A 233,006-nucleotide genomic window follows, 5' to 3' on the forward strand; every position below is an offset into this window, starting at 1 on the left:
GAGATGCTGATGTAGACATCGTAAGGGCCGCAGTGGAATCATCTCTTCTTCACACCACTACGCTGATTGGAGAAGATACAGATCTCCTTGTCTTACTACTTCACTATGCACAGAGAGATAGTAAGGGCGTATATTTCAGATCAGACAAGTCAAAAGCTGATGGCAGTTTTAAAGTGTATGCCGTAAACCATTTAAAAGAAGTACTTGGACATGATGTGTGTTCTCAGTTGATGTTCATCCATGCTCTCACTGGCTGTGACACAACTTCTCGGATCTTCGGGGTTTGCAAAAAGACTGCTTTCCAGAAGCTTGTAAAAGGGGATCCCGTCCTTCGATCTTGTGCCAATGCATTCATTGTCCCAAACCAGACCACAGAGGTGATTGATGACCTTGGGTGCCAAGTAATGGCTGTCCTCTTTGGTGGAAAGTGCACAGATTCCCTTGCAGCAATGCGATATAACATTTTCAGCAAGAAGGTTGTCTCAGCTTTATCAACTGTAACGCCTGAACGTCTGCCACCAACTGAATCGTAGAGCGTACTACCAGGTCATGGTCTGGATGGGAACAGAAGATGGTATGGATGCCCTGAACTGGGGGTGGAGCCTGCAGGACAATAGATTTGTCCCACTCATGTCAACAACGAATGTTGCTCCAGACAGTCTCTTGAAGGTCATTCATTGTAACTGTACCACTGCCTGCAAGACACTCCGCTGTTCTTGCAGAAAATATGGACTACCTTGTACTACTGTCTGTGGACCATGTCAACTTAAGGAATGTGACAATCCACTTAACAAGTTTCTTCCAGAGGAGCCCGAAGATGATGATGAATAAAGACCACAATAAGTGTGGCATTTATGTTATTCAACAACAACACCACCTTTCTAGTTTGAATAGTAACCAATTTGAACCATTTAACCAATGTAAGCTTACAGGCAGTCATTTTGAAAATGATGCCTTTCTAGCAGTTATATTTACCTAGATTTGTCGCACTTTATTAATGTATAGAGGTACCAGAATCAGTTGACATTCTTTTGTAACATTTTCCATTTGAGATATAGCCATTCTACGCTCCCGGCCGCCATTTTGGACACCATTATGAAAATGAAGCCTTTCTGGGAGGTATATTTTCCTAGATTGTTAGTATGTTCATAAGCATATTTGCAGGTACCAGAATCAAGTTAAAAATCATTCGAATAATCTTTTTCTATTGAGATATATAGCCATTTTAAGCTTGGCCGGCCACCATTTTGGACGCCATCTTGAAAATGAAGCCTTTCCGGAAGGTGTATTTTCCTAGATTTTTAGTATGTTTGTAAGCATGTCCAGAGGTACCAAAATCAGTTGAAAATTCCTTTGCAACATTTTTTCAATTTGAGATATAGCCATTTCAAGCTCCCTGCCGCCATTTCGGCCGCCATCTTGGAAATGAGGGCTTTCTGGGGGGTAGATTTTGGTAGACTTTTAGTATGTTATTCAGCACACCAAATACTACTGGAATCCATTGAAAAACCTTTTGTATCAATTTTTTTGGGGTTAAGCCCTTTTTTTTCCTAGATTGACTCACCTATAGTGACAAACCAGGATGAAGCCACTGCAGGTTTATAGTTTTAACTGTTTATGTGTACATCACCATAAATAAGAAGTGTAGCAATTAATTTACTTTATATGTTATTACCCCCAACAGCTGCTGAACAGTGATGTTTTTAAAGAGGCAAGTTCACATTCTGCATTTCATAATACTCTGTTATCTAAGCATTTATCTTCATGGGTTGTTATTCAATTTCCTTTTTTATTTTTCAGCAGTCAAGTGTTAACTCTGCAATGTCAACGTGTCAATATGAATGTTTATTGTATCAAACTAAAGTGGTGCTGCTGGAATGTGATGTGCCTTTTCATTTGAGTGGAATGCCCCTTTATCTGCAATATAAATGCCTTCTCCTAACAAGCATCTCTTTTACTAACCTGATTGACCTGCTGATGTTATTAATTTGTTAGTACTCACTTATGATCTGTTGTTACAGTAGATTTGTCATCATATCTGAAACTGAAAATAAACTCTGAGCTGCCAAACTCCGCTTCTGTCACATCTGTTTAGAACCGCAACATTCACAGTATGGAGCCCCGAAACTGCCAAAATGTAGGCTAGTAAAATGCAAACTCGTATGACTGAATACATCAATAATAATGTTGGGAGTTAAAATGTAGTGTAAAAGTAAATATAAAGCTTTTTTATTTTGCAGAAGACAGAATATGTTACATTAAAACAGCTATCTTAACAGCTACATTTTTATCTTTCACTAGCTATTTGCTCCTTAAACCTCCTACGAGGAACTTTTAAATGTTTATGAAACAGAGTAGTTTAGATTAGGTTATTTTTAATTAATCTACTAATTTATGTTAACGGATGGACAAAGTGTTATGTAATTTTACTAAATGAACGTCTATATAATATAAACAGCAATTTTCCCATACCTAATGTATCCCAGGTTTTTCTTATTTTTTTATAAATACATGGGGTCAAAATTACATGTAGTCCACATTAACTGTGTTTTACATGTGCAGGGACATTTATTTTGTTAATTGCCTGTAGTTTGTTTTGTGGTTTAGGGTTGTAGTAGAGCCCTGTTTGCTAATGTGTGCCTTAAATGCTGTTTTTAATTTTTTTGTTTTCGTTCATTATTATCAGTAAATTATCAGAGTAAATCACTGTAATGTGAAAGTGTCTGGTGTTTTTTGTTGTAAAGAAACAAATGAAAGAGAAACTGTAGAGATCAAGGCTGGAAGTTGATCTGGTTCTCGTCTCTCTGTGTCTCTGTTATCTCTCCTTTGACCGTCTATCATATTAATTTATTTCGACTGAAACCACCAATCGCAGCATCACTATATGAGGCCTGACATTCTGCTTATGTCACTATCCTATTATCTGATGAAGTCGGAAATGTCCTCTCGGTTTATTAAACCCATCCCTGAATGCACTTCCGCAGGGAAAACATGGAAACAACAAAACAGTTTGTTAACGATAAACTAACTATATTACAGTCCTATTCCATTTCCTCTCTGCTAAAGTGAATGTAGTTTAGGGTTGCATGTTCCTTTCTCACTTCCTGTTTCATGTCCTGTCAGATAAAGAAGACGTGCTTCTCTGAGGCTTTTAACGTGGTCAGACTTGTCCGATAAAGAGTGTATTTCTTATAATAAAGATCAAAGAAAATTGCGTTCAGCAGCGTCCATTCAGTCATTGACCTGTTTAAAGAAATATGTCATTCATCTTTTAAAGGATCATTCAGTGAGTCTGGAGAATGCTTGTTGTCAAAATAACTTTTAGTCAAAATAGTAAATATTTCCCAACAATCCGCTAGGCGACCTGTCCATACTGTGTGTGCTGAAAAACATCTTATGTTCATACACAGCCTAGGCTCTGTAGACGGGTAAACAAATGGGCCCACCGTAGTTAGCAACATATGCCTTTACAGAGCCTAGGCTGTGTATTAACACTAAATGTACGTACGTAGCCTACAGGCATTGGATTGTGTGGAAAGAAATGTTAACTTTTTTGACAAAAAGTGATATTGACTGCAAGTATTCTCCAGAGTTGCTGACTCCACCTTTAACTATATTTCCTTTGATTTTCCCCTTTAATTTGACAGTTGATAGTGTGCTGTGACACAACAAATGTATAACACTGTTAGCCGTTGGCAGCTGTGTCCTGCTATTGATTAGATTAAGAGTCAGCAGTGCAACAAACCCCAGCCAGTATACATGATATAGCATTACTCTGTCACACACACATGAGTTACTAATCGTATTCAAAGCTTTTTCTTTACTAACGTTAAAAGGTAAAAATAGGCTACTTTTGAACAGTCAAACAGGGTAATGTTAAGAAAATAACAACTCTTTGTCATGTGTATAACTCTAGGGCTCATTAGCCTCACTTCAACTGAACAATGGTTTCTCTATGTTCTGTGCATCTACGCCTATCATTAAAATGTAAAAGTATGCTGACTTTTTTTGCTGATCACTTTTTAGCTTTAATCCCTTATAATGGACCAATTGGGACAGAGACCATTTCTAACCACTCATGGAGATAACATTGGAAACTTCTGTTGTAAACATTTTAATTCATGCTTTTTGAATTGTCCTTATAGGTCACATGTTAACGATGAAGTTGTGAGTTTGAATCCCAACAAAGGTGCGTCTCGAAGCAAAACACGTTCAGATGATTGATGTGCTTATCGTATAAAAGGTTTGACAATTTCACAGAATTAAGAAGTACTCAGTAACTAGTTGCATAAATCAATAGTCTACACTGGACTCAATGACTTTGTATATAATATGAATCAAAATATAGTAGCCAGAACTAAACGGGAAGGTAGTGTTGTTTCATGTTTAATATGCAGTATATTTGCATTTATGTTAGCTGTTAACAAACCATGCAGAGACCGTTTTATATGCTACAGTAGCCTGTTCTTTTAAGATTTTTAATATTGTATAGCCCATCGTATACTATTTAAAAACATTCACTATTTGTCTTTCATTTGTGTGTAAAAGGCCATTTTCATTATTTTGATGTGGCAGTATGCACATGTTAGCCACAGGTAGGCCTACTCCATAGGATATTGTGGTGTCAGTTTCTTGCAATGGAAAAAACAAATACACCAAAGTTTTAAAAAAATTAAAATTTGACCATACAAAATAACTTGTGGTGAAACTTGGCTCTTGTTTTGTTTTTGTTTTTTATGTTTTCTGATATGATCCAGATTGTGTGGGCTAGTTGATTGACAGTTTTGTGTGTTTTAATAAAAGTTGCAGCACTTTGGCGCTATTTTAATCTGTTAAGGAATGTTAGGCATGTACACGCATATCTGCAACGGACCCACACACGCGCGATATGTTTGCTGCACGTGAAGATAAATAAATAAATAAAAACCTTTCCCCCGCCCACCCTCCTCGTGCCCCCCATGGTGGGCGGGGCTTCTGAGCTCTGCACAATCATGCCCTCAACAACTCTGCAGTTTCACAAAAGAAGAAAAACCATCCGGTCACTGCTGCTGCTTGATGTAAGTGTCCCTCCGGTTTGTTCTGAACGGAGCATTTCTGTTTTGTGCTTTTTTTCGTCTGTTTACCGGGTCAGTGTGTGTCTGGGCCCGTTAGTGTGTGTGTGTTTGTGTGCCAGCATGGTGGAAACTTCAGCTGTGCAAACTTTAGGAAAGTTCCCACGCCCGAAACTTCACGCATTTTCTTGCTGATTTTGCTTGCGGGTGTTTCCCAGGCTGCATTCACTCCTGTTTGATATAGTGTGTTGCAGTTTTTGTGAAGTGAAAAGGAGCACGAGACCGATTAGAAAGACAATTTGGTGGAGGAGGGGGAGCCGGGGAGGGGTACAAACTGTCTTCATACTTTCTGTCTCTACTTTCTATCGACTTCCTTTTTATATTCTTGTGACGCTCGTAGCGTTTTTCCATAGTTTGTCTGTGGGGTGACCTCCTGAATGTAACCCTCTTTAATAGGCTACTTTCAAAGTAAGATCTTTTGACGAGCACCATACACTGTAGTTTACAGTAATCTCCTATGTTACTTTAATAGTAGGATAGTTTACCGTTATAACTGAGCTTAGGTCTGGGATAAATGGAAATATGTTTAAGTAGATTGTGTTTGCCTGACCACAGCAGCTGGATCAATCCATTGTGTGGGATGGTGAGGATCCTTCGTGATGTGACTGTGCACCTCCGTGTGTGAATGAAGTAGCCTACAGTATTAAGTACTAAGTCATACAGGGAGGGGAGTGTGGTTTCAGTGGTGCGTTCAGCCGAGCACACTAGCCTACTCCCAGCAGAGCCCTTCACTGCTGTCTCCTTCAGTACTGCAATATTTAACTGAATTTACTTCATTGTAATCTTCTATAGCAAACACTATTCTACAGTTTTGTATACATCTCCTGTGATTTGACTTTACTGATCTCTACTGGATATGTTAATAGTTTTCCTATACTATTTATATTTTATATAACTCCTTTGCTGGTTATTTTATTTTAGGTCTAGTTTATTGTAGCATCTCCAAGTTGCGTGCCTTGGTGTTATTGTGCTGTAATTCAAATGTCCTATAGTATGTAGTAGGCCTACTCTGTGTCTATATTGACTTTATTGTAATAGACTGTATCATCATCTCATATGTCATTACTTTAGTATGCTTCAAGTATTCCTATAATATTTCAACAGTGTATGTAAATATAGTGCAGTACCTGCCGTCTTCATCAGTATCTTTCATATAAGAACTTTTTAAATAGAACAACATAGTGTACTCTCATGTTGAGGATGTGTTCTCCTGGTTCACCATTTCCTGTTTTTGCACCCTGCTGCTGGTGCTGATGCTATTGGTCGGTACTTAGTCAGTATTTCCTGTTGCACTCCAATAATAGTTTATCAACTACGTAAATGTAGTTGTGCAATTTAACTGGCCCATTTTGACCCTGATATACTGTACTTCCCTGTAATGTGTATTATTTTTGTATTCTGATGTTTTGAAGTTGGTCTGTTTGTCCTGTGCAACCTTAATGTATCTGACTTGAGTATTTTTATATTTAAACACTATTTGTGTACAGAACCACACATAGACTCCAAATGTCTCTGCTGTCCATATACTGTATTATAATCTCATAATAATACACCTATAATATTTATCCGCTGGTAGCCCTGTAGTTATCTCTCTGTCGGCCTCCTTCATTATAACATCTGCAGTTTTCTCAGATACTTAGGGTCTGTTGCACTGATTCTATTGTTCACTTTATCTCAAAAACATTTTGTTGCAGAAACGCTTAAGATAACATGATCACAATATTGATCCTGAGGAGGTAAATAAGCATTAGGGCAGCAGCACAGGAAACACAGCAGATGAAGTAAATGCCAAAAGCATATTTCTTCTGCTCTGTATGTTGTCAGCTGCTCTGTGACGACCTGATTATACATAGATTTGTTATGGTACACACACACACACACACACACACACACACACACACACACACACACACACACACACACACACACACACACACACACACACACACACACACACACACACACACACACACACACACACACACACACACACACACACACACACACACACACACACACACACACATATGTGTGTTTGTGTACCATGTGAAGTATAACTACTACTACAACTAATATTTATATTGTATATACAGTAGGCCTAGTACAGTATCAGTGATTCTTGAGAACCGGGACAAAAGGCCGTCTTCCATATACAGTCATATGAAAAAGTTTGGGAACCCCTCTCAGCCGGCATTATAATTGACTCTGCTTTCACAAAAAAAAGATAAAAGTGGTATGTCTTTAATTTACCAGGAACAGCTAAGTACTGGGATGTTTTCCAAACAAAGATTTTTTGAAAAGCAGTATTTAGTTGTATGAAATAAAATAAAATGTGAAAAACTGGCTGTGCAAAAATATGGGTACCCTTGTGGTTTTGTTGATTTTAATGCCTGTAACAGCATGTAAAACTGATGACTTTAAACACACAGTTGGTTGGATTATGTTGTTAAGCCTTGAACCTCATATAATTGTCTGTTTAATCATGAGAAAATGAATTTTAGGTGCCTAAATGCAAGTTGCACTTCTCTTTGACTCTCTGCTGAAGTGAAACAGAATGGGATCATCAAAACAGCTCCCAAAAGATCTGAAAAACAAAGATTGTTCATTGTCATGGTTTAGGGGAAGGCTACAAGAAGCTTTCCCAAAGGTTTCAATTGTCAATTTTGACTGTAGGGAACGTTGTCAGGAAATGGAAGGACACAGGCATAGTGGCAGTTAAACCCAGGCATGGCAGACCAAGAAAAAAACAGGAGCGGCATAGGTGGAGGATTGTGAGAATGGTTGCACACAACCCACAGATCACCTCCAAAGACCTGCAAGAACATCTGGCTGCAGATTGTGTATCTGTACATCGTTCAACAATTCAGCGCAATTTGCACCAAAACATCTGCTTTTTATAAAGACCAAATAACTTAATTTTTGTCTCATCATTCCAAAGCATTTTCTTCCAATATGAAGCTGGCTTGTCTAAATGAGCTTTTGCATACTCCATGCAACTGTATCTGTGGCGTGGGCGCAGAAAGGGCTTCCTTCTCATCACCCGGCCATACAGATGTTTTGGTGCAAATTGCACTGAATTGTAGAACCATGTACAGATACACAATCTGCAGCCAGATGTTCTTGCAGGTCTTTGGAGGCGATCTTTGGGTTGTGTGCAACCATTCTCACAATCCGCCGCATATGCCGCTCTTGTACTTTTCTTGGTCTGCTAGACCTGGGTTTAACTGCAACTGTGCCTGTGTCCTTCCATTCCCTGACAACGTTCCTTACAGTAGAAATTGACAATTGAAACCTTTGGGAAAGCTTCTTGTAGCCTTCCCCTAAACCATGACAATGAATAATCTTTGTTTTTAAGATCTTTTGGGAGCTGTTTTGATGATCCCATTCTGTCTCACTTCTGCAGAGAGTCAAAGAGAAGTGCAACTTGCATTTAGGCACCTAAAATACATTTTCTCATGATTAAACAGACAATTCTATGAGGTTCAAGGCTTAACAACATAATCCAACCAATTTTGCGTTTAAAGTCATCAGTTTTACATGCTGTTACAGGCATTAAAATCAACAAAACCACAAGGGTACCCATATTTTTGCACAGCCAGTTTTTCACATTTTATTTTATTTCATACAACCAAATACTGCTTTTCAAAAAATCTTTGTTTGGAAAACATCCCAGTACTTAGCTGTTCCTGGTAAATTAAAGACATACCACTTTTATCTTTTTTTTGTGAAAGCAGAGTCAATTATAATGCCGGCTGAGAGGGGTTCCCAAACTTTTTCATATGATTGTATGTAACTGCTGTTATCTCCAAAAATAAAAATATATAAAATTATAGATGTTATTAGGGATTAAGAATAGAATGTCTGGAGCACAAGTATCCCCTTCAATTTAATTTAATAATTTTTATGTCAAATATATGACACTTGTTATCTTCTCACGACGTCCAAAACAGTGTGTCCACAGAGAGGGTTTAAATCTTTCATATGCAATAAAACCTGATAAAAATGTACTTTAATAATTAAAAAGTGTTTTTTCATCAAAAGCAACACTAAATAATCTCTCATATCAATAAAAACTGTTTTTCTTCAACACATTCATGTTTTATATGTTTTCAAAGTGGGGGGACACTTTGTCACCACCATCAGACAATCCATTAAAATGTAATAAAACCAGCCACAATAAGGGGCAGCTGTCACCATGAAGGACCTCTTGTCACATTCTACCTCTGCAGAGTACATTAGAGTCAGACAGGCTCTGATTAGTGTTGTAGTTTTAGAGTATTTTACATTACAAATCTTGAATGATATGTGATACGTCAACACCGACTTTTCAATTTCTGAAGAAGTTATTTGACATTTTTTGATAATTTTATTTTCCTGAAGTAGTTCATACTAGCACCTATTATCAACAGAAAAACCAAACTGCTACTAGAAATATCTATTTGTTCTGTTTAAGAAACGTTAAATATGTCAACACCGTCAGATATCAAAAACATGTATATTCATATACATTTTGAAAATATTTTTTGTGGCCTCTATCAGTTTTGGTGAATATTTGTGATCACCATACATCTCATGGGTCTAGCATAAAATGAGGGAACATTTATTTGTGTTTTTTGGTGTCTGACGGTGTTGACACAAAATAAGGAAGGGCAAGCTAAAAAGCCCATTTTGATAAAAATTACAAAAGCTGGGAGGTTGTGTCAAACCTTAGCTTAGTATACTGTATGTTGGATACATGTAATCTAATTTGCCTAAACATAGGGTTTGTATTTTTTCAACATTGCACCCTGATATATATATATATATATATATATATATATATATATATATATATATATATATATATATATATATATATATATATATATATATATATATATATATATATATATATATATATATATATATATATATATATATATATATATTAGTAGTACGGGTGTGTGTTTCTGTTTGTCTGTCGTATTTAGGTTGATGTGACTAGTTACTGAAACGCAGAAACATAATTATAGACAGATAGACGGGTTGGTGTGTGGTTTGTGAGCCAGACCTCCGCCTATGTCTTTTGGACAGATGTAATTATAGAGGCCTGATTCTAAATATGAACTATACAGATGCAGATTGTTACAGACGCGACTGTCCGTCTGTCTCTAGTCAGTTCTATTTCTACCGCTCGGAGTCACAGTTTCCCAGAGATCTTTACAATAAGACCATGACATGACACATTTAATCCACCGACCCCTTGATTCATGGGAATGAAAAAATCCACAAAGAAAGGGTGAAGCTTCGGAAAGAGCAACAGAAGAGGAGATTTCTATTCCAGGACAGACAGACAGAAAGAAAAGTAGGTGTTGGCGTTACAGAGTAGGCAGCTGGACCATGAGACGTGTGTGTGTGTGTGTGTGTGTGTGTGTGTGTGTGTGTGTGTGAGACCAGGCATAGCGGTTTCGACGTGCCTTTTCCTCTTTTTTGTGTTTTGTAGAAAAGTTAGCTAATGAGGTTATATTTTCATGTTTTGTAGAAAAGTGATAGGCCTACTCATTTTAAGAGAGCATCCACACACGCCCCGCTTCCCTTGTAGTTCGACTAAGATATTTCCGTTTTCGTCAATAATCCAATTTCCTTGTAAATGAATAACTTTGTTTAACCATTTACAATTGTTTTGTATTGCTTCTCTTTCCACCAGAAGCTGCTTCATAGCATTATATATTTTATATTGTATTTATAATATTCAATTATACAGAGTTTAAATGTCTGACTTTCTGTGAGTCAATATTAACAGGAAAGTAAGCGTTGCTGAAATTCCCTTTCCAAACTACCTCACTGTGTGTGTGTATGTATGTGTGTGTGTGTGTGTGAGTTTGTTACTTTTTCCCTTTGGTCACTTTAGACACTTTATTTCCATCCTGTGTATTCTGGTCAGTGACACGTTGCAGCACTAACAATGTCCTGTCTGAATGGAAACTAAAACATCTGTTTTAACGCTGAGCAATAAACCTGAATTCTACCTGAATGGTAGCAGAGGATTGTGGATTATATCATGCAGTGTTTCCCACAGCGTATTAAGGTTAAGGCGCCAATGCAATTCCTTTAGTGCCACCATAAGGTTGACATCTGTGGTCTTGAGGGAAATATCTTTACAACTTTCGGATGGATTGCAATTAAAGATATTCATGCCCCCCTCGATCAACTAATTGACTAATCTACAGGTATTTTAATTTAAGATAGCATGAGCCAAGTTGTGAGCATGAGCAACCCTTTACTCTCATAAATGTCTATCCCTGTCCTGCCAAGCTTCCCTCTGTCTCTGCCTCTTCTGTTATTTCATCTGCATTTTCATAAACAACAGGGATATAATAAAACAATATCTTGGATTGTAGGTCAGTCCCACTCTATCTGTCCAGCTGGCTGGATATTCGAGATCCTCACAAAGCGTCAACGTATACAGTATGTTTGTCCAACACAGTAGCAGCATATTCACCAAAATACACAGAATAAATCTTTTGAAAGACGACACGTTTCTAATGTCAACAAAAAGGTTTTATATTTTATTTCAGACAATTTTTTCCCAAGATGATTTAAAGTTGAGAATAAAACATGTATTATCCAGTAAGAAACTGATTTGCGGCAGTTGTACCAAGCTAGAGAAAGTGTGAATATGAAATATCAAAAATATAGATATATATTTGCGAGACAACAAAGATTTTAAAAAAAATCCAAAGTTTATTAATGTCAACTGGTTCCTGGAGAAAAATAGATCAAAAGGCTTTCACCTACGAAGGGGGCCTCTTTTTCATCCCCTCTCATTTTCTACTATTTATGCTCAGATGTAAAACAAACACAACACAATTATTTTTTTTAAACCAAAACATAATATCGTCCCAATTGATTGTTCAAACGTGCAACCAGAACAATCAATTGAATTAAGTTTTGAATTTTCATCACTTTGGCAGTCTGCCTGAGAACTGACAGCGTTTTCCTTCAGTGGTTTCTCCTGCTCCTCGCTGTATTTCATCAGCAGAGCAGCTGGTTTCTATTCTGCTGGCCGTCAACACAGGGGTCAGAGGTCACAGAGACAGAGAGAGATGGGAAGGAGGGCTCTGCTGTCACATGGTTTTCTCTGCACAGGAAACCATGTAGCCTTTAACCTTGTCACCACCCTGCCCCCCCTCTACGAAGCCCTAAAATAACATACAGACACTGTGTCTCCGCTGACAGTGATTAGCCCTACACTGTACTCTCAACTCTGTCTCCGTTCAGATTAAAAGGTTTTTGAGTTTAACTTTAAATACTTTTTTCAAATTACGTTTTGAATTACATTACATACACTTGGTAATCTCCTGGATAATGATACGGTCATCTTTTGTGTTCTGACCTTCAGTATGTATTATTTTAACTTTCTCTCATAAAAATCTTTTTGGTTCTCTTTCACATTGATTGGATTGCTCCAACTACTACAGTACACATGAGCCTCTCATGCCGGCGTCTGTATGGAAGAGAAAGCAGGTGTGAATCGGAAATGTACAAATTGAGATAGCCAAAATCCATCGCCATGTTTAATGAATTGATTCAAGTCTGATCTTGAATCGGAAGGAAAACGTTGTAATTAGCTTCAGCTCCAACTGTCCAGCACAGCGGCACTCTAAACATTGTCAGTAACTATTCCCTTTCATACAGAAGCCCCCCCTACGTACATGTTTTGGGTATTTTACATGTTGGTTTTGTGTCTGAATAAACTCCTGTTCCCATCACGTTAATGTTAAAGTCACAATAATAATCTGATAATCCTAACATTACTGTAACACTTTACACGAGGCACAAGACTCCACTTAAAATAAACTATATTGTCATAAGGCTCCTGTAGGCCCAGTTTGTTCCCTGACAAAGAAAACACTATCTTTCTTTACTTTCTTTCGAGTTTTCTCTCTTCAATCTTAAAAAATTCTCTGTTTCATTTCTAATAATGTGCAAAGAAATTTAGTTCCGACTTGCGTCTTAAAAGGAGGACTGGTCAGTTTTCTCCATAAAGCCCTCTGTCTCCCAGGAGACCAAGAGCTGTGTCCGTCATGCTCTGTTTTGGCCCCAGACTCCACACTGATATACCTTGTCCACATACATTTGTGCTGAAGTGACATACAATGTGACTCAGGTGATCACATTCTTAGCTTGGTGAAGAATAGCCTTATTTGGACTTCCCGTAAATCTTGTATGCATAGCAATAGGTTAAAAGATTCATCTCTGTTCTCCTCAGCTGAGCTTTATTATAACATTTCTGCGTGAGACATCCAGATCTCCTGAAACTTCTTCAGTTAAGACACGAATAACCAGCTCCACTGATTTCTAGCACAACATGCACAAAAAAACTAAATTTAATTTGTTAATTAATACTGTGGTGAAAGTGGTACCATTGTGGTGTGAGTAAAGTGACAAGTATTGAACTACTTATTTAATTTGCCACATGCTTGTTGTTCAAGGCTTTTTTATGCACGATGATTTTTGAGACAAGACCCTGTAAAGAATGTTTGCGTATATCCTGCTCTATGCCGACTTGGCGCAGCTTCTCGATTAATAATTTTAATCACATTATGTCTGAATAAAGCTGTAAGAATTGTAAGAAATGTTCATTAAAGCAGTTCGGATGGATGTGAGTTTGAGCATTTCAGCACAATCATAATATCCCGCCTTCCTCCAATGCAGCCCCACCCCCTCATTCCTATCCCCGTTTTTTTTGTTTTGTTTTTGAAGAAACTTAATTTAGGCTACACAAGCAGACTTACTTGCTTAATACTGTCTCCGTGCACAAAGTGAGTTATATTGTGGCTGAAGAAACTGGTGGCTGTAGTAGGCTACCGGTACCGCGCTGATCTGCTTGTATCACTGGTTTCACTTCAGATATGTCGGCCAGAACACCACTTATGCTTATAATGAGACTAGGAGAGGAGGAGTAGGGTTTTATCCGCTCTTTATTTTCCTTCTTTCACAGGCACAGCCGCATATAGATCGCGGAAAAAGAACAAAGGCTTAAACTCCGCTCGTGAGGAGACGTTTGAACAGCTGTTGCGACTCGCGAATCGCAGCCGCTAATAACATGCACAAACTATAACTTATAACAGCGATCGGGACTACATGTACATACTCACACACGGGTGATTCACATTTACACTCAGATAAACACGAATGATGGCTTACTGTGGCAACTTGCTCACACACATCTCACCGAGGGAGAAGCGAAAGGAAACTTACTGAACTGGCTCTCTGGCCGACTGACGTCACGGCCCAACACTAAACAAAACACAGCTTAACACACTGTAAGAAATAACAAGAAATAACAACACTGTAACCTTTTCTACAATGGTCGCTACTCGCTAGGCTACTGTCTGCCGTGGAATCAAAACAAACCCTTTCGTTGAGGACGCGCGTGCACGAATGCGCGGTACACAAGCAGACGGCAAACAGACAGGTCTGTCGGCCAATTAAATCGTTCGGTCCGAACGATTTGATTGGTTGTAGTTTTCACCTAATATTATGAGACTGAAATAATTGTTTCTTTTTATTCCTGGTGGGTCTACCATGCATTTTAGAGTGTAAAAACCTTATTTATACCATTTTAAAGTCATTTAAAATAAGTGTAAAAACTCTACAAAGGTAAGAATAGCTTTAAAAAGTTGGGTGTGCGATTTTTATCAGAAGCCTGAAAAGGGCTAACAGAAATATACATGTCTCGCTGTAAAGTTTGTTTAGTTGGGGACTTTGTGCCATTTATTAACTTTTTTAACAGATATCGATCCATGTAACCTTGACTTTCCGATCCAGATAAAATGTCCAGCTCCACTGGACTGTCCACATCAGTTTTCCCTGCTTCTGTGCGACAGACCTTTGTACCAGGACAAGTTTGCATAGTCAACATGGCACACATTCAAGCTCTGTGCTAACATGCTAATACAGATTAGCTTCCTGTCAGGATCTTTTCCCAGCCTTTCTTCTGAGAGCGTTGCCCTTACCAAAGACGTGTGTTTGTGTGCGTGCCATTGTGTGTGTGCATTTGTGTGTGTGGAGGTAATCATTATCTGTCCTGACTCGTTTCCTTTGGTTTTGTTTTTCCACTTTTCAGTTCCTGTAGAAAAGTTGTAAAGTGTGGTGTTAATTGTATTTGTTGATCTTGTGGTTGCAGTGGTATTGGGCCTTTTTTTCAGACAGGAAATACAGTACATTCTTGTCTTTATCTCTCAGTGAAGTATTTTCGTATATACAACTTTGTGGTTCTGGCTGTAGTAAGACACACATTTATGTTCCAGAAAGAGCAATAACACTTGTTATCTATTCCTTTTTTCTATTATTTTTTTTTTAACTTTGTTTTGGTCTTGACACAAGAAGAATATCCGGAAAATGTTGAAAAAATCCTCCTCATTCTCTAAGCTAAATACACTTTTTCTAGTGTTGAAATTAGCTAAAAGTCTACAGCAAGGAAAATGCAACATACACATTAAAGCTATAGTGCGTAACTTTTCCATAAAAATTAATGTTAGTTACATTCAAGCCTTTGCCAAACGAGTTGAAAAAAGTTGATTAAGCCTTTCAGCTCCTCTAAATACCGAATATATCAATATGGCAGCGTTTACAGACTGGTATCATTTCCTGGCGCAGGAGCTCAGAATTTTTTTTCAGTTGTTGATTCTACTGCTATGAAAAAAGCAGTACAGCAGAAGGTATAAAATCCGTGTGTGATAACCGAAGGCTTACCTCATGTATATGCGCCGACAGTGTTGTTGTAATTCCTCAGAATTCTTCAGGGGGAGGGGGGGTCAAATAAATTACTCACCATGGCTTTAATGTAGCAGGAATATAAATCTTGAAATATTACTTAATTAAGGCATCGAATACTTCTTTCACCGATGCAGAAATGTTACAGATATATGTTGAAATGTTAAAGTGCATTTATTTCGACATGAAATGTGAAATTGCTGTAACAAGGTTCAGGTTGTCTAAAGGAGCTTTAGTTCTGCTTCTAGAAGGGAAAGTAATACTATTAGCTGTGTGTGTGTGTGTGTGTGTGTGTGTGTGTGTGTGTGTGTGTGTGTGTGTGTGTGTGTGTGTGTGTGTGTGTGTGTGTGTGTGTGTGTGTGTGTGTGTGTGTGTGTGTGTGTGTGTGTGTGTGTGTGTGTGTGTGTGTGTGTGTGTGTGTGTGTGCATGATCGTTAAACCTGCTGCAACAATCATTATGAAACAAATATCCTCTACACAACAGAGTAGTGAAGAAAAAAACACACCCACACACACACAGGGAGAGAGAGTGGGTGAGAGACATTGAAGTAGACAGGAGGAGAGCGGGAGCTGAAACAGGAGAAGCTGAACTGAATCCAGATCTGATTGGTATTCAGAGAGCGAGTCGGTCTGCGCGGACACATTCCTGCAGGACTAGAGGAGAGGTGTGGTGTGGAAGGAAGAGGGTGACTCCATTCATTAGCAAAAATAAAAAGCTAGTCCCACCTCCCTTTCTCTCTCTGATTTTCCACACTGCCCTCTTCTTTGAAGTGTGTTTGTTGTTGATGATCAACATGTCTTGTTTGTGATAGGGGCGTCATGTTATTTGTGTTGTTGTTGTTTCTTGGGGAGTTTCCTGTGTCCAGTTTGTTAGAAATGTTTGATGTAGAATAATCCTTTTTTGTAAATATGTTCTTTTAAATAACTAGTAATAAAAAGCTTATTTTAGATGAGAAGTTCATTATAACATTTTTGGGGGGATAATTACTTTGGTTTCAATAGTCTCTTGTGTTAATAACAATATACATATAAATGGATAGTAAAGGTTTGTTACAAATGGTTAGATGTAGATGATAAATTATTGTAGATAGTTTGTTATACATAATTAGTATTACATAGTTTCTTATGGATTATAGATCTATTATAAAATCTTTGTCCTGGATAATTAGTTTGTTCTAAATAGATTGGTATGGGTTAAAAGTTTGATATATGGATTGGTAAACCACATAATTTTCCTGAAGTAAACCAAAAATTAAATAAGGAAGTATGTTGTTTAGTAATCCAGGCTACTTCCTTAAACCTGCCCAGCAACAGGATGTCTTAAATTGAGGATTTTTTTACTGCAGCAGTCCAACAACAACACTATGATTGGACAGCCAAACATGTTAGAGTCCAGAATTATCATTAATGTGTGCAGCAGTTTAGAGTCTAACTAGTAAGCTGTTTTACCCAAGTTAAATCTTGTGAAGTATTATGATGTAAAACTTTTGCTGAAGTATTGCTATGTCTTTCTTTCTGACATAGGTGTGACCACATATCCTGTCCCCACCAATCGGAAAGCAGCGTGTTTCCTGGGACAGGAATTTAAACGCTCAGGCTTCATGAAGATGGAGTTGAGTGTACAGAAGAAAATGTCCAACAGATGACCCTGTCAAAAGGCCGTCATAGCAGGCTGAGAGCTCAACCACACGTCCTCGGTCCTGCCGCCGCCGTCCACTCATTGTCCGTCCAGCCATGTTGTTGAAGAGGAAGCTGTGTGTTGCCCTGGCGATCGCTGCCATCCTTTTCCTCATGCTCGCCAGTCAGAGCATTCAAAGGAGGCATTTCCTCCCCCTGTCATTAGCCCTGCCCATCAGCCGAGCCACGCCCACTGACACCAAGACAGGTCAGGGGCTGATGTCATCATCCAAGAGATAGAAATACAGTCTCATAAACCGAAAGCGTGACAAAAAAGGGCAGAGGGTGTACGTCTACATTTGTAATGATCAGTTGTACCGTGTAGCCCACTTAAGCAAATGGCTTTTTGTGATATTGGGCTTTATAAATAAAAACGTATTAGAATTGATTTGACCCTCCTTTATTATAAAGCGGTGAACATTACACAGCAGATGATTTCATGTCGGTAATAAAAGTTGCCATTTTTTAATACCCCAGTATACGGTATTACCGCTTAAGGCTATCCAATGATGCCTTGTTCTCTGACTGTGACTCTGTTTGTGTTTGCAGTAGTTGAAGAAACAGTGCATCCTGCTGATCTGACCCTTGAACCTCCCAGCACCCCCAGACCTGAAGCCAAGGAGGAGGCTTTAGAGGACGCAGAGCATGACCCGAGGTAACAATGCATTAGGTCATTGACTCTATATCCCATGAGTCCCTGCTCTGTCCCTGTGTGACTCCTCTGCGTCGGCCTCTTTCAGGTCGTGTGGTTGCAGCAACTCCTGTGTTTCAGACCTTGAGGGGTCAGACTGGTTCAGCAAACGCTACGACCCCAAACAACAGCCCGTCCTCCGAGAGACCAACAACAACTTTGACCCTGATGCAATCAGATGGTGGCTGGTAAGGACAAAAAAAGGGAACGGTGAAGTTTCAAATAATGTTTATGTTGCTTTAAGCCATTGATGACTAGGATGCATGTCCTTAATGCCTGAGTGTTTTCTGAAAAAATAGTACGAATTGTCAAGTCTACCAAAACCTTAATATCTAAGCCTGTGTAGCACATAGAAACATGAAATAAAATACATTTAAAAGTTAAGGTTCACAGGTTTTATTTAAACATGCTCCCTTAGCGCTTACAAACCAACACATTTTTCTAAAAATCGTAAAAATTAGATGGGGGAGAAAAAAATAAATAATATAAAATATTTAAAAATAATGTGCTAAATGAGGTTATAATCCTGCTTCCTTTTAGCATGGATAGTAGTGACTGAGTGTGCAGTGGAGGGATAAATATAGGCAGATATAGGAAGGAGGAGATAGCTTTATTTTATAATTTAGTTCAGTTATCACTGGCACCATAAATCCAACTTCCCAGTACAACTGGAATGCAGACTGACTCCCGCTGTCGGGAGCCGATCAGCTGGTCCAAACGGCTGTATACCACGGAGATGAAACTTAACTATTGCCTGGCTGGGCTGAATTTGAGTTGGAGCAGCAAAATATAGCCTAAATTCATAAATATTGTTAATAAATAGATGCAATGTGTTGAGTGATTTTCTTTAGTAGCCTATAGTAGACCTAGATTCTGCGCTCCGAACGCCACAAACTGTTCTGTAATAGCCTACACTATCGCCATCACAGCCGGCGTATTTTTTTTATTATTATTTTTTACTTATTTTTTATTTATTTATTTTTTTACGTGATTTTTGGCAAACCACACAACTTTTGGGTGGTAACGTGGTCTTAAAAAATCAACAAATCCCACCTCATGTGTATTTGAACCAATGACGGTACATTCTATGCTGCGCACTCCATGAAAATTAGAAAAAGTAACAATGCTGCGCAACGCAGCATCAGGCAGGAGATACAATGTGGCATAGCGCAGCAGCCGTCATCAATGGGTTAAAAGGGTTATAAAACATTTTAACTAAGGCTGTCCGCAATACCATTTTACAGGCTTCTTGTACTTGTTGGTTTTTCCGAGCGAGTATTCGAATACTCGTTCTAAAAAAACACACCATCAAAAACCACAGTAATAATCCCAGTGTACTCCCTTAAACCTAGTTTGTGGCACAATACAGTAATCTGCGTCGTTTGTTGATGATTTAATAACTTTTGAACAGTTAGTACTTCGGAGTTCCTTACTTTTTCCCAGCTGTTTTAACAGCTGTGTTGTGCCAAATCAGCTGTCCTCTGTACCATCGTAACCCTTATATTAATCCCGGAACGTGCATCTTTTCGGGGACTTATAAATCGATACAAATATCAAATGTTGATATTCTTTTGTGTCCATATTATATCCATTATTGGCCGGGTATTCCCGTGATGCAAGCCAGTCACTGTTGATGGGCGCAGCGCTGCATAGCTAACGTAAACAAACAGCTAAGCTAACGTTAGCATTTCGCCAAGCAATTGCTTTTCCTTCCGAGATCGCGCTAACATTGTGTTATAAAGTTAATGGAAACAAATAGGCTAATCCAGTGGTTTTCAAACCCTGGGGGGGCACGGAGCTATGGCAGGGGGGGCACGGATGAATATGTGAAAAAAAGAAAATTGTTTGTGTTTTTGATATATTAAGCAAATGTAAGTTATCATACAAACAAAGGAATACAATGTTTTGGTCTAGATAGTTAATAGCCTAATAATTGAATCAGATCCTCTGGGAGATAATCCGAGGTTAACTATAGCCTATTTCAGCCTTGTCTGTGGAAATAAAGGTAGCTGGACAAGAGTTCTTCTGCTTCGTTCCTCTCACTGCATCTAAATGCATTCACTATATTACAGAGAAATATGTCCCGTAAAGAAAAAGAGCACCAAGCCCAACCCAGAGGACCCTGCATAATATTTTATTTTAAATTAATATTTTTATGGAAAATTGATGTGTGTTTCTTCAATAGCTTCTAATTCAGCCGACCCAGTGTCTCCAAATTATTTGTTCACACAAAATTCCTCAGATTTAGCCTCTTCATTTTCCTCTCAAAGTGCACCAGCATGCATTTCACTTTAAAAAGTTGAAAAAAAAACTCCCGGGGGGGCCTACCCCCGGACCCCCTAGAAGGGTCTGGACCTCGGCTGGCTAATATTTTCACCCAGCAGGACATTAGAGGCACTACTGAGAAAGCACTGGGTGTGTGAATGACATTTAACAATAGTCAATAATTTGGGCAAGTCTGTCTGCCTATCTTTCTCACTCCACTCAGTCACTACTATTAATGCTTAAAGGAAGCAGAATTAAACCACTGGATTAAGATGTTCAAATGTATTTAAAAAAAAGCAAAACAAAAATATACTTAGATAAAGATGTTAAAATGTTTTATATGTTTTATGCAATATAATTAATTAAAAGATCTTTCAAAACACGCAGGGATTTAGAACTTTTTTTTGGGGGGGGGGGGAGGCTCCGCTGAAATTTGTTCTCTGAGGGGGGGCTCACTCTCTCACACTTTGAAAACCCCTGGGCTAATCTATTCTTCCACCATCTCTCTCTCTCTCTCTCTCTCTCTCTCTCTCTGGTATCACACCGGTTGCGCTTTGAAAGGTCAGCAGCAAACTAGGTATATTCCAAATACTGAATTGAGCTTCGAACACTATACTTCACAAATTAATACTTGAATATTCGAAAACAATTCGGGCCAGCCCTAATTTTAACAAATCAGGTTCAATTAAAAAATATTATTATCATTATTATTATAATTATTATTATTATTATTACAGGTTGCTGTTTGTGTGGACAGGCTACCTGCTTAAGACGAAATTTTGCCCTTCAAAATGAAGGTCATTTTTTGAACTAGCATCCTCGTCCAAGCTTTACATGTGTTTTATTACTGTAAACTAATTTGGTTTAGGTACTTAAACTGTTTATATTTATAGAGATGTTATACTATTTGCAAATCTACATAATATTGTTTTATGCTCCCAGTTATAAAAACAAGAATAGCGTTTGAGCTCCTATAGAGAGAACAATTGCAGCTGCACACTGGAAGTGACTCGACAGCATTAAATGTATGTGTCAAGAAGACTGAGAATTGCACAATGAGGAATGTATAATTTTCTGTGTGACAATCACACAATGTGTTTCAGTAAAAAGTCACAAATGAAAATCTGTATATTCAGAAGATTCTAATGTTAAAAGTCTTAAAAGTTGTTTTTGTGAAAGTTGTCAGCATTCTGGATGAAAAGACAAATGTCTGAGCAATGCCTGCGTATATAGATTAAGTCCTGCTGCAGAAACCATTAGTTGATTAAAGCGCTGCAGTGGGGGGAGTAGAGGGGAATGCTGCTAACATCATCAGTCTGTTCCACATTATATTGTATATACTGTACGCGCGCGCGCGTGTGTGTGTGTGTGTGTGCGCGCATGTGCGTGTGTGATCTTAATAAGATCAAATAGAGCTCTTTCCTGCACTTAAACTGCAACTGTTAAAAATGCATAAATAACCTGCATCATAAATCAAAATAAGGATAAAAAAATGCTTTTAGGGCTTATGGAAACATAATTTATTAAAAAAATGTTTGTAGCCAGACTAGAGGCAGGATATAAATATAAAAGTTTAATGAAGCCGAATTAAAAACGATACAAAATGTTTCACTTCTCCACAGAGTCTTCAGCGGTCCAGTAACGACCAAACTCTGGAGGAAGTGATGTCAGAGATGTTCCAGGTAATTTCCCCGCCCACCGTGGACTTCAGGCCCCTCCCCTCCCGCTGCCGAAGTTGTGCTGTGGTCGGCAATTCTGGTAACCTGCGGGGGTCAGGACACGGCCAGCTGATCGACTCACATCACTCTATAATCAGGTACGCTTGTCCACAAACAAACACACACACACACACACACACACACACACACACACACACACACGCCTTACTTTCCCCCTCACCTTCCTCTTCATCATCTTCCTCCCTTTTCTCCCCCGCAGGATGAACAAGGCGGTGACTTCAGGATTCCAGAAAGACGTTGGGAATCGGACGACGCATCACTTCCTCTACCCGGAAAGCGCGGTGGACGTTGCTCATGGCGTCAGCCTCGTCCTGCTGCCGTTCAAACTGAGAGACTTGGAGTGGTTGACCAGTGCTCTGTCCACCGGTCAAATAAAAATGTACGAAATAATAAATACAAATATACTCCAAATCAAGAGAGAAATACAGTAATTTGCCATTTTTTTAGGTACAGCTTGTTAAAACTAAAGCACTCATAACACAGTTACAGTTATACACATGAAATATATATATGTATTTCAAACAATCAAATCTTCTTCAAAATATGTTCATAATATAGCAACTATGTGACATTATAAGGATTATACATGCGTATGAGTATTCAAAATGCTTCTTTTTTTTTACATCAGACAGGACAACATGTGAACTTAGGTGTTAAACATTTAAATTAACACTCAAGGTACATATGACCACTAATTATTCTTTGTGTGTTTATTTAGGACCTACATGAGGGTTAAAGACCTGGTGGAAGCCGATAAAGACAAGGTAAAATAAATACTCACTCCATTTTACAGTTTAGAGTTTGTTATTATTGTAAATCAAGGTATTTTAGTTTTTGTTCCCGTTGTACGATTTTCATTCTCACTTTGTTTTGAGAAATATTTGACTTCATTATATTTTTTTTGTAAAAAAAAAAATCTCTTTTCCCTCTTTGTTTATGTACCTTAATGCAAAATACTGTTTGTGTGTGTATGTGTATAGGTTCTGGTGGTGAACCCGGTGTTTTTTAAGTATGTAAATGATCATTGGACCGAGCGTAATGGTCGCTACCCGTCCACCGGCATGCTTGCCATCGTCTTTGCTCTCCACACCTGTGACCAGGTAGGGCAGTCTTCTTCACATTCTGAAAACATTTACTCAACTTCATTTTTTTAGTTGAAGTTGTCATCTAATACTGTTGATATGCAGAATAGAGTGTCAAGAAATCTGGCCTGTTGGTACGTTCAGGGACAATGAGACCCATTTTTCTTTTATACCCATGTTTGATTATTTTTGTCCTTGAGTGTCCTTGAATGCATCGTGGGTTATAGAACTACAATGTGGGGTCACTGCTCTTAAATTCACCATTACACCATGAAAAGATGACAGAAAGATGTAGAGATTATCATCATCATCATGTCTTCATATGACACATTCAAATGTACAAATGAATAAAGCCTTTATTGACAGTAGTACAGCATGTCATATTTGGTTATGTAGTGTTACAACGTGTTATGTTGCAGTACGTCACGGCATCACTTCCTGTCCGTGTTTTAGGTGTCAGTGTTTGGTTACGGCGCCGACCAGCAGGGGAACTGGCATCATTATTGGGAGGAGAATCGCTATGCTGGGGCCTTCAGGAAAACCGGTGTGCACAGCGCCGACTTTGAAACCCAAGTCATCCAGCAGCTAGCCAAGGAGGGCAAGATCAGTCTGCACCTGTGACCCAACCACTCACCTTCAGACCTTGAGACCTTAAGCCGACTACAGACTCGTCTACTGACCAACAGATAATTCACCACTTTATTATCGCGACAAAGAACTAGCTACATATCGTCTGGTATCCAGCTGAGTGTGGTTGATTGGCGGCTGAGCGTCGGCACAACCCGACTGCCCCTCTGGTACTGAATAAACCAGTTTGGATCCAAATCAGGACTGTAAAATGGCTGCCAGTTTTGAGGGGACATGCGGTGTCCTTCTTGCACATCGATGGTCTCGTCTGTCTCAAGTCAAGACATCCACACGTGTTCGATTGAAGCCGCTGTACGGCAGCGACATTGCTACAGACATGGAACCTGTGGTGGAAGTGGGAGCTACACCTGGAGGGTGAGGCTCGGATATCGTTCCTGTGCAGACTCCTGCTGGTCTAAATGAGTTCCAGCTCAACGTGAATGCACAAACTGTTTATTTTAATTTTTTTTCTCGGGAACCGCCACTGTTCAAACAGACCCACTGTCCGGCTGTCTGCGACTGCAAGGACCGACCATGCAAGTTTTGCTCTGAGCGGGAAACAACCACAGACTTTTTTTTATATATTTTTTATTGGATTTTATGGACATTATACAGAGATAACCTCTTTTTCTGAATAAAAGCACTTTGCCCTGAAGAATAAATGGCACAAAGAGAGACAATGTTGATTATTCTCTGTCGAACCACATTATAAGACTTTTTGTATTTTATATCATGTATAATCCATCCATTTATGTAACAGAATTGTGACGCAAACCGTCCTAATGCGGAGGAAGTTTTTGTCATGACAGTTTAACTTTTTTTTTGTCTACATTTCACGTCACAACCATATATTGAGATCGAAGCAGCGAGGGAGAGGAGCCTGTGTTTGAGTGTCTTCATGATTCAAAAGTGTTCAGCTGATTTTACAGACTGTCCAAAAAAGGAAAATGCTTTCAGTGTTTGATTTATTTAAAAGGGCTAGTTTTTTTGCTCCAGGAACTGACAACGATAATGGTAAGGGAACAGGTCATACTCTACAACACAACTTAACATGTGACTGGTTGAGTATCGCAGAATGTTGAACGTCACGGACACACGTGATGTCACTAACTCCTCTGAGTCACAGCTCAGCGGAGGGGAGTGAAAAAGACAAAGAGACCATGCACAACTTTTAACTAAAGATTTATTTAACAAAAACCTAACCAGGACAAAGTCAAACAATCATTAATATCACCAGTGTGCGCTGTGCATGGATGAGTGGAAGATGTAGTGCAATGTGCTTTCCAAAAGTCCAACCAAAAATAACCAACCAGATGAATGAAGACACAAAGACTGTCAGCTGCCTGCTGGACTTCCTCTTAAAGGGAGACAACATGTTTGCAGAAAGCTATCACGCCTGCAATGTGAATGTACGAAAGCTGTAAATCATCACAGTCCTCTGAATGTTTGTGGCTTTGTTTACACTGAGTTTCAGGGCGTTTTCACACCGAGTTGGTTGGAGTCTGAATCTGGGTTTCGACTTCCCTCTTAGAGCGTTTTAGATGGGGTTTTTTTTAGCTCCTGTTAGTTTTGGTTAAGTCAGTGACCAGCAAAAACAGTATACCAGGAAGTAAACCAAAGTCATCAACTTAAAATACAATGATGTTGTTATTACTGCTGCCTGTCAACATAGACCAGTTTGTCAAATTAAGTATATTAGCGCTCTTACTTTTGTGCTCTGCTTATAGTTGTTTACAATTGGCATATTGTAGCTATTGTAAAGCTTTCCTGTTTTGTTGCTGAAAATGCCATCGATGTGGACTTTAGGGTAGATTACAACTAGTATTTTGACTGGGCACAGGCACCGAGCTGAGATGACCACTTTTAGGTAGACTCAAGTAAAAACTGACTGTTTGTTTCCAGATTCAGACCAATCTGCCAGTGTGAAATCGCTCAGTAAAAAGCCTCTGCTTGCTTGTGGACTGAGTGATTGTTAAAAGACTGCAGCACCCAACTGCCTCCCTGAGTCTGTCCCACTACTCTGGGTCGTTGGAGACCTGACTAGTATATTGGGGATAACAGATTACACTTTCAGACACTCTCCTACAAGTGCCAAAAAATTAGAGATGCAGCTGTCGGGACGCTGTTAGACGATCCCACAAGCACTTTGTTTGAAGCAGACTGAGGCTTCTATAAATAATCATAAAATGCTGAATCATCATATGGAGGCTGTTGCTCTGTCGTTAGCTCGGCTGCACTTTACAGTTTAACCCCCCTTTTCCTGGAAAAAGTTGCCCCCGGTCTCCTAAAAACCTGACTGATGAGTCATCACAGGCTGCAGTTTAATCTGAAACATCTGCTGCTAGTTTTAACAGGTTTTCCTTCACTGCTAAGATTTAACACTTTGTTTGCTTCCCTGAAGGAAAACTTCCCGCTGATTTAAACTAGAAAAATAATCCACTTTACTACAGCCACTAAAATGACAGGGCAGCAGCTCTCCTGAGTCCCTAGCTTGACTTAACATCTGGATGCAAGGTTTTTGAATTGGCAGACTGAGCTATAGGAAAACGATTTACCTTCCTTACGCTGAAGAAAATTAACTTTTGTTGTAAGTATAAAATCCAAAATTGTGCTTATTAGATTCCCTGCAGTCTCCACATGTAGAGATAATTTCCATTAGAAATCCAGGAAGATACGGATTAGATCAAACAATCGGCTGCTGCTGCGTCCTTCCTAAACAGCTGTTCTTTAGATTATGTCTGTTCAGTTATTTTAGCTTTAATTCAGCTCAACATGTTTAACTGTGACAGAGAGAGAAATACTACATTCACAACCGCCTGATAATCAGTTAATTCATTCGTTCGTTCATAGTTGCCAAACAGACAGAAGCATGTGTAATTTCAAAACGACATAAACCCACCACTGTCACTTTGAATGAAATAAAACATATGAAACACAATTTGAGAGGTTGGCTTTTTCTAACTCTGGAGGTTAACAAGGAAACCCTCAAGTCATTCCTGATACCACAAAGACAAAAAAAATAGAGCTTAGTTTTCAAGGAACATGTTTTGATATTACCACACATAAATGCATCTGGTTTTAGCATTAAACTTTTTTTGTTACAAAATGAGAAGTTGGTCTATTGTTTTAAAAAATGAAAAAGGTCCTATTTAATTGAGAGATCTTTTGTGTTGTGATATCTTGGGACATTAAAGGCAGTTGGAGGCATCAGCTGTGTCCCATTTCAGGCTCACACTGGATGTTACCTGAAAGTATAGCTAAACGCTGGTATTTACACTTTGGTCTTCGGTATCCCACAATCCTTTGTGCTCTGAACTGTGTTTGTGATCTGAACTAACGTGGGAGTCAGCGTGTGTGTGTCCGCATCTCCACTTGATCATTAACATGATCGAGTTGTTGTTCAAACTGAACTTCAAAATAAAAGTCCAGTGGTTTGTTTTATTTTGGAGGTGCCTGCAAATAAAATATAAAAATAAATAAAAGTATCATCAACCACATCGCTAATCAATCTGTGTCAGGCCGTCTCCATGGCAACATCATCACATGACCCGAGCTACATAACATCCAGTCTGGTCCGGATTTTTCACCGAAATGTCATCTGTAATGTTTCTATGGTGACAGTCAGAAGGCATGGGGAAAAAAACCCGGGTTGCTACAACAACAGGAGCCATGGTCAATTGGACTCGCAGGATGCTGGAGCAAGTCAGGACCGGACCAGCCCAGTCCGGGGACGGGTCTGACCTGGTCAATGGCAGATCAAGGAGGGTTCAGTTTTATGCTGCTCAGAGCTGGTCTGGTTCGATGCTGCTTTAGTTCTGGTTCTCCAGTGTGAATGATGTGGTTTGGATCTGTACAAGTCCTGGTTCTGTCCAGGTTCAGGGTTGTGTCATTCTATGAGCAGCTGGACGAAGGAGGACGGGAACAAACCTCTCTGGTCCGGTTCATCCTCTATGTAACCATGCTACACACACACACACACACACACACAGATCTTACAGGTCACATATTATGCTAAATGCACTCTTTAAATGTGTTCTAACATATCCATGGGTCCATGGTGTGCCTAGAGACTGCCAACATATTAAGAAAAATAACAATCTCTCCTTTTCTCACTCTCCCCCTTTCTGAAACCCCCACCCCTCCCCCCCAATATACTCCAGTCAGAATTCTCCTCGTTTCTGACCTCACAAACTGGAAAGCCAGAAGCTTCCACTGGGCAGCCCACACCCCTATTTCTTATTGGTCCAAGGCCCTGACAGATAGAGGGCGAGGCGTATCTGGCTTCGCTTCCGGACAGGGGGCGGGGGGAGCTCAAAGATTGTATATTTACGAGGGGAGCTGCAGCTCTTTTTAAAAAATAGGCCATTGTGAGATTAGCTGAACATCAGCATAGTACAATAAATTATCTGAAAGTTTTTTTCAGCAAACAATTAAAGAAAAACGTATTAGGGACCACTAAAACCATATAATATGGTGTATAATAGTACCGAAAAGTGTATAATATGGGAGCTTTAATGTTTATATTATTTACTTTGCATTCAAAAATTCTTAGGCAGACTTACAAAAATAGACCCACTAATGATGAAACGAATGTTAGTCACATTTTGATTGATTTTATTTTTACCTACAATGGCCCAAACATCCATTGTACTTTCCGTGGTAGAGAGAAAGGTAGAGTTTATTCTTGAATGTTTTTATTTTGTGTTGTGTATGATCAAATATTCTTCCAATTGCAGAGGTTAAGATGAAGTTCGGAAATGCATGATTCATTTCATGAATAAAAGGGTTTCAAAAACAAAGATTTTTCACAAATTACACCCTGACTGACAGTTTTAGACGTATTAACTTGTTACACTAATATTCGGTTAAGTATCCGATAAAACACAAACTACATAGGATTTTGTTCAGTTACTGTTATCAAGCGTGTTAACATTCTTTTATGTCACATTTTCATTAAGCTCACGTACTGTATACATATATACCTGCATTGTATTTTAATTATCCAAAAAATATTAACTGATTAAAATGGACCTGGAACATTATCAAAGGTAGTGGCCTTACCAGGAGGTTGATACGTACCCACCAATCAGTGTCCTCCTGTCCAAGTACCACCAGCACCTGTCCCTCAGCGAAGCTCAGTTCATCATGGTGGTCAGCCTGGCAGTCGTACAGCGCCTCCACCCGCCGGTTCGACGCACCCCGGGGCTGTCAGACGCAAGCAAATAACACTGAAATCTTTCATTCTATTTGTAATACCAATAAATAGAAATAATTATTAGAAAAAGGTCAAGTTTCAACTTTGGAAATGTATGATTCTCAATGTACAATGTATGGAGTGTGTTACTACCAAAATAAGGGACATTGATGAAAAAGGCGTTTGTAAAAAGATGGACTAGATGAAGGAAAACTATCTACACATCATCCAATGTTGCAAGAAAATTCCAGACTGCTGTGAGAGATCTGCAGAGTGAAGTGTGTGTTTAGGAGCAGCCCCTTCCCTAACCACTGCAATTATACACATTTCACTCCGAAGATTCCATTGCAGTTTCCCATACATTTTCTCATTAAGAATTATTTTCTTTTTATAGTTTTTTTCAAAAAAGGTCTGGCCAAACTCTTTGAAAAGTCATAGGACACCTCTCCCGGCCGAGCCGCACGTTTTGATGTATTTTTTGTGTGCTGTTTTAGTTCTAAAGAAAAATAAAAAGAAGTTGAAGATATAATATCACAAATAATATAGTGTGGCCTGCCTCTAGCAGGAACACTTCCTAGTTAAACCACTATAGTAGCCTAAACATCTGACCACTCTCTGTTTGTAGCTTACACACAAAAGCTTTTCTTCTTCAGTTAATGTGTTGTTTTTAGTTCAATTTAGAAATTTAATTATAATCTCTCTTTATGATGAACTGTCAAAGCAGCTGAATTGCAAAAAATTTAATATTGAAAAAAAATCAAGTATGAGTATCTGAAAAGGGTCGAGTTTCAGAAGATGTTCTTCAATGTTCATTTTCAAATCAAATTGAACTAAGTGGCAGCCAATATAATATATATAGTTATATAATATAGGTTGTGAAATTTCTAACCAAAGATCTGCGAGGAAGTGGCTGTGGAGTGGGGCCTCTGCTGGCACTCTCAAAGCTCTGAGAGCGGTGATTAGTGGGGGACCCGTTGGGCGGGGCCTTCCTGGCAGGATGCAGGAAGTGTGAGGAGCTGCCGTCACTGTCTGCCCTCCGAAAACCTGGGAGAGGGAAACAGAATAAAAAACAAATGTATATAAATATTTTAAACTAATAATAATTCATTGATCACGTCAAAAATCCAATTACAATTGACCGTATCAGTTACATCAGTTAGAGAACCAACTTGACATGTAATGTTAAACTTTTGGAATAAAATAGGGGCAACTAACAATTATTACCATTAATAATAAAACTGTATAGTATCTCAATAAAATCAAGAATTATTTTGTTCATAAAAACGCCACAAAAGAGTCAAAAGTTTCCCACGGTTGAAAGTTACTTCTTAAAGTGGCTTTTGTCTTTTTACTTGTGTAAGAGAAAAGTCAGACAATCGGAGAAGCTTGAACCAACAAATTAAATGCAAAATATATTTTACCAACCCATCAAATGGTTAACCATCACTCTCTGCCCTCTGACAGATAATATAAAAAAGTATGTTTTTATTAGAAATTAATAATTGTATATCTATTAAATAAAGACGATTAGAGAAGCAAGTTTTAATGTTACGAAAATTTTTTAATTTTCTATCTAAATTCATGTGGTCCCTGCATCTCCTCAACAGGTTGCAGCTCTTGAGCCGACACAGCAAACAACTATTGAGGGTCACACATGATCGGCTTGACTCATCAGACTGTAGACGTGGAGCTGAGCGGAGGAAAGTGGATGTTTGAAGACAGGAAGTACCTCTATCTGGACGTTCAGTCAAAGAGCCAAGAGGAGAAGACGGACTGGAGACACAGACAGACAGACAGACAGACAGACAGACAGACAGACAGACAGACAGACAGACAGACAGACAGACAGACAGACAGACAGACAGACAGACAGACAGACAGACAGACAGACAGAGTGAAGAGAAGGAGACAGGTTTATCATAGGAAGTATTTTCAGTAAATATTGATCTCTGTAATTCAGTTTCAGTCCAGAAGAGGTCAGAAGATGTTCTCAGTTCAGCTGAAGATGAGCTGTTTCAGCTGGTAACAATTAACAATAACGTACACAAAATTGTAGTATCTACTACATAGATATGCATTACCTACTACATAGATTTTTTTGTTTTGTTTTTAGTAATACATTTTTTTATTAGTTACTAAAAATTCTTTTTTTTTTATTATGTAGTGCATATCTATGTAAAAAAGAAACCTATGTAGTAGTAGGTAATGCATAACTATGTAGTAGCTACTAAACATTTTTTTAAACATGTTTTACACATTTTAAAACATATGTAGTAGGTAATGCATATATACGTAGTAGTTACTACATTAAAAAAGAAAATAAAATAAACCTATGGAATAGTAACAAAAAAAACCTTCAGCTTTGTCATTCGTCTGCTCACATTGTTGACTTAAAACTTAAAAATACTCATCGATTTATATAAATATAATGGGAAACTATTTGTGTATCATGTGGTTCCAACTCTTCTTTGACACTCTGTGATGTTTCCACTGAGAGAAATATTCACACAACTTGTTTATGGTTGGTATGGATGTTTTACATCTCTTGCATCATACATTATACTGGTTACTTTGAACTTACACTCACCGGCCACTTTATTAGGTACACCTGTTCAATGGCTTATAAAAACAAAAAAGCTAACCAGCCAATCACATGGCAGCAATTTAATGCATTTATGCATTTTACGTGGTCAAGACAATGTACTGAAGTCAAACCGAGCATCAGAATTGGGAAGAAAGGGGGTTTAGGTGACTTTGAACATGGCGTGGTTGATGGTGCACGGCAGGATAGATCCATACTTTCATGTTGTTTACGCCAAATTCTGAACCTGCCATCTGAATGTCGCAACTGAAATTGAGACTCATCAGACCAGGCATGATTTTTCAATCTTCTATTGTTTAATATTGGTGATCCTGTGAGAATTGTAGCCTCATTTTCCTGTTTTTAGCTGACAGGAGTGGCACCCGGTGGGGTCTTCTGTTGCTGTAGCCCATCTGCTTCAAGGTTGGTCGTTTTGCGTTCAGAGATGGTATTCTGCATACCCTGGTTGTAAAAAGTGGTTATTTGAGTTACTGTTGCCTTTCTATCATCTCGAAACAGTATGCCCATCCTCCACTGACCTCTGACTTTAACAAGGCATTTTACGTCCGCACAAATGCCGCTCACTGGATATTTTTTATTTTTCGGACTATTCTCTGTAAACCCTAGAGATGGTTTAGAGTTAAAATCCCAGTAGATCAGCAGTTTCTGAGATACTCATACCAGCCCTCCTGGCACCCTCAACATTGCCATGTTTAAAGTCACTTAAAACCCCTTTCTTCCCCATTCTGTTGCTCGGTTTTAACCTCAATAGGTTGTCCCGTCAAGGTCTACATGCCTAAATGCATTGAGTTGCTGACATGTGATTGGCTGATTAGTTATATGTGTTAACAAGAAAATGAACCGCTGTACCTAATAAAGTGGCCGGTGAGTGTATATTTGACTTATATTTTACATAAAAGGTATGCTTCCAGGTCATAAAAAATAAGTGTTGTTCAAAGAAATGGGACTGTCAGTTGAGCTGATGTCACATCATTTCAATTGTTATATTATAGACATAAGATGGGAATTTGTTTTTGAATTCACTTTTGATTGTGTCTCAGATACTCACACACACTTCTTAAAGGAGGAGTCTGGACCGCTGTAGATCCTGGGACTGGTTGGAAACCCATAATCTACACACACAGACACATATAAACACAACACACACACACACACACACACACACACACACACACACACACACACACACACACACACACACTCAGTTAATAACATGGTACCACTATGACAGATTAATTGCAGCATGTCTCTCAGATGTTACCGTTCTTGCTGGACTCGGAGCAGCTCCTCTTGTGCCGGACGCCGGTGGGAGGTGGAGGGGTCGTCTTCCTGTTTCCTGTCAGTGGGAAGAAAACCTCCCCCTCTTCTTCCTCCTCCTCCCCCCCAGCTGGAGGGGGAGGAGGAGGAACACTGGGAGCTGGAGGAAGACAGAAAGTATAGATGGAGAATAGATTTGCGTTTTAATATTATTTGTTTTGTTTTTTAATAATTGTGATCCTATTTAGGAAGAAAATTATCAATATTTTGATCTGATACTGTTGTAGTTTGCAGTTCATAAAAAAACACTTCTGAGTTGCTTAGCAGTGGTCTTCATTTAATGAATGACTGCACAATCGTACATCTCATCATTTTTAAATCAAATCAAATGATCATTGATTATTTGATTATCATTACTCATATTCTTATAATATCACTTTATTCTTTGAGATGGCTTTTACTTACATTATCTACGTTGATGTTGATTATATGTGTATTGCATGCACCGAGTCTGACCACAGTAAAATTCCTTGTATGTGAGAATGTAACTTGGCCATTAAAAGGAGACACTTGAGAAACATTACACATGTACAGTAATAAAAAACACAGAATCTGAGCTCACCTTTGACCCTAGGGGGCAGAGGAGGGGCGGGGGAGGACGGTGGGGGAGGAGGGGGGCTGGTGGAGGCAGAGCCAGTGGTGGTGCGGCTGTGGAGCTCCATGGCCATGGCCAGCCTCCTGCCCACGCTGAGCAGACCGCCTCCAGTTGCTCCAGAGGACGTGTGCGCCATGACGGAGGAGTAGCTGGACTGACTGAAGGTGAACGGACGGGAGGTGAAGGAGAAAGAAGAGGTGAAGGAGGATGCAGAAGACGAGGAGCGCTCCTTCTTCACGGGACCGTTCTGAAAACAGTACAAAGGAGCCAGGGTTAAGTTAGTTAGTACACAAACAATTTACTGACCACTTGAGTCACACTACCAGCACTAAACTAAAAACTATTACTCAAATGATGTGCATCATTGTTTCAATACATGGTATTAGACTTACCCAAAGTCTGGTTGAGTATATATAGGTAAAACAACCTTCGTGCACATAGACAGTTATTGGCCGCGTTTCCCAGATTCGATCGTTCTTTGGGACCAAAGAAGGGTTCGCCTAAGAAGGAGCGCTAAGATAAGGGTGTTTCCCAGATGCCATCTTAAGTGCCTTCTTTGGATAATGCGTAAGATGGAGCGAAAGAAGGTTCTTAGTGGGAGCTGTCCATCGCTGAAACTGAATAAATCGATGCCAGGCGAAATCGATCACCCACCTCTTTATCAGTGCATAAGTCACACACAGACTTTCAGGTAAAGTACCCGGACACTGCAGCAATAATCATAGTGTGCAGGACGTTACATGTAGCCTACATCTGCTGGCTGTGTTTATTTATTTCAGCCTTCAGGCCTGAGAGTTGATGGTGGTGGGTGGTGTGGTGGTTGTGGGTTTATGGTTTAGTGATCAGTGCTTGCTTGGTGACTGGTGGTAAAGGGGTAGGGGCTGGGGGTCGTTGGACCTCAGAAGAGGTTGATATGTTCCTAAAAACGCAGCGCAGCCAGGAGCTGCATCTCCGGGCTGAAGGCAAAATTGCAGCGGGTTGCTCTGGATGTGTGGAGACACCAGAGTGATCAGCCGTTGAATCTCCGCACGGGGCAGCCGGTACTTTGCCAGGACGGCCCGGTCTGATAGCACGTCCAGTGGGGAGAAGTGCCGACGCACGTATGTATTTATGTAAACCGTCTGGCTTCGCGCACGGCGAGGCTGTTGGTTCGCAGCGAGAAGGTGTTGTATTGCAGCCATGGTTTCTCACACGTGCGGACTTTAGCAACGCCTTTACAGCAGGTGGAGCCGCTCTGGATGAGGTTCAGCTGAGTTCAATTAAATCTGTTTCTTTGATATCTGTGAAATGCCACAGGGTTGTTGATGTTTTTTTTGTATGTGTAGTAGTACTATAAACTCACATGTTACCTAGGGGGCAAAACCCCTTTTTTTTTTGAAAAACAGACATGGAGCGTTGTAAAAGGTTGTTCACCAGAAATGATATCCAGGACCTTCCAGGATCCCAACCTGGGTGGACAACCTGGTCAACAAGCTGCTGGAAAGCTACAGGGGGCCGACATAGAGCAAATCACAACCACTGTTTAAGCGAATGGGGGTGGGCTAATAGTGAATTTTTTAAACTTATAGATATCATTATGAAACTTTGAAAGTTGATTACTGACATTAAAACAAAAACTTTTTGTATTACAGTATTTTCCAAAAAGTTTGAATAATTATGAAAAATCCTCAATATCTCACTAATGATGCGTAAATTTGCATATCTGCAAAGCCCCAAAATCTAGATTTTGGACAAAAGCAGGGTCAATTTGTTTTTAAATTTTGAAAACAAAACAAGTGTCCAACTGCCTGAAGCTTTTCCTAATCACAGTTCAAATTTTATCAATAACCCATAGAAAATGAATTTTTTACATAGTTTTTTCCAAGGGAATGTCTAGCCGTTTCCTAAAATACCAGCTGGAGACTCCAAAAGGACACTTTTGGTCCATGGCACATGAAATGTAACTGTGTAAAAAATTTATTTTCTATGGGTTATTGATCAAATTTGAACTGTGATTAGGAAAGGCTTCAGGCAGTTGGACAATTGTTTTGTTTTAAAAATTTAAAAACAAATTGACTTTGTTTTCTTCCAACATCTAGATTTTGGGGCTTTGCAGATATGCAAATGTCAGTAAGATATTGATGATTTTTCATATCTATTTAAACATTTTGGAAAATACTGTAATACAAAAAGTGTTTGTTTTAATGTCAGTAATCAACTGGCAAAGTTTCATAATGATATCTATAAGTTCAAAAAGTTCCCCATTAGCCCATCCCCATTCACTTAAACAGTGGTTCTGATTTGCTATGTCGGCCCGCTGTAGCTTTCCAGCAGCTTGTTGACAAGGTTGTCCACACAGGTTGTGATCGTGGAAGGTCCTAGATGTCATTTTTGGTGAACAACCTTTTACAATGCTCCATGTCCATAAAATCACTTTGCCCCCTGGGTATGTGTGTGGAAAACGTAAACGTCTAATTCATTAAAACATTTTTTTTTCTCTACTATTAGTCTATGTTTATTGCGCCAGTGGTCCGCATTGATTTTATTATTTCGAAAAGTCGAGGAAATAAATTTCCCTGACGCGGCATGATCACTGACGATTTGGTCGCTAAGAAGGTTGTAAGAGTGGGTCAGCTCCGTCTTACAGTTCCATCTTAGTGAAAGAACTTCTTTCGCTAAGAAGGAATCTGGGAAACGCATTCTTCTTTCACAGCGTTCTTAAGAGCACTCCAAAGAAGTACTTAGCTCCAAAGAGGCTCTTAACGAATCTGGGAAACGCGGCCATTGTCCAATGAGACCAAAATAAAATGTACACTAGGCCACAGACTTTTGAGATGAATCACACACGCTTCAATACATATCCAACAAACGAGGGCAATGACTTTGAGTACAGGGAGGACAAGAATGAAAGAAGTACAAAAAATCCCAAAACTGCTTTTCTCTTCCTAAAAAAACATTTGCTTTGATTTAATTGTGCGATCTTAGTCTTAAGGCCTTTGCACACCGGGCGCGTTTTATTCGTGCGATTAATCCGTTAATTAACGAACGTATACAGAGTCAATACAAGCTTCCACACTAGCGCCGTCATTTCGCATCGCGAATTTGCTTTTTTTATTTTTTCGAACTGAGTTCGATTTTTCTGGGACGTCGCTTCTAAAGTGACACGCGACAAAATTCACATTTCAAAACATTCGCTTTTACGTTGCGTTTATTCGCATCGCGCCCGGTGTGCAAAGGCCTTTATGCATCAGGAAAAACAAGCTTTGTGCATTCAATAATAACTTGCAGTTAATAATAGAAAATTAAGAGGATTGTCATGGTTACCTTTTCTTCAAAGTCATCATCACTATCGTAGACATCGTCATGACGAAGCCTCCACTCGTACTCCACATGGACATGATGGTCAAACTGGTTGGATTGGGCCTGCTGCAGCTGCACAAACACACACAGGTACAGTAAGTGTCATCAATATCAATCAATTATCAGATGTAGAGAAAGTGTGACTGTGATCAAATTGATGACCTCACCAGCGCCTCACAGTGGCTGTGCTTCAACCTGCGGCTCACGTCCAGAGCCGTCTCTCCCAACTCGTTCTCTGTTCACAGACGGATTACATTTTTTAAAAGACATTCTTTATTGTCATAATAATCAAGAATTGTGAGGATCATGGACTGTGAAGCCCACTGAGGCCAATGGCTATTTGTGATGTTGGGCTTTATAAATAAAACTGATTGGAATGTATTGGATCAGTTGACCGTGATGATGTCTTTTACAAAGTCACTTACTTTTAATGCAGTTTACTCTTTCAGAAATGTTGGCAATTAAAAAAAAAAAAGATTATAAAAAAAGACCTAATTTTCCAAAAATGTCTTAACTATCAAAACATGCCATGTGTCAACAATGCTCAACGTGTGTGTGTGTGTGTGTGTGTGTGTGTGTGTGTGTGTGTGTGTGTGTGTGTGTGTGTGTGTGTGTGTGTGTGTGTGTGTGTGTGTGTATTACTGATGTGTGTGTTGGCCCGGGCTCTCAGCAGCAGTCTCACACAGTCACTCTTGTTGTGCAGACAGCTGTAGTGCAGTGCAGTGTTTCCTGCTGACGTCTGCGCATCCACGTTAGAGCTGTAGGACATTATTTAAAAAACACACACAGGTAAGCAGGGTAACACATACACACGCACTGGGATGAAATAACTCGTCAGAGCAGACTAACCAGTTTTGAGCGAGGAAGTCCAGAATGTGGAGCGATGTCCTGTCAGCCAAAAGGACGGCTAGATGGAGTGCCGTCTCTCCTTTGTCCTGTTGGCATTTAAACATACTTCTGAGGGTGTGCGTTTATTCATAGGATTATTCCTGTTTTTTTACTGGTTTGTGTACGTATATACAGTATGTATTAACTTAATTGTATACTGGTGTGTGTGTGTACCTGTATGTGTGCGTGGAGCGGCTGACTCAGCTTGGTCCTCTGAGCGTACAGCTGGATCAGACTGTAGATGTCGCAGCTCTTTGTCGCCTCCTGCAGGTTAAGTCGCAGCGCTGCAGCAGAGCTGTGGCTCCGCCTCACGAAATGAACGTCCTGATACTTTGACAGGATGAAGTCTTTACGCTCCGTCCTGTGAACACACACACGCACACACACACACACGCACACACACACACACACACACACACACACACACACACACACACACACACACACACACACACACACACACAGCCATTTTTATTTGAATAACTACCTGTGTGTGTGTGTGTGTGTGTGTGTGTGTGTGTGTGTGTGTGTGTGTGTGTGTGTGTGTGTGTGTGTGTGTGTGTGTGTGTGTGTGTGTGTGTGTGTGTGTGTGTGTGTGTGTGTGTGTGTGTGTGAGTGTGTGTGTGTGCGCGTGTGTGCGTGCGTGCATGTGTGTGTCTCTTACATGTGGCTTTGTTGGGAAGGCTTCAGTGAAGGACTGAGCAGGTTCGCCTCAAGTATTTCATTAAAACCAGAATTTCCAACGTTCCTCGCCAACTGTAAGAGAGCAGGGACAAAAGAAAATTGCAGATTAAATTACAAAACAAAATTGAAATCGTATTAAAAATCCAATAATAACAAATCAAATCTGACAGAATAGAGTCAGGAACTGCTAAACCAGCTCCATCACTGGATAATCCAACTTAAAACAACTCCAAAGTCTGATTTACATGTTAATATCATGTAGCTTGCCAGCTAATACAACACCAATTCATCCTGAGCTGGATCCAGCTTCAGGCTGTCTGGAACTTAACTTGATTGGTTTAAAGGTTACCTGTTTCACAGGAAACAATATGTTTGGAATGGCACTAACTCAAACTTCGGCCATGCAGTGCGTAGCTCCACAAGGCTCCACAATAGGACCTATTTTATTCCTTGTATAGATCAATGATTTGGATTTAATATCCAAAGAAGTTATTTTTATTTTATATGCTGATGACACAAATAGTTTCATTACTGACAAAGATGATTATCCCTTAATCGTATGGCAATATAATATGGGAAAGCAGATGTTAAACTAGTATCTATTACATTTTTTCATTACAAAGGAAATGTGTCAGAATTCCCACTCACTCAAGCTGGGATGCTCATATAGGTCCATTATTGCAAGGTCTGCAGTTGTTAAACATATTTGATGTTAATTCACTTCAGATTGGTATTTTTTAAATTTTAATTTCTTCCTAGTTCCTAATAAGCTTGCTAACAATCTACTTCCAGCTTTTAGCGGTTTTATTGTAACTAGTTTTCAGATCCACTGTTATCAGATCAGATCTGCAGATCTTTCTCATAGACAGTTTTACAGAATCAGTCTCCAATTTTCAATTAGGTACAGGGGTGAGAAAAAAAGTGGACAAAGTTGAAAAAAGTCACCTATTCCAAGTTTATTTTGTTTTTGCTTCTAAACAGATGCACTTTTTCCGCACAATCTCAAAAAGTCATTATACTGACAACTACACTGTGTTTAGAAGTGAAAAGAGGAATATCGATTTTGCCGTACAGATTCACCAATTAATCTACACAAGGCTCAGATTTTTTTCTGAACCTTGGCCCTAATCCCCTTCCATATGGTTTTTCTTATTGGCTAACAGGAAAGACCTACCAGCAGGTCTGAGGTCCCCAGACTGTCAAGACTCAAAGACTGGATCCTGGAGACGTGGGTGCCCATCTCCCTGTGGATCCCTGAACACTCGATACAGGTCAGGATGCCAAGGTTGGTAGAGAGCCACTCAGGGTCTAGAAAAGACAAATCGCAACTAAAATTATTTTTACCATCAAATGTTCTGACAATGAAGTACTGGATTAATCATTAGGTTTATAAAATGTCAGAAATTCAGACTAAATATATTAGGAGAAATTTGGTTTGCTTTCATATAAACCTAAGAAAAACAGTAACGTTGAAGAAGTTGAAACGAGCTACGATTTGACATTTGGTTGACCAATAATTGTATCCCCTAATCTAGTCGTGTACAGTGAGACACATCCAGGTGTGCCTTGGGATTTTAAACAACTAGGCCTATTGCATAACACTGTACAAAATGTTATGAATGAGTGTGACTTGACATCTTTGGCTTGCTCTGGTGGGTCTTTGCCACAGTAACTTTAAAAGCCCCAAGTCAACCCTATATCTAATTTATTTTATAGATTTTGTAGCAGTTTTTATTATTTGTTTTTGACGACGGGGTAAAGTTTTGTTTCTGAGAAAGCAGACAAGACCCCACTGATATATTAATTGATTGATTGATAACCTGGAGCTCCGCAGTCACAGCAGTTGTTGTTTCCCGGCATGCGTCTGATGTCTTCAGTAATGGCCCGGGTGAGATCCTCCATGCTGCTCTCCCCAACTCCTCCCTCTGTCCTCCCCCCATCCAGAGCCACGCTCAGAGCCTCCTGCTTACTGTTACTGAGCACCGAGATCCAGCTGAGCACACACACAGAAACACACACACACACACACACACACACACACACACACACACACACACAAACACAAACACAGATAATTCAACACCTTATCAAATACCGGTTGATCATTCTACATCAACAGATAGTCACAATAACGTTTTTTGTTGACTCACGCCACACACTCCGCTTCATCCTCAGCCAGGAAGTGGTATGTCCGATTATCTGGAGTACAAAGTGTCAAGTCAATTTGATTTATAAAGCAATATCACAAATAACAATTTGCCCTCAGGGGGCTTTAAAATGTGTACAGCATACAAAACCCTGTCTCCATAGACCCTTGACTCTGATAAACAAAATGTGTGTGCGAGTGTGTTTGTTTCTTACGAGAGATGAGATCAAAGCATTTCTTGTCCTCCACACTGGGTTTAACCTGACACGTGAGCAGGTTGAGTCTGGTAGGAGGTTTATTCGGCTGAGAGAGAGAGAATTAACAAACAAGAGATGACTGTGGGCTGTTTCGCACCTGCCTTATTTGGTTCGAGTGAATGGTATTCGGGTTTGTTCCCACATTGTTTGAGCAGGGGATAACACAGCAATCATACTCAGTTGCGCACCAAAAGTGGACCAAACAAGCAGACCAATACCTTGTTGAAGATGTGGTCTCGGTCTAGATGTCCGGACGCTTATGGTGACATATTTATACCAAAGACTAAGTACATTTACCACTTAAATATCAGAAATTCTGAGGTTATTCTCAAAATATTAACCCGATCCGCTGGCTCCGTAATTTAAAAAATAAAATCTAAAATTGCCATTATACACAGTCAAAAGAGTTCAGTTGGACTTTGGGCATTATAACTTAAGTTTTGAAGATTTGAGTTTACAGCAAATCACACACACACACACACACACACACACACACACACACACACACACACACACACACACACACACACACACAGACACACAGCGGTGAGCTCACAGTAGCGTGTGCGATGGTCAGGTAACAGTTGTGAACTGAACATTTCCTCTTCTGCCACATTTTCCTTAGCCTGAAACACAAACAGACACAGTTTTAGGCCTACTAATAATATTACTCATAGTAATGGTCAGTGTTTACGTGTGTGCGTGTGTGTGTGTGTGTGTGCGTGTGTGCATTTTTTACCCATCACTCTTCTTGTAGAGGAATCCTGTCCTTTCTGTCCCATACTGTTTGTCTCCCAGCAGCTGATGCATACTGTACACCTGCTTAGGTAGAGAGTCCTACACACATGCAAACAGACAACCACACACACACACACACACACACACACATGAATTGCCTGTTGGTTTGTATTCAAATGTTAGTTAGTGTCCATGTTTGTGTCTCTGACCTGCTCTGTGTTGACCACCGGCCTCAGCTGATCTCTGAGAAACACCAACTGCTTCTTCTCCTCGTCCTGACGTTGCTTCACCTGCGGACACACGACAACTCACCTGAGCATTGTATGACATTTCACCCAACAATGTTTCAACTGCTTTCACACTCCCATTACTAATACAATTAGCATGGTATATCATTTACTGTTTTGAAAAATCAAAGTAATAGATTTAAATCCACATCTAAGTACAATTAAATGAGGATATATTATAATAATGGCTTGCATCCATGTTTCCTGCTTCCAACGATCAGAAAATTATTGTTTTTTAGATAGTTATTTTTTTATATTGAAGTGTTATTTGTTGAATATTATATCTTGTATAAAGGTATTTCACTCTCTATTGTAAACAGTTTGTAACGATTATCACGTTTTAATTTAAAATCATAAACCCTTAGAAAAGGATCTATTTGCAAAATCATCAGTTATAATAATTAAAGCGGATACGAGTAACATTTAAATATCTTTTAAACAACCTCATGTTTCCTCTGATAATCATAAATTACCTTTAACAGCAAACGAGACCATCAGTGCAAAGAAAGACGTTTTTATATAGTTTTTATTACTGCTTTTGGTCTGGTCGCACACCCAGTCCGATTTTCGGTTCGCTCGTGCAGGCTCTATGGTCACATATCCGTATTGGTTGCAGATTTCAGTGTGGCGCTGCAACGCGATTTGAGAAGCCTATCCCTCCAGGTGAGGGAAGGGGAGCGGGAGCCTTGTTTGAGACAGTTATTTGTCGTCATAAATGACTGATAACGGGGCTGAACCATCAAAGAAAAAAAAGAGAATGCAATGAAGAAAAGCGAAAAGGGAGAGTGAGTGATAGGCGGGCGGGAGGACGTTGCCAAGCAACGTGTATACAATTTCACGAGAGCGAAACTAGACTGCTAAATGAATGAGCGGTTGGTACTAACACAAAGTTTGCTTTGCTTCACCATCATCAGATAACCATTATCTGAAATAGTCATTATTTACATCAACAACACAAACACATTACCTCATCGTGATCCATAGTCTACTAACTGCCGTCTCTCATTCATTCGCTTTCTGTGAGGACACAGCTCCGTGAGAGAGAGAGTAGTTAGGTGACGCTGCTGAATCAACTCATTGCAAGCAGGTGTGTGTACTGACTGGCATTAGTTGATGCAGTGTCAAAACCACTCTCACGGAGCCGAAAAGAGTCCTCACACTTTCAACACACGAACATGCACTATATTGCGCCCTTCTCAGTCCACGCTCACGCGCCTGGCACGAGCATTTGCGACAGCGGGCGTCGTAAAAATACTACCGCTTTTGTCCAAAGGGGACGCCAACGTGCCATCTTACTCGTAGTGCCTTTAAGCATTGGTAGTGTGAAAGTAGGAATAAAAATCTACCATAACGCAACACAACAGTGTGACAGTGCCCCCTAGAGGCTTTGACTCATTGACGTACCGTCGCCAGGACTCCATTCAGCTCCTCCATGTACTGATTCAACCTCTGAGTGGTGGAAACACACTCCTGCAGGAAACTATACATCTCACACACACACACACACACACACACACACAACACACACACACACACACACACACACACACACACACACACACACACCATGTCAGTAAACTGCATGTAGGCTTGTTCATGTGTGTGTGTGTGTGTTTGTGTGTGTGTGTGTTTGTGTGTGTGTGTGTTTGTGTGTGTGTGTGTGTGTGTGTGTGTGTGTGTGTGTGTGTGTGTGTGTGTGTGTGTGTGTGTGTGTGTGCGCGTGTGTGTGTGTGTGTGTGTGTGTGTGTGTGTGTGTGTGTGTGGGTTTGTGTGTGTTCTTACTTGTTGTGGCTGTGATAGTGTTTGATGAGGTTCTGAAGCAGGTCAACTCCTCTCTTCGTCTTTATCTCGTTAACCTTAATCAGATACTGAGAGAGAGAGAGAGAGAGAGAGAGAGAGAGAGAGAGAGAGAGAGAGAGAGAGAGAGAGAGAGTATGAGAGAGAGAGAGAGAGAGAGAGAGAGAGAGAGATGTGTTATCAAGAAGAAGATAATGATGAGGTAGAAATATGAGCAACAAATGATGTGATAATGTCAAACATGTCCCGGTACATAAGATTCGACTTTGCAAGGGACACATGCATGTCAAATGCAGTTTGTCAAAAAATACCTGCATGGCCTACATTAAAGCTATTCTTACCTTTGTAGAGTTTTTACACTTATTTTAAATGACTTTAAAATGGTATAAATAAGGTTTTTACACTCTAAAATGCATGGTAGACCCACCAGGAATAAAAAGAAACAATTATTTCAGTCTCATAATATTAGGTGAAAACTACAACCAATCAAATCGTTCGGACCGAACGATTTAATTGGCCGACAGACCTGTCTGTTTGCCGTCTGCTTGTGTACCGCGCATTCGTGCACGCGCGTCCTCAACGAAAGGGTTTGTTTTGATTCCACGGCAGACAGTAGCCTAGCGAGTAGCGACCATTGTAGAAAAGGTTACAGTGTTGTTATTTCTTGTTATTTCTTACAGTGTGTTAAGCTGTGTTTTGTTTAGTCTTGGGCTGTGACGTCAGTCGGCCAGAGAGCCAGTTCAGTAAGTTTCCTTTCGCTTCTCCCTCGGTGAGATGTGTGTGAGCAAGTTGCCACAGTAAGCCATCATTCGTGTTTATCTGAGTGTAAATGTGAATCACCCGTGTGTGAGTATGTACATGTAGTCCCGATCGCTGTTATAAGTTATAGTTTGTGCATGTTATTAGCGGCTGCGATTCGCGAGTCGCAACAGCTGTTCAAACGTCTCCTCACGAGCGGAGTTTAAGCCTTTGTTCTTTTTCCGCGATCTATATGCGGCTGTGCCTGTGAAAGAAGGAAAATAAAGAGCGGATAAAACCCTACTCCTCCTCTCCTAGTGTCATTATAAGCATAAGTGGTGTTCTGGCCGACATATCTGAAGTGAAACCAGTGATACAAGCAGATCAGCGCGGTACCGGTAGCCTACTACAGCCACCAGTTTCTTCAGCCACAATATAACTCACTTTGTGCACGGAGACAGTATTAAGCAAGTAAGTCTGCTTGTGTAGCCTAAATTAAGTTTCTTCAAAAACAAAACAAAAAAAACGGGGATAGGAATGAGGGGGTGGGGCTGCATTGGAGGAAGGCGGGATATTATGATTGTGCTGAAATGCTCAAACTCACATCCATCCGAACTGCTTTAAGCCTTCAAACCAGCATGCTTTTTTTTGGCTGTTCATATTAGCAGCTATGACTAGCCCTGCATTTTATATCCCATACTTTACCGTATATGTTTACTATATAACATCAGCTACACTTTCAAAAGTATGTACATTGCCTACAGTATGCATACAACTGGCACATACTTCCTGCATTCCACACTCCTATATTCCAATTTAAAGTCACAGCGCTATGAACGTAATTTTTCCCTCTTGCAAATTCTGCAGAAGTGGGGACTTTCAGAAAGGGTGCATAAAGGGCACAGAGAGAGCCCTCATGGACTTGATGATGTGACAGTGGGACAGCCCTAAGCCCTCACTGAATTAGCGGAAGCGCCTCGAGGTCTGTGAGGGGTGTACATTGGGATTGGGCCGCAGAGTCACTGACCTCACACATGCTTAGTTGGAAGGAGCGTCTCTCCTTCTCCAGCTCCTCTGCAATTTCTCCTCCGCTTACTTCGGTCCTCACCATCCCATACTGACGAGCCAACTCTCTCTTCTCCTTCTCCACCTGCTTACTGCACACACACACACACACACACACACACACACACACACACACACACACAAACACACACACACACACACACACACACACACACACACACACACACACACACACACACACACACACACACACACACACACACACACATGCTTAAGTTGATGCTTTAGTTAAGTTATCTACTTTTCCATTTAATTTTCCATTTTATGTATTCATTTAAATAAATAGAGGAAGAAATAAAAAAGTAAATGAAAAGGACACAATTTTTGTGCATTTGTTGGCATTTAAATTCAATTATTCATTATTTTTTGATTATGACAAGTACGGGTAGAGCTCCAGTTTTTTTTAATTTTTCATATCACCATAAAGGTCTTCATTACCTATTTTATCAATATTTTTTTTAACCAGTCAAGTAAAAGAAAGTGTCTGTATTTCATCAGACTTTTTCAGGTTTCTGAAACTATAATGATGATTATTTTACATTCACAAACACATAATCAGGATACATCAACACTCTCGTAATAATAGAGACACTAAGAGATAATTCAGTATGATCATCACTCACAATCTGCTCTCATAGTCCCTCCAAGCTTTCTCAAAAGGCTTCTTCAGATCCTACAGAGACAGAGGAGGAAGAAGCACTTTAATTATCGTCATTAACTGAACACACTCCTGAGGATTTCGACTTTTTTTTATGATAGGACATAAACACACAGATACAGCTTCTGATTTACTTTAAAGCTGCTGTACTACGTAACTTTGTTACAGGAATGTGTGGGCTCTTTATTGACTGCTCTTCCATGTATAAATAATAAGACAAATAGTTATTGTTTAGTTTGATTTTTTGTCACTAGTAATACACTTCAGATTTCATGTTACTTCATGAGTGCCTTCCCGATTCTGGCGCTCAAATTAGTATTTAGAGAAGAAGTATAGTCTAGTCACAGTCAAATTTAAGTGGAATGGTTATTGTAGACAAAATGCCAGAAAAATAATATTTAAAAAACAACCTTTTTTTTAAATAGAACATATTACACAGTATAGCTTTTACTATGAACAGTCAGGAGACAGACAGCACCATTTTGAGGCTAAAAACAATCTTTAATACTGACCTGTGGTAACATTTCATTTTCATCTGTAAAAATGATCAGGCATCATCCAAATTAAAGCAGTAAGTAAAGATAAAGTCCTCACCCCCTTCACCTCCCGCAGGTCTCCTTTAACCAGAGAGTCTAGGAAGAAGTTGACGTTGTGGAGCATACTCTTTAACTGCACACACACACACACACACACACACACACACACACACACACACACACACACACTGCACCGTTGGAGGGAATCATGGGTAATGCTAGGTGGGGTAAGTTTCATGTATGTAAGACTTTCCTAGTGGGAGATAGCGACCCTAGTCTGACCCTAGCACAGGGGTGGCCAACCAGTCAGAGACAAAGAGCCACATTTTTTACTGTGTTACTGCAAAGAGCCACATCGTACACACAGGTACACACAGTGGCGATTCCAGGAAATTTTGACTGGGGGTGGCCAAGGTGGGCCACAGAGTTAGAGTGGGGCGGCCATCGCACCCCTGAATGAATAGCATGTGATATGCTGTACAACCAATTCAAAGATGATTTATAATCCCAAATGCCCAAATCATGTTAGCATCCATTGTAATGTTTGTCAGAAAACTAAACCCCTGAAGGGGGGTCTGGGGGCAATCCCCCCCCAGAAGATTTTTTTGTGTTTTTAACATGTAATCTAAGCATTCTGGTGCATTCTGGCGAAGATAATAAAGGAAAAAGTCAATATTTATTTCAGCTCAGATGAATAGTAAAATTAGCAAGACAACATAACTTGCTAGCAGCCAGATGCCTAACAACTGCACAGAGGGACGGATGACCACTAGCTTTTGACCAAATATCTTGCTAAAAAAATAAACCTTTATTTATGAAAGTCTGCCCTTGCTAAGAACATGTTACACTCGCTAACTACAAACTTTAATTTTTTATTCAGATTTCAAAAATCTGCTGGGACACGTGCCTATACACATGCATGGGTGGCACGCATGTCACAAGCACACTTATGCTGTTTTCAAGACCTTTGCTGACCAGAGACCAGTTCTAGTGGCCACAGTCCTACCATTAATTTAGTAATTGAAAATTGCAAACTGATCTCATATCAGTGGATTGGAGTTTGTGTGATGAACTTGGCAACTACCTATCAAAAAAAGTTAAGAAAGAAAAAAAAATACATATCATCTCTGAACTAGGATACATATCAGGAAAAAAATTTAATAAAAAAATAAAATTAAAATAAAAAATAACATTTGAACTGGGGGGGGGGGGGGCACTGGGGTGGCCAGTAAGATTTTTTTTGGGGGGGGGCGTTTTTATTTTCGCGGGGAGCTTGCACGTGCATGCACAAGCATTATTTATTAAAAAAAATAAAAATAAAAAACAGGGGGCCCCACACTAGGACTTGAAACGGGCCCCCAGATCGTTAAGGCCACCCCTGTGATAATGACAGGACTGGACTCCTGCAGTACTAAAGACGACAGGGCAGTCATTTTCAACAATGAACATTGTGTGCACTGCCTCACACACAAACTCTCAGTTCAACCAAGTCCACAAACAAAAATATAACAATTTAAAATAGCGTTTTTCTCTTACTATGCATGTTGCTTTGTGGGACTTACTTTTAGCATGGAGAGAGCTGAAGTGGCGCCGAAGATTTGAAGCCTTGAAATGCGCAAATGACACCTGGCATATAAGGCAGAATGGCCATAACGTTCAACAAAAAATATGAACTCTCCCACTCTGTTTCGGAGCGAACTTGACACAAATAGTTCACTCACGGAAAACCTCCCTCCAAGCTGAGCGGGCAGTTTTATGTTGCGTCCGCACCAAAACGTTTGCGAACATTATGTTGCGTCCTCAATTAAACATTTGCGAACAGGCATAGGCCTACACATAGGGCCTACACATTAATAAAATAAAAAATGAAATAATAGACAACATGTAAAACGAACGTAAGAGCCGCATGAAACGTTTGCGAACATGCACACACATAGGCCCACACAAAAAAAAAGTATAAAAAAAAAAAAAAATTATAATCACATAATTTGATATGAACTGAAGAGCCGCACGAAGCTGGGCTCGCGAGCCGCGGGTTGGCCACCCCTGCCCTAGCACTTCAGGAAATGAGTGGAGGTCAATGTAAATAGCCCAGGGTTAGGATTGACTTAGGGTTATGAAAATCTATTTCTCTTCATCCTATAATCAAATCCTTTGGTGTGTATAGTTGTTGTAGGGCTGATGCTAATACCTATACTACGGTAAGATGCATTTGCACGTGTTTGTACATTTATTGAAGTGAATACCACTGTCAAAAAGACTCAAAATAACTGTGTATAAAGAGAGAAAAGATGTGGAGGGCAAGATACACATACTGTTGTTGTTTTTAAATTAGAGTTTCTAAGATAAAAGTCAAGAGTCTGAAATGTACCCATTAACTGGAAACAAAGGTTTTAAATTAAAAAAGAATTCAATCAAGATAATAATCAAGCCATTAAAGGTGGTGTCAGCGATTCTGGAATATGCTTGTTGTCAAATTAATTGTTTGCCAAAATCAGTGAATATCTCCTCAAGATCCACTTCACCTGTTCGTGTGTGCGTTGAGAAGAAAAAATCCAGTGATAATACACAGCCTAGGCTTTGTAAACGGGCATGTTGCTAGCCACTGTGGGCCCCCTTTGTTTACTTACCCTTTGTTTACACAGTTTACAAAGCTTAGCATAGCACCCGTTGATTTTTTCCGCACACACACAGTTATTTTGTTAACAAGCAATCTCTAGAATCAGTGAATCCACCTTTAAGAGCCTATATGTTTCAATAGGGGGTTTCCAATTATGTTTGGAATATACTGGTTAATAGACAAATTAATACATTTCCAAAGTTTTTCCAATATTAGTTTTAGACCTTATATGCTTTGAGAGGTTTGTTGTGCTCCAAGAAGTTTGATGTGTGTATTTAATCAAGATTATCCCAATAGAGTATGGAGTGGACAAGTTTTGAGTCAATCCTCACTACTGTACAGTAAATAAAGATGTTCTCATGCAGTTCTCAACAAGTTTATCTAGTTAATTAATTGAATGGTTCTCCAATTGAAGCTTGGTGAGAAAGTTTAAGTGGTTAAAAGCTCATAGCTGGTTAAAGGCTTGTACTTTCTATCAATACTGACTTACCAGGTTCTTCATGGGAGATAGGAGTTCTTTGGAAAAGTCTGCCAGTCGACAGAAGGCCGAGCCAACCTCCGACTCTCCATTTGAGTGACAGTTGACAGACAGCTTCTCCATCGAATTAATGTACTGCTCAAGATGAGACACGTGGTCTGACATATAAAAGCAGGCAGGCATGCACACGCACACGCGCACACACACACACACAGACACAAACACACACACACACATTCATTCAGCTTAGTCAGTGTGTATTCTGTGTGTGTGTTTGTGTTTGTTTGTTTGTGTGTATTTGTATTTTATTGGGATCTCCATTAGCTGAGGCCATAGCCAAAGCTATTCTTCCTGGAGTCCACACAACACCTTTGCATCTATACACTGCAGTGCATAATTACATTAAATAATGATCACCATGACAAAACAGTGATAACGGAAATGGTAACAAAAGTAATAAAAATAACTCTACAACAGTCAAAATTAAATAAAATAAAAATAATACAAAATTAACAAAACACAGGACCTAAATTATTCACAGAAACATAGAGATAAACTTATATAAACATGACAGGTGTAATTGATGGTCAGACCAGACAAAAACATATATAAACAGAAACAATTAATGATGATTATACTGATGGGAGTGGCATCATTGGTTAGATATTAGCCACTGCAGAGAGCTGCTCGACTAGTAGATGTTTTTTAAGTAATAGTTTGAATCGATTTTTGCAATTTTCTTGAATAATATGTCCAGGCATGGTGTTCCATTTACTCATGGCTCTATATAATGCTGTACTCTTCGCTCTGTTTGTTTTCACCTTAGGTAGTGTGAATCTTCCTTCCATCGCATGCCTGGTGTTATAATTGTGTTTATCAGAACTGAAACTTAAACATTTATACAATACCCTCGGCAATTTAGTCACTGAAATTTTCCTCGTAAAATTAAGCAAAGAGGCAGTAAATCTATTCTTAACACTTAACCAGGATAGAAAGTTGTGCATTATTTTCACATTACTCCTATAGGAACACCTTAATAAACAGCGTGCAGCCTTATTCTGAGCAATTTGCAATTTTTTTATATGTGACATGGCAGCTCCTGACCAAACCTCTGAGCAATAGTCCAGATGAGCTAAGACAATTGTTTTAATGACATTTCCCATTATATTCTTTGGTAAAAAATGTGAACATCTCCGTATAACTGAGAGACCTCTGCCCATTTTAACTACCACCTTACCAATGTGTTGAGCCCAGGATAAATTACTGTCTACAATTATGCCAAGAAGTTTGGTCTTTTGAACTTGTTCAACTGCCATACCCTTAATGTACAAATTCAACTTGGGATCATTTGATAACAGATGTTTTGTCCCAAATACAAGGCTTTTTGTTTTAGAAACATTAAGAACTAGTTTGTTATGTGTTACCCAGTCCAATACTAACTGCAATTCATTGTTCAAGACATTATTAAGCATTTCAATTGTGGACTCTGACACATATATTGTTGAATCATCAGCATACATCGCTATTTTTGCATTTGTTACAGTTAAAGGTAGTTCATTTGTAAATACAGAAAATAGCAGTGGTCCCAGGCAACTTCCTTGTGGAATTCCACAGTTTAATGATTTGAACTCAGAGAAATGTCCGTTGAAGTACACTGTCTGTTTCCTATTAGCTAAGTAATTTCCTAGCCAGAGTATTGCAGTTGAATTGAAACCATATCCTTTAAGTTTTTGCAATAGCAGATTGTGATCAATTATATCAAAAGCTGCACTGAAATCTAACAGTACAGCACCTACTAAATTCTTGTTATTGATTTCTCTATGCCAATCATCAGTCATTTGAATAAGGGCTGTGCTAGTGGAATGCCCGCCTCTATAAGCATGTTGAAAGTCTGTATTTAAATCATTAGCTGAAAAATAGCATTGTATTTGTTCAAAGGCAATTTTTTCCATGATCTTACTCATAGCAGGCAGCAAACTAATTGGTCGACTATTAGGGCCACTGAATGGTACAGTGGCATTCTTTGGTAGTGGAACAATCTTTGCAATTTTCCATGCTTGTGGGAAAACACATTTTTCAAAACTTAGATTCAACATATGACAAACTGGAGTGGCAATCAAGTTTGCTACCAGTTTCAAAAGTCTCACATCCATGTTATCCACACCAGATGGTTTGTCTTTACAATTTAAAAGCAACTTTTCCACGTAGCTAACATTGACTTTAGTAAATTCAAATGTGCATTTTTTACCTCTCATAATTTGATCTCTAATCAAGGTTTGTGATTGCATGTTGTTTGTTTGGCACATTTCATTCCTAAGTTTCTCCACTTTGTTATTGAAAAAGTTGCTAAGGTGATTGGCAATTCCTACAGGCGTAATAATGAAATGTCCTTCTGATTCAAGAAATGATGGAGGTGACTTAGATTTACTGCCCATCATGTCATTAAGAATATTCCACATTTTTTTGCTGTCATGGCTTGCGTTACGAATCACATTTACAAAATACATCTTCTTCTTCCTTTTATTTAATTTTGTTACATAATTTCGTAGTTTACGATAAACTTGCCAATCCGATTCAAATTTAGAATTATTTGCCATTATCTTTGCTTGATCTCTCTGCTCCATACAATCCTTCAATTCCTCATCAATCCAACAGGATCTGACATTTCTAACAGTTCTCTTCCTCACAGGTGCATGTTTATCAGTTATTTCTCCAAACAGCTTATCAAAAGCCTCCACCGCATCATCTGGATCATCCTTCCACAACACACTATCCCAGCAAATATTTCTAACGTCTTCTATAAAACAGTCTTCATTGAAGTGTTTGTATGATCTCTTTATAATGATTTTGGGTCCAGCTTTCGGGACCTTTGTTTTCCTCACTACTGCCACTAGGTTGTGATCACTACATCCAACTGGTAATGATATGGCCTTGTTACATAATTCTGCTTTGTTAGTATATATATGATCTATACAAGTTGCTGTTCTTGATCCATCCCTTTTTAAGCACACTCTTGTTGGTTGGGTTATCACTTGAGTTAGTCCACATGCATCTGTGACAGCAAGAAGCTTATTCTTAAGTGGACAGTCCAATGATTTCCAATCAATGTTGAGGTCTCCCAGGAAATATATTTCATTTGCATGATCACATGTGTGTGTGTGTGTGTGTGTGTGTGTGTGTGTGTGTGTGTGCGTGCGTGCGTGCGTGCGTGTGTGTGTGTGTGTGTGTGTGTGTGTGTGTGTGTGTGTGGGGGAGTGTGTTTGTTTACCTTGTCCTGATGAATATTTGGCTTTAGCAGCTTTCTTCATCTTCTGCAACACCAAGCGGTCACTGTCCAGAACCTGAATACACAAAAGAACACAGTCTGTGACTCAGCTGAAAGTGAGTGTGCATTGTGTGTGTGTGTGTGTGTGTGTGTGTGTGTGTGTGTGTGTGTGTGTGTGTGTGTGTGTGTGTGTAGTCCCTTATTGACCTGCTGACTCAACACACACACACACACACACACACACACACACACACACACACACACACACACACACACACACACACACACACAGAGGCCAGACAACAGAGAGCTACATTCCTTTGAATGCTCTTCAATCTAAACCTTCACATGAAGCTGCTGAAAACAGTTTGGTTACGGTTTGAAGCTCGGTCCGACATTGGGTCAAAAAATAAAATAAGAAATGTGAAAATACACAAGTTTTATACCGGACCTTTGGACCTGACCTTTTTATTACTGTAATCATGGTGGGAAAATCACAAAAGCATTGGGGCCAAGGGTGAGAGAGAACATGAGAGGAGGAAGTTTTTATCATTTTGTTATTCCTAACCAACAAGAAAAAAGACGAAATGTCAAGAATAATGTTGAAATACAATTTCATGAATAAAGTTGAATTCGATAATAATGGATCAACAATTTTCCAAACCGTTCAGGATAATGGTAGCCTGGTCCAACCAGACCATCGTACTTCATTTCATTTGTACAGAAGGTCTGGAACTGCTCTATTTGACAAACGTTCACTCACTTGGAGGCGGGTGTCGGTTGAAGTTTAAAACTATTGGATCTACCCAGTGCCACTCTGGATCAGCCAACCAATCGCATAACGTTTGGTCGGGACGTATGTCATGAGCCGGCTTCTGACGGTGCGTTCCAGTTGTACTGGAAACTCGGAAATTTCCGACTTCACTACATATTGTAGTCTATGGATCTACCGGTACCTGGCAACGGTAACGTGCTAGAGCCTAACGTTTAGTTGTTTGGACGAGAAAGGTTGTAGGCGTCCATACTTTCGCAAGCAGATGCACTGGAACACAGACAGGTCGGAACTCGGAACTACCAAGTCGGAAATCTCTGAGTTCCGAGTACAAAGGAACGCAGCATTCAACTGAAACTGGAGCGAGACTTCGACGTCATCGTTCTCAACCACTTCCTCTGTTCGCTGATTGGACACTCAGAAATGTGTTCGAGCAAAATCCCACTAATACGCCACATCCCCAGACTGACTACTGAGGGGAAAATGAAATTTGGGCGGAAGTAGGTGGGCGGGCGGAGCCAGGCTAGGATAATGGGCCCTTTTCAGGTAATTTCTAGGATAGAACACCAATCCAATTCAGCTTCATGAACCTTTTTCAGTCAAATGTCAATATTATTCTTGACAATTTGAGTTATTTATTGAAAGAAAATTTAAACATCCTCTTCTAATTTTTTTCTCACCCCTGGCTCTTATACTATTCCATACAACTCTTATCAGGAAATTGGAAAAACAAAGCACTACACAGACCCACATTTTTTCTGCTGGGCAAAAAAATAGTTTTTAACTGATTCAGACTCCTTTTCAACATAAAAACAGAGTGGATATATATTTCTTTTTTCAAACTCATGTTTTTATGAGTTTTTTTTCATGTCTATTCCAATGGACGCCAGGACACGATGCACGTAAAATGCCATAAAAACATAAACAATAAAAGGCTCAATTTTTCCATATATGTCCTCAAGTATGGCCTAAACATCTGCAACTGGATGTTTTTGAGTCTGTGTAAGGTTTTGAACATGCACCTCAACTTGATAGGTGTATCACAGCGAGGGTAGGGAACAGCAGTGAGGTCATCACCAGGAAAGCCCAGTGCCCACTAGAAGAGAGGGAAATGCTATGACGCAATCTGAACATGCACATGAAGACAATATATGTAGGATTGTAGATAAGATGACCTAAAAAAGAAATCAGTTTTGCCTTCAGTAAACGATCATGGAAGTTCCAACACATAACCATACTTTTTATAGTAGGCTAATTAACCTTTAACATGGTTATTTGCCCGACTCCTGATGTCCATTGCAATGGACATCGGACTTTGAAAATATCCTACAAATTAATTAAATGGCATATGTTCAAAATAACTTCCAATATTAACACTTGTAATAGTTAAAATTATACCGAGAGCACGTTTGTTTGGCCTGCAAGAACATAAATGTATATTTTAGATTGAAAATGGGCAGTTACTCTACCCTTGCTGGATCGGCTCAGCCACAATTGTCTTGTCAGATGTCCGTCACTCTCTCAGAGCATGCTCAAAGTCATTACATGATTTTGATTGGATAATCAGGATCCAATCAGTAACCAGCAGTGCTGACATCATCCAATTACAGAGTTTTTATTGGTTTAGAGAAATAAATATGTAATGTCCATTCCAATGGACGCAGGGTCTGAAGGGGTGTGTGGTCATGTAAAGTTTATCATAAAAGTTGTAATTTCCAACTTTCTAGCTTCCCATGAATGCAGCATCAATGGTTGCATGTTGCAGATTAACTCTTATCCTCATTAAAATGAATCACATCTCTGGCTCCTCCTCATTACAAGGAAATAACAATGACAATGAATACTAATGACGTTTAATCCGTTACTGTGGCAACATATGCCAACTCTGCTGGGGGTAAAAAAGGGGTCGGGGTCAGGAAAAAGGGGGGTAAGGAGGAAGTCTGTTTTTCAGGACAGTTGAGGATCTGAGGGGGCCGGGTCATTGACTTACGGTAAAAATGATCATTTAAACATCTTAGAGGTGTAAATTAATTACTGACCAAAAATGTGTAGAGTTATTTTATTAAAGAAAAATAAATGTTCAGATATTTCCTATCTTAGAAATTTTTTATCATATTTCTATTTTCTATCAAACATTATTCTTGACTTCGATTTTTACTTCTTATCCTCTTTTTATTTTTATTATAGGCACCTAGAGACAAAAGGAAATCCCTTGTATGTGAAAATATACATACTTGACAATAAACTCGATTCTGATTTGGTTCTACTTTAAGGCCTGTGAGGAAATGCCTTACATAAACTTTTCTAACTAAGGAGACAATACTTATCTTTTCTGATATTATGTTACATCAGACAGAGACGTGACTACAAAATTCTGTTATTAAAAGATTTGATAAAAGATCAATTACTTGTGTGATTTGTGCAAGATGCAAAAGGGACAGTAATCAGGGAAATTTATCTTTGTAATTTGATTTGCATCTGAGAATGATTCTAGCAGTTCTAAACATACTTATCACTCGCTACAGCTCATAAGAAACTTTGCAAATTACAAAATTTCTCTGCAAACTCATTCATTAAAATTGTGGGTTGTTATTAAGTTAATGCATTTTAAAATGCAGATAGAGACATCATTTCATATTGTTATAGCATGATTCCTAACACTGGGTGACATTACAAGAACAACCAAATCTTTTTTTTTTACCTCTTGGATTTTGAATGTTTCAGAATTAAAGGTGCAGTGTGTGATAACTGTGTATTTTGGCGTCATCTAGTGGTGAAAGAAAACATGGCAGCGCACCATGCACTTAGGTAGATATAAAACGCTCATTTTAAGGTTATAAAAAAACTTTTATTTTCAAGCAATTATACTCTAATTAAAACATACTTATGAATATTATATTAAATTTCTACAAAGTATTTTCTTAAAAGGGCCAATTCTCTTTACACACTGTATATGCTACCTTTAATTTGATAAAGAACCAAATTGGAAAATGTTGTTTGTGAAAAGGTATGTTACAGAAAAAAACACCCAAATATAAAACAAATCCCAATATTGTCATTATATAGGCCTAAGCATACTGTAGGCCCGACAAGTCACTTAAGGGTGTATTTAATCTTTGTAGATATGTTCATTAAAATGTTTAATGTTTTATAATATGCCTAAAGAACTGGTAGGTATTTCTAGAAGACACGTTTGAATACTGATTTCAATCTAGAACAACTGGACAATGTGCACAGAGAGTGGGCCAAGCAGCTAGTTTTTGCACTGGTTGCCTTGGTTTTGACTCCTAAGATCAGTCCAGCCAGGGCCAATGGACTGCGGGTGTAAGTTATGCTTTGTTTCCACCGAGTAGAGCAGGTCGGGTCGGAGCGGCTCAGAGCGGGACAGCTCACTTTTAAGAATCTCGGTGTTGTTTCCACAGCCGAGCCTACCATTACTGGTAGGGCGGAGTTTAGGCTGGACTGCGATAGCCGCCGCCAGAATATGGGTCAAACTATCGGGCTGTGGAACAACTGTGGTCAAGCCAGCAGTCTCTCGTTTTTGCTTGGTCAAACCAGCCGATCCTTTATTTATTCCCCCTGTGTTGTTGTGAGCATATTACGCCGGTAAACGCACAGAGACGGCTCGGTGCAACTGATAAAGACAGTGAGCGACAGCTACAGTACGTGACATTGTAGCAGTGGGACACAGCCCACACCGATTAATTTAATGGAGAAGAAAAACACCTTTCAGGCGGCTGGTACCCGCGGACCGAACCACTCCGACCCGACCCGCCCTACTCGGTAGAAACGAGGCATTAGACAGGCTTTGGGGGGACCCGAGGCAGAGGGGGGCCCTTCAAAGGCTGAGGCTGACTGGATTTTTTAAACATACATACGTACATTATTTTTTTTCTACTTTTTGGTAATAATGCGTCTCCAAATTATTCCAGAAAATAATAGGCCTACTAAATAGCTCACATAGGACGCAGTTAATTTAGGCTTAGTCTTATTCTCGAAGTGCACCAGATTGATGAAGTTTACTTTAAAAGGTTCAAATTTTTCTTCCGGGGGAACATTGTCTCCACCACAGTCTCCCAAATTCCTGTGAGAAACACATGTGTGTATGGTTTCTTAGAAGTCATTAGACCAGGGGTTGTGTTTATGTACAAGTAAACACCAGTCTCTAATATGTTTTGGACTCTAGACAAACATAGCTTTTATATATAAGTATTGTAAGACCGCCTCTCAGGGGGGCCATCAGGACTTCTGTTATATAGGGGCCCAGAATTTGGTGCTACGCCCCTGAGTCCAGCCCCGACTGCAGATCATGAGAATCACAACTGGACAATGTCAATTATGGTACATTTCCGGTCCACTACTACCAGCACACACTCACACACACACGCACGCACGCACACACACACACACACACACACACACACACACACACACACACACACGCACGCACACACACACACACACACACACACACACACACACTATATCCCCTCTCCGCACTGACCTCCTCCAGCAGGCTGACGGAGTTCCTGCAGCTGATCATCTTGGCGGTGAAGGAGGAGGTGGTGGGGGAGTTCCAGTCCTCCTGAACCTCCTGCAAGAACTCGGAAACGGACACGCACTCGGGCATGGTGCTCCTCAACCCGGGACACACCGAGGCCAACCGGGACCGGACCGGAACAGTGTTAACAGAATCAAACCTTCTTTTATACAGTCTTTGATTCAGACAAGGACTGACAGATCAACTGAACACAACAGAGCGAGGAAACCTAAAGCGCCTTTCCCCAGACAATTATAGCTTAACAAATAATGAAATAATATAAGAATAGGCTACATTCAAGGTACCATTATCACATGAGCGCTGTTTCCATCCTCACGCAGTCCCGTGGAGATATATCCTACTAATCTAGAGTTAACCGGCTGATAAATACGGTAGCCTAATTAAAGACCTGCTCCTCCGTGGAGTGACTTCATCTTGAGCCGCAGCATCAAACAAAAGGTGGATCAATCCGGGAGGAGATAATAATATAAACCCCCCTAAAAAAGACTGATTAAAACCCTGGACAATGAAAACAGTCCCGGGTTATTAACGCGTTAATACGGACGAGTCTCTCTCCGGTGGACGAGCTTCATTCAGAGTAAAAATCCAGCAAACCCACCCCGGGTCTAGAGCGACAAAGAGCGCAGGAGCCGAGCGGAGAACAGGATCCCCCACACACCGGAACCGGGCTCAGATGAGAGAATCAGACCGACCGTCCGCCACGGGTACAGCCTCATGTGTTTTCATCATCAGCTGATTTTTTTGTCTTTCTTTATCTTCTTTATTCAAACCGCATGGAGAGGCTCGTTCACGGTGCGAGGCGGTGGGCTTGTGTGTGTGCCGCGGGAGCGCGCGCTGCTGATCGAGGTGTAGTCTACTGTAAACCTCATCATTACAACGACCGGTGTCTGTTCAATTAATGTCAGACATCATTAATGTTGGTTTAAAAAGCTTCTACCACATTAGTTCTCTATATTTTTCTATTTGCACTACACTATACAGTTTTAGAATTTGTAGCCTATTATCTTCTTTATTTGAAAATGGTTTGTCATTGCCCCATTATTTTCTTAACAATGCTACTATCTTTAGGCCACCTATGTGTTCCCCTTCTTTTTTTGTTAATTGCTATGTAAAAAAGCTTCAACTGTAATCGTATTGTTTCCAGAACATAGGCCTAGCTATTTGTTTTTGTTTTAAGTAGGCTATGTATTTGACTAAAAATAAAAGAAAACGGGACTTAGTATGGACCAAATCTGAATCTGAATATCTCTCACTATGGATTTGAAGACCCTTTTTGCTAACTTTAAAGGGATATAATAATTGTAGGCTATTTCATAGTCTGCAGCTGACATGCTAGCACCTCTGTGAGAGAGCACAGTGCTTCGAGCTAAACGCCAATGATGACAATGCTAACATGCTGATGTTAAGCAGTTATAATGTCTTTCTTTTTTGATGACACACCAGACGGAAAGTGAAGTGATTAAACTACCAACGTTTTTTTTTTAAATTAAAAAAGACATGGATGTCTGAAACAGACAACACAACGTCACAACACTTCATCATCCACTAAATCTTTGGATGTTTCACTCATTACCACAAATTTGAAACTCAAGCAGTCGCTAGAGGAAAAGTCTGGTCAACCATAGTCAGTGAGGTTCGTCCTCTGGGAATCATGAATAACTTTTTTTTTTTTTCTTTTTTTTTCTTATTATTATTTTTTTCTTATCTCCCAAACTTCCAAGCCATAGCTCCTCCCTCCGTCCTCTATTCGCATGCAGGTCCTGTGTGCCGATTGGACACCCTGTATCCTGCTCTCTCCTACTGCGGGTCCCGTTCGTCATGAACAGTTGACCGTCTACTCGCTAGGTTACATCATGAAGAGTGATGGTGACTTGAAGGATGAGTGACGGTGTGGCCCTTTGTCTGGCAGCTTCTGAAGTCTATGGACATCTTATCGAAATCTACATTCTCACTATGGACATTTTAATCTTGTATGGATTGTTTCACTGTGTATGTTTTTATTGTGTTTGTAAAGCCCATTGAGGCAAATTGCTATTTGTGATATTGGGCTATATAAATAAATTTGATTTGATTTGATTTGATTTGTATGAAATTTCCCACCAATCCAGAAATGTAGAAATACTTTAGTCTGAATTAAACAGAATGACTGACAGCTTACGGGTCAAATCGTTCTGCTGACATCATTTCCCTTCAAGTCTCAGTCACCACATCATCAGAGTCTCAGAGGAAACAATCAGAGCGAGCATATGCAAACAAACCATTTCTAACTTCCTGTTGGTCCTCTCCTCTCCTTCATGAACTGTTTTTAGCTGTCATGAGACACGATAAGAAAACTTTATTGTCCATTATATAGCATAACATGTCATTGTATCATGTCTCTGTTCAGGAGAACAGAAATTACTTCTTGTACTGATTTTCCTGGCGACAGTGGTATCTACAGACCGGGTTGCCTTTTTGGCTAAGGGCCGGTTGATAAATTGGAATTAGATTTCAGGAAGTTGAGAATCGCTGACTCCATCTTTAAGTAGAGAATAAACGAGAAAGATAGAAGAAACATTGATACTCGGGATGTTTATCTTAACTTGGGACTCTATTGGTGTTTCTCTGTGAAGGGTTTCCAATTTAACCTTCTGATTGTCGTCATTCCATGTCGAGTATCTTTGACAATATAACAAAGGTGGGTCCTCTTGTCGCTATCTTCTGGTTGTTGCCATCTAAGTTGCTGCTCTAACAATTTTAACCATAATTGGTCTTCATTCTAAAGTTGCCCAATAAAGCACATCAATCATCTTTGGTATGGCATAACCTAAAATGTAATCTTTTAAAAGAATCTTGGATCTGTGAAGAAGTGAGCTTTTTTTATGTCAACAAAATGCATTTTGGCATATTCACAAAAGCTACAAACCAATATAATTTTAAAAATATATTTATCACTTTACACTATAGCCTATATAGTTTTAGTTATAATTGAACTAAATATATATTGACTGATATTAATATGTATGTGTATATTTCAAATTGATCGTTCAGTTGGAAAAAATGTCAATGTGTTTTTTTTTTTTTTTGCTTTTTATTTACTTTCAAAATAAAAAAATGCTATATTTAATCAACAAAATAACACTTATACAATAGTTATGTATATATTTAGGCAAAGTGCTGATTATCTGGTCAGATTTTAATGTGTCCAAAGCTGCAAGACCGTTTCAGTTCAACAATGTGTGACTTAAATCTTCAGTAACATGTGTGCAGTAATTTCCTTTGGTGACAGACAGTAGAATTGAGGGGTGTACTATGAAGCAGTGGTTCAATGTGAACACAGGTGGGAGCTTAGGGTTGGAAAGCCCCTGTGTGAAGGACTGAACATTTTTTGGAAAAAAATTCTAATTTGGATTTTTCTTAGAGGGATTGCCATTTGATTTGCGATATAATCTTCTTAAAATCAAGCTCCACTTCCACAGATATGTCCTTGAAATTCTTTTTAGCAGATTTCATTTAGTTCTCCTAAACCGCTACTATTTTGGCAAGGCTATGTTGAACCTGTTGAGTAATACACCCCTCAGAACCCTGATTACTGCTCCCACAACCCATGTTGTGTTCATATAAATGAGGAAGCTGGGTAATGTAGCGCAATCAGTGTAAACATATTAAATCATGAGTGTAACTGATATGCTCCACAGAAATCCGGGTAAGTGGTAAAATAGACTTCAGTCGATTAATTCAGAATCAGAGGGCTGTGACGTTTAGCAGGAGTTTTCTTCATCCTTTGATGATGAGCGAGGAGATTTGCTGCGGCATCGTGTACAAGATGAGGACCAGGAAGATCGTGAGGATGGCGAGGAAGAGCAGAGCGATGATGAACTTCTTGTACTTCTTCCAGATGAGGAAGATGAAGGTCTTCAGTGGGTTGATGAACCAGGAGAAGTTGGTGGTGGGACGACTAAAGGGACGACAGGAGACATTTAAAGCCCCTATGAACCCAAACCCACAACATTCTTCTAACTATGTAACAATGTGTGTGTGTGTGTGTGTGTGTGTGTGTGTGTGTGTGTGTGTGTGTGTGTGTGTGTGTGTGTGTGTGTGTGTGTGTGTGTGTGTGTGTGTGTGTGTGTGTGTGTGTGTGTGTGTGTGTGTGTGTGTGTGTGTGTGTCATACTTGGGTTTGTCCAGGGGCTCTGGTTCCTTGCGGGCTCGCCCCACAGGGTTGGCCTCTGCCGCCTCTAATGTCACCAGCTGAAGCTCCGCCTCCACTTTCCCCTGCAAGCACACAAACATTTTCAGTGTTGATTTAATTTCAACAAGTGTTCAAACTGCAGCATAAAGTTGTTCACCGTAAGATTACAATCTAGTGTATTATCTGTTAAGTTCCTATCTATCAAATGTGTGTTGAACCAATGGTGATTGAGCATATACTGATGAAAGTGCATGTATTTGCAATAAGGTTAACCCAGGGTGCTTCATGAAGACAATTGGCCAGTAGTTGATGGTGATGAATGCTCTATTATCTGCTTCACATCCACACAGTTTGGGTGTTACACAAGAATCACAGGTATATACATTGACATCGTTTTTAATAAAGCAACCCTTTTTAAACAGTTTTTTTCTTTTTCCTTTTCATTTCTTTTTAGTACACAACCCACTCCCCCCTGTCCGTAGTTTTCCCACATAATGTAAATCAATATGAATTCAATATAATTTAAAGCTCACAAGCTTTGAAGAGAGGGAGAGAGAGGGACAGAGCGAAAGGCAGATGGAGAAATAGCGCTGCTTTAGTAGAAGTGTTTCGGACGGGCAATTGCACCACAAAAGCTGTCTGACGCAATTTGAGCTGGACTTAGAGAATTAGGTGCTATTTGCAACGAGGGTTATTTGCATATGAAGGGGACAATTTTGTGCTGGATTTTGAAAATTCTTTAATTTACATACATACAAAAGACAGCAGGTGCTGTTTACTCGGCAGGGCAATTTGAGAGCAGTTTGCGTAAATGTCTCCCTTTGATTGTGCTCTGTGGATTGGAAGCTAATTCTCTCTCATTTGCACCAGTTTAGAGACCAGTTTAGCAGCCGCAAATGTGTGCTGCAGTGTCTGACGTTTTCCGTATACAATCGAACCCAGCATACATGCCTGGACGAGTGTTGTCGCTTCAAAATGGAGACTGTAGTCTGTACTTCTCATAACTTCTTGTTCTCAATAGCAAATCAGAACACACTTACAAAGCGTTAATAATGTCCGGTTTTCAAAGAAACTCTGGTCTAGAAACGCCTGCAATGACATTTACGGCCGCTAAAAACAACAAAATAACTCAAGACTCGCAGATTACAGCTACTAGCTGCACCTTCAGACAAAAGCGGTGGAGGTATTACGAGACCATCACCTGTTGTCCTAAAGATCTTTTCTAACTTTCAATATTGAATAGATGAAAGACAAAATAAAACAAAGTTATGTCATCAAAACTGATGGAATCATGATTATCATGTAGCTGTGTTGTCATTGTCACATGAACGCGAGTGTGGACAGCTGACATTTCTGATGATATCGTTGTTTGGACCTGTAATGGCAAATATTGTATGATATTTCTCCGGACTCAAATGTTAGAATGCTTATATCTGCAATAAGAAACATTGTATTTATCTTGCATAGATTCCTAAAATTCTTATAAGTGTAATGAGATATATTGCATGTTGTTTAATTCTAAACTGAAATGTAGATTCCTCATATGCGTATCCACCAAACCACTCAGACAGGTCACACCTCTTCTATAGTCTTATGCTCAGAACTCCCCCTGCTGTATCTTCAAACTGTCCCCCCTCACATGACTGACAAATTGAGAGCATTGCAGTGTTGTTATGGTGAACTGAAGCCATTGTTGTAACCAGGATAAGAGACCTGAGCCCTGTACTGTCCTTTGCCATTCTGCTCAGAAAGCCACCGGGGCTTCCTGGATTGGATGGACCTCTATGTTCATACAGGATCCAAGAACATGAAGCCTCTGTTGTTTGATTAAATACTCTTTGCTTGATTATTACCGTCTTATGGTCTCAACTTTCTCACTACAGTTTTAGACTGTCATGTCGCAGCACTTTACTTTGTAAAATATTTTATTTTAACGTAGGCTAATTTACATTGTCAGTTGGTGAAGTAGCATTAATACTATGAGGGTGGGAGTTTTGTGGTAAAACAGATCTTAGCTGCCAATCAGACGTAACTGTGTTCTTTCTTTGTTGGACAAAATAACCATCAGTGTATTTGTAAAGTTTTGATATGTCTGTACCATTAGCAGGAACGTGTTTCCGCTGCTGTCGGTGTACTCAATGTCCTCTTTGCTCATCTTGCTCCTTGCATCCTTCTTCTTCTTCTTCTTTCCTTTCTTCTTGGCATCCTCTTTCTCCTTCTCCTCCCTCTCGAAGTCCTCAGCCGTCTTCAGGCGGGTCAGTGGCCACCAGCCCTTCATCTTCTTGGCGCGAAATATGGACAATCGAGGGCCGGCCCGATCCTTCGCCATATCAATCGTGCACTTACTTGAAGACTTCGCCGCTCGCACCATGTCGTTTAGACGAAACTCTATGGAGCCTGAGGAAGGAAGATGAGGAAGATCATATTGGTAACCTCATAAAAAGTATGTAGTTTACAAGCGGTATGCTACAATTGGGACATATTTTTACTTATTTATTTCACCATAACATCGCACCTTGAACCTACCCTTTGCTTATATATCAGTCAAATTACTTCTAGTTTTCACATGGAGGCTATGTTGATATGAAGTTACCGGTACTTCATTTGCGCAGTGGATTGTGGGTCAGAATTGCCCAAAAAGCATGCTGATTTCTAGAGATGCACCAATCCAATATTGTTCTGGATATCGTCCCATTCTGATATCTGGGTTCTTGATATTCACATCTGCATGTCCGGTATCATAATTATTATACATTTCTCAGTGATATATGTGTGAGGTTGGGAAGGCGTAAGCAACACAGCAATTCTAATTTGAAAGAGCAAAAAGTGTACAAAAATGGATAAAAGTTTATCTCAACTGCTTTGAAAATAGAAGAACATCAACTTTTTAATTGTGAAATAATTTTGAATGTGTGCCATATCACATAGCTATGGTCTTAACATTTTAATTTCTTTCATACTTTAAAATAATCTAGAATGGGCGCCCTTAGCTCAGTTGGTAGGGGGTTCCCCCCCCGGGCCGGGCCCAGCAGCAGACCCGGGTTCGATTCCCGCCCGCGGTCGTTCTCTGCATGTCACTCCCCTCTCTGCCCCATTTCACCCCCGTCTCTGCACTATCAATAAAGCATAAAAATGCCCCAAAAATATCTTAAAAAAATAAAATAATAATAATAATCTAGAATAACATTTTAAAAAGGCAGATATCCGATCTGTAGATTGCAGCCATATATGACCGATACCGATATTAGATCGGATCAGTCCCATCCCTACTGATTTCCAAACCAAAAATAACAACCAGATGTAGTATCCAGGTATTTTTAAGCAAACTGCATCTGACTACTTGTATTCCGACTTTTTCTACCATACTAAATAGCAGGGAAGTATCGTTATTGGCACGCAGCCACAGTTTTTGGTGAAGAGAGTGTTCCCATGATACATTCTGAATCTTGAATAACAAGGCTGCATGAAAAAATGCTAAGAACGTGGTTGAGGACATTTGAAAGTGACAGTCCACCCAAGTTATTAATAAATGTTTTTTTCATTTTATTTGTCCATGTTTGGATACAGTATCTGGGCCACGTTAAAGGTTGAGCAAATATTCAAAATCCAAATGCAGAGGATGAAGTTGAACCTTAAGTATTGGTGCCAAGTATATGAAAAAAATAAATAGGAGGAGGAAGACTTTTTTTGTTATTATTGTTTAATGCATTTTGAAAATAAAATCAAAAGGTCCACCACTTTCAGGTCCATCACTATCCTTGTTACTAAAACTGATACTGAAGTACAATTTACCAGTACGTCTACAAAAAGCTTTTTGTAGAAACATATGCGATAACGCTGGTAGTTTTTTTCTCAAAAGTTTGACATAAATCTTGAAATACCAACTTTATTCTCAACAGTTCGACAATTTTTTTGGAAATGCAAAATAAAAAAATTCCTCTTTATTTTTTGTCCCTTCATATGTCCCATATTCTCATACTGGAGATTTCTCGGTTGAGAGACAGATTTGGTTTCTCTCCTGAAAGTGTTGGTAAAAAGGAACACATTTACCCTTTTAGTGTTTCTGTGTTTGAGAATATTGACAGTGAGGTTTTCTGAATTATAAAGTAAATTAAATTAATAAAAAGTATAGTATTTAAATAACAATAATCTATTCCAGTCGTTTCTACTTTGTATTTTTTAATTACATTTTATTGCTATTAAGCTACTATCATTGACCAACAATGAAATGTAACACTGCAGATATTCCATATTAGGAGCCTTCTGAGCTGCTTTTACTCTAAAAGTTCTTCAAAAAGTGTTGACTTTAATTAACAATAGCCAAACAGCAATTTGAAAAAACAACAAAGAAGAATTGACTGGAATTACTTGTTGCATGAAAACAGGAATGGAGGTCATCAGAACAACAGCTGTCAAAATGGACATTATACGGGAGCCGAGAATAGCTGCGTTTTGAAAATATTCTTTGATTCAGTTGTCTTGTAACAAAGCTTGTTTTCTTATGATAACAGGTCATCAACCCTTTATCACAAGAAACAAAAGGCTGGAAACGGCAATAAAAGCATAGCACTTTGTGGCTTCTGTAATATAACACTGAATTTAACGAGACGTTCACATTGAGGGAGTGTTGATTGTATCACAGCAAATTAAAATATGATGAAGAATACTTGTGAAACTGAGGAATTTGGAAATAAAAACCTTCCCATAAATATGAGATAATATTCTTTCTCACCCAGGAAGTCGTTGGCAGCGATGCGGTCGTAGTCCCAGACCTGCAGCGTCAGAACAGCCGGCTGTCTAAACTCCGACTCCTCCAGAGAGAAAAAGGACTCCTTCTTCTTAAACACCACCTCTTTCTACAAAAAGTGAGGAGGAGATTTATTTCCACTAACATTCACAATGATAGTGAATAATTCTGCTGACATCCTACCTCACTGCAGCCACAATATGAACAAAAAGCATCCTGATGATTTATCAAGATGCAAGATTGTAGCCAAAGGCTAATTTCCATATGATGGTGTCACTAAGTGCTGAAACAACTGATCAGTTGAATGATTCATTTATAACGATTTTGACTATCTTATTAAGTGATTACTTCATAAATCAAAAGCTGTAACCAGTCGATGGTTTGGTTGGATGCTGTGGCTAAGCAGATAAAGCGTTCGTCCACTGGATTGCAGGGTTGGTGGTTCGAACCCCTGCCTCCTGACACACGTTGAAGTATCCCATGTGGTTAAGACACTGCAATCCAAATTGTTCCCGATGGTAAGCTTGCACCCTGCAAGATAGCTGCTGCTCTATCGGTGTGTGTGTGTGTGTGTGTGTGTGTGTGTGTGTGTGTGTGTGCACCTCGGTAGGAAGGTAGTCGAAGCGGAACACAAATCTCCAGTTGAAGTTTCCTTCTCCAGTCAGAGAGTTGAAGTGGACGTCAGTCTCCTGTTTTTCTCCTTCCAGCCCCTTTATCCAGCTTTAACCGGTGAATAGGACAGAATATAAACACTTCATAGCTGCACACAAATACAGTTTACTTCACACTTCACCTGTTTCCATTCTCGCAACATTTTAATTTAATTTACAATAACTGAAGACTTCACATTAAAGTTCATAGTAACCTTTAAGACAATGGGTCCATGATTATCAGATATAAAAAGACAAAAGTGAAGTATTGAGCACATGATATATTAGATCTGATATTGTAAAAACATAACTATGTCACGGCTCACTTGCCATATATATCTAAATAAAACCCACCAAAAAGAAGCTATTGCTTAACTAACTTTGTTTTCAAAAGCCTGTAAAAAATCTTTGTTTGTCTTTCTTACTATAGTCACCCTCCGGAAACTTTGGTTGAGTCTTAAACTATTGGGGACTAAATTGCGTGTGAATCTAACCCTTTGAAGTAGATGTCGGAGGACGGGTCACCAGTGAACGGGTTGACATCGTCCAGAAACACGTCATCAGCGTTCCAGATGATCACACGCAGCTCGTACCTGAACAAAGGTTTCACATTGTCACTCCTTCTCTAATCTACTGCACTTTACAATGTTACAGTACTTTACGGAAGAGTGTTAGGGAGGAAAAAATGAGAAGAAGAAGTTTTTTTTGTTCATTATACACTTCAAGAAAAAAGTCGAAATGTCGTGAATAAAGTTGATATATCATTTTGTGAATAAAGTTGAAATGTGGAGAATATTCAACAGTTAAGGAATAATAAACTATTGTAATCTAGAACACTTTTTGTCAAAATCAGCTAATATAGGGGGGCGCTCGTGTAGTGGTTAAAGCGTCCCCCTAGAGCAGGGGTGCCCATTACGTCGATCGCGATCTACCGGTCGATCGCAAAAGCAGTGTGGGTAGATCGCATGGCAAAATTTATTTATTTTTAAATAAAAATCACATGGCATTAAATTTAAAAAATCATCCATCCCTATGACATTTGTCATTTGATTGACATACAGGACAACCAATCTAACGTCTGATCTTTTCTTGACACATGGGTCAGAACACATGCGCGTTCAACAGCGGCAGTTACTTCAAAATTCCAGCAAGCTAGCGAGTTGCACAGTTAGCCTAACTAATTGCTTTTAAATTTAAGAATGGGTATAAAAAGCTGACATTGAGCTCAAGTCCAGGGCTCATGGACAGTTTTGGAACTTACTCACAGAGGAAAAGTACCCCTTTTTGGGCTCCAATTATTCATGTGAGTCAGCCTTTTCCCACATGAAGTTCATAAAGTCCAATAACAGTTCCGCCATGACTGATGATCATTTGGCAGTTTGCTTGAGGCTGGCTATCAGCAGTTACTGTCCGGACTATGCATCCCTGGCTGATTCCTTTCAGTGCAGGTCATCAGAGTGAGGTAAGACAAAACATGTACTGAGTTTTATTGTGCAATAGGTTCAGGCAGTTATTCAAGGTACACCAACGTATATTGTACATATATAGAATGGTCAATATATGTTTGAATAAATAAATATATGTTGTGCATTTTTATAGTAGGTCATCTTGACTTGGTCATTTTAAAAGTAGCTCACAAGCTGAAAAAGTGTTGTCACCCCTGCGCTAGAGGCTCTGGCCTCGCAGCCATAGACGGATTATGAGATAATGGGCCCCTGGGCACAAACTCTTAAAGGGCCCCCCACTTGTCCCTATCCAGTCAGGTACACTGACTTTTCCGCACCGATACATACAATTAATGGCAAAAACATATTAAGGAAGTCAGTGTTTTCCACAGGAGTTTGGGATACTGTTGGAGGGACCCTGTACCTTACTGGGGGGTCCGGCGGGGGTACTTTTTACCTTTTAAAAGTAAAATGCATCAATCTGGTGCACTTTGAGAGGAAATTTTAGAGACTATATCAAATCCTGAGATGCAGAAGGAACATTATTTTTCAGATTTTTCTTAAACAGGCAGCACTCTTTACTCTGCAACTGTAAAAACAGTAGATTGGTCTGCAGACCCATGTTCTACGATAAAGGGTGGATAGCTACTTTTTATGAACCATTTAGAATTCACACATAGAAAGCTTATTTATGTGTGAGGGGGCCTTCAAGGCCCCTCATGGAGCACCTTAGACAGAGCTACTAATGCTGTTGTTTTTAACTTGCTTTTGTATTTCTCCCCTACTTGTTGAGGGGCCTATGATGATTTCTATTTTGTTAAATCTAATTAGTATCCTTATATTTAGGCTATTCCTTTTTGGACCCTGTTATTGACATGAGTGACTGAGCTCTTTGACTATGTGACATGAAACGTTACTATCAGTATCTCTGGCTAAGGGCCCCCCTGAGCCCATGGGCCCCTGGGCCTGTGCCCGGTGTGCCCGTGCAGTAATCCACCCCTGGTCGCATTAGTCCCGGGTTTCGAATCAGTTCTCTGCATGTCTTCTCACTCTTTGCCTCATTTCAACTCTGTCTCTCCAAATCTGTCTGATAAAGTAAAAAATGCCAAAAAGAATCTTAAAAAAACAGCTAATATCTACTCATCATCCGCCAGCTGTCCGTCAAGTGATCTAAAAAGCTGGCTCAGAGCCAGCAGCCGCCCAGAACATCACAGATCGGCTTTTTGGGAGATGGCCCAGCCCGGCCATTCGCTCTGAGTCTCAACCATTGTCGCGGTTAGTATAAACATGAACAAACGTTCGCTGGAGATCGCTTAGTGCACCGTTAAAGACTGCAGTAAGGTTGGAAAGATGTTGATGGATTCAAACTATGTTTTATTGAGTTATGAGTAATTGATCCCTGAAGTTCAAATTGGTCAACATATTTCCAACTTTACTCTAATCTTTACTCTTAAACTGTTGAGTTTATTCTCAACATTTATAGTTTTTTCTCCAATTTCATAATGGAAGAAAAAACACTTCATCATCTAATTTTGTATCTGTCCTGTGGCCCCAATACTCTTCTGTAGTACTTTACGGTTATTGACTGTTGCACTTTTTAACAGTTTTTAATATTATTTTATCTGTACTAAATCAGTAGTGTGTTGACCTACTGTTCAGGCAGGCGAGGTTTGATGTCAACAGGGGGTGGACTCGGAACATCAGAGGGAAACATGTCGACCCACATATGAAGGAAACCCTGGAACACACACACACACACACACACACACACACACACACACACACACACACACACACACACACACACACACAGGTTTAAGCTGCTGATGGCATGAATATTGTCATTTCTGCTGTACATTGTGACTGTTGGTACTGTATCGTGTGGCGGTTACCTGTGGCAGTCCGGGATTGTCCGGGTTCATAAGTGGCCGGACCTCCACGTGCTCTGGGACTAGAGGAATGGCTCCAGAGATGAACTCGTTCATCTCGCCCCAGCGCTGCAGCACACTCAGGGCTGCGTGCTCCTCCATCTCTGCCTCTTCCTCTGGAGACCTCTGGTTCTTCTTCAGGAGAGCTGACAACAAGAACAACAACACTGCTTTATATATGTCACTGTCACTGCTGATTGTGTCATTAGAGCTGAATGGGGAGCAGCACTGACATTATATTGTGTCATTAGTAGTAGCAGATAAAGAGCATAACAGTGTTTGTGGTGTGTTAGTAGAGAACACAGTCAGTATAGCTCCATACAAGTTGTATGCTAATTAAGTCCAACAGAATGAAAAATGCCTCATGGAAACAGTAAAATTCCATTGAATTTCATGAATTTCAACAGACTTTGTATGTTTGATCTCATTGGATTTTTTTCTTATGCAGTTAGAGGCTTATGCGATAAATGCTGATGGAAACATTATTTGCCTACTAAATGATGAACATCCGCCGGAGTGGTATGTTCATCTACATCAAAGCGATGTTTTGATACCTTTGTTGCTGTCGTCTGATTATAGCTTGATATGTCGCTATGAGCTGGCACATACGCACTATTACAACGTGTGCAATATTAATCATGTCTTGTTAGTATGCAATGCGATCCATTTTGGGCAAAAAAAATAATAATTTCGTAAATGTTTGGTTAAATGGAGGGCGATTTCGTGTGAATGTGAATGGAAACACCTTAAAAATGTCTGAAATCTATTACATATACAAATTATATTGAAAAACAGAATGCAACAAAATTATGCACAAGTTTTTATCTGCTTTAATGCCATTTGATGGAAACACACTTTCACCGGCATTATTGACATGAATGTGCTTAGCGAACTTCAAATAATTCAATTGACAAGTGGATGGAAATATTGTGAGTGAAAGCTAAAGGATACCACATAATTAATATGGCAATCTCAGACTTGGTGTACCTGTCTGACTGTCCTACCTTCTGGCACTGCGTCAGGTGGGATCTTGAAGATTTTGTTGAGGACTTTCACCTCAGAGACTCTGTACTCTGGGGACATGATGCCGTTCTTCCTGCAGAGCTCAGCCAAGATGGCAGACGGCTTTTTAGCATCGCGCCACATATTGTAACCGTCACTGGAGATAGTCAAGTAGAGAGACACACAGATAGAAAGGTAAATATTTCAAAAGAGAAGTATGTATGTACTGACAAAGTACATAGCACATACACTAGTTCCTGTAGTAATATATAATTATTTTAATATTAATGTGTCTTAGTTTTGGTTCTAAAGTGTCATGAAACTGGTTCAAACTTCTCTCTAACGTTAGTGTTGTGTTTCAGTTTTGGTATATACTATAGTTTTTATACTAATGCATTATAGTATTAAGTTAAGTTATTTTATTAGTCAGTGGTTACATAGAAATTTGTCATTCTGCATATCCCCCTCTCAAGTTACCACTCTTCGGAGGGGGTCAGAACGCAGGGTCAGCCGTAGTACAGTGCCCCTGGAGCAGTTTTGGGGTGTGTGTTGTAAGTGTCTTGCTCAAGAACACAATGGTAGAGATGGTGGGCACCGTAGACGTAATATCAGCCACTACTAGTTTTCGAAACTAACACCCTCCTGTTCGGTGCCGGCGATCGAACCAGCAACCTCCTGGTTACTGGTCGGCCACCTTTCCTCTAGTCTAGGCCATCCTACCACCTATTAGTGCTTGACTGTCATAGTTTGGTTACTTATGGTTTGGTTTGGTTAGCCAATGCCTTTCTACTGGTAGCTATTATAAAGTTGCACAAATTTCGACTTACATGTCATAGTTTTGGTATGATATGAAAGTGCTAGTATAATAATGTCTTAGTTTTGCTCATTAAAGATGAATTCAGCTATTCTAGAGAAGACTTGCTGTTAAATTCACTCTTTGTCAAAATCAGAGAATATTCTCACAATCCGCTACCTGTCCACAATATGTGTGCTCTGGTGAAAAAAATCCAGTGTTAATACATTGCGTAGGGGGTATGTTACCAGCTAGAGTGGGCTCCCTTTATTTACATACACATTGTTTGTATACATATTTTAGAGCATTTTTTACAGTTGTTGGTACTAATATTTCCTCAAACTTGTACAATGCTCGTGTGCTGGTTCTAATGTGTCACAGAAACCTTTCAACCGCAAAATATAAAACATTGAATTTATCAAAGCATTTCTAAATTCATAAATTTTATAATAAAGTATCTTTCAAAAGGGTTTTTGTGAAAGTAATATAGCAAAATAACTTGTAATGTAACTAATTATTTATTACACTTTCTGAGTAACTTCCAAACACTAGTAACACCATTTGTGATTCCAACAGGTCACAGCTGTGGTACATGTGGGTAATAGTACTGGTTGTAACATCTCATAATGTACATCTGTCATAGTTCTGAGACTGACGTGGTGGAGTTGTGGTACTAACATGTCATAATAGAGAGCCAGCCCGCAGGAGGCTCTGTGGCTACTGTAGAACCGGTTCTCCAGGTCAATCCGGGTCTCGCCGATGACATCATCAACCCCCACCATGTCGTGGTCCATGACTTTGATAAGCAACTCTGTCTCCAGCGGGAAGGACACTGTAAGTTCAAACACCCTGAAAGACAAAGTCAGACATACACACAGTCAGATAAACAGTCTGACAGTGCTGGACAGGTACAGGAAAACAGATTGGTACTGACTCTCCAAACGTGGGGTTGAGCTGCTTAGGGATGTATCGATCTTTGGTGTCCTGACTCTGCTGTCCAACTCGGACCACCAGATATGGGTCGGATTTTCCATTTGGGTCTAATGGAGCCAGGCTAGTAGCCTGCATGACACAAACATAGATATTTAAACTCACCTGCAGCTTGATGCATGAACATTGTGAAAAGCAGAATAGGTAATTTTTTTCTTTCTTGAATGAACTATGTGAAGATACAAGTGGCCTAAGATTCCTAAGATTCCTAGGATCCCAAATAAAGAGTTCTTGATTGCATGTGCATTCTAGCAGAATGCGGGTTTGGTTGGTGGGCGTTTTGCAGGTGCAAACGTGGTAGTGTGTGGGCTTGTGTGTGTTGTTGGTTTCCACCATGGGGTGACGGGTGCAGAATGAGTAAAAGCACAAGGAGAAATGTAATGCAATGGAATGGTTAGTGGAAGAGAGAAACACACACATTGTTGACCTACAGCAAATTAATCTTAAAATGACTAAATGAAACGCGATATGGGAGTGTCAATCCAAAAATGTAAATTAGCATAAAAAAACTATTCTCTCCATCTTCTTTCATGTCTTCACAATAATATATTTATGCGCAAAGCTGTATACTCACTAGCGCCTACCCTTCAAATGTATTGAATATAGACGCAGTCACTATCACCACAACCATTTTTCGGGCTTTGTAAATCACGGTGTGTGTGCTAGATCATCTTATTTGCATCTAGTCCTCCCAATGTTTTTTTGTTGAAAATGTTGAAGCCAGCATTTTGTGCACTGGGACCAATGCAGGCTGTGGAGTGAAAGAGAGACAGGTACCTTAACAATGTAGACTCGGACCAAAACTTTAAACGGAGAGTTTTTGGGGATTCCATTGGTGATCTGACACTGGGTATCTTCTTCGTCCCCTGAATCAGTCGGATAAACCAGGAAGGATCCCTGAGGATGAAGAGAATGTAACAATGAACACTTTACTGCAGAAAGACAAACAGACAGACAGCTCTTAGTCCATTGTTGTTTACGGTGACTGTTGCCCTTTTGGTGCATATGAAGAGGGGCAGAGTGTCATGTGATGCAGGTTGACAGAGCAAATAGTTTTCTACAATGGCTCAGCCCACATTCTGCGTATTTGAGAAATCTCACTGTACACATTACCTTGTATTTTCCCATGAGCCTCTCTTCGTCATCCTCCTCTTCATCCTCACCATTAGCTCTCCCTTTGTACAACGGGAATATCTTCAGCCAATCCTGAAAATGACTGAACTCTGACTCCAGATCACTTCCGTACAACTGAGCACAAAATAAAACACAAAAAGAGGCAGAAATGTCAGAACCATCTAATTCACTCATCTAATTGGATTTGTGTTGGTGTCCAAATTATCTGTCCTTCCAAGATTTACTCTCCTTTAAAAGCTCTGGTTTGGTCTCTATCAACTCTTGATAAAGTTAAGGTTAATGAGTGAAGAAACTGTACCAAACACTAAGGGCTGGATCCAAAAGAGGATTGTGCTGCTTTCCCCCCCGCTAAACATGTGCAAATGAGAGACAATTTGGCGTCCAATTCCCAAAGCCCTCGCAAAGGGTGAAATACATGCAAACTGCACTCAAACTCCACTGCCAAGCAGACAGCGCCATTGGTGTGCCTGTCCCATTTGCATATACCTGTATGTGAAGTAGGGAATGCAAAATAAGGGATAATTGCACCAGCTACCAAACTTTGAGGGCATGTTAGCGGCAGCATATTATTAGTGCACATTCTTTTGAGGATAAAATAGTGAGTGGGCGAAGTGGGTAGGGAGTTCGCCTCTGGTGTGCAGGGTCGGAGGTTCGATCCCCCGTCTCCCCGCCACATGTCGAAGTGTCCCTGGGCAAGACACTGAACTCCGAATTGCTCCCGATAGTTAGCTTAGTTAGCTTAGCACCCTAGTGCTAAGCCTACCCTGCGTGGTAGCTGCTGCTATCGGTGTATGAATGTGTGTGTGACTGGGTGAATGTGTACAAAAACAATGTAAAGCGCTTTGAGTCTGTGATAAACTGAGATATAGCGCTATACAAGTCCATTTACCATTACCATTAGTGAGTGGGCGCTATTTCTATGCAAATGATGGCGCTAGTTGCTAGCACAATCCATTCTTTGTGGATCTGGCCCTAAATGTGCCCCAAAACCAAATATAGGAGATAAATGGGTAAAAGGCTCTTTGGAGCTTCAGAGATTGTGGGAATTCTCTTTTTGTTCTTAACTACCAGATACATAAAATGTTCACATCTACACATCCGATTCAATCTTTATCTGTTGCTGAAGTTAGTGCACCCTTGACTGAAAGACAGGAATGAAACTGCCAATCCTCGCACCTTCAGTGTGGCAATCGCCTTGCGCTTGGGAGGCTCAATCTCCATCACCACAACTTCCTCCTCCTCCTCCTCCTCCTCCTCGATGTTTGCCATGGTCAGATTTGCTCCGTCTGAACAAATAAGTAAAACAACATCATCAACAACAAAAATTAATTCACGTGGATAATAACATGGTTTAACACCTTATTTCTGTTGTATCAATAGTTCATTTTGTGGTGTGTGTTTATCTTTTTGTAAATTTAAGCCATCGCTTAACGAGTTGACATAATGTTGAGCTCAACAAAACTCTTGCCACAGCGCCCAAGAAATGTTTCAGTTGATTCTACTGCTGAGAAAGAAACATGGATGTACAGAAAGTATCAAATCCATGCATAATCACAGAAGGCTTATCTCATGTAGATGCATTTTTAAATGCATCTACATGCATCTACATTTCTCATTTTATCACGGTAGCATGAAATGAACGTTGAGGGTAACAGCGTCAGAAGACCCTTCAGCTCTGAACTCAATAGATGTGTCATGTGTGTTGCTCTACAGTTATTCAACATCAAAATATTTTTTATTAAATTGGACAAATACAAGTTAGTATGACTGAAACGACAAAGTAGGAATTAAAACTGTACCTGTATCTGCTTGCTCCTCCATCTCCTCCTTAGCAGCCTGGAGATAGACAACACATTTTCACATACAGCTTTTGAAGAAAAATCAAGGTAAATATTGCTTACTAAATATATTAATTTTGTTAGATAGAATATTATATATAATATAGATTTTAAAGTTAGATAAATGTATTTTGTTTAATTTTATGCTAGCAATCAAATCAAAGCTAATATACAGAATAAAGCTAGAATTAAGTTTTTCAAAAATTATTAAAGAAATGTCATTTCCAACGGAGTCATTTCCATCACTGTTCCCTCTATGGTGGAAATAACACACACACACACACACACACACACACACACACACACACACACATACAGTTGTGTTCAAAATAATAGCAGTGTGTTTAAAAAGTGAGGCAAGATCAAAATCCTTATCATAGCTTTTATTTCCAAACACGCAAATGCATTGGGACATTGCACATTCAATTCCAAATCCAAATATGAAGAAACATTTGTCAAATGTTTCTTCATCTTTACAGAAAGTGAAGAAAGAGGAATATTAGACTGTTAAAAAAAATAGCAGTGTCTGCATTTTTCTTTACAACTCAAACATTTACTGTATCAACTGAAAAATGCATGAAGATTTAGCTTTCCTATGAATCACTGAACTAATATTTAGTTGTATAACCTCAGTTTCTGAGCATCTGTGTTGCAGGGAGCCGACCAACTTATGGCATTGAGGTCCAGGGATTGGGCTGGCCACTCCATAACGTTAATCTTGTTGGTCTGGAACCAAGATCTTGTTCGCTTACTGGTGTGTTTGGGGTCGTTGACTTGTTGGAACGCCCATTTCAAGGGCATTTCCTCTTCAGCATAAGGCAACATGACCTCTTCAAGTATTATAATGTATCCAAACTGATCCATGATCCCTGGTATGTGATAAATAGACCCGGCACCATAGTGTGAGAAACATCCCCATAACATGATGTCTGTGCCACCATGCTTCACTGTCTTCAAAGTGTACTGTGGCTTGAATAGGGGCGGCAGACAGTTTGTCAGATGACCCCCAAACACTGAATTCAAGTCACGGTACACTTTGAAGACGGTGAAGCATGGTGGCACAGACATCATGTTATGGGGATGTTTCTCATACTATGGTGTCGGGTCTATTTATCGCATACCAGGGATCATGGATCAGTTTGGATACATTAGAATGCTTGAAGAGGTCATGTTGCCTTATGCTGAAGAGGAAATGCCCTTGAAATGGGTGTTCCAACAAGTCAACGACCCCAAACACACCAGTAAGCGATCAAGATCTTGGTTCCAGACCAACAAGATTAACGTTATGGAGTGGCCAGCCCAATCCCTGGACCTCAATCCAATAGAAAATCTATGTAGTGACATCAAAAATGCTGTTTTTGAGGCAAAACCAAGAAATGCAGAGGAATTGTGGAATGTAGTCCAATCGTCCTGGGCTGAAACACCTATTCACAGGTGCCATAAGTTGGTCGGCTCCCTGCAACATAGATGCTCAGAAACAGAGGTTATACAACTAAATATTAGTTCAGTGATTCATAGGAAAGCTAAATCTTCATGCATTTTTCAGTTGATACAGTAAATGTTTGAGTTGTAAAGAAAAATGCAGACACTGATATTTTTTTGAACAGTCTAATATTCCTTTTTCTTCACTTTCTGTAAAGATGAAGAAACATTTGACAAATGTTTCTTCATATTTGGATTTGGAATTGAATGTGCAATGTCCCCAATGCATTTGCGTGTATGGAAATAAAAGCTATTATTAGGATTTTGATCTTTATTCAATTGTTTAAACACACTGCTATTATTTTGAACACAACTGTATATAAAACAAAATATCAAGTGATAGAGTGATAGAGTTATTTTCTCCTCCAGAGACAAAATATATTATATATTAAATATACAACTGTTTTCACTGGCTGTGTGGGACAAACAATGTCTTCATGTTTAAAATCTGTGGACATACCCTTTAATCAGCTCATAAATGTATCAATGTATGTATGCATTCATCCTTAAATTCCTATTGCTGCTTTTAAGTTGTGCACATGTTTTTAGACAGACAAGTCAATCTATGTCTTACCATTCTCTCCATCTCTTCCAGTGAAGCGTAGTATTTAGACCACCAATCCAGCTCCTCCTTCTCGGGCACATCCTCCTCCAGCTCATCCTTCTTCTTCATGAGCTTCTTCAGAGGAGACTGAGGAGGATAAGTGTTTGTTCAAATTTCTTTATTAGGATAACCCCTTGAGATGAAACCATCTCGTTTTCGAGGGGGTCCTTGCAAACAAAAAATACAATGAAAACATATTTTTAACATACAAAAATTAAAATATATAATAAAAATAACATAACACACACACACACACACACACACACACACACACACACACACACACAAACACACATGCGTATTAAGTGCTTGACATCAATCTTGCATAGTACTTTTCCGAGGAAAAAATTAATAAATGCATGGTAAAGTGATAACAATAAAGACAAAAAGTTAAGTAATACATTTCATTACAATACATGATTAGTAACATGAACAACTGTTTGTAAAGTGAGATGACAGAGCATTTTTAAACATGTGCAGAGATGGAATAGAGCGAATATTGACAGGCAGATTGTTCCAATCAGATGGAGCTTTGAACATACATGCTTTCTTAGCTATACTTTTGGTTACAAAAGGAACAGAAAAAAATAATTGTGAAGAGTGTCGAAGTTGGTAAGTGGAAGAGAAAGGAACCATCAGCTGTTTCAAATAATGAGGATAATTGAAATTAATAAATTTAAAAATAAATTGAAGCCAATGTTGTTGTCTTCTTGATGGGAGAGAAGGCCAATTCAGTGATTGATACATTGTGCAATGATGAGTAGAAAAAGAACAACCAAGGACAAAACGAGCTAATCTATTGTAAACAGTATTGTGTTGATCGTTTTAGCCCCTTATCTTTACAATCTGTATCAAATGTGTTAGAACAGTTTTGGTTTTATGACACAGTTTGTGATATTCATGGACAGGATATCCATGAGTAGTTGTGGTGGGGAGGGTATGAAGTTCAGTGTACTGAGGATCTAATAGCTGCTTTTTGCAGATGATATGGTCCTGATGGCATTATTGGTATTTGACCTTGGACACTCACTGCATAGGTGCACAGGCAAGTGTAAAGCGGATGACAATTGTTCTCAGCAGGAAACTAATGGATTCACCACTCTGGGTACAGAATGAGCCCTTTCCCCAATTTAAGGAGTTCAAGTACCTTCGGTCTTGTTTCCGAGTGAGGGGACAATGTTAAATTGTTCGAATAATCTGTGCAGCGGTATTGCACTCGCTTGCCCACACAGTTGTGACAAGTAGAGAGGTGAGCTGTAAAGGCCAGGACACACCGGTCCGACTCCCCGAAAATGGAGTCTGCCATTTCAGGCAGCTCCAGTCTGCCCGTCGCGGCCAAAAAAGTGCCAAGAACACACCCAGCCGACAACTGACTTTCCGTACGCTCTGCGCTTACGCGGGACGTAATGTCTCCATAACAGCAGGCGGCGCTAATCTGTATTGTGGCCCAAAAAAATACGGAAGCCGGAAATTATGGGACAGCTCTCTAGACCATAAACATAGATATAAATACGTATTTATATTTATGGACCATAAAGAGCACCATTTTTTGCAGAGTGTCGAGCATGGTGTCGAGCAGTCAACAAGCGTTGATGCATGTGAGTACTCACTGAACGAAACAAACAAACACATTAAAACAATGGCTAACTGTTGTTAGCTGTTTGTGCTACCCGCCTCATTTCCGGGCTTCACTGATTCGCTAGCCCTCCACCAATCAAATTGCTCCAACTGAAAGACTGTCCGCCGCCAAAAGAAGCCCGACGACCGACGTCACGGCACACACCAAACAGATTTGTGTCCCCGATCCTTCCAGACTCTCCGGCGGCGATTATCGGGCGGTGTGTCCTGGCCTTAAGGCAAAGCTCTCAATCTACCGGTCACTCTTCGTTCCTAATCTCAACTATGGTCATGAAGGCTTGGTAATGACTGAAATAACTAGATCACGGGTACAAGCAGACAAAATGGGTCTCTCAAGGTCTTCTCAAGAGGGTGGCTGACGTCTCTATTAAGGCCTTTGCTCACCAGACACGTCGCGAAAATGCGAATAATTTGGAATTTGAATTTTTGGCGAGTCTGGCTTTCGGAAGCGACGTCTTAGAAAAATCCGGGAATCGGGAAACTCGGAAAACTCTGTTCGAAAAACAAAAGCCACAATTTCACAAAGCTAAATTACATCACTGATATGGAAGCTTGTATTGACTCTACACAGTAAATTTTGAAGTGTTAAAATAACACTAAAAGAGTTAAATTTAACACCATTTCCGAGTGTATTTGGTCCCACTCAGAATTGGAGTTAAATTAACTCTCTTCAAAGTGTTAAAATTTTAGAGTTAAATTAACTCAAAATAGAGTTAAAAATACACTGTATAGTGTTATTTAAAGCCTTATAGAGTACTTTCTACACCCCGTCTTTTAACTACCGAAATTGACACCAACACTAGGAGGCATTCTACTCCAGCTGTTGTTATATTAACTCAGATAGAGTTAATGGAGTTTGACACTGCATATTTAACACTGGGGAATTTACTGTGTATATACGTTCCATAATTATTATTAACGGGCTAATTAATCGAACGGAAAAAAAAACATGCCCAGTGTGCGAAGGCCTTTGGAGTGAGGGTGAGAAGCTTAGTCATCCAGGAGACTCGGCGTAGAGCCGGTGCTCCTTTACGTAGAAAGGAGCCAGTAAGGATATCCACTGGATGCCTCCCTAGGGAGGTGTTCCAGGCACAACCTGCTGGGAGGAGGCCCCCCGGGGATGATTCAGGACCAGGTGGAAAGATTCAGTAGTCGTAGATGAGTGGGTGAAAATGAGTGATTTTATGTTTTATGTTTTTGACACAGAACAAAGAAGAGGAGATTAACATACGTACATTTAATAGCTTTAGGGGATTTTTGGGAATCTTTGACTGTCGAATTGACAGGCCGCTGAGTCCCATAGCATTCACTGATGTCACAGGGTTGATCTTCTTCGAATTCTGCCTCACTGGAGAGACATGAAAGAAATCAAGGTAACACTTCACAATAAGGGTACATTAATTAATGGTTGTGTGCGGTGAGAAAAACAGAAAGCTTGAAAAGCATAGCAAGACTTACTAAATGGCATAGGAAATGGTCGATCAAAATGTTCAGGATACATATACCTGTATGGCACATGTCTGATGTAATTTCTCTTACATACCCCTTGGTTTTGGCTCTTCCTCTTCCTCTTCTGGCTCCTCCCCAAGCTCGGGTGGTGCATAGTCCATTAGGCTCTGGACCGTGTGGGACCCGACCAGAGTGAGCCGACCAAATGCCCGCTGTTCCATCACGAACAATGTCAGAGGAGGATGGAGGTATGCCAGCTCTGGTAGCTTCTGATTGGGCCAAACACAGGAAGAAAGAATCAGGTAAACATGGGGATGTTAGCCATGTCTTTACTACATATGCAGGTAAAAGATACATCTGGTGTGTCCTCAAAATGACATTAAGTTAAAGATTGCTGAATGTCTTTAACCCAGATCTGTGAACCATAGGAGCCATAGCTTATAACTAAAACTGACCACATCCATGTAGCGGACCAACTCTTTGAAATTGGAGTGAGTCTTGTAGCTCTCCATTTCTTCAGACTCCAGTTGTCGTCCTGCACATTCCACCCTCACCTGGGGCCGATCTACCTCGAACAGCTGCACCCGCTTCAGCTCCCTGAGACCCCAGAACAGCACCTAAACACAAACGCAGAAAAACTAGACATAAGACCAGCTGATTGGGGACTGCTTGTGTAGTTTGCAACAAAAGTCGTGTCACCAACAACAAAAAACTCAGATTTTTGCAACAGTGGTTTATTCAAGGTTATGGGTTTGGTGTGTGTGTGAGACCTCAATCCTGAAAGTCTTCAGAACAGGTCGGACTCCATCAGGGATGATGTAACGATTATCTTCCTCACAGAGAATCAGCTTTTTAGGCTCCACACTGCTGGGGAGACTGGGCTGCACAGGGCGAAATTATTTTCTAGTTCAGTAACTTGGATTAATTCATGTCACTGTTTTTGTTTTGTGTTTTTTTTGGTAAAGGATAATTCCATATTATTTTAACTTTTTGGTAGCTTTGCCCATCATTTGTATTAGTTAAAATAAAATTGAAATCCATGTAAGTTGTGACATCACCATTAGTTATTTTGTAGAGGAAGGAAATTGATTAACAACAATGCTAAAATTACACCCGAATTGTAATAAACCAGACTTCCTTTAATTCTGAACTGTAAATTTTTACTATCTGTCCAAAGAATACATACAAATGGAGGGACAAAGTATTGTTTTAAGAAACATGAATTGATTTAAAAATTGACAGGTGCCACCTCTCCGAATGCAGTGTAGTCTAACTCGATGAGCTCAAAAGCGGCCAACAGCTCGCCAGCGCAGGCCCTTCCCATGTTGACATCAAAGAAACGGAGGCGGGGTTTCTGGTAGAACTGCTCCACAGTTTTAAGCTCCGGCTCAGCATAAGCCCGACCCAGAAACTTTGGACTGCCCTGCACAAGCACACACACTCTGGCTGTCATGACATCACTTACAAAAGAGACAGTTGCAGAATGTGCAGGATAATAATAAGAAAACATGAGTGCTACCATGGAGTCATAGCTGTAGATGTTGATGATGATTAGGGGTGGGTCTTGTTGGAGCTCCTCCTTCGTTCCTTCCAGCAGGACTCTGTCAAACAACAAACACTCACACCAGGCTGGAGAGAGCGTTTTAGACAGGGTCTGTACACATACACAGACACACAGAATAAGAATATGTATAAAAACGTGTGCATTTAAGGGATAAAGTACAATTCATTAGTCATTGTTTTGCTTTTAGTCGCAATTATTTGATATGACTGCAACCATTTTGTACTTTCATAAGATACCCCAATCAAGGAGCCAAGACAAGTAGGTGAAAAAAACATCATGCTTTTAAATATTTAAAATATAAATATCTACATATTTTTTTCATTGTTTGTTTGAGGTTTGACTGGTGCCCTTTTAATTACGTCATCTTGATGCATCCTCTTTGTCTGCAGTGGTTTAAAGGCACCTTCTCTTTAGCCAAGTCTAGGGTCTAAGGACTGATGGTGTTGTATGCTGTACAGACTTTATAGTCCCCTGAGGCATTTGCTATTTGTGATACAGGGCTACAAAAATAAAAATTGACATGATATGATACCTGATTGGAGTATTTATATAGGGGTAGTGGATTGAAACAGACGAAGATGAATTGTCAAAATGTGCACAATGTGCTCATTCAATGAATTAATAAAATATTACCAATTTACCAGTGGGACACTTGTACCTACCTTGGTGACTTGGCACTGTGTAGAAAAGATGACCTTAGCGAAGGGATCTGATAGGCCATCGTCATTAGCAGCCATCAGACCACGCCCCTGGTAAAGGTGACATCGCAGCTGGAAATACCTGCTGTCTGCAAAAAAGAGAGAAAGACAAAGGTCTATCTACCACTGAACAGGACAGCTGGACAGGACCCCCTAACTTCAATGTGTTCATTCCAACAACAGATGATAAGTCCTAAGGAATTATCTTGTGAAGAAGCCATGCCCTGTGTTAAAAGAGGTCAGCTGACTCACCCTGGCAGGACAGACTGCCAGGAAGCTTTTTCTGCCCCATCTGGGCCAGCCCCATCTGCTCCTCCTCCTCTTCATAGACCGGCTGAAACTCCTCTGGTAAGCAGGAGGTGGCATTTTTACTGTGCTTGACCAGACCGAGCCACAGGTAGATCTCTATCTTTGCAAAGATCTCACTTGCAGAACCTCCTGGAGACTGGAAAGACCGATGAGGCAGAACAGTGAGTGTCATCCATGACTTTTAAGACAGAACAGTGAGCATCAATAGCATTGTTTCCATCACCCTGCTTTTATGTGCATTTTGAAGTATTGCATTAGAAAAGGGGGAGATGGAAACACATTTGTCCAAAAAGTTCTGACATAGCTTACATTGAACACACGTGACTGATCAGCAACCGCATCATAATCTCTGCATAATGTCCGCATCTCCGGATAGCAGTTAACATGGAAACAAGTTCCTGCAGGCCTCTCTCCATGTTTGTTTTGTTTCCGGTTTGTAACATCTACTTATTCTACTTTAATTCTTACCAAACTAGTGTAGTTTGTCCACACCAACCACTTGATGGAAATACACCTAATTCACATTTATTTTTTTCCTTTTTGTGAACTTAAAAAACATTTGCTCCACATTTGGATGGAGACATGGCTATTGTTGACGTTTGAGACAGACCAACATCCAACAATGACTGTCTGTAGAAAAAGAACTGGGACATAGTTACTGATTTGAAGAGAATTACCAACAAGCACCATCAGTTATTTTAGAGACAGCAGTGTTAAGTAATACCTTCATATAGAGAGTGGTGATTCGCCCACAGTCCCGCCCTCTTTGCTCCTCCACCAATGAGAAGAAAATGGAGTGGGCAGGTATCCTGGCATAGGCCAATCGCTTGCTTCCACACATTAACCACAGAAACGCATCTGGGATGGTAGTCTGGGGCTAGAGAGAGGGAGGTATGAGAGAGGGGGTGTCAGACCTCACACAAATGGAACATAATGCCAACTTTGACGTATTTAATGGTGACTTCTGACCTCCTTAGCCAAATGGCGGACTTTCTTCAAGAGTTTCCTGCTATCAATCAACCGCTGTTTGGTCGTCCGCCTAGTCATCCTCCGCCTGGCCCTCACTGCCTGTCTGGCCAGCAGGATCTGGAGACAGTCGGACATTAAGTCAGACAGACACACTTATATGCATGTAATAGATGGTGACAAGAAGAACAAGTGAACATACTCACCAAATTCTTCTTTATTAACTCTCTCCTGCATCTGTCCAGGTTGTTGGGACGAGACTGAGACCTTCTGTCCGAGAAAGCACTAAACTGTCTACAGAAGGAAATACAGAGACAGGCATGGGGATCAGATCAAATCAAACTACGTCAATTTCTATAAATTTTTCAGAAAGAGACTGACTTGCAGGAGGCCAAAAGCTCCAACAGCACTTCCACCAAACGCTCCTTTGCATTACTCCTGTGCCTCCTTAGAAGATGTTCCACTTCATTAAGTCCAATCTCCTGAAAGAGGAGTGGGGAGAAGAGGAGAGCACGCCACAGTTTGCAGGCATTGTGTGTCACACATCATGTCATTTTCCTCTGTGAGTCAGTAAATGGAAATTAAAGGTATCTTGATTCTCACCAGCCTGTCAGCAATCTTGCTGAGACAGTTAGCCTGATACAGACGAAAACTGTGATCTTCGAACTGACTCCAGACAAACAGACAAGGCTTCAGTTTCGAGAAGGGGGGCTGTAGAGGAATACACTGGAAAGACCTGAGAAAGACAGGCAGACAGGTAGAAAAACACAGATGACAGCAAGAGGGCAGTGTTAATACTAAGTTATCGCCACCTTTTGGTAAATTGAAGATGGAGTCAGCAATTCTGTACAAATGTTGTTGTCAAAATCACCTTTTATCTCCTCATGATCCGCTATCTGTCCGTATTAAATCCTGTCCATTGTAAACAAATGGCTCTGGCCGTCCTACCACTGCTAGCAATAACGCTATCGATAAAGGATCCTGAGGAGATAGCCACTGATTTTGACAAATAGAGATTTTAACAACAACTTTTCTCCTGAATTAATGACCCCACTTTTAAAGCTACCATTGTGAAGGCAACTGTAAAGAAACCTTTTAAATGGGCAGCTTCGGTAGAAACAGAGGCAAAAGCTGTTGGAGCTAACAGGAAGTGATTTTACTAAACAAGACAACATTTTTCAAAAACTCAGGAAGTGGAAGTAGGGCTTAGCACTTTGGGGGAGGACCTGATTGGTGATATTGCTGGGCAAGGTGAGGTATGAACAATTTGAGGAGCCCTTAAGCCAAACTGACATGCATTTTGTGTTGAAGGGAGGGTGAACGACTTGGCGGAAATCATGACAATCTGTATGCCAGAACCCTATGGAGGGATGATTTAGTCCATCGATCCAGAGGCTGCTGGATAATGGGGATGGGGAGAAGGATGTTAAGGCTACCTTAACTTGGTGATCTGCTATCAGGACCCGCAGCTAAATTCAGATTCAGACAACTTTATTTATCCCAAAATGGGAACCAATAATTAAATCAAAGTAAACATATGTAAGGACATGGGACAAAATTAAGTATACAATACAATAAGAACTATATGTTATAACATCTGCCTGAAGGCATTAGAAATACATTTGCGTGGAGAATGTGGTCAGGTTGGCTGATCATTTAGAATAAATAAGAAGATGGATGGAATGGGTTGTGGTTCCACGTGTGGGTGCAGTCATTATTTACCTGTCATACTCGGTGGGCTGCGGTCTCCTTGCAGTAGACACGGATTTGTTCTCAGGTTCCGGACTCAGCAGCTCCTCTCGGTCCAGCTCCTCCTCTGACTCCAGAAGACCCTGCGACTCCTCATTTAGATCCTCCCTGCTCCTCCTCAGCTCCTCCTTGCTTTGGCTCTTCTTGGATCTCCCAACCCCCACCGCCTTACCATTATTTCCTGCCAGAAGCAGAACAGTTGATGGTGTATAGGGGTTTAGAAAAATCAAATTCTTCATCTGAACCCAATTCTTCATCTGTAACCAAAATGGTGTGGCTCAGCAGTGGTCAAAATTCAGTATGGGGTACTAATTCTGGTCAAAGCAGGCCCAAATGCTGATTTCTTAGAAACAATTTTCAGAAAATAGTAGTAGGCTATTAGCCTTATTTCACACAATTCACACACCCAACAGCGCCCATACTCAGGGCCCTGTTGGAAGATATAGTGTAAATGCCCTGTTTGACTGTGCTTATAAGAAGCTGCAGCACATGGTTATGTGTAATCGCTATTGTAATCTTGCTCTCAACGAAGGCGGTCGCATTTCTCTTCCCTCCCGACCCTTATCTTTTCCTGCTCTGCTCTCTGTCTTGTGCTGTCTCTGTCTATCCCTGAGCCTCTCTGTGCATATTCCTCCGAAAACCTAAATTATGGATCTGATCAACTGGGGTCTTTCTGCAACAGATCAAATTTTCTCAACGAGAAAAGGGGGCAAAGGAGGTCCTTGTCCTCATGGAATCTTTGCTGCTGGATACTGCTGGGACGCGTGGAAGAGGTGGAACCAGCTGTGTCTTGCAATACTCTCCACTGAGGATGCTGAATATATCTACACTATTGGGATTATGGTAACAGGGTTCCTGCTGTTTGGAGTTTGCGGGTTCCTGTTCTTCCGCAACGTTAGAATGGCGTTGGCAGCACATCAGGCCATTGAAAAGCTGCCCGTCTTTGAGGGCTTGTGCCGGGCTGTCAATGCACAGACTCAAGTATTAAGCGAGGTGTATCACAAGCTGGAAGTGATTCCTGGACTTATTAGAAAAGTGATGGCATCTGGGTGAATATGAGCAGACCGTAGACACTTGAAAGGCCACTGGATTTCGGCTATTTGGATTACGACCCAGTGACTCTAAGACAGGCTACATTCCAGCGCCTAGTCTCATTCTCAAAACAAATTAACTATCTCTCGTTTCGGCTCCCTGCACCGACCTTGGAGGTGCTATCTCTTCTCTCTCCTGGATGTTTATGCAGAAATAGGCTCTACTCCCCACACCCACCCCCCCTCCCGTGAACTCTATCTGTGGCTGGGCCTCGAGGTTGTCTGTTGACTCCCGTTGTGTCTGGACGGAGTTAGATAATCGGAACACACATACACACACACGTAGACACATAACACACATGACCCTGACCACTCAAGCCTTCTTGACTCTGTCCCCCTCTCCCTCCCACGTTGCAGATCGGATGCTGCGGGCGGGGCGCCTGCCGGCCGCTTACGCCCCCTAGTGCCTGGGCTGTGACACCTACCGTCCCATGAACCCTTAACCCATTCCTCTGTGCTTATCAACGTGTTCTATTTGTCTGTGGCGTTATCTTGTTGCTTATTATGCTAAGGTGGTTTTTGTACTAATCACACACTTCGCACCCATAAGGAGCAGAGTGTGAGAGTAGCATTTTTTTTAACCTGTCTTTCCCTGATGTTCTCTTTATCCTTCCTACTTTAAGGGGGCGCAGCGCACGCTAGACGACTCTTCAGTGTATCCCTCCTGTCCCCCATGTTTGTTTATTGTCACTCAATGTCTCTTGGTGGGGTATAACTGTAAACAAAATTTCGTTGTTTTGGTATAATGACAAATAAAGTATCTTGAATCTTGAATCTTGAATCTTGAATCTTGAATCTTGAGTACTAGAAGCAGCCCTAATACAAATGTTTCACCAAGCCAACAATTGACACATCCAGAACAAAGAACTGGTTACCTATGGAGAGTTCAAATGTCAACGGCTTGGTTCCTACAGACGGGTCCATCATTGTGATCTCAAACAGAGATGCAAACAACAGAAACTCGTCCCTCTCTCCTAGGTAACCCTGTGGATGAAAAAAAAATAAGTCAAACCTGAGACCTGCAGGACTTTTCTGTTGTCTACCTTGTGCAACTAATCTTTTGCAACCCATTGTTTCCACTGAGTGGTACAGTTTGATTTGCTACAGTATTGCATGCAGTTATTTGCATTTCCACTGTCAAACGTTGGGAAGGTTAACAAAATAACCATACTGTACCATAGCTATTTTGATCGCCCTTTCATTGGTGTACCAAACTTTCCCAAGGGGTTTTCAAGAAGATGGTGCTAAACACTGCAGTCCTTTGACAGGGGGATTAAATGGACTACCACAATACCCACCATGTGTAATCTTTTTGGCAAGAGTGAAGAACACGAACGTCCTCCATTGTTTCATTTTGTTTACTGTCACGTTTTTCCTCTTCATTGTATTTATTGGCGGCTTACACTGTGTCCTATGATGTCACGATACTTAAAGCTGGGGTGGAGGATTTGTGGAGAAAATTGCAGTTGGGATAGAGATTTGAATCCAAATACCTCAACCGAAAAGTGAAAGTGAATGAACAGTCCCAACAGCCAATAAGAACAGAGAATCGGAGCCTCGCTCTGATTGGTCAAAGTGTCAGCTCATGTTAACTTTGACCAATCAGAAATCATATACCCCAGCTTTAAGTGGCTGCTGCGGCTATCCATATCCAGCATATACCCTGGATAGCCTACTAAGTAAGTGTACTGTCAGCAGTGGAAACGCAAGCCAGATCTGACCCAACATCATTCGATATGAGGGTCACCCCTCAATGATCTCTAGGTTTATCATTCTGTAACAAACCAAACTAAACCTAAATGAAGCTTCTGTCTTGTGGGGTAATGTTTTGTCCTGCAACCTTTTGTTTGCCTTATATTATGTTTTCTTTTACTTTGGCAGATATTTAGAATTGTTTAAGATATTTTTGACACTGCTATGTAGATGATATTCAATTATATTTTTATAATTTTATAATTTTATCAAAATGCTGTCTTTTTTATTTGACTAACTAAATTCGATCATATAACGGATGGAAGATAATTTCCAACAATTCAATGTTGATAAACACAGAAGCTCCTCCTTCTGCCTCAGTTGGCACAAATAATGTATTGTCTTTCCTTACAATCATATTTTGAAGTACATGCATTTAAAACCAGGTTATTTGTGACGGCACTGACCTCAGGGAGGGGGTGTGTCTCCTCAACCTCCACGGTAACAGCCTCTGGTACCTCAACTCCTGCGTCTCCTGACTCTTCAGTCCCTCCCCCGGCACCTGGAGATGCTATGGCAACAAGTAAACAAACTGATTAAGAAACTACAAATACATGTAGAGTTCTCCAACAAAAAAGTCCCTAAAACTAGTCTGTGGTCCAGCCAATGTCAGTTTGAGGTGTAATATTATGATCAACACAAACATTGACTTTTTTTTCTCAAAGGATTGCTTTATTTATTTATTTATTTATTATTATTCTTCCGGACAATTACACACAATACATAATTTTCTCATTGCATATTCATACATATTACTTTGTGTTATCGTCCGAAGGGAAGCAGGAGAAGCCAAAGGCTTATCGGGTCCCGCCCCCACTAAATTACATTTATTATGCACTTTTTTAGTGGTCCTGAAATATTAGACATCACTGACAAATATTCATACTGTAGCAAATAATGATTTCAGCTCTTTTTATTTGAAAACAGATTTATTTTCTCTACAAAGCCACAGGCGTCCCCCTGCTAAACTAGTCTTTACATGTCTTGGACCAATCTCACTAGACACTCAGAAATTTAACTGATATACATATTTTCAGGAATATTCTATCTATGTTTTGGAGGTACTATATTACATTTTGGTGAACCACACAGTTTATCTACTAGAGGAAGATATAACTGTACAGCTAATCCTGCATCAGAACTGACACATTAAACTGGTTCTCCTTTCTTTTTTAAAAACATGATTAAAGCTATGAGCAATTCTGATTGATCACAACAACACTGGCGTCGTAAGCCTCCAATGATCGCATCGCACATGGATTGTATACGTCCTGCTGTACTACCAGGTTTTTTCTCAGCAGTAGAATCAATAACAGATATATTTTGTGGCCGCTTCTGAGCTCCTGTGTCAGTGCAAACGCTGCCATACTGAGAAATACAGACAGTTTTGTGGAGCTGATAGGCCTAATCAACTTTGTGTCGTCTGCTTTGGCAATGGTTTGAATGTAACAGACATTAATTTATATGAAAAAGTTATGCATGCTATAGCTTAAATGGATAGGACACTACACCCTCCTGTTTGAAGTGTAGTCATTTCTCCTGCTTCTCCTCAGTGAACTGACCTTCCTTCTTGTCCTTTTTGCTGCCTCTCTTTTTCCTCAGTCCCAGTTTCCCCAGCGCTCCTTTCACTTTTAACTTCAAGGACACACGAGAAATAGTCACATAAGAGTCAGAAAAATGAGATTCCACAAGGGGAAGAGTAAAGGTCACATCAGATTTCATTACATACTATTGTGTAGTTGCCAAGGTTACACCATCCTGACGACAATAAAACATGCAACGGGAAATAGGTGCTGGACAACTGATGCCTTGTCCTGGTTAAGAGATGGTTGTAACATACACTAGGATGTTTTGAGTGCTCATAAAGCTCAATTATTTTGTAAAACAGGAAGTTAAAAGTACCTTTCCCAAGACAGAGGACAGTGGATCTGTGTTGACGGCCGAGGGGGAGGTGTAAACCTCAACGGTGAGCGCGAGAAGGACTCGACCGCGGTAGAAGATTCCTTCACCGAGACCCTGGTTCAAAGCCTGAAGAATAGAAATGGTTAGTCCAGTCTAAAAAAGAGCACTACAAGGTAGGGTGACAACCAGCACAAATGTTTTTAAATATGGTTCAACCAATTAATACTGGGTCTGACTCCAGTACCAAAAGGTCTGGGAAGTAAAGGTATGGTTGGACGTTTTTTTGGGAATATGCCTACGTTTTGCTATCTCGATGAGAGTCAGATAAGAAGGTTGATACCACTTTGTAAAGTAAATCCAAGTGTACAGCCAGCCAGCTTGGCTTTGCATAAGAAGGAGTTAAAACAGAGGGAGGAATCTGTTTTTGTTAAATGTTGAACAGACTCATGAAAGCTGTCTCCCCCCGTGTCCAGTCTTGACATGTATTTATGTATTTTAATTACTACATAAAAATGTACCTGGTGGACATCTCCGAGGGTGGAGTTCTGTGGAGAACCGTACAAGTTTACCCAACATGGACCGAAGGTGGGGTTAAATCCTGCAGACAAACCGATATCTTCCTGTTACCATGAATTCTCAAATAAAAGTTTATGGCATTCAAATAAATAAAGGATGATCTACGTATGTGAAAAGGCTCGAAATGTAGCTTCAGAACAACTTAGACATGTAGGCCTTAACAAAAAAAACACAAACACTGTTTTCACTCACTGATGCAGTTTCTTCTATAACTGTATCATCTCAAAACTTCAAGCATCTTAAATGTTTCAAAATAAATCCTACCAGAAAATTAAGGAATTATTTTCATTGAAACACTAAAAGGCTTTTGATATAAAATATCTCACTGTGAGTTGTGGTATGTGTGTGGAATTAATTAGTAAAAAAAATTAATTGCAAATAAAGGCCTGTCTTGATATAACCATGTCAGATACAGACCTTATTTTCTCTGCGGGTGATGTTCGATGTACCATTGAAACAAGAAAGATTGTGTATTGAATCACTGGTCGTGTTTAAACTGTGGGTCATACCATTCCTGGTGTGATCAGAGATCTGCTGTAGGTCCAGGTAGTGCGTTGCCAGGGCAATGTCTCCCATCTTGGCGTCATCAAGGATCTGGACTACCAATCGCTGAGCCAGAGGAGGAAACTGCTCGATGAAGGAAATCTCCTCGTTCCAAACTGGATTGCTGGTGGTGTTTGCAACAGACGTCTCGCCCTGCGCGCACCCAAACACACAGAGTGATTAAAGAGGACCTATTATACTACTTTTCTGGTCTTAATTTCTTGTTTTACACTGCTATAGAGCAACCTGACACGAATCACATCACAAAAAACTATGTAGATTTTCGGGAAGCTCTTTCTCTTATTTTGGCGATCCAGCACTTCCTGTCAACACTTGAGTGTGTGTGCTTCGGCAATCTCCGCTCCCTCCGCCTGTGCATCGGCCATCTCCGCTACCCTCCCCCCCTCTTGCAAACCCCACTCCGTTGTGATTGGTTACCTTCCTTCCGGAACACTTTCAGTGGCGGGAAGCGCGAGCATGGACCTATAAGGGCGCGAGGCAGACGCGAACAGGGAAGTGACAGCATTACCATACATGGAAACATCCGCGTGGTCACGTCACAAATTTTTATGCGACGTCACGAATTATGAAAGGGTAGACCGCTTTGAAGACGTGACTTCTCGACTGGCTAGAATAGTGTTTAGTGCTCTGCACAGACACCCCAGACGGTCAGCAGGGAATACGTCGAAATGCATGTAAGTCATTATTTGATAATTTAGTATGGTTAAGCATGACTATGAATCATCATAACAACGTTTATAGGTCATAAAAGTCAAAAAGCATCATAGGTCCTCTTTAAAGGATTTCAATTGTATATAAAAAGATGCAGAAGTAGCACTTTGAGTTTGAATGTTTTAAGAACATTTGCTGTTTATACTTTTGGATGCAGGACTTGTTATTAAAATGTAGTAAAATTGAGTCATTCTACAATGTGATTTTGTGTCTTGAGTTCTTGGAACTTATTCCACCACTGCCAAAAATTTCCCCAAAAGTTCATGTCCAATCAGACACTCTGAACCCACAAGGACAGCAGGGACTTTTTTGGTACCTGGAGCTACCGTTATGTGATTCCTTCTTTTGACATGCATTTTAAGTTCCTTACAAGATTCTTGGAGTGGGCCGCTAACCCCTGGAGGAGAGTTACCTGTTGTCCAGCGAAGGTCACTTTTACGTAGGGATCAATAAAAACCGTCCGGTCTGTGGCCTTTGACATTTTGCCCAAAAGGCCTGACTCCATAGTGGGGAGACCTTCTGCCTTGTAGACCCGAACCCTGAACCGAGCCCACGGACGCTCAGTGGGCATACCACGAGGAAGCAGCAGGTTCCTGCAAGAAAAACACATCGTCAAAACCTAGAGCCAGTGTTATGCAAAGTTATGCCTGTACCTTCAGAAATACACCTCTGCCAAATATCGCTTTAAGACTGTGACTTTATTTCTGGAGATCTATGAAACATATGTTCACCTGCTTATAATTTGGGTCATTTTGCCTTGACAGCATTCATTTCAAACAATGAATAAAGACCCAAGCTGAAATCCAGGAGGTTACAATACTCCATAATAATAATGCATGCACCCCTTAACACTCAGTAATGAAACAAGTAAATGTCTTCAGGAACTAAAGGCTTAAGATAATTTATCATCACATTACGATGTCCTTGATATGTTGTTACTGACTTTTCTAAGTCTTCACTGGCCCGGGCTGAGGGGGCTGATGGCATGCTCAGGGCGTCTCCCTTCATCAGTACACTGAGACTGGCTTTGACGTAACCTTTGATCCCTGACCTGGTGTCTGCAGAGTCGGTAAGAGGGGCCCACTTCTGGTAGAAGCGGTGATCTGGAAATGCAGAGAGGTCAGAGAGTACATTGGTGGAAGAAGCATTCATTCAAAATATTTTACTTGTGCAAAAGTAGCTAATCTACTGTGTAAAGCGGTGAATCAATCCTGCATACAAAAATTACTAAAGTAATATAGCACATACATTTATATAGTATCATGTATATAGTACATGTCTCAAATCTCATTTGTACTTGAAGTGACTACGAGGAACTTTCAGTTTGTGTTGATTCTAGTTGCCCCTTTGGCCGTGGTAGTGTTTTTACGAAACCAACAAGACAAGCTATAAAAGCCACTTAGGGGAAGGAATGGAGGGCTTGGAGTTCAACATGTGTAATTTAGAAATTAAAATTCGGAAAAGTAGGAAATTGGAATCATTTCCTCCAATGTTAGGGTCTTTTGCAGCGCATTCCAGTAGTGGGTAACAGCGGATTGAAATGATTGGCAGGTGTTTGTACTTAAGAAGGCTACTGTTTGAACATGCTGCATTGTGAGCAGGACTGGTACCTGGCTGGTTGTACACAGTGGATATGTCAATCTTGAAGCTACCAATGTGGGTCAGGAGAAAGGCCAGAGTCCGCCTGTGGAAAACCTGAAAGGGGTAGAGGGTAACATTACAAGTGGCTAAGCCCAGGTTTCTCACCATGGCAACAACATTGGAACAAGAAGTAAAAGAAAGACTTTATAGGGAAACCGACCTTTATCTCTATGACTTTATCAAAGAGGGTCTGTTGATGCTCCTGGAACTCAAATTGGAAGTTCTGAAAAAGGAGAAAAAGAAAGTAAACAACTCCACTCTACTGCATTCTTCTTTACTCTACTCTAATTCTACTTCATTGTATTCTACTGTGCGTTGTAACATAATGCATTCTAATGCACTCTACTGCACTATTGTATTCTTCTATACTTTACTGTTTTCTACTGTACTCCTCTCTGCTGTACCTCATTGTAATAAGGGCAGTTGGTGGATTTCTGTGTCGCTGTGTGTTTTTTCTGATTTCCCACCCTGACGAAAACGGCTGGGCTGATGTTCACTCCAGACAGTTTCTGAGCCTCCAAAATGTTCACATTAACCTATGCGCACACACGCACTCATACACACATTCACACACACACACGCACACACACACACACACACACACACACACACACACACACACACACCTTCCTTAGCCTTTTGACACTTAAATATTGAACCAGATAAATGGTCTAAAAAGGATGAATGAATTTACCTGAAAGCTCTGGACTCTGGCCGTCGCTGCAGCAACATTTCTGGACATTGGCCTGCAACGACTACACACACACACACACACACACACACACACACACACACACACGCACACACACACACACACACACCCACACGAAGTGAGGTGCAGGAAATATTCACAGATATTGGAGCCACTCACCTTTTCCAAAGTGTAAATATAGTGAATATAGTGTCCGCTAAGGAAACTCTTTCCAACACGTATCAAGATAAATGATCACAGGACATTTTATTTAAACCAAAATTGAGGACTTATGCTACGATTAAGAACTATTACAGGAAGGAGAAATATGTGTGTGCTCCTTTATCTAAAAAGCAAAGATCACTGTGCGCCCAGCTACGCTCTGGAATCTTGCCCCTGCACCTGGAGACAGGACGTTACCGCGGGGTCCCAGAGGAGGAAAGACTCTGCGATTATTGTACCATTGATGTGGAGAACGAGTTTCATTTTCTGTTTTATTGCCCTCTGTACCATGGGTTGCGTCAGAGATTGTTCGATCAGTGTAGTGATGTTGATTTCATGTGGATGAATGATGCAGACAGGCTAAAGTGGCTCTTTGACTTTAAGGTATTTGCCCTTGCTGGCTATCTGGAGAAGGCCTGGGCCAAGAGAACAAAAAACACTTATAAATGAGATCTTTATGTTTGCTTTTCTTTTCTTTTCTTTTGTTTGCGTCTGTTTCCTTGTTGTCCTACTGTGAAATGTGATCACCATTTACAGGAAGTGAATGTTATCATTTGAATTTAATACAGTTGTTAGTGTTTTATAATCCCGAAGGGGATGAGTCCTTGTTTGGACATGACACAATAATAAAAATTAATTAATTAATTAATTCATTCATTCATTCACACACACACACACATACACACAAACATACACCCACACGCACGCACACCAGACACTTACGCAAAGTAGTTGACAGCAAATCATTTTTACAACAAAAGGGTTAATTGACAGAACTCAGGTAAACGGAGAGTCAGATATTTAAGGTAACCGGACCTCAGCAGAGGAGTGAATATGATGGCGTCCAAGTCCATCTGGTCATCATCATCATAATCACCATCGTCATCATAGTCGTCTTCATCGTCATCCCCAGTCTGGACCAGGCTCCGGCCCAGAATCCGAGCCTCTCTCTCCTCGTGACCTGGGCGAAAGACAGTCAGCTGGCTGACAGAGAGAGAGAGAGAAAATAAAAATATAAATTATACATTTCTACCTTTTGGTTTAAAATCTTTAATCAAAGGAAAACACAGATGATATGCAGGTTGGATATAAATGGCTTATAACGCAAAATGCTATTTTTTTTAGTACTCCCATGTAAATGATTGAATCTGCTGTGGTGTTAAATGTGTATATTCCGTTCAACATCAAACAAAAAAAGAGATAACATTTATTCTCTTGAGAGAAAAGTCAGAAATCTGTGAGTGGAAGAATTGAAATGCAGTTAATTTCAAGATTTTCTAATCAGAAAAAACAAACACATTCTCATTCTCATTCTTGTCTTTGGGAAAAGAAACTGCATCACTTATAGAAGGGAAATCATGCTGCTGAGGGACACGTTTGAAAGCTCTAAAAAAAGGTATGTAAAACTTGATTTTACCAAAGTGATGCGAACCCAAGTCAGATTGTTTCTATAATAATTATGTTTATCGGTTCACAGATTTTTCAGTACCAGTGTCAAGTATTGTTTAGGTTAGGAGAATCGATGTGAGTTGTGTACATTTCTCACCTCTCAGGATCATCAAATCCGTCATTCCTGATGACTAGAGCTGATCTGAGGATGAAGAAATGAAGAGAAAAATAGAATTTGTTCAGTCTGCTTGTCTGGAGATATGCACTCACTGTCAATCTAGCTTGAAGTTGTCCTTATAGTAAATAACAACAGGAATTGATTTCTGTATTACAATTATAGAATATTTACACGGATAAATATAACATTTGGAAATGTTTTCAAAAAAATATAAAATACGTATCTATCGAAGCAAACTTCTGATTTCCATTTATTTTTGTTTATACGTAAACATAACAGCTATGTTATAAAATAAACAATTTCATGTGAAATAATGTCAGTCTTTCCTCAAAGAAAATATTACGTAATTTGTGTGAAATAACTCAAATTATTCAAACTGTAAAGATTAAAAGTTTGGAATTTGAGTATTGGGGTTTGATGCTAGTGTTTATACTCTTGAGTATGTTCTGAGTGACAATATATGTTATCTCAATGAGGATGGTTCATAGTGTTTGCTGCACTAAGCCGTTTTTGCAGGTGAAGTGAACTGTTCAGCTCCAGTGACTGTTGGTAGTGCAGACTGTAGTTAGAGTTTTGCACATTGAGCTACAGTTGTGCCCACTGTGGGTTAGCAATCGGAAAAAAACTGTAAGTATGAATAACTAGGTAATGTATGAACATCAGAGGAAAAACAAGACTGTTCCATGAACATTTGAGAGATTGTTGCTGTCCAGCGTGGACATGTATTTACTCATCCTTGTCTTCGACTTTCAGGAAGTCATGTCCCTCCCAGCCTCCTGCCGTTCCCTCAACGGGGTGATACCGAACATCCAACTCTATGTACATCTGCAAAGGGAAAGACAGTTATATCAGCCAACACAACAATCTGTGTGTGTGTGTGTGTGTGTGTGTGTGTGTGTGTGTGTGTGTGTGTGTGTGTGTGTGTGTGTGTGTGTGTGTGTGTGTGTGTGTGTGTGTGTGTGTGTGTGTATGTGTGTGTGTGTGTGTGTGTGTGTGTGTGTGTATGTGTGTGTGTGTGTGTGTGTGTGTGTGTGTGTGTGTTTGTGTGTGTGAGCCCGTGCATGCGTGCGTGTGCGTGTGTGTGTGTCCTTACATCTGTCAGGCTGTAGTTGGCATCAGTGAGTGGTTCCCGTAGCAAGAGCCTTCCCGAGGTAACAACATGCTGGAGACTGACGACCAACTTACCGAGCAGTCTGCACACAAACACACACAGTTTTTAGTATAAAACAAAATGTGTGTGTGTGTGTGTGTGTGTGTGTGTGTGTGTGTGTGTGTGTGTGTGTGTGTGTGTGTGTGTGTGTGTGTGTGTGTGTGTGTGTGTGTGTGTGTGTGTGTGTGTGTGTGTGTGTTACCTGTTGGAGAAAACTTTACTGCAGTTGTAAACGCTGACGGTCAAAACTTCTTCTTTGATCACTTTACCATAGTGAGGCCAACGGAAATGCTGCAAACACACACACACAAACACACATGGTACTTCATTTTTCTAATTGCTAATTTTTGTTCTGAAGTCCATTGAAAGAAAACACAAAAACTCAAAATAGTCCACTGTAATTCCTACTTTAGATGGGAAAAGTGATCTGTGTTTTCTGAGCTTTCAGCCACATAATTAAAGCCTTTATTAGGAATTAGAGGCCACACAACCTAGATAACTTTAACACATGATCAAATCAGTTTTTATCTAAATAGCCCAATATCCCAAACAGCCATTTGCCTCAGTGGACTTTCCAATACACAGGCCTACACAATATAATACAGCTTGTCCTGTAAGATGGCCTCTATGATTGTTTTACACTGTGTTTGAAGAGCCCTACTAACCTCCTCCCTCCTACATACTCAACATGTATATACTACATACTGTCTACTTAACGATTGATTGTGTATCCGAGGTTCGTCGGACCGTATACATTGAAGTATACAGAAGCAATAAAGAATTTAGTAAAAAATTCTGTGTGTGGGGTGGTTGAGTAAAAAAGGTCACCTATCAATCCGTACACAAATCTTCCTGGAAGTAAGTACTCACCCAGGCATTTCTCACAAACTTGCATACACAACCATAACATACTCAAATTGACATCAAAATTAGTACGAGTAGGACGTTAATTCGGCTTTTCGAACACAGTCTTAATCAATGGGTGAGTTCCAATACGCATACTTCCCTACTTTTAAGCAAAGATTTTAAGATGTCTCAATACATCATGTCAAATGCAGTAAGCTGAAAGTATGTGTATGCGCTGTTACATCCTCTAGCATTTTTTGCTGTGGAAACCAGCATGGTCAATAAACTTAGATTTTTATTCTGATGTGGAATTTAACTGAAGTCAAAGAAAACACACACACACACAATCAGGCTTTCTGCTAATGTCTCTCTTATTGAGAAAATCTCAAACTGTAGAAGGAAGGAAGAGACAGGGGAAAATGAAAATGAAGACAGGTTGTTGGAGGGAGAAGAGTGGCAGTGAGTGTGGATGTGTGGAGGAAGACCTAGAAGACATAGAGCTGTAATGTCTAATGAAATACAGTAAGGGTTACACTGATAGACCCTGTTGTGAATCATGGTGTCTCATTGAAAGAGGCAGGTTGAGGGTGCAACCCAATCTGCAAAAAATCTAAAGTTGCATCTGTAATACGAATTTTCCAGCAAACAAACAGCTTAGTGTTGCATCCTTACAGTAAATGACAACATTACAGGAATTGATTTCTGTATTACAGTTATAGAATATTTACACAGATAAATACTGCATTTGGAAATGTTTTCAATAAAATATACATAATCTAATGTGTATCTATTGAAGCAAACTTCTGATTTTAATTTATTTTTGTTTTCCTACAAAAACTGTTATGTTATAAAATAAACAATTTCATGTAAAAGAATTTCACCCTTTCACCAAAGAAAATATTACGTAATTTGTGTGAAATGACTCAAATTATTCCAACTGTAAAGATTAAAAGTTTGTAATTTGTGTATTGGGGTTTGATGCTAGTGTTTGTACTCTGAGCATGTTCTGAGTGACAGTGTGTGTTATCTCAATGAGGCTGGTTCATAGTGTTTGCTGCACTGAACCTGTTTTGCAGGTGAAGTGAACTGTTCAGCTCCAATGACTGTTGGTAGTGCAGACTGTAGTTAGAGTGCCCACTGTGGGTTAGCGATCGAAAAAAAACTGTAATCATGTTTTAGGTTGTTAGGTTTGGGCACACACATACTCATACACACACACACCTGGTCACACCTAAAGAACAAACACCAGCCCGACCCTGAGGCTAAGACAAGTAGGCTACTGTATTTACATTACATGTAGCTGACGTGTCTGCAGTGGTTCTGTCAACAAACAGTTGGTAATGTAATGAAGTGGGTGGAGGCTTTTTTTTAATCACTTAATTAAGTTTGTTTTCAGCTGAACCTCAAACTCAGAAACACAGACCCTGCGTTCCGAATCGCATACTTTCTACTATATAGTATGTAGAAAAAAGATGTACACTAAGAAGGTGTCTTGTTTTGGACTGTTCATAGTGTTTGCTTCACTGAGCCTATTTTGCAGGTGAAGTGAACTGTTCAGCTCCAGTGAATGTTAGTAGTGCAGACTGTAGTTAGAGTTGTGCACATTGAGCTACAGTTGTGCCCACTGTGGATTAGCAATCGAAAAAAAATTTAAGATGCATCCTCTGGGGCAACCTGGTATCACGCCGAGGCGCGAGATACACACGCATGGACCGGCGTGTAACTCAGTTACACGCGCACCTCCCGCCGTCAAAATGAATGGAGGAATAGTCTAAATGAACGGAGGAATAGCACCAACAGGGGCCGACATGTTGTCCCAGGAATAGCACCACATGTTCCCCCAGCATTTCAATACTATCTAGCTGCAGCCCCCTCGGTGGTTAGGTTTAGGGTAAGGGGACAGGGAGAGGTTATAATATAGACAAAAACAACCGCGGCCGCCATTTTGACTACGGGCGGCCGCGACAGCGGCCGCCATTTTGACCACGGAGGTGCGCGCGTAACTCACACGCCCTGCTCAGGCAGGGCGCGTGAGTTACACGCCGGTCCATGCGTGTGTATCTCGCGCCTCGGCGTGAGATCGGGTTGTCTGGGGACCATGATTGTAGGCTACACAGTGTCACAGCAATCAATTGAATACACTTTAAAAATTAAAAAGTTAGGAAAACTCAAATTATTAAAGCAACTATCTTCACAAGATTTTTGAGTTTTTAGGTCAACTACATTTTTTTTCGATTGCTAAAGCACAGTGGGCACAACTGAAACCACATGTGCACAACTCTTAACACAGTGTTCATCGCTAAAACCCATCTGTGCAAATCAGTTAATTTCACCTCCAAAAGTCAATCACAGCAACAAAACTCTTCATACATGTCTCAAAACAAGCTCACTGATGCAAAACACTGGCAACATGTTTCAATGAAAAACACACATTGACACACACAACACACAGACCACAAAATTCTAACAACAAGCAGCAAAATATAAAAGATGAACTTTTGATATTTAAAATCTTTGAAGTATAAATGATCTGAGTGATTTCAAATAAAACACTTTCATTAGAAAATACAGAAAGAGTAACATATTTTCATTTGACCATACCATATTGTTGAGGTAAAACAAGAGTGAATGAAAACAGAGCAATTTGATTCAGTATCTCATGGCGTAACAATGAGTCCAACCTGACTTGCTACACAGTAGCTCCATAACTAGGACATTTGGACTAGACAACAGGCAATATTTTTCCACTTGATAGTCAGAGAATGGCATTGCATGTGCTTTTTGAAGCTTTTCTATTTTTATTTTCATGTGTCTAGATCAGGGGTCTCCAACCTTTTTTCAACTGAGAGCTACTTTGAAAAAATTAAAGTGGCCAAGAGCTACGTATCAAATCGCTTATATTTATTTACATAGCACACATCAAATGAATTAAGCTTCTGTTTGTACATGTGTGAAATTGCAATACCCAATGCTTATCATAAATAATTTTCCATCAAAGGTCCAAGGTCCAACACATTACTTTACAGTTTTTGTGGGCCACATATCACTGAAAATTGACATCAATGTCTATACTACACTTGTTATTGTGACGCAACAGTGTTTCCCCCAGGAAATGTCTTAGTCAAGGTGGTCACCACACAGGTGTGGAGGAGGCGCGGCGCAACGCGGCGCGCCAAAAATTTTGGGGGTATTTTGCTCAAAGATGCCAATACGCACTACAGAAATAAACAACTGCTTATTTGAATAAAACAGACAACTGACCTTACACTTGTACATTTTTAAAGTTCCTTTTTAGATAGGGGCTGTTGTGAGATTATTGTGGACAATTAGGCCTACTGTGATGCGATAGCTTATAATTCATTAATGGTTATTATTAGCCTACTTGCTTGATTTCTTTTTAAATACAGAGGTTATTGGTCGTTTTGGAACATGTATTTCCCAATTTAAAACATAAGAATAAAGCAGCATTGAACATTCAGAAAATAAATCTTCTTATCCTACAGTAGCATGCTGTTTTACAAATAACTCAATAGTTGAAATAATAAATACAATGTCTTTTCCCCTTAAAATTATTAAATACATTTATGCAAAGGTCAAAGACATTGCATGCCGTAGTCATGCATGGCCGCATGCAGAGCAGCACACACACCAGCTGATAGAGAAACGCTTTGAGACACATGAACATTTATTTACCGCAAATTGCAAGTTTTGACCATGGGAAGAGGTGCATTTACCGTCATCAGATTTTTAACTTGTAAAAAAAATATATATATATATAATATATATATATATATATTTTTTTTTTAACAAGTCGGTCAACCTATCAGGCGAGCTACTGAAAGCCCGCCCGCGAGCTACCGGTAGCTCGCGATCGACCTGTTGGAGACCCCTGGTCTAGATGAACTTTACAGTAGGCTAGTATATCAATATTTCAAAAAGTCTGTAAGATATTTTTAAATTCAAAAACCTTACAAAGTTCTAAAGACATCTGTGTTTTGCATAAAGCACATCCACGTGCTGTTGCTGCTTTGAAAGAGTAATTCAAATGGTGCTTGTGTGTATCATCTTGATGCTAAAACTGTTTTGAAAAGGGATTGTTAGGTTTGGTTTCAAGAGTTTCCTTTTTCCAGGGCTGTAATACATACGAAAAACAAAAAAACTAAATGTAATAGAGTCTAATCTCTCATACAGAGTGGGTGAATACTGTAAGGTCCTCCCTATCTTTAGCATTGAGCCTCACATTTTACAGTGATAAACATTGTATCTTATGTGTATTTTCTTTTTCTCTGTATGGAGGTATGTTTAGGGCAGCAAACTGAGATTCAGTGGAATGCCACATTATCCCTGACAACTACAAAAACAGGAGAGTTTCCTGCCCTTCGATTTCTATCCTGGCTGTAAAAAGAATAATTATAATATTTTATTTTCAAGTTTTGTGCTTTTAGCTGAAATTCAATGAGCAATTTATTTTACATATTAGTCATATTCTTGGTAATATTCTTCCACAATTTCAATAAGGTAAATGTAGAATCAAATATTTTGTTTTGAATGTGTTCCTGAGAGTTTTGAAAACAGTGCCTTAGCAATTGAAAATTTTGCCAGAAATACACAGTGTTTTGCAGGTTGTTGTTTATGAATGAGAGAAGAGCTCTGACAGCATTTTTTGTGAAATGAATGAAAAATGAAACACAGTTTGGAACACATGGACTTCTGTAGTGCACACTGTGTTAAGAGTTTTGCACATGTGGTTTTAGTTGTGCCCACTGTGCTTTAGCAATCGAAAAAAACTGTAAAACTGTTAAGTTTCAAGTCTTGATTTCCACATACAAATACTTTATAAAAATGAAAAGTTGTGCCAACTTATTATTTTTTATTAAGAAACATTTTCAACACTGTTTAATGTTTGATGAATAAACATGTTGACCGACTTGGTTTTTATGTTATCGGTATGGCACAGAATAAGTTGACACAACTTATAGAGGCAATCCAAAATTCCTTAATAGTAGTGTGTGTGTGTATGTGTGTGTGTGTGTGTGTGTGTGTGTGTGTGTGTGTGTGTGTGTGTGTGTGTGTGTGTGTGTGTGTGTGTGTGTGTGTGTGTGTGTGTGTGTGTGTGTGTGTGTGTGTGTGTGTGTGTGTGTGTGTGTGTGTGTGTGTGTGTCTGAGTCTGAGTGTGTCTGTGTGTGTGTTCGTCTGTAGAAGGAGTGGCTGTGTGTGTGCTCTGTAGGAGTGGTACAGTTTCCTATCAGCTCCATTAAAATAGTTTAGATCTAACCGACAAAGAGCTTCAGCTACCTGCTGTACCACACACACACAAACACACATTTGTCATGTGATTTTAAATCCCAGCATCTTCACAGACACTTTTAATTGGACTGACCAGTCTGTAATCATGAGGAAATATCACAGATCTACTCTGAGCACCACCTGTGAAAAACTTTATCTGCATGGTATCCATGGAGAGAAGTTTTTTTTCCTCCCATTCACTTCAATACAACCAGAGTCTTATGACATCAGTATCGATTGAGCTATAAAGATGACATCATCGCCCTGCTCTGTGCACTGACCTCGTTGAAGATCGCGAGGTTCTCACACTGCAGGGCTCTGGTTTTATGGGTGAAACCTAGGTGCCAGACAGACAAAAACATTAGTTTATGCAGTAGCAATACCAGCAATATCACTGTGTAACTATATTCTGAAATGTTACGATAAAGTAAAAAAGTTTAGGACAAAAATAAAGTTAAAGTAAAATAGGGATAATGGGAATTATTTACATATACATTATTCCCAGAGGATCAATACAGTCTAATTGATGTAACAATACCAACATATAAATGGTGGTAGTGTTTTATGATATTTGTGAGTTAACTAATGTTATCAGATAAATGAAGTGACGTATAAAATACAAAATATAGCTAAATGTGGTGAAGTACAAGTATGAAGAAGCATGAAACTGAAAATACTCAAGTACTTCTAAATTTGTACTTAAGTACAGAAATTTAGTAAATGTTTCAGTGACTTTCTACCACTCCATCGTTGTTACATAAGTTTCCTAACACTGCTTTCAAGTAGTATCCAGAGTAACTTGAATAATTCACCACCAGGGGAATTTAATTAAAAGACACTATGAAGCTATTGTTGTTCAACAATTATTATAACTGAACACTACAGATTGTCATCACATATCAAAAATGTATTCTTCTTGATGAAACTGAATATCAGCATATGACATTGTCAATTTATATATTATGCATTATGTATTTTTATCGACATGTTTACGAGATAATTTTATGTGCAATTAGCAATTTCGACTTCAATATCATGTTAAATATTATGGTCACTGTCAGGGGCAATACTAGTACTTTAATTGGTGCACTATGACTTGTCACCATCACAAGCTATCTTCTTACTGTGAAGTAGGGGTGTGCGGAGACGTCATTATCTGTATCTGTATCTGTATCTGTTCAACCAACAAAATTATCTGTATCTGTATCCGGATACACAACAAGAAGTGGGCGTGGCGTATACCGGAAGTTTCTTTTACATTAGCCTACATTAAAGGAATTCACACCCAAATAGATTTTCTAAACTAATATTCATTGTCAATGCAATTGTTGTCCCTTCAAAGCATCACATTGATGTAATGTTGACATATAAGTCAAAAAGTCAGATATATTTCTACCTTTTCATCTCTCTCTCTCTCTCTCTCTCTCTCTTCTTTGTTCTCAGAATACGAAGAAATTCAGGGAACGAAAATATTGATAAATAACAGCCCAAATCTGTGCATAGGCTACTCACTGTTAGTAAATGAGGGCCAGTGTTTTAGCCTACTTTTAACTTAACTGGGGGAAATACAGCTGTATTTCATGATTATTTTTTATCTCTATCTCTCCCCCTCCCTCTTTTTTTACTTTTGTTTTACTAAACTAAGGTTTAGGAACAATATATGTATTATCGTGTTAATCTCATAAACCCTAAATAATATGTTAGCCTTTCCACAAAGCCACATGTGATTTTAATGTGTCAAGTTTGCAGTTTCCGATTTTATTGTATAGGTCCTGAAGTAGGCCTCGCCGTATACGCATTGATTGACAGCTGAAAAAGTACAGGTCCTAAACATCAGTTTGATGGAAACGTTGTGGTGTTTGAAAGAGTTTAAGCAGTAGGCCTAGTGAATGTAAATACATCGGGGAAGGGCTGACGGTGACTCGGGGTGCAGCATATTCCATCGGTTCGTCTCTTCTCCGCCACGGCAGCGGAGGAAACTCACATAAAAACGGCAGCGAATGCGACAGGTAGAACCCTCTATTCAAGGGAAAGAGCGAACGCGCTGCGTTTATCAGTGGATAAAAAGAGAGAGACCGCGGGTCACGGGACGCGCCCGGTCCTCTCATGTCCACCGCAGAACAGCTGTTAGTGTCATTCTACCTGTTGTGTCATTCAGGCGGAACGCGCTGCGTCAATTAGGCGCATAATATATATTAAAAAAAATCCCCGAATAATAACGGGACTATTCGGAAAGTATCCGTATCCGTATCTAACTCATTATCCGTGCTTATCCGAATACATATTCGGATTCGGGCTCATCCCTACTGTGAAGCACTGCTTCTTTGCAAATTGTCATTTTACAACACTTAGCTTATATTATGTTTCACTTATTTTGTATTCTTTGTTCTGTTTCTGTAATTTTTGAGCAACCTGGAAAAATTATTCCTTACATTTCTTATTTTATCTTATCTCAAACCTTTTATCAGACAGATGTCGTATAATGTGTCCTACTAACTCAAGTTAACTGCTTTATTAAATGAATCACTCTGAATGTAACTATAATACAGTATGTTTGGTCCTGTAAATATTTGTTTATTATGTGGAAATTAATTCAAACTAACAAAGATATTAGCTCAACGGAGGCTTACTAATAAGATTCATGTGAGGTCGTCTTCAACCAAGCCCATCCGAGTGATCCTGTTCTGTTATTTGTCAAATCGAGGGAATATCGACCAACGAAAATGACTTTTTAGCATAAAATTCCTTCCCCAGTATTTACTAGCTGAGCCAACAGTTGATGGACAGTCAGTCATTCAAACATCAGTCAGTTAATACAAACAACACGTCTTAGCTGTTTCACGTGTTATTGAAAGCAGTAAAAAAAAAACTCATTCACTCACTTTATTTAAGCACTTAAGCTTTTACTTTCTATTTCATGTTACTGTACACCTCTCCTCAACTGGGATCTGTCTTACAACTGTACATATTGGCCTATGTGGTTTCTTTTCAGATTAAACAAAACAAACATCACATCTTGGAAACAAATTAATCTACTTAACAGGATATAAAGTGGTTAAAATTTGTTTAACACAGAAAAATTACAACATTAAAATGTTAATTACTTATTTATGTGCCAATGTGGTATATGCGAAAAGAGACATTTCAATGTAGCCTTGTGTTAATTGACAAAAAAAGCAATTTAACATAGGATCCAGTTAATATAAGATACAGCAAGTTAGTGTGTTACTGACCTCTGAAGCAAAGTTCGACCTTCCTGTCCGATCGTCCCGGCAGGTTGGAGATCTTCCTCAGGTTCACACTGATGGACATGATGATCCTGATACCTGTTTTCAGCTGTTTTTACCTGTATTCACCTGGTCACATCGTGTCTCTGTCAAGTCATCTTCTCTCTTCACTCTTCACTCTTGGGCAGTTGGGAACAAAGTGCTGTGTGTATTTTTCTGTCCAACAGTGTGATGGGAGGTACATGCAAGTGTGTGTTTGTGTGTGTGCGTGCGTGTGTGTTAGGGAAGGTCCTCCAATGTTTGAGAAAGCAAATAGTTGCACAACTAGTTCCCTCCTTAGAAAACACACACACACACACATTACCATTGACGTATGTCACTTATGTGGTATTTAAATACACTTCATACATTTCCTGGAGAATTAAAATAACCATAACCATAATCACTTAATCACAATGAGTGTTTTACCAAAGTCTTGAGTCTATTTGTGTCCGTGAAATTCACTTAAGATGGATACACACACACAAATAGAAGCAGCACTCAGTTCATCCACTATTAAATAATAATAGTGTTCACTGACAGATGTTTCTCTTAACAACTGTTGGTTAAATTTTAAAAAGTATTTAGCTGGCTATGTATATTTATGAGACCAAAGTCCAACTTTTCAAAATATCTCCTCTCTTTTGAACATTACTTTTTATAATAGTTGAGGTCTGGTAACAATCTGGCATTAGTTACAAAAATATGTCTGATCGTTAAAGACAAGCGATCAGATGAGAGGAAAATAACAAGTCAAAAATACGAAAAACAGTGGAATTATCCTTTAAACGGCAGCAGCTCAGTGAAAAACAGTAAACTTAACAAACAGTTCTATTCATTCCCAAAGTTTTTTAGTTGTTGTCTGTCAGCATTCATACAAACATGATGTTTCTAGTCTACTGTAGTTATACTGGTTTAGTTTTTAGCAGTTCGTTGAATAAATGAGCAGTGAAGCTGACGTTCACATAATGCTGTGCATCAAAAAGTTTAATAAATGTTTAAAAAAGTTTCAAAAAACTTTATTAAGATGAGATTCTCTAGTTTTTTTCTGTTATTGTCACTTCTTTTCACACATTAGACCAAATGTTTGCCAAAGAAAATTTCCCACACAAACATCCTTTTGACAACGAACAAGAAAATAAACGAAGAGGACATCATGGCAGTCTGATAGGGACAAACTTCAATCTACAGATTCTGCTGCGGTTTGGCAAAAGAAAGACGAGATCAAATGAGACTATGAGATGTGGATGGACTGTATTTATATTGCTTTTTTATGTCATTCAAAGCGGTACAAAAATAGTACAACAATATTTTGTTACAGACTGTTCCCAAATATGAGGAAAAAATCTATTCCCTTAAACTAATACAAGTTCCAGCGCAACAAATACAAATATTTCAATCGAATAAAAAGGACCCCGAAAAAAAACATCAACAACTCGAGCAAACGTGGTTTGATTTCAGGTGGTCAAATGGTTCCAGGTGAAGCGTTGGCAATGAAACTTTAATCAGTGCTGATAAACTGCATGTTTACAATATAAACTGTGGCTTTGCTGCAGTGAAAAAGAGTTTTGACACATTTTGACACAATGTGCGTTTGTGCGTGCAGAGTCGATAACAAATTGGTCTTTGGTAAAGAAACAGAGCAGACGTTCAGACAGACCCTCAGTGTTATGCTGCTTGGCCAGGTGGAAAAAAATCATGATAAAATCGGGATTAAATCAGAATTAAGCAACAGAGAATAATTAAAGACAGGGCATACCGTGTTTGTTATATTTTCAGACGTGAACATTTCCTATTATTTATTCTATAAGTGTGAGTTGGAAGCTGACAGTATTAAAGATTTCACAGGATGTCTGTCAGAGTGTTTATTTAATAAGGCACCTTCAGAGCAAACCCATCCTATGTGGACTTCACTCCATGATTATTTTATTCTTCCTAAGAACTATAATAAAGGTCAAGGTCAATAAAGTGGGAAACCGGGGTCAGCCCCATTGTAGGAAACTCAGACTTCTGTTACTTGAGCCAAGATGGCGGTATTAACAAACCACTGAGAGTCATGACAGAATAGTCTGGAAGCATTCAGGCTAAAGAAACGCGCAGGTCACTCAAGACTAACGTAAGGCTATAGTAGTAAAGCTATATATATATAAAGACTATAATGTCATTCATTATGTAATTTTCCAGCATTTAGAGAAAAAGCAATGTGCAAAGTATTAATACCTGATCAATGAAGCTAATCAGAGCCACGCACACACACAGAGCTGGTCTAGAGTGCAAAGTGTCACCATATAGTAACAACTGGTTACATTGAATTCCCTGCAGTTTCTCTAATGTCCACCAGATGCTGCTGTGATAAAACTCCCTGTATTGAAGTGAATGGGAAAACCAAAACCTCAGGACATTAATTACTTTTTTCTGTTACCATGGCAACGATATTGGAGGCAGAAAAATGGATGACACTCTTCCTGTGAGTGAGTGTGTGTGTGTGTGTGTGTGTGTGTGTGTGTGTGTGTGTGTGGCTCTTTGATTGTTAAGCACGTTAGTAAAAACATGTGATTTGCATAGTTAGTGTGCAAGCAGCATAAGGAATCAATGATCAAACATCTATACTACGATCACTATCATTATCATTCCACTAATTGAAGAGACACCAAAGTGATTTTTTAAACTGCCTATGGCATCCTGATTGGCTGAGAGCTAAATGCTGCATTTTTTTATTTTTTTTATTAAAATGCTGCATTGTGATTGGCTGCGGAACATCAGTTTGGTCCCTGAAGATTGGTCGACTTTGTAGGTGGTCTGATACTGGAATGAGATGCAAGTCGGCCTTTAGCTTTGTGGGTTGGTCTGGGGAGTGCATATATGGGAGTGCATACATGGGTTTTGGCTTCGCAGAGGAGTGGCTTTAGGGTTTGGGAGCGGGAGCGGCCTGAGGTTTCAGTGGTTCGAGGCCTCTCATTTTGAAGTAAGACACCAGCTGGTTCGGAACCTCAGCGAGGACAGACTTAGCCAGAGCCGCAGCGGGAGCCTAAAGAGAAAGAGAGGGCATTTTGTTAACTTATATAGCGCTTTTAGTTATAGTTTGTCTCATTCACCCATTCACATCCAAACTCATACACCGATAGCAGCAGCTACCACGAGCTAACCATCGGGAGCAATTTGGGGTTCAGTGTCTCTCCCAGGGACACTTTGACATGAGGCAGGATGCAGGGAATTGAACCACCAACCCTGCAATCACTGGACGACCGCTCTACCTGTTGCCAGAACACTGTAGGTACGGTGTTTAATATCTGAGTGTTAAGCTGCATTTAGTAGCGAGATTCAGGTTTTGCTTGCTGTAATCAGACCTCAGTTTCATAGCTCACTTCCAATATAAGTGGCACTCTTTGGGAGCTGCAGTAACTCAGTCCTTGTGGACTGTTAGGAACAGAAGGTCACCAGTTCAAGTAAAATAGTATAAGTCTTGGAGTGTGGATTGGTAAATAGAGAGGAGTAGCACCTCCTTGAACACTGCTGAGGTGCTCTTTAGCAAGGCATAAAAATACAATCAAATGCTCAGAGGCACTCCTATATACCCGAGTGTAGGTTCATATGTATGTCTTTGGTCCTCACTTATGTGTGTAACAAACAATATACAGTATGTATATAAACTGTTTATATATATATATACATACATGTGTAACAAGATAGTGTAAATTTCATTACAATTACATCTTTGAACTCTCTGAACGGGACGAACTGCACAATGTCTCTGGCAACGGCCTCCCCCACTGTGGACCTCAGCACGCCGTCATCTCCATCCAGAAGCTCCATGGCCTTAAAGTCCGCCGGCCCCACCCCTATAATGATGATTGACAAGGGCAGCCGCGACGCCCGAACAATGGCGTCCCGGGTCTGGTCCAAGTCAGTTATCTCACCATCAGTGAGGATGAGGAGGACAAAGTATTGCTGTAGAGAAACACAGCCAGTATGAGTGTGGGCTTTTTCTTAATATTGTGGGAGTCTGCGCGTGCGTGTGTGTGTTTAGGGCTGTTTCAGGGATAAGACTAGGTTTTAAGATACAGGTATCAATAAGGTTTAGGTAAAGGTCTGCGTAAGGGTTGGGTTTAGGCATTTAGTTTTGATAATTAGGGTAAGGGGCTAGGTAATGCATTATGTCAATGAATGCCCTCACAAGGATAGCCATACAAATGTGTGAGTATGGGTGTGTGAGTGTGTGGGTGTGTGTGCTCACAGAAGGGCTGTTGGACTGCGCGGCGGTGGCGGCGATGGAAGCAACGTGACTGATGATGGGAGAGAAGTTTGTGGGTCCAGAGAGTCTGATCTGAGGCAAAACCATCCTGTAGGCTTCAACTATCCCCTGGACACCTGAGGGAAACCAAGCGGAAGGAGTGTAACATAATGGATATATAACAGGGCTAAATGCATATAATTTAAATTAAAATCCCTATTTGGTGCATCTGCATCTTGTGCAGGAAATAATTTTTCTTCTTTCCTCCCCATAAATGATCTCACAAAACTCTCCAAAATATATACTTTGGGACGCTTGGATGGGGCCCGACCCCAAGGTTGGGAACCACTAGGCTCAACCAAAAACAACTTTATATAAATAAAGAAGTGAAAAGCTTTATCTGGATTAGTAACAGTAGTAAAATGCTACTTCAGTCAGTATCTGGAGCTGTACCAAGTAAATATTTATTCAAGTATGTCATGTGTGTGTGTGTGTGTGTGTGTGTGTACCTTGGCAGTAGGGGTTAGCAGGGTTGAAGTTGAGGGCGAACTCATGGTGTGCAGCCTGCAAGATCAATAATACAATTCAATTAACCTGATAATTATAAAGCTTCACTTTGAAAATCTCAGAATTATAAAATAATTTTAAACCCGGGACTCTGGACGAGGCTCATAATTATGTTAAACTTGAGAACGCAATGGAGCCTGTAGGATGCTGTGCTTTTATTGGTTGTTTAAGAGCTGACCTGGTAATCTGGAGGCAGTTTGGCTCCAAAACCGAACGCTGGGAAGAGTTTATCACTGAAACGAGAAACACAAAATATCCCTGTTAAGAGTCATATAAATAGCCACATATGGTTTAAAGTTTGGTGTTTAGGGTGTTGGGTTAAGGGAGTAGGACCAAGGGTGTAGGATGGAGTGCGTGTGGGGTCATAAGGTAAGGGGAATATGGCCTATCTGCGTATATTTTGGGGTAGAGTTTTTCAGTTGTAGTTTCTGTTGGGTTGTTGACTCACGTATCGTAGTCCTGGACCACCTGACCCACGGACCAGAGAGCAGACAGGTACTGGTTCAGCCCATCTGGACTCATGAAGTGGAGAGAGTTGGGCGAGGAAGGATTACCATTGGAGCCAGTGAAGTCGATCCCCACCTACAGTTTTCATACAACATTCATTCATTCATTCATGAATCCCCACCTACAAACATACATTCATTGTCCAAATACATCGTTTATAAGTTAATTGAATCAACCAGTTTATAAATTGTGCTTTTAAAAAGATAATTTAAGAAGTTATGAGTAATAGCTAAAACTGTCTCAAGTCACATTATCTATGCAATCTTTGATTTGATCTCCATCATGTTTTCTTTAATGTGATTGGGGATTTTACATAAAACATTTGAATTTGTTTGTGTCCATTGGTGTTGACATACGGTGAAGTTGACTTGGCAGCCGCCCATCACATAGTTCAGGAAGGTGTGCTGAGTCACCAGCTGCAAAACCACAGAAACACAGGGAAACGGTCATGAATGCATCTGTTTGTATATAATTAAATACACAATCAATGACACCACATACACAAGTAAGAAGAGAATGGACTTGAAGTATTAAAATACATTTTGTTGTTGTTGTGCAAAGGTCTAAAAGCTATTAACAATTGGATACAGCCCAACTCTAGTGGATTCCCAGTTAGACTTAAATCTGAATACTATGAAACATCAACTCCACAAGTTCTTATATTACAATTTCACTACCTCAGAGACCATTTATTGCTCAGTTTGGTCTAGAGACTCCTTCCTTCTCAATCAAAATAACAGCACACACATGCAATAAATGTCTGTTTCGGATTTCTGTGAGGCTGCAAATAGCTTCACTAATCAGACGGATCTAATTACACATGGCAAAGATTGATCAAAGGAAGAACCTGTTCAAAGCCACACTTCCCATCAGGGAACTCTGGGTAATGCGGTCTCTACCTTGCATTTCTTCACAGAGACGACTCCGGAGTTCTTGTAGCTCTTCTTCTTCTTCTGTTTCTCAGGGTGGATGCAATCGAACGACACCTGTGGGCAACATAATGAATGGACCATTTATTGACATTTGACTAGCTAATGGAGATACACCAAATGTTCTATTGATCAATAAATTATCTCACCAGTGAACCACTTGCAGCTTTCTGCAGCTCAGAGACTTTAGTGGTGAAAGAACCAATCAGATCATGAGTGCCATCATTGTCGTAGTCAGAACAATCCACCTGCAGGAGGAGGAGGAGATTTCATGTACCGGTAATTTGAATATTAGTTGATTTTCAATAAAGACGGATTCTGATTGGTGGTACCTTCAGTGGTCTCTCAAGGTCACTGGAGCAGAACGTCTGGAGAGGAACAGTGAACTTCTTCCAGGAGGGACTCAGATTATTCTTCACCACCTAAGAGAGGAGGTTAGGTATGTACGTAGTTGTTATTAGTGCAGTGTTTGTCCAGGACACTCGCGTGCTGCCGCTTGAATTTTTATGCATTTCTATTCATGCTGTTACTCTAGCAGCACACTCACGTCCTTGCTAAGGTTGTAAACTGTCCATGTGTTATCGTGTTGCTTTTTAGTTGTTTGTCTCAGTGTTTATATCATTGTTGTATCACTTATGAATTTTACTTGTTCAATGTTTTGGTTACAGCACAGAGATGCACGCCAATGTCCATTTGCAGCATTTCCGTTGGTCTCCATACCTCTGTTCTGTGGACCAGCAGCCACTTTCCATCATCGCCTTGTTTAAAAAACTCCAGGAATGGATCAGACTTCCCAAACGTATCCTGAACAGAGAAAAGACAACGTGCTGAATCTCAGTCAGTGCGTTTACATGTTATTTAGAAACAGGTTTAACGTCTTGTTAAATGATTTCTGAAATCAAGTGTAAACGAAAACAAACAAGTTTTGCAAATATGTGTTTTTCCTTGAGAGCTCAGTAATAAAGAAGTTTAAAAACTGCTTTTTACAAGTTCACATGTAGAGTCAAAGTAAATGTATGGTCATGTCAGTCTCCCATTCAAGGAAACAGCCCCACACTCATGTCAGTAGAAAAGGACCAGATCTGATCACATATTAAATACATATAACACTAAGCAGTCTGTGAGAACAGCATCACTGCGGTAGTTGATCGCTCTTATTTGGAGGGTGCTACAGAAGTTTTTTGGCAACAAATTTACACTTCAGTTTTTACAAAAACAATACTGCGATTAATTAGTGATGAACTTAATATGAAGTTTCCGTGCATCTCCATCCTCAAAGCGAGCAACTGGAGGAGAAGGAGACGATGAGAAGATAAACAATGAAGAAAAGTTTGGAGCGGAGAGTTACCTTCTTGTCGAGGTTTTTAGCCTCTAGCTCCAATTCAATGGCTCGGTTGTCTTTGATCTCTTCTGCTGTGACCTACACACACACACACAAGTGTACACAATGTCATTTTACATTTGTTTCAATATTTAAAAGTTAAATTGTTTATTTCCATCAAGGAACATTGCACACACACACACACACACACACACACACACACACACACACACACACACACACACACACACACACACACACACACACACACACACACACACACACACACACACACACACACACACACACACACACACACACACACACACACACACACACACACACACACACACACACACACACACACCACAGTACTTACAGTGAGGGTTCCTTTCCCTGCAGGTTTGCCTTTCTTCAGCTGCAGAGGTCGAGTCACAGTTTTACTTGAAACGATCTGAAACACACAGAGGGTTCATCTTCAGCTGAAACCATGACAACAACTTGGTATCCTGCATCAGTTCTGCAATGACAGCAGCATTAAGTGAAGCTCTTTGGATAAAAGCTCTGAATAAATTAAATCCATATAATCGAAAGATAGTGCTGTGATTAAACAGTTTGTCCAGCAGGGGGTAGAGTGGACTTTATTACACTTTGTGGACCATTTCTGCCTCTGTAATTCTAATATTTTGAGGAATATTTTCTCTTCACAGTTCATATCTGCCTCCAACCTGCAGCATCAGTCCAAGTAGGTTTCAAACTGTTACCGCAATACAAACAAACCTCTTACACAATGACACAAACTCTATAAAGACTATTATTTGATAAATAGCCAATGAGATGAGAGCAGAGAGGGGCACTCTGCCAGCCATCACACACAAGAAATACTTCCTAATAATCTCCTACATATTAAAGAGTTGAAATTATCAAGTCAATTCATTGATAAGTTGATTGGAAGAAAAAGTATAGGCATTTAGCAACTATATTGATTATCAATTAATCTTTTAGTTTTTTAAGCAAAAATGCCAAACATTCTGTATATCAGCGCTTCAATAAAGATTTGCTGCTTTTCTTGGTCATATTCCTGACATTTCATAAGCAAAAAGGATTAATCGATGATGTACAGAATGTACAGAAAGTCTTTTGAAACTGGAGCCTAATGATATCTGTTAATGGGTTTACATTTTATTTTTTTTATAAATCATCAATTATTTTACTAAAGGACTGAAGGTTTCACTTGTTTATAAAAATAATCAGCTCGTTTTAGGAAAAATATGGACAATTTTTAGTTTGAAAATATATCCATGTTTGTGGAACCATTTAAATGTGAAAAGGAGAAGATTAAAGCCCAGTTCAGACCAAAGATTCGCCTTGCAACTGCTTGCGACGAGACAGTTTTAGAACGTCGCGGGGGATAAATCGCAGCAGTGTGAACTGCTCGTTGCAGCGCGTTGCAAGGCGTTGCAAGGCGTCGCACAAGATTCAACATGTCAAATCGCAAGGTCCAGTTTTAGAATGTTTCGGCGGTCTCGTCGCAAGGAGTTGCAGTTGCAAGCAGTTGCCAGGCGAATCTTTGGTCTGAACTGGGCTTAACAGCTGTTTACACTGAAGCAAGTCCAATTGAAACAGTAGAATATAAATGATTTAAAAATAATTAATAAATGTTTTTCATGAAGCTTCAAATTATACTCAATACCAGAAATTGGCTTACAGGTTTTTACTTCAATGTTGTTGTTTTACCACAGTAGCAGTATCACAATCAATAAGTAAAATGTGGGTAGAACAAGAACACAAAAGGATATCATTTGAACTAAATAAAGAACTACAAAATGTGTTTCTCCTGATTCTGCCTGGGGGGTCTGGTGCGTACCTGTCCCAGCGTTAGCTCCACCCCTCCCAGGAAGTCATCATCGCCGAGGTCAGAGCTGGAGTTGTCGATGTCGTAGACGGCAAGCTTCAAATTCTGAACCGACTCAAAGTGATAATCGATTCTGAGACGCTGGCTGAAGGCAGGATCCGACGTGTTATTCAGATGCTCGGTACGGCAAAGCTGACAGAGAGAGAAGAGATATGTTGTTTAATTCATCTCACATACAATAAACAAACAGTGTGCAATATCTGAGTATTAAGCAATATCTAGTGGTGAGATTCTACATTTAGGAAAATGTACAGAACTTACGGTTGCCTTCAAGGACATGAAGCTTGTTACTAAAGAAAGCATCATCCACCACTGCCTCAAGTCCACAATATCAAGTGATGAGTTGAAGATGTATTTAGTTATTTACTCTATAGTGCTTCCTGTCTTCCAAAAGGGGCATTTCTGGCGGACACTCACGATATATAAAAAAACGTGTAAGGTTGTTAAGTTTGTAAAGTTCAGTGTAGAAACATGGCAGTGCAACATGGCGGCGCACCCCACTCCCATGTAGATATAAAACGCACATTTTAAGTAATCTAATATAAGAACATTTGTTATCAATTGATTATACACTAACTAAAACATACTTAAGAATATTATATTCCATTATTACCAAGTCTGTTCTGAAAGACGCCAATTCACTTTACACACTGCACTTGTAATAACAAAGAGCCATATGTCCTGTAGTGCGTGATGGCCATGTTACCTCGGTCCATTTGTCTCCTCCTGTGCTCTGCAGCAGGGCGCACAGAGGATCCGACTTTGATCCAACATCTTTATCCAGCAGGTTGGAACAGGTGACAGTCAGCTCCACTTTAGAGACACAGTCCGTCATCTGAGGGGAATAGAGAGAGACATAAAGATCAGGGTTTAGGTAAGAATATATAATTATCTTAAAATGATTCTGCGTCTGGAAATGAAACTTTCTGAACTGAAAAAACAACTGTGTTCATTGGTCAACAGGCAGGATTTCGTAGTAGTTTATGACTACATTAAAGTGTGTTATGAAAATACATTAAATGTTGATAAGTATAAGTGGTAAACAGAGGAGGTTAGTCTTACCAATTTAATAATAATATTTTTGTTTTCTAAAAACTGTCATTTAGAACCCATTTTCTTTCGGGGAAAACTGAGCATCAATTGCACAACAAGTGTTTTACTCCACATATACTACTGACTTTATTTTTATGACCGACAACACGTGACAGACATGGCTTGTGGCTCTGCGCAGGTAAAACCACATTCAGTAAAAATGTATCCAAAAGAAAAGTGAACCTGATTGGTTAAGGACACGTGTCGTTGTCGCATCAAAACAAGAACTGAATCTATCTTAAACAAACTAGCAATTACAACCACATCTCTGAGTCCTGAGACAAATTAGTATGCAAGAGGATTACAGCTGAAGAGACTGAGTAGATAAGTCGCAGCACAGAGTGATGGGAAGAAGACAAGACAAGGGCTTGGAGAACTGTGAGCAACATGTAACGCCATTTTATATACCAAACAATTATTAATCGAGAAAAGTAAATGGTAGATTAAGTAACAATGCACACAAACTCAACACCATGCATGGACAGAAACATAACAACAAAGAACTACAGGCCTTCACTGCATCTCAGAAGCAGTTGCTTTATGGTTCTTCAAACTGTAATCTGATTCTGCACAAAAACAATTCATGATGTCACTTTATCACAGCAATAAAGTCCTAAACAGCATGTAGTGAGGTAGAAGATAGGATTTTATGATTTTCTCCAACAATGTATCACTTATTCGTTCAGCTCTCTGTTGAGATAAAACTGTATGGCTGTGCAAATGTATCTTTTCCAATTTGCAAATGAGGATGCCAGTCATCAAACAGACACTAAATAAACTGACTGAACCACATCCTCCTTCAACAGCAGCATCAGTAATGACGCTCTCTGTAGAATGTGGTGGTGAATAGTGGTCACTCACTGTTGTTCTTTCATGTAAATTAACACAAGTTAGACATGGCCAAAATATGTCACACAGCCTGAAGTGATTATAACAAAATGAGATGAAGTATTTCTGTAAAACTAAGAGATTGGGTTCAAGTTAAACTTTTAAAAATGGGTTTTAGGATTTTACTGTCATATATTGTATAAAATAAAAGGCCTACCTGAAATCCGGTGGTAGAAAGTTTCATTCATTTCCTGTTGTTAAAATAGTATAAATCAGGAGGTAGGCTACTTGTGCTTAACTTGAGTATTTGAATGTAGTGTCCCTCGAGCTTAAGGCAGTCCTAAGTCTGTGTGTGCAACACAGATGGCTAGAGGATTGAGGTAGGATAGGCCTATAGAATAGTAATGATGGAGCAAGGTTGAAGAATGCTGAAGGCTCAGTGAAAACATCTGCACACTGTGTTCTCTACAGTTGTCAATCATAGTAGGCTACTATAACTGTCTCTCTTCGCGCCTATATGTCTCAAACATACACGTCGTTTTGTCAATAATAACTTTGTAAATCACCTCTTTAAACCACGGGAACAAACACCAAGGCAGAGGAAGTTTCCTTACTACCCGGTCCCACACAATCCGAAACAGGACATTACAGCTTTTCAGAGAGACTACACATGTAAACGTGCACTTACCGTGAGCTGAACAGTTTTTTAGACTTTTTCACCAAAAGGTAACAACAGCCGGAGTTTCTATTTTCACCGGAACTGAAACACAGAAAACCATGCAGAAAACGCCCGTCCGCTGATTCACCATCAGGGCGCGGCAGACATACATGCTGCGCTCTGATTGGGCAAGCAGCTACAGATCAGCGTTCTGATTGGATAACACGGCTATCAGTCACGCCCTCTATAGTCAGGGCGACTGTGTGACGACAGCAGCAACACAAATATGACTGCCGAACCGATGCCTTTCAGAATAAAAGCAACAATAAATCATCTCAGCAGCTTATTGACTGTAATTAATCAGCTTGTAGCATGCTTTGTTGCTCTTCATCTTTAATACACAAAATGTGAAAAATTGACATCTTAAAGACAAACTCTACAGCCAATCAATCTTAAATATCAGTATGACAACTCATTTAATCAACTTCTGAAAAAAGTTGCAAGTTTCCAAGGCCATAAATCAAAGAGGTCAAAACTCCAGCAACACAACACCTGTAGTAAAAAGGGCACCTTTATTGCAGTTGTTTCTTCTCAATAAAACGTGAAAATAGGTGAAGCCAGCGATCCTTAATATAAAGCCAATTATACAAAGAGGATAGCACATAACAAGAAAGAAAGGGGTCACAGATAAGTAAGTAGCATGTATGACCTTACGAGACCATGGTCCCAACAGTTTTTCAGTCTGAAATCCCTTTGAGTCACCAATATTGGATAAAGCATGCATGTTTCTGTGATTTCCAGTGCAATGAGATTGTTTGGTTAACAGCTAAAAGGATGTTTGCAATCATATAAGCATGGTTTTAGATGTTTTACTTTCAATCTCCAACTGAACAAACACACTATTGGACGTTGCAAAACATTTATATTGAACAACTAGAGTAAAGAACTGGAAAATTCTTACAGATGATTCATAGGAATAGTATTATAAGTAGTGTAATGATAAAGTACAGACCAGCAGCAGCGCTATTCAATTTGGGCATTGACAGATAAACTGATTCAGTGTGGGATAATTAGTTAGAAACCGTCCCGGCTCGATGATTGTTGGCTTATTAAGTGCAGCTTTTGCATTTAAGAAATTGTGTTATAGGAATTGTTTCATTTTACAAAATTGGCTTTTAATCTGTGCTTATATTTAATTTAGTGGGTGTCCTGATTCAATAATGCAATATGACACTTAAACTTTGCAAACAAAACTCACTCTAGGTCCACTTAATAGCTTTTTATGGAGCTTTCAAGCACATTTCCATGTCTTCCCATAGCAGAAGATAACAGGTGGATATGCTGTATAATGTGTGACAACAAATCCACAAAACAGACTGTGACATTTGATAGAAATCTCATGAAAAAGCTTGTAAGTGGATTGTTATTTAAGGTTCCTTTTGTTGTTTTCAACCCCCAAAAAAGGTTTCTACACCCACTTCATGACTTCATGATTAAGGTAGAGTTCTGTGCTTTTATTATGAAGGGCAGACACTCAAGTCGGAAGTAGCCTACTATTGAAGAAGCAATAAAGCGCTCATGTTTCTGATGAGCCTGATACATGGTGGGCAGTACCGAGATGATCTGAGAAGAAACTGAAAGTTCCCGGGACTCGGGAGAATAGGAAAAGAACAAACCGAAAACAGCTTGAGCCAACCTCCTCACAAAAAACAATACGGTTTCACTTTATTTATTCTCAGCAGTCAGTAAAACCGCAGTTCAGTCAGAAAAAGCAGCAGAGGGTTCACATCACAAAAAATTTAGAAGGCCAATAGAGCATACTGCACAGGTTATGTGAACCCTGTAAATCTCTCTCTCTCTCACTCTCACTCTCACTCTCACACTCACACTCACACTCACACTCACACTCACACTCACACTCACACTCACACACACACTCACACACACACACACACACACACACACACACACACACACACACACACACACACACACACACACACACACACACACACACACACACACACACACACACACACACACACACACACACACACACACACACACGCCTCAGGAGTCTTGACTTAGACATATCTTCACCTTCCAAGGATCCACCTCATTTGAAAAATTGCTCATGTTCTTTGATAAACTCTTAATTCTGCTACAAACTTCCAACCCACAGAACTTTATTTTAAATTCTATTGCAGACCCCAAAAGTTCCCAAATCTGTCCATCTGAATGAATTTAAGGTTTTAAAATGCAGTCTTTGGCCTGAATGATATCAAACAGCTGAGACCATAGAGATGATACACACGCCTACACACAATATAGCCTACTCTACTGTATATGGTACCTTTAGAGACAGTAAGTTGATTGACAACCACTTAAGTGGAAATATAAGGAAAGGCTGTTAATCTAGTGGTTTGTACTATATAATTGTTATATAATGTGGAAATAAATGAAAGATAACTTTATTATCATATAATCCAATTCTCTAGCAACAACAGTTAAGAATGTTAAAAATGAGACACAGGAGCAATTCGGTTTATTTATTATCCAATCTAAAGAACCTCATTAAGCTACCGACTACCCTGCAGCACCTCCACCAAAGCTATGGTGAGAATAATGAAAAATTAGTAACAGATTTAAATCTTTTTTCAATGTATTTTGAAAATAGTTCAAATGGATAAAAACTATACAAATAAATAGGGTTTTATCTCCCTGCATTTAGCCAAATAAACTATGCTAAAAGAAACTGTCCCCTTACCATTTAGACGCCACAATCTACACTACATCTTTTACTACACAGGCCACCGTCTAACATATTGTACCATCCACATCTTATCTCACTCAATTTCACAGGTTTGTGAAGGAGTTTGACGCTAACCACTTCAGCAACACAAAGCAGGCCAATGGTGTAGCCAGCTGAGGCAAACATTTTATCCTGCATTGATGTGGAGGGGGTTTGTGATTGTGTGTACCTGCTGTTGCAACATCCATCATCCAACGATACAGTCTGCATTGCATCAATTACAATGAACAGGTGAAAATCTGCCATCTGGACGCCACCATTTGGTGGACGACACTATTATCTAAACACTAGATTTTATCTGAATACTATCATCTACATACCCCCACCTTCAGGCTACCATCAAGCACACAGCAATTACCATTTACAGGTTACTATCTTCCTTTTCTTGTCATAAAGGTTCAGTCAGCGATTCTGGAAAATGCTAGTTTACAAAATCACTCTGTAAAAATCAGTGTCTCCTCAGGATCTGCTGTCTGTCTGCACTGTGTGCGCTGAAAGAAAAATCCTGTTTTAATACACAGCCTAGTCTCTGTAAACTAGTATGTAAACAAAGGGGGCCCACCTTAGCAAGCAACATGCCCGTTTACAGAGCCTAGGCTGTGTATTAACACTGGATTTCTGTTCAGTCTTCTGCATAATCGCTGACTCCAACTTTAAAGTTGGACAACGCTTGTTTTCACTATCACTTTGTTAAAATCAGTGAATATCTCCTAGCAATCCGCTACCTGTCTGTACTGTGTGCACACCGAAACAAAATATGGTTTTAAAACACAGCCTAGACTTTGTAAACTGGCATGTAAACAAAGGGGTTTGTTGTAAACAAAGGACCCACAATAGCTAGCTGGCCATGTGTGCCCGCTTATTTAAAAAAAATCCAGTGTTAATACACAGGCTAGGCCCTGTAACTGGACATGTTGCTGATAGTGTGGAGATATTCACTGATATTGACAAGCATTCTCCAGAATCATCGACTCCACCTTTAAATAGCTACCTAGTCATTTAAGGTATACCAAAGAGTGTTGATAATTGTGTATAGGCCATCGGTGACACTTTCTCTGTTGAGTGTCTGCCACTCACCTGAAAGTCCTGCCTTCAGTTCTTTCTATTGATCACTCGGAGGGAAGGGTCTCAGAAGAGGAATGATTGACAGCTGTCATTCAGAGATCATTTTACCTCTCACATTCACCCAACCACACATAATCACTGTTCAGACTCACATCCTTTTTCAGAAGTCAAGACTATGATCTAGATGTTTCTTTTAATTCAATGTATTTTCCCCTTTTATCTACACACCATGTCCAACAACACAGACACAATCATATCCACCAACAGCCATTTGTCAAGACAGTTTAATTTCACAATATTAATGCCTGTTTATCCATTTCTCAAACACACACACACACAACTTCAAAATTGCATGCACAACCAGTTGAACATTGTTATCAGTGTACCAGTTTGGAGGTTAACCACTTCCTGAAAGCAGCAGGCAGCCCATCTTCAGACAAAACTACCTTCACTAATGCTCTCTGCAGTTTATGTTCAGTACTATAAAATTCAAAAAGGAAAGTGTGTGGAATAAACAGAAATAACTGAGGCGTCATATCAAATCTGTATCATGGAGCACATCACAGAAGCTGAGAGCCGCTAAGCTAACTATTATGATTGAGGTATTAAGTTATCTTTCATACGTTTTGCTAGTTATTTTTAAGAAAGTTACACAGGGTTTGAAGTTCAATGTTATATTCTGAGGATACAATATGTTAACAGAATGTGCAGCCCTCCTTTCTCTTCTTACATTTTTGCTTTATTTTCCTTGTGGTCAGGGAAGAGCAAAGACTCCATGATGAATCCCATTTATAAGGAAGGACAGAAACATGATATTCTGAGGTTAAATTGGTATTAAACTATACGTCTACATAAGCCTTATTATTAAATTTTTACCTCAGGATTACTGACGCCAAAGGTTGACATGACTCTTTGATCACTACAGTCATTGTGAACTTCTTTTACATTCACTTGCAAAACGTAGGGCTTTCTTAGAGGAACTGCAATGTTAGTTCATAAAAATCTACGAATCACGAGGGATGCAAAAAAAATTATAAAATCCAGCTTCTCTCAGTTGTAGCATGAAGCATGCTGGAATATCGATTAGCTTAAACATTTGTTAGTTTTACTGGCCATTTTATAAAACCCATGTTGGCTCATTAGCTTCCCTATAAGTTGAAATGTTGCAAATGCATTAGTCTAGCTGTTATCAGTGTGGAGGTGGTGTTAAAATATTCCAGGATTCATAGCCAGAAGAACACAACATAAATCTTATTGTTTGGTGTAAGTAATCATGCAAATGCAAAAAAGCTCCAATCGAGATTTGTCATCCTGCAGAACAGACATCAGCCACTATTTCAGTGAAAAATAAAGATTTGTTTGACATTGGGAAACTGCTAGTAGAGGTGGTAGTATTAGTTTTGATATACATAAAATTGTGGCAAAGTCTCAGAAATAACATCATGGTTACTTGCGGCACAACCTGGAGCCAATTTCTGGAACAAAGTTACATTTTAAGTATCTTACAGTATGTCGCATTTAAGATGATGATAAAGTCATTCAAAACTAAACTATCCCAGTCTAATATTCAAGTTCTACAAAATAAAGAAACAATTGTTCAAAAAAGGTTTCCATCAGACAGTGAAAAGCAGTCAGAAAGTGCTGATCGCAGGTGGGCATCAGGAACGTCCTTTAATTAGCCAATGAAAAGGAGACTCCACATCATGTATGTTATACGATCATACAAGTTTGTGTTTTTGTTCACAATAGAAACAAAAATTAGCTTTTAGGTAGAAACATCCAAAACATTATCAAACATACATTCAACAGAAAGTTACCAAACTAAAAATGCTACGGATTTCATCTACAGTCCAAACACCTATTGAGCATGTGCCGGGGAAAGGGAGGGGTTGTTTAAATGAGTGGATAAGCATTCAGCGGCCCAAAGACATTATCTACAAATTGAAGCATGAGTCAGAAATCTGTCCATCCCAAATCCTCCATACAGCAACAGAGACAGAGCACGGTTGCAATACAGAATTGTGTCAACATTGTACCACAGCAGCCTTGGTGTCAGCCTATTACAATGGCAACAGAGCTTGATGTCAGAATATTTTTACGATAGGGGGAAATTACATTTCATCGAAGCGACAGAGCATAAACATTTCATCATGGCAACATAGCTTTTTATCATAATTTTATCATTGCAACAGAAAATGTGAAGATTTTACCGCAGAAACCGGGCAACATATTTTGATCAAAGCAACATAGCTTTTTATCATAATTTTTAACATAGCAATAGAGAATGTGAAGATTTTACCTCAACAATAGAATAGCTTCATTTCATTGTGGTAGAAAAGCTTTGCATCTACAACTTAGTGTACCATAGCAACAGAGCATGTGAAGACATTAGGGTATCAACAGAGCATGTAAAGATTTAATCATGGCGACATACTGTGGGTTTTCATCGTCATTTTACCATAGCAACAGAGCATGTACATTTTAAACCACAGCAGCAAAGCATTTTCATGAGCATTCATAAACAATGTTTGTCAACCGCATTATACTCATAGCCACAAAACAGATGTTCAGTCATAGAAAGAACCCAACAGTCCTGACCGACAGTCAGCAGGAAGTAAAAAGTCTAAACTAGTAGGATTACAGCCGAGTTTAAATCCAGAATCAGGTTTGGGTAATGGTTGGCTTTGTTTCAGCCGAATGTTTTATCCAGGTTGGTTTAACATTTCATATACAGGTAGTCTGTTTTGGGTAGTGCTAACCCAGGCTTATCTTGACCTTGCGTGCTCCAATAGGTCGGTCATTGAGGTCCATGACAGCAGCTGAGGCCTCCTCATGGTTCTGAAAGGCCACCATGGCCTCACCAGTCGGCAAGCCTTTCTCACTGAACTGCAGGCAGACTGAGCCTGGCAGCACCTGGTAACCGTAGAAGAAGTCCATGATCTCATCAACTGTCACAGTGAATGGCATGTTCTGAAGCTTTACAATTGTTGGTCCAGCACCACCACGTTGATTGTTGGAATTGTTAGATCCGCCAGGGGGCTGCTGGTTACGGAGACCATCAGCGCCTGGAGTGAACACCTGCTGTCCAACAGCAGCCCCGCCCCCTGGACGTCCTTGGATGTTGTTAGCCCCTCCTCCTCGGTTCTGTCCTACTCCTACTCCTTTTCTGTTGGCATTGTCAAAGGAAACCAACCCTCTTAATCCATCCTGGCCGAACGGGCCGCCTCCTGCAGCTCCATGTCGAAAGCCTGGTGGCTCCATCATCTGAGCTCCAGGAAGACCAGCAACAAGTGGAGGAGCCAAACCCAGATTCACATCACCGAGCCCTGCTGCCAAAGGAGGCAGAGGAGGAGGGCCTCCCAGCCCGTTTCCTGGGGCCGAGAATTGAGTCACAAAGGGGGCACTGTTGAGACTCCCCATGGTGTTTCTGAGAAAGTTGAACTCATCCCCACTCATCCCTGCAAATGGGTTGATCTGGGCTTGCTGGGGACTGGGCTGGGCTTGCTGGTGCTGGTTCTGATTCTGGTTCGGCTGGTTCAGGGTGCGTTGACCCCTCTTGTTCTGAGGAGGAGGATTCCTCTCAATTTCCCTCATCTGATCAAAGGTCACAAGGTGGACAAAGGCATCACGGCCGTTGAGTTTTTGGCGGTGCAGTCTTTCAGCTTTATGGGCATCTTCCTCAGTACGTAGCTGAAAGACAGCTTGACCTAAACCGTTGCCATGGGTATCAGTCAGAATCTTTAGGGTGTCTTCGTAAAGCCCCACACCATCCAAGAAGGCACGGACATCCTTCTTGGACACATTGTAAGGGATGTTAGTGACGTGTGCGCAGTTTCTTGGAGCTTTCATGCCATCCTGATTTTTGCCATCACCCTGTGCTGCTTCACGTTTGCGGATGCTGTCAATTTTTTCAAGCATTCCCTTCCGGCTGATTGGGTGGACCTGGATAAAGCGGGAGCCCATATACTGCATGTGAGCACTTAATGCAGTTTTGTAGTCCTGCTCTGCTTTTAACTCAAGGAAGCCCTCTCCTGTGGCTCGGCCATTGGGCCCATAGGCAATGTAGATGCTGTCCTCTATGATGGCCAAGTTGTTAAAGAATTCCATTATCTGCTTCTTGTCGGCCTCGTAGGGAAGGCCCTTCAGATAGACGCAGAATTCTTGCCGCTGAGGAGATCGTGACCTTCCTCGCTGATCTCTACCTCCTGCCCCAGCATTACCACGGCGAAGCAGCTGGTCCTGCTGATCGTTATTTGATTTGCTGCTATTTTGGGGTACAAGGCCTGTTGCGTTGTCACTGAGGCTGGCCCATTGGCGCTCAGAGGCTGGGCTGATATCGATAAACCTTTGGCCCATCATCCCACCTCCCCTCTTCACAGCTTCAAAGCTGTCCTGTGGTAAGAAGAACTTGACCATAGCCCTGCCACTTGGCCGACCCTGTCCGTCCCTCAGTAGGCGAACCCCATCCACCCCCAGACCCTGGAAAAATCCCCTGATCTCCAACTCTGAGCAGGAGAATGGGAGGTTCTGCAGGAGGATAAACAACTCATCAGGATTGACAACTCCTGCTCCACTGGCTGCAGCTGCAGCAGCGGCAGCCTTCATATGGAGGCCAAGAGAGGCCAGGGGGGAAAGATGGTTGAACAACATCGGATTTGGAGTTCCAAGAGGGAGGCATGAGCCCAGTCCTGCTGGAGGAGGTAGGGAGGGGTTAAAGGGAGGCAGGGAGGACATGTGTTGGAGGTGGGACATATGTGGCATTGGATGTCCCTGGGAATGAGGGGAGATAGTAGGGACAGGAGGGAGGGAGGACACTAGAGGAGGAACTGGAATGGTAGGCATTTGGGACATGGGGGGCATTGAAGGCATGCTGGGAAGTGGAGGGATTGGTGGGGGACCTGCATTGAGTGATGCCAAAGCTGTGGTGATTGTGGGAGCAGAGCTGTAGCTGTTGGGGAAGTTGGGAACCATGCTGGGCACTCCCTTGTTGCTCTGTGGCTGCTGAGATGAGCTTGCTTGCGTCACGGAGGCAGAGGTGTGACTGAAACCCTGGCTACCGCTTCTCACCCCTGCCCCTGACTGGACTGTGGGTATTGGAGCTGCCACTTGTCGGTTGGCATTTCCTGCTGTAGTTGCAGCCGTCTCCCCAGCTCCCGATCCAGCCTCAAACCTCCGACGGCTGTGTTCAATCATGTTCTGCATTTCTGTCTTGCTGCTAAGCAACAGCGACACTTTGGAGGTCTTAATGGACCCGCCTGTACGCATCATCCCCAGCCGAGCATCCTCGTCAGTGGCAAAGACGATAAAGGCCTCGCCATGCTCACCCCCCACAATGTGCACTCCCCCGTCTGGGATGGTGAGGCCAGAGAAGAAGTTTCTGATGTCCATGGTGCCAGCTACTATGGGCAGACCCTGCAGCCTGATGACTACCGCCATACTGACTGCTAAACAACAGCCCTAAAACCTGGGGAGAAAGCAACACTACTGTCAGATAAAGAGCAGAAAGATGGACACCAGTGGTTTCCAGATGTTTCCTCAGGAAACACTGATCTGGCTTTGCAGGATAAAAACGGCTAAGGCCAAAACTGCTTAATGTTACAGCTTCTTCAGAATAAGAGTTCATTTGTTAAACTTACTAATTTTTAAATCCTGACATTTGGAAACCAGTGGTTATTGAAAGGGGTTTGGGGATGGAGGTGAAATGGCAACAAAAAGCTATACTGAAACAGTCTCCTACCATCTGCAGCTTTTAATACGTTTAATTCACTTCTTTCAGATTTTTGAAAATTATGAAATCAGGCATCAAACTTTGTTAGACCTCAACAGAAGCAATATTAAGCATAACGATCCATGGTTCATTGATTAGTTAATAGCTGTAAAAGAAAGACATGGCAAGGAATTAATAAATGGTACTGAGACACATATACATGTAGTGGAGCGCACAGACACGCATAAAATATGTTTCACAGTGCAGAAAAGATAAAACATTTGCCATCTGCGATATCATTGACTATTGAGGCTGACCAAGATTTTTGATAGCTAACTATCGATTTTCTTTTGCTGAAGCAATCATGCACCAGGCTCAGGTCAAATTCAATATCTATTTCCAGTGAAGTCTCATTGATCTGACTGACAGCTCAACTCAGTTTCTATTGTTCAATGTTCAACAAATGTTTTGAACTTAACCCATAGCATTGACGTACCTCATGGTTTGAAATAGTGAGGTCCCTTTCCTTGAGTATTTCAGTAAAAACAGTTATCCTAATGTCAGTCTTTCAAATGAAATTTCCTAATACAACTTCTTTGAAGATTCCTGCAGACCTTAAAGCCACTACGAGTAACTTTTGAATATCTTTAAAACAGCCTCACGTTTCCTCTGATAATCATAAATTACCTTTAACAGCAAACGAGACCATCAGTGCAAAGAAAGACGTTTTTATATAGTTTGTATTACTACATTTGGTCTGGTCGCACACCCAGTCCGATTTTCGGTTTGCGCATGCAGGCTATATGGTCACATATTCATATTGGTCGCAGATTTCAGTGTAGAGCAGCAACGCAATTTGAGAAGCCTATCCCTCCAGGTGAGGGAAGGGGAGCAGGAGCCTTGTTTGAGACAGTTATTTGTCGTCATAATGACTGATAACGGGGCTGAACCAAATAAAAAAAGAAAATTCAATGAAGAAAAGCTAAAAGGGAGAGTGATAGACGGGCGGGAGGAGGGCGTTGCCAAGCAACGTGTACACAATTTCACTGGAGTGAACTAGACTGCAGTGTTTACTCCTAAATGAATGAGCGGTAGCCTACTAAAACAAAGTTTACTTTGCTTCACCATCATCAGATGACCATTATTCATCTGAAATAGTCATTATTTACAACAACAGAAACACATTAACTCATCGTGATCCATACTTACTGCAGTCTCTCGTTCATTCACTTTCTGTGAGAACACGGAATCTTTCAGCTCCGTGCGAGTGGTTAGTGAACCTGCATCAACTCTGCATTGCAATCAGGTGTGTGTGGCACTGACTGGCATTAGTTGATCATGCAGTGTCACTAACCACTCTCACAGAGCCGAAAAGAGTCCATGCCCTCACACTTTCAACACACGGACATGCACTATATTGCGTCCTAATCATTTGACACTCGCACGGCCGGCACGCGCTAGAAAACAGCTGGCGTCGTAAAAATACTTCCGCAATATAAAGAAAGATGCAACCAAACTGATTGGAAGATCCTCCATCATGCAGCAAGATAATGATCCAAAAAAACTGCAAAAACAACAAAGGAGTTCATCAGGGGCAAGAAATGGAAGGTTTTAGACTGGCCAAGTCCATCTCCAGACTTAAACGCTATAGAGCATGCATTTTACCTGCTAAAGCGGAGACTGAAGAGAGTAACCTCCCTAAACAAACAGCAACTGAATGAGGCTGCGGTGAAAGTCTGGAAAAGCATCACAAAAGAAGAATGCAAACGTTTTGTGATGTCAATAGGTCACAGGCTTGATGCAGTTATTGCAAGCGAAGGATTTGTGACAAAATATTAAGTCTTATTCATTTTAATTTATTTTAGGTCTATCTGTTAATAAAGGAATTGGCCTCACCGTTCCAATACTTTTGTAGGGGACTGTATGTACTACCAAAACATGGTCTTAATCCTCAACACAACTAAAAAAATATTACAAACAAGAATCTGAAAAACCACAATATACTTTTGAAACTAGCAGCAGAAAAAAACAATCTCAGAATCAGACTGCAACAGAACTCCTAACTGACAGCAGAGACACACTTCAAAACCGAAACCCATTATGAATAAGCTGGAAGTGCACACTAAAAAAATTAAACTAGACTTAAAACTTCCCGCAGACCAGGTAAAGTTGTTAACAGAACAACTGAGCAAAAGCCAGCAGCAAACAAACAACAATCGACCCAAGACCTCTCTAGAAATCAGGCGGCCAGCAAGAAGAAATGGACAGGCAGAACTTCAGCAACCAGACAAGTAAAGCAACCCGTCAAACAACAACTCTTTAGTATATTTTAAACAAAACATTAGCAACGTTTTACCATGAGCAACAGCAATAACGTATCAATCAGAGCAAAAGGAGCCACATCACCAACATTTTAACAAAAGCAATTTCAGGTACATTTAAACCAGGGCAACAATAGCATCATGTCAACCATAGCAATATTAGCATTAGGTATAGCCAGAGCAACATCAGCAACTGATTGCCAGCACAGCACCAAAGACAGCAGCTGATCAGAACGGAAAGTAAACAGAAGTGCGGTTCAGAGCAACATGTGAGCCAACACTGATAAAACATGTCCAACAGCAGGTGGTGCAATGCTGGCTGGATACACAGACACAACTTCAGGTTTCTGTACTCCAAAAACCCTGATCTAGGACTGTCAAACTTCACATCCTGGATGGCCATCTTACTAAAATGTAACATTTTCACTCTGGAACTCGTAACATTCACGAGTTAATAAAATGCAGCGTGAGGCTGCTTCCTGCAGCTCACCAAAGATTCCAAAATTATCGAAGACATTATCAATGATTACTGTACTGAACATCAGCACGAACAAATCACACCACACTGAAATGCAATTGAGATTAAGATTGATTAAGATCCACCTGGAAATCTGCTCTTTTTGTTAGTTCTGGGTGTCAACCTGCCAACAGTCTGTGTGAAACATCAACAGCAAGATAATAAAACACAGCAAGAGTTAATCATTTGATAGAGACCAGAGTGTGGTGAGAAGCTGCTTTTTGTACCCACATAAAACCAACAAACGAAGCGGAGCAGAGATGAGCAGAAAATAACCTCCTTCAAACAGCCAGAAAAACATTTTCAATACAGCGGATTCAGGATCAAAACACTGCTTTCCTGAAACATGACAAAAAGAAGGGAAATATAAGAGAAGAGTATAGTGCAATCCATGGACCTAATAACTGAAACACAAAGATAGAAGCTGTTTTAGAACAAGGATGAGGGAATCATCAGCCAACCACAAGCCTAAATCTCAACAGACAGGACAAAAGCGTAGAGAACCTCCACATTCCTGCACAAGAAAAACAGGAACAACTGCTTCATTACTCTCATCTCCACAGATTCAACAAATTAGGTATTATGTGCTGACTTAACTCTGACTTAAATCCCTTTCAGATATGCATCTGGTTTTAGAAATGTTCAGGAAAGTTAGGAAATGTAGAGGTAACTCCTAAAATACTCATTAAAACCGTACGGTTATATTATAGTCTGATATCAACATCAAGCATAACCCTTACCATACAGTAGGTGGGAAAATTATCAGTCACAATATTTCAAACTTTCAGACTGTATAAAATCTGCAGAATGATATGTTCTATCAAATAAAATCACATATATTATTATAAATGAATCACAGAGCCATTAAGTTGAGAATAAACAGAAGAGGGGAGAACCTTCCTCATGTTATCAATGGTTGATCAATACAGTTTTTAACAATTGACCAGGTAATGTCTTGGGTAAGACATTTTACAGTTGAGATATAAACTTGTCACTAATGGACAAACTGTAAAGTATAAAAATAACAAAAGAAATATTTTGTATTTTCTGTACTTCAAATACTCCTCATTTACAAGCTGACATACACCTTCACTGATGTATCTGCAATAAGAACATTTTGACAATTCATCATTTGAGCTCTACTTTGCTATTTATTTGAAGGCCTGCTATATTTTGTTATATCTATATGTTAGTGTGTGTCTGTGTAGTCTACTAGTTTGCTCTACTACGCTCTAGCGTAGTAGAGCAAACAAATAAGAATTAATTTCATTGTATAGTGTAACTGCCTGCTTACTGTAAATGACAATAAATATCTTGAATCATAAGGAAATGGCAAATATAAAGAGGCCTTGCAAATACTGTTTAACCAGTTCAGTCAGGATTCAAACATGTACTTACGTCTGAAAAACAAAGGGTAATTTATCAGGCTTATTCTTGTACATCATATACATGAAAAGGACTTAAATCAGTAAAAAGAATATAGACAGTCACCAGGAAAACTGCCAATCGTCCTGAACAACCTTTTCTATCTGCTGACATCAACAGTTTACGTCACGGGCCGGGGGCGTGGCTTGAGATCTCCATTGAACACTGACGACGGCGTGGTTGTGAACGACCAAAACTATAATAGCGCTCAAACACCATCATCATCCTCACTGGATCATACAGGGAAGAAACTACGACATGAGTACACCGACTATAAAAAACGAATGAAAACATTGTGTGAGTTAGCTGGCAGCTACGTTACAAAGAAATCGGGCTGGACGTATTACTAAGCAATCATGATAATAAACAGAAACCCAACATGAAGCCTGTCAAATAAAATCCTACCAATCATAGCTGACTAGCGAGATCACTGCATTAATGCGGTATGTAGCTGGATTAGCTTAGTTTAGCAACCTGAGCATTAGCCACCTAGCTAGCTTTGAACATTGCTTTGTGAATGTATGTGTTGAAGCGAGGCACACGCTTTTAGCGGCTCCTCTCTCTCATGCTGCTGGTGTGAGTGCATCACTGAGCGGCCTGCCGCTGCTGGATTCTTACCGAGAATTTTCAATAAACACAATGAGGTTTAATTCATGAACGAGGCTCTTTTCTTCCCCTCTCTTCTTTCTGCAGATCGCAGTGGCATGAAATGTCGGCCTAAACCCAAACACCGCGATATCAGACGTGATTACGCAGGACAGCGGCGAATGTTTCCCTGACGTCAGTGCGACGGTAAGAAAAAAATTAGTACAACAGCGCCCCTTACCGGCAAAAAAGTCCCAATAAAATAAACATTAAGTGGTTCCCACTCCAATCACTCCACACACAATCCTTCACATTTTGGCCCAATCCCAAATGACTCCCTAGGCACTCCCACTCCGTGAGCGAGTGTGACTCGCTGTAGAGTCACACGCGGCTGTGAAGTGCCACTCGATCATTAAGGGCGAGGGTATAACAACGGTGCGGCTTTGGCAAGCCCTCGCCTTTGCCAGACGGAAACAGGAAGAAGACACTAGTTTGTTAAGTCTTTATTTCTCACCCTAAAATAGAATTCCACCACATTTATATTTGACCTGAAACACTCTTTACATTCATATTCAGCTACGCATGATGTGAGAGTAAAATGTAGTATTGAATAAAAACAAACTCACTCCCATGCTTTTTTAGCTGCATAATTTATTTGTTGTTAAACATTTTCTAACTGCATATTCTTAATTTTACCAGCTCAGTCTGTAGTGGAGAAAACGGGTGGTTGTTTGATCCGCTGTTTAATTATCCTTTTAGTTTACATGCACAGCATACAAAACCAGGGAAAAGAACAATAGTCTGCTAAAGCATGTATTCCACTTGTCATGATACGTTAATCTGCCATTACGACCGGCGAATCGCGGCAGTTAATTTGCGTGCATAAATTATAATGCACTGCAAGGGTGGTCATAAATAAGAAAAGTCATGCGCTCCAGCTGACTGACGTCACCGCCGCTATTACTACCCCTCATCGGCTGTAACAGAAACACAAATCTTACTAACAATTTAAGGAAATAATAATCACTGTCCCTTATTAACTTGTGGGCATTTTCTTCATCTGCTTCGTTTTATCTTTTTCCACGCCTTGAAAATACACTAACGGTAGACAAGTGGCATAATCAAATCAACAAGTGTAAAACAACATGTTCGTTCCGATATTGTAGGCTACCCTCCGGTTCCGTCATTTAGGGCTATGCATAAAAATAATCAATCAAATGTCTGTTTGAGGTAAGAGTAGCTACGTTTCATTTATAATTCGGGAAACAAACTCCCTGGAACTCTCATTTGTAAGTTAGCTCCTCCATTCCGGACATAATTGATTGGCTGACACCTGTTTGTTTATTGTTTATTGTTTGTTGGATCCCCATTAGTTGTCACCATTGTGACAACTATTCTTCCTGGGGTCCCTAAAAAGCAAAACAATTCCTATACAGTTTTCCCAAAATAGGAATCACATACACAAAAAAAATCTGAAACAAGCAATTACATTTTTGTCATAAAAAAGAAGAAACTCAAATCATAGCCTACATCAGGGGTGTCAAACTCATTTTCACAAAGGGCCGAATTACGACATGATAATCACACGAAGGGCCAGACATGTCGCTTACTGACATGCCTTCTTTTTAATCCAAAACTCAAACAACATATCTAGGTATATAACCTGCGTACATACGAGGCATAGGCTAGATTTTGTTTACATATTTTGGGGGACAAATTATATGTGGGGGGTATGGGGGTGCTCCCCCAGAAATTTTTGTGCGTCAAACACTTAATTTCCTGTATTCTGGTGGATTTTTCTGTTTTGGTTTTCTGTGCCTTTTCTGCGTCAATTTATTGTGGAAATGTCTTTATTTTTGTAAAGGAAAAGACAACATTCAGGTTCCTGGTGAAACAATTATAAAGGACTATAATGCAGTAAGGTTCTCAGGCATCCTGGATTGAGCCACAATATGTTTTCTCTTGGATTTTTCAAAACTTTCTGCACATTCAAAACATATCACGTTTTTTTATTTTATTTTTTTTATAGGAATCATGACCCAGCACCAGTGTTAACTATTTATGACACTTTACATTGGTAATGAAATGCAAAGCCACCATTGGAAACAAAAGGGGTGGGCTATCAGCGGCTATCTAACGTTAGTTAGTGAGCTATATTGTAACTTCAGGCAAAAGTTAGAAACCAGATAATGTTAGCATTCATCCTTAGACAGTTGACACAATCAATCATCATATTAGCATGCTATTTAGCCCCATAGATTGGCCTATTTACAGCCATTAGAAAACTGACATCTTTTCTTCAATGCAAGTTCATCAATTCATGGCTTAAAATCCTGAGCTGTGGAACTTTCAGCAGACATTCCTAGTGGTAAACTATGCGAGTGTCCTAACGTTTGGGAGCGTGTGCGACGTGCCAACATGGCACAGGCTCCACATGAGAAAAAAAAAAAAAAAAAAAATCATGATAACTTTTTTTTTTTTTTTTTTTTTTGCGGGCCAAATTGAATGGAATTGCCGAATTGGTTCGCGGGCCAGATAAAATATTGAAACGGGCCAGATTTGGCCCGCGGGCCAGAGTTTGACACCCCTGGCCTACATCATACCGTGTGCATACACACACCCGCTTACCCACATTAGATGCCTAAAGGTTCATATTGTAAGCATACAGAATACATTTGCATGCACCATACATACACACTACAGGTATACAGTCAGAGATCATTTCATTAAGAGCTGTCCCTATATATAAGTTTAAACTAAGAATTCAAAATAAGGCACTCTGCAGCTTTACAAACACTGGTTGACTGAATTTAACCTGATTTCTTTGCTCAAAACAGCTTTTTTCAATTCCCTTCTAAATCCTATTTTTTTACTCTTAAGAATGAGGCAGTACGGAAGTCCGTTCCAATATGCAATAGCTCTGTACAATACAGTTTTTTTCAGTGCATTTGTTCGAGGTCTCGGTTGTTTGAAACGACAACTTTTTGACACAGGTCAACGACTTGACCTGTGTCAAACGTAGGGCTGAGCCAACGTCGATGCAGACTCGATGATCGAGGGCTTTATCACCCACTTACACTCGAGGCTCGATGGTTTGGGACGACACTCAATATGGCGGGCCCTCCCCGCGAACGCGCAAACGGAGGGATAGTGGATAGGGTTAGGGTGTGGATCTAGATTGGGCCTTACTGAGGCAACTGACAAGTAAGCAAATCGGGGGTGGGAAAGTAGCCTATCCTATTTTCTGCCATTAAGATAAAAAAAAACTCTTGCTTTAAAATATATAAACTCAAGCACATTGAATGACCATTGTCTATGTCTATTTTCAAAAACGTTCAATGCTGGACTATTATATGAATTATTTAGGCATACATTCACAACTTCAAGGATATCAAGGATCCCTGACATTAAATGGAAATCAAAACAAAAGTTTATTGGATAACCATTATCAATCTCTTTATTGAATAATAATGCATGTGACTAGAGTAACAGTAAATGTAGGAGTATAATAAACATGACATGATAAGGAACACAATACAAGCCCTTAAAATTCCTCTCAGAATGTGAGGGCAGATATCCACATCTAATAAATTATTCAGATTTTTGTTCCCATCAACAACAAGGGAGACATGAGACAAGTGAGTCTCAGTATGTGTGTGAGAGACTGAACCCGAGCCGTTTTAAATTGCCCATTAATGAACAAAACAATAAACAGCCGTTGTGATGAAATCGGGGCTATGGGCTTGTAAAGTGTTGCAGCCAGTCATTATCAATATAATCAAACTGCTGGTAGACTGACATGATGCTACTGTTTATTGAATACTGACATGGGAGGAGAAAGAAAAACTGATTTAGTTGACAGTGGATGACCTGTAAACGGAGAAGGAGAAATCTGTGAACTATGAACAGAAAAGTTCTGAATTATAGTGAATGATTAAATATTCAGACTACACTGTAATTTGCCTCTCCAGGTCTCACTTTAGCAACACCGCCTGTTTCTAAGCAATGGATTGCTGAACATTTTTACAAGAGCCTGTATCACAAAGTCAGATTAATAGTTTAACCACACATCTATGAGTTCATCTCACAAAATAAACTCATTTTTAACTCACTTTTTCCTCCGATGCTGCAGTGCTGAACTGCTCCAGAGCAAGTTTTTTCGACAAGATCAGATAAAAAAAAAATGTTGACGATCCAGTACTGACCAAGGACATCACTGGAAATGTGTAGTAGTTGTTTCTACCGGCTCAAAGTGATACTTTATTATTGATCAGTAGATTTAAACACTAATTTACAGCCTTGTCCTTGACTTTTAACTTTTAGATGTTGATCCTGAAATAGCTTCTTATCTTATTGTAGCTGTGTGATTAGGTTGAATATATTTCGCCTCCCTGTAAACTACATATTGCTGTCTCTGTAATATATCATTTCCCCACGTTTCACAGTTTCATCATGTTTTCATATTGAGTATTTTATGGTTCTGTTACTGTATATGTGACTGGCTGTAATTAGGAACACAACGTGTGACTGGGATGAACTGACTTTGTGATACAGCCTCAAACAACTTTTCAGACGAGACACAGATGTAACTTGTTGGCCAACAGAAGCCAACTGAGGTTCAACACAACCTCATAAGGAATACGACTCCGATCAGCACCTCAAGACAGAGCAACTAGAGGAGCTTCAGCACTACAGCTAAAGACAGACTTCAAGTCAGATAGGAAGTTTGTGCGTGTTTGGGTACAGGAAGGAAAAGCTGGTCCATTCCCAGAATTCCCTGGGAATTGTCGTCATCATCAATCATCATCATCTGTAGTCAGCCAGGAAGTGGACCAGAAGTAGGAGGGGTCTAGTGCTGCGTCCACTTGATGCTCTTCAGGTCGATTCCTTCTTGAACCATCTCCCACAGAGGACTGACAGACACACGGACAGAGAGCGACAGGTCAGTGGGTGTTACTGTTCACATCTCATATATTACCTTGGTGAGTACAGTGTTATTCTGAAAAAGGATGGACAAATACCAACATATATGATCAAGTTAGAACGTTAGTGTTAGCATAGTGTTAGCGGCTGAACTCACCTCATCTCTCTGAGTCTGGTGACCTGCTGGATACATTTCTCTGCTGTGAAGTCCACCTCGTCTTCTGTGGTGAACCTGCCAATACCAAACCTATCACACAAAAACACAGGTTTACAATAAGAAACCATTTAGATTCTAACAACAATATCTTAACTTGAATCTAATGCCTTGTTCAGACTGCCAGGCCAACTTGGATATTTGTCATTTCCAGGTTGTATCAAGATTGATTTTTATTAAGCATGAAATTACCAGATGAAATATGACTTTTGCCGATCAAATCTTAACGATTCAAATCGGATTTCTACAGATGTGTCTTCAGTCTTGACACTCTGGTCTTACAATTTGGATATCAGAGTGCCTGTTAAGGCCAGGACACACCAGTCCGACTACCCGGATATGGAGTTTGCCGATTCAGGCAGCTCCAGTCTTCCCGTCGCGGCCAAAAAAGTGCAAAGAACACACCAAGCCGACTGCTGACTTTCCGTACGCTCTGCGCTTGCGCGGGACGTAATGTCTTCATAACAGCAGGCTGCGGTAATCTGTATTGTGGCCCGAAAAAATACGGAAGCCGGAAATGATGGGACGGCTCTATAGACCATAAACACATTTTTAGCAGAGAGTGTCGAGCATGGTGTCGAGCAGTCAACAAGGGTTGATGCATGTGAGTACTCGCTGAACGAAACAAACAAACACATTAAAACAATGGCTAACTGTTGTTAGCTGTTTGTGCTACCCGCCTCACTTCGGGGCTTCACTGATCCGGGCTTCTTTTGAACATGTTCAATCGGCTCAAAAGAAGCCCGACGACATCTACGACGACCGATTTCACGGCACACACCAAACAGATTTGTGTGCCCGCCCCCTCCAGACTCTACGACGGCGATTATCGGGCCGGTGTGTCCGGCCCTTTACATGACTCAAAATGCAACACATTAAGTTATCTTTATTTGTCAGTTGTACACGAGGCACATTGAAATTTGTCTTTTCGCATATCCCCTCTCAAGTTACCACACTTCGGAGGGGGTCAGAGCGCAGGGTCAGCCGCAGTACAGCGCCCCTGGAGCAGTTTTTTGGGGTTAAGTGTCTTGCTCAAGGACACAATGGTAGAGATGGTGGGCACCGTAGACGCAATACCAGCCTCTGCTAGTTTTTTACAACTAACACCCTCCTGTCCGGTGCCGGGGATCGAACCAGCGACTTCATGGTTACTGGTTGGCCACCTTACCTCTAGGCCATCCTACCACCACATGATGACCAACTTTATTCAGACGGAGAGACAAGTGCACCTGACAACAACAGCAACTTATCTTATTTTTTTAAGATAATTTTTTGGGTTTTTCGCTTTTTTTATTGGAGAGACAGAATTGAAATGGGGAAGAACCGACCGCGGATCGGATTTGCGGTCGGTCGGTCGCAGGGTCTGCTGTGATGAGGACTGAGCTGCTAGGGGGAGGCTCTAAACACTACATCACAAGAGCCCCCAACAACAACAACTTTTGCCAGCATTGTGACAGTCGCTGAGTCCGTTTGATGCGGCAGAGGAATTTGGCACCTTGACTTGACATCACAAATGTTTGGATGGCGAGGTGATGTGTCTCCATTCCTCCAATTGTCATTATCAGCGTTGGAAAGCAGCCTCGCCAGAGAACGTAATGACCCCTACGTTGTTACTACAGTAACACATGCAGATAGGTCGGTACAGACTGGTGATGTCTGGACGTGTCAAATCCTATTCGATCACTTGCCATTGAAATTGTGGAAAGTCAAGGTTACAAATCGGATTTACCTGCAGTCTGAACAAGGACTAATACTGCATCTAATCAACATTAGAATGAAGACAATTAACAGGATTATAATATTCTTCAGAAGAAATGTTATTTAATTGAAATGTACAGATAATCATTATTATAATTAATGTTGCAATAATACAATTTATAAAAATTATTATCAACATTATGAAAAGGATTACAAGGAAGATAATTAGTGTTTGTACCTGATGGAAGAATGAGCCAGATCTTCATCTGCTCCGATCGCTCTGAGGACGTATGATGGCTCCAGAGACGCTGATGTACATGCACTGCACACACACAAAAATATTAATTCAGCTTTTATATACAGTTTAAAAAATCACCCGTGGAGAAAACTTGTAAACAAAAAGTCTCATCGTGTATCCTGTATCCCTAACATCTAACAATAAATTGCAATGCCGATTTTTAGATTATGCATTGTGTGCACATCCATGGTTGTGATCTTACTGTCTTCTACATTCATTATTACGCTTCTTTATATATTACCGCCACTAACTGTCGGTTAAAAGCATAATGTGGATTAACCGGCACCTGAAATCTACATATATCAAATTGTTTTTTTGTTTTTTTCAAGATAATTTTGTTGAAATGGGGAAAAGAGGAGAACATGCAGAGAACTGACCTGAGTTGAATTTGAACCGGGGTCTGCTGCGAGGCATAAGCCTCTAGGGGGACGCTCTAACCACTACTCCCCCCCCCCCCCCCATATATAAAATAGTTTGACTAAACTGCTTTTAATTTGAAACTTCAGGCTTGTTCTTGTTTTATACATAGAAAAAAAAGTGTTTCTGACCTCCCAGATGACAGAGCAACATCCTTCAGCGCCATCAACAGACTCTCTCCCTCCACATAGGCAAAGGAAAGGTTGATACAGCCTGAAAAGGACAAACAAAGTCAAACAACAGAAACCTCTAACTTTAAGCTTAAGCACATTCACTAACATTCTAGTTCATGTTGTCTAGAATTCAAGCATGAGACACTGGTGTGTGTGTGTGTGTGTGTGTGTGTGTGTGTGTGTGTGTGTGTGTGTGCGTGTGTGTGTGTGTGTGTGTGTATGTGTGTATGTGTGTATGTGTGTATGTGTGTATGTGTGTACCAGGGTAGCGATGTTCTGGATCTCCGTTCATTATGACGTCAGGAAGCCCGGACATCAGTTTATGGATCAGACGATTGGCCAGCATGGACACTCTGTGATGATCGTACTACACGCACACAAACACATATTAAGTCCAAGGCTGTTTAGGTGAGGTTCTTGAGTCTCGGCACAGTTGGTTGCATTTGTTTTACCTCCATCTCCTGCTGGGCGATGCTGCAGGCAGCTCCCAGGCCGACAGCCAGCGGGGTGGGGACAGTGCCGGAGCGCAGCCCCCTCTCCTGCCCTCCCCCGTTCTGAAGCGGCTCCATACGCACTCGGGGCCGACGACGCACATACAAAGCGCCCACTCCTTTACACACACACAAATACACACATCTCAGCTGTTTAGCAACATGACCTGTGAAATCTCACAAGGACCAAAACATTCCAACTGCTTTTACTGGTTACACGTTGGCAAATGGTCTGATGGAATTTCATATCAGCTGCTTTAATCTCTCGCTCTACTGTGACAGTATTTCAGATATGTTTTAACTGCCAATTTGGCTATATCTAAATTAAAGGCATCATAGGAGATTATCTGCAATATGCACTTTTTAATATGTTGTGAAAAGTGCTTTCTACACCCCAACAGCAATAAATGACTTATGGGCAATGAAAAAGAAACGAAAAACCCCCAAATTCTGTACCTTCTATAAACCTGTTAAAATGCTGACCAATCGGAGACGATGGACCCGTATCTAAAGAACCAATCACAATCCTGCGCGTTCTCTCCCCTCTGTGTGCGAGCCTGAGCGCGTTCACGGAGGGCAGAGAAAGCGTTCGTGCCATATCGTAGTAGGCTACCTGGCAGTGGACTAGACTCGTGACTTGAGCCTTTTGACTTGACAAGACTTGCTACTTTCCCCAAAACCCAAAGATTAAAAAGTAGGCTATATTTTTAAGTAGGCTACTGCTCTGTATCTTTCATCATGTAGCCTAGTGTAGCGGAGGAAACTGGTGGATGTCGCCTACCGGTACCGCGCTGATCTGCTTAGCCTATCACTGGTTTCACTTCAGAGGTGTCGGCCAGAACACCACTTAAGGCCAAAAACGTCAGACTATAAGCATGAGAAGAGGAGTATGGTTTTTCCGCTCTTTATTTTCCTTCTTTCACAGGCACAGCAGCATAGATCGCAGGAAAAGAGACACAGGCTTACATTCCGCTCGTGAGGAGACGTTAGAACAGCTGTTGCGACCTGCGAATCGCGGCCGTCAATAACATCCATAAACTGTAACTTATAACAGCGATCGGGACTGCATGTACTTACTCACACACGGGTGATTCACATAAACACGTTTCAACTGTGTCGACTACTGCGGCAACATGCGCGCTCACACACCTGACCGAGAGAGAAGAGAAAAGGAAACTTACTAGACAGACCCTCCGGCCGACTGACGTCACGGCCACTAACTGACAGCTATACTGTCATCCACACTGAACAAAACTCATCTCAACACTCTATAAGAAACAACACTGTAACCTATAAACTTTGGGGCCTTTTCTGCATGTAGCCTATGTGTGAGTGTTTGTGTGTGTGAGTTAAATGTTAACAATCACTGGTAAACAGTGCAATTGGGAAGTGCAGCCAGCAGCGCTCGTGCACGGCTGTGTGTCGAGGGGTGGGGGAGGGAGTCCCGAGGGGAGAGGGAGGAGTTAAACGGAACTCCGAGGACAAGCTAATTTCAAATCATGCTAGCTCTCTCAGATCGTACAGTATAGCTTTAATGTGACAGCCAACCTTTGGGTCCGTAGAGCTTGTGTCCACTGATGGACATTAGATCCACCTTCATGTCTGTGACGTTGATGGGGATCTTTCCAACAGCCTGGGCGGCGTCAGTGTGGAGGAAGACTCCTTTAGCGCGACAAATCTGACCTGTGGTTAATGAGAAAAATTATGTAAAAGAAATCATTCCCTCAACATCGCAATAGCAATAACAAATCACAATCATCGCAATGTGTTTTTTTCTTCAAAGTCATGCAGCCCACAGAGGGCGTGAAAAGAATATATTTGTGTTTCCATAGTTACCAATCTCTTTCATGGGCTGCGTGACTCCGATCTCGTTGTTGATGGTCATCACAGACAACAGAGAGGTGTCAGGACGGATGGAGGCCTCCAACAACTGAACACACAGAGATGGAGGTTTTTTTAATAGAAAACAATGACTGTTGTGTAAGGTCTGATTGCTCTGAATGTCCTCTGTACACTCAGCACGTTTACCTCCATGTCCACTAGTCCGTTTGTCTGCACTGGCAGGTAGGTGATGCTGAATCCCTCGGACTCCAGGACTCGACAAGAGTCCAGGACACATTTATGCTCAGTCTGTGTGGTGATCACATGGCGCTTCTTGGATCGGTAAAACCTGGCCACGCCCTGTGGGGGAGGGAGAAGTAGGGTCACTGCTGACATCACAAACTGTGTTCAACTGTTCACTGTGTTCTTGTGGAGTTCTCAAGGTATTGTCACACCAGAATTTAGTATGGCAAAATTAATTTGTTTCAAAAGATTGCTGCTATCAGTGGATTTGTTGGAAAACACTGGAAATGAAATCACTGGAACATGAATTCTGGGTTTCCCCTCAAGTTCATATGAGCATTTTGAGTCAATATGAACTTGTTATTTGGTAAAAGGTTTTCTGCAGGTTTAGTTAAATTAATACTTTTAAATACATTTTTAAAGACAATGGACTACAATTTTAGACCTATTTCATCTCAAATACTGTCTAAAAAATTGTGTAAGCATGTAAAAGAATAGTCCCTGAATTATGTTCAAAGTAAATGGATTTATTCATAATCATAAATAACATTTATTCTATGTAAGATGTGTTGTTATGCTGCACTACGAGCAATACAAATCGACTGAATTTAAAGCAACTTTATAGATTTAGAACTACATATTTCACAAAGACACACAGATGAATTCCTGGTGTGACCATGTACGTTCTAAGTTCCCTCCGTTCTTTATTTGTTCTCACTGTGCAGTAAAACAATAGGAGTTAGAGCTTGTGAGAGGAGGAAGAGAGAAGGTGATGAAGAGGAGGAGAAGAGTCTTACCTTTATGGCCATGTTGTTGGACTCGGTGGCTCCACTGGTGAAGATGATCTCTCTAGGATCTGCTCCAATCAGATCAGCTATCTGCTGCTCAGGGAGAAAAAAACAATAGTTTTAGTGTCATTTCATAGTGTACAACAATTCAGAACTTACAAGACAACAAATGGTTTACACATTACTACACAGTGCACTGCAATGGACAAAATATACATGATGCCATACATTTGCCTTTCTAAATAACGTTTCTCTTAGTGTCTCTCTACCTTCCTTGCTTTCTCCATGCCGCTCTCGCTCTCCCAGCCATATGCGTGTGTTCGGGAGTGAGGGTTACCGTAGTAATTCACCTCGTAGGGTAACATGGCGTCCAACACCCGGGGGTCCTACACACACACGTTAAACTGCTGTTAAAAGTCTAAATAAGTGTAAGTTAATTTCTCTATAACCTCTAACATGACTGGTTAAGCCTTTAACCAAGACAGCGTGGTTGGTAATGGTTACCATGGGTGTGGTGGCCTGAAAGTCCATGTAGAGGGGGCGGAGCTCATCTATCTCCAGCTCCTTCTTCTGTATCAACTCTACAGCACAAAACAACACACATACAGACAGACAGTCAGCTGATTTAACTCGGTTTAATCAAATGGTGGACTAAAACACTGGTAGGAACTTATTGAGTTATTTATCAACTATGTGTAGAGCAGAGTGTTAAACTTTTTTTAATATATATATTTGTTATCTATTTTGTTGCTTTTATTATATAAAAGTTAAACAATGAACATCCCCATCTGTTAAACTGCACTTTCTTAGCACAGTCTGTAGAAGAAGTTTTTGGTTGAAGAAAATTTCACTAAAGTCCAATATGAAAACAAATCTTTACTTTGTTTCAAAAGACAATACAGATTATTATGGTCAGCATTCACGCATGGAGAGAAAAGCTGCGCATCATGCTCAGCGTAATGCCAGGGTCCTACACAAAATAAGCTGCTTTATACCTAATGGTTGACATGGTCAAATGGTAGGAAGACTAAACAATGGATCAATCAAGTCTGGCTCTTGATGGCTCAACACTCATTTGAGTCTGGGAGTTCCCAGGATGATACAAATGATATGATGGGCTTTCTTTGAATCCCTGGGGAAATGTAGGGGGGTTGGCCCCCATCAAACTGATTTAATTACATTAGAAAGTTCAGAAAGGATACATTAGTTAAGATGATACAATGATCAAATAATGAATGTATGGACACAAGTCAAACAGAACAGGTCGACTTCTATGGATGTTAGTTTTTTTCAAATTAGATTCAAAACTTTGGAAATGATCTGTTTTCATGCTTCTTCAGTGTGGTCATTTGGTAATAAATGGAATGGCTTTAGGTTTTTTAGATTTCATCCCAAATAATAATTCTATTGAGAGTTTACAGTTAAAAGTCTGATGGCGGTACAAGAAAAGCAATTCATTTTTAAAGATACAACTCAAAAGGTTCTGAGTAATGACAAAGAAATGCAAAATATTGTATAATACATAACATTTTACAATGTAAAAGCAAACTTCACAGAGCTCATTAATTATGTAATGGAGGACTTTTTTCTAAAAACATACCCATCCATAGCATATCTGGAAATGAGAGACTTTGCTCAATGCCTCATTTACATAACAACTGAATTAGGTAGGCTTAAGTGTTCACATTTTTGTTTTATTCGGTTTTGGAAATTAAACCCTAACAAAAAATACAGATATGTTTTCCAAAGATGAAGGCAATGTAAATAAAGAACCAACATAGGCTACATATAAACACATTATTTTTCAGAATTGTTGACGATTACTTTTCTCTCAGTTCCTTGAGGCGTGAAGTGATTTTATATTAATATTTTATCTAAATCCGCCCTTGCGTAATTTTTTTGTCAGTTTAGCAGTCGTTAAGTTTCTCGTATCCACATTGAACTGCGTCACTTTGGGATAAGCATAATGCTAGCTGCTCGGCTTATTAGATCAGAAAGTACGGCGTTACCTTTCGGAAGAGTGCTAGCGGCTCTGCGCTCGGAGCCATGCCGAAGAGTGATCCACGACCCCGGCCTGAACAGCCGTGAGGAGACGGTCCTGCCCTGGGAAAGCATCTCGTGCTGGTTTCACCTGGAGACCCACTGACCTCCAATGACAACAACACGCGGACAGCTAACACAACACCGAAGAAAACCGGTTCAAATCAGTTTAACCTGCTAGTTTCTGTGGAGTCAAATGAAGAAATTGTTGCATGAGCTACAAATAAATATTGAAGGTGAGCAAAGTTTGGTTTGGTTGGAGAAACGTTGCCGCCTGTCTGTTACATGTTATATCAACAGAAACGGCCAGTCAAGTTGGACATGCGCACAATACGTCCGGTGGGGACTTTCAAAGTAAAATGTCATAAAGTAGCCTACAAAATAACAAAACAAGTAGGCAGGCCTTTTTTACTCGTCTACATATTTGAAAAACGTGTTTAGGTAAATGTTTGACATATATTTAAAATTTTAACTCAAAATAACAAAACAACATTTGTATAAATCAGAACTAATTTAGTGTTTCTCCGTCCTCTCTGCTGCCTTTCTATGTGCCTCTCTGCAGCTTGATGCATCTAGCTGTCGATTCTGTAACATGGTTGCACAAGAAACGGAAACAGAGAGAGCGACTTCCTCTGGATAGGCTGCGCTCTCATTGGTCTTATAATATGTCCACGATTGGTCCATATCTTTAGCCAACAGTCCTTGGTCCGACTCCTCAATATATCGTATGCTTTATTTTCATATTGGCTGTATTTGAGGCGGAACCGAGACTTTCCTCTGCTCTCTGATCAGTTATACAACCTGGATTTAGCCTCCTGTCATTAAGTCCACAATACAGTTATAAACACTTAGGCTATGTACAGATTTTCATCCGTTGCTTGGGCACTATAGTTAAAAAGAAATCAATGGGTCCGTCGGCGACTCAAATAAACAGTAATGTTAGCTTATGTAGGCTATTTCTTGCTTTTGGATACAGGTTTCATAAGGCACAGCAACTTTGAGCAGCTTCTTTATACATTAAGGTTTTGTCTTCTGCAGACATGTAGGCTCATTGTCACATACACTGCTTTTTCCAAATGTTGATACACATCTTCTTGCCTTCTGCAGTTAATATTCACTTTGGCTGACACTTTGCAAAGTAAATTGTGACACTTGACTATGTAGGCCTACACTCTCATCTCCTTCTTTCGTGTAGGCTACCTGTAATTTTATTTCTGCAAAGTCCACATTACAAAATATAATAAAATAATATCATTCTATCTATCTATCTATCTATCTATCTATCTATCTATCTATCTATCTATCTATCTATCTATCTATCTATCTATCTATCTATCTATCTATCTATCTATCTATCTATCTATCTATCTATCTATCTATCTATGTTTGAGTGATAATGCAGGAGGGCTAGGTCAGTAGGTATGAATAGCATCCAGGAATGGTGCACCGATCAGAGTGCAAGGAATGATGATGAGGAGACGTAGCTTTCTTTAGACTATATTATTTTCAGCCGTATTTATTTAAATCCTCTGTATTGTCTTGCAGTTTTCTATAAAACAGTAAAATAAAACACCATTAGTTTTACAAGGCATAATAAATAAATAACTATTGGCTAAACATATACAGTATAGCAGGCTGATATAACTAAACATTCATTATACAGGAAAAGGTCATACACAAAATATACTCAGATAAAATAAACAGACTCTACATAACATGACCGCGCCAAAGAGCAGACATGGGGCCAAGCGGCACACTGCATGTGCAGGACATCTCCCTTTCACGTGATAAGCCAACTGCCATAGCAAACACCGGCGCTGCTTAACTTAGCTTAACAACCAACGTAAAACTTGCACATACACATATTGATTAACACTCACAATAAGACAAAGTAACAGGCACTTACATTTTCATGAACTCAATACAGGAGAATTGGGAGCAACTGCTCTTAAAGCGACAGTAACCATTAATCTCAGAGCCGTTTATACAATCTATCTATCTATCAATGGATCATTCACTATTCTCTGACTGTAAGCTATTTCTAATAATAATGTCCTGCTGCCATACACATCTCAAACCGATCGGTGGCGGTAATGCAACTACTCGTAAACCGCCACACGTAGAGAAGAAGAATCCGAGCTGTTTTGGTTGCAGACATGTCCGTTAGCTAGCAAAGTAGTTTATTTAAAAATACATACCTTTTTTTAACGTAACAACAAGAGAAAAATAAACCATAACTACGGCGGTGGATGTCACTTTAAGGTGAGGCTTCCAGATGTCTTTATTCTTTATTTAAGCGACGTAAACTAAAGGTGTTAATCAAGGCTAACAAAGCACAAGCTAACAATCAGCAGCTTTGCGGTATAAGTTAACGCTTCTGTTTAATTACATAACATGTATGATTTTAAAAAAGCGTTTAAATCTTGACATCTCATCATTGTCTTGGTTTGTTGGAGGTTTATAGTGCCATAACATATGTTTGAGTGTTTTAAATGCGGCTCCATCAGGACTGTTGACATTATTTTATCTGAAAACGCTGAGTTTGTAATGGTCTCTATCAGTGGACAGCCAGGGCACCTTGATGTTTGTGAAATTACGTTTATCTAAAACCGAAATGATGGACATATTCTAATCAAGCATAATTATGCTACAGAATGTAATGCTAAAGAACATTTTAGCAAGAAATCATTGGTTGCTCAGTTAAAAAAAGAAATCTCCTATGGCATAGATATACAATAGAACACTATGCCACTTGACGTCGGCGGATTTAAAAACATTTCGGAGGAAGACTTACGAACTTTCTGAGAAGTCGAGAAACAATCTAAATTTCTTATGTCTAATTATTTTATATTGTCCCTTTTATGATGAGCTGATAATTGATACATTGATGATAATGTTCGTCCAAAATCCTGAAATATTGTTTTGCACCGATGATGACAGGATGGAATGGTGGTTTACTTCCAATGTTTATAAGTTGGTCTTTTTTGTTGCCAAACCCTGGAAGAAAAACCTAGAGGCTCAGTCCTCTTCGCAGCAGACCCGGGTTCGTATCTGGCCTGTGGTTGTTCTCTGCATCTCTTCCCCCTATCCACCCCATTCATCTCTCTCTCTCCAAACTGTCTAATAAAAAGCAAAATGCCAAAAAATGATTTGGCCTTTTTGTGTTAATAATGGTAAGCCTTTTTGGGCTGGGTATATATTGATTATGCATGATGCAACAATAAAATTAAAACAATCAATCAATCAGGTTTTTTATTTTGTCTATTTGGATACTTTAATGTTTGTTTTTGATTTCCTCAATGTCTATGTGGACACCTTAGGCTGCTTAGAGCATATAATGCGTAACATTTTCATATAACTGAAATCGGTTACAATCAAGCCATCACCTAAACAGTTGACACAAAGTTGATTAGGCCTTTAAAGCTCCAAAAAAGTCTCTCTGTATTTCTCAGTATGTCAACGTTTACAAACTCGTGTCACTGGCTCAGAAAAATCCCTATGAAGCGGCCAGGAAATGTTTCAGTTGTCGATTCTACTGCTAAGAATACCTGGATTTACAGCAGAAGGAATAAAATACATGCGGGATCATCGAAGGCTTACCTGATGAAGATGTTCCATGCGTTGTTGTAATGACTCAGAATTCCTCATGGGTTAGACAGTATAAGTTACGCACTATAGCTGTGTAAGGTTTGTTATTGTCTTATAATAGTCACAAAGTGGTCGTTAACCTTTTTGGATGACTTCTCAGGTGACATAATGCTGGCAGAGCCCGCAGCAGCTGCAGATTGACGTGTTTGACCCAGAGAAGCCGCCGTCATGGGAACGACGACGAGCGAGCCATGCATCTACGACAAACTGTCTGAGAGCATCGACATCCTCCGCCAGTCGGGCTACCGCTATGGCATGTCAGAGAGGGAGATCGAGAGGTTCATCAAGCAGGTCCTGGAGACCAATGAGCCCAGGAGAGAGCCGCCCCAGTTCCCCATCCTGAGAGCCACCATAAAGGTCGGCAAATGTTGTGTGTTCACCGCTAAAGACTCTAGTCTACAAATACACACACACACGTTTAAGCACTACGCAGACAAATTTAAACCTCCGAAATTGGATTATTAAGCCGGTATTCCCCCTGTTAGTTTTTATTTTTGATTCGATTTTAATAGTTTTTTTTTTTTTTTTTCAGACAGTAAAAACTCCTTTCCACTGCAGGATGCGTATAAGACTTCTGTTAAAGTTGTTCTGTTTGTATAACTATCTGTCCACTGTACATTGGAAGAATTACATACCAAAAATAATATAATATTGGAAATTATCCAAATCCAGCTCAGACTGCTGAAGCCTCAACATTTGTTTGGAAGTGAAGATGTCATGGCCAAAATGGACAACAGGGACAATTACAGCCACCAAAAACCTGATACAGATACTATTTATAGAGTAGATGTTAGTATGATATTATAGAAAAAAAGGATTCTTGCTGTGAATTGAATCACGTGTGTCTACACAATGTAAAGGTTTATTCATGTCGGTGATGTCCCCGTTGTCTCTGCAGTTTGTGGTGGCAGTGGGCTTCCTGCTGGTAGCGGTGTTGGCCTTCACCTACCCTCAAAGCAGCCCCCAGCTGGGTCTGGTCAACCTGGGCTATTACAACTGGTCGTCCCCCCTCAGCCACGTCCGCCTGCTCTCCCTGCCCATCGCCAAGAAGTACAACCTGCAAGGTCTGAAGCCTGATCCATCCATTTCAGCTGCTAATTCCTTTCAGAAACATGATTTAAAAAGGACAAAGGCGTATCCTGATGCTTTAAAGCTGTCCTTTAATTTGTTTATATATACTGTGCGTGTGTTATGCAGGTTTCCATGAATGGTGGAGTGCCGGCTCTCTCAGGCAGAATCTGGTCAACTGTTCGGGCTGTGCAGAGATTTCCTCTGTGCTGGAAGTCCCAGAGAGCCTCAGAGGGACCGTGACTCTGCGGCGGGGGCCCCAGCTCGTCATGCTGAAGGTCAGAGATTAGATTAGATTAGGCAACTTTATTGATCGCATGAAGGGCAATTCATTTGCAGCTCACCCCATCCACAGTCACACAAACAACATCCAAAATGTTACATATCTAAAAGAACAGATCAATAATCATTCAAACGGAGGTCAAGGTGAAGGACATCAAGGTAAATTAATAAGATAAAAATAAATAGATTTAATAAATAGCAATAAAATCAACAATATATATTGCTATATGTATAAGCATGTAAAGGACTGTGATTAAAAAGGTTGACACACCCAGCCATGGTTGAAAACTTTGTATACCGTAGCTAAAAAGATTTTATTATTTCATATTTAATAGAGTTGGGGAGTTTGGGGAGTTGCTGGGTCCTCAAGTCTCAGTTAGCCTTCTTTTCATCTGTTTTAACTGTCACTCACAACAATGATGTGACCCTGTTTGTTCATACTGGTTTCAGACTGGTCAAAGCGGTTTCTCTTGTTCATATTGGTGTCTCTAGGGCGGGGAGTCCCTCAGTGTCCAGCGGCAGCAGCTTGAGGAGCTCTACTCGGCCCATTCAGGCTCCATGTCCATCCTGCTGGAGGAGGACGACGGTCTGCAGAACCATAACCTGGGTTTTCCTCAAGGACCCGCCAACTTCACTCTACTCTGGTACACATTTCTCTTCACAGTACAAGCATGCACAGGTCCTAGATCAGACTCGGGTCAATCTGTTAATATGTCTATTGCCTAAGTGCAGTGATATGAGTGTACTAGTTATTAGCTCTGATCTGCAAAAAAATCCAGGAAATAAAGTAGTAGTAAAATGAGTTTCTCCTCTCTTCGTTTTATCTACTGCTAGAAAAATTAAATTGGAAAGCTTTTCTGAAGACATTAGCTAACCTTGAAACAGAGTCATTTCAACACAGAATTTCCCGGTAAAAGCCCTACCACTGCCCTCAAATTTAAAGGCGTTTACAGTCAAGCACATACAGGAAGTAGGGATCAGTGGGTAAGGGGTTAGCTTCTCGCATCATGTGCTTACCACTGAAGATAAACCTAAAGGAAATAAATTGGTATTCGAGGCGGTACAGATCAACATCGGTACATGATTGGCTGTGTGTGTGTTGTGTTTTCTTTGTAGGAGGTTTAGCTCAGGGACCAGGGAGAAGGTGTTGAGGTGGCTCTTCCCGAAGGCTGAGCTCTGCCCCCTGCTGGACAGCGCTGGGACTATTGTGCAGCGCTGCCTGGTCACCCACACCACAAACTCCCAGAGTAAGGTGAGTGTGTCGTGGCAGATTTTTTCTCTTTAAGAAATCAACAAATAAATCAGCAGGTTGTCTTTCTGATATTTAATTGAAACAACAAAAGGAAAAATAACTTACAGAGTACAACATAAATATTACAGCTGGGTCAGAGCTCCTTCACCATGGGACATGTTGAAAGGTTTGACCAAGAACATGGCCAAGCCTAGTGCATTTATTGTGAGTTTCCTAACCAGTCAGTTAACAGAGGTGCCTATTCATTAGCCCCTAGGTGGACTTACCCTATTACACATGAGCATTCCGCTGTTCTGACCATCAGTTCATTATAACCTTTACTATCCCTCCTGGCTATCAGGTGCCCTGCTTGTCCATTCATTCCTTATCCCTCATGACCAGCATCTGACTTCTGCATACATGAACATACAATCATAGAGAACATACACAAACATACAGATTGTTGAATACACAAATTATATATATAATTAAACAATAAAGAGATTAAATGATAAATTGATTAAAACAAAATTGACATGACATAGACGTCCCCACCCTGACTAACTAAACAAGAATACACTGTAATTGTTGCAGAGAGAAATGATGGACAAAACTGAGAAAATAAAAACTAAGTTTAAACTTATTGATGTTTGGGTTAGATGTGTTGTCTTATATCCAAATATAGTGTGTTGGTATTGAAAGTGCCATTGGAAGTGCCATATTTGACTGTTAGTGTTTAACAGATACAGAAATCATACAGACATAGTCTAAGTGCTGCTCTGTAGCTTCTGTTGTACCTATGAGTTCTTATCTGTGTTAAAGGGTGTCGGCGTGTTTGGCTGGCTGGTGGTGGGTGAGGGGCTACCAACAGTTCGAGTTCTTCCGGTTCAGCGTTGTCAGAAACACTGCAGCTCCTTCAACCTGTGGCTCACGCCTGGAGACATGGGTAACGCCTGCCGCACTCGTTTTTATCACACATTTTATGTGACATAACAACAACTGGAAACAAAATAAAATCAACTTTGGTTGTGGGCCCACAAGATAAAAAAAAATCTTTGGGGCTTCATATAGAACAGATTAATTACTTGACTTACTTTTTATACAATTCTAAAACACTTTGTCTCAGTGAATATGTGAATACATTTTATTATCTATCTTAAAACTTCTAAATTATGAGTATACTGTATGTCGTTTTTTTTAAAGATATATCTTGTGTGCAGATGTTTTTGTAACAAGAGATATTGTTTTTGACTTGTACTCACAAATTATTTAGAATATGTAGTTTAAAATGTTTATTCATCAGTACATTTTGACCAATAAAAAAAAATTAAAACTTTATGGTTGTTCCCTCTGACCCTTGACCCATGCAGTCTACGCTGACCCTCGGTACTGGCAGATGGAGCTGTTCCCCGGCCGAGGCCAGAACATCATCTGTGACGGATCAGCCTTTTAATCTTAACGCTGAAAGAAGTGAAGAAGGACAGTAGTACGTCGGCTGGGAATGTTTCACTTCTTCCCGCTTAGGTTTTTTTTTCAGAGCTGCTCAGCCTTTCTGTGGCCCCACCCACCGATGCCTTACGAACCTTTTTTTTCTGATGCCCCACTCGTCTGCTGATCTTCAGAAAACTGGAAACCACTGCAGCCTGACTTCAGTTTGGAAAAAATTAAACTCTTGCAGGTTTCAAAGGTTGAGGTGAAAGGAGAGAAATGACTTTTTGACTTTGTCTTTCGAGCATCGGACGCCTTTGAAGTCTCTGCGGCTCTCAGATGTTCTGTTCTTGTGCCATAGCTTCAAGCTGATCTCTAGCTATTAAAAAGGGAAATCATTGGGTGTCTCTCTCTTTCAGAAGCTACTGAAACTCTGATGATCTGGGTCCAGACCTCAGAGTCACGTGCCCCACATCTCCAGTTTATTCAGTGATTGGTGTTGTGTTCACGGACGAATGTTAAGTTAGTTAATCAGAGCTTTGTAGATTGTGTGAAGAATCAGGATGGATGTCAGTAAAATGTTTATACTTTGTGCATTTGATCAACTTATTACCGAAACAAAGTTTAGCTCATTGAGGACACAGCGCACTTTTTGCCCCAGGCCGTTAGTTGATCCCTGGCTCATATTTTCATCCTCGCTGCTTTTTGCAGTGCATTATGGGAACTTTCTTTGAATGATTTAGTGACGGGATGTGCTACCTCCTGAAGTTGTGAGACACACCTGCAGCTTCGACTTCTGCTATTCATCTGGTTTTATATCTCCATGTTAAAGGGCGAGTTCCCCAAAGTAAAAAAAAAAACTTTTGTGGTGGTTTCTTTACACAGTCGAGAGATTTCATTGGAACTTAATTGCATAATTTCTGAAGTTAATACTAAAACATTTATTTCAAATGTGATTATTTTCAGCAAATTAATCCCCAGGCCTGTTTGGTTTTCTGCCTTTTAGGTTTTCTGCCTTTTATTAAACAAAATGAGATTGTACCTAAAATAATCTAACTTATTTCTAAATGAAAAGAAAAATAAATAGTTTGTGGTCGACATTATGGGGTTTATTTTTAGGGAAAAGATATCTCGCAGTTCTCTAAAGAACTATCACTAATTTTAGATGTTACATAATTATGTGACTGTTGTTGACATTTCTACCCCAAAAATGACAAATATAATTGTGAAATTTTAAAAATATTAAAAAATACTACCCACTATCTCGACAGTTTTAATTCATTTACTGGACTACTTACAAGGCCGGAGACTGAACCTCCAGTAAACCTTCTGCTGCTCGTTGAGACATTAATGATCTGTTATTTTTAGAGTTGCAGCTCTTGCGACATTTAAGTTGTGAATGGATTTTTGAAAATAATTTTATTGGATATGGTCTCTGCCACTGAAGTAATGAAAAACTGTCTCCATTAAATTCCTTTTACCTGTCACCTTGATATGGAGGCAAAAAAACAACAGTATCTGACTGCAGAGATAATAAAAGGAAGAGAGATTATGCTCGATGGTGTTTTGTCCTCCCAACGTAGCCTTCAAGGCAGCGCTGCCTGGAAGGCCCTATACCTTACCCTAACCGCAGGCTGCCTTGGAAGGATTAATTTTTATAATTTGGTTGAATTTACCCTTTAACAAACAGTTTAGTACTACTAACTACTACAAGTACTCCTAATCTAATCAACACACAGTATCAGAAAATGTTAGTTTATTTTCATCCTTCGTGTCGTTTCTCAGGATCAGCTTCAGATTTCCTTTGGGATTTCACTGATTTAACATACAACGCTGCTTCAGTAATGGATTTCAGTGTTAAGTTATTTATTGTTATGATTGTATGTATATATGTTCAAGTCATTAATTTTATTAAGAATAATAATATTGTTTTTGTTTGTCACTATCAGAGCAGAGTGAAAAGAGAAGTTAACATATTACCATCAATGGCAAATTCTTAGATTATATTTTCTCTGAAAATCCATTTTTATTACTCGGTGGAGGATTTATTTTGTTTATTATCAGGGTTTCCATGGGTCGTAAAATGTGTGAAAAATGTTCAATCATTTTGCCAAAGTTAACGCCTGTCATATTGTATCTGAGTTTCAGTGTTTGATAGATGCTCTCCCTCATTTTGTTTAAACGGCCCTACAAATTGCAAACTGTGTTGCTTCAACCTAACGAGGCAGTGAGTCTTTGAAGATGTTTGCACTGCATAAAAATATAATAGTTTTATGAGAAAATTAAAACTTGTTATGTATATGCTTCCGTCTGTGTGGAGTTTGATTTGATTGCACTTGTAAGTGATATGTGGTTGTGAGGTGAGTTTTTGTTTTTCAGAATCAGTTTTATTGCCAGCTACACTCACACATACAGGGAATTGATCAGAGTGATTACAAACAAGAAATATTAGTTTTCATATTACCATGTACAGCAGACACCAGCAAATATGTTGTAGAAATTCATGATTAGATGCACATGATGAAATATTCATTTGTGGATATGTTCTCGGGCTATAAAAAGCGGGTACTCTGGAGTGTGCCGACAGAATAATGATTTGCTCTTTAAAAATTAAGAAACTTATTTTTTATTCGTTCATAGACGGCTCCTTTAAGGGGCTATGATTGGCCAGCTGTGAAAGTGATGACAGGAGTCAGGCCAATCAGAGCTTCTTTCATTTAAAGGTCCCATGTGGGGTTTTTGCCCACTTGTTGCACTATGGAGTTCGATGCTAGCTGTTCGAATATAATTATTCTGGTTGCACACTGCAGCGCCTGTTCCTACAATGTGACATTTCTCAGACCAGATCTACACCTACCAGCATCACCACAGGATAGCACAGAACAGGAAAGTGTGTACATGGTCTTTAGGGGGCATCTGGAGTAAATGCCTGGCCTTCACAGTCAAATTAATTAAATGCAGTGAAATTAAAGCACAGAAGGACATTTTCACAGTTTTTCTGAAATCCGTTGTTAAACCCATTACAGTTTAATAATCTGAATTCAACAATCCATTATTTTCAAAACATATTTCTCCCATTTTACTCATCACAAATATGTGAAATAAGGGTAGGAATACTTTGAGTGAAAGTAAAACATAGTGGAGTGTTTAAAAAAAAATCACATCAAGTATAAATGATGTAAAGTGCCACGCTGGACAGGACAGTCACTGAGAGGAGCTGATGCAGTTAGAGAGGAAAGTGCAAAGCGTCATATTTGTGTGTAAAGTGTCAGTTCAAATATTCTCAAATATATAAAATAATTCCTTTCTTCAACCTTATATAGTCTCTCCATAGTACAGATAGTTTGGATTTTATTTGTCCAGGATTTAATATTATTGTATAAATCACAATACAATTGAGATGACATTCTCTATGAAAACGGTGTGTTCAGTGGAGTATCCTGAGAAAATGTTCCTATGTAAATGTGATGTTTAAATTCTGTCAGAAGCTAAAACTAAACTCTCCCTCCATGTATTTAGATGGAGGCAAAGATTAATATATCTGAACTTTGATGAATAATTAATACTATTGGTATTGGTACAATTGGTATAATACTATTGGACTGTAGGAAACCACAAGAGGGAAGAGAGTACGTTTGGGTTTGCTGACCTTTTAAGACAGACCACACCAGCTTTAGGAAAGTTTATAAAAAGCTTTTAAACATGATTAGAAAAAGTGAAAAGCAGTTGCCAGCTGCCGGTCACGTTCCTCCTGCCAGCAGTGGAGATGACTCTGAGGCTTCCCCTTTGTGCTGATGTGGCGCTGCGACTCCACCGTGCGGCCCGTCGTACAGGTGGCTGCTCTGCAGATCTGCTTCTGCTCGCAAGGTGATTTTCTTCATGAACAAGAAACAACATAGTAAGTTAGGAAAAGTTCACTTATTGTCAAACAGAGATATTTAATAAGACCTTAAAGGAACTGTTTAACATTTTGAGTAATATTTGTTTCAGATGATATATTTATATAGCAATCTTATCTATCTAACCTACCTGAGTGTTGAATAAAGTTACATTTTTATACCAGATTTTCTGTCAGTAGAAGCAAAAGAAAGATTCCTGTTTCCGGTTCCCCTTTTCTTCTCTTTTTTCTTTTTTTTAAGATATATTTTTTGGCATTTTTATGCTTTTTATTGATAGTGTAGAGACAGTTGAAATGGGGCAGAGAGGGGAGTGACATGCAGAGAACGGCCGCGGGCTGGAATCGAACCCGGGTCCGCTGCTGGCCGAGGCCCATGGGGGGGACGCCCTACCAACTGAGCTAAGGCCCCCCCCCCCCCCCCTCCCGGTTCCCCTTTTTCAAGTTTTCCCCAAATTAAATATTCCCAAAGGTCATGTGAATATACAACATGCTTGTGTGTGCAAAAAAATAAAAATTAACAGACTGAAGCCTGCAAGTGTTCAGCTAATGTATAGCAATGGCAAACACATGCACAGTTACACAAACTTTCCCTTAAAAGTTTAATCTGCTTTAGTTACTCTTTAAAACTCCCTTAAGTAATGAAGCCATGTGGACCTGAAGTATCTTTATTCCAGACAAGTATTTAGATAAAACTTACTTTGAGGTAGTATTTTTATGAAGGACCAGAAAATTGTCTGGCCCTCAATAAATAGAGCTTCAATAGCAGCTGTGTGGGACAGAGTACCTGAAAGTCTCTGATGTAGGTGAGGAAGAAACTGATGAAGGACAAGGCCAGAGACCATTCAGAGATGGTGCTGATAAGGTGAGCTGTGTAGCCCTGAAAAAGACAAGACATAAATCTGCGTTACCAACGTCAGTAGCTTGTATTACCAACCAAAATGTGTAAATATTTAGTTCTTGTGTTTAGTCATTCAACATCCTAGAAGTATAGCTTAGAAGTTAGAAAAACATTTGTATTTACATCCAAACATTTACAGAAACTGTGACTAACCGTCTCTCCAGGAATCCAGTGCATTTTGTGAGGTACGTCCACTCCCGGCAGACTGCTGTACATGATCACTGATGATATGAACACTGATGGGAGAGAACGGGTTAAGGGTCACCGCTGTCTGTTTGTCAAATAAAATGTTTTAATGTCAGGAAGTACCCACAGAAGATGGCTATGGCTATGGTGTTATGTTCCTGTTTTTTCGACCTCCTGCTACCATGGACCTATAAACCTGCTACAAGTAGAGTCCTTCCATTGATTTAATAATAGACGTGTAATGTTATTACTTACTCAATACTAGTGCAGCTTCTTCTCAATGTCCCATTGTTCACCAAACAGTGCATAAATCGACACTTGTGTTTCCAGCTGTCACCATGTAAAAGGATACTGCTGATGATGCTGCCCAGGGTCCAGAGTCCGATGCCGAGGCGGACCAGGTAGGTGGTGCGGCTGTGGATATGAGGATGCATGTAAAGTGAAAGCAGCGTCTGAACCAGGATGTAGACAGCCCCGATTCCGAAGGTCAGCACCGCGCCCACCAGGTGCATGGCGAACAGGGTGGTCTTCTGCTCTGACACGAACACACACACACATTCACTGTGAACTCATTCCACAATTCCCACACCGACTGTACAGGTGTGAAGTGATGCAAAACCGGCAGCACTGACCTGAAAGTTGGCGACCACGCACATGCCGAAGGAGCTCAGGAGGCCCAGCAGGAACCCAAAGCGGTTCAGTCTGTTCAGTCTGATCTCGTCCTCACCTATCAGAGCATCCACCTGCTTGTAACGCACATACACTGTGGCCATACCTAATAACACACACACACACACACACACGCACACACACACGCACACACACACACACACTTTGTGATGTCTGTGAAACAGTATATTTGTTTTTAAAAATATATAATCAAGCAAGTAATCAAAATAGTTAACAAGGTTTAATTTGTTTCATATTCATTCGCACTATTTTCTACACTGTAATACATTTAATGTTGAATTAATTAAAATCTTCAGCACCGTTGTGAAAATGCATGTATGTGTTACCTAAAAAGGCTGACACATCCAGCATGATGCCAAACACACACCTCTCTGGTGCCATCGTTCCTGTGTCGCTGCAACAGAGGAACAAAAATAATAATTCATAGGTTTATTATCGAAAAACATAATAAAACAGAAAAAGGTGTCATTACTGAAACTTATAGTCAGTATTCAATATTCGGGATTCGGGAAGCTGCTTTTGTTCTGTTTAAAATATACAATACTACAAATGTGTTAATTTATCAGACTGACTGACTGACTGACTGACTGAGTGTGTGTGTGTGTCCAGACTCAGACCTGATGTAAGGCACCAGAGGATCGACATGTCTCAGCACCACCGCTGTGATGTAAGCGAAGACGAAGGAAGCTGCCGTCCAGACGACCAGTGCTGCAGGCAGGAAGCACAGACCCTGCTGAAACCACCACATGGCCTCTGCACTGTGTGTGTGTCAGTGGTTCACTCTCTCCTGTATACAACAACACAAAAAGTGATACACAACATGACACACACTTACTATACACAGTACATACACAGCAGGCATCATCGTCTGTGAGGATGTCTCACTGTCTTACGGGAATGTGCATGAATAGGCTATTAGGGGTGGGAAAAATTATCCACTCTCCGATGCATCGCGATTCTCTTTTGAACGATTCCGAATCGATTCAGATAACATAATAATCAGAATAAGAAAAAAAAAAATCGATTTGTAAATATTAGTATTTCCTGCTCCATTGCGCATGCACACCACACAAGTGCAAGTTGTTAAAAGTGGCAACAAAAGGGCTGAGAGCAGCAAACCCATATGACCTGCACTGGCTTTGTTTCTGTTTACGTTTTTGTATGAGAGCTGAATTCCAAGCCATACTTTTTGAAATGTGAAATGTGTTGAAACTACATAGAAATAATAGAATAGAAATAGAAGTCACAAATATGACTTTCTATGAACAGTGCAAAACAATTGCACTGTTCATAGAAAGTCATATTTGTGACAAGAAAAGCTTTTTCTCAAATACAATATAAGAGAAAGTAATTAATCTGTTGATTGCATTTAATGATCATCACAAAAGTAGGAAGTGATTAGCAAACTCTGAGTAGCAAACTCAGATGCATTTAAATATATTTAAAAAAATCACACATGGGTATGTAGGGGAGGACGGGGGAATGTGAGACATCGGGTAATGTGAGACAGCCCCTGTATCTAGGACACGGAACACATTTTTGTGAGATATGTTTTCAAGCCCCTCTCATTTCCCCTTGGCATGTTTATTTTCACAGAAAGGTATTTTTTGCATGTAAAAGTCAATTTTCTTGCGGTCAACTTAATTGATTGTTGGGCCCAGTGTAAGAGCCATTGACCCTTTTTCTTTGTTTGTTTGTATTACCTAATTCGACCGCCTGGCGGCAGCACAATGACCCGGATTCAAGGCTATAAATCAGGTGTAGCAGGGACGCCAGGTGATTGCATGCCGGAAGGCAAATGTTTTCGACCATGCTCATGGAGCTTAGATTAACACAGAAAAAAAAGTTGTATGTACAAGTCGCACCTTCATTTGTGTAAGTAAATAAATGTAAGCATTTAAAACCCTAAAGAACGAGTGGACATTCAAAGTTTCAAGTGTTAACTGTAGGCTATACGCACGCGTCAGACACCAAACAACGAATTGTGGCAGTGGGGTATAGTGAGACAAATGCTGTGGGGTAAAGTGAGACAGTATGTGCCCTCTTTTAATGAATCCATTATATTTTAGGTAGCAAGGAGACTACCTTGCTACCTAGTTTGAAAATACATAAGACAAGGTGGGCTGGAGGTGGGGGTTGATGGTTTAAGGGGTGTCAGCAAGGGCATGGTTTGGCACGTATGTATGTGGGGGACAGGAGAGTGACCTTTAACATCAATATACTCAGTAGAAATATGTCTTTATTCAATGAATGATCCCAATAAAACAAATGCAGAAAAAAAGACTCAAAAGATAAAGAAAAAGACAGCTGGGTCTAGTCCCGGGTTCTGAGTCCCAGGCTGTTCTAGCTGGTTCTGATTGTCCTTTGCTCTGACCCCCAGACACTAGCTGGCTCTATGGGTCCTGTGTTCTGACCCCCAGACTGTGTTTTAAAGCCACTACGAATAACATGGCACGTTGGCGTCCCCTTTGGACAAAAGCGGTAGTATTTTTACGACGCCCGCTGTCGCAAAGCTGTTTTCTAGCTCGTGCCAGGCGTGCGAGTGTGAACTGAGAAGGGCGCAATATAGTGCATGTCCGTGTGTTGAAAGTGTGAGGACTCTTTTCGGCTCCGTGAGAGTGGTTTTGACACTGCATCAACTAATGCCAGTCAGTGCTACACACACCTGATTGCAATGAGTTGATGCAGCAGCGTCACCTAACTACTCTCTCTCACAGAGCTGAAATATTACGTGTCGTCACAGAAAGCGAATGAACGAGAGACGGCAGTTAGCATGGATCACGATGAGGTAATGTGTTTGTGTTGTTGATGTAAATAATGACTTTTTCAGATAATGGTTATCTGATGATGGTGAAGCAAAGCAAACTTTGTGTTAGTACCAACCGCTCATTCATTTAGGAGTAAACACTGCAGTCTAGTTTCGCTCTCGTGAAATTGTATACACGTTGCTTGGCAACGCCCTCGTCCCGCCCGTAGCCTATATCACTCTCCCTTTTAGCTTTTCTTCATTGCATTCTTTTTTTTCCTTTGATGGTTCAGCCCCGTTATCAGTCATTATGACGACAAATAACTGTCTCAAACAAGGCTCCCGCTCCCCTTCCCTCACCTGGAGGGATAGGGTTCTCAAATCGCATTGCTGCTCCACACTGAAATCTGCGACCAATACGGATATGCGACCATAGAGCCTGCACGACCAAACCGAAAATCAGACTGGGTGTGCGACCAGACCAAAAGCAGTAATAAAAACTATATAAAAACGTCTTTCTTTGCACTGATGGTCTCGTTTGCTGTTAAAGGTAATTTATGATTATCAGAGGAAACATGAGGCTGTTTAAAATATATTTAAATGTTACTCGTAGCAGCTTTAATCTAACTGGTTCAATCTGTCATTTGAATGTTAATTATTGAATATGAATTATATGTTGTATTTCATAACTTTCAAGTGTTTAGACATTTGGTTTGCTTAATTGACCAAACCCCATGATTCTGTTACTAGTAAGACATTACTTTTGTAATATTTGGTTTTCAAGCTAGCTGTCAGGATTCTAACTGTTTCAATTTTTGTTGTTATGGTAGTTTCAGAGTGGAGTGAATCAAACCCTTGATTTTTCTGGTCTGTCTCAGCTGGGGTAAAGTGAGACAAGTGACAACTTTCTTTAAAACAATCATATTTTCACTGTCCTTTGTCTTGAATAAATCCTGCTAATGCCCATTTCTAGGAAACATCCTGAATTAATGGGAAATGTGTCAATTTGAGTGATGAATAATTTTAGCTCACCTAAAGGGGAGCAAATGTAAAAAGTGTCTCAGTTTACCCCGCTCTCCCCTAAATTAAAAGAAAATTCCATTGAGATGCATTGATAATCGAGTTTGAATCGAATCGTTGACCTCTGAATCGGAATTGAATGGTGCCAAGAGATTCCCACCCCTAACGACTATTATACAAAATAAATCCATATTTTTTTTATTCTTGAAGCCTAGTTTGTCTGAGTTTGTCTCAAAACATACAATGTGCAATTAAATATTCCTTTTTTCATTCAAAAGGTGAGTCTCTAAGTATCGCAACTTTAGTGCTGAAAAGGTTATTTGGATATAAAACTTGAATTCAATTAAATCAAATCAATTAGTTGTTTAGTTATCAGTCAAAATACAGGCTGTGACCATTAAACAAAACGTCTGCGATGGCAAAATAGAAGAAAAATGTAGCTCCCTGAACAATGACCTCTTCTTTTTTTTTTTTTTGGCATTTTATGCTTTTTTATTAGACAGTTAGGATAGACAGAGTGGAACTGGGGTAGAGAGGGGAATGACACGCAGAGAACGACCACAGGCTGGATTCGAAAACCTGTGGTCTGCTGCTTCTGAGGATTGGGGGGGCGCTCCAACCACTATACCACAAGCACCCCCACAATAACCTATTCTATCTTCAATCCGCTGACCACAACACATGATTCCCTTATGTTATGCCGACAGCAGTTGTCCACCCATTGTAATTTAATTTCCCCATGTGCTTATAAATAAAGTAATTATTCATCTCTCATTGTCGACAATTGGAGTTTTTTTTGTTGCTGTTAACTGAATAAATATCATTTATGAGTCTGGAAAAGAACAAAACTGTTTTTATTATTGGGATCATTTAAAAAAAATTATGCTCCCTAAGTGTTTAATAATAAAGAGAACTGTTTCTGTGTTAATGACAGGTATTTTTAGACTATTGATTCATATTTAGATTTTTTTTTTTACCCCAGGTTTTCTCGCACCCGTTGTATTTTTTTCCTTTCTTTGAATGATTGTCTTGTGTCTAGACAATAATCTTAAAATCTGAGTGATCTATGCTTTTCTATATTTTATTGTTTTAAAAGATTGTTGAACAAAACATTTGAACTCTGGGAAACTTCGATGGACATGTTGTAGCGTTTACTGACATGTAATAGGCAAAACAATTGGGCTAGTTGAGAGCTTGAGAAAATGTTATGCAGATTTGTTGAATAATGGCCTATAATTGAAGGAAATCTGTCATTATGATAAGTACTGTGCATTTTAATATCCAGATCAGTCACAGAACATCCGTTACAGCACTAGTAATTGGAGACTGAGTAAAGACTGGAAAGATTAGACTAAATAATGTGATTTCCTGAGCAGCGATCTCCTCCATCCACAGCTTAACCTGTGAATTGTAACATGCCAATTTAATGTGGTCAAATGTTAAAGTGCAGATGCTATAAAGAGCAGTTTACCGAACTTCCAATAGTAGCCTATTCACCTTTTACATAGCCTAGTCTAGGGTTTTCACGGAATTGAAACCGAAACTGTGAGACAGAAGTTGGTCAAATAAGCTGTTTCGCTTCTAGTCTTCTTTATAGGGAAGTAGTCCAACACACCAAACTCCATTAATAAATCTGACACGTCTACGCTTTTACAAAACTAACAAATAACTGCGCACAATGAATTTGCAATAACGCAAAACACTTTCGTTAAGCTAATTGGACCATCGATCCGTATTGTAAATAACCGTTGTCTATGGTTGTCATCGTTAGATTGGAACAATTTTGTGGTTTGCAAGTTCGTCACGTGAAACAGTAACTGACAGAAAGTCATGTTTAACTGAACATATACTAGTCTCACACAGCCAGACCAAACTACAGCTCGTACGGTAGTATGAACCTAAACTGAACCTAACTAATGACACTCACGTTACTCGAGTCCTCCAGTGACCATAACCTTCCTTGAATCGATGATTTCCAGACTCCAACTCTGGTGTTCAGACGTCCGTCAGATGTTAATCGTCCTCGGTGTGCTGTGGGCATGTGGGGGACGTGAGCACCTCACTACCATTTAAAAATAAGAAAGTTGTCAGCGTCGCTCCGTTAGCATTAGAGCAGTTCAGTGGCGGGGGAACACGCATGCGCCAGTAAACAGGACAACACGGGTAATTCCGTCCTGAATTTTGACTCGCAGGCGAGTCTGCATGGAGCTAGGCAAAAATAATTTCGAAGGGCGTGAGGTGGCCTCAGTAGGAACTGCAGGTCAGAAGACTATCATATGACATGTCAGATCAAAATCAAACTTTATTTATCATATTTCATGATCATTGCTTTCATGGATAAAATGGTAGAACAAAGTGCTTTACATGTAGGATGGCCACCATGACCCCTCCCTCACTTTTCTACCATAACTTCACATATAGTTTACTTATTTATAATGAGCAACAGATAACTTGGGAAAATTAAATGATAATTTGAAGCTCATTGCACATTAACTCATAATTATTGCTTTTTTTTTAAACAGGCGGTCAGTCAGTCTGTTTTTCTATTATTCTATAATATGTTTTTAGATTTAGTTTACTGCATTAATATCACAGCAGTAAAACTTGTTGAAGTTGTTAAGGTCCAAACAATGACACTTTTGGGTGTAATGTTGGAATATAATTGCAACCTATCAAATGATTAGCTCCTTCTTTGTATTAGCACCCTGGAAAAGTAACGTCTACTGGAATAGACGGGGGATCTGAACGGGTTACACAACACATCAAAAAAACAGGAAGGGATTAAACAATATCATTGAGGAAACAAGGGACCAAACTTCCAGGTTCTGAAGTAAACAATGTTAAAGGTGGAAGATAAATAAAGTGAACACTAAGAGTAAGTAGATAAATAAATCTACTTAAAGTATAGGAATACCACAAATAAAATAAGAAAACAAGACTTAGATTTATAAATGTAGTTAAATAAAATCAAATGTGTTTTCAACTCTGTGATGTAAACTGATGACTTAGTTGCCATGTCTACTTTGTGGGCCACAGTCGCTCAGTTCCAGGGGAATTGGATTGGGAACCAGAGGGTGGCCGGTTCAAGTCAAACATTGTATAGCATTTGGGGCTTCCTTGAGCAAGGCACCATAACTAGGAGTTGAGAGGGCCATCTATGTGAGACGGGCTGTCCAGTGCTCTAGCATCTCTCCAGACATCAACGCATGTGTAAAGGTTATGTTTGTAATTCAAGCCGGTGTGTGTCTTAATAACAGTGAAAATTGAATTTTCCAAAGGGAATTGTTAAAGTAAGTAGTAAGTGTCTTTGTCTTCTTACAGCAGCTGCTTAGTCTGATCAAACTATAATGTTGAGTATGAAATTAAATTCAAACTATAAAAAGAGTTCTGTCAAGGTTTCTGCAGATCCTTTATAAATCCTTTTTTATTCTCTTTTTTTTAATTAATTTAAAAACTAAAGATGATTGGTAAAAACTACTTCTTTAATAATTTACAAGATGCCTCTTGCTTAACATAACAAATCATGGCATGGGGCATTTTGGTGAAATGTCATTGGTTTATATATGTTTGCCATACTAGTTAATTGACCTAAAATGAAAAAAAATATTAAATACCATTTTTTAGTAAGTACATCTTACTTTTTAACTTGTCAAAATGGTCCCTAAACCAAAGTGATAGATGTCGTTTTTCCTTTGTTTTTGTTTCCACAAATATTGAGCAGGACCGAGGATGTGAATCCAAGTTTCCGGTAAAACACAAGTAGAAGAAACCTGGTTCCAGGTGTGAGTATGAAATTTATTTGCATTGATAGGTGAAGGGGAGATTGTCATGTGATCTTTTTTAACTGTATTCATCTTAAAAGGAACACACTGTATAGATATATACCTGAGCTTGGCAGTCAGACAAACTTTAACACAAGCTTTTCCAGAGAAGACTCACACAATGACTACATGCTCATTGTGAAGGCTTCATCTCTGTACAAAAACAAAAGAAAAACTTTTTTTTAAGGCAAACTTTTACTAGTAACAATGAGAGTTGACCTGACATCAGTCACTATACGTACATGAGCTGTTGATGCTGCATTTCACAGTTATGAAAAGTTGTTGTGGGTTATACAAAGAATCTCCGGCTATAGTACAAACTGTACAGCAGTGTAGTACACATGCAGAATAGTCAGTTCATCTTCCATTCTCTCCTAAAAAACTCAGACGATAGCATCGTACATAGACTGAGGAAAATAATGAAGGAGAAAATAATCTAAAAGTGACATAAGAACGACTGTTAATGGACACTGTTCTTTAATGCATAATGTACATTTGATCATTTACTCCCACGTTATCGTCAAATCAAAACACTTGAAGAGATTGTTGAACCTTTAGTTGTAAGAGTTGAGCTCCTTCAAGGGTAATTTCACACAAATCATTTCCCCACATCAGCTGGTAAAAACTCTAAAGCAGCTACTTTTGAGAATAAACTTTGTCATAAAAATACAACTTATTCTTGTGACATTTTTTTCTGGAAGTATTGAAACAAACTGATATTTAGGTTGTATATTTATTCTCAAGATATTCTTTCTCAATTTATTATTGGAAAATTTTGGAATAATGGAAAAATAATACAAATACTATTTCTCAATAAGATTTTTTGTTTACTAAGTATCACCATTTCCTCAACATTACAATTGCCTTCAAGACAAACTAATTTACTTTATTTCCAAATGTACTTTACTTTCCTGATTTCACAAATACATTTGTTAATGTTGTTTTTGACATTATGCCTTTTTAGACAAATGTTCTCCTTTTGTCTTCAAAATAAGTTCCTTCCCAATTTGTCACTAAGTTTAGCATTTTTTTCTTTTTCAAACTACTTAGAATTCTGCCTAAAATATAACCATACTTTAATATTTCCACAACATTACAATTATGGTCTATTGTTGACCTTTTCTCAAAGCATAACAACTTTATTTTTTAAATATTGCAACAAAAAAATTACGCCAAACTAAATGAAATACAACTTTTTTTTCTCCGAATATTTCATCTTCATTCTAAATTTTTTATATTTTTGATATTCCACCTTAACATACGAGGCATTCCAGAACAAATGTTTTTGTGATTTTGGTGAAGTGGCCCTTTCACAACTCCTGCATGGCAGGCTTTGTTTTTATGTATCAGTCTTGTTTTCTCGGCATCGTTCAGATTTATGACCAACCCAGCCTTTGCCTGAACTCATCCAGTCAACACAATGACAATATTATACATGAAAACATCTCACAAGTCAACACTTGGCATCTTAGATCTTTAACATTTTTGAGCAAACTTGCGCTGAGTACAGATGGAGCTGCTTGACCAAATATAAATAAAAACAGGCACAATATGGAAAAGCAAGAAACCAATTAAAGTGGTTTGAAGACAAACATTTCTTCCCCATGAATACAGGTGCAGTCACAGGTTCAGATGAAGTCAGTAGATGTGGACTGAGCAGCAGCCACTTCAAATAAAACTTTAAAAAAAAATTATGATTATTAACCGTCAGCGACAAAAGTTTGATGGGAGTAATGTCAGTGTGACCTCACCTCCTACACATTCAACTGCTCAGCTTAAGAAGCTAAGTTTTGGGGGGAAACACAATGTCAACCTAATGATGCATGTTTTCAAACAGAAAGTTGTGAGGTTCACATAAATAACTGTCATGGCAACAGGTTGTCATTCACTTAGATAAACCTGGTGATACTTTGTATTTTTCCTTATTGTCAACAAATCCCATGAAAAGACCAACACCATAAATGAATTGTGTATTAGGTTTGTGTCCACAGCCTGATAGATCTTCTTCCTCTGCACTATAGAGCTCCATGGCTGTCAAAAAGCCATTTAAAAAATGAGCCACACTGTTGCACTGGGGGACATTTTCCTTCATCACACACAAACACATACACACAACGCAGCTTATTTTTCAGTCCCAGAGCACCAAACACTCAATAGATCAAGAAATGTGGATTCATCCGCCTCCGCCTCTGAAAATAGTTCCCTAGCAAAGCTCCTTTTTAGTAATTTGAACAGGCATCCAAGGTGATGTTGCATTATGGTAAGGGTGTTTTAGGCTGCAGACAAAACTGCTCTAGAGAACATTACTTACGTCTGATCTGCACTTATGTGGTGCGCCTTTTACAGTACGACAACATGCCAAATAAGGATGAAGAATATGGAAGAGGTAAAAAATATTAATGCCAAGTCATTTTCACTTTTGTATGTTTCTATTTTAACTTGTGATTTTTTTTATCATAATTTGATGGTTGCCACCAACGTAATGTATTTCTCCATCAAAACATAAAGCCCAATCAGCTATAGCAATGGAAAAAATAAGAAAATGTGTCTTATTTCTTCCCGTTTGAGCAGCATATGCTAAAAAGTATTTAGCAAATCTTTTCTATCTTTTTGTGAGGCGTTTTTACAGATGTACATGCAAGTCAAACAGAAAGTACAGAGACAAACTGAAACATTGTTGTTTTTGGTCCTTTCATGTGATTTTTCAAAAATACAGATGATACCAGACCAGTTAGAGGAGAGGGGTGAGAAAAGTTGAAATGAGTACCGATACAAAGCTGCCACAGCCAGACAGAGATTTTTACATAATGCTGCTTCACTTTAAAACATCTTGAGATTTGTTCCTATCAACTGTGAAATGCTGGAAAAGTTAGTTCTTGAAGTATTTACTAGCTTTTCTGACTTTTCATCAACATCTGCAAAGCTCGGAATTGACCTTTGAGTTCAAGTTCTTGTTATACATGTGTATAAATATGTTTGACGCTCGTGTCTTTCTCTCATGTGCAATACACATACAATACAAAGAATAACATGAAGAGGAAGCATTTCCTAAACTATCAGCTTCAAAACAAATATATATTAGTATATATAAGCAAATAACATATATATGACAATAAATACACTCCCGAACCAAACGTAACTAGTGCCTGAAAAATCCCATGTGTAGTTTGAACATGGTTTCCTTTGACAAGCTAAACGAAAACATTGGCAGTGAATATATTGCAGAATAAGGTTCTGATATGTCAAATAAAAAAAGTCATCATTAAATTTCCTCCCAAAAACAGCACTTTGCTGATGTCAAACAGTTGTACCGTTTGCTGTGAAGATGAAGTTGATTTATAATCATACACATGAAGAAAAAAAGGTTTATAAATGTGTCAAAGCAGGATTTTTACCTAAAGTGAAGCACAGACACAAATACAGTTTGGTATTTACAATAGCAAAAAGAAGGTATTGTTATGCAGATATTACAAAAATTATAATGAAAAGCAAAAAGTTTGATTCATTTCCTATACATTTTTCGTTGCACATGAACAGTTAAAACACACTTTAAGTTTATCTCCTTGAACAAACTGAGTAGCACCTATACTATCCTGAAATAATTGCTCAGTGTTACCATAAGTTTGTCAGAGGGAGACTTTCCTATTAATGGGCCAGAAGATTAAACTGGTACAAACTCAATTCTGCATTGGTGGTAAAAGAAAAAACAATGACAGTAATACTCCAGTATCTTAATATATATTATTTGTCCTCACATTCAGTTGGCAGAAGCACATACTTTAATTACCCCCACGCAATCCCCTGCAGCTCTACGTGGAAAACGAGGGAAGAAAAGACAAGTGCGACTAACAGGAAGGGGACAGAGTCAGTGATGGCTGGCGTGTCCTCAGTGAGGAGCTGAACTGAGCACTGAGCAAGGCTTAATTTTGAAAACAAAAATGTGAAGATGGCAGGCAATCTGGTTGCAAACACTGACACAGTAACGCACCAAGTCAAAGAAGGAAATGATCTGCAGGAGAAAGAAAGACACCGTCACTCAACCAGGAGCTTGATTAAGGAATGGATGACAAGAATAAAAATAAAACTAAATATGTTGATTGTGATGCATTTTCATTGATGGGATAATTGTGAATTTTTCCAATAGTATAGTTGTCTATATCACTAGTACAATTCTATATTCATTTTGCCGATTTATTTTGAATTGCCTTAAGAGGGCGCTGCATCTTTCCAGTTTTTTCTAACAATATGTAAGGTGAAGCATCTCATAATAGTGACCATAAGCAGTATTTTTGTTTTTGTCAATCTTAAATCTCAGTTTTCTTTTTATGGCGGTAACATTCTTCCAAACTAAACAAACAACAACAACAGAGTAAATATTAACTTGACTGTTCAAAAATAACCACAACCAAATAAATATACAAATGCATGGATAAAATATATTTACATTTATATTGAGGTATAATAATGTGTCTACTTACCAATGCAATCCACAGCACCAGGTACTCGTCAATAAAACTATTGAAATACTGATCCAGGAACAGTAGTCCTGGTCCTAGAAAGGCTAAATCGTGGAGATGCATTTCACTTTTTGTCATATGTGCTACCTGTGGAAAGAAACACAAACACATTTGGCATAAAATACATCAGTTTAAATTTCTTGGTGCTACAATCTCTTGGTTTATTTGGCATAAGAGAAAACAGCTTAGACTACATCCTAAATCCTTTTTGCCAGATTGCTGTATATTGATGGTGCGACTATCTGCCATAATGCCGGTTTCCATTTAAACTTTACCAAGCAAAGCCAAAATACATGCAGATCAATAAAATTGGCTTCTTGCTCCTGAACTCTTTCCTTATTTTAAGTTCAGCTTAACCAAAAGGCACAAGACAAAATATAATCAGTTAACTAGTCCATCTGTTTTTGTTTTTTTGGTGCGGCCTTCATTTGTTAATCATAGTTTACACCAAGTATTTAATTTTTTTGCCAAATTTGATGAATTGCAGCGGGGTGCAGCTAAACAAATCAGACAGGTTTGGATTGTTGGAAGGTGATGTAGTTTTTCTGGAGCAAAGCTAAAAGTTTCCTCTGCTTCCAGTATTTATACAAAGCTACAATAAACTTGTCCTAGATCTCTACATTAGAGGAATGTAAATGTTTAAAAAAGCAGGTTCGACTTACAACTAATTTATTGGTGATTTTGGCCGATACGAAGCCAAACGCCAGGATATAAAGACATGGATGTTTCTCAAAGAGCTGGACAGCAGACTTCTTGTATATCATCATCGCCAAAATTATAACTGAACCAATATGCAAGACTGGAGAGAGGACACTGGTTCCCTGAGGACAGAGATACAAATATTGTTATTGTCAGTGGAATCACACATGCTAACAAGGGTATTCCCTATTGATATACAGAATATCATCCTGCTTCATGTGTGCCCATCTCCCTGTGATTGTGAAGCGTTACTTTCTATAACTGAAACAATATCCACCCTCTATGTGTCGGGCTGCACGAGAGAAGTGAAAACTTACTGCTATTGTGGATCCGTTTTTGCCCACGCCTCCTGTAAAAATAACTCTGAAGTAATTGGTGCAGGAGAAGATGGCTCCTAAAAAAGTGAAGATGGCAGGAATCATTTTCATCTGGATATTTAGGACAGGAATCTAGGAGAAAGAAAAATTAGAAATTAAAACACAAAGCAGACATTTAAATCAAAAGATGGGTTGATTGTAACGTTATTTCCCAGCTATATTTGTAATTTGTGAGTACAATAACCTTTACATCCACAAAGAAAGCATCATGAGTAATGTTAGAGAGTTGTTTAGGCATTCAGACTGGCATTTTTTTTTAAATTACTGATAAGTATAGTAAAACAGTCCAATGTTGAGCAGCATTTTAACACAGACATTACATCAATATGGCATCATAAGACTCATGAATCTCAATTTGTAGAAATTAGAACTGATCACATTTACCAGTGACTGCCATAAAGCAGATCCTCCCACGGCGGCCAGCAAATACATAATTATTATGAAGAGTTGCACCTCAGTCACATCAATGCTGAGTGGGAGGAGAAAGCAGAGAGTTCAGAGTGAGGATTAGTGACGTCATCTCACACACACACACACAGCCCTTTCCACAACTCACTGCTGCAAACAGAGCTGATCGGACGCTGTTGTGTACGTTTATTTGGTGGACTCAAAAGGAAAGCGGCTACTATTGATATAATATCAGTATAATATAATATTTCTTAAAATCCTTCTAACTTTTAATTCGTATTTTTTTTTAAATGTATTTTACATTAATGTATTTTTTTTTATTCATCATCATCATCATCATCATCATCATCTACTTTATTCTTTAAAATTGCTTGATTTTAAATTTGTTTGTGTTTTAAATTAACACAAAGATAAGTCCAGTTTGAAGAACACACATTGGTTGAAGCCATAAAATGAATCAAATCTATATTAATTGTAGGGCTGGCCCGAATTATTCGAATATCCGAGTATTCGTTTGATAAATTAGTATTCGGAGCTCAATTCAGTATTCGGAATAATATATATATATATATATATATATATATATATATATATATATATATATATTTTTTTTTTTCTGCAAAAGTACCTCAAACTGCAACATATTTCGTCAGAAAATAATGATTAGATACACAAGTTATACAACAATTGTAAAATACACATTAGACTTTAATTTAAAATATATTATCAAATTATTTGAACTTTGACCTAGTTGGCCGCTGACCTTTCAAAGCACAACCGGTGACCAGCGGTAGGCTACGTGATGTTACCGGAGCGAGGAAAACTAAAAGCGGCACCAAGCGCAGTAGGGAGAGAGAGATGGAGGAAGTATAGAGTTTGTGTTCCTCTTAACTCTATAACACAACATTAGCGCGATTTTGGAAGGAAAAGTAGCCTAAGGGCCCGTGTCCACCTAACGCCTTTTTCCCACCGCAAGCGCCTTTTTTCAATTGATTCCCAATGAGAAGCGGCCGCCTCGGGAAAAGGCGGCCGCTCTGAGAAAAGGCGCAGCGCCCAGCGGTTTTTTTCGAGCGTTTTTTGTCTTTTTGTGCGGCCGCTTCGAGATTTGCAAGTTGAAAAAAGTTTAACTTTTCAGAAAGGCGGCGGGACGTCACCACCGCTTTTTTCAAAGGGCCAATCAGATAGTAGATCGTCGGGACTTGTCGCCTTGGCAACAACGCAACGCAAAAAGATGGAGGAAAAACTTGTTCTTGCGGTGTCGGTCTACCCGGAGCTTTATGACATGTCTGATAAACTGTATCACAATCGTGATAGAAAGGCCCGTTTGTGGGAGCAGATCGGGATCTCTTTGGATGTTTCTGGTGAGTGTTTTTTTGTGTTCATTTCATCCTACAAGTTGTTAACAGACAGTTGTTTACATTGTAGCGTTGACGTTAGACTGCCGTTAACACATCAACGGTGATTAACGTTTGTTTTACACAATCTGATTATAGGGGATCGTTGCCAACTCAAATGGAAATACTTGCGGGATAAGTACAAGAAGGAGAGAAAGTCTGAGAAAGAGAAGAGGAGTGGGGCAGAAGGAGAGATCAAGAAAAGATGGAAATTTATGCATATATTGGCTTTCCTGGAGCCGCATATCCAGGACCGGGAGACCTGCTCCAATTACAGGGAGGAGAGTGAGGAGACCGCATCCTCCCTACTTTATGCAATGTCCAACCCAATGTCAGAGGTAGGCTAAACAGGGAGCAAACTGTTTTTATTACCGATAAATGCTGAATGTAGATTGGACGTGTATTTGTGTGGGTAGGTAGCTTAGCCCAGCGGTTCCCAATTTTTTTTTTCTTCTATCCTATGTCTCAACCGGGTTGACACACCCCTAATCCCCACACCTTCATAAAAACAAAATGCAACAAGCTTTTTTTATAGCCATATTAAAGGTGGCATGTTTAATCATGCTAAAATGACCAGAACACACATATAATAAAATAATCACGATCGCAACAATGCGCTCTGGCATTTGAATTAATCTGAAACACTGTAACACTGTTTCAATATAATGCAACAAAGTTAATGCGCCAGCTTCCACAACCCCGTCATCATAACACAGGCTTTGAATTGGCTTTGGCGATTTCCAGTGCCTCTTTTTTCTCTCCACACAAAGCGTTCAATTTTCCCAGCGCACATACGCATGCCCCGGCCGCTCCCGAGAGGTTCCACCCGGTAAAACAAAAACAAAAAAAGACATAACATTTGTTATTCACCATCTGCCATATAAGGCTTTATACTTTTTTATATGTTACTGTCATTTTATTCCTTGATTTTATTTATGAACTACATTAACTGAAATATCTTTCAACCAGAGCACCACAGCCTGGAGCGGTGATGAGGAGTCGCAAGAGGACATCAGTCCTCGTGGTCCAACGCCACCCCTGTCTACCTCACCAACACCACTCGAGATACCTACTGCTTCATCCAGTGGCCGACCGTGTTCCTCCAGGGAGGTGCTGGCCCCTGCGAAAAGGAGAAGGGCTCCACCACCACCTCCAAAGAATAAAATAAATAATTTTCAGCAGGGAATGTTGGAGGTCCTATGCAAGCAGGACACGAGCGAGGAGGATCATTTTTTATTAAGCCTGGCACCAGCCTTAAAACGATTGGACAACAAAAAAAAAGCTCTGGCTAGAATCAAACTACAGCAAGTTTTGTTTGACATTGAATTTTCTGATTAGTCTTTTTTTTAACTAAATTAAAAAAACATCCTCCTCGCTCATGTCCTGTTTGAATCTAATCTAATCAGCAGTTAAATTTGTCTTTTTTTTTTTAAATATGTACATATCATTCATACTGTTTTAATGTTAGTAATATAATAAGTCTTTTCAACTGTTAAATTTGTCTTTTTAATTATTTATTTCTATATTTTTATTGTTGTAAATATGTCATTCAGTTCATACACAGTTCCATACACATATGCTTTTTCATTAAATAATGTAATTCACTCTATGCCTTTTGAAGTTATTTGTTTGTATTAACATTTCTGTTAATGATGAATTTTTGAGCTGTTTTTGAACTTAAAATTAAAACAGGTACTTAAAATTAAAACAGGTAATAAAGATATAAAAAATATCAGAGTCTCCCTTACCTATAAAAGCAAGCTTTTATTGTGAGGTCTATCAGATTACTCTGCTTAATATTTTCTCCATCAATATAATAATAAAGTACAAGAGTCTCAAGTCTGTATGATTAAAAAATATTTATTTATTGTTTAAGAATTGATTGGATTCTGCACTACTACTATTACTACAACTATCATTAAAACTATCTATACTATCATTAAAACTATTTATACTATCATTAAAACTATATATACACTATCATTAAAACTATTTATACATCTATACTATCATTAAAACTATTATACATCTATACTATCATTAAAACTATTTATTCAACTAAAGCTATTTACTAAAACTATACTATCATTTAAACTAAAGCTATTCATTTAAAACTATGTCCTCAGAGTATTTCATTTTGCCATAACACCTGTCCTGTCGTGGAAAAATATGTAGTGAATTTTTCACGGACAGCAATGGCTTCCTTTGTGGCATTATTGCTACCAACTCGACCAATGTCTTGCACACCCAGGTTTGGCTCTGCAGGTGGGACAACTGCTGCTGTAGGCACAGAGCTTCCATTTTCCCAGCGCAGGAAATTGTGGAGCATGCAAGTTGCCTTCACCACAGTTTCGGCAACATCTGGAGACACACATAGAACCCTCCTATAGAGCCTCCACTGAGCCGCCATGATCCCAAAGGAGCACTCGACCATCCTCCTGGTGTGGGACAGCCTGTAATTAAAAATACGTTTCTCTCCCTTGGTATGCCCAGCATAGGGCCGCATGATGTCACGCCTTAGGGGGAACGCCTCATCAGCCAAAAACACGTAAGGTACAGGACCCTGATGCTCTGCACCAGGAAGAGGGGCGTCATCTGGCAGATCAAGTGTCCCTTGACGTAGGGCCCGACCAAAAGCAGAGGCATGCAGCGTTCCTCCATCGCTGTTCCTCCCATATGCTCCCACATCCACAACTCGAAAACGATAATGTGCATCAACGATGGCGAGGAGCACAATCGAAAATGTCCCTTTATAATTGAAATATAATGATCCGCTGCATGGTGGGGCTTGGATCACAACATGTTTCCCGTCAATAGCTCCCAAGCAGTTTGGGAAAGCCCACAGGGAACTATATTCCTCCGCGATCTTCTTCCAGTCGTCTTTTTTGGGGACAGGCATGAATTTGTCCAGAAGGCAGCTCCATATCGCCTCACACACGTCCTTGACTATCCGTCCCACAGTGCAGTGCCCAACTCTATAACTAAATGCAATCGTTCTGTATGAGTCTCCAGTTGCTAGGAACCTAATGTGAGAAAAATGTTGTTGTAATTATATTTGTCAGATAATACCTGCTCTAATCAACAGTTACATTTTTCTTTGTTTTTTTGAATGAGCACATATAATCCTAACTGTTCTAATCAACAGTTAAATTTTTCTTTGTTTTTTGAATGAGTACATATAGCCTAATAACTGTTCTAATCAACAGTTACATTTTTCTTTGTTTTTTTGAATGAGCACATATCCTAACTGTTCTAATCAACAGTTAAATTTTTCTTTGTTTTTTGAATGAGTACATATAGCCTAATAACTGTTCCAATCAACTGTTACATTTTTATTTTTTTGTCAAATACACAATTGTATTGTAGGCTAGGCTACATAATAACAAGTTTAACAAGTTAATACACAGCAGACATAGGCCTACAGACAGACAGACAGACAGACTGACACACACACACACACACACACACACACACACACACACACACACACACACACACACACACACACACACACACACACACACACACACACACACACACACACACACACACACACACACACACACACACACACACAAACTCACCGTAGGCATATGCATAGACGCTCTGCGGGGCGGATAGTCTCCCTGAAAGCTGTGTTTTCTTTAGATATTTGCCCACCGATCATGAGGAGTAATTCCTCGAACTGCCCCTTGGTCAGCCGGAAATAGGTTTGGAATCGGGCTCCGTCTAATTTTAACTCCTGGACGAGGCGGTGATACTCTCCAAATTGATTTCTCCGGCGGATGGTTTCGTGAACCCACAGCCTCCTCCTTGCTCCGCGATTCACTGTCGTGACTGTCTGATCCTCCTCATTAAAAAGCAGGATCAGAGCCAGAATTCTTTTCTTTTTGAAATCCATGTTAAGGCTACAATAAACAGTGAGTGCTCAGACCGAGACAAGAGTGAAGACAAGTAAAAGAGACAAGAGGCAGTCATAGAAACTAGACGAGACGTTCGGTTCGATCAACGTTTATTTTGACAGCATTCTCCCAGCGCATAAACGCCTAAAAAAAGCGGCCGAAAAAAGCGGTCGAAAAAAACGCTCAGTAGACACACACCCCAGCGCACAGCCAGCGTTTAACGCTGGGAAAAGGCGCTAGGTGGACACGGGCCCTAATGCTTAGCCGTTTGGACAACAGTGACTTGCTTGCATCATGATCATGGGAATACGCGGTCAATAATGGATATAATATGGACACAAAAGACTATCAATATTGGAAAATCCCCGAAAAGATGCATGAATTGAAAAGCTCCTGTACGGGTTATGATGGCACAGAGGACAGCTGATTTGGAACGGAACAACAGCTGTTCGCTTCCACGGGGAAAAGTAAGGACTCTGACTTTATTACCGTTGGAAAGTTATTATTAAAGCATCAACAAACTACGCAGCTTGCTGTCTCGGCTCACACACTCTGTTTCAGTGAGTACACTGAGATTATTAATGTTGGTTTTGATGGTGTGTTTTTTTAGAACGAGTACCCGAATACTCGCTCGGTATTAATATTTGAAGCCTGTAAAATGGTATTCGGGCCAGCCCTAATTAATTGAAGTGTGTATTGTATAATCTATTATACAATTGCAAATCATTTATCACTTTTATTTTGTTATGTTTTGTGAGTTGCATTTTTGTTTGATACGATACATTTCTTGATTTATCATCGTGAGGTTATCTGAGGAGACTCAAGGAAGTCACTGGGTGCAGTTGCAACGACATTTTTAAAGAACTTAACTTCCTGTAGAAACCACAAGTTTGTCATGTCTGTTTCAATACAGATCAAACAAAGGAGATTTGGTGTTGGGTGTATTCTTTCGACTGACCGTCTGGAAATATGTGTATTTACTGGGGCTGCATCTAACAAATATTTAATTATCAAGACATTTTTAGATGTTTAAGTCCGTGATAGTTTAATATAAAAAGGAAAAAAAGAAAAAGAAAAAAACATCAGAAATTAGAGAAACATTTCTTTGAAAACCCAAAATATATTCAGTTTACAATGAAACAAAACATAGGGGGATGTAACATATTAGGAGTTTGATAGCAATGTCAAGTAAAACAAATCAAAACTTTGATTTTCCCACACTTATTCTTTTTACATTAAAAAAAAAAGTTTTTTTGGGGCCGATCATGCAGTTAGTTCCCTTCATCTGATGTTACTGGAGAGCCGTAATTACACTGACAGGCTATTCCTTTAACCAGAGCGGACTGAATGTAAAGTGATAGTGGACAGAGCCAGCAATGAGCCATGCAGTAGCAGCAGCCAGGACGTTTACCATAATCTAGCAGCAGGTCTGGATTTCCAGGCTACTGCAGTGCACCTCTGTTATGTCAAATATACACACAGAATACATCCACTTTTACTACGGCTCAACAGCAAGTCGCCACTATCATCTAATGAAATTACTCAAATGCAACTAGTTGATAGATAAAACCTGCTGATGTCAATTAAAAGTTTGTCAGAATTGATGTGATGAACCGCCAATCACCTCAATGTTTCCTTGTTAGCTGAGTGAGTGAATGAAAAGAGTGAATGTAATTAGAGATGAGTGCATTGCAGCCACATGGGACCCGATACAGTTTCTTGATCGGACCCATTCATAACTTTTCGTATAACCAAAATAACACGAAATTAACGTATTGTTAGACAAATGGCTCAAAATGACCTAACTTTAGAAAATAAATAAACACAAAAACAAGTATTTTTGTTCGACTCACATGCCGAAGCGCAGCGTTCCTGACACGTAAGTTTGCCAGTGGGCACAATAGAACATGAACATCCCGGCGAAGCAGCAGAAGAACATCCAGTCCGGGTTGGTGCCCATCTGCACGGCTATACTGGTTCCCAACACCACAAACACTGCAGAGGCAAGGCAAGGCAAGGCAAGTTTATTTATATAGCACAATTCAGACACAAGGCCACTCAAAGTGCTTTACAGGGGCAAGATTATAATACATAAAACACATTATAAAACATTTAAACGCGAATAAAAGAAGCAAATAAAATAAAAATTGCAGGTTAAAATGGAGACACATTATAAAACATTTAAAAGCTAATAAAAGAAGCAAATAAAAATAAAAATTGCAGGTTAAAATGGAAACAAAAAAGTCTTCAGACTCGATTTAAAAGAACTGAGAGTTGTAGCAGACCTCAAGCAGAGACAAATGCATGAACCCAGGGAGCAGTGTTAAAGGAAGTTTAGAGTCACTGAGACGCAGTGGGAAGAAAGTTAAAAAACGGGACAAAACTGACCAGTTGAGAGGGAGTCACAGCCGTGGTCAAACAGCTCGCCCAGCGGAGAGCTGCTATTGGTGCGTCTGGCCTGCTTCCCATCGATGGCGTCCAATGACTGGTAGATAAACAGACCCACAGCACACAGCAGGTACGCCCAGAGAGGAGCCTGAAACAACACAAATCATACAGAGCACAGTGAACTAGAATTGTGCATTATAAATCGTGAAACTCTGTTGTTTTTTCCTCAGACTATATTCAAACCATGTAAATAATCTGTGCATCCTTCACCACCTCTTTATTCCCCCCGCACCCCTCCAAGCAAGTCATGAGTACAATTCATTAAGAGAGGAGTTCATGGCCCTACATGTTATATCTTGTCTTCTCTAAACACCAAAATCCAGTCAGACCCAGCCCAAAGGTTTCCATTTCCACAGTCTTTCAACAGATGATTTAACATAGATTCAGCTCTTTTGCATAAACATTTCAGTGTTCTGCTACCACAGAAACCCTTCGACAGATCGGCAGTCGCTTGTTGTTGTTGTGTTTCACAGAACATTCCCAGCGATATAAGACCTGTGACATCCCTGTAATCAAATATGCCCAGAGCTACTGCGGATACTGGGGGCTAAAGGGAAAGGCTCTGAGCTAATACTGTCAAAACATGTGATACAGTTGGGACTTCACTTTTCCTCTCAGCCTGCTCAGATCAACTCAATCACACTCAGATATCTCCAAATCCATCCTATTTAGCACAGAGCTGGATACGTTCATTTACACACTGTATTAAGCACAGATGAGCTGCTCAAAAAGATATTCAAATATATATTTTTTGTGACCAAGTTTAAATCCATTTTCATTAATTTTGGGATTAATAATATAAGAATGTATAATCCAAAACTGATTTACTACTTCATCAGACAAGTCTTAAAATCTTATGCGTAAAAATTGGTCTTATTTCTCTTCAAAAGTTGTAATAAATATAAATCAATTACAATCAAGTGCAGATGAATAAAGCATACAACTTTGACATTTGAATAATTAAATATATTGTTTTCCTCCATCACATTTTTACTTTGTAGAAGAGAAAAGGCATTTATTGTCTTGTCCTTCATTTCTCCTTTGCTGTTTATTTTAATAACCTCTAATTTAGCATTTAAATTTTTTTCCTGTCGAACTTTGATGGGAAATATTTGCAGGGAGTCAACTTTCATTGACAGTAGCTTGATATATAATGTAGAACATAGCATTAATTAGAATGCATTGGTGAATGAAAAAGTATTTGTGTTTATATAAATCCTAGCGGCATTTATACGTTTTATCATGATTTATACGTTTTATCATGAATGACGATTGTGAATGACTAACCTGTTCAGTGGCAGTGGGGCAGTAGTAGACCAGAACCAGGGTGGTGAAGACGTTGGTGGCCAGGCCGATGATGGTGATGAGGTTGGGAGCGATCCAGGCGGGGACCCGGCCCACCAGCCATTCCCAGTAACGCTGCATCAGAGGCTCCAGCAGGGAGCGGCCAGCACTGCTGTACCTGCAGGGACAGACAACACACTGCTCAGGACATCGTGATATCAGCTGCCTTTCTCCCCCAACCCAGGAAGGACTAGAAATAGTGGTGGTGGCAACATAATATTGGTCTAATGACAAGCTTTGGGTGATAATCAAGATAACTACTTACGACTTGAATCATTCCGGGGGGGGGGGCTGATTAATTATTTATATCTATATATGCTTTGTGATTTGAAAGTACAGAATTTTCAAATCAAAAGAACTGCCATTATAATGATAAGTCACATAATTAACAGTGTGTTAAACAAGCTGTAGTTCAAGCTAAGAAACAATGATTTCATAGGCTGCAATAAAAAGTTAATTTTCTTTTTAATTAAATAGTTTTATGAAAATCAGTCCTGATTATAATAAAACTCAGAGGCTTTATTTAAAAGCTCACAGAGGGAGGCGACTGTTTCACAGTATATGACTGTTTCAGACTATAAGGATATTGTTGCTGAACATATAATGTTCAAAAACAATGGGATACATATAGGTTTCAAAACCCAAGCCTTCACATATTAAGATGAGGTGAGGGATTGGCAAGAAGCAATCGTGTTCAAAAGGCCCAAAACTTTTGAAGCAGTATGAGAGCATCCCAGACCTGGGCAGCGGAGGGAGAGGGAGAGGGGACAATCGTGCTTAAGCACGGCGCGGATCAACCGGGCTAAGTGTGAGTGCGTTACCTGTGCTCCTCCAGTCTCTTCAGCTGGTGTCGGGACAGGGGGGGTGAAGGCAGCTCGATCAGCCTGCGCAGCACTCCGGGGGCCAGACAGCAGGCCGCCTCCATGCCCATGCCCTGCCCAGGCTCTTTGTCCCGGCCAGGGGCTCGGCGAGAACGCAGGCCCCCCCCTTGCTGCTGCCCCGTGGTGCTCATGGAGCCCTGCTGCCTGCTGGTTCTGTCCCCGATGGTTCTGCCTCTGCCTCTGCCACTGTACTGACGGAGGAGCTAAAGATCCGCAGCGGGGCTGGATGAGACTGGACAACACCTGGAAAAATAAAGCAATATTGGTGATACTGTCCTGTAGAGCTGCAATGATTAATCAAATAATCTATTATTCGTCTATTATTAAATTAATAATCTATTATTAATCTGTTATTCAATTAATCAACAACTATTTTGATAACCGATAAGCGTTTCGAATCCGTCCAAATTCTCTGTTTTCAGCTTCTCAAATGTGAATATTTTCTGGTTTCTTTAATCCTTTTATGACAGTAAACTGAATATCTTTGTGTTTTGGACATAACAATACATTTGAGAAAGTCAACATGTGCGAACACACTGCACTCCGCCGCGCGGCGAGTTTACATACAAAGTCAATGTATTTTGCGCGGCTAGGCCGCGATAGCCAATCAGCGTTGAGCTCCTCCCGACGTCACTCGCTTCGAAATTAAGATGGATGAAAACATAATAGTCACTGTTTGCTCCCATAAATTCTGTGAATAGCCTATGTGTCTGTTGCCTGTGTACAGCTATCAGTTTTGCTTTATACACTGTGTTCCAAATTGTTATGCAAATTGGTTTGAAGTGTCATAAACATTACATTTTTTGTTTTTCAATAAAACTTATGTATGATATTGTGTCTCAGGGCACCTTGGATCATTGAAATCAATCTCATACATCTGTGATAATTAGTTTGCCATGTGAGCCCAATCAAAGGAAATCTACTTAAGAAGGACGTTCCACATTATTAAGCAAGCCACATGTTTCAAGCACTATGGGAAAGAAAAAGGATCTCTCTGCTGCCGAAAAGCGTCAAATACCTTGGACAAGGTATGAAAACAATAGATATTTCAAAGAAACTGAAACGTGATCATCGTACTGTGAAGAGATTTGTGGCTGATTCAGAGCACAGACGGGTTGGTGCGGTAGACAGGGGCCAGGGTGGGCCGTGCCCACCCAAATGTGGGCTGTGCCCACCCAATCAAAAAAAAATAATAAAATAAAATAATTTATTTTTTTTGTGGAAGTCCAGACCCACTATCGGACGGACCTGTTCATTCGCTGTCCAAGAAAATGTCAAATAAAATTCAGACAATTAATTAATACTAAAGAATATACCATTACCATGCATTGCTTCTAATTGTATTATTGGGTGGGCAGGACAGCCTGCCTCCAAGTTACCCACCCGCTTATAGTGGTCACTGGTCAGCAGAGCCGGCCCGAGGCATAAGCAAAATGAGCGGTTGCTTAGGGTCACGACTGCCATGGGTTTTTTTCAGTTTGTGTGTTTGATATCAACATCATATAATGTAAATGTAAAGTATGTAATCACTGCATTCAAATTAATTCATTATATTACAGAAAAATATGTCCCGTAAAAGAAAAAGAGCACCAAGCCCATCCCAGAGGACCCTGCATAATATTTTATTTCAAATTTATATTTTTATGGAAAATCCATGTGTCTTTCTTCAATAGCTTCTAATTCATCCGACCCAGTGTCTCCAAATTATTTGTTCACACAAAATTCCTCTAATTTTCCTCTCAAAGTGCACCAGATTCATGCATTTCACTTTAAAAAAGGTAAAAAAAATCTCCCGGGGGGGCATACCCCCGGAACCCCCTAGCAGGGTTGTGACCTCGGCTGGCTACTATTTTCACCCAGCTGGACATCGGAGGCAATACGGGAAAGACTATACATCTATATAGTGTGTATAGTATATAGCTCTGGACTACCACCATCCAGGTTGCCCAGTCCCAAAGCTTTCTCTTCAATCAACTCAGGCTGCCTACAGTTAATACTGCGATTAAAAAAATATATACATTATGTAGTATATAGCCTAATGTATATTATATGTAATTCATAAAAATATTGGGAAAAAAACATGCAAGAATCAAATCTCCCACACAGCAACACTAAAAGTTTATTTGCATATTGTGTTCTACACAATTCACAGTAAATGCGCCAAAAAGCAGATGCAGAGATCTTACAAGGGCAAAACATTTCTGCACGCGCGCTCGCATCTTCGGTCTCTCTGCCCAGTGTGCCCACCTAAAATTTCTACAGGCCCACCCTAATCTAACCGTCTAGAACCGGGCCTGGATCCTCCAGAGGTTTGCAGTTGTGCATAAACCTATTATTCGGCCACCTAAACAATGCTCACAAGCAGAAACGGTTGCAGTGGGCTCAGGAATACATGAAGACTCATTTTCAAACAGTCTTGTTTACTGATGAGTGCCGTGCGGTGCAACCCTGGATGCATGTTCCAGATGGATGGAGTATTGGATGGTTGGTGAATGGCCACCATGTCCCAACAAGGCTGCGACGTCAGCAAGGAGGTGGCGGAGTCATGTTTTGGGCCGGAATCATGGAGAGAGAGCTGGTAGGCCCCTTTAGGGTACCTGACGGTGTGAAAATGACCTCTGCAAAGTATGTTGAGTTTCTGACTGACCACTTTCTTCCGTGGTACAAAAAGAAGAACCGTGCCTTCCGTGGTAAAATCATCTTCATGCATGACAATGCACCATCTCATGCTGCACAGAATACCTCTGTGTCATTGGCTGCTATGGGCATAAAAGGAGAGAACCTCATGGTGTGGTCCCAGGGCTCCAGACTAACTTTTTCATTGGGTGCACCGGTTAGTGCTGCACGTTTTGGAGAAATTGTGTGATTGCGATTATAGTGGCTAATATTGCGATTTGCGATGCAATATAATAAATAAATGGTATTATGATTCTTGGTTTTCAAGGAAAATTTGAGATTATTGATAGTTTTGAAACTTGATCTCAATTTAAAACAAACACATATTAAGAATCATTGAAAATATATAGAAAATAAAGCTTGTACTAGGCTAGCAGCCTACACTAGGGGTGTGAATGTTTACAAAAATGTCTAAATGGTTACAGTCTGCAATTTTTTTGTGTACACATTTAACCATAATATGGGGGCGGGAGGGGGGGGTCAACGTCACTTTTTTTTGCAGAGGCTGTTGGAGTGACAGTGTGCAGTGAGAAAGACAAGCAGACAGACAGACAGACAGACAGACAGACAGACAGAGAGAGGCAGTCATTTCATGATTTAGCTTTTTAAGTGATCATAACTGCCTAGTGATCATCTGTCATTAGACTGACTCCCGCTGTCGGGGCCGTTGGGCTCGCGAGCCGATCAGCTGTTTGAGACGGAGATGAAAACAAAAGTGAAACTGAAGGTGGAGCAGTTAAATATTTAAATTAATAAATATTGTAACCAAACACAATAATGTGTTGTGTTATGTGCTTTAGTACAGTAAATCACATCGCCCTCCACTCCTGGAGATAGCCTATAATCATTTCCCAAAGTAAAAAAAAAAAAAAAAAACGGTTTTCATTTATTGATTTTTTCGTAGACGTTTATGATTTACCAAACGAGTACACGTGTACTCGTGCACACCCCTTACCTACACTGTTTTCAAAATAATAAAACACTTAATTGAAAAATAATCATAATTTCCCCATGAAAATAAAGGCATTCCTCAAGACAATAGTCTCTATCAACTTACTGAAACTTTCGTGGCCCTTCACTCTCATGCATTCGACTTTTCTCCGCACTGAATTGATAGACTGGGTGAGTTGCCACCGGTTGCCACGCGACATATAGCGACTATTACTTTCCAAGTTTTAGACAGCAGTTCAATGTGTTCAACGTCACCTTACTGAATCCTAAAAATCCCCATATAGCAGACGTTGGCTTTGATTTCCGTCACAGTTCAGCGTGGATGCTAATGCGCGTCGGTGTCCATGTTTGTTTGTTTACTCTGCTGTCTGCACCATAGTCTGCACCTGTCTTGCACGCCGTGTAGGTGCTCGCGCAGCTACACACACACACACTCACTGTCAGAGGAGCCGAGTACGCTACCAAAAAGAGGAGAGGAGCGGTTGGAACGTTTAGACACACGTGCGCACATTTATCCTACATTAAATCGCAATCGCAGCCATTTGTGAGGAATGTAATCGCTCTAGCTCACATCGTGATTAGAAGAATCGTGCAGCACAGCACCCAATATTACATAATATGACGTGAAAAATTTCAGGTGCACTGGTGCGACCAGTGAAAATATCTGGGCGCACTCACCAGATTTTTGGGCGCACGTGCGCCCAAATTAGGCGCACTCTGGAGCCCTGGGTCCCATCTTCCCCTGACCTTAACCCTATTGAGAACCTTTGGAGCATCCTCAAGCAAAATATATATGAGGTTGGGAGGCAGTTCACATCAAAACAGCAGCTATGGGAGGCTATTCTGGCCTCCTGCAAAGACATTCAAGCAGAAACTCTCCAAAAACTCACAAGTTCAATGGATGCAAGAATTGTGAAGGTGATATCTAAGAAGGGGTCCTATGTTAACATGTAACTTGGCCTGTTAAGATGTTTTTGATTGAAATAGCTTTTGATTTCATTAAATATGACCTTCACATCCTGCAAATTCAACAAATTACCATTTTTTGTTCTTTACAACCTATTAAATGTTTTGAAACTCTGTTGTGTATAATAATTTGGAACACCGCATTTTGAGTTTTTTATTTTTGAAAAAAATCATTATCATTGGGAGGTTTGTTCAATAAAATGTGAATACACTGCCGCGGCGGTTGGCCGCGCGAATCACAGGTTCCGCGCCGCGTGATCATATTGGGTCATATTGTGTCCGCCGCCCGACCAGAGTAGCCTTCTCCTACTCTGGGGATATGCTGGCGCTGGTGCTAACCGGTGCTGAGAGCACCAGTCTGCTGTGCTGATGATGCTTTACCCAAGCTAACTGATGCTAACTTGGTTCATAAAGCAAAACTGATAGCTGCACAGCAGGCAACAGACACATAGGCTATTCACAGAACTTATGGGAGCAAACTGTGACTATTATGTTTTCATCCATCTTAATTTCCTCTGATTGACTCACTCCCCTGACCTTAACCCTATTGAGAACCTTTGGAGCATCCTCAAGCATCTTAATTTCCTCCGTCAGTCGTCCCGAAGCGAGTGACGTCGGGAGGAGCTCAACGCTGATTGGCTATCGCGGCGCGGCTGGCAGCAAAAAGTTCAATATTTTCAACTTCTCCGCCCTAGCCGCGCGAACCGCTCGCCACCGGCCGCGCGAAATACATTGACTTTCTATGTAAACTCGCCGCGCGGCAGTGTGTTCGCACCTTAACTCGGCCACATCAATAACGCCAAGCTCATTCGCCACTTCCAGGCCGGCCTGTTCCTGAACCCAGCCCCGCCCCGCCCCGCCAACAGTGACTCTTGGTCAGCCAAACTTCATCCAGAACGCCCCGCTGTTTCACAACCTCCAGACCCGGCCGTACGCCTCAACCCAGACCCGCCAACAGTGACTCTTTGTCGGTGTTGGTCGGTCCCAGCCATGAGCCTCGGGATCATCACTATACATGACATTAAAGCGGCAACGAGTAACATTTAAATATCTTTTAAACAGCCTCATGTTTCCTCTCATAATCATAAATTACCTTTAACAGCAAACGAGACCATCAGTGCAAAGAAAGACGTTTTTATATAGTTTTTATTACTGCATTTGATCTGGTCGTACACCCAGTCCGATTTTCGGTTCACGCGTGCATGCTCTATGGTCACATATCCGTATTGGTCGCAGATTTCAGTGTGGCGCAGGAACGTGAATTGAGAAGCCTATGGCTCTAGGTGAGGGAAGGGGAGCGGGAGCCTTGTTTGAGACAGTTGTTTGTCGTCATAATTGACTGATAACGGGGCTGAACCATCAAAGAAAAAAAAGAAAATGCAATGAAGAAAAGCTAGAAGGGAGAGTGATAGGCGGGCGGGAGGGCGTTGCCAAGCAACGTATACACAATTTCACGGAGCGAACCTAGACTGCAGTGTTTACTCCTAAATGAATGAGCGGTAGCGTACTAAAACACAGTTTACTTTGCCTCACCAGCATCATCAGATGACCATTATTCATCTGAAATAGTCATTATTTACAACAACATAAACACATTACCTCATCGTGATCCATAGACTACTAACTAACTGCCATCTCACGGACACGGACTCGTTCAGCTACGTGAGAGGTGACAATGCATCAACTCATTGCAATCAGGTGTGTTTAGCACTTACTGACATTAGTTGAAGCTGTGTCACTAACCACTCTCACGGAGCCGAAAAGAGTCCGGTGCCCTCACACTTTCAACACACGGGACACGCACCATATTGCTTCCTGATTATTTGAATCTTGGACTCCCAGCACGAGCTAGAAAACAGCTGGCGTCGTAAAAATACCACCGCTTTTGTTCAAAGGTGTCGCCAACGTGCCGACTTACTCGTAGTAGCTTTAAGTAGCTGTTATCATAATGTAGGTTGTCATTATAACGGAGAGAATGCATGCTGCAGACATACAGACATACAGACACACAGACAGACTGACAGACACACCTGTGGCCGCTCCTCACCTAAACTACCTCGACTATTTCTGAAAACATTAGAAAACGTCATGCACGGACAATCTAATGCTATGTTCTGATTGTGTTTAGCCTACATAACAATCCGAACATTCTCCGATTTTATCGATAGCTTCCTAAATCATGTTTGACAAAAGTGAAACTAATATCAGCTCCGCTGCCGTGGCAGAGCAGAGACGGGCGAGCCCTCCACCAATCAGATTGCCCCAGCTGAAAGACTGGCCGACGCCGATTGAGCATGTTGAATGGGCTGAAAAGAAGCCCGACGACATCTACGACGGCCGACGTCACCGAACACACCGAACAGATTTGTGTCCCCGCCCCCTCCATACTCTCCGGCGATGTCCGACGCCCGATTATCGGGCCGGTGTGTCCTGGCCTTTATACAGTGTGAGGTTCATAACGCAGGTCTCTCAGTCACTCTGCTCTGCAGTAAGCAGAGGATAAACTTTTATGGTATCCCAAACTCTTTATCCAATCAGGAGAGAGAACTCTGGGCTTTATTGTACTTACAGATCTGAGGAGACGCAAGGTAACTTGCTGCTGGAAGACCACTTTGTGTGTAATGTGGTGACGTAGGGGCGACGTCACCACATTACTCCACCACATTAGCTAAATGATCCAAAAACTTACTTCTGCTTTAAGTGTATTTGATCTTATTTAGGGTTCTTATTGATGAAGGGAAGTAAGATGTACACCTTTTTAATGCCACTCAGAAATAAATTAAAGAACAATTTAACAAAAAAACTAGACTCAAGAGAAAAATAATATCAATGCTTGAAGGACAATTTTTCATAAAATATAACTCCTTTTGTCCATGGAAACAGTAAGAAAATCGACTCAAAATGTTGAAAAATGTATGTACCGTCCATGACTTTGATATTGTTTCCTAATTCCTGAACAAAACTTTTTTGATAGCAATTTTATGAAAATCTTTTTAACAAGATGACATCAAACATTATGGTAAAAAACAAACCAATGTTTTATTTTTCAGCTCCTTGGCATTTCTGCATTATATCAATAAACACAACTAAGCTGAAATCAAACTAACCGCCTTCAGATGGCCACAGGGCAAATCACAAGCACGTTAACGTCTTGCCCATGTACATATAAAGAGGTCTTGCCACATCAAGCATGGTGCATCCTTATTGGCTCACTGACGTTAGTGAGAATAACCCCTCAAGTATTGGAACTTGATATTGAAGGACTGCGGTTGGACATAAAAGTATTGAACATCGATAATCAGCCATATTAATAATAGTTCTACCTCAGTTGTATATATTTGGTTATTTTTTTGTAATTGTTCTGTTCCAAATCCAAAATAAATTCAGATTAAAAAGCAGTAAAATCTGAATATTGAGGAAGCCAAAAACAGATTGATTTCTGAATAACTGAGAAGATTAATCGATATCAAAGCAGATCAATAAAATCTAGGATCCAATGTTGTGAGACAATTCCGAAATATCGAATGATATTGCTATTGACCACAGCAAACTGATCAATACTTCCTGACACATCTGTGACATGTTTCACTTTGGCGACACCAAATATTTCCGATGGAGGTTCAATCAGCTGATTGACAACAACACTTAACTACTCAAAGTAGTGTCTGTGTTGCCCCGTGTCTGTCAGCGTCACACGAGCCTCAACAACAAACAGGATGCTAACGCTGCCTAGCAGTAGCATAGCTTAGCTGAACAACAGTATTGCTGATGTTGAACATTAGCATTAGCTCAGCGAGTAGCTACGGAAGACTCGTGTCAGTGCGTTTCATTAAAGTTACTCACCTGCTGTCAGCTTATTGTCGCGTTTAAATACTCACACTATTGAAATATAATTAATTGTTAGAGATATGTTTTATATGGACCACAGTATTAACACATACCGTGATGACTACAGATAGCTGGAGCTAGCTTCACTAGCTGTCGAGCTGACTGACCTGCTGGGGCCGATTAAAGGACGCGAGCCGCGGGCAGTCCCAGGGGCGGAGAGCGGCACTTCAAGCCGACACACGGGACTTCTCTCTCTGCGGGTGGTCGGTTGTAAAGTTCCTCTTCAGGAGTTAAATCACCGGGGGGGTTGTTTGCAGCTGCAGGTGGATCACCACGACCGGTGTCACTGTGGTTGTCAAAGCAAGCTAGTTCACGTTAGCCATAAGGGAAATCTCGCGTGGCTTTGTCTCGTTTGACAGTAAACTCTGTGCCCTGAGTTTAGTCCCTCAGACATAAAATAGACTGATTAGAATGGGCAAACGGTCTGGATATCATTGTTGGATAATCTGTTTTTTTGGTTTTTAAAATGCAAAAAATTGTTTGTTTCAAAACCAAAGACGAAAAAAAAAGAAAAAAAAAAGTGTGTCAGAATTTAAAAAACCAAAAGGACCAAAAAGAAAATGCTCCGTTTTTATTGTTTTGTCAAAAAGTGATATTAGTCAATTAAAAGGGTATTTCAGCAGGTAAAAGGGACTGGTTAGGTTAAACTAATCTGTCCCCCATAACCCTCATGAATGTTATCCAGTCATTCTGAGGCAGAAATACCCTTTCAGTAGGAATAGGAATTGGACTGGGATGAAAAAATCAACATGCTGGTACAATAATGCATAGTCATAATTTCTTTATTTTAAACAGAAGCCATCCAAATCAGGTCAATTACAGCAGTTTCCAGTTACAATAAAGTACATTACAGTAGATGCCTTAATCAAGTAAATGTCTTGCCTGGTCATGATATAAACTGCAAACACGATAGTAATTATTCGGTTACAGGAAATGTTAAAGTTTTAAAAAGACATATTTGCCATTACAACAGACATATTATGTATATTTGCGTATTATGATAGTTTGATCCTGGTAAAAGCAGTTGTACACATATAACATGAACAAAATTAAAGGTTAGTTTTTTGTAATAATACTGTAGCTTGATCAATGCGAGTGTTTCAAGTTTACAACTGTAGCTCTAGTGTTGTATTTTCAGTCATATCGCATAGCCCTCGTCATCAACATGTGCACAGAAGCCATTCGTTAGAGGTCTATGGTTCCCGTTGGTAAGGGCAACTTTGTTCAAAGCAGCCATGTTGCCATTGACGACGGTGGTGTGTTGAGGCAGGAAGTCTCTCTGCAGCTTGTGCTCCAGCAGCATGTGGTTCTGAGGAGGAAGGCCGAGACAGGCTCTGAAAGACAAGGAGGGAGACTGCTGTCAACTTCTGTCACTGAATGAAATATAAGCCTATAAGCCAAATGCCTCCAAATGATCATTCTTCTGTTGAATCTATAATGGAGCCATTGGGGAAAATGTGTTGGTAAAGGTTAAGAAACTAAAGTTTGTCCATACCTTTTTGACCCTCAACTGACTTTCAAGTATTCTATCAAAGCTACACCAAAACAGCATTCTACCATCTTTAATATGGGTGTTTCTTCTTATTAATTTTAATGTGTTTTATTGTAAAGGGTATCGGGACCATGGTGCATGGTGGTGATTCTGCACTTTACATGAAGAATGATCGGTTGATACCTCATGACGTTTTCTATGCAGGCCCTCTGGCGGAAGAAGGCATTGATAACGGGGGTCCCTTTTGGGACCAGGGGGGCCTTGCAGAGGAAGGAGAGCAGTGCTAAGACACTGTGGAAGGTCTGGAAGTCCTCCTCCCCCTGGGGCCGGATGGTCACACGCTGGCAAAGCTCAGTCAACATGACCAGGTCCAGGATGATAGGGCTGGCCAGCAGAGAGTCCTGTTGCAAAGGAAAGAGGTGAGTATAATGGGGCAATAGAGGGAGAGGGGACTGTTTAGACATTTATCAATACACAGAAACCCTAGGCCATGTTTGGCACATACTGTAGTTCCTTCGCCATACAGGGGCCTGATTTATAAACGTGGCGTACGCCCAGAAGAGGGCGCACGCCAATTTCTACGCAAACAATGGGATTTATAAAAACCAAACTTGACGGGAAGATGTACGGTCCTCCACGCAATCTCTGACCCATGCGTACGCACAGAAAGTGGAGAAAGGAGAAACGGCGACTCCGTCGGCACATGTATGAAGTGTGAAAACGAATGTGTTTGTGTAAAATGAATCCAGATAGGCCTATTATAAGCCATGTAGGTCTATCATATATTGGGAGTTCCTTTGCAAAACGGATGAAGCCATTCTTACAACTAATACAAAAATGCCTCCACGGATTTTTCCATGGAGTGATACCAACAAAAACAAAGCGAATTAGGATCTTAAATAGCCAACAAACGGAGATATATGAGTGCAAATAAAAAAACAACAGCAACGTTCGAATAAGCTCTGCAGTTATTAAAGAATAACCTATCTGCATGTTATTGAATTAATTCTGATAATATTGAGGTGGAATACAACCTATTACTTTTACACTGACGCTGTTCCCGATGCCTCAGTCAGGCAGACAGGAGTGCAGTTTCATACACTAATCATATGCCTACTAGTACAGGCATTTTGTGAGAAAATATGGGTGGACCTCTCAAAAATTGCAACAGAAACCATTTCAACTGTTTTTGACTCATGAATATGTAATTAATAACATACTAAAAGTCTTAAGGAATCCAAGTGGTGGAAAGTTATTTTCTAAGGGGTTTCTTAACCATACCTTTATGTCAATTTTCGGCTTCCTAAAGTACTGTTTTATGGTAGAGGGGATATGTGCAAAATTGTTAACCTTTTCAGAAAAGCTTGAAACTTGGTACACTTATACAGTTTGGGGCTCGGAACATTTTCAGATATTAAGCCATTGCAAAATTGAATCATGGTTGCCATGGAGACCATTTTACTTTCCGCCATAGCCTAATTATGCATTTTTCATCATAACTAGTGATGTCTAACCCTATGTTTTCATGGTCAGGGATTACTATGATACCACACAACATCAGAAACAGTTAAGGTCAATAGTTAAGGGTGAATCCAATGTTAATTTTTATGTATTTATACATTCTTTTCTGATATCCACACAAATCGTTCATTACTGTCCATATCAACCGACAACTTTGTTTAACAAGAGATATGGTACAATGCATGTGCAAATAAATGATTAACTATGAAGTCATAATATTCATTTGATTTAATTTTCTTGCCATAAATGTATTAAATGTTTTCAAGATAACAATGTCAAGTTATTTTTGGGTAATTGTTGCCTTTATTAGTTAGAGAGAGAGATCAGAACCATATGACCCGACAGCAGACCTGGAACTCATATGGAAAACTGCCATCCTGTTTGTCTCACAAAGGCCAGCATGGTCTAGTATGATGCAATTTGCAAAGCATGGCAATCACCCGGGGTAAACATCCTTTGTGTTTACCCCATTGGTTGATATGAGACGTAGTGACCCTACATGCATCTACTCCGCATGTAAGTTCCTATGTGAACATGCCCACTGCCACAATTCCACCCCAATCATCAAATTTTATCAACCACTGGTGGAAGGCATTTTCTTATGAAAGCAGCTGAGCCAGAGGTTAGTGACTTGGGGGCTTCCACACTGATATGAGTTGTTGGGGTCCATTGGGCATGTTATGGTTGATGCTGGGAAGAGGAAGTGATAATGATGTTCTATGCAGCCGTTGTGCACATTATGACAGGGAAGATGTTTGGATGGGATTTGCATTGAAAGAGTCCTTAATTGCCTGATTCTGCCTGATGCACTTGTTGTAACTCCCAATTAGCTGCAAGGAGATCCAAAATACTATGATGAAGAGATGTCATCAGCAGATGATACCTGCTTGAGATTGTTTATAAAACTCTGGTGTCAATTAAGTTGCTGCAATATATGCAATTCAAAGCTGATAGACGATGTCTGCAGAGAAGGCTTGCCATTCTGATGTGATTCTCAGAATAAGATGACTTCTCAAATGCAAAACTGAATCCTTAAAATCCTTTGGTAGACATATTTTGCAAGTTTCTGGGAATTGGGAACTTCACCTTGAAACAATATCAGAAAGGCTTCCTTTCATGGCAGTATCAGGGCATAATCTCTACACAAAATCAGCTCACATCTACAGTATGTGCAGACAGGGCCGCCCATAAGGGGTAGAAAGTGTGAAAGCTTTCTAGGGCCCAGCCACTTGGGGGGCCCATGGTCTTTGGAAGCCAAGAACCTACCTAGATAACCTTTATTTTTAGATTTTTAGATATTTATGTCAATATCTATTCAAAGTTGGGTGTTTACACAGAGCCGCGGCTCCGCTTAAGGCCATTTAAAAAGCAGTAGAAAAGCTACTTGTGTCTGGGTGTGGATGTGAAAAGTATTTGGACCCCATGAAAAAACAGGTTGGGTACCTTTTTGTAGTTCTTCTACATTCTTATAAACAGGACAGGCTAGTTACTCTGTCATTGTCCTGAGTCTACAAACAGGTTTAAAATCTCTCTCCCCATAACGTACATTTTTGTGAAAAAGAATTTCCCTTTGGGGACTATAACTTCTAAAGGCTTTGACATAAGTCTTCAGGTTGACACGGCCAGCCAGGTCTGACCACTTTTTCAGAAACCTGGCCAATTGACCAACCAGCCGAGTGATACCACAATGAAGCTGACGAGCAGCATCATCCTGTTTTAATCATTGTAACCACCAAGGTCCTGCTTTCTGTATTGTTTCTAAAAATTAAAAATTAAAATAGACCTAAGGAACTGTGTACCGTAGTGTTCAAAGATTAAGAACTTTTTTGTAATGATTTCAGTAACGTTTTCAGTAATTTTGCAGTGATGAGAGCAGAATGAACTAAGCCTAAATGTTGCAACCAAATATAGGCCAACTTTATAGTTTTGAAGGGTAGGTTGGTTTGGTTATTCATGTAGAGAACCGCCTTTTTTTCTTTTTTGTGTGAAGAATTTGTTGTTGATGTTAATTTTTAAGCGTTATTTATTTCAACAATACCACCAAAATATTTCAAATGATTTATTGTCATGTGCAGAAATACAAAAGAGTGCAATATTTGGTGCAGTCAATTAGTGTAAATGTATCTTATACCAGAAACTAGTAGCATAGAAAACGTGCAAATTGTGAAAAAACTTTTAGATTGCTTTAGTGGATACTAAAGAAGAACAATGTCTCTGTGTGAATTGATTATTTTGTAGAGAACTGCTGATCTGTTAAACAATTGTGTGAGTGGGTATTCAAAATAAATTGGTAGATTTGCTGGGCTAAATCAGAAATGTACGTGCTACTATTGTAAAATAATAAGCCCTTGCTCCCCTAACTGTCCCTGCAAATCCCTGGTTGATAAGATAGTTATTCTCTCTACAAATACATGTATGTGTTTTTTTTTAAAGATATTTTTTGGGCATTGTTATGCTTTATTGATAGTGCAGAGAGACAGAGGTGAAATGGGGCAGAGAGGGGAGTGACATGCAGAGAACGACCGCGGGCGGGAATCGAACCCGGATCTGCTGCTGGGCCCGGCCCGGGGGGGGGGACGCCCTACCAACTGAGCTAAGGGCGCCCAACCTTAACGGTTTCTGATGTTGTATGTGGTATCATAGTAATCCCTGACCATGAAAACATAGGGTTAAACATCACTAGTTATGTGGTATTATGTTTGGTTATGATGAAAAATGCATAATTAGGCTATGGCGGAAAGTAAAATGGTCGCCATGGCAACCATGATTCGATTTTGCAATGGCTTAATATCTGAAAATGTTCAGAGCCCCAAACTACACTCAACAAAAATATAAACGCAATAAAATTGCTCCCATTTTTCATGAGATGGACTTAAAGATCTAAAATTCATTCCAGATACACAATTGTACCATTTCTCTCAAACATTGTTCACAAATCTGTCTAAATGTGTGATAGTGAGCACTTCTGCTTTGCTGAGATAATCCATCCCACCTCACAGGTGTGCCACATCAAGATGCTGATCTGACATCATGATTAGTGCACAGGTGTACCTTAGACTGTCCACAATAAAAGGCCACCCTGAAATGTGCAGTTTTGTCTCACAGCAAAATGCCACAGATGCCACAAGCATTGAGGGAGCGTGCAATTGGCATGCTGACAGCAGGAATGTCAACCAGATCTGTTGCTCGTGCATTGAATGTTCATTTCTCCACCATAAGCCGTCTCCAGCAACTTCGCACAGCCATTGAAGAGGAGTGGACCAACATTCCACAGGCCACAATTGACAATCTGATAAACTCTATGCGAAGAAGATGTGTTGCACTGCATGAGGCAAATGGTGGTCACACCAGATACTGACTGGTTCTGAGTCCCCAGACCCCCAATAAAGCAAAAAAATTCACATTTCAGAGTGGCCTTTTATTGTGGACAGTCTAAGGCACACCTGTGCACTAATCATGATGTCAGATCAGCATCTTGATGTGGCACACCTGTGAGGTGGGATGGATTATCTCAGCAAAGCAGAAGTGCTCACTATCACACATTTAGACAGATTTGTGAACAATGTTTGAGAGAAATGGTACAATTGTGTATCTGGAATGAATTTTAGATCTTTAAGTCCATCTCATGAAAAATGGGAGCAAAAACAAAAGTGTTGCGTTTATATTTTTGTTGAGTGTATATAAGTGTACCAAGTTTCAAGCTTTTCTGAAAAGGTTAACAATTTTGCACATATCCCCTCTACCATAAAACAGTACTTTAGGAAGCTGAAAATTGACATAAAGGTATGGTTAAGAAACCCCTTAGAAAATAACTTTCCACCACTTGGATTCCTTAAGACTTTTAGTATGTTATTTATTACATATTCATGAGTCAAAAACAGTTGGAATGGTTTCTGTTGCAATTTTTGAGAGGTCAGGTTATATAATGCCTGGACTATACTGTACATCACATACTGTGCTAATTTTTCATGCTTTTAGTCCGTTTTATCAATGTGTTTTTCTTTGTGGTTAAGCACGTCGTAACTGTGTTTTGAACATAGATAGTATAGGCTATTACAAGGTTTTGAAAGGGACTGTGAAGTGTATTATTAACCCTCTGCCGCCTGTCAATGCCCCGGGAGATATTCTCCGAATCTGTATCTCATGGGGGGGTCTCAGTGTCCCCCGCTCGTGGCACAAACACTGCTATGTGAGGATATGCACTTTTTTGCGTCCACTTTTATGTCGGATCGCTTCTTTTTATTTCGGCCACAGCGTTCACAGAGATCGCCACAGTCTGCACTCTGACGCCTTTACGCTCACACTGTGCCACCAAACTACAGTATATTTTCCCTGGTCGCCACTTCTCCAACGGGTACTTCGGCATGACTGCAGTGATCCACACCGTGTGGAGTCTATTTTTCCATTTCCCTTTCAGTCGGCGATTTCCACTACCGCCTTCATGCACTCAGTAAATTATATTAATTCGGGCGTGTCAATGACTATGTTTGGGTAAATATGGGCGTTACGTGAAGCCCGCAAAGGCTGCGCCACAATTAGAGTTGATTGTGATTTATAAAGGGAAACAGGCGTAAGACGTGAGTTGCGCACTGTTTTATAAATCCGAATATTTTTGTTTGCACGTAGATCCTAAATTTCTTCCGTACGCCAGCTCCCACGTGAATCCCAAGCTTTATAAATGAGGCACCAGGACTTTTATCTAGCCTATACTGTAGCTGTGTCTTACATTTTTTTCTAAATTTTGTAGATAATTGCTTTGATGCCAACTACACTGATGTAATTAAAATTATGCCATCTAAACTGATTCTTTCAAGTGTTTGTTGTTAGATCCTTGTGTGTTAATTGATTTTGTGAATTCACAACACAATACATTTACTACTTGAAGCCAATATGTGTAGAATTTTTTGTGTGATGGTAGAATCTTTCAAAATGATTTTGACAGCATTAATTTTGTAGGAAAATGGGACAATCCTGGTGAAAATTGATGCTGTGTAAATCTGTCGCTTTCAACCCATTCATATCATGAATCATGCACAGTTGCCTACCTAATGTAGCTCCACATACAGATAAAGTGTGTGTACATAGAACAGAATAGGTGTAATTTTGTGTGTAGGAATGGTGTTGTGTCTAAAGAAGCTACTACTATGCCTTCTGAGTATGTCAATGACTTGAAGATGTCTATTTAAATTAGCTCCAAGACTTGTTAAAACAGATTAACAGTAAGCTCTCGCACTCCAGAGCCTCCTCCTCCCGCTCACAACCACAGTCAGATAAAGAATAACAGCTGTGAAAATTGAAGTACTTTTAGACTCTCACCTCACAGGTGTTGTGCATTGCAATAGTATTTGTCCCACCCATCATTATTTCAGAGGTGTATTCATCCATGGCACGCTTGCTGTCTCCCACATAGGGGACATATTTAATCACCACCTGAAATAACACACAGAGACAGTCAGTCAGTAAGTTGTGTTCTCTGTAAACATCTGTTTGGTGCTCATTATCTTTCCAAGTCACTCACACAGTGGTCAGGTTTCTCTCCCGGCTTGTACAGTATGGGGTTAGACTGGACCATGTCATCCACCACGTTGCTCTTGGAGATCTCTTTGGAGCGGAACTGCTCCGGAGCCGACAGGTTTTTCCCGTCGTTGTTGCCGAGGTGATTGTAGCTCACAATGGCGGTGGGCTGTCAACGGGGATGGGAAAAATACATGGTACTGCAAGTCGATAGCTGTCATTTGAAGGACAATCACAACTTTTCTTGAGTTTTTACTTAAACCAACCAAGTGTCTAAAGGATAGAGGGTGCTGTATGTTTTACAGATTGCAAAGCCCATGTGGAGGTCAAATAGCCCAGCCTGAATGTACATCTGAATGGACACTGCTTTTACAGACAGCCTCCTGCTGTTTCTCTGGTCAGCCTGCCCCTCCCACAATTATAATATCAATGTATATCTCAACCTGTCTGCCTCCCAACCTGTCTCCTTCCACTGTTGTAATGTAAGTTATGCCTCGTTTCCACCGAGTAGAGCGGGTCGGATCAGAGCGGCTCAGAGCGGGACAGCTCACTTTTAAGAATCTCGTGTTGTTTCCACCGCGGACCCTACCCTTACTGGTGGGGCGGGGTTTAGGCTGGACTGCGATAGCCGCCGCCAGAATGTGGGTTAAACTATCGGCTGTGGAACAAATGTGGTCAAGCCAGCGGTCTCTCGTTTTTGCTTGGTCAAACCAGCCGCTTCTTTATTTATTCCCCCCGTGTTGTTGTGAGCACAGAGACGGCTCGGTGCAAGTTGCAACTGATAGAGACAGTGAGAGAACAGCGCTGGCTGCGGCAGCTACGTGACATCGTAGCAGTGGGACACAGTGTAGCCAACTGATTCATTTAATGACGAGGAAAAACACCACACAATAAACAGTGCCGCGCTCACAAGCCAGCGATCTCTCGTTTTTGCTTGGTCAAACCAGCCGTTTCTTTATTTATTCCCCCCGTGTTGTTGTGAGCGTGTATAGCCTACTAGCCTACTAGGCTATCTATGGCGAAAACACACAGAGACGGCTCGGTGCAAGTTGCAACTGATAGAGGCTGCGGCAGCTACGTGACTAGTGGGACACAGTGTAACCAACTGATTAATTTATTGACGAGGAAAAACACTACACAATAAACATTGCTGTGCTCACATTTTCGCCAATACACAAGACTCTCTTCACTCTTGCCGAGATGACTACACATGGCGGAAATGATTATTTCGACCAATCAAATGACGGCTCCGCCGTTTCGGTCCGCTTTCAGGCGGCTAGTACCCCTACGGAGGAGTACTGAGATCGGGAGCGGCTCAGAGCGGTTAGGTGCGCTTAAACCGTACCCTACCCAACTTTTGGCAAATGAAAAGCCAAACTACCCGGACCGAACCGCTCCGATCCGACCCGCTCTACTCGGTGGAAACGAGGCATTAGTCGTCTTCCCCCACCCAGCTTCCTTAAGTATGTATATTCGAACCTGTCTACCCCTCTCCTACATATTATAATTGTGGGAGGGGCAGGCTGACCAGAGAAACAGCAGGAGGCTGTCTGTAAGGGGCCACTCACACTAGGGCCGCGGCCCCGTGCCAAAGCTCATTAGCATACTAAAGTCTAGAACGTTTGGCTAGTGTGACCACACCATCCGTATTCCAGCACGGAACAGCCCCTTGGCCACGGCACACCTGGGAGAGGTGTGCCGTGGCCAAAGTACAGATGCTAATGAGATGACACGCGCACAAGCAAGCGCACAAGCAAGCGCACAGGCGGAGTTCCTGACGTGAATTTATTAAGGATGCGCATAGTCCTTTAACGCCCGCTGCCTTACTAGTCGGCACCAGAATTGCCCACCACTTGGACTTGTAGCTACATAAAATGTGTGAGAATTAACGTGTGTGTAGGCCAAGGTGTGGGCTAATAAAAGAGGGAGAGAAATAAATAGGTGAGCGCAGAAAGCAAAGCAAAAAGGTTTTCGTGTTTACTCACGTTCGTCAGATGATTTTTTTTCTTTTTCCTCCCGTCAGCTGTCATAATACTGTCTTTACGCATGGCGGTGGAGACGAACACAAAACAACACACAACGGGACTCCGCGGCCCAGTGATAAGGAAACAGTAGCCTACACTAAGGTTTAACAAGAAACTTTATAAAGACACTTAAAAAAACGATCTCTGCCCATACAAAAAGTTCTGACTTGGATTTGATGGAGCGATCGATGTGTATAAAACCATCCGGTACGTATGGTCTGATGACGGGCCGTTATATTAATAATAAACAGCGTGCTGGACAAATATGAGACTGTCCACCGCGACCTATTACGTCAAGGCTACATTTAAAAAAAACAATAGCTTAAGGATTCTCGTTGCTCTAATGTGGAAGTGGAATATTTGATGCAAATTTGGCCGGATGAAAATATTCACAAACAGTCGTATAGCCTACAAGTAGACTACGCTTCAAATCCTAAACGCGCACGGTGACGTAGGCAAGGTGCAAGTGTGCCCAGGCCACGAGCAGTGTGAGCACAGGCCAGCGGGGGGAATGGGGAGGGGGGGGAATCGTGCTGAATCGTGCTGAGCACGGAACAGGCAAAAGGCACTAGTGTGAGTGCGCCCTAAAAGCAATGTCCCTTCAGATGTATATTCAGGCTGGGCTATTTTACCACCACACCCATTTTAGGCAAATGTGTGACTAAGGGCTATATACATTAAGGTGACTTGACTTAAGTTGTTTAAAGGGGTAGTTCAGGATTTTGGACATAGGGCCTGATTCCCAAGTTAGCCTTGGTGTTCTTTATAATTGGAGACAGTTTTCAACACATTTAATTCAGTCCTTGTAGTTGCAGAGTGCGCTCGTGCTAAGCTAGCGCACGGCATTGGGGGGATACCTAGCTGCTACTAAAACAGTCTTACCCACTCCACAGTACACCCGAGGCTAATCAATTATAACGCCAGACTATCGATGTAAATGTCTGTGTTGATAGAATAATTTTAGAAATAAAACCAACCTCGCATCGCATGAATTATTGCATTTTGGGGACTACTTTCTCGGCAGCAGCGGACTTTTACTTTGCTGTGTAACCGAATCACTTTAGCAGAAAGTAAACAGAGCAGCGTGGGACAGCAACTGAAACGAACGACTAGGCAACATGGTGCGCCAGTGTGCATTCAGGAATTGTACAAATAAATCCCACAGATGGACACCACAAAGTTTTGCTCTGTCTCGGGAGACGCTATGCCCAGACACGTCTAGACCCTGAAAGCTAGTGTCCAGCTCCAGCTCTTGCATTTGTGGGGTGACCAAATCCCACTCCCTGCAGCAAAAACATTCGTCCTGTGTCGGCATTTCTATACATTTTCTGCACTGGCACCACCAGTCTCCTGTTGTTCTGTCCCGATTCTCTGCTGCATCTCCAGCGGGGGCTGTCTCTAAAGACGCTCTTTCTTTTTCTGCCCTTTGCGCATCCATCTCTCTGTTCTTCATCAGTGTATTCCGGCTCGTACAGGTACGGTTCCGGTGGTGGATACAACAAATTCCTCATAATCGTCTTCAAAAGCATCGCTAAAGGTGCGAACACACTAGGCATTTTACACGCGTAAGATTTACGTGCGTAACGCGGCTAAAATGTTGCTTGATCATTTTGTGTCAAAAATGGTTATACGCGCGTAATGTGACGAGTCTCCCTCCCGATATTGTATTTCCCTTATCAACCATGGCTGCGATCAGAACCGACCCGACACAACATGCGTGCATGTCCACACAAAAACAACAACAATACGGCCAACAACTGTGCCAAAAGACAAACTGAACAGCACAAATAGCCTAGCATTAAAACAGCATTGCATATTCACGGCAGCTACATAACAAACACAGTTACAGCAGCATCGGTGCACGGCGGCACAACATAAAGGCAAGTAGCCAAAATTACCCTACCTGGCTGTGACAGGGGACCGTGGCTGGCGTAGATCAACACCGGTGCATCGTGTACTTGTCGTGAAAGTCCCGCGGACAGTCGTCATGTTTGGGTTCATTATATGAGGCGCTAGCCGCCCGCACACAACAGGGTGAGTTAACTAATGCTATACGGCGCTAACTTTGTTTATCGGCTAAAGCACAGCTACACATATTCACTGAATTAACCAGGAAGTCCACTCTCCTGGTTTACTTTCCCCACGTATTGTAACCCCGAGCGGCTTCATACAGCACCGGCCGCCGCAATACATTTACTCCTCGGTGTCTCGCATCAGCCTCTGTGTACAGTACACTGTTCTCCGACCCTGCCAATGTATGTGACGTAGGGTCAAGCTCAACGCTGATTGGCCAACGCGGCTAATCGTCTCGCGTAGGAGCAACAAAAGTTCAATTTTTTGAACTCCTCGCGTAGCTATACGCGCGTAATATATACGCACGTAATATATACGCGCGTAAAAATGTTGCTTTAGCGCGAGTGAAAATGTTGCTTTAGCGCGAGTGACGCATTTACGCGCCATGTACGCGCGTAAACCAATGGTTCCCTATGGAAAAGGGGCGGGTTTCATACGCGTCTGTACGCGTGTAAAGTGCCTAGTGTGTTCGCACCTTAAGTCCTCCAAACGTGGCCATATCTTGTTTATTGAATAGGCTAATAAAAGTCCTTCGTGCGTGCACTGTACTCTGCGTCTGTAACTATGAGAGCAGCAGGTAAACAAACTATTATAGATCCGGTAACCTAGGTATTAGTCCGCCGCTGCCGCAGCCTGGCAGGAATACACACTGCTACACAGCAAGTCCCTCAAAATGCAATATGCGAGGCTAGTTTAATTTCTAAAATTATTCTATCAACACAGACATTTACATCGATAGTCTGGCGTTATAATTGATTAGCCTCGGGTGTACTGTGGAGTGGGGAAGGCTGTTTTAGTAGCAGGCTAGGTATCCCCCCAATGCCGTGCGCTAGCTTAGCACGAGCGCACTCTGCAACTACAAGGACTGAATTAAATGTGTTGAAAACGGTCTCCAATGATAAAGAACACCAAGGCTAACTTGGGAATCAGGCCTTATGTCCAAAATCCTGAACTACCCCTTTAACGTATTCCTCTCAATTTAATTCTGGTCTTAGACAGAAATCATAACCCTTAAAATCAATAACCTTACTATTTAGTGTTCTTAGATTTTATTTTGCATTATAATAAAAAATATTGGATAAAGCCAGAGTCAAAATCTTTTTTATTTTGATAATGTATTAATGTCCAAAGTTTTGACAGAACAGATTTTGGATTCTGCCTTTTGCAATTACATATATAAATAAAATGTGTCTATGTACAGGTCTTAAAGATGCCTTTTCATCATGTTTTTAAGAACAAAATGTATCATAAATCAGACAAATAGGAATAGGAGGAATATAGCTACAGACACAAACAGACAAGGTTTAGTAGAATAAACCCCTAAATGTACATATTGGACCTTTAATATGAAAGAAGACATGTTAGTATGGAAGTGAAATACCCTGAATATCTCAAAATTGACCAATGCTTTAAAAAAACAATGTATTTGCCTGCAGTGTTTCGCCTTAGTTTATTGTCTATCTTTCTCACCTTGATACCTGCGCGGACCAGAAAGTCTACCAGCACCGACTTGATCTTGGTCTGACCGGATTTGAAGTCATCTCCTCCAATGAACACTCCTTTCTGCACGGCCAGCTCCACCGCTCCCGGGACAAAGGTGTTCTGTGGGGAGCCGTTGATGAAGGCACAACCCTCCAGTATACTGGCCACTGCAAACAGAGTGGAGGGAGACACCTCTGCTCCAACCTAATGGTTGTAGCGGGGGATAAAAGAGTGATAATGACACTTACTGAGTGTATCATCCTATTGAGTCAGAATTCTCAACACAGAAGGTTGCACGTCCCACTGAGACTCTCTTTACATAGCACAACTCTATTGTGGGCTTCAAGCCTATCTGAGATTGAGCTATTTTCTGAAGATCATAGATATGAAATAGTCTATTATTGTTGCTGACAGCTGTACAAGCATGCTGATATAAAAAGGAATAGCCGACTGTTTCAGACTCATTATGGAATTTAATCTATTCAGATTTCAGTTTAATTGAGGATTGCTGTTTGGTCGGCATTAAGAGGAAATTTAAGTTGATAAGAGAGATTCGGGGCTACCGGCCACCACGATTATGCTTTTAGATTTCGCACTTTAGTAGCCTGGTCCTACCAGACCATCATACTTAATTTAATTTGTGCAGAGGGTCTGGAATCGCTCAATTGACTAAACTCACTTAAAGTCGGGTGTATGCTGAAGTTTAAAACTATTGGATCTGCCAAGTCCCACTCTGGATCTGCCAACCAATCGCATAACGTTTGGTCTTGAAGTCATGCGCTGGCTTCTGACTACAACTGAAACTGGCGCACGTCATTGTTCTCAGCCACTCCCTCTGTTCGCTGATTCGACCGCCAAAAATCTGTCCGGAGAACCCGCTAATATACCGCAGGCCCAGACTGACTACTGAAGGGACATGAAAATTGAACGGAAGTACGTAGGCGGGCGGTGCCAGGCTAGCACTTTAGGGCATGTTTAATGAATTGGGATTTTTTTAAATCAAAACTCTTCCAATGGCTCCTGCACTCACCTGGATTGCAGCTAGCAGGTTTTTTGCACTGTCATTGACCCCTGGTATGATGTCGCAGAAGCGCTCAGTGTTGGCAGTCCACAGAACGATGATTTTGTCCACACCACTCGACTGATGGAAGTCTCTTATGTCAGCTCTGATCTGCTCCACCTGAAAAACCATTCATGACCATTCATTAAAGCAGAAGTAATGGTTGGATCGTTTTAGCTAACTTCCTCTCAGTGATTGCAGTTAGCAGTCCCCTCGCTCGTCCCTACGTCACCATATTACACACAGTGGTCTTCGAGCAGCGACTTACCTAGCGTCACCTCAGATCCGCAAGAACGATAAAACATGATAAAAGCTACAAAAAAAAACATTGGTAAAGATTTTTACCTGCTCCGCCATTGTAGCCGGGTAAACATTCAGCTCTCTGTGCGATCACAAGCCGAAAGATCCGTCTCTTTGTAGAGTTCTCTCTCCTAATTGGATAAAGGCTTGTGGGGTATCAGAAAAGTGTCTCTGCTTACTGCAAAGCGGAGTGACTGTGGAACCTGCTTTATTAACACTGCATAAGTGTGCATAAGTGCATACTGTATAAGTCATTGCTGTATGAATATTAGAGCAATTTAACTTGTATATTAACAAAAATATACTGCTCACCTCTGCTTGACGTTGAATGTGAAAATGTCAAAACATAAAAAGCACAATATAAAGTGGGCTTCACGGATGAAGAAGACCCAGTAGACCCAGCTTTACCTGCTCTGCCTTGGTCCCAGTGAGGACGTTGTCAGCCCGACTCTCTTGGTTTGCAGCAATGAAGTCTGGGATATAGATGGACGGTCTGGGTTTCATGCTGCTCATGTGTGGTCGCAGCTGCTCTTGTAATGACCAGTCCAGTACCTCAGCCCTCTCCATTGCGCTGCCAAGATCCAGTTTGGAGATATCCCAGCCTAATAACACAAACACCGCTACAGTTTAAAAATTTGCTGGACCCCTAAGATTTCTCTATTATAATAACTAAAAGGGCAGAGGCTGAACTACGCGAGTCAACACATTCACAGTGTTGTTGATAGGTTTTCAATGTAGTGAGTCCGCAAGACCCACAGGTGGTGATGTGAGAAGGTCCCTGGAGTCAATGGGTCCCCAATAAAATGTTTAATTCTTGAGAAATTGTAATGTTAAACTCCATTCATTCATTGTAAGATATCGTTATAATTTACATATATATTCATGTATATTTAAAATGTATCTGAAATTAAACAAATAATATTCAGAATCCGAAAAGCTTATTATATATATTATATATTAACTGTCACATCCGCAGTACACACAAAATTCAAATAAATTCATAATAAATTAACTTTAAAACAAAATGGTGCCTGTATTACAGAATTAAATTAAAAATAATAGTGCTGATTTAAAAAAGAAATTAAGAAAAATAAAATTATACAGGTATGTTTGTGGTGTGAGCAGCTTAATGTGTCTATAGTATATGTTATGATTGCTCGTACTTAATAGTGTACAGCTTTTTCTCAGTTTGAACTCTTTCCACTTGTCCAGCTGCCATGTGGACTGAGTTCATTTACTACTATGTTCGAAACCTCAACTATTGAAATTAAATCTGTGGTGTTTGATAGCCTGTGTCCACATCATCACCTTCGCACCGAGCCTTTCCAAGCCGACCTAGTGCCCACGAGGGGATCCTCTTCCAACGAGCCTAGTCTTAAGGATAATTGCAACAGAGATAATTTCTTTATTTTATATATAAGCCATCCATAAATCATTGTAATTTACAGTACATTAGATACCTTAATCACGTAAATGTCATGCTTGATCACGCTATGCTATAACTGCAAACACTTTTGTGATTATGTAGTTAAAGTTTAAAAAAGATATATCTTTGCTATAGTTGCGGACAATAAGTTATGTATATTTGCATAATTATGACTGTTCTATCCTGATTAAAGCAGCTGTATACATATAAACCTTTAACAGGCTATGCCCATGTACTGAAATCACTTTTTGGCACCACACCCTCCATGACCCACCCAGTTGAATTCCGCATGAAGACTACGGGTACCCAACTGGTTTACCTCTGAATGGTTTCACGCCCTCTTGAATTCTTTTTTTAAAGTTCTCCTTTAAGGGATAGTCAATTTGTTGACTATCAGTATCCATTTGCGATTAGCAAATTGCAAAGGCCCTGATTTAGGACATACAGTATCTCACAAAAGTGAGTACACCCCTAACATTTCTTCAAATATTTCATTATATCTTTCCATGCGACAACACTGAATAAATGACACTTTGATACAATGTCAAGTAGTCAGTGTACAGCTTGTATAACAGTGTAAATTTACTGTCCCCTCAAAATAACTCGACACACAGCCATTAATGTCTAAACTGTTGGCAACAAAAGTGAGTACACCCCTAAGAAAACATTTCCAAATTGGGCCCAAAGTGTCAATATTTTGTTTTGCCAACATTATTTTCTAGCACTGCCTTAACCCTCTTGGGCATGTAGTTCACTAGAGCTTCACAGGTTGCAACTGGAACCCTCTTCTACCCATTCATGACGACATCAAGGAGCTGGTGGATATTAGAGTCCTTGCGCTCCTCCACCTTCTGTTTGAGGATGCCCCAAAGATGCTCAATAGGGTTTAAGACTGGAGACATGCTTGGCCAGTCCATAACCTTTACCCTCAGTTTCTTTAGCAAGCCAGTGGTCGTTCGGAGGGGTGTTTGGGGTCGTTATCATGTTGCAGTACTGCCCTGCGGCCCAGTTTATGAAGGGAGGGGATCATGCTCTGCTTCAGTATGTCACAGTACATGTTAGAATTCAATGAACTGTAGATCCCCAGTGCTGGCAGCACTCATGCAGCCCCAGACCATGACACTCCAACCACCATGCTTGACTCTAGGCAAGACACACTTGTCTTTGTACTCCTCACCTGGTTGCCGCTCCACACTCTTAACACCATCTGAACCAAATAAATGTATTTTGGTCTCATCAGACCACAGGACATGGTTGCAGTAATCCATGTCCGTAGTCTGTTTGTCTTCAGCAAACTTTTTGTGGGGTTTCTTTTGCATCATCTTTAGAATAGGCTTCTTTCTGGGATGACAGCCATGCAGACCAGTATGATGTTCTAATGATGCAGAGTGCGGCGTATGGTCTGAGCACTGACATGTTGACCCCCCACCCCTTCAAGCCCTTCAGCAATGCTGGCAGCACTCATACGTCTATTTTCCAAAGCCAACCTCTGTGTACGACGCTGACCACGTGCACTCAACCTTCGTAAACTGGGCCGCAGGGTGGTATTGCAACATGATAACGACCCCAAACACACCTCCAAAACGACCAGTGGCTTGCTAAAAAAGCTGAGGGTAAAGGTTATGGCCTGGCCAAGCATGTCTCCAGACCTAAACCCTATTGAGCATCTTTGGGGCATCCTCAAACAGAAGGTGGAGGAGCGCAAGGTCTTTAATATCCACCAGCTCTGTGATGCTGTCATAAATGGGTGGAAGAGGGTTCCAGTTGCAACCTGTGAAGCTCTAGTGAACTACATGCCCAAGAGGGTTAAGGCAGTGCTGGAAAATAATGGTGGCCACACAAAATATTTACACTTTGGGCCCAATTTGTACATTTTTTCTAAGGGGTGTACTCACTTTTGTTGCCAGCAGTTTAGACATTAATGGCTGTGTGTCGAGTTATTTTGAGGGGACAGTAAATTTACACTGTTATACAAGCTGTACACTGACTACTTTACATTGTATCAAAGTGTCATTTCTTCAGTGTTGTCCCATGGAAAGATATAAAGAAAAATGTGAAGAAATGTGAGGGGTGTACTCACTTTTGTGAGATACTGTACATTGTGCAGCGAGTCTGACCCAGGGTTCAAACTGTCAAGTCAATGGTTTTACAAATTCATGCCATCCTCTTCAAGTACCAGTCATGCTCACCAATCAGAAGTGAGCCAAGGCTCCTGCATATACACCAACCAACAACAAGCACGTGGAATGCAGTTTAATATTACATACTGACCATCTTCACCATTTGAAGAGGCTTGTTGGCACCCAAAGCTGCCCTGGGGATAGGTTAAATCACACATCTGCTCATATTACACACAGTCACTTCTCAGTTTCTGTGTCAGGAGGTCAGACTTTGAGCAGCCTGCAATTGTCCTTACCATCAAAGATGATATCATTAGGGTGCACCATGGGTAGGAGGTCACGGAAGGGCACGTTGACCTCGCCCTCCAGGTCTGATCCCACACAAACGGTAGACGCCTGCAGGAAGGAGCCAAAGTAGTTTGCTTTCTGTAAGGATGTGGGAAAAAGAGAAAAACACTTATTTGATTCCCTGTATGGACTATAGTGTCCTGTAAATCCTAAGAACCGGACAACCAAATAACCTACATTTATAAAATAGGCAGAAAATCTTCTTTTTCAGCTCCCTGGTGGCACCTTCACGTTTTTCATATACTATTATAGTGCGATCATTAAGAGGTGTAATCGAAAAATCATAATGACGTTTGCATGTTTTAGCTGTTTAACTACAAATGAATGCTTTAAAGAAGGGATGGCTCTTTTCATCATTATAATTAAGGTTACCAAGTCTAAGTTGGATTAATTAACATCCTATGGTAGTATTGTTTTTTGTGAATTAATCCTCTCAAATGAAGCCACTTGAAGCACTATGCAGGGTTGTTTCTCCCCTCTTTTATATTGAGTATAAACCAGCACTAATGTTCACTCACCTTCACTCCTGTCTTAGTCCTCCAGGTCAGACCCAGCCTGTTGGCCAGTACGGCTGCTGTGACCGTGGTCCCGTTGTTGCCTCCCCAGCCCACCAGCATCACACCCAGTCGAGGCACGCACCTCTCAGTGCGGAGCGTCATCTTGGTGGTGCGGGGGGTCACCTGTTTCCCATATGGGGCAGACTTCATAAGGGGGCTGTACAGTTGACTCACACACATGCGATTCCAGATAATAGAAAGGTTGCCCCTACCGTGACTTTGTTGCCATCCCTGTGCACTGATGCGGTCTGGTACGAGTACTGAGCCTCAATGTGTGTATCTGTGTACCTCACATCAGGGCTGTTGATATGTATGTTGAAGGACATGGTTGCAGAGTCTGCAAATATATAGTAGAAAAACAAAGAGCATGTAAAGTCCAAATTGTAATGTGGAAATAAACCAGGCTTCAGGCGGACGATCTTGCAGCCTGCATGTGAATCTCAATAAATTAACCAGAGGTAACGGACTTCACTGGAGGCACTGGAAAAATCCTCCTGATTGGACATGTCTTATTATAAACATTTGTTTTTATAAAATTGTAAAATACTGTTTTAAAATAACACTTTTAATAAACGTTTAAAACATAAATGTTGGAAATAATTGCTTTTATAAATAAGGTAAAACCAGTAAACCATTAGCCTTATGATTGGACATGTCTGTAAAAAAAATAAATATTGTAAATACATTTTTTTAAACTTATAAAACAGATTTTTGTAAAATATGTTTTTCGATGTAAAAATAAACCTATGTGAGCAAAATGTCGAGAATAATTGCTTTTATAAATAAGGTAAACAAAAATAAGGTTATAAATAATAAGGTTGTAAAATAAAAATATTAAAACATTTTTTTACCGCCCCTCCCCCCCAAATGTGTCTAGACACGTCTGAAGATTTGTAGCCTACGCATTTACGGAACTGCGTGTAGCCTACGCATTTTCAGATATTGTAGCCTACGCAGTTACCATACCCACATACACACGCATCTGAATACGCACACACAGATTGGGATACACATGTGTAACTAGTTGTATCTACAATAATAGCCACATAGGAAAAACCCTCACCTTATTCCACTTCAAAAGTAGCTTAACAATGTCTGAAAATATGTTGCTTAAAAGATGTCCCCGGTGCGTCTCGCTGGCAGTTCTCCGTCTGTCTGAATGATGGACCAATTCTAAGAGCTTTGAATGGAAGTTTCCGGCTATTTATCCTGCACTTTTCCCGACTGCGTACTAGTGACTGCGCCACTGACTGCCTTGCGAGTTGAGGAGGAGAGGACCACTGGTGCGTAGAGTGAATATAGGCTGTATGTGGAGCGGGACCGGATGTAAAATTAATGTGTCAAAATAAAAGCGAAATGTGTGAGAACCCTATGGTGAGAACTTGAGACAGTAGAACGATTAACTTTACACTGAATTGGTTGCATGCTAAAGTTAGCTTACTGTGGTACAAATGTATATTATTTTAGTTAAGGGTCTATTTTATATTGCAAACCAAATGAAAACCATCTACCCCACCCACTTTGAGGGTTATAACATCAACATGGTTATACATCATGGTTATAAACAGTAGCCTCATTTTAGCAATGATAATAATGATCTAACATTTCATTTTGGATCAAATCTACATTCCTCTATCATTAAATAGCCTATTGTGTCATTAATAGGCTATGATATGATAAATGATGTCTCAATTTAGCAGGTATGACCTATGCTCTTTTGTCTTTGGAAGATAATTAATAATATCCCCCAAAAATCTTTGTACAAATAGTATATCACTTACTAAAGCTCTCTTCACTGGCACAATGTGTAAAGCTATTTAACTGGAGCTTAGCAAATTATATGATACACATTACACAATGAAGTTTAAGCGGAAACAAACCAGATCTGTGCATCCACAAAGATTATGATATAAACTTTTACAAAATAAAATTATAGGCTTTTAAATCATTGTTACACAATCACATGCCTTTATACATTATCTGATACATGATATTCATAAGTATCATCCATATCTAGTCTGTTAAAACTGCACAATGAATGTATATTTAGAACGCTAAAGAGACTTGAACCCGATCTATTTACTCATCAGAAACACATGTAAACAGACTGTTCAACATATTGATATTATCATTATTACACAAAGCAGTGTTAAAACTGCAGCCACAGAGAGATCAATACACATGAACATTTCACACACATAGCTGCATGAAGATAGATGACAAAAACGCCGGAACGGAATTTTCAGTTTTTCCTGATTCTAGTGGCCCCTTTGGACAAAAGCAGTAGTGTTTTTACAACACCAGCACCTGCTGTCCTAAAGATGTTTGCAAACATCTGCCAGCGGCGCGTGCATTTGTTTTGGAAGCAAGTGAAAGAGAGACTGCAGGATGCCTCACGATGAGGTCATGTTTGTGACTATGAAAAATTAATAAAGGGAATATGAATATTGTGAAGCAAAGTGACTTTGATTTAGTATGGGAAACACAGGATTTTCCAGTCTGCCTTCCATAAATCGCTTCGTCTGAGTTCCCGGGGTTTTGTACCCGATCAATGGCATTAGTAATAAATAGCATTCTTTTCATTAATGGTCTTGTTTGCTGTTACAGGTAATTTATGATCATCAGAAAAAAAATTATATCGTTTCATTAACATTTAAAAGTTCCAAGTAGTTTCTATAACTGACTATGTAATAAGAGGAAATACCCTTTTGTAAGTATGGGATGATTCACTAAATCATCACATTTTTAAGAAAACGCTTGGTATTTCAAGATGCGGAGATCTTTAGATACAGGCATTTAATTGTATAAGTAATAGGAGGCAACACACTTTTTTCTCAAGATCATGAGCTAATAAAGTCATATCATGAGAAAACTGCTTTACAAAAGTCATACAAGCTAATACATTTTTACTTTCTGTACAGTGTGTAAAATTACAACATCCTGAAAATCGAAACATGCGTTAAGATAAAGATGGATTGCAGGTGATTATTATAGCTGTCTTGAGTCATGACAACTGTGTAAACTGTGACAATAATTGTTGAAGTGTTTGTGCACCTGTCTCATTTAACAGAGCTGCTGTGACTTCAGGTCAGTCAAAGGTACAGTCAAAGTAAATTACTCTAAACTCTGATCTCTGAGTTTGTGTTTGTTGATGAGCCATCATCTCTTGTTAAGAGAGATTTGCAGAGCCAAGTGGCTAATATTAGATATGAGACTGATGTGAAGAAACAAACGTGGAAGATGAATCAGGGAGTGACCTGTTTGTGCTTAAATTGGACGTGAGGACTCAACGTAGTTGAAGCATCTGGCACTGTCAGACCATAGCTGTGTGGGATAAGCTTTGACTGTGAGGTATTTTATCTTTGTAATTTAAAAATATGATGCACTGCATGTGTTTTAGTCGTGCTGTAGGCCTATCTCATCGGGGGAATTTACCAAAATGGTACGGAAGCCAAAACAGCCATGCTGAATTGCTAGACAGTTTTTGGTTCTATTATCCCGTGATCATGAGATATCGAAGCTGGTTTTTCAATAAAAAAAGGCTATTAATCTTGTTAACAAGGGATAACGGAACAAAAAAAAATAGCCATTGGCATAGCTATTCTTGGCTTCCGGCTTGATGCTGAAAAAGTGTATCTTGTCTTGAGGCAGTTCAAACTTGAATTCTTCTAAACTAAAACTTTAATCTGCTTTTTAACTCTTTGAGACATTTGGACACATCTGCAACGTGTTGGTTTTCTTGTGAATTTATTCAAGCGATGGACACAAATAATAATTTCCTTTGACTACACAGCAGCTTCAAGTTGGTGCAAGAGAGCACTGCTAGGCCTCTCTGTCTGACAGCTGAGTCAGGTATGGGTTGTTAAAGAAGTCTCTGAGGAGGCTGTGCGTCCGGGCGGACTGGGGGCTCCCAGCGTCAGGGACCAGTGCTGGATTGAGAGCCAGGTTCAGGCTCTTGGTGGGGTTGAGAGCAGCGGAGCGAGTCTGGGCAGTGTGGAGACCCTCCATGGCGCTGGACAGCCAGATGAGCCTCTTCAGACTCTGAATGTTTCGGCTGCGATCGTGCATTAGTTGGTGTTCAGTCACAGCTCGGCGACTGCAAGAGGAAAAATCCATTACTCTTGACAGGTAGGCTACATCCTCAGTACAGGTCCTCACAACAAAAACTGAAATATCAGAAATCAAACATTTAACTTAGAGGAGGAACCCCTTCTGATTTTGTAAAAAGTGATCAGTATTTAAATCCCAGAATTTGGCTTCTTTAATGTCATGCTCATTTTCAACCGGCGTTACAGAAGTTATGCAGCAGCAGCACATTTAAACACACAAAGTGCGCCCCACAGTTTGAAAACCACTGCTCTAAGCTACAACAGACTTTCCTACTTTAACTCTTCTCAAGTGTGTCCACGTTTTGTTTCGGAGCTTTTAAAAAAGACTCAAAGTTTGCTCCATGTTAAAAATGTTGTGTTAGATCGGGAATGGCCGTCTCACCTCTCGTTCTGTTGACACTGGACGGCTGTAAAGATAAGAAGAAGCATGGCAGCAAGCCAGTGCACAGGCCTGTGGGTCATCTGCATCTTCTGTGACTGAACAGCAGGAAAACACTCACATTAAAACTCTTCGTGTACAGGAAAAAGAACAGGGAGGAACCAAAAATAATTTAGTTACAGGTTTCAAGTCGACGATCTAACAAGTTTAGCTTATAGCCAGTGAACCCGAGAAATATATCAACTTGCATCCCCTCATCCTTGTTTGCCATATTTGAATAATTTTAAGTTTTTCAAGACCAACCAAAAAAAAAAGTTTAACATTTGAGAAGGGTGAGGAAAGAATATATGACTGTACAGCAGAGATTGGAAAATACTATGTTGCAATTCATATTTCATAGAATTCAATAGAAATCTTTATTGTCATTATTCATTGTACAACAACATTTAAATTAGCGTCACCCTGAAGTGCAAAAAATGCAGGAATCCACAATGACAATCATATCATATGTATATTGGAAACAAGTACCAAGACCGTGAATTCTCAGCTACATTTCTTCCACTTTTCAGCACAAAATCTCAGAGTTTGTTTTCTGTCAGTAAATAATGATGAACACAACTTCATTGTTGAAAACAAGTAAACAGCACATCTCAACAACAAAGCAAAGTGAACCTGCAGATCAAGCTGATACACTGATCCTCATCCTGTCAGGATGCTTGTGTTAGGAAAAAATTAAGAACGTAAAAGAAAAACGACTAAAACGTGAACATCTCAGAATGACCTCTGTGTGAGTTTGCTTTCATCCAGTCAATCAACAAAACCCCCAGTAGAAACAGAAAGTACTCCAAACCTCTACTCATAAAATTTAATTTTTTTTACATATTTCACGCAACAACAAAAAAATGCATTTATAGAAGATTTAAATTTTCAATAAAATTTTCAAGTTTTCTGTTATTGATATGATAAATGGAAAATATAACACACAGTTCATTGAAGTCGTAATTCCTTCAACTTTAACAAGGAACATTTAGTCAATGTTGTTGCTCGAAAGAATGAAAAAAGCACTTTGTTCCTCACGGACGGACAAGTTTCATGATTACATTCGTTAATCATCACATTTACATAAGTAAGACTTTGAGCTGTGTTAGGTGATGATAATTAAAGATACCTACATTGTCCCTGTTGGTGACAGCAGCTCCTCCAATGAACCGACACAAATCAACTGACTTTGGGTTCGACCTCCAGACCTTTTTATATAGCCTTACTCCTGACACACACACGCGTGCACACATACACACACACACACGCCCCCCCCCCCCCCCCCACACACACACACACACGTAAACGATTCAGACCTCCCACAGGTTTGAAAGCCACAACAAAAATCAAAGTGAGGCGTTTGATTTGTTAATGAAACGAACGTCAGCACGGCCATATCTCTCTGACATATGGTTTTGTGTCTGCAGGAGGAAAAGTATCAAACATTTTCCACGTTATTTGTGTTAATTTAATCCCAAACCTCCCCCTGAGCCTCAGTTTCGATGGTGGCGGAGGTTCACACACTATTTACATAATCAAGGTGTTTAGAAAAGGGAGATGAAATTCAATGGCGAGATTATCATTATTCTATTTTGTGGCCTAATCCCCCGCAGGTTCCTCCACAGAGAGAGATCCATGAGTCTGACAAAGAGGATTTTTTAAGCAGGCTGCCACACATGCAGACACAGCAGCAGTGATTCAGTGTGCAGAAAGTGAACGTCAGCAAACTCTCTGTCGTTTCAGGTCTAAACTTTTCCTGAACACGCTCTCTTTGTAGTTAAGATGCTTGTCGCTTGGAGCTCCTCTGCAGCTCATTGACATTACAACCACACCACCACCTCCCGAACACTAATGAACCTTAATAAACTGGAGTCTCCGGTTGCCTCTGTGTCTTCACAGTCACCGCCAGATACGCAGTCGTCTTGACAACACCTTCCCTCCAGGATGAGTTGCCCTCGGTGAGAAATGTCGGCTGCCATCAGAGAGACGCGGAGAAGTGATTTAGTCCATTAGAGGAGAGATGACGGTACTGTGAGGAAAACTCAAAGACAAATGAAGAGGAGGACAACGAGAGAGAGAGAGAGAGAGAAGAAAAGAAAAGGAACATACGTAGGCTATACAACAAGATGATGGAGGTGAACATTTCTTACAGCAGGAAACATAGAAGATTGAGTGTTTTTTATAGATGAAAACTGGGCATGTTTCTAAAAACTTACATAGATTCCTTAATGATCTACAGAAGAGAATTAGGGCCAGGAGTGAGAAAAAAAAGGAACAGACGTAAAAAAGTTTGAATAAACTTGTCAGTCCCAGACTGCAGTAAAGTTGGAAAGATATTGACATATTAGGACTTCCGGGATTAATGACTCATAAATAAGATGTTATTAAAACACAAACAATGCTTCTATTTATCGTCATAAGGCAGACAATGAGATCCAACCTAATTTTTACTGATATGTACTCCTCCAAGATCCACTGATAACATTGCTCTCTATGTGCAGCGGGCTGGGAGACAAGAGTGCAGGGACTGTCTACAAAAGGCAAGGCAGAGGAGAAAAATATTCTTCACTACAGTGCAGCGCCGTTCTTATATGAGCTTAGAATACATCTAGTTGCAGTAAAAATTAGGTTGTAGTTGATTTCGCAGATGACTGGTGGCTTAAGGCAATCGATATAATGAGCTCAACATCATCCTGTGCTCGCCTTGGGCTCATACAGTTTAAGGTATTCCATAGAACCCACTTTTCTAAAGCCAAGTTGGCAGAGATTTACCCTGACGTAGACGATAGCTGAAACCGGTGTGGCTTTGCCCCGGCTGACCACAGTCATATGTTTTTTCTATGTCCAAGATTGAACAATTTTTGGTGTTCTGTCTTCAAAACACTGTCTGACGTCCTCACAGCCATTTTTGGGTCCCCCTGGTGCCTCCTGCCCACTCTAGACCGCAGTCAGATGTTATTAGTGTGAATGCTGGAGCTTCCAGCATTCACACTATTGTTATCCAAATCTTTATTAGTGTGAATGCTGGAGCTTCCAGCATTCACACTATTGTTATCCAAATCTTTATTAGTGTGAATGCTGGAGCTTCCAGCATTCACACTATTGTTATCCAAATCTTTATTATTATTAGTGTGAATGCTGGAGCATTCACACTATAGTTATTCAAATCTTTATTATTAGTGTGAATGCTGGAGCTTCCAGCATTCACACTATTGTTATCCAAATCTTTATTAAATCTTTATTTTTCCGCTTCCGTACGTTTTTTGGCTCTCTTCAACTCCTTCAAATCTTCAGCTATTTCAACCATACAAATACCAAAATGTTCAGCTCTTTAAGGACATGTTTGGACCTCTTTTAACATTTTTCTACCTTTTAAACTTTTTAAAATATTCAGCTTTTTAACCAACTTATTTAACACTGAAGCGGATGGGAGCAGCCTCCAAATCCTTCAAAAGTGTAACTCCTTCAAATTTTCAGCTATTTAAACCATTCAATAATCACAATGTTCAGCTCTTTCAGCACACTATTAAACACATTTCAACATGTTTCAATCTTTTAAACTATTTCAAATATTCAGCTTTTTAACAAATTATTTTAACATTGACGCGGATAGGAGCAGCATTCCAAACCGCTAAAACTTCCTCCGCTTTGAAACCTATCTCCTCCCGCATTTTTTCAGCTACAACCTCCATTCAAACGTTAAACAATTCACATTAATTACAGCTATTCAATTCCTATTCAACTTTTTAAAATCTTAAACAGTCTTTGAACAAACATAGTTTTAGTTTTAAGCTTTTTTCAACCTCTTTCTAAATTTATAATGGGATCCGGATGGGACGGAATGTTCAGAGGCAGAGTGGGGGAACCAACTGTTACAGTGTAGAACTCGTGTAAAAATACACCAAAACCTTCCACATAACTGCCTCTCACTCCCACAAATTAAACCCTACGCGGATAATTTTTACATAAAAATGTAGGACATATTCTGCCGGTCGCATAGATGTGACTACTGAAGCAATCGGACCTACACAATGGAAGTTTTGGGCTTCCAAGCTAAATGGTGTCCAACCAACTGCCGCCTTGATAACTGAGACATGACATTTCTGGAGAAAGGCAGACTGTACCACACCTTTAAAATGCTCTGGTTCTCATATTCTTCACATTACAGACATAATCTTCACACTGTGTCTTTATCAGATTCTTCTGGTTCTAACAATAAAATAATTTTGTCAGTTAGACTCACGGTCCGTCAGTTAGAGGCAGCGGTTTTAGGTGAGGTTTTGGATGAAATGACCTCTCTGAGGCCTCTAAAAGTTGGGATTTCTGCCTGATCACAGACCCTCAATAAGACATACACTCACCTTGGTGACTCACTCTGCCCATTAAAGGGCAATTTAACTTTTTTTCTTGATTATTTTTTTCTTTTTTCCGCTTTATTAGACAGTTCGGAGAGGCACAGTTGAAATGGGGCAAACACTCTGCTCTTTGAAGGCCTATTTCACACATCATTTTTTTTTTCATGTCTTTCAGTAATAATTTTATCTAGACATTTTTAAATATTCAACATCATTCCTATAAGAGTTAAACAATTCACTACTGTTCATACTTAAGACTGTTTCTTACTTTTCCACATCTTCATACTCCTTTAGCTGATTCATATACATTCAAGCCATCAAGGTAGTTTAGCTCCAAGTCTATTCAATTACTATTTCATAGTTTTAAGATTTTTATCCATGTCTTTCAACTTCTTCATAATTTCAGCAAGAAATGTTATTCAAACCTCTATATATTCAACTTTTCAACTCCTTTTAAACTTATTTTACACAATTATGACCTTTATAAACTTCAACAACTTTATAAACCTTTATAGACATTTTCAAATCTTCATACTCAGCTATCCAGTTTAGCGTAAGCTGTTTCAGCATTCACACGCATTTTCAGCAGGAAATGCATTTTCTAGTTAGTGTGAATGCTGGAGCATTCACACTATTGTTATCCAAATCTTTATTATTTTTACTTCTTCCGTACGTTTTTTGGACCTTCATACCTCCTTCAAATCTTCAGCTATTTTAACCATACAAATACCAAAATGTTCAGCTCTTTAAGGACATGTGTGGACCTCTTTTAAAATGTTTCTACCTTTTCAAATATTTCAAATATTCAGCTTTTTAACAAATTATTTTAACATTGAAGTGGATAGGAGCAGCATTCCAAACCGCTAAAACTTCCTCTGCTTTGAAACCTATCTCCTCCCGCATTTTTTCAGCTAGAGACTCCATTCAAACGTTAAACAATTCACATTAACTACAGCTATTAAATTCTTATTCAACTTTTTAAAATCTTCAACTGTCTTTGAACAAACATAGTTTTAGTTTTAAGCTTTTTTCAACCTCTTTCTAAATTTATAATGGGATCCAGATGGGACGGAATGTTCAGAGGTAGAGTGGGGAAACCAACTGTTAAAAATACACCAAAACCTTCCACATAATTGCCTCTCACTCCCACAAATTAAACCCTACGTGGATAATTTTTACATCAAAATGTAGGACATATTCTGCCGGTCGCATAGATGTGACTACTGAAGCAATCGGACCTACACAATGGGAGGTCTGGGTTTCCAAGCTAAATGGTGTCCAACCAACTGCCGCCTTGATAACTGAGACATGACATTTCTGGAGAAAGGCAGACTGTACCACACTTTTAAAATGCTCTGGTTCTCATATTCTTCACATTACAGGCACAATCTTCACACTGTGTCTTCATCAGATTCTTCTGGTTCTAACAATAAAATAATTTTGTCAGTTAGACTCACGCTCCGTCAGTTAGAGACAGTGGTTTGAGGTGAAGTTTCGGATGAAATTACCTCTCTGAGGCCTCTAAAAGGTGGGATTTCTGCCTGATCAAAGACCCTCAATAAGACATACACTCAGCTGGGTGACTCACTCTGCCCATTAAAGGGCAATTTCACTTTTTTTTCTAGATTTTTTTTCTTCTTTTTTCCGCTTTATTAGACAGTTTGGAGAGACAAAGTTGAAATGGGGCAAACACTCTGCTCTTTGAAGGCCTATTTCACACATGAAAAACATTTTCATGTCTTTCAATAATAATTTTATCTAGAAATGTTTAAATATTCCACATTGTTTCAATTAGAGTTCAACAATTCACTACCGTTCATACTTTAGACTATTTCTTACTTTTCCACATCTTCATAGTCCTTTAGCTGATTCATATACATTCTCTCTCTAGGTCGTCCTCAGACGAGCCCTCCATCAAGCCATCAATGTACTTTAGCTCCAAGTCTATTCAATTACTATTTCACAGTTTTAAGTTTTTTATCCATATCTTTCAACGTATTCATAATTTCAGAAATAAATATTATTCAAACCTCTATATATTCAACGTTTCAACTCCTTTTAAACTCCTTTTATACAATTATGACCTTCATAAACTTTTTCAAATCTTCATACTCAGCTATCCAGTTTAGCGTAAGCTGTTTCAGCATTCACACGCATTTTCAGCAGGAAATGCATTTTCTAGTTATTTTTACTTCTTCTTCCGTACGTTTTTTGGACCTTCATACCTCCTTCAAATCTTCAGCTATTTTAACCATACAAATACCAAAATGTTCAGCTCTTTCAGGACATGGTGGGTCACCTTTCAGCTTTTTTCTACCTTTTCAAATATTTCAAATATTCAGCTTTTTAACAAATTATTTTAACATTGAAGCGGATAGGAGCAGCATTCCAAACCGCTAAAACTTCCTCTGCTTTGAAACCTATCTCCTCCCGCATTTTTTCAGCTAGAGACTCCATTCAAACGTTAAACAATTCACATTAATTACAGCCATTAAACTCCCATTCAACTTTTTAAAATCTTCAACTGTCTTTGAACAAACATAGTTTTAGTTTTAAGCTTTTTTCAACCTCTTTCTAAATTTATAATGGGATCCAGATGGGACGGAATGTTCAGAGGCAGAGTGGGGGAACCAACTGTTACAGTGTAGAACTGTTGTAAAAATACACCAAAACCTTCCACATAATTGCCTCTCACTCCCACAAATTAAACCCTATGTGGATAATTTTTACATCAAAATGTAGGACATATTCTGCCGGTCGCATAGATGTGACTACTGAAACAATCGGACCTACACAATGGGAGGTCTGGGTTTCCAAGCTAAATGGTGTCCAACCAACTGCCGCCTTGATAACTGAGACATGACATTTCTGGAGAAAGGCAGACTGTACCACACTTTTAAAAGGCTCTGGTTCTCATATTCTTCACATTACAGGCACAATCTTCACACTGTGTCTTCATCAGATTCTTCTGGTTCTAACAACAAAATAATTTTGTCAGTTAGACTCACGGTCCGTCAGTTAGAGACAGTGGTTTGAGGTGAAGTTTTGAGGCCTCTAAAAGGTGGGATTTCTGCCTGATCAAAGACCCTCAATAAGACATACACTCAGCTGGGTGACTCACTCTGCCCATTAAAGGGCAATTTCACTTTTTTTTCTTGATTATTTTTTTCTCTTTTCCGCTTTATTAGACAGTTCGGAGAGGCACAGTTGAAATGGGGCAAACACTCTGCTCTTTGAAGGCCTATTTCACACATCATTTTTTTTTCATGTCTTTCAGTTATAATTTTATCTAGACATTTTTAAATATTCAACATCATTCCTATAAGAGTTAAACAATTCACTACTGTTCATACTTAAGACTGTTTCTTACTTTTCCACATCTTCATACTCCTTTAGCTGATTCATATACATTCAAGCCATCAATGTACTTTAGCTCCAAGTCTATTCAATTACTATTTCATAGTTTTAAGATTTTTATCCATGTCTTTCAACTTCTTCATAATTTCAGCAAGAAATGTTATTCAAACCTCTATATATTCAACTTTTCAACTCCTTTTAAACTTATTTTACACAATTATGACCTTTATAAACTTCAACAACTTTATAAACCTTTATAGACCTTTTTCAAATCTTCATACTCAGCTATCCAGTTTAGCGTAAGCTGTTTCAGCATTCACACGCATTTTCAGTAGGAAATGCATTTTCTAGTTGCTTTTTCGACTCTTCTGGCTCGAAGAAGAATACTTTTTGAATGGAAATCTCTTAAGCCTCCCGTTTTCTTCTTGGTTGAGCGATGTTATGTTTTTCTTAAACTTGGGAAAATTAAATATTCTTTGAAAGGTTATTTGCACAAATTTGATTGTAGATGGCTCACCTTTATTTCACATTTCAGTAAGTTAAGTTCACTCCACAATTTTTAACAAATAACACTGTATTGCATTGTCTTGTACTTTTTTAAATATGTTTTTTTTATTATTTTTTTTCTCTCTTCAGAATGTCCAAGGATTGTTTAGGGTGTGGGGTGGGTGGGGGTTATAAATGTTTGATGTTTGTTTGTTTGTTTGGAAAAAAAAAAACTCAATAAAAAATGTTTATGGAAGTCCGAATCTATCAATATCTTTCCAACTTTGCCGCAGCCTTTCCATTTTGAACATATTTACAAAATTGCATGTCAGCTTTAATCACAACATTTTCTTTGAGTGCACAAAAAAATTAAAATTCCTCCCCTCAATTGTTTCACTCCTGTGGCCCTTCATATTAACGTGATGAGCGCGGGTGAAGTCCTCAGGTGTAAATACGCCTCTCTCCACGAGGTGGCAGTGTTGCACTGAGCAGCTCAGTGCTTCATCAACACAACAGGAACTGTGTCTGTCTGATATTTAACATGTGGACTTCTGGACTGTTGGATAGCGCAGCAATGCTAATTGCAGCCATAGTTTTCTTTGAGTTTCACCAGGAGAGGTGAAAGTATTTAGATCCCTTAGTTAAAGCTATAGTGCTAGCTCTTTCATATAAATGAATGGCGTGGCATTCAAGCCATCTCCTAAGAGGTTGACACAAAGTTGATTAAGCCTTTTAGTTCCACAAAACTACCTTTTTCTCAGAATGGCAGCATTTACAAACTGGTGTCTCCCCTGGACACAGGCTCCTTTTAACTGCTTTATAAACTGTTTGCTAGTTAAATCTACAGCAATGCATCATGGTTTTATGAGATCATCAAATATGTTTGTAGTGTTGCTGTCCTGTGACCAGTTATCTTTAAAACGTCCAGAAGTACAGCTGTTTTATATTTCGTGATGAAACATTTTTCAGCTGATAAAAAGTTTATTTAGCATAAAGGTACCACGAGGAACTTTAAATATTTCTGAAACTGTCTAATTTTTTCTCTGATGATCATATCATAAATGACATAACAGCACAGGAGACAATTAGTGCTAAGAATGCTATTTTTATATAGTTTTTCTGAATGCCTTGTCATGGGTATGCGCTCACCCAGGACTACTGTATAGCTGGTAAAAACACTACTTTTGTCCAAAGGGGGTGCAAGAATTGACTCAAGCTGAAAGTTCTTCAGAGCACCTTTAAAGAAGGAGGATTTTCTCAACCCATAAAGGAACATAATTATGTAAAGCCTATCCATTTTATGTGGATTAGGTGTAGGATGTGTATAAGGCTGGATCTGAAAGATGTATTGTACTTGACTTGAGAAAGAGAAAACGTTTAGTCCATATGTCTGTAATAAAATAATTGGAGAGGTGCGTCTTCTCTTCACCTCATGACCAGCAACAGAAACTTCTTTGAATTACTCTTCTTTTTATTGGGGAGACAGAGATTACATGGGGCACAGAGGCACATACAGAGAACGACCACAGGCCAGATTTGAACCTGTGGTCTGCTACTTCTGAGAACTGAGCCTCTATCGGGGGAATTCTCTAACCACTTCAGCGCGGCTCTCTTTTTAATCAAGTGAAACTCACTCATGACTCCTAAGCAAAGGTCACGTGTCTACGAGCAACGGCAGTGATGCTCCTTCTTCTAATTTTTTGTTTGAATCCTGCATTGAACTCTCTGCCGCTGCTTACATAAATAACAATTATTTACATACAATGTGTTGGAAAAAGATGCAACAAAGACAACTACTCCCTTATAAATAAGCAGTCATGTTGGGAGGAAATACTAAAATGTTCTCATTAGCTTTTCATATGGCTGAGGCCAACTACAAAGCATTTTGATCATAAATTATTCAAGAACCCAATGTGTTAATCCGTCTCTCAACACTTTAAGTCTGTTTCCTACTAGATGTACATTTACAAAAAAAGAAGCTTTAATTCCCCCAAATTAGATGTTCTTGTCAGTTTTTAGCTGTTAGTTAATGTCACTCAAAACAAGAGGAAGTGCATTTGTTGGGGACTATTTTCAGCAGCGGATGAATCCACATTTACACAGCGTTTATGTTGGACTGAGTCTATCAGGCTTTGATGCTCACAAAACTTGTTAGAGGATCTATTAAAGGTGAAGTAAGCTATTTATTTATGTTAATATATGTGTTAATCGCTCTTTATTAATACAGTGATCACTTACATAATGTGCGTGTTTCATTAAGCCGATCTCTCAGTCAGCTGCTCTGCATGTAATCGGCAAATAAACTTTTTGTCAGATCCCGAAATTAATATCCAATCACAAGAGAGCACGCTACAAACCGACACCCGTCTCACTCATGGTCTCCCTGCCAGTGCACGCCAGAGTAACAGATGGGTGAATATTTATGCGCCTACAATGGTGGAGCAGGTATCCTTCCCAATGTCTGTTTTGATGGTTTTTATCATGTTTTATCACAATTACTTATCTGAGATGGTGCTAGATAACTCGCTGTTTGAAGAACGCAGTGCATTAATGTGGTGACGTAGGGACGAGCTAGGGGACTGCTAACTGCAGTAACTGACAGGAAGTTAGCTAAAAGAACCATTCCGCTTACAGCACCTTTAAATTTGCTTTTAACTTGTGGACCATTACAAATATTAAAAACATATCTAAGCCTAAAGCTCTGTGTTCCTTTAAATCCTTCCTCATAATCTTGTAGAACTGATGCTGATCTCTTCGTTGACAATACATCCAAAACATTTTAAAAAGGTTGTTAAACAGTTTGCCCTCAAATGATTTTAAAATGCTAAGACAAATTTAATCGTATATACTATTATCATGACCTATTACCTGATCTCTGTATCATAAGGTTGTGAGTTCATTGTCTGTTATTTGTTTGGTTTTCCGTTGTTGTGTTGTGCTTCAGCATGATTTTATATTACATTCAAATTCTCGGTTAAAAAGGGAATAATAAAAATAAGTTAATTCAACTTTAATTTACTTAATACTAATACTGTAAACTAAACTAATGATACTGTAAAACAAATCACAACAATGATTTCCTGGCATCCAGCTACTAGTAAATTATAATAATCCCTTTACATTTGATAGTGTCTTGTACGGTTCTGTGCGTGTTCGTTTGGGACGTCCTCCAATAGGGCAATAGATGCATCTCAGGGTCCTTTATTCATTTGTTTGAGTTTTTGGGATTAATCCTATCCCAGTAGAAGCATCTCGTTCTTAAAAGTCTTGAGAATGAATTTAATTTACATAGTAAATAAATAGAAATATGTGTATTTAAAAAAGGATCACAAATTGACACTGCTTTACTTCAAATTCCAATGGCTTTATTTTATTTATATAGATTTGTATATATTTATATGTATTTATATATTATATATATATACTAATGTAACAACTTTTACTCAGTTGCTTGATTATCATCTTTTGTTCAGCTTAAGTTCAAACGACATGACACTAAGACCAAGGCATTCCACACGATCATATCTTACAAAAGATGTAAAGAAAAAACAACACAAGTGTGTGCACCTTTCGTACACACACATACATCGATGTAGTACAGGTGTCGTGGTTCTGTTTGTAGAAAGAAATTGGAGAAAATAAAAGGAAAAGAGTGGAATAAAGACGAGCGGACGGAGTGAGAGTGTGAGGGGAGAGAGAATGAAGCACTGGAATCAAAATGAAGGATTTTCTGTTGCATAGATTGAAGCAAACAGGAGGAGGATGTTTGATAGAAACAGACAGGATGAAGGTTGACGAGAGGGAGAAGGTGACGCACACACTGAGGAAACACACACACACACACACACACACACACACACACACACAGGGAAGCACAGGAAGTTTGATTTTGGCTCACAAATCACCACCGTGGCTCAAGATCTGCATGACATTGGGGTCTTCTGCAGCTCAACAGCTAAACGCTAACATAAGTTGTGTCAGTCAGAAGAGAAGTCTGAGGAAGTGAATGAGATTTCAATTGATTAATAGTCAATTATTGTTTGTAGCACATTTCATGATACTCAATAGCTGTTTAGACATTTGAATCAAAAGCTCAACTGTGAACCTTGTGATGCGTTAGATGAAAATTGTTATCCATCAAATATTTGTTGAGATATTTCAGTCCGTGTCGCTTCATTTCTCTTTAAAATAAAATGTCCCTTTCGGAATTATGAGATAGATGTTCACCTGAATACTTTTCCCACAAGTTATTTAGACTCATTGTAGGCCTACTATTGAGTATTAATACAATTGGTTAGGGTGTCATCATGGGATCATCATGACCTCAGTAAACTTCAACGTGTCTTGAGCACAAAGTCCAACATTCATAGACGTTAACGCCATCATTCATACAGCCTGATAAATACACAATGAATAAAAACCGGTTTATACAGATTTAGAATTTGAGGAAAAATATTAATCGATGTTACGATGAAATAATATGTTTGACTGTACCGCAACATGTGCTAATTTACCTGTCAGAGCAGGTTTATAAAACATATTCATAAGTGTTGCCGCTTGTTGATAAAAGCTTAAAGAAACCACTCATGAAAAACTTCTGGCTATCTCCCAGAATCAGAATTCCAGTTTCAACAAATATCATTTGACAAAGGACAAAGGCCTTGTTTAGCCTAGCTTAGCACAACGACTGGAAGTATAGAAGGAAACTGACAGCCTTCCTCCAATAAAAGAGAACGACTCCAAAGTTTTGGTTGCTTGTTGTTCATTTTTTAAACAACAACAAAGATGTATTTCTTGTGGCAGATTCGAGCTGTCAGATTTAAATAAATAAGTAAAGCCAAGTCATTTTAACAGTGAACCATTTTTCTGAAATTACAAATGTGCCATGCCATCACAGAAATATGTTCTTAACCGTCAGGCAGACAGTGACGTGATGTGGTCAAGACAAGATATATATTTTTGATTCTGATAAAACAGTTTGAATGTGTTTTTTTATAGACATTTGAACAAGAAATTTAACGAACCCTACATATTAAAAGAGCTAAAACAAGCAATTCATCTTTTCTATCAAACAATGAATCCCTTTATTTTAAGGTCAACTAATTTTCTGATTCCAATTTCTCGGATTTGATTTACTGATTTTTTTTGTCATGTATGAAGCTAAAGTGGATATATTTCACAGATTATACATAATTATATATTGATTAATCGGATAAATAATAATCAATATTGAAAGGTTATTATCCCCATTTTCCTTCTAAACTGGATCAGAAGAGAGAAGCAGGAGGATAACGGATCAATAAGATCAATGGATGTGAATGGTAGAGAAGATGACACCTGCAGAGCCGAAGCCTACCTAAAGCACATTCTGAATATTTCAGGCCTGTTTACTGTCATGTCTCCCTCCTCCCTCCACTGCACGGTGAGTGGATGATGAGTTTAGGCGCATCTGCAAATCTGAGTGTTTGTGCGTTTGTGTGATGAAACAGTGGATGATGATGAGTGTTTTTGTTGCTTCTTCGATAAATGAGACGAATCTCCATCTTTCATCAATCCATTCATCAGAAGTCACACAGCTTTAATTTCCTCAGTGTGTTCTCAACTCACAGTGCAATTAAATGTGTGTGTGTGTGTGTAATGTTGAATGAGTTTGGGGCGTGTACTTGTGATTAATTTGGGAAAAAAGTCAACATTTGGGATGTTTCATTCCATAACAAAACATGCATAACACAGAACATTGAACACATATACTGAACAATTAAGTTTTTATCCAAATGCAGTTTCTCTTTTTTTTTTCCTTTATATCTTTTCGCACAGAGCGGCTTTAGGCTACACAGAACACGACAGAACCAATCGCACCAGGTTGGACATATTGCTTTAAACCACCAAATTTTGTATATATGTCATGCATGCCACATAGATGATATTATGCTTATACAAAAATAACACCAACGCCTAGTACTGTGTATCATAGCAATTACAGAAAACAATATAAATGTATCAACTGAGAAACCAAAAACCTATTATATATATATATCAATATATTTATATCTAATATACATCTATAGATATCTATATATATAGATATCTATATACATACCAGATATAAATATATAAAGATAATATATAAATATAGAGATAAATATGTTAAGTGGTATGACGTTGCCAACTGATATTCCAGTTTGTTTTAACCTTTGTTTTTTCAAATTGTGAATCAGTGGATGTGAAAGTTCTCCTAATAATTCCTTAATAAATCGCCGACAGGAAGTTGTTCTGGAGAAGGCAGTGCTCTGCAGAGGAAGCAACGCAGTCAAAATGCGACAATGACTGGATAAGAAGCGAGTGCCTTTTTTCCACACAGCAGTCCTATTGACACAAAACTGAGACCTTAAAACCAGGTGAAATGGATTTTCAGTCCGCTGCTGAGTCTCGTTTATTGGTGACACGGCTGAAACCAGAAGCACAAATGGGGTTTTGGA

General features: G+C 39.9%; 10 protein-coding genes across 19 annotated transcripts; 2 read left to right on the top strand and 8 right to left on the bottom strand.

Moving 5' to 3' along the window:
- The first annotated feature begins 5,018 nt into the window (after positions 1 to 5,018).
- On the top strand, positions 5,019 to 27,591 carry st3gal8 (ST3 beta-galactoside alpha-2,3-sialyltransferase 8). Of its 3 annotated transcripts, none has more exons than XM_080026173.1 (9): positions 5,019 to 5,057; positions 17,397 to 17,757; positions 18,099 to 18,204; positions 18,290 to 18,428; positions 22,128 to 22,321; positions 22,444 to 22,623; positions 22,963 to 23,008; positions 23,225 to 23,344; positions 23,780 to 27,591. In XM_080026173.1, the coding sequence occupies exons 2-9, from the start codon at positions 17,607 to 17,609 to the stop codon at positions 23,945 to 23,947; spliced, it is 1,104 nt and encodes a 367-aa protein (XP_079882299.1). In that variant the 5' UTR covers positions 5,019 to 5,057; positions 17,397 to 17,606; the 3' UTR covers positions 23,948 to 27,591. The 3 variants fall into 3 exon arrangements, with proteins under 3 accessions (XP_079882299.1, XP_079882301.1, XP_079882300.1); XM_080026175.1 differs by having other exon boundaries at positions 18,102 to 18,204; XM_080026174.1 differs by lacking the exon at positions 5,019 to 5,057 and adding an exon at positions 10,372 to 10,455.
- Positions 27,592 to 27,804: 213 nt separating this feature from the next.
- unm_sa1614 (un-named sa1614) lies at positions 27,805 to 58,580 on the bottom strand (the record flags this gene model as incomplete). The annotated part of the gene is made up of 28 exons (XM_080025627.1): positions 27,805 to 27,914; positions 29,033 to 29,158; positions 30,037 to 30,191; positions 30,877 to 30,920; positions 32,798 to 32,861; positions 33,011 to 33,166; positions 33,629 to 33,908; positions 36,965 to 37,072; positions 37,168 to 37,235; positions 37,643 to 37,758; positions 37,850 to 37,935; positions 38,063 to 38,249; positions 38,553 to 38,644; positions 39,747 to 39,880; positions 40,393 to 40,565; positions 40,723 to 40,771; positions 40,934 to 41,021; positions 41,532 to 41,601; positions 41,715 to 41,812; positions 41,923 to 42,003; positions 43,405 to 43,480; positions 43,783 to 43,868; positions 45,563 to 45,692; positions 46,245 to 46,294; positions 46,874 to 46,948; positions 49,926 to 50,071; positions 53,182 to 53,254; positions 58,455 to 58,580. The coding sequence occupies 28 exons, from the start codon at positions 58,578 to 58,580 to the stop codon at positions 27,840 to 27,842; spliced, it is 3,012 nt and encodes a 1,003-aa protein (XP_079881753.1). The 3' UTR covers positions 27,805 to 27,839.
- Positions 58,581 to 62,188: 3,608 nt separating this feature from the next.
- Positions 62,189 to 108,978, bottom strand: fer1l4 (fer-1 like family member 4; the record flags this gene model as incomplete). Its single annotated transcript, XM_080027036.1, has 49 exons — positions 62,189 to 62,448; positions 62,664 to 62,764; positions 64,780 to 65,078; positions 67,414 to 67,537; positions 68,031 to 68,148; positions 68,573 to 68,671; positions 71,176 to 71,261; positions 71,416 to 71,597; positions 72,456 to 72,610; positions 73,925 to 74,095; positions 74,181 to 74,308; positions 75,014 to 75,133; positions 75,350 to 75,484; positions 76,547 to 76,656; positions 77,170 to 77,206; positions 79,265 to 79,381; positions 82,168 to 82,280; positions 82,476 to 82,650; positions 82,837 to 82,998; positions 83,152 to 83,262; positions 83,631 to 83,804; positions 83,901 to 84,035; positions 84,608 to 84,732; positions 84,896 to 85,088; positions 85,677 to 85,829; positions 85,922 to 86,038; positions 86,125 to 86,212; positions 86,300 to 86,400; positions 86,522 to 86,654; positions 87,641 to 87,848; positions 89,634 to 89,742; positions 90,918 to 91,021; positions 92,073 to 92,139; positions 92,413 to 92,538; positions 92,931 to 93,010; positions 93,498 to 93,684; positions 94,676 to 94,856; positions 95,207 to 95,366; positions 95,874 to 95,958; positions 96,065 to 96,127; positions 96,309 to 96,440; positions 96,599 to 96,659; positions 97,634 to 97,801; positions 98,364 to 98,408; positions 99,115 to 99,209; positions 99,478 to 99,577; positions 99,737 to 99,825; positions 105,948 to 106,003; positions 108,900 to 108,978. The coding sequence occupies 49 exons, from the start codon at positions 108,976 to 108,978 to the stop codon at positions 62,268 to 62,270; spliced, it is 6,138 nt and encodes a 2,045-aa protein (XP_079883162.1). The 3' UTR covers positions 62,189 to 62,267.
- Positions 108,979 to 110,182: 1,204 nt separating this feature from the next.
- On the bottom strand, positions 110,183 to 135,565 carry cpne1 (copine I). Of its 5 annotated transcripts, none has more exons than XM_080026508.1 (17): positions 121,011 to 121,073; positions 120,540 to 120,573; positions 119,109 to 119,237; positions 118,355 to 118,534; positions 116,867 to 116,941; positions 116,515 to 116,586; positions 115,887 to 115,970; positions 115,499 to 115,588; positions 115,316 to 115,414; positions 115,137 to 115,223; positions 114,594 to 114,653; positions 114,179 to 114,312; positions 113,909 to 113,963; positions 113,673 to 113,727; positions 113,167 to 113,300; positions 112,644 to 112,880; positions 110,183 to 111,960 (listed from the first exon to the last, which is right to left on the bottom strand). In XM_080026508.1, exons 2-17 carry the CDS (start codon positions 120,564 to 120,566, stop codon positions 111,838 to 111,840), a joined length of 1,641 nt encoding a protein of 546 aa, XP_079882634.1. In that variant the 5' UTR covers positions 120,567 to 120,573; positions 121,011 to 121,073; the 3' UTR covers positions 110,183 to 111,837. The 5 variants fall into 5 exon arrangements, with proteins under 5 accessions (XP_079882634.1, XP_079882633.1, XP_079882635.1 ...); XM_080026507.1 differs by having other exon boundaries at positions 112,638 to 112,880; XM_080026509.1 differs by lacking the exons at positions 120,540 to 120,573; positions 121,011 to 121,073 and adding an exon at positions 135,446 to 135,565 and having other exon boundaries at positions 112,638 to 112,880.
- A 3,286-nt stretch (positions 135,566 to 138,851) lies between these two features.
- On the bottom strand, positions 138,852 to 148,800 carry nfs1 (NFS1 cysteine desulfurase). The gene is made up of 13 exons (XM_080025809.1): positions 148,488 to 148,800; positions 146,983 to 147,059; positions 146,748 to 146,864; positions 146,488 to 146,571; positions 145,655 to 145,807; positions 145,463 to 145,556; positions 145,175 to 145,309; positions 143,588 to 143,745; positions 143,397 to 143,502; positions 143,094 to 143,175; positions 142,486 to 142,569; positions 140,493 to 140,582; positions 138,852 to 140,325 (listed from the first exon to the last, which is right to left on the bottom strand). The coding sequence occupies exons 1-13, from the start codon at positions 148,591 to 148,593 to the stop codon at positions 140,262 to 140,264; spliced, it is 1,350 nt and encodes a 449-aa protein (XP_079881935.1). The 5' UTR covers positions 148,594 to 148,800; the 3' UTR covers positions 138,852 to 140,261.
- A 1,845-nt stretch (positions 148,801 to 150,645) lies between these two features.
- Positions 150,646 to 158,478, top strand: cUnh6orf89 (chromosome Un C6orf89 homolog). The gene is made up of 8 exons (XM_080025988.1): positions 150,646 to 150,780; positions 152,267 to 152,523; positions 153,065 to 153,230; positions 153,364 to 153,512; positions 154,009 to 154,160; positions 154,633 to 154,768; positions 155,570 to 155,693; positions 156,118 to 158,478. Exons 2-8 carry the CDS (start codon positions 152,335 to 152,337, stop codon positions 156,198 to 156,200), a joined length of 999 nt encoding a protein of 332 aa, XP_079882114.1. The 5' UTR covers positions 150,646 to 150,780; positions 152,267 to 152,334; the 3' UTR covers positions 156,201 to 158,478.
- An 85-nt stretch (positions 158,479 to 158,563) lies between these two features.
- On the bottom strand, positions 158,564 to 167,710 carry dram2b (DNA-damage regulated autophagy modulator 2b). 2 transcript variants are annotated; one of them, XM_080025978.1, is made up of 8 exons: positions 167,541 to 167,710; positions 162,465 to 162,634; positions 162,174 to 162,241; positions 161,790 to 161,932; positions 161,510 to 161,687; positions 161,125 to 161,207; positions 160,858 to 160,950; positions 158,564 to 160,050 (listed from the first exon to the last, which is right to left on the bottom strand). In XM_080025978.1, the coding sequence occupies exons 2-8, from the start codon at positions 162,593 to 162,595 to the stop codon at positions 159,916 to 159,918; spliced, it is 831 nt and encodes a 276-aa protein (XP_079882104.1). In that variant the 5' UTR covers positions 162,596 to 162,634; positions 167,541 to 167,710; the 3' UTR covers positions 158,564 to 159,915. The 2 variants fall into 2 exon arrangements, 1 of the variants encoding a protein (XP_079882104.1); XR_013844831.1 differs by having other exon boundaries at positions 159,913 to 160,050; positions 161,413 to 161,687.
- Positions 167,711 to 170,894: 3,184 nt separating this feature from the next.
- cept1b (choline/ethanolamine phosphotransferase 1b) lies at positions 170,895 to 194,184 on the bottom strand. Of its 3 annotated transcripts, none has more exons than XM_080026514.1 (10): positions 193,993 to 194,184; positions 185,345 to 185,647; positions 184,467 to 184,641; positions 183,120 to 183,267; positions 182,585 to 182,726; positions 175,412 to 175,496; positions 174,968 to 175,099; positions 174,614 to 174,772; positions 173,913 to 174,038; positions 170,895 to 173,443 (listed from the first exon to the last, which is right to left on the bottom strand). In XM_080026514.1, the coding sequence occupies exons 2-10, from the start codon at positions 185,533 to 185,535 to the stop codon at positions 173,321 to 173,323; spliced, it is 1,281 nt and encodes a 426-aa protein (XP_079882640.1). In that variant the 5' UTR covers positions 185,536 to 185,647; positions 193,993 to 194,184; the 3' UTR covers positions 170,895 to 173,320. The 3 variants fall into 3 exon arrangements, with proteins under 3 accessions (XP_079882640.1, XP_079882641.1, XP_079882642.1); XM_080026515.1 differs by having other exon boundaries at positions 193,939 to 194,184; XM_080026516.1 differs by lacking the exon at positions 193,993 to 194,184 and adding an exon at positions 193,841 to 193,921.
- A 467-nt stretch (positions 194,185 to 194,651) lies between these two features.
- On the bottom strand, positions 194,652 to 215,076 carry LOC307249169 (inositol-3-phosphate synthase 1-A-like). The gene is made up of 11 exons (XM_080025804.1): positions 214,866 to 215,076; positions 214,015 to 214,139; positions 213,764 to 213,925; positions 213,194 to 213,323; positions 209,760 to 209,953; positions 209,022 to 209,171; positions 207,980 to 208,195; positions 202,417 to 202,581; positions 202,215 to 202,328; positions 195,561 to 195,778; positions 194,652 to 195,219 (listed from the first exon to the last, which is right to left on the bottom strand). Exons 2-11 carry the CDS (start codon positions 214,126 to 214,128, stop codon positions 195,024 to 195,026), a joined length of 1,659 nt encoding a protein of 552 aa, XP_079881930.1. The 5' UTR covers positions 214,129 to 214,139; positions 214,866 to 215,076; the 3' UTR covers positions 194,652 to 195,023.
- A 2,548-nt stretch (positions 215,077 to 217,624) lies between these two features.
- Positions 217,625 to 218,379, bottom strand: pth4 (parathyroid hormone 4; the record flags this gene model as incomplete). Its single annotated transcript, XM_080025396.1, has 2 exons — positions 217,625 to 217,898; positions 218,294 to 218,379. 2 exons carry the CDS (start codon positions 218,377 to 218,379, stop codon positions 217,625 to 217,627), a joined length of 360 nt encoding a protein of 119 aa, XP_079881522.1.
- Positions 218,380 to 233,006: the final 14,627 nt, after the last annotated feature.

The sequence above is a fragment of the Ammodytes marinus genome (assembly GCF_949987685.1).
Source record: "Ammodytes marinus genome assembly, chromosome: 4".
Taxonomy (NCBI): domain Eukaryota; kingdom Metazoa; phylum Chordata; class Actinopteri; order Uranoscopiformes; family Ammodytidae; genus Ammodytes; species Ammodytes marinus.

What these genes read in the sequence shown, in the direction of transcription:
- st3gal8 (XM_080026173.1), top strand. Translation starts at nt 17,607, where the DNA reads ATGTTGTTGAAGAGGAAGCTGTGTGTTGCCCTGGCGATCGCTGCCATC. An exon ending in ATGCAATCAGATGGTGGCTG is followed by an intron (nt 18,429 to 22,127) that starts GTAAGGACAAAA and finishes ACTTCTCCACAG; the next exon opens with AGTCTTCAGCGGTCCAGTAA. An exon ending in TCACATCACTCTATAATCAG is followed by an intron (nt 22,322 to 22,443) that starts GTACGCTTGTCC and finishes TCTCCCCCGCAG; the next exon opens with GATGAACAAGGCGGTGACTT.
- cpne1 (XM_080026506.1), bottom strand. Translation starts at nt 130,293, where the DNA reads ATGGCGGTAGTCATCAGGCTGCAGGGTCTGCCCATAGTAGCTGGCACC.
- nfs1 (XM_080025809.1), bottom strand. Translation starts at nt 148,593, where the DNA reads ATGCTTTCCCAGGGCAGGACCGTCTCCTCACGGCTGTTCAGGCCGGGG. An exon ending in TTCAGGCCACCACACCCATG is followed by an intron (nt 146,865 to 146,982) that starts GTAACCATTACC and finishes GTGTGTGTGTAG; the next exon opens with GACCCCCGGGTGTTGGACGC. An exon ending in ACCAGACTCAGAGAGATGAG is followed by an intron (nt 140,326 to 140,492) that starts GTGAGTTCAGCC and finishes TGTGTCTGTCAG; the next exon opens with TCCTCTGTGGGAGATGGTTC.
- cUnh6orf89 (XM_080025988.1), top strand. Translation starts at nt 152,335, where the DNA reads ATGGGAACGACGACGAGCGAGCCATGCATCTACGACAAACTGTCTGAG. An exon ending in TCCTGAGAGCCACCATAAAG is followed by an intron (nt 152,524 to 153,064) that starts GTCGGCAAATGT and finishes TTGTCTCTGCAG; the next exon opens with TTTGTGGTGGCAGTGGGCTT. An exon ending in CCACAAACTCCCAGAGTAAG is followed by an intron (nt 154,769 to 155,569) that starts GTGAGTGTGTCG and finishes TCTGTGTTAAAG; the next exon opens with GGTGTCGGCGTGTTTGGCTG.
- dram2b (XM_080025978.1), bottom strand. Translation starts at nt 162,595, where the DNA reads ATGTGGTGGTTTCAGCAGGGTCTGTGCTTCCTGCCTGCAGCACTGGTC. An exon ending in GCGTGGTCGCCAACTTTCAG is followed by an intron (nt 161,688 to 161,789) that starts GTCAGTGCTGCC and finishes GTGTCAGAGCAG; the next exon opens with AAGACCACCCTGTTCGCCAT. An exon ending in CCTACATCAGAGACTTTCAG is followed by an intron (nt 160,051 to 160,857) that starts GTACTCTGTCCC and finishes TTGTTCATGAAG; the next exon opens with AAAATCACCTTGCGAGCAGA.
- cept1b (XM_080026514.1), bottom strand. Translation starts at nt 185,535, where the DNA reads ATGAGCACCACGGGGCAGCAGCAAGGGGGGGGCCTGCGTTCTCGCCGA. An exon ending in CTGCTTTATGGCAGTCACTG is followed by an intron (nt 175,100 to 175,411) that starts GTAAATGTGATC and finishes TCTTTCTCCTAG; the next exon opens with ATTCCTGTCCTAAATATCCA. An exon ending in TGGTGCTGTGGATTGCATTG is followed by an intron (nt 173,444 to 173,912) that starts GTAAGTAGACAC and finishes TTTCTCCTGCAG; the next exon opens with ATCATTTCCTTCTTTGACTT.
- LOC307249169 (XM_080025804.1), bottom strand. Translation starts at nt 214,128, where the DNA reads ATGTCCTTCAACATACATATCAACAGCCCTGATGTGAGGTACACAGAT. An exon ending in ACCTGCTAGCTGCAATCCAG is followed by an intron (nt 208,196 to 209,021) that starts GTGAGTGCAGGA and finishes TACAACCATTAG; the next exon opens with GTTGGAGCAGAGGTGTCTCC. An exon ending in TGGTCCGCGCAGGTATCAAG is followed by an intron (nt 202,582 to 207,979) that starts GTGAGAAAGATA and finishes CCCCGTTGACAG; the next exon opens with CCCACCGCCATTGTGAGCTA.